This window comes from Prionailurus viverrinus, chromosome E3, assembly GCF_022837055.1.
Source record: "Prionailurus viverrinus isolate Anna chromosome E3, UM_Priviv_1.0, whole genome shotgun sequence".
In the NCBI taxonomy this organism is placed as follows: domain Eukaryota; kingdom Metazoa; phylum Chordata; class Mammalia; order Carnivora; family Felidae; genus Prionailurus; species Prionailurus viverrinus.
This window is the reverse complement of record NC_062576.1, coordinates 5,878,669-6,121,307: the sequence shown is the minus strand read 5'-3', so window position 1 is coordinate 6,121,307 and position 242,639 is coordinate 5,878,669. Positions and strand designations below refer to the sequence as shown.

General features: G+C 47.3%; 3 protein-coding genes and 3 long non-coding RNA genes across 10 annotated transcripts; 3 read left to right on the top strand and 3 right to left on the bottom strand.

Moving 5' to 3' along the window:
* Window positions 1-76,494: 76,494 nt before the first annotated feature.
* On the top strand, window positions 76,495-83,659 carry LOC125154829 (uncharacterized). The gene is made up of 4 exons (XR_007147941.1): window positions 76,495-76,978; window positions 81,044-81,240; window positions 83,263-83,484; window positions 83,579-83,659. It is a non-coding gene; the product is annotated as an uncharacterized LOC125154829 (long non-coding RNA).
* Window positions 83,660-110,529: 26,870 nt separating this feature from the next.
* LOC125154662 (40S ribosomal protein S17-like) lies at window positions 110,530-111,093 on the top strand. The gene has a single exon (XM_047839196.1). It carries the CDS (start codon window positions 110,530-110,532, stop codon window positions 111,091-111,093), a length of 564 nt encoding a protein of 187 aa, XP_047695152.1.
* Window positions 111,094-117,420: 6,327 nt separating this feature from the next.
* Window positions 117,421-118,528, bottom strand: LOC125154830 (uncharacterized). Of its 2 annotated transcripts, XR_007147943.1 has the most exons (3): window positions 118,444-118,528; window positions 118,088-118,299; window positions 117,421-117,991 (listed from the first exon to the last, which is right to left on the bottom strand). It is a non-coding gene; the product is annotated as an uncharacterized LOC125154830 (long non-coding RNA). The 2 variants fall into 2 exon arrangements; XR_007147942.1 differs by having other exon boundaries at window positions 118,088-118,528.
* A 229-nt stretch (window positions 118,529-118,757) lies between these two features.
* Window positions 118,758-212,577, top strand: BAIAP2L1 (BAR/IMD domain containing adaptor protein 2 like 1). 4 transcript variants are annotated; one of them, XM_047839516.1, is made up of 14 exons: window positions 118,758-119,077; window positions 144,630-144,705; window positions 149,112-149,198; window positions 186,944-187,005; window positions 187,113-187,184; window positions 188,400-188,537; window positions 189,183-189,335; window positions 191,066-191,233; window positions 193,712-193,859; window positions 195,737-195,953; window positions 196,592-196,669; window positions 197,721-197,901; window positions 211,458-211,495; window positions 211,747-211,975. In XM_047839516.1, exons 1-14 carry the CDS (start codon window positions 119,027-119,029, stop codon window positions 211,802-211,804), a joined length of 1,527 nt encoding a protein of 508 aa, XP_047695472.1. In that variant the 5' UTR covers window positions 118,758-119,026; the 3' UTR covers window positions 211,805-211,975. The 4 variants fall into 4 exon arrangements, with proteins under 4 accessions (XP_047695472.1, XP_047695470.1, XP_047695473.1 ...); XM_047839514.1 differs by lacking the exon at window positions 211,747-211,975 and adding an exon at window positions 211,989-212,577 and having other exon boundaries at window positions 118,759-119,077; XM_047839517.1 differs by lacking the exon at window positions 211,747-211,975 and adding an exon at window positions 211,989-212,577 and having other exon boundaries at window positions 118,760-119,077; window positions 193,754-193,859.
* Window positions 212,578-213,965: 1,388 nt separating this feature from the next.
* BRI3 (brain protein I3) lies at window positions 213,966-224,076 on the bottom strand. Its single transcript, XM_047839520.1, has 3 exons — window positions 223,472-224,076; window positions 222,832-222,934; window positions 213,966-214,389 (listed from the first exon to the last, which is right to left on the bottom strand). Exons 1-3 carry the CDS (start codon window positions 223,611-223,613, stop codon window positions 214,257-214,259), a joined length of 378 nt encoding a protein of 125 aa, XP_047695476.1. The 5' UTR covers window positions 223,614-224,076; the 3' UTR covers window positions 213,966-214,256.
* Window positions 224,077-227,892: 3,816 nt separating this feature from the next.
* LOC125154828 (uncharacterized) lies at window positions 227,893-237,995 on the bottom strand. The gene is made up of 4 exons (XR_007147940.1): window positions 235,163-237,995; window positions 234,806-235,027; window positions 230,844-232,827; window positions 227,893-230,623 (listed from the first exon to the last, which is right to left on the bottom strand). It is a non-coding gene; the product is annotated as an uncharacterized LOC125154828 (long non-coding RNA).
* Between the last annotated feature and the right edge of the window lie 4,644 nt (window positions 237,996-242,639).

Genomic DNA, 242,639 nt, shown 5'->3' with positions numbered 1-242,639 from the left:
ACTGCTAATTGAGCCACACCTTTCCGCTTCTTGTGATTTAGCAAACCTCCCCCATCCTTGTCTTGGGATACCGTGTCCTTGGTCTGCTGGTACATCCTTCTTCTCCATTAGTGGAAAGTCTCCTTTCTTTTTCCACGGTGGTTTATCCTCCATTTTTCTTGTTCCTTCCTATTCAAAATGGATAATTCTGTCTCCGGTTTGGATGAAGAAAGGTAGAAAGAATGTCACTCCTACCCTAACAACAAGAAAACCATACCTTTTATTGAACCCATCAGAAAGCCGAGGTTGCAGGACAACCAAGTAGTCTGAAAACTAAGTAAAGATGGGCCCTTTTCAGGAAAAATGAGACACATCACTGAATCATCTGTGGCAGGGGCACAAAGCTCAGCATACAGGACTCCTGCCTCCTTTGGAATAAAGCCCTAACGTCCTAAGAGGGGAGGGACAGAAAACTCTATCATCCCCAGAACACAGGTAAAGACCTATTGCAGGTGGCGTAAGGGTAAAAAAAATAAAAGTCTACCCCGAAGTGGGGTCAGGAGAAAACCATTCTGAGCCCAGAATCCTATACTAATACCCTTAGAGGTCTTATGCTGGTAGAGGAATAGGAAACTCTCTCCTTCACAAGACCCACCAGTTATAAGACAGAGTTTAGCTGCCACAGGAAGGTGGGCTGGATCACGGAGAAAGCCCCACCCCAAGACCCAAGGACACAGGACCTGCCTAAGATCAAAGCTGGGTCAGGAAACAATATTTTTGTCCACCAGCCCCAGACTAGCACCAAGGGGGAGGCGCGTGACCTGGACACCCTCTTTGAGGTGCAGACACGCAGAGAAGACTGAAAGCTGAGAATGTAACAGAAATGATAGAAACTCTCTGCACCCCAGCCACCACCCTAAACACAAAGCATCTCTAGAAAAATTTGAAGCTGGTGGTGCACTGAAGGTAACTACATCAACAAAACCCAAACCCAGTTTTATTCCTGACTAGTTTGACCCACCCCCCACACTAGCAGCCAAGCAGAAGAAAAGGCTTGCCCATTTGCAGGCATAAGTATTTCAGTCTCTGCTGTTCTACATACCGTGTCTGGCATTCAACCAGAAATTATAAGACATTCAACAAAGCAAGTGAAAAACTGCCAAGAGATATAATAATAAAAAGAACCAGACTCAGAGACGACCCAGATGTTAGAACTAGGAGACAGAGATTTTTAAAATAACTATAAATAAGGGTGCCTGGGTATCTCCATCGGTTAAGCATCCAGCTCTTGATTTCCACTCAGGTCATCATCCCTGAGGGGTTTGTGGGTTCGAGCCCCACGGGAAGCTGTCAGTGCAGAGCCTGCTTGGGATTCTCTCATGTGCTTGCTCTCCGCCCCTCCCCCACATGTGTTCTTTCTCTCTCAAAAAAATAAACTTTAAAATATTAAATAAATAAATATGAATAATATGTTGAATGATCTGGTGAGAAAGATGAACAACATTCATGAACACCTGAGAAATTTTAGCAGAGAGATGAAAACTATTAGAAAATCAACTGTGTCAGAATTTTTAAAAATAGTAATAAAGAGAAGAGAAATGCCTTCAAAGAGCTTATCAGAATACTTCACACTACTGAGAAAATAAAAGTGAACTTTTAAGGGAGGTCAATGGAAATTACCCAAACTAAAACACAAAGAAGAGTTTTAAAAAGAGCAAAAAACCATTTTAAAGGATAGAGCATCCAGTAGATATTGGACAATAATGAATGGTCTAACAAGTGTAGTTGAAATCCCAGAAGGTAAAGAGAGAGGCAATAAGGCAGAATAAATATTTAAAAAGATAATGGCCAATAATTTTCCAAAAATAAAATAACATCAAATTACAAACCCAAGAAGGTCAGAGGGCCACACCAGAATAAATGGCCTATTCCCCACAATGCAAACAAAAAACTCAGACAAGTCTTACTCAAACTTCCGAAAACCAATGATAAGGACAATATCTTGAGGGAAACTAGAAAACAGACATGTTATATACAGAGGTGTGATTGTAGAAGATTTTTCATCAGAAACTATGGAAGCCAGAAGATAACAGATTAACATCTTTAAAGTATTGGAAGAAAAAGACCTGTCACCCTAGAATTCTCTCTCTCAAAAAATAAACATAAAATAAACACCTTTAAAAAAAGCAGAAAGAATTCATTATCTGCAGATGTATAGTGTAAGAAAATTCTTCAGGAAAAAGAATATGGTACTAGATAGAAATCGATCTACACGAAGAAATTAAGATCTCCAAGAACAGTTTAAAAGAAGGTAAAGATTTTTAAAACTTTTTTTTCTTATTTCAAACTGTCCTAAGAGATAAACCTGAGTATCCAAAGCAAAAATAATTGCAATATATTATGACAAAGGATTTGTGTGTCGAAGGTATAAAGAACTCTTAAAAAAAAAAAAAAACCTCAAAACACAATCTAATTTTTTTAATGGGCTAAAGTTTTGAGCAGACAATTTACCAAAGAAAATATACACATGGCAAATAAGTACATGAAAAGATACTCAACATCATTAGTCATCAGGGAAATGCAAATTCAAACCACAGCAGGATACCACTGATTACCTATTGGAGTGGCTTCAAACCAACAAAAATCTGGCATCAGTGAATGCCTGTAAGGATGGGCAGCTGATGCTCTCATGCACTGTGGGGGTCTGGGGTGTTTTTGCTTTTGTTTTGTTTTGTTTTGTTTTGTTTTGTTTTTAATTTATAAAAGTAGTTTATTTATAGTTTAAATATAGAAATTAAAATTTTCCACAACAAATATCCTAAGATTAAATGAGTGCTCTTGGCTAACTGTCATATTCTGGGGAGACATTAAACAAGAACTTTTTAGTTAACATTGTTCTTTCTATTTTTTTTAATTTATTTGAGTGTGGTTGACACACAATGTCCCATTAGTTTCAGGTGTACAACATAGTGATTCCACACATTTAAGCCTTAAGCTCTGCTCGCAAGTATAGCTATCATCTGTCACCATACAAGACTATTCCAGTATCATTGACTGTACTCCTTACGTGTGCCTTTTATCCCTCTGACTTCCTCATTCCATAATCGGAAACCTGTATCTCCCACTGCCCTTCTTCACCCATTTTGTCCACCCCCCGGAACCCCTCCCCGCTGGCAACGATCAGGTTGTTCTCTGTGTTTACAGGCCTGATTCTGTTTGTTTGTTTGTTTATTCATTTGGTTCTTGGGTTTTTTTAGATCTCACGTATGAGTGAAATCATATGGTATTTGTCTTTCTCAGTCTGACTTATTTCACTTAGCATAACACATTGCTGACAGGAATACCAAACGGTATAGCCATTTTGGAAAGCAGTTTGGCAGTTTCTTACGAAGTTAAACATGCACTTAGGATAAGACCAGCACATCTCACATCTGGATATTTACCTGAGAGAAATGAAAACTTATGTTCACGTAAAACTTGAAAAGGAACACTTAAAGTATCTTGATTCATTATCACCAAAAAATACTGGAAACCTTCCAAATGCCTTCAAGAAGGAAAGGGATGAATGAACTGTGGTCCATCCACACCATGGAATACTACCGAGCAATAAAAAGGAACGAATGGGGACGCCTGGGTGGTGCAGTCGGTTAAGCGTCCGACTTCAGCCAGGTCACGATCCCGCGGTCCGTGAGTTCGAGCCCCGCGTCGGGCTCTGGGCTGATGGCTCAGAGCCTGGAGCCTGTTTCCGATTCTGTGTCTCCCTCTCTCTCTGCCCCTCCCCCGTTCATGCTCTGTCTCTCTCTGTCCCAAAAATAAATAAATGTTGAAAAAAAAAAAAAAAGGAATGAATGGCTGATACACCCAATAACAAGGCTAAATCGCAAATGCATTGCTAACAGACAGAAGCCAGACTCAGAAGGCCACATACTGTATGACTCCATGTATACGATATTCCGGAAAGGCAAAATTATAGAAACAGAACACAGATCTGGGATGCCAGAGGCAGGAAATGGGTAGACAAGTTGACTATGTGAGAGGCGTGAGGGAACTTTCTGGGGTGATGATATGGTTGCACTACTCTGGGCCTTTGTTGCAACTCATAGAACCAACCATATGCTAAAAAGGGTGCATCTTGCTCTGTGTAAAAGATACCTTAATTAGAAAAAGGGACAGACCAGGTGCTCTTAGCTTCTGTCTTGGGGTCATACTGTTGAGAAGCTGCTGGGCTGTGTGATATAATGGCTCCCAAGTCTTCCCTGCATCGACACTGCAGCATTCTGGACAGGAAAGGCCTAAAAACAATCCAACCAGAATGTATCAAATACCTGCTACTGATAAGACCAGGTCAAGACAGTGTATGGGGAAATTGACTTCTGTTTATTCAGTGCCTCTTTGCTCTTATCTGAACTCACCGCAGATTGTCATCCATGCAAAAACTTACAAAGGGCTTCTCCCGCCAAGCCCCTAGTGGAGGGGCTAGTGGGAGGGACACACTAGTGGGAGGGACCCTAGTGGGAGGGACACAGTCTCCTTGCAGGACTGACTGGACGGCGGCTCTGCCAATGGATCAGAGGTGGAGCCCTCTCAGTGGCTTCACAAACAAGGGTAAACCAGGGCAAAGCAACTTCCATCTCCCATGTGCAGCATAGGAACATTTTTATGTATGTGGAGTTTGGTTAAAATGGGATTCGAGGTCTTGAAGGGGCGGAGTGGAAAGAAGGAGGCATTGGAAATGGGGTGGGGCACAGGCCAGCACTGGACAGGCCTGGGTGACAGTGAGGGGGCCATGGAACACGTACTCCCCCCCCCCCGCCCTTGTCAGGCAGAGGGGGCTGTTTGCAGTGCACCCAGGCAGCTCTTTTCAGTGGCTCCAGGCCCTCCTCAGCCATAGCTAAAGACTTGCCCAACCACAGCCCACCCCAAAAGGGACACCAGACTTCTTTCCCTATTGCTGGTGCAGACCTGCCTCAGAGGCCTGGATGTGCCTCACCGAAGTGTCAGTTCCAGAGGCCTTGTCTGTCTTGGCCATCGCTCTCCTGCCAAGACATGACACAGCGCCTGGCCATACTCAGGAAATGCTTGATGAGGGCATGAATGAATGGATTGGTTTCTCTGGACAAAGTCCTCTCTAGAAACAGCCTGCACGTCTAGAGGCCAAGTATCATCAGGCAGAGGCCTTGGCTCACAGAAGGATCTGACCCTTCTTTGCAAGTCCTACATGGGGCCAACGTGGCTCATGGAACCAGAGCCCCTCTCTTGGGCCACGTGGGTCTTTATCATTATAGGGAGGTTGGGGGAAGCAACCACAGAGAGAGTTTTCCCCGACCTCAGCCCTGCCCCATTCTCCTCTGTTCCAAGAAAAGAGAAGGAAGAACAAAACAGAAACCCGGTCCAGTAGGGCCACAGCCAGCCAAGGGTGCGGCCCAAGCATCACTCACTAAGCCACACTTCGGAGCCTGCCATAATCACTGGGAGCACAACCAGTGCACCCGGAGCTGAGACCGAGAGCCAAGTCAGATGCAACGACGAGCAGAGACAGGCCAGGCCAATCATGGCTCGTAGAATGGAGTGAGGCCAGTCCCTGGCCTCCCTCCCATCCCCAAGATCCAGACCAGGTGTTCCTCCAGCTGGGGCTTCAGCCACTGGTGTGGGCCCTGGTTCTCAGGGCATCAGGGTCACAATAGGCCCCTGGGATCTTGGTCTGCTTGCCTGGCCTGGCTGGAAGGGGCCTGAACTGTGGTGCAGTGATCCCAGGTCCATGCCTGCCCCTCGGAATATTCATACCGCACCCAGGCCTTTGGACCCTCCGCGACACACAGGCCTGACTCCCCATCCCCACATCTCCCGCAGTGTCAGCTTGCGTCCTGTGCTCTAGACACATGGATCAGCTCGCCTTGCCTTTCCCCGAGCGCATCCTGTACATCCCCCCGACCCACTCGCACTCCTGCCTGTGTCATTCTCTGCACCTGCAATGCCTGCACTCCCATCTTTGCTTAACAAAATTCTGTCCATCCTCCAAAACCTATCTTGGATGATGCATCCCCCCCACAAAGCTTTTCCGATCCTGTTGACTCAGCGGTCACCAACTCGTGATGGGGGAGACCAGGGAACGTTACCATAATTACACCCCACCCTCCAGTCCCCTTCACTATGATCCTGCCCCTGGAAACCATGATACTTGATATCATATGATAGCTTCCCCTCGCCAAGTTGAGAGCTACCGCTGTGACCAGACATGACTGTTCCATCTTGGTGGTGCTACATGGTGTTGCAGTGATCTGTGAACTTGGCTCTGAGGAGTTTCTTCTGGCTGCATGGCAGTGTAGCTTAAGGAAGGCTGGCTGGCTGTCAGGCCACGTGGCACAGACGTCTGCCACACGCCGGCCCCACGTGGTGAACCTTGCCAGCGTCTCTGAGAGCATCAGCCTCAGGCTTGTCTCCTCTTAACCACTCACAAGAGACTGGTGTGTAAGGCCAACTTGACAATTTATGAGGAGATCAAACTAACAAATGATATTAACATAAGCCTGACCAGCTCCTCCTCTCCCTATAGGCACCCTGTACAGGAAGTCAGTTGTAAATAGAAGGTGGTTTAGAGAGCCAGGAACCAGAGCAGCAGTGAGCAATTAAGCCACTTCGTGATTGGCGTGTTCACCGTATTGGGCTCTGTGTATCAGTCAGGTGTTATATGATGATGTCACATAACAAACCCAACACCTCGCTGGCCTAAACCACTAGTGTTCATTCCCCATTCACAAATTTGCAGGTGGACTATGGAGGCCCTATTTCGGGCTGCAGTGTGGGGTCGGGTCAGCTCCACATGTGTCTCATTCTGGGGACCCGGACTGAAGGGGCTTCTGGGACAAACTCTTCTCGGGGCAAATGGCAGAAGCATAAGAAGCAGGCAAACACGCAGGCACGTTTAGGCCCCTGCTCACATCACGGCTACGAACATTCCACTGGCTGAAGCAAGCCAAGGCCAAAGACAACGGCGCTGGGAATAGACTCGCCTCAGGGAAAGCATAGCAAGGGCAGGGAGGGAAGGAAGAGCTGGGTACGAATAGTGCAAGCTGCCACCCACGAGCAGCCCAGGAAGTGCCTCCGGGCCACAAGGACACCCCTGCCGCAGGGTGGGACCAGGGCGCCAAATCCCCAGCTGTGCTGGGCAGGCAGGGGAGGGGGTCCTCTCCGGTGATTTGTTTTCTGCACCGCACGGTCTTTCCTGATGTAAGTTCCGCATTAAATCCAATTACAGCCCTGCTGACTGACTCTCTCTTAAGGTGACTTTGCACACTGAGCTCTGATGTAGGAGGTCTCGAGTCCATAATTCAGCTTCTCCAAGGTGAACCTTCTCGCCCTTACTTCCCCGATCTTTCAGGATGCCTCACCACTGCCCGCGGGTACCTCTTCCACGAGAAGGCCACTCTGTGAGGGCAGGGACCGTATCTGCATGTTTGTGTCCCCCCAAATTCCTATATTGAAACCCGACCCCAAAGGTGGTGGTGTTAGGAGGTGGGTTCTTCAGGGGCACCTGGGTGGCTCAGTCAGTTGAGTGTCCTAATCTTGATTTCGGCTGAGGTCATGGTGGGGCCCTGTGCTGATAGTGTGGAGCCTGCTTGGGATTCTCTGTCCCTCCTCTGCTGCTGCATTCCCTCTCTCAAAATAAATAAACTTGCAAAAAAAAAAAAAAAAAAAGTGAGGCCCTTAGGAGGTGACTAAGTCATGAGGGTGTAAGGGTTCTGTCCTCATGAATGGGACTAGTGCCCTAGTAAAAGGGACCCCATAGAGCCTCATAGCCCCTTCCACCATGTGAGGACACAGCAAGAAGACAGTCTAGGAGCCAGCTCTTACTAAACACCAGTGCCATGATCCTGGACTTCCCAGCCTCCAGAACTGCAAGAAATAAAGGTGTGTTGTTGGTAAGCCAGCTAGTCTGTGGTAGTCTTATTGTAGCGGCTGGAACAGACTAAGGTGGAATTTCCCCAACTATCTCAACACACCTACATGGAATTGAGCGTTGGCTCCCAGAAGCTTCAGGAAAGCTGATAGGAGAGCACCCATTTTCCTTGTCTGTATCCCCGCTAAGCTCCATGAGAAGGACGGTCCCTTGATCGCCGGCATATCTGCAGCGACTGGAATGGTGCTGGTCACGGGGAGAAGCCTAATAAATAGCTGTGACTAAATGAATGGATTCTTGCTCCACTCCTTTCATCACGAGCTGCCAGTGACGTCCCCATCTTCGCTGCCTCTCAGCCTGACAGCCTGAGAATTGTCAAGGACATCTCCTAGATCATTGTCCCTGCCACGGCTCTGCCAAACAGGCACTTCTCACGGGAGGACAGAACAGAACGTTCCCTCTCAACACCTTTTCCCACTGGTTTTTGCATTTGCCTCCCTCAGACTCAACAATGGCTGATTCAAGGCCATGAGTCACGCTGGCTCCGAGTGTGAATTAATGGGGGCTGTTGGACGTCACAACGTCACAAGAATCACACCCACTGACAAGGTGCTGCTCCATGTATGCTCAGAGACCAACAAGGAAATGGTCTTCTGGCCACTTGGGGGGCCGGAATTCCGGCCCCAGCCTTCTGCAGGTCATTGTGCGGATGAGCCTCTGCCTTCTTCCCGTGGCACATCCACGACCCCTGCTCCCCGCTGCGGGGCGCGGCTCTGACCGGGCACACCTCTCAGGGAGGCCACTGTGTCTTGCTCATCCGTGCAGAGCGCCGTTTCTGGGAGCAGGCTCAGTTACCTGTTGCCGGAGAACCATTCAGAAGCGAACACTGGATCTCTACTGACTGTTCTGTTCAGTTCTTACTCATTTTTAGTACACATTCAGTACGTGAGAAAAAGGTGTCCCTCACCATCTCCAGACAAGGATGGGAAGGAGTGGGGGTGGCCTCCTGCCACAGCACGTTTTCTTTCCTGTTCCTTGTTTCGGAGGTTAATTGGTGTCCACCAGGGTCTGCTGGTGCATTTTTAACAGCATTGTAGCGGCCAGGGGGCATTTACTGATACTAGGAAATCAGATAGAAATGAAAAACAATTTTTATCTCCGGGGGGGCCCTTGGGGGCCCAGCTGCTCCTCCAGCAAGGCAGCCAAGGCGACCACGTTGTCACTACTCGTCAGCTGAGTGGCCTGGTTCCTACCATCAAGTCGGTCACTGTCCGTGATCGTGACAGGACAGGGACACAACTGCCTCAGGTGGGAGCAGTGGTGAAGCCCCAGAGGAAGCGGGGGATTCCTTTGCTTGTCAGGTTCACTTTTCTCAGGAAGGAAGAAGAGTCCTACTTCTGGTCAACAATGGCTGGCAGAGTGACTGGAGTAGGGGGAGAACGTGGTGTTGGGGGTATCAGAAGAAATCTCTGCTCCTCTTGGACTCTTCCCACTCTGTTCTCTTCTCCAAAGGTGCCCTTGACACAGCACAGTGGGCAGCATCCAGAATGACAACATCACAAGCACAAGAGCATTTTACAGCTTCCATTTTTTCCCACAGCTGTTTTCTTATTTATCCCTCACTGCCCTTTATATAGGTGTTGTCGCTGTGCCCATTTTATAGACAAGACAACTAAGGCTTGGGAATTGTCAACGGCTCACCAGCCAATGAGTGATGAAGCAGGGGGCCAGTTTTGTCTGGGGTCAGCCCATCCTATGTGGATCATTTCCTTTGACCCCACACAGAAGGAGGGGGTGTGATGCTATTACCCTGAGACTATTGGTTCCCATCCAAGTGGGGGAGGCTCCTCCTGGCTGTGAGCTCTGGGCTCACACCACCAATGCTGCCATCATCTGGGAGGAGCAAACCAAGATAACGGATGCTTGGGAACTAAGGCATCAGCTTCTCCGGGCAGGACGGGATCCCCTGGCCTTCTGTAAAATTGTGTTCATGTTCGGGCTGGTTGCCAAGGGCATAGCTGATGATTCCACCCTGGCAGTTCGCTAATACCCATTAACTTTGCTACCTGGGAAGTGAGACCCCAGCTCCCACCAGAGTGGCCCCCTCCACCTGTCCTGAAGTTTTTCCTTATTTCCAAATTAATCCACATCCTGCCACCACTGCAGTAATTGGGGGCAAAAACTTCAAAACCGTATACCGCGTGAAGATGGAACTTTTTTTAAAAAAAAATTGCTCCCCCAACCAATGGTGCCCCTAATGGAATCAGAAAACAGTTCTCTCTGGCCTTTCACATGCGTCTTACAGGCGCTAGGCTTCCTTTGTCAGGGGAATAATTTTGTTTCTGTGGAGTGTCTTGTCTTACACCGAGCCAGGGTTTCGGGGCAGGGGAGCGAATCTGGACAGAAATAGAGAGATCTAGGCTCCTTTTGTTCTTTGCAGACAGATGCCTGAGAACTTTCCAGTGTCAGCCAATAAAAGGAAAGTCTATCTGGTCACAAGACTTAGTCTATTAATTTAGTTAAGCCTGTGAAGCGAGTTCTTTATCAGATTGTGTGTGGTTTTTTTTAATGATAATTGCCATAGCATCTGGCCCGGACAGAAAGGAACTCAGCATCAGAAATAGTTGTGGTGCCAGTGTCCTAATGACACAGGGAGAGCAGCCTCCATGGAGAAAAAAGACAAATGTCAGCACAGACTTTCAAATCCGAGCCAGAAATGTCTCAAAGCAAAGGCCAATGCTGTGGATCAAGGGTTCCCCCAACACATACACACACACACACACACACACACACACACACACACACACACACGGCTTTGTCTTGCCTGCTCTTAGATTAGCTAACCTAAATAGAAATATAAATTTAGATTGAAGCTAAGACTCCCCTCACCCCCACCACCACCGCCCCGCATCATCAGTGGTTACTCTGGAACTCGGGACCCAGGAACTGCCACGTTCTTGAAAGCCAGAGTGACCTCCAAACATCCAGAAATCCACTACCACTATTTAAATATGATTGTCACAGCCTGGGTTCATCCCTCTCCCTGTGGGAATAGAATAGGCATGGCCTCGTGGATTCCTCTGGGAACCTCCCTGTCTTCCTTTCTCGATTCAGGGATTCAGGACTTCAGGATCACGCGATGGAAGGAATGCAGATTGGACCCCACCCTCTTCTCTGCAGTCCTGACCCTGACTGCAGCCACTGGCGTCAGCCTTGCGCTGGCTGCCCCAGGCCCTGAGCTTTCTCTCCCCCAGCCTGTTGAAGAGCTCCTTCCCTGCCTGGGGGGAGGTGGGGCTCACGTGCTGGGAGCCAGGGTTAATTGGGTGCCCTGGATTTCAGTTCTGTTGGTGGTGGCGTATCTCAGCAAGGGTCCTTGAAAATAGCTCTCCCAGGACGCACACCCTCCTCGGATGAAGAATGCCCCTGGCCTCTCTGCTCTGACCGGCGCTTCCTTCCCGAGGTTCACCTGGGGGTTTCCTCAAGTGTGGCACACGCCCTCCAGGAGTGGGGAGCAGCCCCCTCCTCCACCTAAGGCAGAATCTACTAAAAAGTGAAAGGGAGTCTTCTGCTGTTCTCTGAGGCAGAAAGTCTACGCGGGGCTGAGTCCTCTCCAGACTTGTGCTGTCCTTTCTGCCAGAGGAGCCGGACTAAAACGCAGGAACTCAAGGCTGCTCACCAGGAAGTCCTCACTCCTGGGTGTCAGGAGGACAGACAGACACTCACGCCCTGTAACGGACTCTACCTAAGGATTTATGATGAGGACCAGACAGGTCAGTTACAGCATGCCAAGGAATCCCTGTGACGACGAGAACAAGTTCCTCCTTCCTTCCTTCCTTCCTTCCTTCCTTCCTTCCTTCCTTTCTGTCTCTCTCTTTCTTTCTTTCTTTCTTTCTTTCTTTCTCTCTCTCTCTCTCCCTCCCTCCCTCCCTCCCTCCCTCCCACCTCCTTTTCTTCCTTTGTTTTTCTTTTCTTTCTCTCATCAGTCCATCAAGCCATCCAATCGTCCACAATAGGAGCCTGTTGGTCAGGCTTTGTCACAGATAGCACAGTGCTGAGTCCGAGGTGGGGGGTTAATCACTCCATGAAACTAAGAAACTGCCAAATGGGCTGGGCTTCATGCCTGCCAGAGTCTCATAGATTCTCAGATGCATTCCCCTTCTTTCGTTGGCATGAGTAAAGGTGTACAACCAGCCCCCCTACTCAGTATTCTTCTGATGGGGTATCAGAGAAACTGTATGAAATATAACTGATGGGAGCAAACCAGATGTAACAGAATTTTCACTGCAAAAATTCCACTTCTAGCCACTGATCTCCAATTCGTGCCTCGGATTTTGCATGATCTTTTGGGAACGGCCTTTGAGGTCTGACTGAGGCTGGAGCCAAATAGATCCTGATGCTTTGGACACACGGAGGCCCTGAGGTAGGAGGACCCCAGGTGGTCCCTGCAGCCGGAGTTTCATCAGCCCGGTGGTGAGGGCAAGGCCTTCACTATTTGTCTCTGCTCATTACTTCCACTGAAATCACGAGTCTTCAGAGCCAGAGATGTGGATCAGCTGTTCTCCTGGGCTCCGCGTATGCATCTCATTGTCTAAAGCCAGAACACAACGTACGAGAAATGGGAAAGTGAATGTCTGAGCGGCGCTTGTCATTCACGAGGATCAGGCAGCAGCTGCTCCTCATTGGAGGCCCTGACGGTTCGGGGTGTTGATGCCCGGTGCTGCTATCAGTGGGCCCTCCAAAAGCTCTTCAGGAACAATCCTGTATCGTGTGAATTAATTACAGCAGGTAAAACCACCTGACCCTGCATCCAGTGGTCCTGCCCTCGAGCAGGTGGAGGGGAGGAGCAGGCACGAGACCGAATTGTGTTCTCCACGTGCCCTGCTGTGTAGCAGCCCAGCCACATCTGTCCCAGAGAGAGCCACCTGAAAACCGGAACCCCCCGAAAACCGGAACCCCCTGACAGCCTAGGCGCCCCCTCAGAGAACGCAGGAGCAACGCTTCCTTTGGTTTCTGTGGAGGCAGCCCACCAGGGCCATTCCTGTCCAGGGACCGGGGAGGTGGCGTGGTTCAGAAAGCAATTGTGCCCGGGCCTTCCTAAGCGCATACACACATACGTCATCCCAGCGGCTGCCGCTGTGTCCCGCTCACACGTCCTGTGCCAGGCACAGAGCTGACCTCATCATCTCAGTTAATGCCCGCGACAGCCTTGTGGGGTACAGACTGTTATCCCGGCATCGCGGACCAGGAAACAAGGCTCAGTCTGGCGACTTGTCTCGTGCCTGGTGGTCATGGGAGCTGGACTTCAGCCCACGTTGTCTGCATTTGGGGAGCTAGCTGCGTGTGCATCTCACGGGAACAAACACTGGAAGGGAATGTGCAAAATAAAAAGGGTGGTGTGCCAACTCCTGCGCCCCCATCCTTGCCCTGCATCTGTACCGTGCCCTCTGGACATTCCGGAACGTCCCAAGCGCACAGCGTGCTGAACCGTCATCTCCCGACTTGAGCCTGGCCCCCATGCCTGTGTCTTTTAACCAGATTTTCTAAGCCATACAAGTACATTGAAGGTAACCTTGTCTCTTGCCACCTGCTACACCCGACGGGAAATCCTCTCTGCCTGACCCAGCATTCCTCCCCCGATGCCTGTACCACCCCCTCCTTGACCCCCTCCATCTCACTGCCACAGCCTGCCAGACGCATTAGGTCCCACGAACCCATCTGCCTGCAGGCGTGCGTCTCCATTTTCTGTTCCATTGAGACGTCTCTCCTGAGGCCATTACTGTCCAGCCTCAGTTTACCCCTGAAGCCTCATTTGCTGCCACCACCCCTCCCTGCACACAACCAGTCCCTGTACCCTCTTGTTTTACTTCTGTTCCCCAAACATACCACGGCCTTTCATGGCTTGGTGCCCACATACCTCCAGGGATACTCAGTGCTTCTCAAGTTCCTCTCTGCCCGGGTGCTCCACAACTCGCCCCGCCTAGCGTCCCTCCTGCCCCGCTCGGTCCTGTGCGCTCAAGGGCACGGGCTACCACCCATCTCTGCTCGGCCAGCACTCAGCTCCGGGCTTGACTCCCAGGTGCAGCTCAGACAATGAGAGCTGGACAAATAAACCAGGGGCAAGAGGGAAGAGCCTGTGGGCGCTGCCTGGGCCAGGACCTATGTGAACTTGAACCGGCTCCTGGCAGTAACAGAGGATGGATGCATAAACAACCTGGGGCCCACAGTTAACTAACAGCCTTCTCTTCATCCACACCTCGTGGAAGCAGAGTTGATGTACCCTCTGGGTTGGGGGAGATGGGGTTGAGCACCTCATCAAACACTCTGGGTGCCTGAGTCTCTCCACCTGGGTGAGTTGGCCTACCACCATGACTGCCCAGGGCCCTGTGCCGTCAGCTCCTAGGGCACCCAGGCAGAGGCACCCACCTTCCCCTCCTCCCACCTGCCAAAGGGCTCCTGTGCCTGAGTCAACTAGGCAACAACAAGCCCTGATGTGGGCTCCGTTTCTGACTGTGCGCAAGTTTGCAGGGATCACGAAAAATGTCCTCCAGAAGACCATCGAGAACACCAAATCCTTTGAGAGCCTCTTCATCTAGCTGTTTCCTTCCCTGAGAGGCTAGAAATGCACCCATGCATCCAGTCCGAGGCTCTGCTGCTTCCATGAATATGCAAAGCTGTTTGTTCAGTCCTGTGAACATGGAAAAGAAGCCACCAGCAACACTGGGGACTCCGCCGGCTGCCTGCCAGCGTCCCCCACCCAAGCACATAACAGGGCCAGACTCCCGTGAAACATCGGGCTTCTGTGAGCTGTCCACCTGTGCATGCGACGAACTCTGGCCCTCTAAACAGGGTGATCCTGTCCCTGCTGCCATGGGTGACTGTTTCAGGTGACCCAGGGCTCAGCCAGTCAGCCCACAGCATTCCTGACTCCGCCTCAGGGACGGACCTGTGTTCCAGTTTGGGGGAATGACACGTAAGGAAAATTTGCTAGGAACCTCCTAGGAAAAAAACACACCTTTGCTTTTCTGATTTTACCATATCTCAAAAGGAAAGTGTGGTAGTGGTTGCTCCAGGTTGAAACTCTGGAGGCCCTTTTGCCACCGTGAGGGAGGCTGCTTGATGACGAAGCTGCCATCCTGGAAGGCAGAGCCTGAAGGAAAACCGGGTGCTTGATGGCTTTATTGAGCTGCTGACTCAAACCAACCCTGCAATCCACCTCGTCGTTGAACCTTCCCATTCTGTGAGCCAGTCGGGCCCCTTTGGTGGTGGAGCTAGTGGGAGAGGAGTTTTCTTTTTCGGGCAGCCCTGACAGCCTCGCTCCAGCCTGGAAAACGGCTTCCCGCAGAGCTGGGAGCTCTTCACCTGCATCAGCCGAGCCTCAGTCTCTCTGTCAGTGAAAGTGCTAGTTCATCAAACTCACAGTGGACCGGGAGAGTAAACGTGGTTGTTGCAGAGTTCCCAGCACATAAAAGGTGCTCAATAAGTGATGTTTTCTCCCCTTGCCTTAGGCCACTTCAAGAGTCAATACTCCAGGATTTTGTTATAAAATGGCAGTCGTAATATTTGCCTTCCTCTCCTGAAGCAGCTGCTTTTAGGGTCAAATAAAAGAGATGTGAAAAAACTGAGCAATACGAAAGCCTCCACCTGGTTAAGGCATGAATATTGCAGACTCAGAGGGGCCCGATGGCCGTGATCCACTTAGGCTTCGCTATCCCTGCTGCCTCCTCCGGGAAGCCCACCCAGACACTTCCCTCCTCTGGGCTCTCGGCCCCTGAGGTTCTCCCGTGACCCTCCTTACAGGCACAGTAACTGCACATTGACTTGCCTGCATCCTGACTAGACACTGTGAGCACAAGTCTGCATTTGTCTCCTTTGCCCTGTATCTCGTACACAGGCAGGGGCAGAGGCTGGCCCTCGTTAAACAGTTCCAGAGAGAGGGAGACTCCCAAGGCCACTGTGAATGGCACCTTGGGAAAACTAGAAAACAGCATCCCTCCAGGCAGCTGGTGATCAGTGGGCACTGGTCTGCAGACAGTTGTCCCAGCTGCCCCGTCAAGGTCATGGTGATTTTCCGTTGTCATTCTCTGCTGTTGTCCACCCATTTCTTTTCAGTAACCCCCACCATGTCTCCGTTTCTGCCACTGCATCTTCTGGTTTTGCCCCTTGCTCTCCACACCCCCACCTTGAGCTGGCTCTGGGGACTTTGGACACTGCCAGGCCTCTCCACCCTGTCTCTTGCTTCCGTTTCCCTCCACACGTCAACTCCTTTATTTCCCACTGTGGATGGCCTTTTTCCTTGTGAAAAAAAGATGCTCAGCCATGGCAGCTCTGAACTCACCTCCTCACAGCCTGGCAGCCCAAGAGGAGGGAATACAAATTTTAAAATCCCAGGGAAGAGGCGCCTGGGTGGCGCAGTCGGTTAAGCGTCCGACTTCAGCCAGGTCACGATCTCGCGGTCCGGGAGTTCGAGCCCCACGTCAGGCTCTGGGCTGATGGCTCGGAGCCTGGAGCCTGTTTCCGATTCTGTGTCTCCCTCTCTCTCTCTGCCCCTCCCCTGTTCATGCTCTGTCTCTCTCTGTCCCAAAAATAAATAAACGTTGAAAAAAAAAAAAATCCCAGGGAAGCACTCTGATTGGCCTGGCTCAAATCATGTGCCCTCCCCTTGGGCCAATCCCTGAGCTAAGGTGCTATAGTTGGCAGCTCCCACTAGAATGGCCCCCTCAGGGTGATCTGGCCATCCCAGGGAGTGGGTGGGGGGTCTGGACAGACAGAAAGGGTCCACTGAACCCCCAGAACAGGAGCTCTGCTTAGCTCCTGTAAGGACTGTCCCACATGGCCAGGCAGGCACTGTCTTTCCCTCCCCATGTCCCCACCTTGCCCTCCCTCAGCAGCCCTGGCAGAGAGGAATCAGAGTGTACAAGAAATTTGATGCTTACTTCCGGAGACACAGGTTGCATACAGAGAGTTACAGAAAGCAAACTGAAGAAGAAAACAAGCAAATTGAGACACAGAGAGGTCTGACAGCCCAGCAGGGGCTCAATTAAATGACACACTCTGGGGAGCCTGGGTGGCTCAGTAGGTTAAGTGTCCAGCTTCAGCTCAGGTCATGATCTCACGGTTCGTGGGTTCAAGCCTCGCTTTGGACTCTGTGCTGACAGCTCAGAGCCTGGAGCCTACTTCGGATTCTGTGTCTCCCTCTCTGTCTGACCCTCCCCCGCTCACACTCTGTCTCTCCAAAATGAATAAATGTTAGAAAAAAATCTTTAATAAATAAATGACACACTCTTCCTCTCTCTGTGGTCAGGCCTCTTGACAGCTGAGCCACTGTGAACTGTCGCTAAGTTTCTATACCAGACATCTCCCCCAGTGCCCGCTGGTGCCCCATTTCTACTCTCGGCTTTTGTCAAAATCCTGTTCAAATGTATCATCTAGGGACATCAAGGCACCACATCACTAACTATTCTTGTCAGTCTTTAGTAACTGATGAACTAGTCCTTCAGATTAGCCAGTGGGAGAGCCCAAGCTCTCTCAGCAAGAGGTATGAGACTCGGCATGCCACACTGCGTGTAAAGAAAAAGCCTCCTGGGAGAAGATGTCCACACTCCCCTGTGGGGATTCTGAGCAGCCAGAAAGCAACGTGAGGACCCAGGCACTGTGGGACAGAAGAATGCTGGGGACACACCATTGGGTGCTCATGTTTGAAATATTCGTCATGTTCCAAAGAAGAGGTGACTCTATTTCTTGGGGGGAAAAAAAAGTGGAACACGGTCTGATTCCAGGTCAGAGGCCAGCTTTGCACACTTCCTGGAAGTTTACAGACGGGGGGAGCTACAGCAACCCTAGGTAATCTCCAACTAATCTCACCAACCCCCGCCCCTGCCCCAGACTCTCAGTGCTGTGGCCTGGGCAGCACAAACAGGACCCTCCTGAAAGAGAGGTCAGTCAGAGGGCCCTGCTGCTCTTGGGGAGCCCAGTATGTCACGATTGACCTGAAAGCTGCAGTGGCTGACAACCGGGGCCTCCACGAGCTTTGGACCTCAAGAAAACGCTCACCGTCATTTTCTGCTTCTGTGGGTGGGGGAACCGAGGAAGACGGCAGCACAACGAACAGGGGGTTAACTTCAGGAGCGGCCAGTCCCACCTCCGCTATCTGCCCTTCCCTCAGCCTTCCTGACCATATTGTTCCTTCGGACGTACTGTGCCAATATAAGCAGTCATCAGTCGTCATTACTCTTCTTGTTAATTTAACCAAAAGTCATGTTTTGTACCGGATAGGTGCAGATGGCTGCAAGAAAAAGTTAATCGCTGCTTTTGGTCACTGAGACCCGGGGAAACCCGGCCAGGTGAACAGAGGCTACAGCTGACCTGTTACTGAATGCAGACACCCTTGAAGTCAGGGGGCGGGACAGGGGGGCGGGGTACATGGAGAGAAGCTGCTCTCATGCTTACAAGTTCATGAGTAAGGAAGGAGGCTCCGTTAGGACCCTTCGGTATTCGACCTCCGTCTTCTGGGGGCCATTACAGCAGGGCTTTTCAATAGCATAAAGTTTATTTGCCCTCCCACCCCCACCCCCACCCCCACCCCCACCCCCACTGCCAAAAAGCCGTAAACCCAAGGAAAGAATAGCAGACGAATTTCAGAATATTTCTCTGAATGGCTGTCAGACTCACAAGTCTGACTTTTTTCTCTTATTGATTGCGCGGCCACCCTCCCCAACACCCATGCTTTCCTTCCCTGGGTACCGGTCCATTACTCCATGCACCTGCCCGCCCAGCCTCTGGGCACTAGCTCTGAGGAGCAATTACCAGGTTCCTGGCTGTTTGCAGAAGCCGCTAATATCAAGTCTCATCAATGACCATACTTCCAGGAAGCCACAGAGAGCTCTGTCCCCTGCCGCCTGGAATTTCATTTGGCTCTGGCACCAGAACCATCTAGAAGGGGATCAGCGGCATGTCTGGGCACTTAAGCCGTTTGTGGTAAGAGGATCCGGATGTGCAAATGGCTGAGTTCCCTGATATTGGGTTGTTTTTTCCACTAGATGAAAAACAGACTTTTTTCCCCCAACTGGCTGCAGCTCCATTCAAGTACTGACAAAAAGAACTTATGATGGCACATTATATACACGGTAAGTCTTTAAAAGAGAAGACTTGCTTGGTGTGAGGCCCAGCTTGGTGACACGGGGTGTCTGACGTTTTTGTTCAGTAGTCACCAAGCCCCTTTTTGTGCACGGTGCCGTGGGGCCTAAGCTGAAAAGGAAACAGCAAATGCGTGATGAAGGAAGACTGAGAGGCAAGGGGAGGGCACGGGCATGCGAGGCTGAGGATGCCTCGAAGACCCAGGCCGAGGAGGGCACAGAGGACCTGGCTAGGTTAGGGACTTGTACCACCAGGGCAGGGGCTTCATGCAGGCCAGGCCGGAAGTAAACGCCCTCCCCCTGTCACCTGTTACCTGAGCAGCGTCTCAGGTGGTGGGCTGAGTAGGCAGGTGAAACGGGTGAGGCCAGAAGCAGGGAGGCCAGCTAGGAGGCTTCCTTACGAAACATTTATTCAGCTCCAACTGTGTGCGGGCAACATGCTGAGTCCAGAGGTGCGACAGAGAGAAGACGGACCAGATCCTGCCTCCCCAGGGCTCCGATCTTGGGTGATAACCAGGGAAACAGATGTTGTGATACATCATGAAGAAAATAAGCAAAGAGGAGAGGAAGCCGGAAGCGGGGGCCAGCCATGTGGATGTTGGCTCTCTTCCAGCCAACAGTGTAAACAGAGTGAGATGAAGGTCTTCAAAGGGCTTTGGATCCTTTCCTTAAACCGTGCAGTCCCCTTTTGGAATGTGTCAAGCCCTGGGGCCACAGAACCCTCCTGAAACGTGCATGCAGCCCTTTCAGCCCATTTGCACAACCCCACTCTCTCGGCTTCCTCTCCCCCCCAATTCTGGGCCGTACTGACGAGAGGAAGGGGGAGCTTCACTCTCTCTTCCAGTGAGCTAAGCATGCTGCTGCCAGAGCCAGTTCTGAGCCTTTTCCCACGCCTTATTTTATTTTATGTTTTTGAAGATCACACTCCTACTAGGAAACCTGGCTCATGTGGATGCCCCACGTGGGCAGAGGTGTTTTAAATGCCACGTAGACAGCACAACTGAGCCATGTCTGGATGCCGTACGTTTTTAGCCACATGAAAAGAGCAGGGCTTTGTTGGCGCTGTGGGGATTAAGTTTCAAATCTGTTAGATCCGAGATCTCAGTGGCTGCCAAGGCAAGTCACCCGGTTAAATAGCGACGCTACAAATAGATCACTGCCAGGAACTCCTCCCAACAGTGGGGCTGTGGGAAGGCTTCGATGCGAGGAAAGTGGGGGGAGCCTTTACTTCCCTCAGCCATGTCCACACGGCACCCCGAGTCACAACGGAGTCCCCAGGACATGCACTCGCTCGGGGCTCCTCTGCCACTTGGGAAAGGTGATTTTGGCATGTGCACCTGGACCTGTAGTCTTTGTGTATATTTATGCCTTTGTTTCTGAACGGATGGCGTGGTGGCTTTGGGGCACCTCGAGCTGAGGACATAAGAAGGAGCAGGTAACTGGCTTTTTCAGGCCAAGGTTTCATGCTAAAGCCTGCTTGTCCCCAGTGTGGGAACCAGTTGTGCAAAAGAAAAGCCTCTTGGCCACGCCAGCCTCCTGTGACAGAGAAGGATCTGGGGACTCCTGATTCCTTTTAGGAGTATGTGTGGGAATATTTTCCCCGTTGAATGAAAAGGGAAAACCAACTGGGTGTACTACAATTTTGTACTACAGTTCAGTTCAGATTACCCCAGAATTCTGTGCCCCCAGGAGTTAGCACAAACCCTGTAAGTCTAGGGCTCCCCAGGGCTACCCGAATTTCAGACACCAGCCACGCTTCAGGGACCACCAGGCCACCCACACTTCTGAGCAACTGGCTACAAATTTGGGGATTTCCACAACACCCTTGAATTTGATAATTCTCTGAAACAACTCACAGTATTCAGTGCATTACCGAGTTACCTGTCACGAGGGATAAAGATACCTGTGTCCTGCAGCTCCAGGCTAACCTCACTGTTCCGCACGTCCGGGAGGGGGCTCCACCTCTCCTGATGAGATTGGAAAAAACTCGCACGTGCTTCGAAATTCTGATGTGTCCGCTTTCCGCCCAAACACCCAAGGCGCTGCCTGAGTTGAGAGAGATTTCCCCCACATTTTATACGATCAAGAAAAGAGTTGGTCCCCAAGCTTGCATTTAATTCTGCTACCTTGGGTCTTGAGCTATTAAAACTTTATAGAATTCTTTCACAGCCTTCCCCTGGGACCTTCCCGCACTGGCGGGTGCTACACTTCAGAATTTATGCTCTTTCCTTCCTGAAATTGAAGATTTCATGTCTTTCCTTGCTACATCTCACCTGGGCCACAGTAGAACAAATTACCTTGGCAGAACACATCCTTACCAACTGGTAACACCACAGGACAGAAACTAAATCCACACTTGAAATAAATCTGAGCAGAATATTTTGAAGATCATCCAGAAATAATGTGCTGCTAGCTAACCCATTACTTGGAGATGGCTGCATCTGGGCATGTGATCTCGGGGTGAGGATTCACCCCACGGAGGCCCCAGGAGCTGGCCTGGGAGGCACAGGCCTGGAGAGGATGAGCTGGAATTGGAAGAGTAAGGACTGGGCCTTAGGTAGTGGGGAGGACGCATCCATCCTACTCCTGGTTATTCTGAAAAAGAGTTGAACTAATTCAGATTTCTGGTTATTGATTCTAAACTTGTCTTCCCCCAACGCAAGCCAAGAGAGAGGCACCCGGCCCGAACTCCACTGGGCTTTCTTTGAAAATATTCTTTGTCGATAGAGGTGACCTCAGACTCCAAGATGAATCTCTCTTATGGGCAGCAGAAGAGAAAAACAGGAAGAGAGGCCCGAAGTCTCAGTGGAGGCAGGCATCCACAGCACCTTCTCCTCAGTTTACCCCCAAGACCTCCATCAGAAAAGCATCCAGGTCACCACGGTCCTCATCAGACAGAGGAGGAGACCGAGATGATCAACTTTTGAATTCTTGTCCTCCTTCCTAATACTATACAAGGCACATGTGGCTTTCAAGTTCCTCAGATATTCCATGGGGGCCCCTCCTTCGGTGCTTCCTATGAGGTCCATTTGTCCCGACTGGATTTTTTCCAATCCATTCCTTTATGAAATGCCAGGATAATGAAAGGAACTTATTGGAACCTGGGGGGTTATATGAAATGGGCGGGTCACCTTAGCCCGGCCTGGGCCATCACACAGAGGTCATCTGGACACATGACCGTGACTTAGCCGTTTGTAACGACGATGTGCTCAGTGGGAAGAGGCAATTTCAGACTGTTCACGAGTCATAAACGCCTCCCTCCAAAAGCACATCTTAAACTTTTTAGAAAATGCTTAAGTAAAAAGAATGATAATCCTTGCTTGGAACTGAATTTTTTTTTTTTTTTGTAAGTATAGCAGCTCCATCGTGAATCATACTAATTCTACTCTAAAATTACACTTGACCCCTCAAAGGAATTGATCCAACTGCATACCTCCAGACCATGATTCAGCCCTTCTGAGTGCTAAAAATGTCATTTTGCTCTCCAACGGCTTAAAACAAATTGATGTATTTATATCCTACCAATCTGTAAGTTCTCAGGGTGTGAATTGGTTGTTTACTGTAAAGAGAAGACAAAAAGTAAGAATTGTAATAGTGGTGGGCTCTGAGGGCTGAATGCCAAGAGCAGAACGAGCCTTCTGGGATCAGATTGGATAACCCACCTCCGGGAGCTGGTGAGGGAAGAAGGCACCCCACGCGCCTAAGAGGAGCAAAGGCCCACCCCCTACTGCTGATAATTGCAAACTTGTCCCAGCAGTCATCAAAGGAGTGTGGGTGACAGTGGCCTGGCGTTTGTGGAAGTAGGCACTTAATCCCTACAGCAGCCTTGGAGGTAGCTGTGGGCATCGTTCCCATGGCACTGAGGAGGACACTGAGCTGGAAAGCACAGGGCAGAGTCCCCACCAGGTTCTTCGCCGATGCTTCCCAAGCCCCACTGTGCGCTTAGAGCCCAGGCCTCCAGGCTCCCCGGCCGCCCTAAGCCCAGGCACGTAACCTTCATCGGAAGCTCATAGGAACCGGCTGTGTGTTCATGTAGGAAGAGATCTCTGCCGTGAGCCTGGGTCCCACCTGAGTGCCGCAGGGCAGAGATGGCTCACAGCGATCAGTGCAGACCGACGAGGCCCAACTGGCCCCACTTCTTTCCCGCAGGACAGTGCTCTGGACAGCCCGACGAGGAACCAATGTTTCACTTACTTCTCTCTAGGCTGAGCCACGAACAGGGTTTAATTAACATAAAATACTTGAATGGCCATTTTGACCTTCACTCGTGTGTTCGGGGTCCTACCTGACCAGCGAAGCGAAGCGTTGCCTTTGATTTTTCTCCCTCGAATGGATTGGTCATATGCCTCATTTGGTGAAAAATGGGCTCCCAACACTGAGAGTTGTATTTTTTAATAAAAATGGATTTGTGATCCGGGGCTTACTTGTGTTTACAACTCATATTGGCGACAATACGGTAATTTGTACGTCAGAAAACAGAACCGCCGCCCCAGAGGCTGCAGAGCTGCCTCCGAATGTCACGCTCTGTTTACGAAATGCCACGCCGGGCCCCAGGGCCCTGCAGCCTTGCTCGCCTGGACGCAGGGCAGCCTGAGGACCCAGATGAGGGCACGTGCTTCAGAAGAGGCCTATCATTTTATGGGGAGACAGAGGTCTGGAACGACAGACCTGAGCAGGACTCTGGGGTTGACCTTGGCCAGACCCCAGGGACTCCGATGTGTCACGTGCCACTGAGCTTCAGGGCCCTGGGCAGATCAGACAGGTGGCTGTGATGAGAGGGACACAACCGGCTGGCCCTCCCTGTGCACTCCTGATGGTGCTGGCTTCCTGCTCAGAAGGGCTGTGTGGTGGCTGAAGAATGTCCCCACCACCACCCTGGAAGTTCATGCCCACCCAGAACCTCAGAATGTGGCCTTGTTTGAAAACAGGGTATTTTCAGATATAATTAAGGTCTTACTAGATTAGCACGGGCCCTAAATCCAATGGGATGGTGTCTTTAAAAGAAGAGAGACACAGATACGCAGAGAAGGCCATGAAAGGAGAGACAGAGACTGGAGTGATGTGTCCACCAGTGAAGGGACACCCAGGACTGCCAGGAGCCACCATGGCTGGAAGAGGCAGGAAAGACCCTCCCCTAGAGCCTGGGGTGAGGAGCATGGCCCTGCAGACAGCTGGATTTCTGGACTTCTGGCCTCCAGAACTAAGTGATAATACATTTTTATTGTTTTAAGCTACCGGTTTGTGGAATTTTGTTAGGGCAGCCCCAGGACACTAGCATAGGCTGCTTTGCCGGTAGGTCCAGAGCATACTGGCGCCTCTGATCTTCCCCTGGACTCAGAGGAGGCAGAGGCAGGGAGAAGGGAGGAATAGGACGGTGCTAACTGTCCCTGTCCCCGCACTTTTCCTCAGATCAGTGGCCTCACACACCCTTGGAACCCGTGGTGAAAGGGACCCTTTCACGTGGTGAGGAGGAGAGAGCCACTGCTGTGCCCTGGGTCACCTGGGGCCGATTTCTCCTTTGTTTTTTTGTTTTTTAATTTGTTTAATGTTTATTTATTTTTGAGAGACAGAGAGCGAGAGAGAGAGAGAGAATGAGTGGGGGAGGGGCAGAGAGAACTCGAACTCAGAACTCGAACTCAGAACTCGAACTCACAAACCGTGAGATCATGACCTGAGCCGAACCGACTGAGCCACCCTGGCACTCTGCCCGTCTCTCCTTTGTGACCTCAGGCAAGCCATGGCCTCCCTCCCTGCCGTAAACCTCAGTCTGCTCCCTCTTCAATGGGCATTCAGAGCCTGCTCATGTTCAAGGCCTGCCACAAAGTGGACTCTCACTAAATGGTGACCAGCAGGCATGACACACTGGCCAGCATAGTGGGAATGGAAGTTCAGGGGTAGTAAGTGTCTTCTTAGGAAGGCTTCCTGTGTCCCTCCCACGGAAGACCCCGGAAGGATGAGAGTAAGCTCAGCCACGGTCGCTGGCTGACCCAGAGCAGCATGTCTCTCCCGAGATCACGTCGAGATGCTCTGAATGGACACTCTCGGCTGACCCAGTGACCATTGCCTCCAGCCAGCGTACCAGGACGCACGGCTGGCAGGAATGAGAAAACACACCGGAAGTCTGGAGGAGGAGGAATCGGGAAGGGCCAGGCCTCTGAGCAGCAGAAACTAGTCAGCTGTCTGCCCTGAGCGACCCCGGTGTGGGTTAGTGAGCGCCCCCAACACCTCTTCGTGCCTCCTCATTCCATTCCAGATGCAAAGCTCACAGAAAGTGAACGGCTAGTCCAGAAGGCGGGGGGGGGGGGGGGGGGGGGGGGACTGCACGCCCCTTAACTACTGCCCGGATCTGCCTTTCTACCCAGATGGTGCGGTAGGGCAAGGTGGGAGAGGATTCCCCAGGAGGAGCCGCAGGCCTGGTCGGGGAGGGTGAAGTGATGGACCCCAGGGGCCAGAACCCGGTGCCCGACCTGCACCTGGCTTGATCCTGAGAAGCGGGGACAGGAAGGTGTGACATGCTCGCCACCATGGGCACCTATGTCTACAGCCCCCACCACTCTTCTTCTGAGGGTGGGCTCGCTGTGGGGCGTCTGGGCCCCTGGGGGACACAACGTCACCCACGGGGCAGAGCACAGGACGCTGCTGCCTGGTTTAACCCTGTCAGGCACACGCTGCTTCTGCAGGGCACAGCTGGCTCCAGAGATGGGAGCCCAAAACCAGGGAGAGGGGCAGGACTTTGGCGGTGGCATTGGCAGCCACACCCCTTGGACAGGCTCCAGCAAGCCCACTGCCCTCATCTGCTCAGAGGTCACAGAGAAGGATGGCAGGGCTGGGAAGGGAGGGGCGGGGGCTTGCCCAGGGCCTGAGGCCAGTGTGGGACCCAGGCCGGAGCAGCGGGAGTCTCCCAAGAACGTGATAACTTGCAACCTGTCACGAAGCCGTAGCTCTCCCACAGAGGGAGGAAGAATGTGCAGTGGGCCCAAGAATGTTAATTAAAGTGTGCGTTAGCAAAGGTGCAGTTAAAATCGAAACAAACAGGGTGTGCTAAGTGCAGGAAGTTTGGGCAAATGGGCTCACGGTGTCCCTTTGTGTACCGAACACCTGTTACCTGGCAGGCAGGCCCTCAGTCCCGGGAACAGAAACCTGCCGAGGATACAGGCACCTGAAGGCAGAGACTTGATGCATTTACACCTGGACACCAGGCCGAGGCCAGGGCCTACGCATTGTGCATGGACGGTGTTCAGTAAACCTCAGCCGAATGAATGAATGAACGAATGAATGAAACATGATTGAATGAATAAATAAGCCTAATAGGGGAAACAATCTAAACGTCTAAATGCAGTCAGGAGGGGAACAGGATTTGAGCTGCAGAGGAGAGAGTAATCAATTCAATCTGTGAGCAACCCAGTAAGGCTGCCTGTGGGAGGCAGCATTTGGTCTAAACCTGCAAGATTGAATAGAGTTTTGGAGACTGGAAAAGTAGGCCACAAATATATGTGTGTGTGTATATACATACATATATGTATATATACATACGCATATATCTGTTATATATGTATATATATCTCACAAATATATGCATACATATATATGTATATATATATGTACATATATATACAGATTCTAGAGCACTGAGGCATCTTTATACGTGGCAAAAGGGTCACACCAAGATCCCCAGAGGAAGTCGAGGTGGGGGACAGAGTTTGGCCCCAGGCTCCAAGGGGAAAATCCAGTTCCTGGTCCTGTGCTGGTGTGGCATCACAGTGAGCAGTTAGCTGCCTCTCCCCTGGCAGGGAACACAGCGAGACAAGAGCCTCTGGGCTGTTCCCTGGAGAAGGAGCCCATAACAGGCTGAGGGGCAGGGGCAGTGCAGGAGGGAGCTTGGCCCTTTCAGAGCCCTAATCTGCACGGCAGCCAGACAGGCAGGTTCCTTCCATTCCTGGCTTTCAGAGGAGAAAGTGGAAGCTTAGAGATGAAGACACTCCACCAAGGCCGTCCGTCTGGGGAGGAAGGAGCTTGGACTTGCACCCAGAACCCAGAACCTCAAGACCAAAATTTATGACCTTGCACACCCGGATAGTTGGCAGAGCGGGGTGCCCACTGAGAGGGGAGCGAGGGGGCCCCAGGCTTCGGGAGGAGGCCGGGGGGTGGTGTCAGAACCCTGCCCTTGCCAAGCAGGCCCTCTGCTCAGCATATCACTCCCCTCCCAGACTTGAGTCAGATGTGGGTCCCAGAGGGAGTCCTGGAGGGGAAGTGGGCTGGGAGCTGAGCTCAGTGCTCCTCTGTCCTGGAGCAGCCCCCTCCCCTGCCATTTCTCCTTAGGCCAGACCTTCGAATGGGAGGCGTTGTTCCCTTGGGGTCACACGAGGCCCCCTCCCCCATCAGAACTGCAGACACGAATAAATCAACTTGGCCATTTCTGGGCTGGTGGGAGTGAAGGGGGAGCAAACTCCTGTGTGTGGGGGGAGGTTCCAGGTGAAAAATGACAGTGTTGCCAAGTAGGCCTGCAGCCAGGGGTGGAATGAAGCTCTCTGCAATCCACACATGTCCAGGGAGCTGTCACCCTTGGAAAGGCTAGGCCATTGCCTGGCTGGCACACCTACAGGGTCCCTCCAGGTGGCCCGTATCCCCCTCCTGTCACCCATCACTTCCCAGATGAGGGTTTTAGAAAGGGACCCACTTTAGAGCTCTGGTTATCATGGGAAAAATCACACCCATCAGGAGAGACTCTGCAAAGATACCTACTGTCTTATCGGTGTCGTGAGAAAGGATCGTTGAGGTGAAATACTGACTCTCATACAAATATAAAATAAACGTGTGTCAAAGATCTTACTGAACTCATCAGTTAATGAGGGAATCAGTGAGATAGGGCCTGTGGTTTAAAAGAGAATTGAAAGAATCACACAAGGAAGGCAGACACAAATTTGCAAACAGACGCAAAATGGCGGCAGCAATACGCTGCCCTCCAGTAGACACACTTGGCTTGCTTTTCGCTGGACAAGAATCAACTGCATCAGCATCAGCTTTCTACAACTTGCAGACGTGAAACAGCACAGAAACAAGGATAAGGCAGAGACAAGGAAGGGGGAGCTAGACAGGCCCCTCTCTCATCCCACTTGCCTAAGGAGCTGTCCCCACAAACTGCCAGGAGGCCTCTCCGTGTCCCACCGCCCTCTGGGCACAGACTCCCCTCCCCCTTCCACCAGCCTTGCAAGTCACTCCAGCGACAACCGTCCTGCATCGTCATTGCATTGTGACGTCTACTGGACCACTCCCAGCAGCATAAAAACAAGCTGTTATGCCTCCCACCTAAAATCATAAAAGAAATGCCTTTAAAGAAAAAAAGTCCTTGATCCCACTTCCTCTGAAAGCTACAGTCCTTGTCTTTGCTCTTATTGGCGGTAAAACCCTTGGAAGGGTTCCCTCTTCCCTGCTCTCTTAAGCCCACCTGGCTAGAATTTGCTAGCCTCTCCCCCGAGGTGCTTGGGATTTGTCTGCTGGTGCCACGGTGACAAAGTACCACAGATGGGGGGCTTGGCCAACAGACATTTATTTCTCGCGATTCTTGAGGCTGGAAGTCTGAGAGCAAGGTGTAGCAGAGTTGGCTCCTTCTGAGGCCTTTCTTTCTTGGGGTGTAGACAGCAGTCTCCTCTCTGTGTCCTCACGTGCTCCCCCCTCCATGCATATCTGTGTCCTAATCACATCTCCCTACAAGGACACCAGTGCTACTGGATTAGGGCCCACCTCTCATTCTACCATAATCACCCCTTTAAAGGCCCCCAAATAGTTATGTCCCAAGATCCCAGGGTGTTAAGGCTTCCCTGTATGAGTTTGGGGAGGACACACCAGCCCATCACCATTGTCAAGGTCAACAGTGACCCCCGTTTTACTCACAGTCCCAACTCTCACCGGTGGCTTCTCTGCACCATGGGCTTGTTCTTCTCTTCTCTTTGACTTCTTTGACTTTGAAGGGCCCCAGAGCTCAGCACCCTTTTCCTCTTCATATGTCCTTACTCCCTTAACCTCGTTCAGTCTCCTGGCTCTAAATTTCATCCATAGACAGACAACTCCCAGTTGTACATCCCCAGTCTGGATCTTCCTCCCAAAGTCCAGACTCCTGTCCAGCAGCCTGCTGGGAATTGTCCAGTGGACATCTAAACTCAACCTTCGCAAAGCCCTAACCCTGACTTTCCATCCCAAACCTCTCCTCACAAGGTCTTGCCCACACTTGTTGGTGGCAGCCAAGGTCTTCAGTCACGTCTGACTCTTCCCTTCCCTCATACCCACATCCAATCTGTCTGGAAATACTCTTGAAAATACATCTGGAAAGCATCACTTCTCACCACTCCACTGTAACCACCCTGGTCCAGGCCACCATCATCTCATGCCTAGATTACTATGGCCTTCTGCTAACTGGTCAACCGGCTATGTCCTTGCCTCCCCCTACGGCAGATAATGCCATTCCTTTTATCAAAACCCTGCAGTGCCTCCCCCTCTCATTCAGAGTAAAAACTCAAATTCTTCAGTGGTTTCCCTCAGCTGCCACCATGCACCGGAAACACACCAGGCACACTCCTGCTACAGGGCCTTTGCACTGACTCTCTCTCTGCCCAGATGCTCTTCTCCTGGATCTCTACTTGGCTACTTCTCTGGTGTCCTTCAAGTCTTTGCTCCAATGCTGCCCACTCTCTGAGGCTTCCCCTAACAGCCTTATTCCATATCGAAACTCCTCCCTAGTACTCAGCCCACACGACTTGGCTACACTCTCAGCCCTTACCTGGCTGGGCTTTTCCTTTTTCCATAACCCTTCACTCCTCTAGCCGGATACAGAAACTCCATATGTATTCTGCTTTTTGTTTACTGTCTCTCTCCCGCTGGAATGTAAACTCACGAGTGAGGGATGTCTGATGTCTGGTTCACTAATGTCTCCCAAGCACATAGAACAGAGCTGGCACCCAGCTGCTTCACCAGTCTCATGCAGTGTTCTCTCCAACATGAGAAAACATTTGCTTTCCTTGCCTCCGCACGCCGCATCTGTACCACAGCCCGGTGCCTCACCTCCCTGAGGCTCGGCAGGTAAAAGGACACACCAACCAAGGTCACCAAGCCAGGAGGACGAGAAGAATTCGAACCCAAGACTTTCTCACCCCAAGCCTGCAGTCTTTCCCCAAGAGGTGGGCAGACCTTGGAGGGCAGCACCTGAGTTGGGTGTGTCAGGTCTGCCCTGTGTCACCTCCTTGTCCTTGTCCCCCCAGACTCAGCAGCAGAGTCCTGGTGATCCGATCAGAGGGTGCCAGTGTTGACAGAAGCTCGTACGCTCCCAGGAAAGACAGGCTGTGTCGCCGTGGAGAATTTAATCTCAGAGCGCGTGCCCTTGTCCAAGACCGCGTCCGGGCAGCGTGCAACCTGATAAGGCTCTGCCCCAATTAGCCTCGAAGTCTGCAGCACCTGGCACGAGATCTGGGGACGCTGGCAGAAGCGGCTGTAATCCCATCCAGAGAAAGGAAAAGGGAGAAAGAAGAAATGTCCTAATGCAGCTGAGAACTGCTCCTTGCCGTCGGCCTACTGGCACTTGGGTGCACAAGGAGGCACCTACAGGGTGCCTGTGAGCGCTGATTGAACACCTGCAACCAAGTGAACACTCCTGGGTGGTAGTATTTGCCCCATGAGAGGCCCAAACTGTGCGTTTTGCAAAACGGCCTTCAGATGTGGATGGATGAAGTGGCCTGCACACCCCCACCCAGTCCACACACAGACACGGGTCCCGCCGTGCGCCAGACCCGAGTGAAGGACCCGAGGGTGTTTGGGGAAGGAGTCCCTTGGGCCCATTTCTAGTTACTATGGGAGCTAGAGAGCTGCGGGGTGGGGGGCACTGGGAAGGGGGGAGTCCGGCCTGGACCTTTCCCAGCTCTGTACTGCGCCCTGGGATGCCGTCCCCTGCTGGCCCCTGGGGAGCACTCCTGGGGGTGAATGCTCCCCAGAACAATGCAGGTGCAGATGAAAACCTGGTTTCCTTCTGCCCACAGAGGAAGGCTCGCCCTTTCACAGGACTTTACCAGGTGATTCAGGAGAGCTGGGAGGAAGTCGCCAGGAAATATCTAAACAGCCTCATTTTAAAATCCTGGCTTTCAGATCCCACAGACTACAGCCAGTCCCAAATGGCCGGTTCCTCCTGGCACCTCTCTGCCCCCATCAGGCGGCCCCTGGCACCTTCTTGCTCTCTGGACTCAGAGCTTATCCGGTGGGTCTGTGGCTGGGGGCGTGGAGCCCGATGGGGGCTCAGAGGCCATCTGGGAGGCAGAGATATCTCTCTGCAACACCGAGCACCCTCTGTGATAATCAGCTTTTACAAAGAGACTGTAGTGCAGCTTCCTGCACGGCCCTTGAAAAATTTCAAACCAAGCAAATGCAGAGAATCCATTTTCCTGCTTAGAATCCACACTCGTTTCCTAGGGCTGCCGTAACCAAGAGCCACAGGCTGGGTGGCTCCCACAGCCGAAATCTATCGTCCTTGAGTTCTGGAGTCTAGAAGCCCCAGATCAAGGGGGTCGGCAGGGCCAGCTTCTCCTGAGGCCTCTCTCCTTGGCTCACAGGGGCAGTTTTCTCCTGTGTCCTCCCCCTCCCATTGTCTTCCTTCTGGGGGGGCCTCTGTGTCCAAATTTCACCTTTTCATAATGATACAAGTCCTATTGGATTAGGGCCCATCCTAATGACCTCATTTTAAATCAATCATCTACAAACAACCTATTTCCAAATAGTCACACCCTGAGATCCTTAGAGGTTAGAACAGAGGAATGGGGTGGGGGGTGGGGGCACTTGGGACACAATTCAACCCATAACCACACCTGAAGGAGGGAAAAAAAGGTAGATGAAATGGACATACCAATTATACCCCAAATATGATCTGCTGTCTGTGACCACCCCCCCAAGTTTGGACAAGGACAAGAGGGGGATGCTGAGGCATATGCTCGAAGGGCAGACCTCAACACTGGAGGTCAGTCTGGAGCCCTTGAGTGAGTCCAGACACCCTCCACATCCGTGGGTCAGCTTCGGGATAATAAACTGCGTGGGGTTCTCATGGGGCTCACAGATAGAAAGCGTTTACAGAGATTTTTGGAATCATTCAAAACCCTCACTCAGCTCCCCAGGAACTGGTCGCCCCGGAATGACCAGGCTGGCAGAAATATGTCTGTTCCTGGGCACAGGGACCATCTTCACAGGAGACGAGTGGGTTGATTTGACCCAACAGCCTGCTCATCTCCACCATTTTACCCCCACAAACTGCCCCGGGTTGAGCAATTGTTTTAAAACCATGGCAAAGTTGAGGATGGATGGAATTGTCTGGAACATCTATAAAGGGAACCCAGAAAGCCCAGGCAGCCGATCATGCTCAGGCTCTGTGGATTGTCTGCCCAGGGCAGCTCTGGCCGCCGAGCTCAGGCCTCCATCTGGTGTCTCGAGACCTGTTAAAAAGGCTGATGTGGTTTTCCTGTTGACGAGACAGGCTGAGTAAAGGAGAGAAATATAGGAGTGTACCCACAAGGGAGGGCTATCGGTGAATGAGAAACGTCAGCGGGTTTCTGGAAGATAAGGAAATGAATGGGGCCACGTGGCACGGTGAAATGGGGGGGAAGCCCAGACACAGGATCCAGTGTGGGGGCACTCCAGGCCTGATGGAGGCTGGGAGCAAGAGAGAAATCAAGAGTGGGGTGGTTATGAAACACCTACTTCTATGTGCCCTCCACCAGCTCCCTTCCCAGCACCTGCCCCTCACAGCTCAAGAAAACTATCACTCAATCCAAGGCAGACCACGGAGCCATTAGGAGAGAGGGACCCTGTGCCCAGAACTGCCTTTCTCCAACAGGACTCTGGGGCCGACCTTCCCTCTACCCTCAAAGGGAGCCCAGTCATTGGCACACCCGCCTGAGGTTCAAAGAGCCCATTCAGGGAACCAACACAAGAATAAAAAAGAATATAACTATCACCCATTGGGAGAGGCAGGAAAGCAGGGAAGAGAATGTGTAAATGAACTAAATTATCATGGACCATAACAGGAAGGGTAGTTACCCCCTAAACTTGGTAAGTGAAGCAGCAGAGGAAGAGGCAGATTGTCTCGTATGCCAGCCACCATCACTAGGCAGAAACGGGGAGGTTGTCCTGAGTAAATGGGATGGGGACCGGGGATGGGCCACCCTAAGCTCTTCCATTCCGTCTGATTTATAACTGAGCATCTATATCATTGTAAACAGCCTTGGTAAATTTTCTTGACACACGAGAACATTCTCACAAGACTGATGGGGCATGGGCACCAACCACAATGGAGAAACTTTCTGGTGGCCCCATTTTCAGAACTGTTGGCGAACATCTTCTCAGGAGACATTACCCTTCCTCTGTCCCCAAGTCATCTGGGGCAAATGAGCTTATATGCCGATTTGGATAGAAAAGGAGAAACGGTGCAGACTGAGGGGAGGAGCAGAAAAAAATGTTTAGAACTTGGAGTATCCAATCCACTTTATATTTGTTTTCATAATATATTTTTTTAAGTTTATTTATTTATTTTGAGAGAGCAAGGGCGGGGCAGAGAGAGAGGAAGAGAGAGAATCCCAAGCAGGCTCTGCACAACCAACACAGAGTCTGATGCAGGGCTCGAACTCATAAACCACAAGATCGTGACCTAAGCCAAAACCTAGAGTCGGACACTTAACCAACTGAGCCACCCAGGTGCCCCACCTTATATTTATTATTATTTTTTCCATTTAAAAGGCAGTGCTGATACAGTAGGCCTGAGAGCTCACATGGTGTGTGTCCAAAGAGGACAGCTCAGTGAATGCAGATGGAATCCAGAGGTCCTTCTGAGCTGTGTTCTAGAACTTTCTTTGCATCTCATGGGCTCAGAGTGCAAAAGAGGAAAAATACAAATTCACAAGCCCAAGCTCTCTGTTCTATTTCTCTTCTAAAGCAAGAACTTTCACCACAAATACATGTGTGAGCAAAAGCTACAAAGTCCCCCAGCTGAGCAAACCGCCAGGTCTGTGTGTGTGGCTGTCTTTACTGCAGGCGGAGAATCTTGTTCAATTAGATAAAGATTGATAGGTGAGAACAGAGGGGCAAGAAACCTCTGCAAACTGCCTTTCCTGCACAGGCCTGCATCCTGTTGTTTGCGTTTTAGTGACATTGACCTAGTCATAAAATGCTCCTGACCCAGGAATTTGAGACCAGAGAGGTGAGACCATCACTTTTCTTACCTGCCCAGCCCACGTTGTGAGGTTGGAGTTCCCTAGAGATGAGACACACCCAGCTGGGCCTACCTCTATCGGGATGTGTCCCCTAAGGCCGAGGCCAGTGTCTACACCGCGGATGAGTCAGTGCGGCAGGGGAGGGAGAGACGTTATGGGTCCCAAGGGTTGGGTATCTGGATTGCTGGGTGTTCATACCCTGTGCGGGGACATGTTTGAGATGAATAGAGACTTGTGTGTGTGTAGGAAAAGACACTGCACCAAACACGTCATCACCATCGTCCCTGGAAGTTGGGAAACAGGAGGAACCAAGTTTTAAATGTGAGACTCTCTCTATACAGAAGAGCCAGTTGTGTACATTTCAGTCCCAAGTCCAAAGGCAGGAGAAGACTAATGTCTCCCACCTAAAAGAAGGTCAGACAAAACGAATTCCCTCTTATCTAGGTTTTTTGTTCTATTCAACTGATTAGATTGGGGCCTTCAACTGATTGGATGAGGCCCACCCATATTAAGGAGGGCCAGCTGCTTTATTCAGCCTACGGAGTCACATTATAATATCATCCAAAAACACCTTCACAGATGCATCCAAAATAATTTTTGACCAAATATCTGAGCACCCAGTTGTCCCGGTCAAGTTGAGACATAGAATGAACCATCACAGGTAAGCACCAATAGTGGGCACCATGACCCTGGTGTCTGTGCTGAGGGTCTTGTGTGCCAGTGTCCCTGAAGGCACAGCCTTCCTGGGCCCAAGCTGAGCCCTACTGATTCATTTAATAAACGCTTACATAGCACTTGCTATGTTCCAGGCACCATTTTATAAATATGACTGATTTCTTGGTGCAAAAACAAAAACTGATTTCTTGGCACATGTATCTTGAGAAACTTGAGAGTATTCTTTTAGGATAACTTCATGGCAGTGGGGTTGCAGGGAGTATTTTTAATTTTCATAATTATTCCCTAACTGTCTTCTGGTACGAGGACACTGATTCATACTCCCACCAACAGTGTAGGAAAATGTCTACTTCACCAGCCCTGGAGCATCCTGGTTTTCCATTTTTATTATCTGATAAGTGAACCACAAATTTCACTATTGTCTGTTTTACATGCCCTTCATTAAGAATGAGGCCGGGCATCTTTCCCACATTTGTTGGCCATTTGTATTCACTTTTCAGTAAATCGCCTGTTCACATCCTTTGCCCATTTTTTCTATTGGGTTATTTTTTCTTGTTGACTTATGTGAACTCTGTAAGGCAAGGAGATTGGCCTGCCACATATGTCTGCCACAGACATTGCAAATATGTTTCTCCCAGAATTTCATCTCCCTCTTGACTCCTTTATGGTCTACTCTATCAAACAAAAGTCTCCGATTTTTATGTAGCTAAATTTATTGATTATTTCCTCTCCGAGCTCTAGGCTTTGCATTTTATTTCACTCATGCTCTCTTCTGTAATTTTTATGTCTTTATTGTTTTTAAATTTTTATTCTGAAGCAATCATAGATTTGCAGGAAGTTGCTAGTATAGTACAGAGAGGGGTCCCTGTACCCTCACCCAGTTTCCTCCAGTGGTTACAGCTTTTGTGGTTATAGTTCAACTTGAAAACCAGGAAACTGACATTGGTTCAATGTGTGTGTGTAGTTCTGTGCCATTTTGTCACTTGTGTAGATTTGTGTGGCCACCACCACAACCAAGATACAAAACTGTTTCATCTCCACAGAGATCTCCCACACACTGCCCCTTAGTCAGACCAGTCCTCCTTCCCCTACTCCACCACTAGCCCTTGGAAAGTACTAATCTATTTTCCATACCTGTGATTTTTTTCTTTTTTCTTTTTTTAAATTTTAAATAGAGTATGCAAGTGGGGAAGAGGGGCAGAGGCGGGTGGGGGGGGGGGGGGGAGAGAATCTTAAGCAGTCTTCCACATTAAGTGCAGAGCCTGACCAGAGCTTGATGGCACAATCCTGGAATCATGACCTGAGCTGAAATCAACAGTTGGACGTTTAACTGACTGAGCCACCCAGGTGCTCCTATGATTTTTTCATAAGTGGAATCACACAGCATACGACCATTTGAGACTGACAGTTTTCACTCGTCATGATGCCCTTGAGATCATCCAAATTGTTGCCTGTTTTGACAGTTCATTCCTTTTTACTGCTGAGAAGTATTCCATAGTATGGATATTCCATAATTTGTTGAACCACTCAACTGTTGCAGGGCACTTTGACTTTTTCCAGGGTTTTTTGGCTATTTCAGATAAAGTTTCTATGCACAATTGGACTTTTCTGTGGACATAAGTTTTCCCTTCTCTGTGATAGATATGCAGGAATGCACTTGCTGGGCCGTATATTAAGCATATGTTTAATTTTTTTAAGACACCGCCAAATTATTTTCCTGCATGCCTGTTTTTTCTAATTCACCCTGTCAATTTCTGTCTTTTAATTGGTATATTTAGACTATTTATATTTAATGTAATTACTGCTGTCAGGGCTTAAGCCTACCTTTTTTTGCTTGTTGGTTTGTTTTCCATTCTTTCTCTCTGTTTCTCATTTCTTGTTTTCTTTTTTCTGCCTTCCTGTGGGTTACTTGAACATTGTTTAGAATTCCATTTTGATTTATAAATAGTGTTTTGGAATATGTCTCTTTGCATACTTTGTCATGATTACTTTAGGTATCTCATGAAACATCCATAATAGATCATAGTCTACTGATACTGGCGTTTAACCAGTTCAAATGAAATATAGAAACCTTACTTCCCTTACACCCCATTACACTCTCCCATTTATAATATAATTGTCTTAAATATTTCCTCTACATATATGGAGGACTTGTCAAATATGCTAGAATTTTTGCTTAACCATCAAACATAACTTAGAGAACTCAAGAATAAAAGGAAAGTCTGTTGTGTTTACCCATATGTTTACTCTTGCTATTGCTTTTTCTGGTGTTTCAAGATTCCTGTTTTTAATCATTTTTATTTCTGTTTTGAGGACTTTCTGTAGCCATCCTTTTAGGGTAGATGAGCTGGTGACAAATGCTCTTAGATTTCCTTCCTCTGAGAGGCTCTTCATTTCCTCTTCATTCCCAAAGGATATTTTTATTTGATATAGAATTCTGGGTTGGTATTTCTTTCTTTAAGGTTTTGAAAAATATTGTGCTGCTTCCTTCTGGCCTCCGCAGTTGTTTGTTTTTTTTTTTTTTTTTAATGTTTATTTATTTTGAGAGAGAAAGAGGAGAGGTAGGGAGGGGCAGAGAGAGGGAGACACAGAATCTGAAGTGGGCTCCAGGCTCTGAGCTGTCAGCACAGAGCCCAATACAGGGCTCGAGCCCACAACCCACGAGATCATGACTTACAAAAATTTGAACATGGTGTGTCTTAGCATAGACTTCTTAAGGTCTGTCCTGTTTGGGGTTCACTCAGCTTCTTGCACCTGTAGGTTTATGTCTTTTGCCAAACTTGGGGAGTTTTCAGCCATTATTTCTCGGAATAATTTTTAGCCCCACTCTCTTTCTCCTCTCCTTCCAGGACTCCTATGGAATGAATGTCAGACCTTTTGTTGTCATCCCATAGACCCCTGAGTCTCTCTGTTTTTGTGTGACGATGACTTTTAGTCTGTTTTCTCTCCATTGTTCAGACGGGGTAATTTCTATTGTTCTATCTTCATGTTTACAGATTCTTTCTTCTGCCCATTATTGTGCTGTGAAACCCACCCATTGAGCTTTTATTTTGGTTCTCTCATTTTTCAGTTCTAAAATTTCCATTTGGTTCTTCTTTATAGCTTCTATCTCTTTGCTGGAACTTTATGTTTCTTTGCTAAGATATTCTACACTGTCTTTTGTAACATGCATGTTTGTTATTTCCTATGGAAGCATTTCTATGATGGCTCCTTTAACATACCTGTCAGATCATTCTGATCTCTGTGCCACCTCAGTGTCGGTTTCTGTTGATTGCCTTATCTCATTCAAGTTGAGATATTCCTGAGTTTGGGTATGATGAGTGATTTTTCTACCGAAACCTGGATATTTTTGGTATTATATCTTGAGGATCTGGATCTTATTTAAATGTCCTATTTTACCAGGCCTCCTGTGACATCTCTCTGGCAGGAGAAGAGGAAGGCCTCCTCCTAGCTGCTATAGGTGGGGTAGAAGTGGAGGCTCCCCTCTAGGCCTCAGCTGACACTACCCCAGGAGGGAGGGGGAGTGGCCCTTGTTACTTCCCACTGGGTGGTGCTTACCACCAGGCTCCATACACAGCCTCCACCAAATCCACAGAGGGAGGGGGTGTCCTTACCACCAGCAGGAATGAAATTTGTGGCTCCCCATTAGGGCTTTCTCTGCCACCATTTTGTCAAAGGGGAGGGGGAGTGGGTTGGGGTGCCTCATTACAGTCTGGCAGGGGTGAAGGTTTGGGCTCCTCACTCAGCCTGTGTTGGCAGGGGTAGGGCCTCTGTTTTCAGTAGTGCTTGGCAGAAGTGCAGAGGTCATTGTCTAAAGTTGCCTGCTTTACTAAGCTCCCACTTTCCTTGTCCTTTGGCTAAAGAGAGCAGATTCTTCGTAGGGCTTTTTTTTGTCTGTACCTGTTGGCATTTCTAGATTGCCAGCCTCTCTGATACTCAGTCTGAGATACATAAAGTGCACACACACACTTATACATACACACACATCAAACTTCAAGGAACTCACTACCATGTCATTCCTTAGGTCCTAAGCTCCCTGGCCCGTCTGCCTTCTCCCCACCTTTCAGAGACTTCTTATGTTTGTTTTCCATACAATGTTCAGGGATATTAGCTATACTTAGCAGGCAGAATAGAAAAAAATACCTATTCCATCTCTTCAGAAGCCATGGCCTTCTTTCTCAGTAATACATTTAGCCCTCTGATCCATCTAGAATTCATTTTCACATAAAGAGTGATGTAGGGGACCCCAGCTTCATTTTTTCCAGACTATTCCAAGTCTCTTTCAATACCACTTATTGAATAATCCCACATTTTCCCACTGATCTGAAATGTTATACATCTTCCCATGCACATGTGGGGCTGTTTCTGAATGTATTCCCATTGGCCTGTGTGCTTCTTTAGCGCCAGATGCTTACCTATGCACCAAACATAGGCGCTGTTTGCTGAAACAAACATTCTTCTTCTGTCCAAGGGCCCACCTCTTCAGACACTGTCCCCACTCTCTGAAAGCCACCACGATTCAGAGCAACATAAATTTAGTGTCTCACTGTTCTAGAGGCCAGGAGTCCAAAACCAAGGTGTTGCAGGACTGGTTTCTCCTTGGGGCCTCCGTGTTTCTCCACTAGCTTCTGGTTCCTGGCAGTCTTTGGAATTCCTTGGTTTGTAGATGCACTGCTCCAATCTCTGCCTCCATCATCTCATGGCTGTCTTCCTACTGGGCGTCTCTGTGTCTTTGCTCCTCTTATGATTGATAAGGACCCCAGTCCCATTGGATGAAAGGCCACCTACTCCAGCAGGACCTCATCTTAACTAATTACATCTGCAATGACTCTATTCCCAAATAAGGTCACATTCTGAGGATGGGGGAAGGACATGAATTTTGAGGTGATGCCCTTCATCTCTGTACAATCGCCAACAGGATGCCCTTGTCAGGACCCCCCAGCATCTCCAACATCCATCCACCTTCCCCAGCTCCTCAGTTTGTAGCAGGAGCTCCAACTTCACAGCCCAGCCAGGGCCTCCGTCTGCCCCTGGGTGGGGATCACTCTGCATTGCAGAAGCCAGCAAACCATCTCCCCCCGCCTGCTCACACCTCCTCACTGTCCCCCATGTGGGCCTTTCTTGGATGTGCAAGAGAAGAGGAGCGGCCCATTAGGGGCTCAGACAGGGTGCGAATTCCTTGGTCTAGACAGTAGGCAGGGTGGGACCCTGCCCCTGTCCCCCCCCCCCCCCCCCGCAGATGGACACCAACAGAGGATGCAGTCAGGGGCCCCTCTATTGGGGCAGATGGTCCCCAGCGCTCTCCTCCATGGAAGGGACAGACATCCGTGAGAATATTTTTCCACTTGCCACCTTGTTCAAAATCCATAAAGTCCTAATCACTGGAGTTGCTACCCTGTGTTGAGAACCAGTTCACTGTCAGGCATGTCACATAGACTGTTCCTATTGCTGGGAAAGCTCTGTGGTGGACACACTGCTCCCATTAAACAGAAGAGGACACAGGCTCTGAGGAAGATGCAGACAGATTTGAACCAGCTCCACCTGGCTCCTCCCCCCACCCCTGGGGACCCCGTGGGGGCCTCACAACCTGGCTGTTCTGCTGGGTCCACCCTGTAGTGCTTACTGCAAGACCACTGGGTTCAACCTTAAGATAAGTAGTTCACGGACATAACCTTCATCTTGAGCCAAGGAGAACCCAGAAGCTTCGCACGCAATTTGTCCAATCAGCATGAGGGAAAAAGGGCCCTCCCCACGAAGTTATTTTCATGAAGAGCAGAGTTTTAATATTCTTTCTCTTGAATTTGAGGAGTTTGCATTTAAACTCTTTCAGGCACCCCCTCTTTTTTTTTTTAAATTTTTTGCAGAGTCATTAGCACTAGATCAAGGCCCTGCTGGGACCTTTCCAGCCATCGGGCACAGGTGATGGTGTTTCCATGAACCACGTCACCACCTCTCGGGGAGCAAGATGCCTCCCCCCACCCCAGCTACCTCAGCCCATCACTTCTCCCATGTGACCAGGCCCTCCTGGGTCTCAGTTACCTCTAGTGAGGACCATGAGTCCCGGTGGCCCAGAGGTAGTCTTGGGTGCCAGACTCCAGGTTTCACATCCCTGCTCTGCCGTCTACCAGCTGAGCGAGCTTGGGTGGGCAAGTAATTTAACTTCTTCCAGCCTTCCATTTCTTCACTGGTATGTGCCCCATGGGGCTGCTGTCAATTGAACACCACAGTGCATGCAATGAGTTTGGCACAGCATCCAGCCCATGGACTGTTCTTCAGAAATGCAAACCGCCAATCTGGCCATCACGGTTATTACAATTGCTGCTCTTCAGGCAAGACAACAATAACTTGCTGGTCTAAAATGCAGGAGCCTCTGGACTCCCAAGGACCAAACTGGAAACAGAAACGTAAGTCACTGGTTAGACCAGTGTCGCTATGAGCAAGGGGGTCTTGATTATTGGCTTGCGTCCGCTAATGACAGCTTGACATTTGTGCTGTGTACACATCCACCTGCACTTGCTGGCACATGCAGCCTTTCCTGCATCTGCGGGAGGGGGGCTGGAAAGACAGCTGTCAGTCATTTTGCAGACAAGCCACAGAGAGGACTTCACCGAGGTCACACATGCGCTGGGCAGACCAGGGCGCCAGCCGACTCTGTCTGGTTCCGTCCCTCTAAGCTCTTACCTTGGGCTCTTCTGCCTTCGACCCCACCATGCCTGCATGGGAGAATTCTGGAACCCTCTCTGGGGACATCTTTGCCACAGCCCCTTCATTTTTAATGCAGATGTTTCCTGGGGAGATCTTGGGCAGGTTTGGGGGTGACCTTCACCAGGAAGCCTGGCCTCCCTAGGGCCTGAAACAGCACCGGCCATACTGTGGGCGTTTTCCCATCCATGTCATCCATCCTTGTGGCTGGAGGAAGCTCCAAGCCTTGCTCCAGGATTTGGAGTATGTGATGGGTGGATTTGGATGTGTGGTCAAACCACAATTGCCCCCAAACAATTGATAGCTTCGTTCCTTTCACCAAACTGTAACGAGCACCCACAATGTGCTTTATGCCTTGGAGATACACCGAGAGGAGCCCGCCAGTCCCCTGCCCTCATGGAGAGACAAACGACAAACTCCATACAAGCAACTGAGAAGATATTGGGTGTGAGGTACGTGCAAGGTGTTACAACAAGATGACATCATGGAAAGTGATCGGATGTCCCCTTCAGATGGGCTGTCACAGAAGCTCACCATTTAGAGGGCACCCACACTTGGTCTGAAGGAGCCAAGCACGTGAATATCAAGGAGACAAACATTCCAGGCGGTGAAAACAACCTGTGCAAAGCTCCTGAGGCAGGAGTGAGTTTGCATGCTTAGAGAACAGGGGAGGACCAGAGCTGCAGTCAGGGCAGAGAGGACTCTACAAGGTGTGGAGACAAGCCCGACTCCAGAAGGCGGGAAGCTGGGGTTCAAGATGGTGCTCTGTTCAGGCAAGCCCCTTCCCCACCAAGCCTCATGCAGCCCAAACAGGGAGTGCCCTATGTAGACACCACCCATTTATCCCGGTCACCGGGCCTCAGGACTCCCCAGAGTTCCACACTATGCAGGCAGTTTGGTTGGTTGACAAGGATGGGACACACAAAGTCCTTGAGACCCAGATGCATTTCTGTGTGTCATCTTCAGCAAGGACCACTGCCCCCAAGCTCTTCCCCGTGCTATAGGCAATGCACCCTGTGGCCGGCTCATGGGCACCCACAGCCTGACCTCTCTATCTCCAACCACCGCCATGACAAGGGAAGCCGCACTTGGCTAGGCTGCCGTTTGCACATTTCACGAGCACATTTCTGTTAACTCTGTTCTCCAGCATAGCTGGCAGATGAGACCTTCTGTCTCAATCAGATAGCCTGGTTAATGGAGCATTACCTCTATACCTTCCATGGATCTCCCTATCCCAAAGAATTATAAAACAATAAAACGCATTTGGCACTAAAACCTCAGTGACCATAATTTAATCTGGCTCTGATAAACAGAGAGTCTCACCAGGATTTTTTGTTGCCTGAGAGTCATAATTATGAGTATCGGTTTCTATTTGTACCGTAAATGTGCAGATCTGCTGGTTAATAGACATTTCTGGTAGGCGAAAATGCTGTATCGACCATCTCTTATGATCTACACCCTTTGCCAACCCGGAGAAGTAACACATACAGATGAGGACAGTTTCCTCCATCCCACAAACACCTGACTTAATGAAGATGTACAATACTCTATTTACTTGCCCTCATTCCCTCCAAAACTTGCATCCTCAGTGTATGACAGACGCTTGCAGACACCGAATATCTTCGCACTCCACTCAGGCAAGATCTTCAGCAACGTGCCTTTCCTCCAGGAAGCTGGATGATGCTTGAGAATCAGCAATCTGCTTCTGGGTCCTTCTGCCCTTGCCAGTCAACGAACTAATACAAATCTACTCCATCAGCCCCTGGTAATTAGACTCTGCTGAACTGATGTATCAGATGAACACAGCAAAGTTTAAAAGAAGCCCAAATTAATCTCACTGAGAAAAGGGGCCTGATGCACTCTGAGACACTATTGATGTCAGGAAGATGCAGTAAATTTTATTTTTATCATTCCACATAGATTGATGTTCTCATTACCTATCATACTCACATATGATAAAAAGCAAATGTACAAGTGCCTGTTTTCCACAGAGGCGATCTTGTACGCTGTATTGAGGATGTGATCATTATACTTACACATTTTATAGTAATGTTTTCTTAACAGCCAAAAGCACTTTCATTTAATATTAATAAAACAGATGTTTGGTTGAAAGTGGCTGGAAACCATATGGCGTTCGCACGTTCAGAAATGGCAGCGCCTCCCTCTGCACTGTTCTCTAAGGGGCTCCACCCCTGCCCACAGAATCTGGGGCAAGCTGCTTCATTCAGTCCTGATCCCCCTATCTTGCCTCATGTCCCTAAGTGAGGGTAAATGGGGGAGAGTAGAAATCCCATTATCATTAGCCAAGGTCCAAAAGATGAGGTGCCCCTAAAATGGACAACACACTCCTTCTGCCATTTTTGCATCATCCACCCTTTCACCAGAACCAACTATAATTTTGAAAGGAATTGAGAGGCACCAAACAAGTGGCTTTAGCAGCAGAGTCAATCCCGGTAGCGCTTAAGGGGTGGTGGGAAAGGACAGTGCTTCTGTACTGAGCCAGAGCTCTGAACACGTATGAGCCTCTTGCAAACTCTGTTCTTGGGGCCGCGTGACAGCGCTCCAGCCCAGCTATAAGCCTGGCCACTACTCCCTCTCATCATCATAAAAAAAGCAGCTGGTTGGTAAATTTCCCCTTGGCAACCTCTTGTTCAGAGAGAAGATTTTTGAAACGTGTGGGGATGTTTTCTCTGTAATATTCTGGAAGATCCAACACTCGGCTTGTCCCTGACAACCTGCCCTATAAATAAAAGTGAAAATCCCACACCGGTGATACAGAGCTGGGGCTGGCCTCCTTGCCTTCCAGGCAGACAAACCCCTTATCAGGAATGCCTCCTGTACAAGCCAGGGAAGGAGTACGAGACTAGAGCGGTGAAGATTAGGACATGGAACTTGATGAATTTATTTGTTGGCAAGGCTGGCCAGCAATACAAACACGCAGAGCAATGGTGGGGTGAAAAGGTTGGACACTGTCTGGCTTTGAAGAATAAAATGCTTGCAGCCCTGATCAAAACGGGGGTCCTGGAGCACCCCGAGGGAGTGGCCCTGGGAGTGTGCAAAATTGATGGATGCTTTGCTGTGTTCACAAGAAGCCACATTGAAGTCTTATTTCAACTCGAGGCTGAACTCCTCCAAATGTTACACTGCACAAAATTCTCTAATCCACAGGGACGCCAAGCCCTCCGGTCAATTACCCAGATAACCTGGCCTTGGGTAGACACATTATCTGGGAATCGATTGTTTCATTTGACACAAGCAGGGTGCCTGATGCGCGACAGGCATTTGGTAATGCTTTTAATGAATGGCAGAATGAGTGAATTAACAGATACAGGGATGCCACGGTTTTCTCGGGGGTGATGGGTTAGCACTCCCAACAAAATGTGTTTGTAGTCAAACTGCCTTGGAGAAACCCTTACCTGAGCCAGGGACAGCCAGGACGAGTGTCACCCTGGCAGGGATTCATGGCCACGTTAACAGGCTCTATTGGGAGCATTTGCATCATTTCCCAGAAGGGCCAGCTTTCCCACAGGACAGTCCCGTGTCCCTGGCTGCACCCATGTGGATGGAGCAGTGGGCTGGCTGGTGTTCCGTGCCTGGCTGCACAAAGCAATCGGCTCGTGTGCCAGAATCCACTCTGCCTAGCCTGGGGAACAAACGCACTTCCCACCTCAAGCTGGAGCCCACGGTCCTGTGCGTTTACATCAGTGTTTTCCTGTCCCACCACCCACCCCTCTTACAGTTATGCCAAGCGTGATGATTAAATTCTGGAATTTTAAACAACTACGTGAGGCCATTGCAAGGCTGAGCTGGCCGTTTGAAATCCGGACAGCTGTAAGCTTCATTCACCCCAGGAATCGATTTGCTGTTCCAGGCCCCAGGCCCTGGGAACCCATCCACACTGCAAACACGGAGCCTGCAAGGCCAGGAGCTCCTCCCCTGGCTCCCGGAGAGAAGGGTGTGCGGGGGTGCCAGGAAGCCAGGGAATTTCAAGGGAATGGTGGAAAATTATGCTCGCTACCAATAGGTAAGAATGTCTCAGCAGATGAATAATGAAATGGTCTTCAATAATCCATCGGTTTGCATTTAAAATTCCAAAATGTTATAAAATCTATCTGTCTGCAAAGACACTGTTTCCGAGTGAGGTCATGCTCACAGGCACGGCGAGCTAGGACTCGGACGTCTATTTGGGGAGGTCATTATACAGCCCACCGCATCCACAAAGACTGGGGGCGTCAAGGTTACCAGGGAAGTTGCTGAATCCAAAGTCACTTCTGTTGCCTGTCCATCCACATCTCATCTTTCCTGGTGTCCCCAGGTCCCCCGGAACCCCACTCTCCCCATGGCTCTCCTCCTGCCTCCCCCCACCTCCCCCACGGGCTTCCTCATCCAGGGGGGGTCGCCACCCCATCCTCCTCGTCCTTGAGGTCAGAAATCATGGCGGTGGCATCGGCCACTCTCCCTCTTACACATCTGATCCCACAGCAAGTCCCGTGTGCACCATCTTCAGAAAAGACCCCAAATCCAACCGAGTCTCACCACCCCCCTGATCTCAGGGACCCTCATCTCTCCCAGATACCGCATGAGCCTCCAGAGGGGTGTCCCTCTTTCTGTCCCACTCAAATCCATTCTCAACAGCAGCCAGCGTCACCCTGTGAAAACATGTCAGCTCAAGCCAGCTGTCCACTCAAACACTCCCATGGTGCCCATTTCATTTAGAGAGAGCCAAGTCCTTGTAAGACCTACCAATCCCTCCCGGATTGGGCCTCTGATTATTTTTCTGAGCTTTACCCTACCCCCACCCCCACCCCTACCCCCATATAGCCTCCTTTTTTTAAAACAAAATTTTTTTTACATTTATTTATTTTTGAGAAACAGAGTGAGACAAAGCGTGAGCAGGGGAGGGGCAGAGAGAGAAGGAGACACCGAATCTGAAGCAGGCTCCAGGCTCTGAGCAAGCAGTCAGCACAGAGCCTGATGCGGGGCTCGAACCCACGAACTGTGAGATCATGACCTGAGCCGAAGTCGGACGCTCAACCAACCGGGCCACCCAGGTGCCCCCATATAGGCTCCTTCTAGTTCTCAACGGCCCCCAGCATACTCCCCACACCCCACACTGGGCCTTTACACTGGCTCTTCTCTCTTTCTGGAATGGTCTTTCCCTAGATACCCAATTGGCTCCTTCCCCCACCCCCTCCAAGTCTCTGCTCCAACACTGCATTCTCAGTGAGGACCCCCTGGCCATCCTATGAAGATTACAAACTGCCCCCTGGCCCTCCCGATCCCCACTGTCCTCCACTCAAACATACACTCCCAGAGTGGGGATCTTTGTGTCCATACCCACAGATCCCAATGCCTAGAATAGAGGAGACCCTCAGCCAGTGTTTGTTGAATAAATGAAGTGAAGTGAGAAAAGGATGCCAGAAAAACAGAACGCTTCAACTATAAACTATAGCATATACCAAAAGGTGTATATAGCCTTTACATATAGTTTAAAGAACAATACACACCCAAGTACCCAGCACCCAGCTTAAAATAACAAGATGGCTCGGAGCGCCTGGATGGCTCAGTTGGTGAAGCAGCAGATTCTTGATCTCAGCTCAGGTGATGATCTCATGGATTGTGAGTTCGAGCCCTGTGCTGACAGCACGGAACCTGCTTGGGATTCTCTTTCTTCCTCTCTGCCCCTCGCCGGTTCACGCTCTCCCTCTCTCTTTTTGTCTCTCTCTTAAAAATAAACATTTTGAAAAAATATATATGGCTGTTCATTTGAGCTCCTGTGTGTCCCCCATCACAGCCCCCTCCCAGCCCTCCAAGTTCATCTCTATCCTTCATTTGCGTGAATCATTCCTCTATTTCCCCAGTTGTATGTATCCCTGAATACATATAACACATATATTCTACATCCACATAATATATATGATAAATATTGCCCATTCACAAGTTTTAAAACAGAAGTGCTGGGGCGCCTGGGTGGCGCAGTCAGTTAAGCATCCAACTTCAGCCAGGTCACGATCTCGCGTTCCGTGGGTTCGATCCCCGCGTGAGGCTCTGGGCTGATGGCTCAGAGCCTGGAACCTGTTTCTGATTCTGTGTCTCCCTCTCTCTCTGCCCCTCCCCCGTTCATGCTCTGTCTCTCTCTGTCCCAAAAATAAATAAACGTTGAAAAAAAAAATTAAAAAAATAAATAAATAAAAATAAAACAGAAGTGCTGACCGTTGTAGTCTCCAAATTATGGGCGACTTTTCATTTTCTTCTCGTTCTTTTCTGTATTCTCCAAGCTTTTACAATAAATATATGTTACGCTTGCAATCGGAAATGATGAACTACTTGCCCACAGACACCTGAGCTGTTCCACTGTGACACAGGAAACATGCTTGTTTGTGAAACAAATAAATATTGTTTCTGCACACATGTCCCTCTCAGACCTACCCTCAAAAAAAGCTTTAGATTTGTTTCTTGTGGTGGAGAAGGAAATATCGCTGACACGAATCTCGAAACCAATGTGCCCAGAGTGGCTGTCGGGGTGAGCTGGGGAGAGGCAGGTGTCCCAGGTGCAGCCCAGTGCTCAGCTCTGGTGGCAGCACCTGGCGTGTGTGCTGTTTCACTTTCTGTGATTTGTGAGCTGATGTTTGTCGTGAGCAGGGACTTGTCTCTTCTATTATTAAGGACACCAACAGTCCTATATTTTTACTCCTTCGCCACTGCCTCTCCGGGGCAGTGGGCCGGGGGCTACACCAGGCCCCCAGCCCCGCCCACCCTCCCCCTTGACATGACCTCAGCCATGCTGCTCAGAGCCCTGGCTCCCTTCTGTGCAGCAGGCAGACGGAACCTGGAGATCGGACCTGGCCCTGTATGTTTGTGGTTTTCATACTGTTTCTTAGCCTCTGCCTGGGCCTCCCTCTGGTCCCAGGGAAGGCTCCGTTTCTCCGTGCCTCTGCTTTCCCATCTGTGAAATGGAGATGACAAAGAATTCCGACACGGAAGATCCGAGGGGGACCTCAGAGCAGGGCCTGCTCACCGAGAGCTCTCTGTAAACGTGGGCTACAGTCCTTATACTTTTTCCCCCTCTACTGTTTTGGGAGCTAGAGATACGCCATTTCTAGGATTTTAGCAGTTGCTCTTACATTTTTTAGCAGGGATCTCTGTATCATGAAAGGCCGCCCTGAATCACCAGGCTTCAGTGCACCTTACACATCCTTTTGTGCCTCCCCTACTTTCCATGATGTGTGGTATTTTAGTAGCATCTTGTTTTTAAGCGTCTTTAACGTTAGCCTTTTGTTATTACAGCCAATATTCACTTGGAAGCAAAGACTTGTGGATTTCCTCTGGGGGCTCCCCTGCATTAACAGCAGCCCTAAAGCCTCAGGCCCCACTTGTCCGACTGCCCATCACCTCCCTGACTGGCCGCACACCCACACCTCGACACGGACGCTTATGCCCACAGACACACGCACACAAACACGGACACACAGAGATGCCTACGAGCGTGCACACAGACACACGCACATGCACGTGCACACACAGCCAGTGACTTCGAAGCCAGGCTAGTCCTGAGTTTTCACCACTGTACGACGATTATGTAAGATGCGAACTACAGCGGGGGGTGGGCGGGGGCCGGGCAGGTGAGGGTATATTGGAACTCTCTGTACTATTTCTGCAGCGTTCCTATGAGTTTTCAAATGAATTCAAAATGAAACGTTTTTAAAAATTAATTTGGTGACTTCTTAAAAATATATATTCCTGGGCCCAATGCAACTCTGTGGAATCAGAGCCGCTGTGGGTGGGACCCAGGCAGCTATGTATTCTCCAGACCCTATCTACAAATGCCGTCGCAGTCTGATGTATTAGCGGTTAGGACTGCCGACAGATGACTTTGGCGGGGGACACAGTTTAGCTCCTAAGGGTTGAATATACTGATTCCCTCTGGCCTCTGCCTGTCCTTCCAGGACATACATGTCCTGCTCCAGGCACAGCCCCGGGGTGACACCATCCCCAGGCCGCATAAAGCACCCACCCTCACTCTCCTGCCATCTCCCCTGGTAGGACTGAGGGTGTCTGGTAAACCTTACGTTGGGAGCCCAGGAAGGACCAGCACTGGGCCAGGGGCAGAGCCCAAGTGGGGAGAGGCTGGATGGAGAGGCCATAGGCACTCAGAGCGCGGGGCTAGATGCTGCTTGCTCCAGAGAGCTCCATTTTAAATTTTTTTTTGACATTTATTTATTTTTGAGAGACAGAGACAGAGTGTGAGTGGGGGAGGGGCAGAGAGAGAGGGAGACACAGAGTCTGAAACAGGCTCCAGGCTCCGAGTTGTCAGCACAGAGCCCGACGTGGGGCTTGAACCCACAGACCGTGAGCTCATGACCCAAGCCGAAGTCGGCAGCTTAACCAACTGAGCCACCCAAACGCCCCAGGAAGCTACATTTTTAACAGAGGACACTTGCGTTCCACAAAAGCTGGGAACCCCAAGTGCTCACCCATAAGGGCCCATCAGGGCTGAATGCACTGGCCAATAGAACTTACTACTGATGATGGAAATGTGTCACATCTGCTTCGCCCAATACTGTAACCACTGGTTGCCATGGCTATTGAGGACTTGAATGTGGCTCATGCAACTGAGGACCTGAATTTTAACTTTTATTTAATTTTCACCTAAACAGCTGCATGTGGCCAGTGGCTGGCGGATAGTCACCAGCACTAGCCCCTTGCGCCTCCTTCCCATCCCGCGCTGTGCACAAACACCAGGCTGGCATTTTACGTCAGCCTTAACACCCACCCTCAAAGTGGGGATGTGGAGGACCAGGCAGGCCGGGGGGATTTGAGTGGTCGGGGCAGGGGTGGGACTTGCAGGCACTTAACTGAAATCTGCCTCCTCCCCAATCACTACTGTCTAGGCGGCCACAGCACTGGGTCCCTGCAGCTCTGAAACCAGTTTGGAATTTACCTCTGGAGGAGAGCCACTCAAGAGAGGGCAGCCTAGCGCTGCATCAGTAATGAAGGAGCAGCCACAGCCCTGAAAAGCCTCACCCACTCCAGGTTCCCAGAGCCCCAGGGGAGAAGGATGCCTCCCTTCTCTCGCAGGCTGGGCCGGGCCAGGCCAGGGCACAGAAGGACCGCCAGGACAGGCTTCACCCCAGCCACGGCACAGACCTCTGCCCTCCAGGCATGGGCAGCAGAGTGGCCTCGACTCCCCTGGGTCCTCACTGGCCTCATCTGGCCTGAGATGGGAGTCCATCGACTGGCCCCAAAGGTGTCTTCCCACCCCCTGGGCACAACGGCCAGCTGGAATTGTCTGAATCCTCTATGGTAGCAACAAAGAAGCCAGGAATACAGCAGCAGAATCCAGCCCCCGAGGGAAACCAGGAGCGAGAACTTGGCAGGAGAGATAAAAGGACAGTCTTGCCATTTTGGTCACAGAGCCTGTGGTCTGGAGAGGACAGCCCGAGAGGCACCGGAATGCGCCAGTCTAGAGCAGACCCGAGATAAGGATTTGAGGCAAGTAGTTTCTCTGGGAGGTGACCCCCAGACCCCGGAAGCACTGCGAGAGGCAGGGCAGGTGTTTTAGATTGAACTGTGTCCCCACAAAATTCTATTTATTTATTTAGAGTAAGAGTGAGCAGGGGAGGGGCAGAGAAAGAGAGAGGCAGAGAGAGAATCCCAAGCAGGTTCCTCATTGTCAGCAGAGACCCCGACTGGGGGCTGGAACTCACAAACTGCGAGATCATGACCTGAGCTGAAACCAAGAGTCGGACACTTAACTGACTGAGCCACCCAGGGGGCCCCTGCCCACATAATTCTTATGTTGCGGTCCTAACGCACAGAGTGGCTATATTTGGAGACTGGGCCTTTAGGGGGTTCCTAAGGGTGGACCCTGCTCGAATAGGACTGATGTCCTTCTAAGAAAGGAAGAGACACCAGAGCACTCATTCTGTCTGTCACTCTGTCTCTACCTCTGTGGCTCTCTGTGAGCAGAGAAGAGGCCAGGTGTGGATGTGACAAGGAGCCAGAAGGAGAGCTCTCACCAAGAATCAACACTGCAGATGCCTTCATCTTGGACTTTCAGCCTCCAGAACCGTAACAAGATACATATTTGTTGCTTAAGCCGCCCAGTCTGTCATTTTTTGTCACAGCAGCCCTAACAAACTCATTAATACAGGAGGGAAGGTGGCTAATAAGTCACCAAGCCAATCTTTCCTCTTCCCTAAATACCCCAGGGCCCAGTACCAGACAGAGACCACCCTGTAGCCCAGAGCCCCCCCCCCCCCCCCCCCCGGGACTATTCAAACCAATGAGTCCTGGCTGTTTGCCTGCCCTGACTTTCTCCAGGGAAACCCAAGAGAGGATTCGGCCTCTGCTCTCCCCTCCCTCTGGCTTCTGTTGCCCACTGCCTCTAGCCTCTGCCTCCTGACTCTGGCGCCTGCCCACCTGGCCTGCCTGGATGTGTGCCTCTCATTTCCGGGAGAACTGTAACATTAAACTTTTCTTTCAATGACATTATCCTCCACACATTGTCACTCAGTCACCTTTATAATTTAAGACATGGTTACGGATCACAGACCCAGGGGAAGGTGAGGTCACGGAAGACAAGAAGGAAGAGAAAGACTGTTCAGAAAGGAGGTAAGGCTGTCCGTGCATCCTGGACGCTGGCCAGAGCCCAGGGAGCAGACTGGCACACCCATCAGACCCGCCCAGAGCCCCGAGCTGACTCTGCCAGCGGGCCAGCAGGCCAGTGGGTGACGTGCATGGAGGGGATGCATTCAACAGGTGCACAGAGCGGACTGAGCCTCTGGGCACTGACCCAGGGCCCAGGAACAGAGCCGCGCTGGGAGGAGAGGGGGGGTCAAGGCAGGTTATGTAAGACTCACGCACATTTGTAGGCTGGTGGGAAGGGTCCGGGAGGGCGGGCCAGGTTGCACATGTCCCGTTGGGCGCCTTCCCACACGGGCTGTGCCGGTGGCTTCCCTGAAGACCATGAATAAATGATTACAGATCGACATTGATCCACAGACCTGAGGCCCATTTTATTTCTGACTCCTGTCTTCTCTAGTGATTGCTCTGAATGGATGTTGAGAAAGTAACCCCTGTTCCCTAATAAAAATAGCAGACTCCCCGCACCTGCAAAATGCGTTCCCAGCATGCTCTTCCTGCTGGTAGCTTGTCCCACCCTGGCCACGGCCTCGGCACCCCTGATCATGGGTCCTGCTGCCCGTTTACAAAGAAGGGGGTTGGAAAGACGCCCTATGAGGGTGGGGCAGTGTCCTGTCCCCACAGCTGCCCTCACTCTGGCTGGCGGGAGCTTGTGGGGTGCAGGGAGTTGGGTGGGGACGGAGTGGGCTGGATGGACAGATGGTCTGTTACAGCCAGAGCCCTTTCTCTCACAGAAACAGAGGCAGGCATTCTTTTGGCAAGAGGCTTTTTTTCAGAGGAGCATCTCTTCTAGAAGGTTTCTATTCCAAAGACCGAGGCACGTCTGACATGTTCTCTTACCCCAGCACTACAAGGGCATAAATTTCCCTTGCCAGTCTCCACTCCTGCCCTGTGAGTTACAGCAGCTTCTCAGTCATTTATTATTCTTCATTATTACGGTGACATATTCAGCCATCTAATTCATGGTCTCCAAGCACTGACTTCATCTCGCTCCCTAAACGCTCACCGGCTGGAATTTCTTCTGACAAACTCCTGGCCCCACTCTGGCATTATCTTTCCCCAAACAGGCATGATCATTTAGAACTTTATTGGAGATCTCGTAAAAGAGCCCTTCAGAAACAATCAGGGCTTCGATGTATCACCGATCACTTAACACTTAGGAAGGACACACATAAGGACAAGATGAAACTGCCTGCTCTCACTGCGCCACAGAGGAAGTTCAAGGTGCCACCACTGCGGTCCCTCCGGGGAGGCATCGGAGATGTCCCCTGGCTCATCAGAGACCCCCTGACTGCCACATCCATGGAATGCCTGAGTAGGGTGGAGACTGGAGCCAATATCATGGGTTCCCTCAGGCTGCCAGCTCAGCTCGAGGGGAGGGGCGGTGAGTCCTCAGACCCTCTGCAGTCACTCCATTTCTTTTTTCTTTTTTTTTTTTTTTTTTTTTTTGAGAGAGAGCATGATTGGGAGCAGGGGGAGGGACAGAGAGATGGGGGAACAGAAGATCTGAAGCGGACTCTGCGCTGACGACAGCGAGCCCGATGCATGGCTGGAACTCATGAACCTTGAGATCATGATCTGAGCCGAAGTCGTAAGCTCAACAGACTGAGCCACCCAGGCGCCCCTGCGGTCACTGCTGCTGTGGCCCCACTGGCTCATGCACCCAGTTCCCGCCCACGCGTTGCCTCCTACTCACTGCCCAGGGGGACCCCTGCTGTGGACCCCAACCTTCCCTCCCTGAAAAGTTGCCTGCCCTCCTTCTGTTCCTTTTAGGGACCTGCCTGCACTCACTGGTCTAAGGCCATGCCGTCTGGTAACACATTCTGCAGTGAGAGAGATATTCTCTGTCTGCACTGTCCAATAGGTAGCCACCGGCCATGGGTGGCCGCTGAGCGCTTGAAATGTGGCCCATGCAGTTGATATATGCATTTTTAATCTTATTTAACTTTAAGTTAAAATTAAATAGCTCTTGGGGCGCCTGGGTGGCTCAGTCAGTTGGGCGTCCAACTTCGGCTCAAGTCGTGATCTTGAGGTTTGTGAGTTCGAGCCCCGCATCAGGCTCTGTGCTGACAGCTCAGAGCCTGGAGCCTGCTTCAGATTCTGTGTCTCCCTCTCTCTCTGTCCCTCCCCGACTCATGCTCTGTCTCTGTCTCTCAGACAGAGAATATTATATATTTATATAATAAATAAATGTTAAAAAAAATTTTTTTAATTAAATATCCCCATGTATGTAGTGGTGACCAACTGGAGAAACAGGTCCACAGCGGGGTGGGGGTGGGGGGCTTGTCTGTTCACGTGGCATATGTCATCTCTCCCAGAAAATAATCGTAGTTAACGCTGTCCAAGTTCTTGACAGGTGCCAGGCATGATGTTAAGTGCTGTCCACGATCCCATTTCGTGTTGATGACGACCGTGTGAGGTAAGTATCCTCATACCCCACTCTACAGACGGTAAGACTGAGGCTCGGGGAAGGTAAGGCACGTTGCTAAAAAGAGCTTCAGACCTTGGCAGTCCAGACTAGAGTCTAGGAGAAAGCGGGCAGGCTTCCTCCACGCCACAGGGGTCTGTGTGATAGGCTGGGCTCTGTAGGATGTCTCATCTCGCTGGGTCTCTGGAGCAAGATGACGCAGGGCCGTCCGATGCCTGCACTCTCAGCAGGAGCAGGGTCCCTCCCACCGTCTCTGGGTGGCTAGGAATCTTACTGTCCCTTCTCTGGTTCACGCGAGCTTCACACCGCCGCCCCCTCCCCCACCCCAGCATAGGGTGGTCCACCCCAGCCGGGGTCTGGTTTTACCCTCTCTCTTGTGAGCCTCAAACAAGAGGAAATGTTACAACAGCAGCCGTTTAGGTACGACATGAAGGGTACTTTGCAGGCACTAGAATGAGCTTCAAGGGAGATGACAGCAGCGGCATCTCTGAAGAACCTTAAAGCAGCATGGCTTTCTGTCTGGGATCGTTATGAGAGGGTTCCATGCAGAGGCAAAGGGAGGACCAGAGGACCCCTGCAGTGGCCCCTTGGAGCCTCTAACTTTTTCTATGAAAACTGCTCTTTGTCATTAAAATCCCTCTGTCCATTGCTTGAGGAAAGGGAATACGGAGCAAGATGTAAAGCAATAACTCTGGGACTAATGGGGTGCCCTCTCTCCTAGACTGATTCTCCTAGGATTCATCTCTTCTTTGCTAACCCTTGGTTTCTGCTCCTCTTCTCAGGGAAAGTCTGTTCCTCCCTCTCATGAATAGCTTTGTCTTCTGCACACTCTCTGAGACTTAGGATAAGAAGGCGTTCCGGCAAATGGAGCCGTTGCGACTAATGGTGCGTCCTTCCTTCCTGCACTGGCTGGAACATTCTCTGTTCTTGGGTCCGGGACTCCCCTACCCACAGGAAGTTGTGTGGGGCTTCCTTTCCTGATCAGATGCTCTGTCCCTAAAACAGAACAAAACCTCCCTCACCGTCATCCCCTCTTCCAACTCACTGTGGGGGGATGTCAGTCGTTACTAGGCAACCAGCTGTTCGGCACACTTTTCCCACCCCAGAGAGCACCCAGGTCAGAGGCACGCAAGTCCAGAGGCAACGTTACATCTTCTTTTCAATTTCTTTCTTTCTTTCTTTTTTTCTTTCTTTCTTTTTCTTCCTTCCTTCCTTCCTTCCTTCCTTTCTTCCTTTCTTTTAAGCACTGCTACTTTTATTCCTCTAAGATCAGGCTATCATTGCTTTCTTCTCAGTCTTGCTAACTGGATGAGAAAGAGAGACACCTCATCCATTTGTGGCAGGATCACACAGATTCACACTGCGTGCAGATGTGCGTAATGTGGTCTCTTTATTCCTCTACAGATGATATCTGTAAAATAATTCGATCTTCCCCCCAGCCCCACACCCCATTTGTAGCTGGAGGAAGGGGAGGGGAGAGAAGAAAACTAAATTTAGTGCCATCCAGTAAATACAGCATGCCCTTTCATAATCTAGTGGCCTTTTTGTTCCCTTCAGGGTTTCTCTGCCCTCAGGTCCCCAAGAGTACCCCCAGCCCCCTTGAGATGGTGTTCCAGCCCATGTGGATGTGGTTGGTTTTGTGACCTCATGACACTAGGGCAAAGGGGCCCTTGTGCTTGGATGAACATGTGGCTGGTGCCTCCTGAGAAGAGCTGGCTATATACAACCTGCAGGCCTCTGTGCCCAAGGAAAACGTGCGGTGCTTTGTGCAAAAATTATTAAGAATTTCGGGGCGCCTGGGTGGCTCAGTCAGTTAAGTGACTTCGGCTCAGGTCATGATCTCGCAGTTTGTGTGTTCCAGCCCCGCGTCAGGCTCTGTGCTGACAGCTCAGAGCCTGGAGCCTGCTTTGGATTCTGTGTCTCCCTCTCTCTGCCCTTCCCCTGCTCTCTGTCTCTTTGTCTCTCTGTCTCTCTCTCAAAAATGAATAAACTTAAAAAAAAAAAGAATTTCAAGATGGTGACAGGGCACATTAAGCCAAGTGCGGGCCCTTCTGGGTACAGTCCCATGAACTGCACAAGCCACATACCCACAAAGTTGGTCTGGCCCCCAGTGTTGATGTGCAGACCTGCCTCTGGTTAAGGTCTATGGCCGAGTGAAGGCTGTTGGAGTCTGCGCTCCTGGGACTTGGTCAGATCCAAAGATGGCTCTGACCTTTCTTGCCTCTGGGAGGGGTGCTATGCCCCATCCCCCACCAGGGCCCAGGAGGTTAGCCCTACAGCCCTTTGATATGGAGCCCGCAAGTCTCTGCCCAAAGGTCCCAACCCCAAATCAAGCCAGAAGCCCACACACCTCCTCGCTCTCCCAGGAATGTGGGTACTTCCGGTCCTGCCCACCTCACATGGAAACAAGGGCACTTGGAGGAAGTGGACTCAGGGCTTCCCTCTTCCTACCAGGTGGGGAAGGCAGGCTGGGAGGCCACCTGCCCCCGCCCTGACCCAGACTCCTAAAAAGGAGGTGTAACAGAGGCCCCTATGTAATGCCTCACCCATGGGCACCCCCTGCCTGGGGAGAGGTGTTTATGATACAGGCTCAGTGTCCCTGTCTCCATGTCCCTCTTACTGCACGAGCCGCTGGGCTCAAAGAGACAGATCCCCTCCAATTCAGTGCTTCTCGAGCTACTAAAGGGGGAACTAAAGTAATTTCAAGAACCTTTACCTCTCTTGACCAAACCTGGCTTCCTAATCTGGCTGCATACTTAAAAATCCTATTTTGTGCATCAAAACTGATATTAGCTTTCTTCCTTTTTGTGAATCCTCTACCCCTGTCTCCCAGGAAACTGAAATGGCTTTGTGTTCTCATGGCTGGATCTGGAGCCCTGGCAGAACAGTTTCACAAGGACAAGTGCCAAAGGACAGAGGGCATGGCCCCGTGGCTCACTCATAGTAGGAAGACCCACCCTGCCTGGGTGAGGTCCCTGTGCTAGGGTGCCAAGGGTGGGAGATGCAGAGATCCCCCCTTTCAGATGAAATCTCAAGGAGGAACAAATGTGAATTTAGCAAAGGTGAGTGGAGATGAACAGGTGCAAGAAAGCAGGGGTGGGATGGGGTGGGGTGCCGGGGGGGGGTGGTGGTGGTGTGTGGCAGGCCACCTGCCCTGGCTTAAAGGGGCAGTCCCCCGGCTCGTGCTCACGCGGCCACAGCGGGGAATGCCAGCCTGCTAATGTTTTCACAGATTTGTTATGTGTTTAATGTTGACAGTTCATTCCAGTGTTTAAAAAATAATAAAACCGTGTGGTGCATCATGCAGGAACCAAACAAAGCATCTTCTGGCTGAATCCAACCACTAAAAGAACAGAAGGAAGACTGGACACTGGGAATGAGGGAGTGAGGTGAGGCGGGAGGCAGATCTGGCAGGATCATGTTGTATTCTGAGAGAGATGTGTTCCCATCCCTGAGAAGCTGTGATGTGGTCTCAAGGCACAGTCACCACCAGATCTGTGTCTTGAAAAGACCCCCGCTGGTTGGTGCACAGAGCCTGGCTCCAAGGAGAGAGAGTGTCCTCAGTTGGGAGGACAGAGCTGACCATGTGGTGGCAGCAAGTGAGGAGAGATGTTTAAGAGGTAACACTGGGGGGCGCCTGGGTGGCGCAGTCGGTTAAGCATCCGACTTCAGCCAGGTCACGATCTCACGGTCCGTGAGTTCGAGCCCCGCGTCAGGCTCTGGGCTGATGGCTCAGAGCCTGGAGCCTGCTTCAGATTCGGTGTCTCCCTCTCTCTCTGCCCCTCCCCCGTTCATGCTCTGTCTCTCTCTGTCCCAAAAATAAATAAAAAACGTTGAAAAAAAAATTTTTAAAAAGAGGTAACACTGGTGAGCCCTAGAGGTAGACAGTCATTAAATAAGCCAAGAGTTGATTCCCCGACACAAGCCAAAACTACACATTAAAATCAACTCGGAGGGCGCCTGGATGACTCGGTTGGTTAAGCTGCCGACTCTTGATGTTGGCTCAGGCCATGATCTCACAGTTCATGAGGTCAAGCCCCATGTCGGGCTCTGTGCTGACAAGGAGCCTGCTTGGGATTCTCTCTCCCTCTCTCTCTCTGCCCCTACCCCAGTCACTCTCCCTTTCTCTCTCTCTCTCTCTCTCTCTCTCTCTCTCTCAAAAATAAATAAATAGACATTTAAAAAAATCAGCTCGGAAACTGGCAGGGATGTGGACCAATGGAAAGTCTTACTCGCTGCTGATGGGAACGTACAAGGGTACACCCACCTTGGAGAACAGTCCAAAAGTTCAAGAACTTCTACATCTGCCATGTGGCCCATTCTTTCCTGGGTGTGTCTACCCAAGAGAAACACACGTCTCCACACAGAGACTCATACCTATGTCCACAGCAGCTTCATTTGCAGTAGCCAAAAAGTGGAAACAATGGAAATGTCCATCAGTGGGGGAGCACATACATAAAATGTAGTGTGTCCACACAATGGGATGCTACTCAGGCAGCCTGCTGATCGATAACAATGTGAGTCCTTTGCAGCTCATTCTACTGAATGAAGGGAGCCAGGTAAAAGAAGGCTACATACAATATGACTTCATTTATATAAAATTCTACAAAATGCAAATGAATTGAAAGACCCATCAATGGTCCCCTGGGGGTGGGAGGGGAGGGATGAATTTCAAAGGGCCAGAGAAAACTGTGGGAAGCAATGAAGTCTTTATTTTGAGTGTAGGGTCGGTCTCTGTGTGTGTAATATATATATATATATATATATATATATATATATATATATATAATACATACATACATAATATGGGGCACCTGGGTGGCTCAGTAGGTTAAGGGTCTGACTCTTGGTTTCGGCTCAAGTCATGATCCCGTGGTTGGTGAGTTCAAGCCCTCCTGCATCAGGCTCTGCAGTGCTGGTGCGGAACCTGCTTGGGATTGTCTCTCTCTCCCTCTCTCAAAATAAACTTTCAAAAATCTTTAAAAATTTGTACACTTTAAATAGGTACAGCTTAGCATACTTCAATTATATCTCAATAAAATTGGAAAACATTAACTCGAGGAACTGGAATAAAATATTCTGAGGAGACCCCCATGACCACATCTGGCTCTGCATTTCTACCTCTTTTAACCCAACTTCTAATTTTAGACAGAAAATAAAAAGGAGAGGTGAAGACACCAAAGTGAGATCTCACTTTAGAAAGGTGTTGAAAATATATTAAACACTGAGATTTACCATAATAAATTAAATGAATAATTTCAGATCTCTCTTGTCAAATGCTAAAAAAAATTTTTTGTAATTAGCAAGTGCAGAGAAAACTAACGTGAGCTAATCATTTTAAGGACTATATCCTAGTATGTTCTAATGAGTGGCTTTTTAAAATTTGGTTTTATTTTTTTTTAAGTTTATTTATTTAGAGAGAGAGAGGGAGTGTTGCGCCAGCAGGGGAGGGGCAGAGAGAGAGGGAGAGAGAGACAATCCCCGCACTGTCAGCTCAGAGCCCAACGTGGGGCTTGATCTCACAACCGTGGAATCATGACCTGAGCGAATATCAAGAGTCGGATGCTTAACCGACTAAGCCACCCAGGCGCCCCGATTTTATTCTTCTAACAGCTTTTATTTCCAGATTTTCTTAAAGGGGCTTTCTGATTACATGTTTTTAAAGTACAATTTGAAGAGAACAGGTCAGGTTTTAAATGACTGTATAATGATGTTCCCCTAGGGCACAGACTTGGAAGCTGGCCAGTCCTTAGGTTCAATCCCAATCTGTCTCTTGTTTATTGTGACTCTATTTGTGCCTGTCACAAACAAATAGTTCCTCCATTTGTAATACAGAGCTAATGACCTCTTCTTCTCCAGTAACACATACTATAGAGATTGAACATGGATTTCCTCCCTCTACAGTGGTAGCTGATAATTATTAGATTTTATACTCAGTCCTGAAATTGCTGTCTCCCAAAAGGATATTTGAAAGGGGGGAATAGCAATGTTCATTCCCTTCGTTCAAGTCTGATTGTTGATCACACAATGAACTGGACCCCTCCGGATGCATCGTAAAACGTTCTCAAGACAATCCCACTTTTCATTCCTCACCTGCCAGGCAGCTGAACCACAGCTTTATGAAATACGACACGAGTGTTCTTTTATAGCCAGGCATTCATCTTCAGACTCCTTGGCACACGAGTCCCTCCAAGTTATTTTATTATTTCCAAGAAACTGTAACTGAGCCTTTTTATATACCTTCTGTTGTCATAAGAGTGATCATACATAAAGCATGTCAACCAAATATGAGAAAGGCATCCTTCATGTAGTTTACGGTTTCCTTGAGACAACCGCGCTCTGGGCCTGGTCAGCTGATGCCTCTGATAGGGCATTGAACGTAGCTTTTCAAGGAAAGGAAACCTGGGGCCCGACGTGTAGAAGGTCCTGGTCAGTTCAGCCAGTGGTCTGGGGTCTACCTGGGGTCTGGGGTGCAGCCAAGGTGCTGAGCTTGGGCTAGATGGCTAAGGACCAGTTGGCTGTGCTGGTCCAGCCACCCCTCCCTCTATGTCCCCCCTACTTTCTGAGGTTCCAGTCCAGCGTGTTAACCCCTTGTCGCCTCCCCCTTTCCTGTCTCATCTCCTTGTTCCAACGAGGCAGACCTGGTTCAGCTTGCCTTCCTGGGCCTCAATTTCTCAGTCTTTAATATGGGGATAGAAAATATGCCAGCATTGGGTGTTTTTGCTTTTTGTTTTTTAATAAGGATCAAATCAGATGGTGGCGGTGAACACGCTCTGTAAATTACCCAGAGGTGCGCTGTTATTGTCATTATCATTCCTGCTTTGCGGCAGGGAGCCCCAGGCCCGGCGGCATGCATATAAACAGCCAATGTTTGCCACTGTGTCCCTGCAGAAGCGCTGCTCCCGGGAGCCGGCTTAGCCCAGAGCTGAAGAAATCATCCACCGACTCAGGAATCACCGGCCTCCCCGCCCCCCAGCATCTCCTGCCTCCTAAAGGGATGGCCCGAATCCCCCAAAAGTTATGAAAAGTAAATGTAGTCTCATTAATTCTGGAAACAAGCAAGTGCAGAGGGAGAAGAAAGATGACGACCCGAATTCAAGGACAAGGCAGAAGGGGACCTGAAGTGCTTGGGGGGGTGGGGGGGCGGTGAAGGTACAGGGACCCCAGACTCCTGCACGGGAGCTGACAGCCAGGTGGAATAGGAGAGGTGGGGCAGGCCTCGGACAGGGCGGGGCGCAAGGATGGGGCGAGGCACTCCGGAAAGGACCGGGCAAGCGGGGATGGGGGCGGGGTGCACAGGGCGGGGCCGGGGCCCACAGGAAGGGGGCGGGGCTTGCGCGGGGAGTAGAGGGAAGATGTGGCAAGGTTGGGGCCAGGCGGCAAGCTGGCAGGACAGCTGGGGCCTCCCCAGGGCAGTTGGGGGATGCCTGGCAGCGATTACCCTCCGGGATGACTGTGGCTCATCCAGAGAACGAATCAAGGGGAAGAACATGTCAGATGGGGGGAATAGCATATCCAAGTGCGGTGGGTTGAATTGCGACCCCAAAATGTCATATGTTGAAGTCCCACACCCCAGCACCTCACAATGTGACCGTATTTGGAAATAGGTTCGTTGCCGATGTAATTAGTTAAGATGAGGTCATCTAGTAGGGGTCCTAATTCAATGTGTGCTGTGTCCTAATTTTGGGAAAATGTGGTCGCAGTGATGCTCATGTAGAAGAGGCCGCGTCGAGGGACACAGGGAAGACAGCTACCTACAAGCCAAGGAAAGAGGTCTGGGACAGATTCGCTCTCACAGCCTCAGAATGAACCTACCTGCCCACACGTAGATCTTGGACTCCTGGCCCCCAGAAGCCCTGAGATGATAAACCCATGTCGTTTAACTGCTTTGGTACAGCAATTCCAGCGACCAAGTCACAGAGGTCTGAATGAAAGGGCACGGTGTGGAGGACTGCAGAAAGTTTGGAGCCAAGCAGGGAGCAGGAGTGGTGCACTTGAGGCTCAGGACAACGGGGATCAGGGAGCCACGTTCAGGAGGTTAGGGTTTGTCTCGCGTCCATGGGGAGGCGTGCAGGCCTTCTAGCCAGCGCAGACGGTGGTCAGTGTGGGCTTGAGGAAACCCACTCTGGCTGCAGAGACGAGGAAGCTGCCACGGACACCTAAGCAAGGGATGGAGTTCAAAGGCAAGGGAATGGCAGGAAGAGGGCCGCTCCGGGAGTGTGCGGCATCCTGGTCAACAGGACTCCCAGGGGCCAGCACGGGGTGAGACATGTATCAGGCCGTGCAGGGCCGCCGTAAGGGAGCACCACACGCCGGGCGGCAGAAACTGCAGGCATGTGTTCTTTCACAGTCTGGCAGCTAGAAGTCCAAGATCAGGGTGTCTGCTGGGTTGGTGGGTCCTGGGGCCCCCCTCCTTGGCTTGTCTCCGTGGACATCTCCTCACATGGTTGTCCCTGTGTGTGTGTCTGTGTCTTAATCTCCTCTTCTTAACATCTTTTTTTTAATGTTAATCTTTTTTTTTGAGAGAGAGAAAGCAGGGGAAGCAGCAGAGAGAGAGAGAGAGAGAGAGAGAGAGAATCCCAAGCAGGCTCCATGCTGTCAGCGTGGAGCCTGACACACGGCTGGATCTCATGAACCTGAGCGGAAACCAAGAGTTGGACGCTTAACTGACGGAGCCACCCAGGCGCCCCTTAATCTCCTTTTCTCATAGGGACACCAGGTATGGGGGGGGGGGCTGCCCTGATGGCCTCACCCTCATTGATCTTTCAATTCCAGTGTACGTCGTTTGAGCCCATATGTCATGAGACACAATTAAACGCCCCTTTCACATCTCCATTTCCCTGCTGTGTCACTTGCTTCCCACAACTCTACAATCTCCTAGAATACACTTGGGGAGTTTTAGCCGAGGGCGAGTGTGTGTCATTTGAAGCTTGCACGGATCCGTAGCGGTGGCTTCCTGTGGAGGTGCTGCACTGGGCTGGTGCTCCAGTCATGGGCTCTTTGGAACAAACAGTGTTGACATCTGCGTGATCTTGACTCACAAAGTGTGAATGGAATTGTAATCAGCTGTGGCCCTAGTGGCTTCTTCCCACAGGGCCGGGGGTGGTTGACTTCCCAACAGTAGAGAGTCTGAAAGCCTGTGTGTGTTCTTTAAACATGTGTCAGTGGTTGACTCCGGAGATGGTGTGAGGAGAGGCACGGCTGGGGCAAAGGGGGCCTTCCCAGGCCAGCATGGTGCCAGTGGGGGGACACAGAAGGGTCTAGAAGGAAGACAGGCCCCGGGAGCACACTGGGCGGAGAGCTCTGCTGGCCTTTAATAGAACCCTCAGCTCCATGTCCCCGAAGGCAACATTCCCAGCTGGTTGTCTGCCTCATTCCATACACCTTTTTTTTTTTTTTAATGTTTATCCATTTTTGAGAGAGGGGGGAGGGAGAGAGAGGGAGGGACAGAGAGAGGTGGGTACAGAGGATCCGAAGCAGGCTCCGCACTCACAGCACAGAGCCCAACACGGGGTTCAAACTCACAAACTGTGAGACCATGACCTGAGCCACCCAGGCACCCCTGTGTGTACCTCTTTAAAGACCCTATCTCTGACACCTGAAAGGACCCAGGACAGGCCTACTGCTCCCCGCAATTGGCCCTCACAAGGCAACCATTTTTCCTGGGAATCTGCCAGTATCTGGGTTCAGCCTTCCCAGCCCGCTCAGAAATCTAATTTTCATTCATTTGAGTGAATTTATCGAGCTGGCACCACACCAGACGTTGATTTTCTGGGCACAGTGAAATGGATCCATCTGTCTTGGGGGTGAACTGGCACCAGCCAAGTTCAAAGAATCTGATAAATAAAAACCTCAATGCCAATTTAGTGGTTGGCCCTGTGAGACAACAGCCATTGGGTGTGCAGGTTGATAGGCCGGTAGCCTCTCTCCCTCAGAAGACCTCCAACGAGAGCCAGGTGACCACCGGGGGCCACTTTGGGTGGACAGGCTTTCTGGCAGAATAACTACCCTTTCTTGTCCAACAGGCAGGCCTCCCGGAGAATGACTGATGCCCTAAAATTTGCCCGATTAGCCTGGAATCAGAACAAGGAGAATGAGTAAACCTGAGCGGGGGCTCTGGGCCTGCACAGCCTGAGGTTCCCTCTCCCATGGCAGGGATTGGCCATCGCGAGCTGGCCTCGATGCCTCCACCAAGATGCCTCCTGCCTGACCCCAGCTGGACGGCCCTGCCCACAACTGTCCCCAGGCCCTGGCCTGCCACTTCCCTTCTTTCTACCAGACAGATCTATTTCCAAACAGAGTAGGATTCACTTGGCCAGATTTCCATCGACTGAAATTGCAAAACGATGCCAGGCTACCTCCAGGCATGTGTCCCCAAATCCCAGAGTTCTGGATGTTTCCAAAGCCTCCAGCCTTATTCACAGACCCTGGATGCTGCCAGAGGCAAATCCCAGCCAGAGCAGAGATGTAACTTCTCTGGGCAGCCCCACTGCCAGGGACAGATTTTCAGGCAGGAAGCCCCAGCATCAGGACCTCTTGTTTGCTTGGGCCCCTGTGAGAGCTGGAAGATCCTGGGAGTCCTAGAACATTCTAAGTGGAGAGAAAAGCCAGGAAATCAGCAAATGTGGCTAGTAATTTGCCTAAAGAGATAGCAGAAGAAAGTGACCTGAATTCCCAGGGATCCGGTACTCTGTGCTGATTTCCTTTCTTATTCTAAATAAATATTCACTTCCATACCTAAGTGCATATTGCACTTATGTATTCTTTTTCTCAAAGGGAATCCCTCAAATAATCAGAGCTCTGCTCTCTCAAACTCTGGACCCACTCCTGCTAGTTTGCCTTGAGTCCTCATTCCAGGATGGTGCTGGGAGTGAGGGAGTACCTCCTCGAAGACGAGAGGCTCCTTTCCTTCCGGAGTCACAGAGACATTGCCCAGGAAGCGGGTTGAAATGATGAGCCAGAGAAAGAACCTAGAAGTTTTCAGCGTAGAGCCTTCAGTGTGTAAAGGAACACTGGATGTGAGCTCTGCCCCCACAGTGAAGAATACTCACTAACCACTGGGCCCTCTCCAAGGAGACCACCATGTTGGAAATACCTACTTGGCTGGTTGCAGCCATGTTTTTGCTTCATTTCATTAAAGGGAGAGACTTTCATCTCTTAATAGCACACGTCTTCGTGTTCTTTTCCAGGGACATTTTTAAGCTTAAAAGAAAAAAATAAAACTTTGAAAATTGCTTTAAACGTTAAATCACGAATTTTTGTGCCTCCCCCTCAAATTCAAAATAATGTATTTTTTGCAAATGACAGAAACATCAGACATCTTCCCTCAGTCATCTGTCTGTCTGACTGACACATTTTTAGGGACAGGCGACTGCAGTGCTTAATTTATGTCTTTGTGTGTTTTAACGAGCTTTGTATAATTATTTTGATCTGGGAGTTGCTGTATGGCTCTGTTTCTCTCATTAGTCATCTCCTGAGGAGTTGTTTGTCATCTCCTCACCTGTGGAGAGTTCTCCCCACCCTGCACTCCATTGTGTGTCTGCGGGTTCCCTCCCCATCCCACCCCCGCATAAGCTGGGCTCCATATGGGAGTTCTTCGGGTGCCAGATGCTCCCTTCATTCAGGATAAAGTCTGTCACATACAGACGTGAGGGGGAGGAGCAGTAGCCAGGGCCCCATCACCATGTGAACTGGTGGTAGGGCCCTGGACGCTGCAAGTTTCACCTCCAAGAGCAGACATCCACCTCCCCCGTACGGAGTCTGCTTCCTTCCGCTCTCTGCCCCCACTCCCAGCTGGGGCCCCAGACCCCTTGCCTTCCACAGTGTAAAATGGCTCCCCCACCCTTTGCAAGAGTTGCCACCACTCTGAACAGCAATCACAGAAGCTAATGCATGATTCATAGGAGGCTCTTGGCCTGGGAGTGAGTGCCAAGGGAGAGGATCATGAGGCCCACAGAAGCACTTTGGTTCAGGGAACATTCTCTCATTGATGCACATCTGTGCTGCCTGGAAGTGCATTAAAGAGAATCAGATGTGCTGCTACTTCTAAAATAGCTTTTGAATGTGCAAAGTGCCCAGGGAGGATGGGGAATGGCACAAAGCTGACGAGGCACTGGGCTGCTAGAGTTTCATTCCGGCTTTGTCCTTGAAGCACAAAACACCACGTGCCCAGTAGTGGCCCTCCTGGGCGCTTGGGGAAGAGAGAGGCCTGTCTCAGCAAGTGCAGGACCACTGAGACCAAAGAGCCCAGTACTCCACCCCCTCAAAAGTTCAGCTCTTTTGGCTCTGTGGCCATTTCAGAAACACGGATATCTTTGTCATCCTGCCTAACAAGGAAACCTCCCTATAGCCCTCACCAAAGGCCTCACTTTGGGCGAAGTGGCCAAAGGGCCCGACATCCTGGTTCAGCCCCAGCCCCACCACCCACCACCTCCCTACAGTCCTCAGGGGAGTCACCAAGCCTAGGGATAGGAAAAGCATGCCCTCCTGATGTAAAACTCCCCAGACGGTACCCCACCAACTTCCGATCTGCTTGTCTCTGTGCTATAGGGTATTCAAAGGGACCACTTGTCCTGGGGACAAGACCCACAGAGCTGCCGGCCAAGGAACACTAAATCAAGAATGTGTGTGAAAGCCAGGGCATTGGCCCAACACACATATAACCATCATGGCTTCCAGCGGTAAGTGATTTAAATCTCAACACAAATTGGCCTCACAAAAAGAGGGAACTTATTAGTACCCATAGGTGAGGTTGCCTTCAGGCACAGCTGTATCCAGGCATAGAAACAATGTTGTCAAGACCCTCTCATGCTGCAGCCCATGACCCTGCCTTCCCCTCTGTTGGCTTCATTCTCAAGCAGGCCTGTCCCATGTCATAACTTTACAGCTTTGCCACCCCAGTGGAGGGAAGGAAGAAGGAAGGAAGGAAGGAAGGAAGGAAGGAAGGAAGGAAGGAAGGCTCTTGTCCAAGAGTTCAATGAGAGTCCCTGTGACCAGGAAGATGGATTGAATGATGAGCTTGGGGAAGAGAGATGTCAGCATTCCCGAATCTACACAAAATGAAGGAAGAGATTCCTAGAGGAAACTCAGAGTCATCAGAAGTACAGGGACAGTGTGCTGGGAAGAGAAAAACACTGAGGATCCAACATGGAATGAAGATGGGACCCTGTGGCTGGCCTGCTATTTACACAGACTGAAGCAATTATTCCTCCTTTCAGGTTTGTTCTCCCCAGGGCTCAGGTTACAGCACTTGGTATTTGAGCTGAGCTGCTGAGAGTAAGCTTGAGTTTTCCAGGTGGGAAAGGAGGGAACAAACAACGTTCCAAGCAGTGGGACCAGCATAAGCAAAACCACTGAGGTGTGAACATGCATGATCCCCATTCTTGCCAGCACCGCATGGGCAACAGAAATCACAGAGTGGGAAGAGCACTGGTTTAGGAGTCAAACATGCTAGGTTCAAACCCCAGCTCTGTCACTTCCTCTCCGTGAAGTCTTGGCAGGCCCCTTATCTTTGCTGGAGTTCAGTTTCCTCCTCAGGACACTGATGGGCACAGGAGATTCTGAAGTCCTTTATGTCACTGATATGTGCTGTTTTTACAATCACACACACACACACACACACACACACCAGCCACCCATCCTAAGCCTTTCCCTGTATACTCTGTATGGCAGAAAACTACATTTCCCAGGCTCCCTTGCCCTCTGGTTTCTAGGTAGGTTTAGTCAATGGGAGTCAATGGGAGGTTTAGTCAATGGTTTAGTGCAAGACTGAAAGGTGATACAATGATGCTCAACATCATTAATCTTTAGGGAAATAAAAGTCAAAATCATAATGAGATACCACCTCACACCCATTAGGATGGCTACTATTCAAAGCAACAGCGACAACAGAAAAGAACAAGTGTTGGCAAAGACATGGGGAAAGTAGAATCCTGTGCACTGAAGGCGGGAATGTGAGTTAGTGCAGCCATGATAAAAACAATATGGCGGCTCCTCAAAAAATAAAAACCGGATTACCATAGATGATTGAGTGATGCCAGTTCTGGGTATATATGTATAAAAAAAATACAGCAGGGTCTCGAAGAGCTATTTGTCCACCCATGTTCATAGAAGTATTATTCACAGGAGCCAGAATGTGGAAGCAACCCAAGGGTCCATCAACAGGGGAATGGATAAACAAAACGTGGTGTATCCATACAGTGGGATATTATTCAGCCATTAAAGGAAGGAAATTCTGGGGGTGCCTGGGTGGCTCAGTCAGTTAGGCATCCAACTTGGGCTCAGGTCATGATCTCACAGTCTGGGTTCAAGACCGGTGTCGCGCTCTGTGCTGACAACCCAGAGCCTGAGGTCTGCTTCAGATTCTGTGTCTCCTTCTCTCTCTGCACCTCCCCTACTTACGCACTCACTCTCTCTCTTAAAAATAGGAGGGACATTCTGGCACCTGTTACAACACAGATGAAACTTGAGGATGTTATGGTGATAAGCCAGTCCCAAGGAGACACTGTATGATCACATTTATATGTTATCTAAAGTAGTCACATCTATAGAGACAGAAAGTAGAAGGTGGGAGCCAAGGGTGGGTGGAGGAGCTTGGGGGGGTGGGGGGGCCAGAGGGGACAGAGTTTCAGTTTGGGAAGATGGCAAAGTTCCAGAGATGGATGGTGGTGTGAATGCATTTGACACCACTGATCCGTACCCTTAAACGTGGTTAAGATGGTAAATTTTGTTATGTGCATTTCATTATAACTTTTTTATTTTTAAATATTTTTTAAAGTTTATCTATTTAGTGGCGCCTGGGTGGCTCAGTCGGTTGAGCGTCCAGCTTTGGCTCAGGTCATGATCTCCCAGTTCGTGGGTTCGAACCTTGCATCGGGCTCTGAGCTGACAGCTCAGAGCCTGGGGCCTGCTTCAGGTTCTCCCTCTCTCTCTGCCCTTCCCCCCACTCATGCTCTGTTTCTCTCTCTCTCTCAAAAATAAATAAACATTAAAAACTTTTTTAAAACTTAAAGTTTATTTATTTTGAGAGATAGAGAGAGAGAGTGAAAGACAACAGGGGCAGGACAGAGAGAGAGAATCCCAAGCAGTCTCCACACCATCAGCTCAGAGCCCGATGTGGGCTCGAACTCACAAACCGTGAAATCATGACCCAAGTCGAAACCAAGAGTCGGATGCTTAACAGACTGAGCCACCCAGGTGCCCCTTATCGTATTTTGTTTAAAAAGGTAAGGTGGATGGGATAGAGGAAGAAGCCAAGATCTGCCCCCTGCCCAGGCGGGGTCTCCAGCAGGGCTCCTCCTCCTCCATGGCTCTAGCACCCTCCGCACAATCCTTCCCTCCATGATCCCTGCCCCTGGCAACCAGCCACTGCCATGGCTCCACCTGCCGCCAAATGGCCCCAGATCCTGGGCTTCGGTAAAACCACATCCTCCGTCGGTTTTACCAATCCCGGGGATGGGTTGCAGCTTCCGGGTTGCTAATCTCTGAGTTACCCTTTTGGCTTCTCTGCCAATCAACGCCCCGGGTTACCAACAAATTCACTTTGTTTCAATACCGAGAGTGGTTTCTCTTTTCCTGACCGGGATGGTCTGTAATACACGTTAACGCGCGTGTGGCCAGCGGGCAAGGGGCTCTCCAGCAGCAACCCCCAGCGGTCCCCGACTGGCTGGGCACACACGGGGACCAAGCAGAAGCCTGGAGGTTTGGCTGCCTCTGGGGCAATCTGCTCAGCCAAGCCCCAAACCCCCAGCGTGGAGCCTCCGCTTCCCCAGCAGGTGGGCACACGAGGCAGACCCTCCACAGGTGATAAGGAGAAATCAAAGAGAATCCACAAACATTCTCCACATGCTGTTCTGTAAGTAGCTGCGGAGGTTCATTATTTATACCTACTGGCAGGGGGCGTTCCTGGGGCCTGGGTTGGGCCCCCATCCAGCCCTGTTATACCTTGGGGTCGTCGACCCTGGGAAGTCGTCTCAATGACCCTCAAATCCTCCTGCTTTTCCTCAGATCTACCCCCTTATTCGAGATCTGCAATCCTGAGCTCATCTCCCTCCCAACTCCAGGGCCAGCCACACTGTCCCCCTAAGGACAGCCCTTCTGCACACCCAGGAGACAGAGAGGAAAGCCCACTCCACTCCCCAGCTGGGCTGGGCCCCACCTGAATTCTGACACTTCTTTTTTTTTTTAATTTTTAGGTTTTTTACTGTTTATTTATTTTTGAGAGAGAGAGAAAGACAGAGCACAAGCGGAGAGGGGCAGAGAGAGAGGGAGACACAGAATCTGAAGCAGGCTCCAGGCTCCGAGCCGTCAGGACAGAGCCCGACGCGGGGCTTGAACCCACGAACCGCGAGCCGAAGTCAGGAGCTTAACCAACTGAGCCGCCCAGGTGCCCCCTGAGGCTTCTTATCCACGGCCTCCAGCTTGCCTCCAGGTCATGGGCAGAACACGTGTAGAGGCTGCTCGCCGCTGGACCAACTCAGTCGCAGAGAGCAAAGGTAAGAAGATTGCCTCCTAGGAACCCCAAAACCAGAACCACCCCACTGAGACGCAAGAGGAATGAGGCACAAAGAGGGGAGATGATGTCCAAGGTCACACAGCCAGTTGAGTAGTCAGGGAAGGGAGGACCAGGAGCCCCAGCACGCCCGGAATCGGATCGCGAGTGGGGGGCTGATGTCAGGCTTGCGTTCCCTGAGCCGTGTCTGGCAGACCTGGGGAGAGCCGGCCACCCTCCCTGCGCTGGGCCGTCGCTGTCCTCCCTCACCGGAGGCACCCACCACGTTGGCCTGGGCCCTGGGCTCCTGCCTCAGCCCAACCCTGGGTGCCCTCTCCCGGGGGGCGCCCTGCCCTGCACCCTGGACCCCTTTCCACATCTGACTTTGACCATGCCGAATTCCCTCCCGGATCAGCCAGCCTCTGAATTGCAAGCAACAGAAATGAACTCTGGTTAATTTGATGAGAGAAGGGAATGGATGGAAAAGGTAGTGGGGGACTCACAGACTCACCGGCAGGCTGGAGAACCAGACCCCAGACAGGTGGAAGCCAGGCCAGCTGGGGCAGCAGCCCAGACTAAGGTCGGGGAAGACATGGCTGCCCCTGGGGACACACTGGTCCCCAGGAGGCCTCTGCGGTGCTTAGTGGAGGCAGAGCCAGGAAAGGAGTCACCCTGAACACCACCTGCTGTCGGGGCTGAGTCCTTGTGGTGCCAAAGGCCCCAGGCCCAGCCACGTCCTGACAGACCCTGAACCTTGGTAGTCTCCAAGGGGAGTCCAGCCCCAGTCCCCACTGAGTGCCTTCCTCCGCTCCCAGCTTGGCCCACAAAGTAAGAAATTCTGCTCTCACTGCCGCCTTCCCAGGAGACACTGAGGGCAGCATCCGCCTGGCCCTCCCTCCTCCATCCCTGGTCATGACAGGCCAGTGACCGCTGTGATCGTCAAGGGCTGCCATCACTAAGAAACCAAAGACCGGCAGAGGCCTTGGACTAGGGAAGACGGGACCGTGCCTCCTGCTTCTCTGCTTGGGGAGATGGTCTCCCCCCTCTACCGGCCCATGAATGTGGGCAACAGGACCCGGCCCTCTGCTCTGGCCCCAGTACGTGTTCACGGTGCTCACCAGACTCTCCGGGGAGGAAAGGCAAAGAAGAGGAAACCTGTTCTGGTTTCTTTGGTGCCTAACTCCCCTCTCCGGTGTTAAGCTCTGCTTTTATTCTGTTAAGCTACGCTTTATTTAATTTATTTTTTTAATTCACATCCAAGTTAGTTAGCATATAGTGCAACAATGATCTCAGGAGTAGATTCCTTAATGCCCCTTACCCATTTAGCCCATCCCCCCTCCCACAAGCCCTCCAGCGACTCTCAGTTTGTTCTCCATATTTATGAGTCTCTTCTGTTTTGTCCCTCTCCCTATTTTTATATTATTTTTATTTCCCTTCCCTTAGGTTCATCTGTTTTGTCTCTTAAAGTCCTCATATGAGTGAAGTCATATGATTTTTGTCTTTCTCTGACTCATTTCAGTTAGCATGATACCCTCCAGTTCCATCCACGTAGTTGCAGATGGCAAGATTTCATTCTTTTTGATTGCCGAGTAATACCCCATTGTGTATATAGACCACATCTTCTTTATCCATTCATCTGTCAGTGGACATTTGGGGTCTTTCCATCCTTTGGCTATTGTCGATAGTGCTGCTATAAACATGGGGGTGCATGTGTCCCTTTGAAACAGCACACCTGTATCCTGTGGATAAATGCCTAGTAGTGCAATCGCTGGGTGGTAGGGTAGTCCTATTTTTAGTTTTTTGAGGAACTTCCATATTGTTTTCCAGAGCGGCTGCACCAGTTTGCATTCCCACCAGCAATGCAAAAGAGATTCTCTCTCCGCATCCTCGCCAACGTCTGTTGTTGCCTGAGTTGTTCATGTTAGCCATTCCGACAGGTGTGAAATGGTATCTCATTGTGGTCTTGATTTGTATTTCCCTGATGATGAGTGATGTGGAACATTTTTTCATGTGTCAGTTGGCCATCTGGATGTCTTCTTTGGAGAAGTGTCTATTCATGTCTTTTGCCCATTTCTTCATTGGAGTCTTTGTTTTTTGGGTGTTGAGTTTGAGAAGTTCTTTATAGATTTTGGATACTAACCCTTTATCTGATATGTCATTTGCAAATGTCTTCTCCCATTCCATTGGTTGCCTTTTAGTTTCACTGATTGTTTCCTTCATTGTGCAGAAACCTTTTATTTTGATGAAGTCCCAATAGTTCATTTTTGCTTTTGTTTCCCTTGCCTCCGGAGACCTATTGAGTAAGAAGTTGCTGCGGGCAAGATCAAAGAGGTTTTTGCCTGCTTTCTCCTCAAGGATTTTGATGGCTTCCTTCTTACGTTGAGGTCTTTCATCCATTTTGAGTTTATTTTTGTGTCTGGTGTAAGAAAGTGGTCCAGGTTCATTCTTCTGCATGTCACTGTCCAGTTTTCCCAGCACCCTTGCTGAAGAGACTGTCTTTATTCCATTGGATATTCTTTCCTGCTCTGTCAAAGATTAGTTGGCCATATGTTTGTGGGTCCATTTCTGGTTCTCTATTCTGTTCCATTGATCTGAGTGTCTGTTCTTGTGCCAGTACCATACTGTCTTGATGATTACAGCTTTGTACTATAGTGTGAAGTCCAGCTTTGCTTTTATTCTTTGAACAAAAGAATTACAAGTTGCCTGGAGACAGAAGCCTTTTGCCCTTTGAAATCCAGCGCCCTCACCTGGCTTAACTGTGGGACGCATTTTCTCTGCTTGGGGTGATGTGGCAGGTATGAGGCGTCGCTAGGGTGGTGTGGACCTCATCCAGCCCTCTGCTCCAGCCCAGAATGAACATCCTGCTCTCTGCTCAGAACCCTGCTGTGGCCGGGAAGGCTAAAGAGAACATTCTGTCATCCCCTCCCTGTTGGACCCATTTAGGCCCTGCTCAAATAGTCTCTTTAGGCCTTACATAAATGGTGAGGCCTCTTCCCGAGGAACTTCAGACAATGGGAAAGCAAGAGCTCTCCAGGAGCGTGACATATCATCACAGTAAAGGGGGCAGTGGCTCTGGGCCTGCTCTGCTTGGGGACAGGGGTCAGGAATTTATAAATATTTCCCCTTCCCGTTGGGCTAGCCTCCCTGTCCTCCCCAGCTCTGCTGTGATAACACTGGCAGTGGCCTCTTCTGGGCCCTTGGTCTGTCTGCCAGTTGATGCACATTTAGAGGGCAGAAGAAGTTGAATGGTGTCCCCCAAATCCATGACCTCCAGAGCACAACCTTATCTGGAAATCAGGTCTTTGCAGAAGAATGATTGAGGCTGGAGCTGAGGCCATACTGAATTACAGTGGCTCTAATCCAGTGAGAATCTCCTCTAAGAGACAGAAGGGGACCTAGAGAGCCACAGGACAGGACGGGCGGAGACTAGAGTGAGGTCTATAAGCCTGGGGGACAGCCAGGAGCTGCCAGGAACCTCTGGAAGCTGGAGAGGCAAGAAGAGATTCTCCCCCTGGAGACTTCGTAGGGGATGTGACCCTGCTGATGGCTTGATGTTGGACTTCTGGCCTCTGGAACCCTGGGAGAATAAATCCCTGTTGTTTCAAGCTGCCCCTTTGTGGTGCTAATACAGAGAAGTGTCCAGAACTGCCCGCACTGCTTAGCCCTCAGCCACAGAGATGCCCACCGGTCGCCTCCCAGGACTACACTGCAAGGCACGAAGCCAGGGCTGACTCCTCTGACAGGCAGCCTTTCTGCTCTTGGAAAGTAAAGTAACTCCCTGCCCAGTCGTCCTTCCCCCAGAGCCGGCCAGGCTCTGCAGCGAGGAGCGTTATTAGGTCCCAGGCAGCCATGCAGTGGGGCCCAGAACCTGGAGGCTACCCGCCCTCGCTTGCTTATGTCCAGGACTGTGCTGCCCTACATTGCACCCACCCACCCCCCATTTACAAACAACAAGTAAAAAAAAAATTTTTTTTAATGTTTATTTATTTTTGAGAGAGATACAGAGCACAAATAGAGGAGGGGCAGAGAGAAAGGGAGACACAGAATCCAAAGCAGGCTCCAGGCTCTGAGCTGTCAGCACAGAGCCAACGCAGGTGCTCGAACTCCCGAACCGTAAAATCATGACCTAAGCCGGAACCAAGAGTCAGATGCTTAACCGACTGAGCCACCCAGGCGCACCTAAAAGTAACAGTTTTTTGTGTGAATTACTTATTTTATGAATAGGCCCCTCCCATCTTGTTTTAATGTTTTATTTTATCAAATACACAAGGAAGTCATATTTCATAGCTTGGATAATCCCCCTGCCCTCCCCACCCTCTCCCCCACCCCCGGAGTATGTTTCAATAGAACCGAGACACAAGACCAAAACATTCAGATGTAATAAAAGTCATGAACAGGCAAAGGCAAAATCCAGGTAGCTGATAAGTAAATGAAAACAGAGATGCAGGGGCTTCTGGGTGGCTCAGTCTGTTAAGCATCCGACTCTTGGTTTCGGCTCAGGTCATGATCTCTCCTGGTTTGTGGGTTTGAGCCCCATCTTGGGCTCTGCACTGTCAGTACAGAGCCTGCTTGGGATTCATTCTCTCTCCCTCTCTGTTTGCCCTTCCCCTGTTCTGTCTCTCTCTCTCTCAAAATAAATAAACTTAAAAAAGAAAAAAACAGAGATGCAGATACCAATTTTATCCACCAGATTGACAGCGATCAGAAAATAGGATACCAAATAGGATATTAAATGTGGATGAAGACAGGGAACACTGGGAGTTCTCCAGCACAGCGGGCGGAACAGCACTGATGAAGTGAGGTGTCTGGTTCTGTTCCGGAGGGCTGCCTCTCACGTTGGGGCCACACACCCCAGGAGGGCACCCGCACCAGGACACCCATCATAACCCTGTTGGAGATGGCATGTTGTGGAGGGAACCCAGGCTGGATCCCTCAGAGTCCTAGCAGGAAACAGATGGCATGCCCAAATCAGGATCCTTTGAGGAGGGTTAATTTATAAAGGGACTGTTTACAAAAGTGTGGGTACAGGGAAACCCCAGAGATAATGCAGAAGCCCCAGGTTCAGAGCAGCAGAGACGATACCGAGGCCATTTGGGTTTGGCCAAGCGTTGTGTGGACAAGCAGGATCCAGCCAGCTATGGGTCTGCTGCCAGAAGGATCCCCAGAAAGAAATGCCCTGCCCCCCTGTCCCTCTCCACTCACCCCCCTCAGCCCCTCTTGGGACTTCTCTTTGGCCACACCCAATCAGAAGCCAGAGAGCAAGGAGCCCATTGTTGGGGTCATATGAGGCATCCCGCTGGGCACAGAGCAGGAGGAGAGGGTGGAGGGGAGCCTGAAGGGAACGGAAGGAGTGTCCTTCCTTCCAGGGCGGGAGGAGTGTCCTTCTCCGTGTCCTCCCGCCCTGGAGAAAAGAGGAATCACAGCACACACTTGCCTTGGAACACAACACGGCCATCAGAAGAAGTATAGACCTACAAACAACGTCATTGGGTCTTAAAATCTGGTGCTGAGTTAAAAAAAGACAACAAAGACACAAGATGGAGAGCCCACCATGTGCACACGTTTAAATGCTCATGTACACGAAGCCAAATCTTCTCAAAGATTCGCGGGACATCCGAGGCACCAACCAGAAGGAGGGCCGAGGGAGCAGGGACTGGAGATCTGTGAGGGAAAGATGAAGAGCAATAAAACAAGAGAGCCCCCCAGGACTGACTGAGCAATGAGCAGCGTAGGATCGACTCAGTGCCTCGCCTGGAGGACAGCGACAGACTCCCCGAATCCTGCTCCCCAGACACCCACGTGAGCATCCCAGAGTGCCAGGGGCCCAGAACAAATGGTGGGGGTTTCAGAATCTTGGGGTTTAACGGACCGGATCCAGTGTTTCTTAGGATGGAATTCTTCAGTGTTTCTACTCCTCCGTCATGGGGGGGTGCATTTGTGGGATCTACTCTGGGTCCCTCTTCCTAACAGAACCCAGATTCCCATTTGGCCACCCATCTTGCCTGGTGTGGTCCATGTGCTCTGGGGAAATGAATCCACCCCAGGTCTAGAGGAGGTGTGCTAATGTTTGCAGGGACCACCATGATAAAGTACCACAGATGGGGGACTTAACCATCAGCCATGTATTTCTTGCAGTTCTAGAGGCTGGATGTCTGAGATCAAGGGGTCAGCAGGGCTGGTCCCCTTCCTTTGGCATGTAGATGGCCGTCTTCTCCCTGTATCCTCACGTGGTCATCCCTCTGTGCGTGTCTGTGTCCTGATGGCCTCTTCTTATAGGGACCCCAGTCCTGTTGGGTCAGGACCCATTCAGTGGCCTCTTTTTACCTTCATTACCCCCTTTGAAGGCGCCATCTCCACAGTCACATTCTTAGATCCTGAGGGTTAGACCGTCAACATGTGAATCAAGGGGGGATGCAACTCAACCCACCACAGGCTGGCTCAGTTGGTGTCTCAGTGGACAGAAGCCCATTGGCATCTCCATTTCCCTGGCCACAGGCATTACTGTCTGGTCAGGTTGGATCTCAGGCTTAGATACGGGACAGAGAGTCCCATCACCGTCCAGATGACAGGGCGTGAAGAAGTGAGGTAGATGATGTGGAGCCATGAGGGGGAGCTGACTGAGAATAAAGCTTTTGTTGCAGAAGGCAGAGCAGAGAGATGGGAGGAAACTCTCCATGACACCTTAGAAGCACTAAATCAAACCCACGCTGATGCCTTCCTGCCTCTGGCCTTTTAGTCACATTAGCCAGGAAATATTTAACGGTGGAGCTGGTGTGAGTTTGATTTTCTAATGCAAATGCTGTTCACATCCTGGGTCTTTGCAGTTCCTGGCATGGCTCCCATGTTCTGCCTGGCTCCCTCGGTAGAGTGCTGATTCCTCTCCTTTCCTTTGGGTTTCTCCTCGGAGGTTTACCCTTTCCTGATGGGCCTTCAAGGCCTTATCTTTCAACAGAGCCACATTCAGGTTCTCTAAGTGTCCTTTGGGATTTAAACAGCAGGATGTCCCTGAGAGATGGCCACTGGGCCCTTATTACCTTGTGTAACCCAAATATGTCAGGCTGTCCACATAGACCAGTCACTGTGCAGAGTGTACTAATGTAGGTCTTTAAAACTGAATTCATCACGGGGAGCGGGGGGTTGCACCAAACATCACGTGAAAATTTCCTTAGAATTCTCCCTAGACATCTGTTTCTCTCCCCAGGATTGCCCACCCTTGGAATCTGCTAAAATATCTCTGCAGTAGGGGCACCTGGGTGGCTCAGTCGGTTGACCGTCTGACTTAGGCTCAGGTCACGATCTCATGGCTCGTGAGTTCGAGCCCCGCATCGGGCTCTGTGCTGACAGCTCAGAGCCTGGAGCCTGCCTCGGATTCTGTGTCTCCCTCTCTCTCTGCCCCTCCCCTGCTCATTCTCTGTCTGTCTGTCTCTCTGTCTCTCTCTCTCTCTCTCTCTCTCTCAAAAAATAAACATTCAAAAAAATTAGTAAAAAAAATAAAATAAAATATCTCTGCAGCTTATCCATGTGACTCTCTGTGCCACTCATCCTTTCTTCCTCCTGGGGGGCCGAGTCCCTCCCATCCACCTGCACCCCTTCCTTTGACCCTCCTCCAATACACGCCCCTTTAGTTCTCCTTTGTTCTGAGCATGAGCCCGTCCTGGGAGATTAGTGAATCAGGATCTCTGCCACACACGCACAGCCACACACATACGAGCTCCCACTCAGGCACACATTCACCCTCATACACATACGCCTACAGACCCACATGGTCATACACAAACACACACATCATTCAAACATACAGCACCCGTGCACACTCACGAGACACTGGTACACAGGCACGCATTCACCCTCACACATGGACACTCACACCTGCACACACATGCTTGCACGGACTCATGCTTGCACGCACACATCTTCGCTTCCTCTCAGGGGCCTCTGGCAATGCTGTCCGACCCCACCAGGCTGACCCCTCACATTTCCTCACAGAGGGTTGAAGAGCCCAGGGAGTCTGACATTTCCCAAGCATCAGACCTCTTAAGGAAGCTATTTCTTCTCCAGCCTCCAGGCTCTGTGTCTGGTGTCGGAAGAGGGAGGCACAGCCAGCCAGCCATTTCCTTGGTGGCGGGGGGAGGGGACTATTGGCCTCCGGGTGTTTTGTTGTTGTTGTTTAATGTTTATTTTTTGAGAGAGAGAGCCAGAGTGCAAACAGGAGAGGGGCAGAAAGAGAGGGAGACACAGAATCCGAAGCAGGCTCCAGGCTGTGAGTCATCAGCACAGAGCCCAACGAGGGGCTCAGACCCACGAACCATGAGATCGTGACCTGAGCCCAAGTCAGACACTCAACCAACTGAGCCACCCAGGCGCCCCAGATCCTGGGTGTTTCTTGCTGTCAAGCCTGAAGAAGGCATAGGGCCATCCCCGCTCCCAGATTTCTGAAAAACCCCTGAGTGGTGCATCTGTGAAATACCAGGGCGTAGGAGGTCAGACCACCCAGAAATGCCACTCCTGACCCACCCTACCACCCTGTTCAGTTGTTGGAGACCCCATACCTCCCTCCAGCCCCGGCTGCCTCTGAGGGGATTGCTGTCCACCCCACCCCCTACGAGACTTGTCGGGTTGCCTCGAAGGCTTGGGCCCACCCGCATGACTTCTGCAGGTCTGCCTGGTGCTCAGCACACATCCTCTTCACTGATCCTGGAGGCTGCTGAAAGGGGCTCTTTTCCATCCTCGACTCTGGTGAGTGCCACCGTGAGAATCGGGAGACCCTCATTTTGTAAGGAAATCTAATGTATTCACAGCAATTCTTGCCTCCAGGAAGTTCTCATACACACCCGGCCCACCGTGCCTGGATCTCCAAATTTTGTTCAAATTTCGTTCAACTGCCCACGATGGGGCAGGGGGGAGTCCATAGTGACTCATTTTCCCCATCTGCTGAGATGGCCTTTGACAAATGAAGCCCAGCCAGATGCTCCTGTGGGACCGAGAGACTGTCCACCTCAAAAGCGAGACCTTGGCTTCCAGGCCAGGAGCACCTCCCATGTGGATCTTCAGACTCTCATCCACCAGTGTGTCTCTGCCTGCCGCCATCCCCGTGAGGACTCAGGACGTCCCCAAGCCCTTCCTCCTGCTCTCCACATGCCATGTCCTCATGCCCCTGCTGACAGCTTACCCTGAGCTCACAGTGTAAGATCCCCCTATGGCAAACTCACCACAACCGACCCGTCACAGGAGACCTTAGGGACAGAGTGAGGCTCCCGTTCTCCATTGGGAAACAGCTCTAAGTTCTTCACGAATGGGATACCTCTTTATTTATTTATTTTTATTTATTTATTTATTTTTCAGAGAGAGACAGTGAGCAAATGGGGGAGAGGGACAGAGAGAGAGAGGGAGAGAGCAAATCTCAAGCAGATTCCATGCTCAGTGCAGAGCTCGATGCGGGGTTCGATCCCACGACCCTGAGATCATGACCTGAGTGGAAATCAAGAGCCGACCGACCGAGCCACCCAGGCCCCCCACGAATGGGATACCTCTTAAGGCAAGGCTGAAAATTACTTCCCAGCCCTTAACGTCACGAAGCTTTTAGACTTCCTTGGTTTAATGAATTTATATGGAAATCTGGCCCTCCAAATCTGTGCCTCCTCCTAAAAATAGTAATTCCGATCTCAGTGTGTTTTTCACAACATCGCCCCTTTGACACTAGCGGTATTCTAAGCTTCACGAATTCCTTTGGGAACATGACATTCGACGGTGAGGTGGTATGTGTGTGCCCACCACCATGCCTGACACAAAATAAGCTCTCGGAAAATATTTTTTGGTTGAAAAAAGATGAAATAAGATATGGCGTTTGTTCTCTTGGCTCTGCAGCTACCGTGATGCAATTCTAACCACCTGGAGTGAGCACGGAGTCCACAGGGCAAGACTGCCCCCACGTCCGTCACCAGCCACAGGCTCAGGGACCCCCAGGCCACGTGCAATTCTGACCCACCGGCCACAAATCTGGAGGGGGGGTTCATGACCCTCATCAGGTTTAGGAATTTGCTAGGATAACTCACAGAGCTCAGGTAAGTGCTATACTCCTGCTTATAGTGTTATTATAAGGGATACGGATCAGGACCAGTCAGATGAGGAGGCAGGTCGGGCAAGGTGTGGGAGGGACTTGAATACTCGGCTTCCGCGCCCCCTCCCCTTGGAATCTGGGCAGGTCACCTTTTGGCATAACAGGAAGCTTCGCCCAGCCTTGCGTCTGGCGTGAACCAGATTCCTGTCTCATCTGGTTCAGAGATGGCCATTTTTTCACTGTGTCCTCACATGGCCAAAGGGGCGAGGGAGCTCTGTGGGGTCTCTTTTATAAGGACACCATCACGTTCACGGAGGCTGCACCCTCAAGACCCTGTCACCTCCCAAAGGCCCCACTTCCTAAAACCATCACATTGAGAATTAGGATCTCAGCATAGGAACTGGGGGGGGCCACGAACATTCGGACCATAGCAAGCTGGTATCATTGGCCCAAGGCCCCAGTCTGCTAATCACATGGGTGTTCTCTCTGGCTCGGCCAGCCCCCATCCTGAGCCATTTCATTAACATAAACTCAGGTGTCATCCAAGGAGGCCATCATGAATAACACACACTCCTATCAACTCAGAAAATCCCAAGAATTTAGAAGTTCCCTCCTGGGATGAGAACAAAGACCAGTCAGATTCTTTATGATACAATAGCTCAGATGCCGAGCGATTACGTATAATAGGGGGTGCACCTGAACGCAGCACCTAGATCTCAGATCCTGAGGGTAGCTCTCTAAATGCAATCCGAGTCCATCTCGAGGCTCCAGGTGGCATCACCTTCAAAGAAATACACCCATTGCATAAAAACTATCAAAAGATATTCTGGGGCCCCTGGGCGGCTCAGTTGTTAAGCATCTGACTTTGGCTCAGGTCATGACCTCATGGTTCGTGAGTTCAAGCCCCACATTGAGTGAGCTCGAGCGCCATTCAGGTGAACACGAGCCCTGCTTCGGGTGAACTTGACCTCTGCTTTGGGTGAGCCCCACTTCTCTCTCTCTTTCTCTACCCCTCCTGGGATACTTTCTCTCTCTCTCTCTCTGTCCCTTGTGCCCTCTCTCTTTCTCTCTCTCTCAAAAAAAAAAAAAGGGTATTCTGATCTGGGGCGCCTGGGTGGCTCAGTTGGTCGAACATCTGACTCTTGATTTCAGCTCAGGTCATGATCCCAGGGTTGCAGGATCAAACCCTGTGCCCAGCTCTGCACTAAGCATGGAGCCTGCTTAGGATTCTCTCTCTCCCTCTGTCCCTCTCCGCCACTCTCTCTCTCTCAAATTAAAAAAAGAAAGATATTCTGATCTATGCTATGGCTCTTAAAGAATATTGCACATTGGTGTTTCCTCACGTGCCCTTCCCATCTTTTGGCGTCTGGAATCCTCATCCCTGACAGCCTCCCCGGAGCTCCCGTTTCCTCCCCTGCCTCAGGAAACGAGCCGAGCTGCCAAAGACCGTGCCTCCAGTTTCATGAATGAGAAGAAGAAACTTTCCAGATGGTGATGTCAATGTAATGTTATGTGTCAATTTGACTGGCCACGGGGTGCCCGGATGAAACGTGATTTCTGGGAGTATCTGTGAGGGTGTTTCTGGGTGAGATTCGCATTTGAAGGTGTGGACTCAGGAAAGAAGATGGCCCTCTCCCGTGTGGGTGGGCCTCATCTGATCCACTGAGGGCCCGAACAGAGCGGAAGACGGAGGAAAGAGGAATTTGCTACTTTTTTCCTGACTCACTGCTTGAGCTGGAATATCACTTCTCATTTGATCTTCTATACCATCCGCTTTCCTGGGCCTCCAGCGTGTAGATGGCAGTTAGTGGGACTTCTCAGCCTCCATGTCACGTGAGCCAAATCCTCATTATATAACTCTCCTTTGAGGTAGGTAGGTAGGTAGGTAGGTAGGTAGATAGATCCTATTGGTTCTGTTTTTCTGGAGAACTCTACCTAATAAGCAAGCCTAACTTGGGTTTAAAGAAGACATTTGGTCCTGTCTCCTCTCTCCTCTGGTTGATTACAGCAATTTATGTTTGCATAGGGATCTGGAAGTCAAGGTGAGAAGCTCATTCAGTGTGAGCTTTACAACACCCTCGGACCATCCACAGAGCGAATGCTACTCTCTTCTGCTGTCATGAAGGAAAGACTTAGTGCATTGTGACCTGCCAGAAGTCACACAGCCAGCAGACCAGCCCACCCCCAGCCTGGGTCTTCTGATGCTGAGACCAGGGCGTTTCCAGAACACCACGCTGAGACTTCACAAGTAAAAACCCTGACCCAGAAACACCACAGGATCCTGTATTTATCTTTCGCTATTTACCAAAGTAGACGTTCTAGAGATCTTTTTTTTTCCCCAGTGTAATTTGAAAGTTTGAACCAAAAGGGCTTCTGAGAAGCATTCAGTTGACAAGAAGCAGACAGCTCCTCCTCCTTCCCGCCCATTCATCTGCTCCCTGAGCCCTCTGGACAACGCGAGAATTTAGTTTGAATGCCCGTTTCTAACAACTCGGTTTCCCGAGTTTCTGAGCAACCCAGGCACCCACTATCTGTCATCAAGAGGGTGACCACTGTGTCTGCCCAGCTTGGTCATGGACTGCAGCCTTCAGATGGGAGAAGATGCTTCCAGACTTTGCCCGGTCATTCTTCTCCACACCTTAACTCACCTGAAAACAGATGCAGCGAGAAGCATCTTTCTCTGCCCGGCGGTCTCCTCACAGATGTCTCCCGAAACATTTTTTCACCACACCTTTTTGCCTTCGAAAAGGGATCAACACACAGTCCCTGTCTGGGGAGCCGTGGTGCAGGGGAGTGTAGCAAGTTAAACCCAGTCTCCACCACTCACCGGGTAATCTTGGACGCGTTATTGGTCTCTCCGAGTTGTTTCTATGCCCACAAGGTAAACGGCTTCCGTGCGACAGGGGACACGTCTGGGGGTCCTTCCCACTTGTTGATTTTCCTCAAGAAACCCTCCTGGGGGCAGACCCCACGCCCCAGCCCGCCACTGAATGATGGCGTGCTGTGCCCCCAACAACCCTAGAAGTCCTCACCCCATTGGGACCCAGCCCTCCACTGAGCCGGCACCTGCCAGACCACGTCACGGGCAGCCACCACTCCCGTGTCCAGCTCAGACCAAGGCGAGCAGAGAAACTACTCCCCTTGCCCACCTCCTCCCATGGTGACTGAGGGAGCGTGGGAATGGTTCCCCGGTTGCTCAGGTTCCCAGTAATCCTACAAGCCACACTGTTGTGCTTAACTTCCAGACAGAGGAGGAGAAATGATGCGTGTCCTCTCATCCCCAGTCCCCACCACCCCCACCCCTGCTCCCTGCCCCGAGCCGGGCATTCCAAGCAGAAAGCAGACCCCTTCGGGCACCCAGCTGGGATCAATTCAGCAGAGCCACGCAGAATGTGAGAAGCCAATCACTTCAAAGCCAGGTTTGCACAACTGTGTCCATTCTTCCTCCAAGAAATTTCACACCTTGACACCAAGGAGCCGGTGTTTAAGAAAGAGGAATTTAAAGTTAAGTAGCATTTTCTCTTTTTTCCAAGTTTATTATTTATTTTGAAAGAGAGTGAGAGAGCATGAGCAGGGGAGGGGCAGAGGGAGGGAGGGAGGGAGAGAGCAAATCCAAAGCAGAATCCACGCTGTCAGCGCAGACCCCCCAATGTGGGGCTTGAACTCATGAACCGTGAGATCACGACCTGAGCCGAAATCAAGAGTCGGACGCTTAACTGACTGAGCCACACAGGCGCCCCCAAATAGCATTTTCAACTGTGGAGGGGTACGTGAAAGAAAATCTGTGTGGCCAGTGGCCCCCTGAGATACATGAAAGGGAGCCCCTTCCCCCCAAAAAGTGAACCTCTCATGACATTCAAACCCCAAGTCACCTTATCTCAAGAGGACTCGTTTAGGGGCGCCTGGGTGGCGCAGTCGGTTAAGCGTCCGACTTCAGCCAGGTCACGATCTCGCGGTCCGTGAGTTCGAGCCCCGCGTCGGGCTCTGGGCTGATGGCTCAGAGCCGGGAGCCTGTTTCCGATTCTGTGTCTCCCTCTCTCTCTGCCCTTCCCCCGTTCATGCTCTGTCTCTCTCTGTCCCCAAAATAAATAAACGTTGAAAAAAAAATTTAAAAAAAAAAAAAAAAAAAAAAAAAAAAAAAAGAGGACTCGTTTAAAGTGGGTCAGTGAAAATGGCACCTGCAACTACAGGTTAGCTTGCATTACCTGGCATACAGTGGTGCTCAATAAATGTTGGATGGATGGACGGATGGATGAATGAATGAATGGATGGGTGGATGGGTGGACGGGTGAATGAATTATTCAATGCCCCTGTCACAAGCCAACATTCATTAAAGCCTTTCCATAATGATCTAGGTGTGGAAGAACTGTTTATGGAAAGGCAAGAACCCAATTTGCAAACCCTCCTGTTGGCTTCACAATAATTCATGCTCATCTGCGTCTAATAAAATATGGAAGCAATTTTACGGGAACATTTTGTGCTTTAGCGATTCATTTAACTATTTCCTCTGGGGGGCAAGTCATATATTCTCATCCAGATGTGTGGGGAGTTCCGTGAATAAATCTGCAAATATCAAGATGAGATGCTGCCCCCACCCCCACCCCTGGGAGCCTGAGTCTAACTAAATGGAAGCATAAACGTAGAGACCAACAGAAGCCATTCTGGCCTCCATTCCTCCTCACGGTGTCCAGGCCCAAAACACCCCAGGCCCACCTGCTGCTGAAGTGACCAGAAACTGATACAGGAGCCGAGTGCCCAGGTCACTTTCCTCAAAGAACGTTCCTCGGTCTACTGGCAGTGCCTTGGAGAGATGAGCCGCTCTCCACCCCATCAGCCCCCAACTGAGACATCAGGAAGGACACTCAGGTGCCACAGTGGCCACCATTGGCCCTTCTGACACCACATACGGCCCCATCACCGCGTCCCCTGTGTGAGCTGCCCCCAAGCCCCTCGCAGATTTAAGAACTTATGAATACAAATGAGTAACACCTGCCTGGAGCCGCCTATCAATCCGTTCACATCCTGATTTTCTGGGTCACCAATTTTTTTAATTAAACTTTTAATTTTGAGATAATTGTAGATTCACATGCAGTTGTAAGAAATAATATGGAGAGATCCCATGTCCCCTTTATTCCATCCTCCCCTCCTTCCTGCCTTATGGTAATATCTTGCAAAACTGTAGTGCAACACTGAGTTACCAATCTTCAAAAATGTAACATTGCATGCCTATCCTTAATGTACGATCAATCGATCAGAAGTGTATTTCCACCAGATCAAGACTCTTGACCCAACCCCTCACCCACTGCAAAACCTGCTTGATTTGACCACCCAGTATTTCCCATTTTGGTGAAGGGCACTCCCAGCCCAGGAGAAAATTCGGAGTTTTCTCTCTCTCTTCTTTGCATTCCCCAACTCAAATCCAAACTAGCAGCCAGTCCTACGTGTACGGGCCAAAAAGTCCCGAATCCACCCACTCGTCACTCTCTCTACCACAAGGACCCTGCCATTAGCCACTGTCAATGCTCTTCAGCAGAACCAGCTACAGAGCTTGCAAGAGCCAGTGAAGAATGAACACCAGGAGCCCTTCGTTCAAAAATTATTAAGGATTTCAATATGGTGGCCACACAGTATTAAACCAAGTGCGAGGCCCTTCTCCGTGCAGAGCCCTGTGGACCACGCAGGTCCCACGGCCGTGAAGCCCATGCTGTCCTTCAAGCTGTGGCCACCGGGAGCACACTGTGGATGAAACAAAATCGGGTCTGTTAATTTGATGCAACAAGGGTGAGCACACACTACCAGCAACCCTAGGCCATCTCAGTTAGGACCTACTACAGGATGGAGGTTTAGATTTGGTGTGGGGGTGGGGGCTCAAGAAAGCAAGGTTTGCTCTGGATTGGATGCTCTCAGGTGTCAGGGGTAATGCTGTGATTGGGCATCTTTTTTTTTTTTCCAACGTTTATTTATTTTTGGGACAGAGAGAAACAGAGCACGAACGGGGGAGGGGCAGAGAGAGAGGGAGACACAGAATCGGAAACAGGCTCCAGGCTCTGAGCCATCAGCCCAGAGCCTGACGTGGGGCTCGAACTCACGGACCGCGAGATCGTGACCTGGCTGAAGTGGGACGCTTAACCGACTGCGCCACCCAGGCACCCCTGGGCATCTTAATTATTCTTCTCTGGAAGATGACAGAGTTGGAGCAAAGCTAGAGCTGATGTTGATTTAAAAAAAAAAAAAAAGAGGGGGCGCGCCTGGGTGGCTCAGTCGGTTAAGCATCTGACTTCGGCTCAGGTCATGATCTTGCGGTTCGTGGGTTCGAGCCCTGCATCGGGCTCTGTGCTGACAGCTCAGAGCCTGGAGCCTGCGTCTGATTCTGTCTCCCTCTCTCTCTCTCTGCCCCTCCCCTACTCACACTGTGTCTCTCTCAAAAATAAATACATGTTTAAAAAATTATTTAAAAAAAAAAGAGTCACATTAGCCAGGACGGGGGATGTCTGGTTCATCTGGTGGTTTGGACCGTATCCACACGTTGTCTATGTTCAGACATGATTTTAGAGAGGTCTCGTTGCTCTCTTGATCCAACTGTGGCCTTGCCTGAGGTTGCTTAAACTACCAACAGCCTCTGCAGCGAGTTGAATTGCTCCCCCCCCCACCCCCGCAAAAAGATATGTCCAAGTCCTAACCCCCGGTACCTGTGAATGCGACCTTATCCAGAGGCACTGTCTCTGCAGATATGATCTCAAGAGAGTTGCATTTCCGGTGGGCTCTACGTCCGATGGCTGGTGTCCTAAGAAGAGAACACAGAGACACAGAGAGGGGACCGTGTGAAGACAGAGACTGAAGAGGAACGACCACAGCCAAGGAAGAGCTGGAGCCATCAGAACCTCAAAGAGGCAAGGAAGGATCCTCCTCTAGAACTTTGGAGGGACCTCGGCTCTACCAACATCTTTTTTTTTTTTTTAAGTTTATTTATTTTGAGAGAGTAAGAGCGCGTGTGTGAGCGGGGGAGGCACAGAGAGAGAGGGAAAGGGAGAATTCCCAGTAGACTCTGCACTGTCAGCACAGCGGCCAACACGGGGCTTGAACTCACAAACCGTGACACGATGACCTGAGCTGAAATCAAGAGTCAGACACTCGGCCGACTGAGCCCCCCAGGCGCCCCCGTTGATTTCAGAGTCCTGGCCTCCAGACCTCTGAGAGAGAATGCATTTCTGTTGTAAGTCACCAAGTTTGTGGTAATCTGTTGCTGCAGGCCTGGACGATGAGTATGGTCTCTTATTGCAATTAGAAAAGACGTCGGCCTGCTAGACCCCCCGGGGACCTGGGCCTGCCTCTCGCCATCCTCATGTGCACGCTGCTTCTCCCGTGTCCCCCCACCCCCGCCTTTCTCTTCATCCAACACACCGGCCCTTTGCACGTGCCGTCCCCACTGTCTGGAATCCACTGCTTTGCTCTTTCCCTGGCTGATCCTTGTCATTATTCAGATCTCCATGCAGGTACCCCTCCTCTGGAAGACCTTCCTTAGTGTCCTTGGTTAAAAGAACACAGTCCCCCACACACCCCTGCCACTTGCCCTCCATCCTGTTGCGGGCTTAATTTTCCTCATGACCCTGCAATTCTCTTATTTATTTGTTCACATGTTTATGATTTGTCTCCACCCTCCACGTGAAGCCTCCATGGGGTCAGGAGCATCTCTGCATGCCCAGCACCCAGAACAGCTTATTTTTATCGAACAAATGTAGGAGGCGGGCGTCTGTGTGGCTCAGTCGGTTAAGCATCCGACTTCGGCTCAGGTCATGATCTCGTGGTCCATGAGTTCGAGCCCTGCGTCAGGCTCTGTGCTGACAGCTCAGAGCCTGGAGCCTGCTTCGGATTCTGTGTCTCCCTCTCTCTCTGCCCCTCCCTCGCTCATGCTCTGTCTCTCAAAAAGCGAATAAAAACATTTAAAAAAAAATTTTTTTTTAAGTCACACAGCTCGTAAGTGATGGAGGCAGGATTGGAACCCAGACAGTCTGTCCCAGCCTCTGTGGGCTTAAACATCCTGCTTGACATACAACAGACTTCAGGAAACGTCTAGGGGATGAGTGAATCTCCCTTCAAGAGTGGCCATGAGCCCTTTGCAGGTAACCTATTGGGTGGGAAGGAAAAGGGCCCAGGAAATTTCTCCCATACCTGTGTCTCAACTACCGAGCGGCCCCACTGTTCCTTCCAAGGCTCAGGGAACAAGTCAGGAAGAAACGAGTAGCATTGTGGAACGTTCTAGAACAACTGCAAGCCCCCCAAGTATGGGCTGCCTCCCAGGGTGTCTGGCGCCCCTCTGCCCCCAAGTCCCTCTCTCAGCCACCTCCCTCCCCACCTTGGCCTGAGCTCCTGAGGGAAGGGATCTAGTGTTAACAGTGGTTCCCATGCCAGGCACCTCGGTGCTCCCAGGAAACCTGATCTCTGTATTTTGCCTCCTGCCCAGCAAGCCCAGCAAGTCCCGGAACAGGCCGGCACCAGGCACCCACGGGGCTTCTGTGGCCTGGGCCTTAGCCCACCTTTCTCCAGCCACGGCTCTGGGGTGGGGGGAGGAGAAGGGTGCTGCCAGGAGGAGGAGGAGGGAGGGGCCTTTTACTCGGTGCACTGGCACTTTCTGGCATGTTTCACATCATATCAGCCTTTGTTCCATTGGTAAACAATCCCAGGAAGCAGAAATAAAGTGGGTGGATCAAGAAATAAATTTTTTAAAAAGGAGAGAGAGCCATAAGAAGGAAGCATTATCAGAAACGGGAATGTGCGCTCTGCCTGGGAAGAAAATGATAGGGGGGCAAGGTTGGAACCGAGCGAGCAAGGAAGCCAGAGAGAAGAAAATAAAGCTTTCACGGCAGCCAAGCCGGAGTCCCTTCCAGGAAGAGAAACTGCTCCCGGGGGCCCCCCCCGGCCGGCGCCTCCACGGCCCTCAGCAATCCTTCCGGCTGCGAGCCTCGCGGTCACTGCCGGTTTATGATTCATAGGTCGGTGGTGATCTTTTATTTTCAGGTAAAAAAAAAAAGAAGAAAGAAAAGAATAACTCTGGCAACCTCCCTTCCTCAGTGATGCCCTCAGTCCCTAGAATGCTGTAAACACAGTTTATGGCTGCAGCTTGGGTTTGTTTTTTTTTTGGGGGGGGGGGGGTTGTTGTTTTTTGTTTTGTTTTGTTTTGTTTTAAGTCTTGGGAGCTTCTGTCTCTTGTTGGCTGCTGGCTACCACAGAAGGTGAGCTCTCCAGCCGCCAGCAGGCCTCCCTCCCGAGGTGCCCGACGCAGCTCTGGTGACCTAATGGGAAGCATTTTCAGATAGATGATTCCATCTGCCTGGTCCACAGGAAAACTTCCTAGAAAAATATCTCCCCGCTTGTTCTGGATGTGAAAGAAGGTATTTCCCACATCACATAATTAGCACCCTCCACCCTCCGAGCAATCAGCATCCAGGAAAGAGAGTTCTGATTCATGAAACTTCCCTGGAGTTATAATTAGGGCTCTCTCCATCTCCTTTAAAATTGTGTCTGTCCTGTACGTTACGCTTAACTATTCATCAAGCGGCTTCGCAAATATCATCTCGCCTGGCCTTCTCTTCAGTATTCTAGGGTGAAACTCGCTCACAAAGCCTTCCTAATGTACCCCAGATCCTCCAGGAGGAAGGGGCGAAGCGTCGGTCAGATTCCAGGCCTGTCTGGACCCATTGTGCAACGTCACTGTCACCAGAGGGCTCGCACGTTTCTAATGCTCTCCTCTCTCCTTTGACCTCCCATCCTGAGGAACTGGGGAGTGACAGGACTCAGGCCTGCCCCCTCCCATGCTGGGCTGGCCACCCTCTCTCTGCTTTTCTCTCAAGAGGCAGCCAGGCCCCCCACCCGGGGCCAGATGGGTCCCAGGCACTGGGGGATGATATGCTCTGTCTTGCTCTCTACTTCTCTGACCCCATCCTCCGGTGCTAATGGTTTTGAACAATTGGCCTTTGTCCCAAACCCCTGGACCTTAGGAAAGAGGGAGCTCCACGGGATCCAGCCCAGATCACTGGGATTTGGAACCCAAGTCAAGAGACATTTTCTTATTCAGGGACCATGTCAGGGAGGGGGAGGCTGGCAAGGCCAGATGAGGGCGTTGCTGCATTTCCGGATGAGCCGACACATCCCCCGACACAGTCCATCAGGCCTCACGGCTGGGGAACCGCAAAGCTTAAGGCCAGCCCCCAGTGCCTCAGTCTGACTCCCCCAAAAGCAGAGCCTGTAACAAGGACCAAGTGCTGGTATTTCTCGGGGAAAGAGGGCTGAGGGAGCAAAGAGAATGGAACAGGTATCCTGGCTGGAATCGTGGGCTCCACAAAGAATTTAAAAGTCCTAACCCCCAGTAGCTCGAAATGTGGCCTTATTTGGAAATAGGACAATTGCAGGTGTGATTCGTTAAGATGAGGTCACCCCGGAGGAGGGTGGGCTGCTCGCTACAATAACTAGGGTCCTTGTAAGAACACAGCCATGTGAAGACAGAGATGCACAGGGAGAAGGCTCTGTGACAACATAGGCAGAGGTTGGAGAGATGCAGCGAAAGCCAAGGGCGGTCAGCCAGCACCGGGAGCTGCAGGCGAAGGAGGAAGGGAGGCTTCTGAGGGAGCACAGCCCCGCCGACACGTTGATCGTGGACTTCTAGCTCCCAAACTGTAAGACAATACACTTCCATTGTTTGAAGCCACCCAGTTTATGGCTCTTTGTTAGGGCAGCCCTCGGATACTGACAAGGCAGGGAAGAAGGAAAAGCTAATCACTGGTGATTACTCGGGTCACCACTAAAGGCCACCAGCGCTCAGTCCTCCCGGGACACCTGAGCAGCCATGGAGATGATGACTCACATTCATCTCTCCAAGACCAGGTACCGGGCATCCACACACTGGCTCCGGCGTCCAGCTGGGTGAATGTTGTCCCTAGGGGTAGCCCCGGCACATGGCAGGGCTGTCCCTGCGCATGGACTGAGCTCACGAGCCATCCATCAGGCTGCAGGTGACGTCAGAGGTGGATGAAGGGATATGGGGTGGAGCAGACACCGGGTTATGAGTCCTGACCCCATCATCCCTGCTTTTCTGCATGAGAGACAGGCCAAGTTCAAGGTGAAAACCGAAAGCCACCCACACAGGCTTACCATTAATGCATGCACTTTGGGACCTCTTATTTCAGATATACGCATGGATTAACTTGTCAAAATTTTATCAGAGGGAAAAAGAAGGAAGAGGAGAAAGAAGAGGAAAGTCAATGTTGTCATTGTCATTTTACAGGTAAGGAACCTGGGGTGCAGAGAGCTTCAGTGATGTTTTCCTGGGCGGCACAGCTAATAAACAACCCCACACTAATTCATACTAAGCCCATCTGACGCCCGAAGCCCACAGTCTTGAACTCAGAGGAGTTTCCTCTTTAAAATGTAAGAACCCACTGTCACAAAGTACATCTGATCTTTTAAAGCGAGAACCGAGAACCGGGAAGGAAGCTGGTGGAAACATTGTCCATATTCATGATATGTGGTTAAAAAAAAAAAAAAGATTTAATTGTTCGTAGAAATTTCATAACGCTGGCCATGGATTCACGTGATTTAGGGGTCTGTGGGTCTAAAGCAAATGGGCACAGCTTCCCGACACTGATACCTTTACTCTTGCTTTGTAAACCAGGATGGACATTTGTAATTTTTGCTCATAAGAAATTTCAGGGTAACGTTAACTGCCGTAATGAACAAGCTGTATCATGGCTCAAAAAAAATGACTCCCCTTGGCAGTTTATGTCTTGTTTGCACAGAGTCCATACTGGGGGTCTGGGGTCATGGGTGGTGCTCCTCTATGTGGTGATTCTGTGGCCCAGGGGACTTCCATCTGTGGCTCCCCCGAGGTTACCATTCTTGTCTGCACCAACCCAAACCAACCCAAAGTACATCTGGTTCTGAATAGGGTGACCATATAGCATATCTCCCAAATCCAGACACTTTGGGAGTGAAAAGGGGTGTTATTAAGAATTAGGCCACGGGGCACCTGGGCGGCTCAGTCAATTGAGCGTCCGATCTCAACTCAGGTCATGATCTCGAGGTTTGAAAGTTCACAAGCCTCACATCGGGCTTGCTGCTGTCAGCCTGTCAGGGCAGAGCCTGCTTCGGATCCTCTGTCCCCCCTCTCTGTCCCTCCCCCACTTGTGCTCTCCCAAAAATAAATGTTAAGAAAAAAAAAAAAAGAATTAGGCCAAGACAACAGGTGTAATGGAGTCTGCACAAACTGAGACATATGGTCTCCCTACCTCTTAACTACCTGGATCTGGAAATGACCCATCTCACTCCCCTTCACAAGGTATTATGATTATTTTTGTGGGAAAAATCACACCAAAACAGTGGCTTAAGAGACAACAGATCATTTTTTTGCTCGAAAATGCAGGGTAATCTGGGATCAGCTGGGTGGTTTTGCTCAGGGTCTTTCTGGGGGTGCAGTCGCGGGGCGGGGGCGGGAGGTGGGTCATCGAGAAGGCTTGTGCCCCTTCGTCTCTGGTGCAGAGCTGGGAAGACGCCACGGGGCCACGTGAGCCTTTATCTCCATGCCATCTCTCCAGCACGACAGCACCCGGACAGCCCAACTCATGCCAGGTGGCCCAGGGCTGCAAATAACACCTGTCGCAAGAGAGAGCCAGGCAGAAGCTGCGTCACCTTCTGTGTGCCAGCCTTGGAAGTCATATGACATTGCCTCTACTTCCTCTGCTGGGTGAGGCTGTCACAAAGACCTTCCCCCCCCCCCGTTCAAGGGGAGAAACAAAGATTCCACTTCTTGATGAAAGAGCAGCAAGAACAGAGGAGACCAGAAATAGCGTTGACATCATTGTTTGGAAATTACAACCTGTCACACGTGGTCCTACCAAAGTCTAAGGGGTGGGGCACTGCTAGGAAACAGAGATTGGCTGGGCAGCCCCGGGGGGGCTTATAAACAACAGAAACTCACTTCTCACCATTCTAGAGGCTGGGGGGATCCAAGATCAAGGTGCCAGCCTGCTCTCTGGTTCTCAGACCCCATGATGCCTTCTCGCTGTGTCCTCGAGCAAGCTCTTCGCGGTCTTTTCTCTAAGGGCACTAATGCTGTTCATGAGGACTCCACCCTCATGACCTAACCACCTTCCAAAGGCCTCTCCTCCTCACAGCATCATCTCAGGGATTAGGATTTCAACAGATGAATTTGAACGAGAGGTGGGGGCACAGACATTCAGTCCATAGCACCAGCCCAACTCTGAAGTCTGGAAGAGAGCGGGGTTGCAGCCCACACTGGCCGTCTTTGCCAAAGCGGCCCAGACAGGATGACCTAGGAAGGAGCAGGGGTGGGGCAGGTTAGCCTGGGCCCCAGAAGCACATTCTTCCCTGGAGTCAGTCTGGGCAACGCCTGGCCTCCTATGGGATGAAGAACCCAAAAAAGCTACAGATGACGCCCCGCTCTGTCTGAGCTGAGTATTCTGTGTTAGCCAACACAAGGCTGGCAGCTGACGGTTAGCCCATTAGAAAGATTTTTTGAAGAAAAAAAAAAAAAACAATGATATTGTCGGTGGCTGGAAGTTATTATTAAATGAATCTCTTTGCAAATGAATCATGGGAACATTTTAAAATTTCACTTGAAAGGAAACCAACCATTTCTGCTTTCCAATTCTATTAGGATCCCATGGAATCCTGGCAAGGCTCGAAGTGTGCTTTTTCAGCGCAAAGGCGTGCTAGACCGTCAGTTGAGAGAAACAGTTCCTAGAAGGTTCTAGAAGGACCCACTAAGTGCACATCCAGGAGTCCTCCTAGGCAGCTAGTCAGGGCTTTTTATCCAGCCTCAGCATATGGCAGTCACTTATCATCGTGTCTGCTCCTTTGAAGGCCAAATCACATCTTGTCTCACTTAGCAGACATGGTTTCTGTGATGGTTAACATTATGTATCAACCTGACTGGATCACAGGTGAGATTATAGATACAGATATAGATATAGATTTAGATATAGGTATAGGTATAGGTATAGATAGATATACAGATATATAGATAGGGATAGGGATATAGATACAGATATCGCCTACCTGCTCTGTTTCTCTGGAGAACCTGACTAATATAGTTTCCTTTTTGTGCCTGAAAACTCCTCCTTTTCAAGAGATTTCGTTCCCCTTTCCCCTCAACGTGCCATCACTATTCTGTGAACATTACAAGGTGAGAAGCAATTAATTCAACTGCAAGAAACAGGGAATTCCTACTTGGAGATCAGATGTTTGCCCTCTTTTTTAACTGGAAGTTTCTACAGAGGGAACCACTTGAGCTTCGTTGGTGTAAAAATGACAACGCTGTCCCAGGTTTCTGATTTACTCCGTGAGAAGGTCTGACACGTGGCCCATGGTTCTGGACACAAGAGTCCTCACCTGCAAACCCGAGTCTGTCCTGAATCACCTGCATTCTAACGAGAATGTCCCGTCCTGGTGGATCGCTGCATGGAAGTACAAAAAACCTCAATTTTCCTCATGAGGCCCCAGGATGACAGCTTTCTCATTAACATTTTCCTCAGGCCTAGCTTAAATGAGAGTCACTCCGCCCCGAAACGGAGAGGTCCTCAACTCCTGACAGGTGGAGCCTTCCCCTCGCTCCCCCACAGGGGCTCTGTGCCCTCCTGCCATCTCCAACAGGTCACGGACAGTGGAGGGTGGCCCCACAGGACTTCCAAGAGCCGCCTGTGAGTGTCTAATCCCAGCTCCTTGCTCAGCGACACCACGCTGGTAGCTTGGAACCAGCCATACCATTCGTGGGAAGCCCGTTGGCCTGAGACCACAAAACTGCAAACGAGAGGAATAAGGACATCCCCGGTCTCCGGAAAGTTCCGACTCACTACCTCTGGGACTCCAGGAAACCAGCCTTCGTGGCCCCATATCACAGGCAGGTGGGCCAATACCCTTCTCCTTAAGGTGTCCTCACCCTCGCTGTTCCACACAAGCCTACATGGCTCCCCAAGACGGGACCAGCTAGACCCCAGGGGACTCAAGGGTATGGTCCCATACCCACACTCTGTTCCCACATAGTCCCCAAAGTGCTGGAGGCTTTTTCTTTCTCACTTTTTCTTTCTCAGGTATGGTCCCAGTACAGAGTGGCCTCTCTGATTTTACCAACAGAACCTTGTTTCCTAGACGCCGTGAGACCCAGGAAAGCCCGGCCTGTAGGCTGCACCTGCAGTGGGTCTATGCAGGGGCATGCCAGAGCGGAAGGTGCAGGGAGGTCACCTTGCTGAGTTAGACCGGAAGGGCAGGGGCAGGTGAACCGGCTCACGACGGAGGGCATCATCACATGTCTCAGTCCAGGCTCCCGACCCCCATCAGCACAGCCCCACGCAAGACCCCACTTCTATCTGTCTGTCTGTGAGCCCCACCTCACCCCTTCCACGGACAACCTCCTGGTGGGTTCCACATAGGCACTTTTATTCACGGGAGTGCAGAAACACCTGTGTTGTTGCCCATGGTGATGGACCTTCTGGTCCTTCCTGTTTTTAGGCGACACGAGGCTTGGAGATACTGCTGTGTGTACGTCCAACCCATCACCCCTGAGTGCTGCACAACATCCTGAGGTGTGTTTCTGACCACCTTGCATCTGGGGCATCTCCCTCCTCGTGCGTAAATGCCAGTGCGAGGAGCATCCTGGGACGCACTCTCTTAGGGACCGGCGCGGACTGTCCTGGCACAGCGAGCATCTTCTGTGTGCCAGGCACCCTGGGTGTGCCATCTCAGGTACATCCTCCACGGACGCAGAGGTGTCCCTTTCTCACCTGCCAGTGGTGGGAATGATCGACCCAGGCTGATGGTTGGGTGAGGACACGGCTGGGAGGGTTTCGAGATGCTGTTCTGTGTCAGAACTCAGTAATTCCAGGAAGCCGCCTCGAAGAGGATGTACACGGACCGATGGTCGACCAGGGATCACCTGAGAGACTGTGTACCAAGAGTAGACCTTTCCCCCGCCAAGTCCCACACCATCCTTAGCCAGGTGACAATTCGAAACATTTCTCTTTAGGGAAAGCTGAGTGGCATTGGGTCCCTAACTAATGAGCCAGCTCACCCTCCAGTGGAAGCCTCCTGTTGTTGAGAAAATGGGGGTGCCTGTAAGAGTGACAAGCTAGAAGGGATGGGAACCCGAGCTGGGGAGGGGGGGGCAGCTAGCTTCACAGCCAGAAGGGAGAAGGCACGATTCTTCCACCTCGACAGCAGGAATGCAGAGAGGTGCAGGCGGGGGCAGGTAGGGAGCTCACTCTGCTGGCTTGGAATTTCTCGATGAAGTCAGATGTGGCTCCACAGAGCAGAAGGGAGGGAGGGCGGGAGCGAGGGCGGCTCGGGGAGAAGAGGAGAGGAGGTATGAAGTCGTCTGTGCAGAGAGTGGGAGTAGAGTGGGAGAGAGGGGGGCTGCCGGGAGCACCCCCAGGTCCGTGAGCATGAATTTACAATGGAAGGAGTCTTACTGATGGAGTGCTTCCTCCCCCTCCCCCAGCCCCCTGGGGGAAGCTGGGTTGGGGAGGGGGGGCAGGTGCAGGTGCAAGAGCAGAAGACAGCCGAGGGCGAGGGCGGTGATCACACAGGAGCAAGGATGAGGACGGCAGTGTTTCAGGGAGACTGTGACGCGAGCCCTGGACGGCCCGGAGGAGCTGCCTGGGCAGGTGCCGGGCCGGTGAGGTTGCTCGAAGCCTTCCTCCCACAAGGGGGCAGGGTCCCTGGTCACAGCGTGTTGGCGGAGATCGCTAGAGGTGAGCAAGTGGAGGTAGAGAGAAGCCACGGAGGAGTATGGCCATCTGTAGGGCCGTCGGGAAGAGAGCAGGTGGAGCAGGGAGGAAACAGCAGGAGCGGAGGTCTTCGGTGACCACACGGCCAGCGGACGGCAGCCACTGGGAGGGGCGGCAGGTGATAACGGCTGGGTCTAGAACAAGAAGGGAAGAGACACGTCTTAGAAGCGATCTTGGCAAGCATGGAGGAGGCTGACCCCAACCTTAGATTTGGGGAGGTTGTGGAGCGTCAGAGAAGAAAGCCTACCCCACCTCCCACCCCTCCACCCCCTCCCGTGGAGGGCAGCAGGGGAAGCAGTGAACCTGGTAAGAGCGAGGAGAACCTTCCCAGAAGAGGTCGAGGCCCGAGGCTCGGGGAGTCTGCTGGCTGCACATGGCGACATCAGTGTAGCCGGGAAAGGTGAGCGGGACAGAGATGAGAACATGCCTTGAGTCAGATTAGAGAAGCCACAGGTCTGGAAGGAGGGTCTGCGGCGCCGCGGGGCTTGGTCCCTTGCAGGTGGCCGAATTAACAGGGGAAGCAACGCATGAAGGGACTAGCCCTCCAGGACCCTCCACCCACACCCCCACACACATAATCACGCCAAGCCCTGGGTTTGAATATTGCCGGAGCTTCAGGCAACTGCTGGGGTGACAGCTCCCCCTGGTGGCTGAGGCAAGAAGTTCTACAGAGAGCATCCCCAAACTTGCAGCTGGAGACCCCGAGGCAACGGGTCCCCAAGTGCCTGCAGCTGAGGGAGTGGGGCAGTGCTAACAACGAGGCCCAGGTGCACAACCCATCCCTTTCCCATTTGTTACCTGTGGGAAGATTCCAGCCCAATAAATTCACTGTCCGGAATAAAACCCAAGAATCCCCCAATCTCCGAATGTGTCTCTTCTGCCCGGTGTGTTATCTGTACACGAGTGGCTTAAAACCTGTTACCCTTGAGGGGCGCCTGGGTGCCTCAGTCAGTTGGGCGTCTGACTTCGGCTCAGGTCATGATCTCAGGGTTCGTGAGTTCGAGCCCTGCGTCGGGCTCTGTGCTGCCAGCTCAGAGCCTGCAGCCTGTTTCAGATTCTGTGTCTCCCTCTCTCTGTGCCCCTCCCCAGCTTGCACACTCTCTTTCTGTCTCTCTCTCTCTCTCTCGAAAATAAATAAAACATTTAAAAAAATTTTAAAAACCTGTTACCCTTGAGAAAGAAAATGTATCGCCCTCCGATGGTAGGAGTTTTCATTTAGGAAAGCTCTTGATTGAATACACGTGAGTGTGGGGCACCAGCATCGGAATTTCCCTCCAACATTTTCTTACAAATATGTATTTTCAAACTTAATGGAAGATCAGAAGAATTTTACTGACCCTCCGTTCCTCTGTCCATCCAACAAGCCGTCTTATTTTTTGATGCATTTCACAATGGGTTGTGAGGTCAGTACATTTCACCCGTAAATACTTCAGCACAAATGTTATTAACTAGACACCAATATTTGTTTCCAGTCTGTTTCCCCCCCCCCCACGCTTTGAGGCAAAATATTCATAAAATCACAACCTCAAGGGTACCATTCAACCGACTTTGACAAATACATACAACTCTGTAACCCATATTCCCATCAAGACAGAACAGTAGCATCACCCCAGAAAGGTCCCTCCTTCCTCTTCCCCGTGAACCTACCACTCCTCTATCCCAGGCATGTTCTGATTGCTCCCATCACAGATTAGTGTTTGCCTGTTCTAGAACCCACCATAAATAGAATTATAAGGTACAGACTCCTTGGCACAGTAGCACCGAAATTTCCAAAGTGGCCCGGGTGATTCTAATGGGCCAGCAGGGCTAGGAACATCTTCTCTGCGTTACAAATGAGAAAACTGAGGCTCAAACTGATTTTCTGGGGGGCGGGGGGTGTTAGGTCACAGTTAATTGGCTACAGATGCAGACTAGAATTCAGGTCTCCTTGCTGATAGCCCTCTGTTTACTGTGCAAACAGGGGCCACTAGTGGTTCTCAAACTTCAGCATCCATCAGAATCCCTGCAGGGCTGGGTAGATTCCATCGGACTGGGGTGGGGCCCAAGAATCTGATTTCTAACAAGTTCCCAGGTAACAATGATGCTGCTGGCCCACGGACCACACTTAAGAACCACTGTTCTGAAAGCCAGGTGTAAGACATATTATTGGAAACCAAGGGTGTCATTTCTACAGCTGGCCAAAATGGGTGAGTGTCATGACAACTAAGAGCTGGGGGCGGGGCATGAAATACTGATGATGGCCGCATTACAGGGGGGTGTCCTCATCCCAAGCTGGCTTTGTTTCTTTTTTTTAATGTTTATTTTTTGAGAGGCCTTGCACGAGAGTGGGAGAGGGGGAGACAGAGGATCCAGAGTGGGCTCTGTCCTGAGACCAGAGAGGCTGATGCAGTGCTTGAACTCACAAACCATGAGATCATGACCTGAACCGAAGTCAGATGCTTAACCGAGCTGGCTTTCTTAAGATCTTCCCCAAGGTCTGTATTCAGCAGTCACTCTAAGGACTTATTTTTGTGTGTTTCAGCAAAAGTGCCCCCATTTCATATCATTTTCTCTTTAATGGGGAGAAGTCCTCTCTCCTGGTTGAATCATTTTTATGAGTGCCTCAGCTGATGCCAGGTCCCCTCTTCCCTCCAGCTGAGTTTATCTGGTCATTTTTAAGACCCACTACTACTTCCAAAGTCTGAGGGCAGCCTGGATGAAGCTACCCTCCAGGACAGAACCCCCACACACTTTTAGGAGGTGCTTTTAGGGCAACATGCCATATAATTTTGTTTTAATTTTTTTAATGTTTATTTTTGAGAGAGAGACAGAGACAGAGCACAAGCAGGCAATGGGCAGAGAGAGAGGGAGACACAGAATCCGAAGCAGGCTCCAGGCTCTGAGCTGTCAGCACGGAGCCCGACGCGGGGCTCGAACCCATGAACTGCGACGTCATGACCCGAGCTGAAGTCGGACGCTTAACCGAGCCACCCAGGTGCCCCCACACCATATAATTTTTAATTTTCACATTTATGAATTGAGTTTAACGTGCCTAAAGAAAGTAGGGAACTCGTGAATTTACGCCTTTGACATATTGAACTGTTTCCTCTTTGAATAAATTTAAATTTAGAAAAGGAATTGATTTGAAGAAGCAATACAGACAGACTAAAAAGTCAGATGTTTGTAGGTATGTGAAAGCATATGAAGCTGACTGAGGTTTGAGAATCTCTGCTTCAGCAGATTCCAGAAAACAGGGGCTATGGAGTCTCAAGGAACAGTGTGTCCTGTGAGGAAAACTCACATCCTTTTCCTGCAACCTTTAAATTATTGAAAAGAAACATAAAAACAACCCAGGGGTTTTTTTTGCATTTGTATTTTGTGACTTATTTTGCATATTGGTCTTAATATCTTATAATAACTTGCTTATTTTCTTTAAAATATGTGAATTTATCTATTTGCTGTAATTTTAAAGTGATTTTTATAACATTCTGGGACGAGCATTCTTTTTCCTTAAGGAACACATTTTCAATGTTATAATGAAAGCCAGCTGAAATATACAGTTCTGCATATAGAAAATTACCTTAGAGACAAATTTTCAATATCTTTTACTTCTAAATGAGTTGTATTGTTATTAAAAAGTAACCTTATTCAATTGTGTTTGTTTCCTTATTTTACACTCCCCCTCATTCCATACAGATGTGAGACAACCCTAGAAAGAACACCTATGATAAAATAAAAATTTTTAAACTAAGACTGGACATTAAAAGTAGGAAGTCAAGGGGTGCCTGGGTGGCTCAGTCAGTTGGGCGCCCGACTTTAGCTCAGGGCATGATCTCATGGTCTGTGGGTTCAAGCCCCGCATCAGCTCTGTGCTGACAGCTCAGAGCCTGGAGCCTGCTTCGGGTTCTGTTTCCCTCTCTCTCTGTCCCTCCCCCACTCATGCTCTGTCTCTCTCCATCTCTCAAAAATGAATACATGTTTAAAAAAAAATTAAAAGTAGGAAGTCAATGTGGGGGAAAGTAAAAACACAAATATGCAGGTCCTCCAGACCCAAGTGGTTAATGGACTATAGTTGAGTTTCTAATTTGACTCTGAGCTCCCTGGCAGCTAAAGAGAAAAAAGACGCTGCACAACCTTTTCATCATTTTCATTTTTGGGGAAAAGGAAGCATGTTCATTTCCTCAGGGAAAACAGAGCTTTTCCCAGGATTTAGCAAAAGATGAGATTCATCAGTAACATCCGTCGCCACACAGTCCAATTCTTTTATTTTGATGAGAACTTTTTTTAAGTTTTATTTATTTTATTTATTCCTTAAAAACAGGAATCTCGACACCTAGCATGGGGCTCAAACTCACAACCCCGAGATCAAGAGTCACACCCTCCTCTGTCTGAGCCAGCTGGGCACCCAAGGTGAAACTGATTAGGATGGAGGGAGCATTGCATGATATAATGGATCACGCCCTTGACGTTCCTAGAGCAAAGAGAACAAAACTCCTCTGACACCATCAAAGGTAAGCTAGCCACATCGTTTTCCATAATTCTCATCTAAAGTCCTTAGAATCAGCCCTGTGTGTATATAATGCTACACTTAAAAGTCTCTCTTTGGGACATCTGTGTGGCTCAGTCAGTTAAGTGTCTGACTTCAGCTCAGGTCATGATCTCACGGTTCATGGGTTCAAGCCCCGTGTCAGGCTCTGTGCTGACAGCACAGAGCCTGGAGCCTGCTTCAGATTCTGTATCTCCCTCTCTTTCTGCCTCTCTCTGTCTCTCAAAGATAAATAAACATTTTTTAAAAAAAAAATTAAGTCTCTCTTTATAACCAACCAAAGTGTTTTGAGACATTAAACTGTTGATACATCAACTCTTCTCAAATTTATACTCTCCTAGCTCCTGGCTTATATATTCAGTGCCTCCCATACATCTTCGCTTGGAGTCTAATGGACATTTTATCATTTTTGTTAATGTTTGTTTCTTTTAAGAGAGACAGAGAGGGGGTGGGAGAGAGAGAGAGAGAGAGAGAGAATCCCAGGCAGGCTCCACACATAGCACAGAGACTGACACGGGGCTTGGTCTCATGACTGTGAGATCATGACCTGAGCTGAAATCGAGAGTCGTATTCTTAATCATCTGAGTCACCCAGGAGCCCCTAATGGACATTTTAAATTTAACATGACCAAAACTCCAACTCTTCCCCCCAAAACTGGCTGCATCTACAACCTCCCACCCTTCATTGATGGCAATTCCATCCTCCTATTTGAGGATGCCAAAAGTCTTGAATCCCTCCCATCCCTCATCTGATCCGTCAGGAAATCTCATGGTTCCACCTTCAAAGTACATCCAGAATCTGACCATCTTCTCACCACCTCTGCTGTCACCGCCACACATGAGCCACCAATAATACTCACCTGCGGTACCCAGTTGCCTCTTTTTAAAGTGTCTTTGTTTATTTTGAGAGAAAGAGCACGTGGGGAAGAGGGGCAGACAGAAGGGGAGAGAGAATCCCAAGCAGGCTCCGTGCTGTCAGTGCGGAGCCCGAAGCGGGGCTCAAACTCCCAAACTGTGAGATCATGACCTGAACCGAAATCGAGTCAAGCGCTTAACTGACGGGGCCACCCTGGCGCCCCTAGAAAAGAGGTTCTTAATCTATTTCTGTGCTGTTCTAGAAGACTATGAAATTACTTTCAAACTTTTTCCAAGGAGGGTCCCTATAGCTTGCACCAGGTTGTCAAAAGATACCTCTAAAACAGATCAAGAACAACTGATTCAGGAAGAAGGCAAGTTTGGGCAGGTCAGGTTGAAGGCCAGAACCCACAGGTGGTATTAATTAGGGACTAAAGGCTAGCAGGTGAGTCACTTCACCTTGCTTCCTCAGGATCCTCACCTATACATTCGGCTTGCAGTGGGGATCAACCTGGCAGGTGCTCTCTACACTGGCAAGCACTCACTTAGGAGAGCTGAGCTGGCCAAGGAAGGGTGTGCCTCCCTCACCTGCACAGCCAGCGCGCCATCTAGTGGGCACAGCGGGCAGTCCAGACAGCTGGCATACCTCTGGCCCTCCTGGGTCCCAGGCAGCAGCTGGCTGGGAAGGTTTAAGGGGCTCCAAGTCTGTGCAAACCGTAGAGCAAGACAGGCCTTTTGCCTTCCCTGCAGAGCAGAGGGGAACTATAGGGGTAGGCTTCCTGGGACAATCTTTCTGTCCACCCGTATCTCTCTGGTTCACAGGGACAGGACTGGGCAAGAGAAGTGAGGGAGGAAATTGACTCAGCACAAAACTTAAGGGAATGCCAAACGATTCAGTAATCAAGTTATCTTCCTGCAATGTTTTAGAAAATCTTATGCAAAAAGGATCTATGATGAACAAAATAGCAAATGCTCAAATATAGACGGGACCGGTTTTCCCGATCTTTCTATCCATCTCAGGCTTCGGTAGTGCTCCCAGGGCATGTTACGGATCCTGTGCCTCATCAGCCTGGTCTTAGGAGAGCCCCGGAGGGTCAAAGGGCCCCTGCCTGCTGCACCAGCCAGGTGACCAGGCTGAGCCAGAGCCTGGGTCCCGCAGCATACCATAACCAACAAATGCATGACCCTTGGGCACCTGGATGGCTCAGTTGGTTAAGAGTCTGACTTCGACTCAGGTCATGATCTCACAGTTCGTGCGTTCGAGCCCCACGTCAGATTCTGTGCTGACAGCTCAGAGCCTGGAGCCTGCTTCAGATTCTGTGTTTCCTTCTCTCCCTGCCCTTCCCTTGCTTGTACTCTCTCTCTCTCCCTCAAAATAAATAAACATTAAAAAAAATTTTTTTAATTAAAAAAAAATTGTATGACCCTGGAGAAAATGGCAAATTTCAGCCCCAAAGGGGACTCTTCATTTAGATGGGGAAGGAGACTGATTCAAATTCTTTCTTCATGGGGTGCCTGGGAGGCTCAGTTGGTTAAGCGTCCGACTCTTGAATTCAGCTCAGGTCATGATCCCAGGGTTGTGGGATCGAGCCGCACATCATCGAGCCCCACCATATTGGGCTCCACGTGGAGCCTGCTTAAGATCCTCTGTCTCCCTCTCTCTCTGCCTCTTCCTCTCCCCTGCCCCCACCCCTCTCTATAAAAAAAAAGAGAGAGACAAAAGATCTCTCTTGAGTGATGGAGGAAGGCACAGAACTAGGGGCTGATCCTGCCTTCAAGGGGCCCACCATCTTTTAGCTGAGACCATGCATGGACTGGAGAGCAGAATATGAGAAGATTATCCGGTTAGACTTTGAAATAACAACAGAGTAACCCTTTACTGTAGCAAAGTGACAGGATGACCCCTGAGGACCTTCCCTGCCCCGAGATTCTTGGTGTCTCCACAGATAAGTCACTGCACAGAGTTAACACTCATGGACTTGGTGTCCTTCACCCACTCCGCAGAGGCCCAGCCAGGGTGGTGGCATTTCTCTCCAAGGCAAACAGAGCCGCCTCCTTATCTGTCTGTGTTTACTGATGATGTCACATCCGTCCGGGTGTCCTGATCCATGTGACTCAAGGGTGAGCTGCTGGTTAAGGTGAGTCATACCTTGACCCACCCAACCAGGCAAGAATCTGGCTCCAGGAGGGACCCAGTCACGGGAGGACTAAGCTGGATGAAACCCTGCAGATGAATCAGAGCGTCTGACACAAGGAATGTCAGCGAAGGGGCATCCCATTTCCCTGTGGCAGCTTCTGTCGATGCCACATGTGTAAAGCTCCCAGTATCTCATTGCAAAGTCAGGCCAGGAACAATGTTCTCAAAAGGCAGAGAGGAGAGAGGGGCATGGCATGGAAAGGTGGGCCAAACCGGGTTGGAAAGAATCAGGTCACTGAGACCTGAGATTTGAGTGTGGGCCCAAATGCCAGCAGCCTGCCCCACTTCTTCCAAAGTCGTTTTCTCCAAATGGTGGCTTGGGAGCCACAGGGGGGCCCCAGGTCAGACTCTTCATGAACCGAACCACCCCGGTGCCCGAGGGTCAGGCAACTGTTGGTTATGGTATGCCGCTGGACCCCAGGCTCTGGCTCAGCCTGGTTATCTGGTCGCCTTCTCTACCATCGCTACTGCTAAAGATCAGTGATTTGGTTGGCTGGGTGGGCCAGCGAAACAGGTGACAAATCAGAAAGTGTTCGCTCTTCAAAAAGTAATAATAATAATAAAACTTGAAATACGCCCGCGAGGTAGTTGTACAGCCCTCGAGGCGTGTGGAAATTCCGTGTGACTTTGCAACCAGGCTCTGGAGCCTGAGGTGGGGGGTGAAAGAGTAGGCCGGCCCATCCCAGGGTGAGCCGCATTCTGTTGACGGTGAAAGGGAATGATCTGGAGATCAAAGGCAGCTGTGAAGGGGGCCGGGTGGGCAAGCCGCAGCCTCAGAATAGGGACGCATGTCCTTCCCTCTGCCTCCACTAAGACAGCTCCAGCCGGGCCTCCTCCTGGCCAGCAGCCCAAGCACCGGTGACTTCCTGGTCTACGCAACTGATTCTCCCTCCTGTGTATTCGGTGGGGAGCCTGGCGAGGTCGCTGCATCTCTGGAGAAGCGCGGTAAGGGAAAGCATGGCCCTCACCGCCCTCAGGGTCCCCTGGAATACTGTCTGCCCCCATTCCTATTGATTAGGACACACAGGTCCAGGAACGTGACGTGACTTGCTCCAAGCCACACAGTATCCGTTATCACTGAGACTAGAAACTAACCTTCCCGCCATGTTGGGCACACTGTTGTTACCCTCTATCACATTCCAATAGCGGCGGGAGACCCTGGACGCCAAGTCGCAACGGGGACAGGCCCAGGAGCTCAGGCCTACCCTGAGGTCAGGCTTACTACAGCCTTACGCTACAAGGCATGAATTCTGCTCCTCTTTCCCAGCTGCCATTTCTACCCGGGGCAAGGAGCATGGCGTCTGCCTTCAAGAGTCTACTCAATAGCCCAACGGCCAGATCAAGCAGAATGGGAGGAAATGCAGACCCCCAGATATCTTGTCTGCTTAATATCAAAGAACCAAATGTTTTACAACCCAAGGATCTTTGAATGATACTTTGCGCCAAAATCCCATCTCCTTCTGTGTTTGGAAGAAAGCCACCGATACAGAGGGAATCTTCCAAGAGTTATGAACTCAATTATAGGCCAAGAGATGGATCACCTTTTTAGCTAATAATAACACGCGAATACTTTTCTTTTTGTGGCCTCCGGGGATATTGTCATTGTCGTTGCTTTGTGGGAGCAATGACTGCCTTAAAAGCAAAGTGGATGATTTATCTCTAGAAGGCTTTTATTTGCCAACTTTGAAAAATGATTCAGAAATGTATTTCTTGGAAAGTGGGCGTAAAATCACGTTCTTTGATTAAAGTAAAAGTACTTTTAAAAAGTGGCTTAAGGATGTAAATTCACAGACAATCTTCTAGGATTTTCCAGGAGAGTCCCGATTTTAATATTTCCTGCTTTGGTCTCCATAATCATATTCTTATTTGGCAGTCCCCAGATCTTTTGGCTTTATTTCTAAAATATGGTCATCCTCCAAATGAAGACATTTAAATGTATCAAAAGTTTCAAGAAGCGCTTTCTCATCTTTTGGATTTTTCGTGTGAAGATTCGTTATGTTTGCATATGTTGACTTCACTGCAACCACAAATTTTCCCAACTTTTATTTTATTTTTTAAAATTGTTTTTAGCATTTATTTATTTTTGAGAGAGAAGGAAAGACAGAGTGTCAGCAGGGACAGGGGAGGGGCAGAGAGAGAGGGAGACGCAGAATCTGAAGCCGGCTCCAGGCTCCACGCTGCCAGCACAGAGTCCGACGCGGGGCTCAAACTCATGAACCGCGAGATCATGACCCGAGCCCAAGTCGGATGCTTAACCGACCGAGCCACTCACGTACCCCTAATTTTCCCGGATTTTAATTACAATATGTCACTTAGGGATGCTTTCAGCTGTAAAGAACAGAAAACTCAGGGCTCACATGCTGTCAGGGACCCCTTCTCTCTCTTTCCACACACCAAGCTCAATTTGTTGACACCCAGTCTCATTTGTTGCTTGGAGCTCACAAGATGGCTTGCATGGACATCACATCTGCTTTCTAGGAAGTTATTAAGGGATCAAGCAAACAATTGCCCAAGCCCCAACTATTTCGCCTTTTACCTTCTCAGTAGACCTTTGTTCATTTCCTTTGTCTCTTTGGCCAGAACGTTGTCTATCTTGTCACTCCCCATTGCAAGAGAGACCAGAAATTCAAGCTTCTTGCTCTCTACACCCTATAACAGAAAAAGGGGATGGAGTATTTGATGTCATACGCCTGCTTGTTGTTTTATCAAGGCTACAGTAACTGCAGCCTTTAAATATCTCTAAATACAACAGATAATGCATGGGATGTATGATTTTAATTGGGTGAGTGCATCCTTTGAGAGCATTAAAATAGTGAAGCTCTTTCCACCATGGATTTGTGACTGCTACTTCTGGGCCCAGAGTACTGCCTGACATCATAGCCAAACGCATGCTTAAAGTTTTATAGCGATCGGATACTCATGGGACATTACAAACTGGCTTAAGTGGCAAAATCTGCCTTTTGGACTCAGCAAAGTTCCCATTGATTCTTAAGCCTTCGTTTGCTTCTTGGTCAATGTCAACGTTAGGGACATTTTTAAAGAAACACGTAATGACTGGTCAAGGTTTTTGCTTAATTATTTATAATTGCACGCATTTGCCTAATGGAAATTTTCATTTTATGCTGAATTTCAAGATCCTCGGGGCTAATACTTCCCCTTTTAGCGAAATGGTTGCATTCCTTCATCATTTATTGCTCTCTTGGATCCATGAAAACTCAGAGTCAGAGTGGTGGGACACTGATAGACCAAGAGAAAGGTTACAGACGGTCTGAGCTGTTCTGGAAACAAATTCACTAGAAATGCCCAGGCCCGGGGTTGAAGGGGCCCGTGTGGTGAGGTGGCAGCTGGAAGGCACGTGGACACAAACCTGGGTGTGTAATCAGATGGAGATGCAGACAAAAAGTTCATCCGAGACAAGCCTTTGCTCTTCCTGAAAGAAAGCGTCCAAAGACAAACTGTCCTAGCTGGAAAGATATTCCCTTCTGTTCCACCCCCTCAGCACCCCCTGCTGTTCATTTTGGGGAATTGCTTGACAATCCTGTTTGCCTTCTGGCTTCGTTACTATGGCCACAGCAACAGGGGAAAAGACAGGAGAATTGTCTATCTGGCTCAATAGATCCCTGTCAAAGTACTTCAGAGTATCTTTTCCCAAGTCTTTCCTCCAAGAAAAACCCCCAACTAAAGGTAAAATTGTTCCAGACCTTACTGCGCTTGTCTATCGAGATAAAATGTTGGGCACGCTGTGCAAGAATTTAAGTCTTACCGAGAGGAAATTTGCAGACATGGTCGATGTTTGGCATTTGCTAAATACAGAAAACAAGGCTGCATGGGAAGAGAAAGTCTGGAACTTTCTCTGCTGATATTTTTTCCTTGCAAAAATAAAAGACAAGGCAAATGAAGAGAGGCCAGGCCGATCCACTTGCACAAAGGCAACCATTTCCCCGCGAAGCCAAGGCACTGAGGGGTTTTTGGGACAACAGATGAGTGTCTCTTCCTTTCCGCCCTGGGAAAAGTAAAGAATGTTCGGGTTATCTTGGCTTCAGGCAAATAGCCTCTCCTCACAGAGGCCAATCTGCACCTGGAGAATAAGACTTCAGAATAAGTGCTGTGGACAGGACTTTAAAAAAAAGAAAAAAAAAATCAGAGAATTTTAGAACTGAGAGTAATTTGAGGACCAACCACCCTAATCGGGACGTGAAAAAACAGACCAAGAAGTGGAAAATGCCTTGCCCGGTCCTACATACTGATAAAGGGAATGTGATCCTTGGCCTCCTAGCCCAGTGCTTATCACCCCAGAAGCAGCCTCAAAGGGAGACTACAAAGGCCCTTTCAGGCTTCTGGCAGACTGTACAACCCAGAATTCCTCCAGTTACAAATACTTGAAATGACATATAAAATGTAACAAAAATATTTTAACACGCAGCCGAGTTTTGGGGGGCGGGGGGGGGGGGGGGCAGGGAGAAGGCAACAACAGATGTCAAAAACACAAAGGGAAGAAAACCAAGCGCCCAGGACAGATGATATAGCAGCCCTTATGGGTGTGGAGTGTTAGAGCTGAAAACTGGTCCAAATGGTCAGATGTTTCCAATATTATAGAAGTTCCACCTGTATAAGGACTTGGGACCTGTACAAGATGGCGAGTAGACAGTAAGACCCATTCACACAGATGGGATCCTCAGAAGACTGCATGCCAGTAAGAGAGGTGCTAGAAGGTACTTTCCGGCCCAGGGAGAGGACAGAGGAATTTGGCTTCATTGGGGGTTTAGTAGAAGAAAATACTATCCTAAGAGAAATTAACCCACCAAACCTATGACACGGGGCAGGGGCAGAGTCTGAATTTTATACCCTCCCTTGGTAATCTTCTTGAAGGGCCTGGCAGGAACAAATGAAAAGCTTTCCTGGAGGAACATTTTATAACCCAGGCCACATGGGGTTTTTCCAGACAAAGTGGATCACCACGCAAGATGACCTCATAATAATTACCAGATCCACCAACGTGGGCCACGTTCGCACCAACACCGTGAAGAAGGTGGCCCGGGTCATCGCTGAGAAGTACTACACATGCCTAGGCAACGACTCCCACGCCAATAAGTGCGTGTGCAAGGAGACCACCGCTATTGCCAACAAGAACCTCTACAGCGAGATAGCAGTTGATGTCACTCAACGGGTGAAGCAGATTCAGAGAGGCCCGGGAAGCGGGATCTCCATTAAGTTGCAGAAGGAAGAGAGAGAAAGGAGAGATCATTATGTTCCTGAGGTCTCAGTCCTGGATCAGGAGATCAATGAAGTAGATCCTGACACTGAGGAAATGTTGAAGCTCTTGGACTTTGGCAGTCTGTCCAGCCTGCAGGTCACACAGCCTACAGTTGGCATGAACTCCGGGACACCACGTGACTCCTTCTGCTGTGCTCCGATATCGTCAATAAACCTTGGACGAAAACAGCAACAACAAATTCCCAAAACGGATAAAGAAAGTTGTGATTCGCCATGAGAGAGCATGCACAGCAAACACAACCATGGCTAAACGAAACAATAAATAACCAAACCAGACAAAGTAAAACAAACAAACAGAAATGACACAGAACTATCTGGGAGAAACTATAAAATAATATTGCAAGTGATTACAGAGAAGAAGGAATAGAAACCATAAGGAAATAACATCTGAAAAAGAAACAGAAAGACCCTATAAAAAGAGATTGGATTCATGGTTTTAGAACTGCCCACAAAGCAAAGTTCAGATCTAGGTGGCTTCCCTGGTGAATGCTACCAAACATTCAAGGAAAAATAAATACCAATTCTTCATAAACCCTTCCAAAGAACAGCAGATGAGGGAACATTTCCCAATTCCTTCTATAGGATCAGTATTGCCCTAATATCAAAATCAGTCAAAGACATCACAAGAAAACAACACATCAATGTCCCTTATGATACAAATGTAAGAATCATCAATAAAATACTAGCAAACTGAATCCAGCAATAATAAAAAGGATTATACACCATGACTAAGGGGAATGCATCCCAGGAATGCAAGGGTGATACAAAATACGAAAGTTCAATCATTGTAATACACCGAATCGACAGAACAAAGGACCAAAAAACCCATGATCATCTCACAAGACACAGAAAAAGCATTGGGAAAAAAATTAACACTTTCATTACAATACACTTGACAAACTAGGAATATAAGGGAATTTCCTCAATCTGATAACAAGGTTACCAGATAAATACATAAAAATCAATTATATTTCTGTACATTCTCAACGAGCAATCTGAAAATGAAAATAAGAAAACCGTTCAATTTACATTAGCATCAAAAATACTTAGGAATAAATTTAACAAAAGAAGTGTAAAACTTGTACTTTGTAAACCACAAATCACTGTTTGAAGAAATAAAAGACCTAGATAAATGGGGGGACATTCTACATTCATGGATCAGAAGACTTAACATTGTTAAGGTAGTAATACTTCCCAAATTGATCTACAGATCCAATAAGACCATATCAAAATCCCAGATCCTTTTCCTGCATAAATTAACAGGCAAATACTAAAATTGATATGAAATACAAGGCACTCAGAGTAGCCAAAAACAATCTGAAGAAGACAAAGTTGGAGGACTCACAGTTTCCAATTTCAAGACTTAATGCAGAGCTACAGGAATCAAGACAGTATAGCATTGTTGTGGTAGGATAGGCGTATAGATCAACTGAACAGAATGGAAAGTCCAGAGATAAACCCTTACATTTATGGCCAATTAATTTTTGACAAGGGCACCAAGACAACTCAATGAGGTAAAGAATGATCTTTTGAACAAATGATGCTGGGACAACTGGATAGCCACAAGCTAAAGGATGAGGTTGAGCCCCTTTCTTACACTATATCCAAAAGTTAACTTGAAATGTAGATATAAATGTAAAACTATAGAACTCTTAGATGAACACATAGGATGACCTTGGGTTAGGCAATGGTTTCTTATATGACACCAAAATCACAAGCAACAACAGAAAAAAATTTAGATACATTGGATTTGAAATTAAATTTTTCAGGGGTGCCTGGGTGGCTCAGTTGGTTAAGCATCTGGACATGGTCCAGATTTAGTTCAGGACATGGTCTCACAGTTTGTGGAATTGAGCCCCACGCTGGCTTCTGCACTGTAAGCACAGGATTCTCTCTTTCCTCTCTCTCTGCCCCTGCCACCCCGCTCATGTGCACACATGCACCTCTCTCTCTCTCAAAATAAATAAACGTTAAAAAATTTGTATGTGTGTGCTTCAAAGGACACCATCACGGAGGTGAAAGGACAACCTACAGAATGGGAGAAAATATTTGTAAGTCGTACATCTGATAAGAGATATGTGAGAGACTCACATCCAGAATACATGAAGAACACTGGCAACTCAATAATCAGAAGATAAAATAACACAATTTAAAAATGGGTCAAAGATCTGAATAGACAGTCTCCAAAGATGATATACAATTAAGTGCATGAAAAGATACTCAACATCATTAGCCATTAGAGAATGCAAATCAAAACCACAAGTTAGCAATTTACACCCAGGATGAGAGCCTAAGAAAAATGGACAACAAATGTTGACAAAGATGTGGGGAAATTGGAACCCTCATACATTGCTGGTGGAAATGTAAAATGATGCAGCCACTTTGAAAAACCATTTGGCAGTTCTCAAAACTGTTCAGCATGGAAGGACCCTGCAAACGCACTCTCAGATGTGTACCTAAGAAACATAGAAACTTACATACAAATGTTCACAGCAGTATTCGTCACAAAAACCAAAAAGTAGAAATAATCCAGATGTCCACTGATGGATGAATGGATAAGCAAAAGTGGTATATGATGAAATATTGGAATATTATCCAGCAACCAAAAGGAACTCAGTCCTGATACATACTACAACATGGATGAACCTTGAAAGCACTATACTAAATGAAAGAAACCAATCACAAAAGACCACACATTCTATGATCCCATTTGTATGAAATGTTCAGAGTAGACAAATCTACAGAGACAGAAAGTGGATCTAGTGGTTGTATAGGACTAGGAGACAGGGTTGAAGGAAGATAAAGACTAACAGCTAATCATTACAGGATTGCTTTTGGGGTGATGAAAATGTTCTAAAATTGAATGCCCAACTTCACGAATAACCTAAAGACCATTAAATTGTACACTTTAAATAGATACATTGTATGGTATGTGAATTATAGCCCAATAAAGCTGTTTTTTTTAACAGAAAGTGATAGTTGAAAGAGAACCAAGTAGAATTATAGAAATAAAAAATATTGAAATTTAAAACTCAATGGGCAGATTGATTACACAGGAATTTGACACAGCCAAAGAAAGAATGAGTGATGCAGAGGATGATTCTGGAAAAATTATCCAGAATGCAACACAGTAAGATAAAGATGGGCAAAATATCAAAGAGAAGTCTGATTTCTATACCCAGGTAAACTATCAGTCAGTAGAGAGAGCCCTTTCGAAACTCCAGCTCTGATTTCATTACAAAATTAAGTGTTCATTGGCATAAGATACAAACAAAATGTCGGTTCTGAATAGCATGTCAATACTACAAAACAACATTTTCACAGTACTTGTTAGTAATTCAGGAACAGTAGAGAAGATGGATTAAGATTTGAGCTTTCCTAAATTTGAACAAAGTTGAAAAAATTGAGCAAAGTTGAAAAGCAGAAGTGGTTCAAATGCCATTGAAGTGACAAAATTGGCTTTCACGTGTATTTTATGGAATCATTGAAAGCTTCATAGTCATATAGCATTTAAAATATATTAATGTATTTTGCATTTAACTCTTATTCTTAGAAGGACCTACATGAAAGGTTAATAAGCCACTATACTTTAGAGCCATTATTTAGTGTGTTTTTTTTTAACGTTTATTTATTTTTGAGAGACAGAGTGTGAGCAGGGGAGGGGCAGAGAGAGAAGGAGACACAGAATCCGAAGCAGCAGAGCCGTCAGCACAGAGCCTGACACAGGGCTCAAACACACAAACTGAGAAATTATGACCTGAACCAAAGTCGGAGGCTTAACCAACGGAGCCACCCAGGTGTCCCTAGTGTTTTCATAAATAGAATGAGTATTTAACTTTTCTTGAGTGCTAACATTCTCAGATTGTCCATACAACAGTGACTGGATGTCTGCCATGCACTGCACATTGTAAAAAGTTCAGGAATTTTTCTCAAAATTTGTTTATGCCAATGCTTTGCTACCTTTTGGTATTTGGTGAATTGAATCTAATATCTGTATAGTCTCACCAAGGACTTCAGACCCATCATCTGTTTTGCAGTCTATTTTATCGTTTTTTGAAAGCTGGAAAAGCAAACCCCTGACATAGTTGCTTTTTGTGAAATAAAGAGCCTTTTGACTACCTCATAAATGTATCTTCTTAGAACAGTTCTTGAGCACCTACTGTGTGCCAGGCACTGAGCCACCTGCAGAGAACCAGACAGGAGTCAGCCCTGCCCTCGTGATATTTGCATTCTAATGGGAGAATGGAGTGGAAAGAGACAATCAATAGAGAAATGAACAAGGAAAAGTGTAGCTAGTGTATTAGTTCCCAACAAATTACTACACATTTAGTGGCTCAAAACAACATGCATTTATTCTTTTACAGTTCTGGGGCAGAAGTGTGAGATGAGTTTCACAGGGCTGAGATCAAGGTGTCTGCAGAGGTAGTTCCTTCTGGAGGCTCCAATGGAAGGGTCTGTATACTTGCCTTGCCAGCTCCTAGTGACCTCCTTGTTATTCCTTGGCTTGTGGCCCCTTCCTTGGTCTTCAGAATGCATCATGACAGGCTCTGCCTCTGTATCACTTCTCCTCCTCCCCTGACTTCTCCCATGTCCCTCTTATATGGACCTTTGTGACTACATCCAGTCCATCCAGATAATCCCAGATTATCCCCTCCTCCCAAAATCTTTGATCTCATTTGCAGAGTCTCTTTTGCCATGTGAGTTAACATTCACAGTTTCCAAAGCTTGGACTTGGACAGCCTTGGGGAGTCATTCTCCAACCTACCATAGCAAGCGATAAGCACTATTAGAAAAGAACATGCCAAGGGGTGCCTGGGTGGCTCAGTCGGTTGAGCATCCAACTTGGGCTCAGGTCATGATCTCGTGGTTTGTGAGTTCAAGCCCCACATTGGGCTCTGTGCTGACAGCTCGGAGCCTGGAGCCTGCTTCGGATTCTGTGTCTCCCTCTCTCTCTGCCCCTCCCCTGCTCATGCTCTGTCTCTCTCTCTCTGTCAAAAATAAACAAACATTTAAAAAAAAATTTTTTTAAAGAAAAGAACATGCCATGATAGAGAGGGTCTAAAATAACGTCTGCAGGTGGAGGGGTTAAGGAAGGCCCCTCTGAAGCTGCATCTAGGCTAAAATCCAAATTATGGGAAAATGCTGTGTGAGTGGGGGAAGCACATTCTGGGCTAAAGGAACAGCTTGTGAGAAACTCCATAGCAGAAGTGAACTTGGTGCCCTGGAGAAGGCAACGCACCTTGGACAGGGAGAAAGTTACAGAACAGCCAACGAGTCTCCAACTCACATTGCCTTTTCAGAATGGGAATACTTAAAGCCCTATTCTCCCTCTTGCATTTCATATGGGAATTTGCCCCAAACTACTATCATATCGACAGAGACCTCTTGTGTCGCAAAGCAGAGTGGAATTCTCATGTGCATCCTGGAGCATTCGGCAAGGCTGAGAGCCCCTTGTCAGTAAGTTCCGAAGAAGGTAAAACCTCAAAACAAGAGCCTGTTAGGAGTGTGGCTTTCAAAGTCTTAGTGATGTTGGCATCTGCGATTGCCTCTTACAAACTTTGTTAACATAAACAGGATTTTTACTTGTTTAAACTCAAGCAAAAGTTAAAAGAGGAAACCTTGGGTGCCTGCCCCTCGGGACCTGTGCAGGGCCCACTCTTCTTCAGGCCACTCGTGTTCTGGGTTGGGGGAGGGCCGCTGCAGGGCTTTCCCAGCAGATGGAAAACTGTTGGGCCAAGTGGCTTCTCCTCACCTTCTCCTGAGTCATTCCTTTCTATGGGTTTCACTTTCCTTGCCCAGAGCGTCAGGAAGTCTTAGTACAACTTCAAGTTCAGTTTCAAGTTTGCATGAAACCAACAAACGCACTTGAAGAGCCTAATACAACTGGCCTTTTGAGAGGTCTCCCACCTTTTCACACCGACAGCACCTTTGACTGTACCTCGACTACACCTTCCATTAGGGTCCTCCTTGAATTCTACTTCTTGCGTATGCATTAAGGGCTTCGGTCAAGGGCAGTTCATCTTGCGTTCCTGCACCCACCCCTCCCAGCAGAGCGCCTGGCATGGAACAGATAATCAATACTCATACTCTTGTTCAACAAACAACTACCAGGCATCTATATGCTAACTACTAAGCTGAGAGCTGAATGGCACTATTCTTAATGTCTGTACAGACCAAGAAGACTTCTAAAGGAGCAGGATGGTCCCAACCAGGAAATTATTTCCATAAAGGAGAGTTACATATAACAGAATATCTGTTTGTAGATTTGCATACAGTCATGAACCTGGTCCTTTGATCAAATATCAACCTTGGCAATCAAATCAGGCCATCTGAGATGCTTGCCAGTTTTAAGGTGGTTTGTTAATCTCTGTCTTTTCTGACTCTGAGCTACACTGCTGAGCTGTGGGGTGTTAAAGGTTAAGCCTCTGCTCTCTTTTCCAGCTCCTCGGTTGACTGACTGCCCTGCAGCAGAGAGTGAAATGACCCCATTCATCAGAAAGCACAGAGGTTAGTTCTAAGACAAAAGGAGACCTGCAAAGTTAAGTCAGGGATTTTCAAGTTTAAATGAAAACCAGCAGACATACGTGAGGAGCCTAATACATAACGATGGTAATTATAAGGTCATGAGTTCACCTCAATATGGCAAATGAAACCCAATTGGCAAATCTTATGAACCAAATGCTAGAGATCTCTTAAGGAAGGAGGCAGTCACTTCCACTGCCTGAAACCTAGGGCTGATGTGTTATTTCCCCCAACACCTGAGAACACATAATCTTTTGGTTCCCAAGCATGATGTTTTATAACTTGTAAAACCCGGTAACATTGTCCCAGAGTCCAAGTGGTTGTCTCTGTTCTAAGTCCAGCCACATTTCATTCTCTTGGTGTTCTCATCTGGGACACACAGTGCCTTCTTTGTGTACATTTCCAATTGAACTTTATCACAAGAGCGGTTTAGAAGCCTCATATCCTAACAGCTCATAAAAGATGCAATTGCACCCAAATGGAAGCTTTTGAAAACCAGAATAAGACCTCCTTGTTGGGAGGATGTCTCAGATATTAAGCCGTGGCTCCTGTCTGAAGAAGACTGTTCTGGATCCTCAGGGTCTGGGCTGGAGCTGGGGTGGAGAAGAGGACAGGGAGCATCAGGAGCCACACACCTGCTCACTGTAAGTGTTGAAAGGAAGAGTTCCCTCCACAACACCTCAGCTCACGGTGGCTCTCTAAATCCAGTAACGATCTCCTGAATAGCACGGCTACCTAACATTAAAGGTCGTTCTTGATGTAAAGTTTAAAAATGTACTGCCGTTTCTGCGACCATATCTTGGCATTCATTAAGTTTCTAATCCAACAGGAGCTTCCAAAACTGCAGGTGGCAGCCTCCTTCCTCCATCTATGAGAGCCCCTGCCTTGGGATCCCTCAGGTCTTTAGGGTCAGCGAGAGGGGTGCGCAGGAAGGGGGTCAAGCAGCGAAATCAATACAACTGGGGGACTTGGGTCCCCCTTCCCGCAGCCCCCAAGAGACAGCACGGAGGGGCGCCCGCGGAAAGCGTGGGTCTTGGGGCCTCACCGTCCCCCCTGCGGGCTCTGTCCAAGTAGAACAGCATCGCGAGGTACCGATGCCTCGCGGGATCCGGGCGGCCGCGAGTCAGGAGCTCTCCGCGGGCAGCAACGAGGCAAAGGGTGGCCGCCCCGCCTCCGGCGCCCCAGGTGGGGCCGCCCCGCCCTCTCGGCCCAGCTCGCCTCCGCCCCGCCCACCCAGGCCACGCTGCCCCGCCCCCCCCGGCTCGGCCCGCCTCCTCCCCGTCCCTCCACTCGTCCGCCTCAGGTGGAGCCGCCCCGCCCACTCCGGCCCCGCCCACCCCTCCCGCCTCAGGTGGGGCCACCCGGCCCGCTCGCCTCGCCTCGCCTCGCCTAGCCCCGCCGCGTCAGGCCGCGTCTCCTCAGTTCTTCACGGGCGGCGGCGGCGGCGGCGCTACAACTTTTGACATTTTGGCGGCGGAGGAGCGCGCCGGCACTGCGGGACCGACGGCTGTGGCAGCGGCCGACCTTCGAGGGCCCCTCAGCCGCACCGGCGCTCCCGCCGCCCAGGGTCGGGCGGCCACGAGGCCCCGCCGCGTCGTCCCGCGTCGCCCCGCCGGGCGGCTGCAGCCATGTCGCGGGGGCCGGAGGAGGTGAACCGGCTCACGGAGAACACCTACCGGGTAAGCGGGTCCAGGACGGTCCCGGGGCCTCGCCGTTCGAGGGCGGGAGGCCCGGGGCCCGGGAAGGCACGGGCTGGGAGGTCGAGGCCGGGGAAGCGGGGAGGCCCCGCGGCGGCTCGCGGTCGTCGCCCGGGGAAAGGTCGGGGCGAGGAGGGGACTTGACGCGGGAACACCCTCCCCCTCCCGGCGCTGTGACGCCCTGCTAGCCACACGTTTCACAGCCAGACGTGGGGGTGAGGGGAGAGTGTCCCGCCCCTGGGGGGCCGCTGCGCCCGGGCTCTCGGGGGCCCGGGAGCAGCGCCACTTTCCTGCCTGCGAGGAGGTGGGCGAGCGGCGCGCTGTGCTCGGGCCGCGCCAGGTGCGTCCGGGGGGCGCCGCGGGCTCGGGGACCCTGCCTCGCGCGGCGCCGCATTCCGCTGGGCGATTGTCCCGGGAGGCGACCGGGGTCCCAGGACCCCTCCCCCCGGCCGCCCCCGAGGTTCTAATGAAAATGGACCTTACCTGAAGGAATGCGTTGACGGTCACGCTCTTAACTTGTCTTTATTATGAAAGCGTTTTTTTTTCCCAGAAGCAGACACAGATTTGGGATTAGTGGCCAGTTTAGTACGTTTAAGTGCTTGTAAAAGAATTCCAGTTGAAATAAGATACGTGCTTAATCATCTGCTATTAATAGACTACCAAACAACTTCTGTTTTAATTCAAAATTCAAGTCCTCTAAATTCATTTGTAGCCATTTTTAAGGCCCACCTTTTGGTCACTTTTATAGACTTTTTTTTTTTTTTTTTTTTTAGCCCTAAAATTTAGTCTCTAGGGTTGAAAGGTCTGAGTGAATTCATGAAATCAGAGTTCATTGACTTTTATAGGAAAGGAATAAAGAAGAGTGTGAAAATATCGTCGTCATCTGTCTTTTGAGTTCAAAATAATTGATTCCCTTCTGAATACACAAATGGGTAACGTGAATTATATTTTCTAGAAAGTTATGCTAGACGCAGTGGACACAGCATTTTTGGTCTCAGTAGTAACTGTTTCCTTGACACAAGGCAGTTTTTAGAAATCGCAGAAACTTGAATGTTAAAGGTTTACATTTGTATTGAGATTGTTAATATTTAAGTGATCCTGAAGGTGGTGGGGCTGGCAGTGTGGGGTGTTGACGGTGTGTAAATAAAACATTCTTACTCGAAGACCCGCGGGATTGGAGCCACTCCTGCGAGCGTCAGTTAAGGAAAAACCCAGTGCAATTGAGGAATGCGGATCATTGCAGATATCAGGCAGTCTGAGTGTCCACTGGGGCACGAAAACACCGTGAGCACCCAAGTTCCTATCTTCCTGCCTCCAGGAAGACAGGCACATAGATCTTTCCAATCTGGGATGAGAGATCAATTTGAGACAGGCGATCAGATGCTCCGAAGTAACTCTGTTTTTTCTCCCACTTTTTCCTTTCACTTTTAGCAATGACTCAGTGGAAGGGCTGTGCTCAAGTGAGTTGTAGTGTCACAAATGCCAACCCCAGAGAACTGGGGCAGGATGCAAGAAGCTTCATTCTCATACTTTGAAAAGGTGCAATACCCTGAACATCAGAGACCAGTTACTTATGGCTTTCCATTCCCAAGTGTCTTAAAACACGTTGAAAGCTCACAAATGTTTGTTGATTGACTTAATTTAAAAAAAATTTTTTTTAACATTTATTTATTTTCAAGAGGCAGAGACAGAGTGCGAGTTGGGGAGGGGCAGAGAGAGAGGGAGACACAGAATCTGAAGCAGGCTCCGGGCTCGGAGCTGCCAGCACCGAGCCCGATGAGGGGCTCGAACCCACCAACCGTGAGATCGTGCCCTGAACTGAAGCTGGATGCCCAACTGACTGAGCCATCCAGGTGCCCCTGTTGATTGACTTTAATGCCCATTTTTCCGTTAATGTTTTGGTGTCGTGTTTTTTATGTTGAATGGTGGTAAAAGAATTTACAGCTCCAGACAGCAAGTTTATATATAGTCTAGGAGGGGAATGCTGCTGGCTCATGCTTGGGCTATGGTGGAAATGCATAGTGAAATTTTACATTTGCAGGTCTGGTTGAAAGCCTGCAATCTTGCCCCACCTCCTCATTGAGTTCTTCCCCACGCCACCCCTGATGACCAAAACTGAAAACAATTTAAGCTTAATATGGTAAAAATCTGGCAGTGTTGATGATTCTAGGTTTTTTTTTTTGGTTTTTTTTTTGGTTTTTTAAGAGATTTCCTTTATGTTACCTAACAATCTACAGTGTTTAACTAATGGAAACATAACCTAACCAGGTGCAGTTACAAAAGCCACCTGCAAATGAGATTTAATGGCTTGCAGCTAGTATGGATTTTAGATTTTTTTTTTTTTAAATACTCAAATTTCTCCAGCTTTGGAATAAAGGAATAAAATCTTTAGAGAAAGTGGGGGATTATAAAGTAGTGTGACTCTCTGTATGCAGTATTAAGTATCTTTCAGTATTTATTTACATATTTACTGGGTTTTCTAAAATGTATACTTGGACAAAAGATTATTCCAGACCTATGCTGAATCCCAGGAGGGTGTGTGTTTTACAACTTCACAAACAAATGGTATGATAATAAGCCCCAAAATGTCAAGCAAGGTTACTGTTGCTAATTAGAGTTCCCAAAGATCCCTCCCCTTCTCCACATAGTATGCCCATAATTTGCCCTCAGTGCTTGCTTGTGATTTTGTGTGATTTTCTGATGAGTACATGCTTTACTGGTACGAGGAAGAAATACATTTCAAAAAAAACCTTTAGGGGCGCCTGGGTGGCGCAGTCGGTTAAGCGTCCGACTTCAGCCAGGTCACGATCTCGCGGTCCGGGAGTTCGAGCCCCGCGTCAGGCTCTGGGCTGATGGCTCAGAGCCTGGAGCCTGTTTCCGATTCTGCGTCTCCCTCTCTCTCTGCCCCTCCCCCATTCATGCTCTGTCTCTCTCTGTCCCAAAAATAAATAAACGTTGAAAAAAAAAAAATTTAAAAAAAAAAAAAAAAAAAAAAAAAAAAAAAAAAAAAAAAAAAACCTTTAATTAATAGTAACCACAACCTTCCTAGAAGTTAGAACTGTTAAAGCGGTAGGAAGTTGAGGAGGGGTGGGTGTGATGTCATCCAGGGGTGTCATACCTGCATTAATCTTGCTAAGCAGCAGTGAAGGGGGGGGGAAGTGTTACTTAAAAAGAGGGTGGGAGGGAAGGGACACATAAGTCTTTGTTTAAATGTCCCGGTCTCAGAGAGGCCTGCTCAAACCACTCTTCAAAATTGTAGACAACACCATCCATCTCCCAATCCCACCTAACTTTACCTTTCCCATGAAGTGCTTACTACCTTAGGATATTCTACACAACATATTTATTTTATTCGTTTATCTCTCATCCCCCTCTAACTAAAATGTGAGCTCCCAAAGGAAAGCGCTTGGCTTTGTTATATTCTGAACACTTCTTGTCATGTAGTAGGCATGAGGGTTTGTTGATTATGTGAACATTTATTTGATTTACTTAGTAAACACCTATACTAGGCCCCCCACCCCCCTTGACACTTTCCATAAAGCATTTGTTTCATTCTAAGTATACATCAGCCTTCGAGGTGGATATGGATTTTGTTTACTGTTAAGAAACTGAGGCTGACAGTCTAGGGGTGACCAGCATCCACATGCCATTTACCCAGCCAGCCTCCATTCCTCTCCTTTGGGTATGTATAGTGGTTTAGTTTCTAGTGGCCAACAAATGCACAAATCAAATGCCTTTTCATAATTTGGTGACCTAAGATGTCACCAAAGTTTTCTGCCATTTTGTTCATCATCTTTGTTTTTAAAAAAAATTTTTTTTATTATTTTTGAGAGACAGAGACAGAACGTGAGTTGGGGAGGGGCAGAGAGAAAGGGAGACACAGAATCCGAAGCAGGCTCCAGGCTCTGAGCTGGCAGCACAGAGCCCGATGTGGGGCTCGAACTCACAAACCTTGAGATCATGCCCTGAGCCCAAGTCAGACGCTTAATTGACTGAGCCACCCAGGTGCCGCTCATCATCTCTGTTTTGAATAAAAATTTGTTCAATAAGAAAATGAGGTTCTTTTATCAGGTGTATATACTAGGTTTTGTCTGTTTAATGGTTTTTTATTTTCTGGACTTGGGTTTAATTGGGACGTGTAAGTGAAAGTCCCTGCCTGGTGGCTTCCAGAGTGGCCTGTGGTGTATGGGTCTAGCTCATGTGTTTATTGCTGTAGTTATCTGTATACACTATTTGATATCTTCATCTGTTCCTGTAATGCTTTCTTCAGGTATGCTGAAGATAAAATGGGATTTGCAGGAGCCCAGACAGCTTGCTCTTGGCTCCATGATGACTGTAAAAGTAGGCAGTAAGAATCAGGTGCCAGGTAGCAGCCGAAAGCGTTGCCAGGTGTCAGTATTAAACTGAACAGCCTGGTATTGTAGCTTTTTGTCCAGTGAAGTGAAAATACAAAGCCAGACCATGGTTGTCTTTTTTTGTCATAACATTTTTCCTGATTGGAAGGAGGTTTTAGAACTATATTAACATTATTGCTATGTAGACAGAGCAGTGTCCTTTATTATGAAACTTGGAAGGCTGGGACCCTTGGCCAGGGGACGCCATTCACAAGTTTCAGGTTGCTTTTGAATTAAAATTTGTGACATTATGCCAGTATTGGGCATTAATTCTTGCTTGGCACTTCTGTTGTAATTAGCCACAGGCAGGCCTGCAGGGGAAACCTAATGTGCATGGAATGTCAACAAATTGGATTTTTGGTTTTATCACCAGTCCACATGGCTATTTATTCTGTAATTTAAAAGCAAAAATTATTGTAAAAGTTGTATAAACATTGATGTAACTTATCTGTTGACATTTGCAGGTATATTTTTTATTTCCTAAACTTTTTATTGAACTGTAATACATGTGTTGAAAGGTGTGCTTTGGTGTAAATAGCTCATAAAACCATCACGAAGTGAACACATGAGTATAACTAGCACCCAGATCAAGATGCAGACCATGCCCAGCCCCCCTTGAAGGCCCTTTCATGCCCCCTTCCCTCTGTGCTCCCTCCAAGATAACTTCCTTAACTTCTAACAGCACTGATTAGTTTAGCCCATTTTGTCTTCTTTTACCCAGTGTGTTTGTAAGATATGCCCATGGCGGAGTAATTGTAATTAGTTCATTCTTTTTACTGTGTAGTACTGCACTGTGTGAATGTATCAAGATTTATCTATTCTCCTGAGGGGCGTTTGGATTGTTTTCCAACTACTCCAGGGTATTATGAATAGTGCTGCTATGAACATTCTAATACATGTCTAATGGCCATAGGCCCTCATTTCTCTTGGATATATACATGGGAGTAGAATTGCTGAGTTATAAAGTATTTGAATATTTAGTGTTGGTAGAAACCACCAAGCAGTTTTCCGAAGTGGTTGTACCAGAGTTCCAGTAGCTCATCCTTGGCAACAGTTGATATTTTCTTTGCCTTTAATTTTGGCCACCCTGATGGGTGTATGCAAATAAAATGTTAAAATTCAAAACAAAACCATTTGCTCCAAGTTTGCGGGTTGGATGTCTGCAGCCGAAGCAGAAGCCTGACTCCCTAGGAGATTTTTAATGTCAGAAAGTAGAACTGAGGACCTAGGGAATGTGGGTCTGAGAGAGGGCCATACAACTGTGGTATTGAGTAGAGTAAAACATAAATTTATTAGGCTATAAAACTATCATAGTTGCGCACATCAAAAAGTTTTATTTCATAAGGGGTTTTGAGGGCATAGGTGAGTCATGTCTTAACAAACTTTCCGAATGCTGGAAGAGGGGGTGCAGAGTTATGATTAATTGAATTTTCTTGCTAATTTGAGGGTTTTTCTTTTAATTTTTAATGTTTTCTATTTATTTTTGAGAGAGAAACAGAGCATGGGGGGGGGGGGGAGGTGCAGAGAGGGAGAGGGAGACACAGAATCCAAAGCAGGCTCCAGGCTGTCATCACAGTGCCTGACGCAGGGCCCGAACCTAGGAACCATGAGATCATGACCTGAGCCAAAGTCAGATGCTTAGCTGACTGAGACACGCAGGTGCCCTGTTATTATGAGTGTTAATGAGAGTAACTTTTCTTTTTGTGTAACTTTTCTTGAAAATGTACCTACTTTACTATTATAGGTGCAATAGACTAGTTTTTACTTTTTATTTTTTTATTTTAGAGAGCATGCAAGCAGGGGAGAGGGGCAGAGGGAGGGAGAGAGAATCTTAAGCAGGCTCCATGCTCAGCTCAGAGCCCCATGTGGGTCTCCATCCCACGACCCTGGGATTGTGACCTGAGTTGAAATCAAGAGTCAAATGCTCAACTGACTGAGCCACCCAGGCGTCCCTAGACTAGTTTTTACAAAAGAATTTCAGTGAATTACAGTAGGAGGTTTGAAGACTAGGACTTTCTAAAGGAAATGACACTTTTAATTTGAGTTTTTCCCCCACCTGGTTTGTTCATGCGTGAGAAGAAGTCCCCCTAATCATACTTCTCAGCATTTCCCACATTCATATTTTATTTATTTATGTGTATGTGTTGGCTTTAATTTCAGAGGCTTCTTAAAGCTGTATTTTTCAGATACTAGAAAATTTCCAAGATTTCTGTGAGGATTCACACTGGAAGTAAAAGTCACCTGGGATCCCACAACGCAGAGATAACATTGTCGACTCTCACTGTCACTCTTTTCAATATTTTCCAGTCCATCTTGGTGTCAGTATTCTATGCCTCACCAGTTTGATGACTCCACAGTACTCCATTCTTCAACAATTTATCGATCCAGTCCCCTTTTACTGGACATAAGATTGTTGCCAGCACTTTGCTGTTAAAGCACTGTAGCAAGTATCATTGTAGGTAAAGCTTTGCACAAATCCCTGATGTTTTCCTTAAGCTGAATGCCCAGAAGGGAGTTGTGGGTCAAAGGTTAGGTACATTTTAAAGCATATTTGCTACACATTGCAAAATGCCCTCCAGAAGAACATGCCCCAAGTTGTGCTTAATCTGATTGTTTGAGAATGCACCTTCCTTAACCCTAACCAATTAAGTAGGTCTTTTAAAGTCACTTCCTTTTTTATAACCTATACAGGGTTTTTGCTTTTTGCTTTTAGTAAGACCAGTATAGCTATAATGTATAGTAGCTTATGGACATTGGCCAGGACGAGACCTGAGATTTCATGTCTTCCACTATTGGGTATAATTTCCCCAATTAACTTTGTACTTATAGATGTGTACAGAATAATTACATCTCTGTGGCTCTTCAAGCCTGTGTACTTTTGTTCTTATCTCCCTCAGCCTTGATTTTCTATTTCTATTTATGTTTTCCAAAACTTGAGTCTGTTTTTCAGGTTTATTATTTTAGGGACTGGGTTCTGGTTTTAAGAGCTGCCTCAAATCTTTGTGGATAAAGGTGAGACTTGTGTAAATGAGATAAAAAGTTGCTGGTTCCTCTTTCAACAGTAAATTAAAAATATTACCAGAACGTGTTCCCAATCCAGGGAGCAAAACAAATGAGCACCCCTCAGAGATCTGATTGCTCACAGCCTTGTAAAGCTACATATGCTTTAAGTAGAACAGCCTGTGGGTAAAGATACCCTCAGATTTGTTGCTTACACTTTTTATTTATATGGGGATTAGAGATTAAAAAGTCCGTAAGCCATAGCAATTTCTTCACCAAAAATACCCAAGTATAGTTGAGGTTAAACTCTAGGGCAGGGGGAGGGAGATTTTTACTTATCACTTACACTCTACCTTCTAGAGTGTTTATATTTTCTTTACATGAGTAGATTACTTTTATAATTTTAAGCTTAAAACAGAAATTGACATACCATTTTCATGGGTGAAAAGTTTTTGAAAACTAAGCTAAAATGTGCCATTTTCTACCTCTGTTTTGGAAATTAGCCTTTCATAGGTAAACCTAGTTTAAAGTCTCATCGTTTTTCTTTTAAGTACTACTTATGGGAGTATATTTTTAACATTTACTAACCTGAGACATGAGGGCAACAGAAAAAGAATTCAGCAAAACTGAGAACCCCAAATTCCAGTTCTTACAACTATCTTTAAGCATCTTATGCCTGATGTTGCAAGCAGCTGATCCCTTTCAAGGTGCAGCTGGAGCCTTGAAAGGTATGAAAGCTGTAATAAGGACGAGAAAAGGTGCAAAAGTGGTAATAACCTGTCAAAAGTAAGTAGGGATAAAAGTTCAGATGATTAGAAACACATTGTTAGAATAACAAACATGAAAAACGTTGGAGTTGGTGGTCAGATCTCAGATGGCAAGTCTGACTACTAGTCACCGAAAGTGTGTCTCTTTGGACTTGAGGATGGAACAGCTCCATCCTGAGTTAGGAGGGAAGCCTCTGCCTGTGTGCAGGAGGCAAGAGGTGTGCAGGACACAACCCTGCTCACCTTCATATTCTTACCAGGTACACATGTCTGAGACCTAAGCTAGTAGAACAGTCTGTTTCTGACTACAGAGAAAAGAAAATGAGGAAAATCACAATGATAATTCCTTTTACTTAAGCACTGTGCTGTATGTATATATATATATCTTGCATGTTTTACTAAGCCAGCCAGGCACTCCTGTATATCTATCTATCTGTATCTATCTATGTTTTCTTTAATATTAATGGATTTAATTGACCAAATGGTATATTTTATCATGGGCTTCATCTTATATTTGAAGAAGCTTAAGGTACAGGACACCAACTGTGTCTGACAGTAGAATATATTTCTAAATGTGTAAAGACACTTAAAAAAATTTTTTAATGTTTATTTCTGAGAGAGAGAGACAGAGACAGAGACAGACCATGAGCCAGGGAGAGTGCAGAGAGAGAGGGAGACACAGAATCCCAAGCAGGCTCCAGGGTCTGAGCTGTCAGCACAGAGTCCGATGGGGGCTCAAACCCACAAATCTCAAGTATCATGACCTGAGCCGAAGTCAGATGCTTAAGGGACTGAGCCGCCCAGGCTCCCCTAAACACACTTTAAACATGCAAGACATTGTTCTATTAGGACATGCAGTCCAATTGTTTCACTCTTTGAGAAGACAGCTTGATATTCAGCTAACGCATCCATTTGCCTTATCCCAGATTTTTATATGTACTTAATGTCATGTTACTCCATTTGACCTCGTGCTTCAGTTTTCTCATCTGTAAATAAGGATGATAATAAATAAGGATGATACCTACCTCATGTGGTTATTGTGCAGACTGAACATTGTAATACAGAAAGCTTTTAGAACAGTGTTGTTAGTAGCAGTAGCATATATTTACTGGAGTATTATCACTATAAGAGCATTGATTTTCATCTATTTTGTTTACTGCTTATCTCCAGTATCTAGTAGAGTGACTGACACATAGGCAGAGCTGAGTAAATATTTGATAAAAGAATAGTGTTGAGGGGCGCCTGGGTGGCGCAGTCGGTTGAGCGTCCGACTTCAGCCAGGTCACGATCTCGCGGTCCGTGAGTTGGAGCCCCGCGTCAGGCCCCGCGTCAGGCCTGGAGCCTGGTTCCGATTCTGTGTCTCCCTCTCTCTCTGCCCCTCCCCCGTTCATGCTCTGTCTCTCTCTTTCCCAAAAATAAATAAAAACGTTAAAAAAAAATTAAAAACAAAAAAAGAATAGTGTTGAAATTATTGGTACAAATTTTTCTGTCAGTGAGCTATATACTTCTTGAGGGTTTTGGTTTTTTTTTTTTAATTTTTTAATCTCCTATTGTGCTGGTGCATAGTAAGAACTCAAAACAATTTTTGAATAAATACTGAAGACCTATGCTTATCACGCAGTTATAGCTAAAATCCTTACTTTGGGGGCCAGTGGGACTGAGATAGCACTGGTAATAATAGCTACAATGTTTTGAGCATCTGTTATGTATGTGCCAAGCTTATTACCTACATTCACTCTTCACCTGTTTTCTTAGGCACCACAGTTGTGCCAAGCACTGTGGTTACCACTAGGACCCACAATGAAGAAAAAAAGTCTGTGCTTTTCTAGAGTTTATAGCTTATGACAGGTCAACAGCGCCAAGGTTTTAGTCTCTCCAGCATTTAATCTCTATCTTGGTTTGCCCAGTATCATCAATTCTGTTTCCTTGTTCCTTCCCCACCCTCTCTCCCAGCGAGGTCCTGCCTTTACCAGTTCAATTCTTTTGACTTTGTTTTGTTTTGGTATTGGAAGAAAGGAAAAAAATAAATGCATGTGTGGATTAAGTTCAAGAGGAGGGTTTTTTTTTTAAATTTTTTTTTTAACGTTTATTTATTTTTGAGAGAGAGAGAGTACAAACGGAAGAGGGGAGAGAGAGAGGGAGACACAGAATCCGAAGCAGGCTCCAGGCTCTGATCTGTCAGCACAGAGCCTGATGTGGGGCTCGAACTCACGAACCGTGAAACCATGACCTGAGCCAAAGTCGGATGCTTAACCGACTGAGCCACCCAGGTGCCCCATCAAGAGGAGTTTTTAAGGCAAGTTTTAAGAAGTCTTGGAAAGTTGGGTTTAAGAGAGAAGTAGATGAGAAACAAAACGAAAAAATTAGAAGTTTTGATTCCCCTCACTGTTATCTGAGAACTACATGTAATGAATTTGAACTATTTGTTTTTTAATTTTTTTTTAACATTTTATTTTTGAGAGAGAGAGAGAGAGACAGACCACAAGCAGGGGAGGGGCAGAGAGAGAGTGGGAGAGAGAGAGGGAGACACAGAATCCAAAACAGGCTGCAGGCTCTAAGCTGATGCGGGGATCGAACCCGTGAACCATGAGATCATGACCTGAGACCAAGTCAGACGCTCAACAGACTGAGCCACCCAGTCGCCCCTGAACTATTTGTTTTTTAAATATTTATTTTGAGAGAGAGAGAGAGAGAGAGAGAGTGTGTGTGTGTGTGTGTGTGTGTGTGTGTGTGCGCGCGCGCACACATACACAAGAAGAGGGGCAGAGAGAGAGGAAGAGAGAGAATCCCAAGTAGGCTCTGTCGGGGCTCCATCTCCTGAACTGTGAGATCATGACCTGAACCGAATCAAGAGTCAGATGCTTAACTGAGCCACTCGGGTGCCCCAAACTTGAACTGTTTTTAAATTATTTTAGGTTTTTGAACAATATTTCTCAGATTGCAAGGGCTGCAGTTTTAATGCAAAACAGAATGATCCATCTCACAGGGTCTGGGTGAGGGAAATTCAACTAGAATTATTCCAGATACAATGTAAGAGTAGCATTTAGAAAGAACTAGCAAACTAAAAAGAGAATGTCACTTGCTGTATGAAATCAGCAATTTACTTTGATCTAGTAAAGTTCCTGTAACCTATTGAGTACTTAAGACTTTCTAAACAAATGTGACTCAGCCCATGAGAAATTCTTTCCTGTAAATTCATTGCCTGATTTTTACTCCATGATACACCTTTTCAAAAACAATAAGTAGGCAGTAAGAACACTTAACCAAACAGTCTAGTGTGCTCTCTAGCCTGCAAAGTATATATCTGTTGACAGCTATTCTAAACCCAGTAAGTTAATCATTACTGTTTCCTTATTATATACCGTTTATCTGTGATAAAGTTGTATATTTCTAAGTGATATTCAAATAATATTAAAGATGTCTGCATTTCTTATTTTCACATGTCAATCTGAATTGCCTTGGTGTTTTTTTGATACCTAATCGGTCTCCCTATTAGATCATGTGTTTTCAAGGGCAACACATGTGTTGGACACATCTGTGTGTCCAGCATAGGACTGAGTTCATTGTAAGTATATAATAAAGATTCAACACATGTATAGTTGTTTCAAAGACCCAAACACGAGAAGGACTTTAAAGAGTTAGTGGAACGAAGCCTAAGTACATGTTATCTTGTACTTGCCATGATACCCTTCCTGCACTCCACCATAGGAAAATACCAGAAGAGAGGCCCATTTTCAGATTCTGATTGAGAGTTATGTAATAGTCATCTTGGTACTGTGGCTATAGGGAGGATTGTGTTTCCATTCTTTGAAACAAGAACATGGACCTCTGTGAACCAAGCAAAAATGTATCCTGATTTCATTTACTTCAGTCTCCCAGGTACTACTCTCTCGCACGTGTAAGGTCCAAAAGTTGCTTGGATTCTCGGGCATGGTCCCCAGGTCCCCTGTCAACTGAAGCCAGTGTGGGCCAGACATTGTTACAGTGTCTGATAGGTTGCTCATTGCCAAGGCTAGGAATGTGTGCTTTCGTTCCTGGAAACTTTCTTGGCACTGCCAAGAAATCCAAAACTATATGGAGTTATAGCACCTGTTGGACCTTGGACCCAGGATAATCATCTGCACTTAAACTATAAGGAAAGGTGGTTTCAAGTAATTCTAGGTAAATGTAAAACTTTTGTTTAGTATTTAAAATAGAATGAAACTTTGTAGTGTTGAAAGGATTCAGGCCATTACTTTTTCTTAAAGTTGTTTTATCAAGGATGGTTATGAACTCAAGTTGCCCTCCACACTTAAACAAAACAGTTGAATACCTAAATTCTTATACTAAATTACTGGGTGGGATAGCTCTGGGACTTACTTTTCATGATAGGCTTGATAAACTCATCAAAAAGTTTTAACAGTTATAGAACACACTTCTTACTTTCTCCCACCAGTGTAGGATCTTTTTGTTTTGCTTAACTGTGCTTTTGCTTCAGAACAATTCTTGCTGTCTAAATGAGTAGTGAATAGAGAAAGTGGTGTTTGTCAGAGAAATCTGTTTCTTTAAACAATGAACTGAAATGTCATGGAGATGTGATTGCTTCTAGTAGTGTATCTTAAGAGGGAACAATACATAATTTTCTGGATGATCACACCGGTTCTCATCTCTTGGTTGGTTGGGTCTTAAGGAGCTCTAATAGGTGCTCTCAGAACAGTCAGAGAATATTCTTCTGGGAGAAGATAAGCCCAAAGAGATGGCCTGGTGCTTTGCTTATCACTGGCCCATTAGCTTTTCTTGTTCAGGTCATGTTGCAAGGGATGGAGCCTTGTAACCTTGGGGGTTTCATGGCTTCATTTCTAGCATGCCCTTTGCACTCTGAAGGACGGCTTTTACAGAAATACTTATAAACCAAAGTCTGGATTATGGATGAAGAAAGGAAAGGAAGAATGAAGGCAAAGCAACGTTTAAATCCTAGCAAAACTTTCATAGGGAATTTTCTCTGTGTGCTGAAGATTTCCTATGAAACTTCCCTTACAGGAGGACACAGAAAAGACTTTTTTTGCCTGGAGAAACATTTGCGAAACTCCTTCCCCAATCATAGCTGGAAAGATAGCTGCTAATCCAGCAGGAGATTTATCTCAAAATAGCTGGGTTATCTTTTTCTAGTAGTGGGTCTAATTGATTTTCACTCTAGGAAGGGAAGTTGCTGCTGACAGCTACATGGGTATAAGTGCTTAGAGGCCAGTAGCACTTTTCTGGGTGGTTCTGGACCAGTGTTCACAAACTGGATGGCCTGCACCTCAGTACATCTGGCTCTCTGTGGACAGGCTAGTTAGAAACAACCAAGGAGTGAGTGGACACATAGCTTTGTGGCATTCCGTAGCATTAAGGATTTAAAGCATGAGCCCTTAATAGCCTGGAACATTATGTTTTTGTTATTACTCTTCCTTTAAAAAAAGAAAACAAACAACTTAATCTAAGTTATTTATAAAGTATAAAATTCACTCATTGTAAACGTAGAATTCAGTGATTTTTTTTTTTTTGGTGAATTTAGTAAATGTATAGAATTTGCAACCATCGCCACAATCCAATTTTAAACATTTTATTCATCACCCCCAGAAGGTCGTTTGTGACCATTGCCATCATTCCTCCTTCTCATCCCCAGCCCCAGACAACCTCTAATATGTTTTTTGTCTCTATAGATTTGTCTTACTAGATATTTCACATAAACCGAGTCCTATAATATATGGTCTTTTGTGACTTGGTTTTTTCCACTTAGCATGATGTCGCTACATGTTATAGTGTGTTTTGGTGCTTTATTTCTTTTTATGGCTTAATAATATTCCATTTGTGGATGTACCATGTTTGTTTATCTGTTCACCAGTTGGACATTTGGGGTATTTCTTGCAAGGTACTTTTTTAAGGGCCACATTACTGCTTAATACTTAAAAAGTAATTTAAAAATCAACTTGGAGAAACATAAGTTTGGGAAGTCAGAATTCACAAGGGAAGCCCTGGCATTTTCAGATTTTGTAAGCCTGCTATGATTTAGTAAGTGTAGGGCAGAGCCTTACAGCTTTTGTGACCTTCAGTTGGAGCTGTTACTTTGAGCTAATGAAGGTGCAGGCAGTGTATTACCTCACACCTGATTTTCACAACTAATTGGCCCACTGGGTCATTGTGTCTGTTGCAGTATGTTCAGATGAACTGAGGGCATATTGTGTAGCTGATTCATCCATGAGCACATATATCTCATATAACAACAACAATCAAAAACTGCTGTTGATGAGTACATTTTGGACATGAGACGGTCCAGGCACTGTTCTTGATGCTACAGATCTCCCTTGGCCTTAATTTACATGCATTTCCTACTAAGGAAACAGTAAATAGATTGGTAATATCATGTGAGTTAGTGAACAGCCTTTTGAAGGAAGAGAAGCAAGGAACGGAGCCAGAGAGAGAAGGAAAATAGAGGTGCTACCAGACATGGTGGGAGGCAAGTGGAGGAAAGTGTCTCTGAGAGGGTTGGCGCTGAGAACTGGTAGACATGTATCTAGGAAGAGAGCCTTCAGGCAGGAGAGCAAGTACAAAATAGCTATGGTGGGAATGGGTTTGGTGTGTTCAGATAACAGCCTGGAGGCCGTTGTGCCTGGAGCACAGTGATTGGGGCCAGGGAAGGGGGTGGCCAGAGCCAAACCTGCTTAATTATATGAAGTATCCAGGCTTTTGGTGCCCTACCCTGCTGTTAAATGGATAAACTCTCTGATGACCTTAAATCTATGTAGACCTGAGAGTTGAGGATGAAACCATTGCAATATACTAGTTAACTACCTTTCATTGTTTCTCCTCTCCTGCTCGGATATTTCCAGTTATGGGTACTTTTTTATTGCTGACAGGGGAGGCAGTTAAAGTTCTTTTTAAAAAGGTACTGTTTACAGGGCACCTGGGTGGCTCAGTTGGTTGAGTTTCTGACTTCAGCTCACATCATGATCTCACGGTTCGTGAGTTTGAGCCCCACGTTGCGCTCTGTGCTTACAGCTCAGAGCTTGGAGCCTGCTTTGGATTCTGTCTGTCTGTCTCTCTCTCTCTCTCTCTCTCTCTCTCTGTCTCTCTCTCTCTCTGCCTCTCCCCTGCTCACACTTTGTTCCTCTCTTTCAAAAATAAATAAACATTAAAAAAAAATTTAAAGTTACTGTTTTTTACTCATCAGGTAGGAAAAAACTGTGGCAACACTAAGTGTTGGTGAGTGTGTGGTAAGATAGTACTTTCATACAGTGGTTGTGGGACCACCCACTGCTACAGCCGCTTTCTCTAAAGTATATTGTGGTATATAACAAAATTGAGAAATCTGTCACATACTCTATGCCTCAGCAATTCTGTTTCTAGGTAATTTCTTACCTGTGTGTACGAGACATGTACAGTCCCTTGCCACATACTTCATATTAGCCAAAACTCATAAGCCCATCTAAATGCTACTCAGTAGAGGAAATAAATTGGCTTACTTGATTGTGAGGGCTGGGAAGTCTGAAATCTGTAGTGTAGGCAAGCAGAGTATCGTCTTCCTCAGGAAGACCTTAGTTTTATTCTTGAAGGCTTTTCGAGCGATTAAAGGAAGCCTACCCTGATTATTGAGGATAGTACTTAAACTGGTTGTAGATGTTAACCATATCTATAGAATTCCTTCACAGCAACACCTAAATTAGTACCTAACTTACTGACTGTTATGCAGACACCTAAAACTAACAATCACAATGGGATACCATGCAGACTTAAAGTAGTAGAATAAACTCAGTCAATATGTAACCAGGTAGGCAGGTCTCAGGAACATAACATTGAATTAAAAAAAAAAAAAAAAAGTAAGAGTGAAATGTATTATGATACCATTTATTTTATCAAAATGTACAAAACAAAATTATGTATCAGTCAGGACTAAATATATGTATATGTAAAAGTATAAAATATGAGTTAGAAAATTAACAGCATTCTTAATTGATGGTTCCCTCTGGGGAGAAGAAAGTAAAGAGATAGAAGATTTGGCTGGGGTGGTTAAAAACATCCTGTGGTTTTGTAATATTTTAATTCCTTTACACTAAAGAAAATCAGTATGATAGTGTCAACCATTATTCTTGTGAGGACTATAGGTAGTTGAGGAGTCTTCTTTTTCTTTACTTTTCTTTTTTTCTTAAGGGAAAGAAAAGAAGGTCAAATATTTGTTTGCCCGGGTAGAGTTGGTCAATATTGGTTTAATTCTTCTGCTATTAGAATATTTTATTAATAAAAAATCAGGAGTAATATCACAAGAAATCCTCTAAAAAGAAAAAGAAAACATTGTAGTCTCCCATAATTTCTCACACTAAAATAATGCTCTGTTATACAACCATTTTCAGCTTATACGATTGCACAATTCACTTTGAGGAATTGTATTGAGACCTGAGGGGTGAGCGCAAAGGTTAGCAGGGAGGCTGCCTGGGCCTGACCTTTGCGATCTTCAGCAAAGTTTTTATTTTATTTATTTAGTTTTAAATATTTATTTATTTATTTTGAGTGAGAGAGAATCCCAAGCAAGCCCAACACGGGGCTCGATCCCATGAACCCAAACCGTGAGATATGACATGACCCAAGCTGAAATCAAGAATGGACGTTTAACTGACTGAGTCACGCAGGCACCCCTTCAGCAAGGTTTTTAAATTTAGCATCTCAAAGCTTTGGTGTGTCATCCATAAAATGATGATGATAATAATCATGTTGTTAGGATCTAATGAAACGTGGGCACAGAGCCTGAAATATAGTAGCACTCCATAAATGCCAAATTTATCTCACCTAGGAAAAAAAGAATAAAATATTCTCAACTGAATAGAAGAAATAATAACACCTTCGATTTCCTTTGTATCCCACACTTTTCTAGAGTATTTTATATTCATGGTCTCTCTCATCCTGATGTGACCCTTCAAGGTAGAATAGCCAGTATCATTTATTTTCATATTACAGAGAGGAACTCAGGTATCTGGAGACATCTGTGGAAATGGGAATGTTCATCCACTTGAAGAGTTGACTAATATTTTAGAGCTTTTGTCTTGCAATATTAATTATTACAATTGATTCAGTGTGCGCTAAGTACCAGGTGCTTGGAAGAGCACATAAGTGTTGCATAAATACTACTTAATATCTCATTGAATCTTCATACTCCTCATGAAGTCCAAATTATCATTATTTCCATTTTATAGAAGAGAAGATTGAGGGGCGCCTGGGTAGCTCAGTCGGTTGGGCGTCCGACTTCAGCTCAGGTCATGATCTTGCAGTTCATGGGTTCGAGCCCCGTGTCGGGCTGTGTGCTGACAGCTCAGAGCCTGGAACCTGTTTCAGATTCTGTGTCTCCCTCTCTCTCTGACCTTCCCCCCGTTCATGCTCTGTCTCTCTCTGTCTCAAAAATAAATAAACGTAAAAAAAAAAAAAAAAAAAAAAAGAGGAGATTGAGCCTTAGCGAGGTGGTGATGTGATTTCCCCAATTTTTTTTCAGTTTTTTCTCATCCAGCGTTAACCGGGCCCATTGCTACTGGAATGCATGTTACAAATTATAGATAATACAAATCGATAGATAATGCAAGCTAGAAGCTAGTAGCATAGATAGATAATACAGACTGAAGGGGAACAAAAACACTATTCATGTTTGATAGGAAGCATTTCTGTGTTTTACATATTTGAATCTTGACTATTTCTGCTGTAACTTAATACTTCAAACAGAATATCTCCGTTGTCTTATTTTCCTTTACTTGGCTTGTGCTCCCCATTGAAGATGGATATGAAAACATGACTCTTGTGACCATCTGTTAGTCTACAAGCAGCTGCTTTTTTGCCAAATTTACTCACTAATATCTTCCCTAAAGGCAGGGGACATAATCAAATACTGATGTTAGTCCAGGAATGGTGGCTTCCAACAACACAAGGAAGGGATAAGTAAAATTTTCTACAAATGATGTCTATCTAGAAGTATTCTCAAACAGTTAATCCTTATTAACAGATAATCTTGTCACATGAAATGAGAATGTGCCTTAATTAGTTTAAGCATTTGTGACATTACTGGATTAATTTGTATGAGATTATATAAAATGGCATTGAAACTTTCAAGGGTAAATATGTTACCTGAAGAACATTATAAAACTCCCTATTTACTTAGAGATTCTTAAATCACTTTTAAAAGCTTATTCCAGTGTAAATATTACCCACAATTTTCAACTGAGAAAAATAAAGCACTGAAATATCAAATAATTTGTCCTTGGTCATGTAGAGAATTGGAAAAAGAAACGTAAACTAATTCTTAGAAATTTAAAGTCAGCTCAGTTTATCTGGCTAGTCAAAATTGAATTAATGTATGATTCATTGTCTTTAGTTCCATGTTGGTAAAGGTAATTGTTTTTTTTTTTTTTAATGAAGGAAAAATCTAAATGGTGAGGAAGTTAAAACCTTCATAAGATTATATAATTCATTTTAAAATTATGATCTGTAGCTCCACAGTAGGCAGAGGAAATGCATGAGATAAATGGGCCAGCTAGAAATCTGGTGGAAAGTGTGTGGTTTATTCCTCAGCATTTTATTTGGAACAGCTAACCATTAATTCTCCAATGCTGCTTATTGAACTTTTGTGCTAGAACCAACTCCTCTTCCTGAGACTCAGCCCAAGTAGAACAGTGATATTGCCAGTTATTTTAGCTTAGACTATCCATATTGCTCTCTGAATGGAAATGAAACTCATTCTGGTGGAAACTGGTTTGGCAAATTATCCTCCTTGCCAGGCAGTAACTGAGCTTTTGTTATTGATTGTAACAAAATAGTGTTTCTTGGACCGTTTTTTTGTTTTGTTTTGTTTTTATACTTGGTATTTAAACCTTTTATTTTTAGTGCCAAACTTAAAATGGATTTGTTCATTACTGCTGGTGATTTTCTCTAAATCTTAGGCCATGTAAACAATTCGGGTCTTAATAAACCTTAACACACCATATGACCTTTGACCCAACGACTGCCCTCTCAAAAAAGTGTGGGACCCATCCAGTTCACAAAGATATCCACTGCTACTTATAAAACTTTACAGATTGTGGAGTACAAAGGCAGCACTGCTTTTTTGTTCCTGAGTTTAAAAATACATGTACTTCAGCTAAAATAACTAGATTAATGGCCAAGAGCCAGGGTAGAAATGGATTTTCCACTGTTCAAGGGGGCCAAAGTTTCCGGGGGAAAAATTTCTGTAGCTAAACTTAAATAATAAGAAATTGAAGTGTATGTTAAACTTTCGAGCCTAAAAACTCTTGTATTGTTTTCTCTGAAGCTTATTGTAGTCCTAAGTCTTATGAGTTAACTTTTTTCCCCAATAGAATCATTTGGATGGTTGGTTTATGCTAGGTGTTAATTTTGGAAGTTCTCATTAATTCATTGTTTTTGATATTTTAAGATAGGAGTTATATGTAAACATTTCAGGAATTATATCAAGAAATCAAATTATATGTTCCCCTTATTTGGCTTAGCTGAACTAAGAATAATCTTAAGAAAAAACACAGATCTGGGCTTCTTTTTAATGACTGTATTCTAGTAGACAGAGTTAGCTCTGCATCTGTTTCCTTATATTCTTACCCATCCAAACTCAGCCTCATAAGTTTATTATAAGAATTTTAAATGATGTTTTTAAAGTTTTATCTTTAATTTTTTTTTTTAATGTTTATTTTTGAGAGAGAGAGAGACAGAGCATGAGTGAGGGAGGGGCAGAGAGAGACACAACCCAAAGCAGGCTTCAGGCTCTGACCTGTCAGCACAGAGCCCGATGGAGGGGCTTGAATTCACAGGCCAAGAGATCATGACCTGAGCTGAAGTTGGATGCTTAACTGACTGAGCCACCCAGGTACCCCAGGTTTTATCTTTTTATTAGAACTTACATTCTTGTTGTCCAGACTTAGTCTCTTAAGATTATTATAAGAATTTTGAAAGAGATATTGAAAAGTAGTTTTATCCTTTTATTAAAAAGCAATTATTTTCCAATAAAGTTATTAGATTTTAAAAAGTACCAAAATCTCATACATTGCTGATGGGAATGTAAAATGGTACAGGCACTCTGGAAAATAGTTTGGCAATTTCTTATAAAGTTAAACATATACCTACCATATGACGCAGCAATTGAACTCCTAGGTATTTATCCTGGAGATATGAACACTTACGTTTACACAGAAATCGGTATGTGATTGTCCATATCAGGTTTATTTGCAAGTGCCAAACACTATAAACAACCAAAATGTTCAACGGGTATATGTATAAATAAACTATGATACATCTGTACTGTGGAATACTACTAGCCAAAAAAAGGAATAAACTATTAATACACCCAACAACTTGGATGGTTCCTAAGGACATTGTGCTGAGTGAAAAAGCCAGTCTCAGAGGTCACATACTGTATGATTCCATTTATATAATATCTTCACAATGACAAAATTAGAGTGATTGAGATTGGTGGAGAGGGTGTGACTGTAAAGGGGTAGCATGAGAGAGATCACTGTGTTAGTGGAACAGTTCTGTACTGTATCTGTGGTGATGGTCACATAAGTCTATACTTGTGTTAAGATTTCATAGACACAATGTACTTTCCCCCCTCAAAATGAGTGATATAAAAACTGGTAAATACAGGGGTGCCTGGGGGACTCAGCCAGTTAAGCATCCCACTCTTGATTTCCGCTCAGGTCATGTTCTCATGGTTCATGAGATCGAGCTGCACATCAGGCTGTGTGCTGGCAGTGCAGAGCCTGCTTGGGATTTTCTCCCCCTCTCTCTGCCCTGCCCCTGCTCATGGACTTCTCGCTCTCAAAATAAATAAATAATAAAAACATTTAAAAAAACAAAAACAAAAGAAGCTTACAAAAAAAAAACTGGTAAATACAAATGAAGTCTGCGGTTTAGTTAAGCGTTCTACCAATATCAGTTTCCTGGTTTTGATAATGTACCATGGTTATATAAGTTACCGTCAGTGGAAAAGCATATGTGAGAACTCTCAGTACAGTTTTTATAGCTTCTTGTGAATCTTGAACAATTTCAAAATAAGCCTACAAACAAAACAAGGGAATTGAGAAAAGAGGGTAGAAATAGCAGCTATGGCTTTAGGTCCCTGTGATCCAGTATTGAGACTTAGATCTTTCAGAGAGACTGGTATGGGAGTCATCTTTGGCTTTGGGGCTTTATGGCTGCTGGTTGTAAATGAGGCTCAAACAGATGACTGGCTGCAATAACACAGGATGAGTGGACTTCCAGTTAAGTACAGCAGATTGACCCTGAGGTTTTTCTTCTAAGAATACATAGAAATGATGGGGCGCCTGGGTGGCTCAGTCGGTTGAGCATCCAACTTTGGCTCAGGTCATGATCTCACAGCTCATGAGTTCGAGCCCCACGTCGGGCTCTGTGCTGACAGCTCAGAGGCTGGAGCCTGCTTCGGATTCTGTGTCTCCTCTCTCTGCCCCTAACCGACTCGCATTCTGTCTCGGTCTCTCTCAAAAATAAATAAACATTAAAAAAAAAAAGAGAGAGAGAGAGAGAATACATTGAAATAACAAAGGAAGGAAAAGAAAAAGAGGAGAGGAAAGGAGGGTGGGTGGAAGCCATAAATTCATGGTAGAAAGGACTGAAAAAAGAGCAGTTGATGAACAGCCTAGAAAAATTTGGAGGAGTGGTAGCTGCCTTAAGAAAACTTAAAGACTCTGCAGTGGGAGTACTGATGAGAGCTAAGCCATTCACCTCAAAGAACCTGAGAGGCTGGAGAGCAGGCCCACAGAAGGTGGGGACGGAGGGGACACCCAGGGCCAGAAAAGGAGTTACACAAGGTGGTTAAACTGACAGTTTTTCTTTCCTACCTGAACCACCACTACTACTAGAAGCTCTCTCTGCCTGGCAGACTCAAGATTTAATCTCAGGGCATACTGAATCATAGGAGGTCTCGACCTGGAAACAACAGCAGAAGGTGGAGGGAATAAACCTTAGAGAGCAGGAATTCAGTAAAAATCAACTCAGTAAACTGTGAAATTCCCAACCCAGTCACCTTCCTGATGGGTGGGGAAAGCCAGCCACCTGGCCATTGCCTCTTCCCCTACCCCTGATAGGAAATAAGAAACTTGTCTAGAGAGATTCAGTGGACCCTGGTTACTGTCACATGGCCAGTTTGTCTATAGCTGACTTGTCCAGTTACTCTGAATGAAGCCTACTAGTCAACAACAACCCTAGTGTACACACCCACACCCACAAGCTTCCAGCCAGCATTTTAGGACTTTACTCTTAAATATGAACAGGCTAGGGGCTTCTGGGTGGCTCAGTCAGTTAAGCATCCAACTTCAGCTCAGGTCATGATCTCACAGTCCGTGAGTTCAAGCCCTGCATTGGGCTCTGTGCTGACGGCTCAGAGCCTGGAGCCTGCTTTGGATTCTGTGTCTCCCTGTCTCTCTGACCCTCCCCCATTCATTCTCTGTCTCTCTCTGTCTCAAAAATAAATAAACATTAAAAATTTTTTTTTTTTAATTTCTAAATATGAACAGGCTATCAGGGATTGCCAGATGTCTGAGGAAAGCCTCCAACACAAAAGACAGATGGATGCCAAACAATGAAAAGAAATAATTAGGAGATAATATGGGGAACTGGAAGAAAATAACAAAAAAGTTATAATTTATTCCTATTAGAGATACATCATTCACAAAACAAGAACTGGATACTTTTAAAAAGGGATAATTAAAAAAAAAAAAAACCTGCAAAGAGCCCAAATTTAAAATATGATATCAAAAGTTTTAAAAAACATAATAGAAGACTTGGAATGTGAAGTTGATATCTGTCTGAGATGGGGGAACAAAAAGTGGAAAATCAAAGAAAAAAGGTAAAATGATTAGATAATAAATTCAGGGTGTGTAAAATCCTTATCAGAATTCCAGAAAGTAGGGAGAGACAAAAAACAAAACAGGAACATTTTTCAGACCTAATGGGCTTAACTTTCTATATGGATAGGGTCTGTTGAATGCCCAGTAAAATAAATAAGTACCCATACTAAGACAGACCATTATGTAGTACACAGGGATAAAGAGAAGTCTTCCAGAAATAAGCACCCCCAACTGTGTCCTATGCAAAGGAAGAAGAAATGACGGCTGACTTCTCAGTAGCAAAACTGGATGTTAAAAATTGTGGAGCAGTATCTTTAACATTCTAAAGGAAAATCACTTTTGCTTTGTAGTACTCTAGCCAGCAAAATATCAATCAAATGTCAAGGTAAAGATAATGTCAGACACATGGTGACTCAAATTTATCTATCATGCATCATTCCTTAGGTTGTTGTTGGAGAATGATCTTCAGCAAATGGGAATAAATGAAAGAGGAAGGTGTGGAGTCCAGTTAATGAGAGCTCTAACACAGGGGATCAGAAAAGGACATGCAAGGGTAGCAGCGTGGCAGGGACAGTCAGGCCAGACTGAGCAAGAGGACGGAGTCCTTGGAGGAAGTTCAGGGGAAAAATGGAATGGAAGATTAGCTGACAACTTTGTGCATTTGAAAAATAATATTGATAGACTTCTGCTAGATGGGATGGAGCATGTGGAAAAATTTAAGGTAGATTCATGGAAAACTAATCCAGGGAGGGGCGGTGTGTGTGGAGGGTGATGAGATGATTGTTAATCCCAGGAGAAACAAAGACTGTACCAAGAAAGGAACATAATCCCTAGTACATTCCTTGCATTGTCGTGACCGATATTTACAAAGTCATAATAAACCCTCTCAACTTACCAGCAAATTGCCATTTAATTATATAGGAAGGATTGGGGTAGGGAAAGTGGAGTGATATGGAGAGCTGAGCCCTTATCTAGGGTAGTAGAAAGCCAGTCATTATTGTCCAAAATTGAGAAATCAAGAATATTATCCAAAACTATGGCAATGAATATAAGAATAACAACTTAGTTGAAAGTGCTCTTAGGAGTAAGTTGAAGTTTAGGGAAAGGTTGAGCCAAGGGTTGTTTTTCATGATAAGCCTTTATCATTGTTTGATAAAATAAAAGTTATTATGTTCTCTCTGTACTGGTTTATAAAGGAGAACCTTTTATCCTGAAGAGCATGTGTATCAAGTATCTGTCATTTGAATGTTGTGTGTTTTTCATTCTTTTTATTGCCTGGTCTTGTACAAATAGGGTTCACATTTGGGGAGAGGAGGTAAGGAGACTTGAGTGGTCCACCCAGAGTGGCTAATGCTGTGAAGCTCATTATTTGTAGATGGAACAAATACATTCAGTCCCCGTGTATTCTTAGTCAAGAAGTCAGAAACCCATAGGAATGATCTTTTGTCTGTACTTTAAGTTTAGGTCAACATTCTAAATAATTGCCTCTTATATTTATCATAGCATTTGTCTCTATGTTTGTGACTTTCTAGTGATATAAGAATAACACTTTTAAAAATGAAAACCATGACATTTGCAGAGATATGGCATCATGAAATCTATGAGAGGGAAACCATGTCTTTCCATCTACTATTGTGTGCACAGGACCTACCTACCACTCGGTGGTTACTCCATAAGTACTTAATGAATAAACTGATCACTAGGAAAAAAAATGCCAGTGACCACCTGGACAGAAGGTCGCAGACTGGCCTGTGTCCTAGGGCCATCAGCAACACCCACCCTCATACCCTCTCCTGGTTATCAAGCATAGTAAAAACAAGATCTCTTAGAAATGTCTGTTCAGGGGCACTTGGGTGACTCAGTCAGTTAAGCATCTAGCTTTGGCTCATGTCATGGTCTCATGTTTCGTGGGTTCAATGCAGGCTGACAGCTCAGCCTGGAGCCTGCTTCGGATTCTGTGTCTCCCTCTCTGTGCCCCTCCCATGTTCGTGCTCTGTCTCTGTCTCTCAAAAATAAATAAACGTTGAAAAATAAATAAACGTTAATTAAAAAAAAAGAAAGAAAGAAATGTCTGTTCAATTGATAACCAAAACATCGCTTATATAGTTATAAGGTTCCAATCATACACACCTGTTTTTAACATTAGCGTGACAACCATTAACCTACTTAAACCCCACTGGGAGCATCAGCTTCTGGGCCTGTAACTCCTGTGGGGTATGCTTTGGAGGTATGCATGTCGGCTACTTGCTCCATTTATAGTAGGTTCTAGGCAGCCCTTGGACAACTGGGAAACTGCCAGGATCACATGTGTCTTGCCAGTACAAGTGCCCTGTTCCATCAGTAAAGAAGTATGTGCTCTTCATTATTTTAAAGTAAACATTCATGGCTTTGTAGACGTACTGTCGAGCATACACAGGCATCCATGGCTATGTAGTGACAAAGTCTAAAGATTACTTGATCTACTGTTTGCTTATCTTATTAATTTGTTTGTTTGTTTGTTTGTCAGAATGTTATGGAACAGTTCAATCCTGGGCTACGAAATTTAATAAACCTAGGAAAAAATTATGAAAAAGCTGTTAATGGTAAGTGTGTTTTCTAAATTTATAAATATAGTGCACATATAAAAACCATTCAGTAAATATTTTACTTAATTATTTTTATGTGGTTAATAGTGAATTTTTGAAATATCTTGAAGTTAAAAACAATACTTAGGTTAATTCTATGGAAGTTTGCAATGATAGGATATTAGTGTATTTGAAATGAATAAATTGAATCATTGGCTATTCTAAGTGATGTATTTCAATTACCAGATCATGGTTTTTGACCGGACTCAATCTTTTACATCATTGCCATAAACATGTTTTCCACTTTGCAAACCAAATTCGTCGTGAACTAATAACATATATTAAATGTGTGCTTAAAATATTTGTTAGTGTCTTGCAGCAGAAGAATTACTCTCTTTTTATTTATGTAGAATACTTTCTTGCCTTTGGGTGTATAACTTCTGATAGTGATATGAGAAAAGTTTTAGCCTGAACGGAAAAACATCTGAGTTAAAGGTTGAAGTTAAAATTTTCATTTCCAAAAGAGTGCTTCCTTTAAAATGAATTCAGGCGTTGGCTTTTGTCTCTCTTTGTGAACTGGAGTTGTTTGCTAGTTTCAAGAGGTTTCATTGGAGGAAGCTGACCTGCATCTACACATGCATTTCCCTACTAAGAGGTGAATGTTATCAGTGATCACCTTAAAAACTTGAGATGCTGATAATCACTAGATTTTAACACAGTCACAATAATTCTCCCTATGTAACAAGTGTCACCCCAAAAATATTCAGACACCATTTTCACCCTCTACCTTGGTTCACTAAAACCACCATGTAACATAAGTAGAAAACTTAGTTTCCAATGGTTCACATCAAGTTCTGGGTCTTTTATGTATTTCTCATTTCCTTCTTTCACCATGTCACACCTTTGGCTGCTCCCTCTTGAGGTTTTGAAAATAAATCTGTGACCTCATATACCCTTAGCATAAGCATGCCCCAGGAAGAGGGGGTATGGTAGCTAGAGTTTGGATGACAGGTGCCCAATTGTCATAATCATGGGAAAGTAAACTACTTATTTACTTTCTTCTGGATCTCTGTGCTGTTTGCCAGACATTTTCACTGTTGGGAAACCATCCCTCACCCCCCAAGAAGTGTCAGCGACCTCTGTAGGTGACCCCCTCACCTCCCTTATCAAAGAGCAGGAGACTGGTTTTAGAATTCTTGCACAGCTGACTCTCCCTCCATGACTGCTTAGTCACAAGGCCACAAAGTCATTGCTTTAGATGCCCCTGTGAAGGAAGTCACAATGACCTGCGATGGTTTTTTTTCTTTCTAGCACTTGGTGCCTCTCTGAGGCAGTTTTACAAGGTGACTCAGGGAGCTGCCAGCAGCTTAGTCTCTTGCTAAATAAGGCTTCTCCCCAAAGGGACTATTTTGCACTTTTAAAGTATTTCCAGAATTTCTGCAGGCCATCTGTTTTTTACTGAAGCCATCGAGAAATTGAGATAAATTTGTAAAGTCCTCGGTAAGAATTTGTAGTATAGTTGAGGATGCCAGATGTGCAGTCACCACTTAGGTCATAAGTCAGGACAACATTCACAGCTAACAAAGAGCATGGAAAGAGCAGTGTCACAGGAATTTGAGCAGTGAAGTTGGTGGGGGAACAGAGCAGGCAGGAGGCCTTGTAGGAGCTGTGCAAGCTGACACATGTTAGGTTTCAGGCAGAAAAGACAGCATCCAAGCCAAAATCTGAGGCCCAGACTGGCATGAGTGAGCAGCTGTTGGGGAATAGTAAAATACAAGGTGGAATGGGGTCAGATTGTTAATGCGTGTGAATGCAGCATCAGTTATCTATAGCCACATAACAAAGTCTCCCTAAACTTGGTGGCTTAAGGCAGCAATAGTTTATTATTTCTCAAGGTCCTGTAAAGGCATTGCAGTTCTCTGGACCCCTAGGGCTCAGTCCTACAATTGCAGTCAGCTGGGGGCTGGGCTCCCTCTTTCTGGCATAGCAGACTTCCAAGAGTGCAAATCCCTGTGGGAGTTATGCTTGCTGGTACCCCATTGGCCAAAGCAAGTCACACGACCAAGCCCCCAATCAATGTATAGGGGACTACAAAAGTTGGGAATTCTGGGAGGTATGGTTTATCCAAGGCGATTTCTGTAAAATCTGTCATGAACTCTGGAGTGTGGGCTTACACTATGGGCAGTCGAGGCCATGAAGGTTCTTGAGCACTCCTGTAACCTAATGAAATCATACTTTAAGGGAAAATTATCTGGTAGCAGTTTGTAGATTAGATTGATGAAGTAGTTGGTCAACCACTAAAATAGGACAAATATGCTTCGTTCCTTAAAACAAGTGATAGAAAATCTCCTAATGTATTCACAAAGGGGGGATGGCAAAATTATGAGAAGAGTATTCTTTATTAAGTTCTGGATAAATTATATAGTTTTTAAAGTTAATTCAACTTTATTATTAAAGCAAGAATATTTTACCATTCTGAGGTTAAATAGTTTTAAACATAAGTCAACAGTTAACAAAAAATTTCAATTTCACGTGTGGATGCAAACCGAAAATTTTTTTTATGCATTGTGCATATATGGCATTCTCCCACTGATCTGCTTTTCAGCTTATCAGTATCATACAACTTAAAATCTTCTTATTAAAAGTTGCACCTATTAACTTGCCAGTTTATTGGCTACAAACCTTGTTTTTAGGTAGAGTCCTCTCTTTTTCAGTTCTAGCTGAGACCAAAGAGTCGCGAAAAGCACGGTGATTTAGAACTGAGGAAGTAAACTACCTTAGTTGGAGTTATGTGCACTGCCTCTGATTTGCCATTGACCTTGGGCACGTCCCAGCATATCTTCACTCCACTCTCCTTCATGAAACAGGGTGATAACATCACTGACCCATGTCTTAATATTCTTGGATAGGTAAACTTAAGTAAGGCTTGGAAAGTCCATATAAATGCTACTTGTTATTGTTCTTTTTTACTATTATATTTTAAGGTTATCCTCTGTCTTATGAAATAACTGTATAATAGAGCGTTACATTTCTTAAACTTGTATACATATTAGTAAAAGCTGTAACTTTTACATTTTTTTTCAACTCTACAAGAAATAGATGAATTTGCCATGAAAATGCTACTTTTTTGGCCAGTAATATCCTCAGCTAGACTTGTACATAATTTGTTCTGTGGCACCCCCTACCTTCTCCCCCCTACTTTTTATGCTTGAGATATTTTTTTTAATCCACTGCTGTAAAACAATACCCATTATAAATTGGGGCAAAGCACTTGGTATGGCCTCTGGTTTTCTTCGCAGTAAAAAGGAAAGGAATCTTAGAGATTCCTAAGGGCTCTTTTAGTTCTAAAATTTTGTATTCTTCAGAGTTAGTCTTTGAGTAAAGCAAAATAAATTATTTTCTTCAAAACCACATTAAATAGGCTAGGTGTTGTTAAAAAGCTTGCTTGTTGTACACTATCAGTCTTACCAAACCTAGCTTGTTGGAAAGTGAAGGAAGGAATCCATATTAGCAGCTTCCATGCTTGTGCTCTTAGGGCATTTTATAGATGACCCTCCTTTGTTTCAGAAAGGATAGTGACCTTGCCCAGGGAGGTCGTGTCATTAGAAGTAAAGGCAGAATGCAGACCCAGGTCTGTCTTGCCCCTGACTCCCTTTCTTAAAGAAAAAGAAAGGAAGGAAAAAGAAAAATCAAAAACAGATTTCTACACCTTATAATTTAGTCTTCAGAATCAATTTAAAAAGAGAAATACTATTTTTAAGAGAAATAGAATCCAATTGATATAGCAATAGAAGTTTTCCTTGTTTCTGCCAAAAAGGTAGTGGGGAGATGATAGAACATTCAGTTATTTTTCAGAGAATTCTGTTGTGTTTTTGGAGTGATTAAAATAATGTATTTTAAATTTCATACCTTTCCCCCCTAACAACAATTATTTCATTGTTCGTGGCTCAGAATAAGTTTTTCAATAGAAAAGTAAAAGTGCCATTGAAAGGCCAGGTTCCTGGGCCACCCCATGCAAGTTCTTTCAACTAATAATGTTGCAGACCTGTGTAGCTGTAGAATAACCAGCTGAGAAAAGCTCTCTTGCTGGAGCGGATATGTTTCCAGCCCTAATTTGATGTTGGAAACATATCCCCTCTGGAACTGGCATCAGAAGGCAGGGCCTTTTCTGGATTCAGCTATGCCAGGGCTGGTCCAAGGTGAGGATCCTGTGGAGCTTTCCATTGGGCGGGGGCCTCCGAAAGTGCAGTGGAGGGACGTCACAGCTATCAGGCACAAGCCCTGCCCTCCGAGAGCCACCCTTGGCACAGCCCAAACCTTTCTGCACCCAGAAGGGACTGAGGGATATTTGGAAGCAAACCTCCATGCACTTCCTCTTTTCCTTGTGTAAGTGATGATTTTTGTGTGTCACCTTCCCTGTCTAGCTATGATCCTTGCGGGAAAAGCCTACTACGATGGAGTGGCCAAGATTGGTGAGATTGCCACCGGGTCCCCTGTGTCAACAGAGCTGGGTGAGCTGACCGTCATTATATACAAACACAAGTTGAGCTGGTTCATCCTGTGAGCCTTTCATCCTGTGAGCCCTCGTAAGAATACACAAGGTGGCCCAAATCCAGAATAGTAAGAAGGGCTAGCCCAGTACTCCTGTGTGTTGTTCACTTCTGGAATGATGGAGTTCGCTGTAGTCTGCTGAAAGAGGAGGCTTAGTTAGAAGGCGGGCCAAGGCCAGTGGCTGACCTCCCTGCTCCCTAGGAACTGGGCTTCTGCCTCTAAACTTGGGCCCTAGCCCTTCCCCTCGGATCCCCGGAGCATGAAACCCAGGGAGCTTTGACCTACATTCTTAACTGAAGGAGATGGGCACGGCGGGCCTCCCCACTCTGGCAGGAAAGTTTCCTGTGACTCACCTAGCAGAAAGCAGACTCCTTTACGTCCTGCTCTTGGCTCTCCCTGCTTCCACAGTTGCTCTCAGTTGTGATTTTTCCGGTTTTGCTGGTATGAATTGATCTCCTGTGCACACTCGGAGGGCAGCCACACCCTCAGCAGTGCCAGCTGCAGAGGGAATCTGGGTTTCTGTTTACAGAGTCCGTTCACTGCGTCCTCTCCTAAGGGTGGAACAGTCGCTGTTTTTCCTTTTCTTAATAGCCCCACACATAACCATTATTTTTAAAATTTGTTGATTCTTTTTATTTTACAAAGGATAAGATTTCTGGTTTCAAAATGCTTGTTATGATTTGAAAGGTTCAGAAAAGCAGAGGAAAATATTGGTAAAGTGTGTGTATTTAAAAGTGTGTTTCTGTAGAAAGGGGAGGCGGAGGCAGGAGCTGCATGTAGAACATATATTTTAGGGTTAAAATAATTCACATCATTTCTATATAAAGTGTCTTAAGGGTTTTCAAGATGGCTTGGAGAACTCTTACCTGACCCATAAAAGCGGAAGAACAAATTCCAGGTGTGATAACAGTGCTGGGGGTGCGGGCTGGGTTACAGGGTGTGAAGTGGATCTGGGCGCCCAGTAACATTCTCTGACAACTTCCGTTCTTGAAGAGTTTGTAAAGAGTCTTGAAACCTAAGCCTGAAGTGATGTCGTGTGATGATGAAGTTCGTGCTGCTGTATTTAATAGAATCAGTTACAGGCAGAAATTTTTCAAAGCCCTGACGTGTGCTTTGTTGGTGGCATAACTTGTGTCTGTTCTGGTGAGGTAGGAACTACAGAAACTCTGTCTTCAACAGAGTCAGTTTCATAAAATACACAGTGCGTTGTGCAGTCAGAAGCAGATAGTAAAACTTAGGACATTTGAGGGATGATGGTGATGATTAGAGGGTTCCAAAAATAGGACTAAATTAAAAAGACACATCCTATTTGTGTCAGGCCCAAAGGGAAAATGTGTGACCCTTACATTAAACCATATGGTGCTGATTCACCGTCATTCAGTTTCCCTTTTTAATGTTTTATGGTTCTTGCCACTGTTTAAGTAAGATTTCTGTTCCACACCTTACTTTATTCAGCTGCGAGTTCATAATGTTGAATCAACTATTTCCACAGCAACCGTGTTGTTGCAAACACAGGCTGAAACCTTCTTCAGTTTCAATAAGGAAAATATGTTGCAGTGGTGAAATTTTCTTTCATGTGGATATGTATTTGATTCAGAGGGAATGGAAATAACTTCTGTGTTTTATTTTTGTCTCAAGTTATCTTTTTGCTTATATTCACCATCTCATATAGTTAGTAATTTTCTGCTCATCTACAGCAATTTCATGGTAAAGTACTACCCTAGCAAGAGTTGCTTTTGGAGGCCTAATACTGACTTCTTGTGATTTGCTTAGTTTTTCATTTTGTTAAAATTTAGACTAAAATATTGCCCTATATCTGTTTAAATTCTCTGTTTGAAAGAGTAATGAACAGTTCACAGAAGAAAGAGACCAAAAGTGGATTATATTTTCCTCATTTTTCAAGAAGGCTTGTCTTATTGCTGACTTTTGGTGTTGGTATTCATAACTTTATTACGAAACATTTATAAATTCCATCTGATAAAACTGAAGGGGTGTTTCATATGTGAAGATCATGAATCATTTCAGAATTTTCATTCTTTTCCCCCTTTCCCCTGATCTTCCCTCTCCCTCCACCTCCAAATCCTATAGTTTAAAATCTTTCAATTTAGGGACACCTGGGTAGCTCAGTCAGTTAAGCATCCGACTTCAGCGCAGGTCATGATCTCATGGTTCGTGAGTTCGAGCCCCACATTGGGCTCTCTGCTGTCAGTGCAAAGCCCACTTCGGGATCCTCGGTCTCCCTCTCTCTGCCCCTCCCCTGTTCATTCGCTGTCAAAAAGAAGTAAACATTTAAAAATAAGTAAATAAATAGGGGTACCTGGGTGGCTCAGTCGGTTGAGCATCGAATTCAGCTCAGGTCATGATCTCACGGTTTGTGAGTTCAAGCCCCACATGGGACTCGCTGCTGTCAGCACAGAGCCCGCTTCAGATCCTCCCTCTCCCTCTCCCTCTCCCTCTCCGCCCCTCACATGCACATGTGCTCTCTCTCAAAAATAAATAAATAGGGGCGCCTGGGTGGCGCAGTCGGTTAAGCGTCCGACTTCAGCCAGGTCACGATCTCGCGGTCCGTGGGTTCGAGCCCCGCGTCGGGCTCTGGGCTGATGGCTCGGAGCCTGGAGCCTGTTTCTGATTCTGTGTCTCCCTCTCTCTCTGCCCCTCCCCCGTTCATGCTCTGTCTCTCTCTGTCCCAAAAATAAATAAACGTTGAAAAAAAAAAAATAAAAAAAATAAATAAATAAATAAATAAATAAATAAATAAATAAATAAATAAACATTTAAAAAATAAAAATAATAAATAAAATTTTCAGTTTAAAATTTTTGCTTGGGAAAGAAATGAATGGGATGCTGAAAAATTATTACTATTTATTTTTTTTAACATTTAAAAATTTTAAAAAGGTTTTTTTTTTTTACATTTATTTATTTTTGAGAGACAGAGACAGAGCATGAGCAGGGGAGGGGCAGAGAGAGAAAGAGGGAGACACAGAATCAGAAGCAGGCTTCAGGCTCCTAGCTGTCAGCACAGAGCCCGACACGGGGCTCTAACCCACAAACTGAGATCATGACCTGAGCCGAAGTCGGACGCTTAACCGAGTGAGCCACCCAGGTGCCCCTAAAAAAAATCTTTTTGAGTGGAGGAGAGGGGCAGAAGGAGTGTGAGAGAGAGAATCTTAAGCAGGCTTTGTGCTCAGCGTGACACTTGGCACGGGGTTTGATCCCACAACCCTGGGATCATGACCTGAGCCAGAATCAAGAGTCAGATGCTCAACTGACAGCCACCCAGGTGCTTTGAATTCTTACCATTTCTAAAACTTAGATTGCAAGAGTAGGTTTCAGTTTAATGTTGAGTTAAAAAATATTTTTTAATGTTTATTTTTGAGAGAGTGTGCACCCACGTGTGTGCGTATGAGCTGGGGAGGGACAGAGAGGGAGGGAAACAGGATCCGAAGCAGGCTCTGTGCTGACAGCAGAGAGCCCAATGTGGGACTTAAACTCACCACAAGATCATGACCTGAGCTGAAGTTGGAAGCTTAACTGACTGAGCCACCTGAGTGTTCCTGAATTAAAATATTTATTAATGTTGCTATAGAATATACAGTCTCATTTTGTGTGTGTGTGTGTGTGTATACACATAATTTTTTTACGTGAAATTTCTGTTCTATTCTGATGCTTTTGTACTTTGGGAGGTGGGTGAAGAAAATATCCTTTCAGTAAAATATTTACCTAATTCATAGAAATTTGCTGTGAGGAGTCTACTTGGAAAACTTGGCCAAATGCATTATGAGTATTAGAGTGGCAGAACTGAGCATTTCAGTCTCTTGTCTCACTTTAGGGGGGAAAAAAAGGAACTAAAAGCTGGAGGAGAAAGTCGATTAGCTTTTTAACTTTTTATCATTTGGATTGGCACCTATTAAGACCAAGCTGTAGCATTGCCATTCCTGATTTCTGTCTATGGGTTTTTCCATTTAGATATCCCTCTGAGCACATCAGCTCACCAAATGCTATATGAATAATTTTAAGATGTTTTTGCCTAAAAGTACCAAATAACCAGTTAATAGTGGTGTAAACATTAAGGATGTTTATTATCCCACATAAAAAGGCCAGGAGTAGCAGGTTCCTGTTTAAGTAATCATTACTCAGAACTCAGGTTCCTTTTCTTTCTACTTACCCTCAAGTTCAACTCCTCATGGTACCAAGATGGCTGCCATCGCTAGTCTTACACATCACATCCTCCTTCCTCCCGTTGTATCAAAAGCAGGAAGAATTTCTTCTAAGCTGTGCCCTTTACAAAGGAGGAAATCTTTCCCTGGGAGCCCCAGCACACACACCCTCTCATGTCCCATGACTCTGCAGCCAGAGAGCTTTCCCCAGCACCTTTAGCTAAGGAATACCTCTGAGGGGGAGAGGACAGAGCTGTCAGGGGGGACACCTGATGATACCACCATGTCTGGCAGTTCTGGTATCAAAGGTCTTGTTTCAACAACTTTCAGTGAAAGGAAAAGACTTACACAAACGTCCTCACTTTCTCTGTGCCTCAGACTGCGTAGTGCTTCTGCATTCTGTGAGTGTCTCTGGTTCGGATAATGTCTTTCTCCCACGTGGGATGTTTCACTATCATGTATATGCTTCAAACTTTATGATTGTTTTTCCTGGATACTTGCTTTTTCTCCTGAAAACCACAGTCTTCCTTCCCACAGCCTTCTATTCCTATTTGGGAAGTGGGACTCCAAGCACAGAGGAACGTTAAGGATATGGGGGTAGTTTCTGTTTTTCTGCCCTTTTTCTTTTCAGCCTTTACAGTGTCTTGTAATCATGAACTCTTTGGTGCATTTTCTCTGCCTCTGCTTCTCTCTCCTTCCTTTTCTCTCTGTTCAATTGTCTGCATGACCTCACACTTTATTTTTGAAAACTGGGTGACTAGAGAAAAAAAATCACCTGTAATTTTACCACTCTAATACACCTGCTTTGTCACCACTATACTCTTTTCTAGTCTTTTCTTCCTGTGAGTATGCTCTTCTATAGCATGCCTCACAGCGAACATCAAGGACTGGCCCTGCCAGACACAAGGTGCAGCCCCTGACGGGTGTTATTTCATCTCATTCTCTACACAGTCCTATGAGTTGGGTGTAGGCACTTCCACTTTTAGGTAAGACCTAGAAGTGAAAGGTGTGCCCTAGATCACAGTGGATAACAGATGGTCCAACTTTAGAATCTGAGTTCTTCACCTCTGCTCTGCTTACACTGTGCCTCACTAAGGTAGAGGGGACTGGAAAGAGCCAGCCAAGAAGGGGCCACTGAAAAGAAAGGAAATGGGAACCCCATGATGGGGACCTTTTCAATCTGCAGAAATCAGAGTGTCAGAATAGCCAAAGACTGTGGAGGTGCCGGCAGTGAGCTGATTAGAGGCCACCGGCCCCCTTGGAAATGGTGGTTTCACTGGGGTGCTGACCATAAATGCCAGGTATTACATTATGGGATTAGGAAGGATGGAAATTACAGAGCAGTTAACTGTGTGTGTGTGTGTGTGTGTGTGTGTGTGTGTGTGTGTGTGTGTGAGATAGGTGTTATACAATATATTATATATGGCTCTTCTCACAAGTGTTGCCTGACTTGCGCTTGTACTGCTGTGCTTTGTATAGAAACTCAGATCTCAGTTAAGTGCCTGCTGTGTGCCACTTGCTTCTTATTCTTACATTGCCTCATCTCATCCTCAGGAGCCTCAGGGATGAGTTTTTCCTGCTTGAAAACCCAGTAACCCAGTGTTTCCTTGATGTGACTGATAGGCCCTAAAGGGTAAACTTGGTGGTCATTTCTGCGTGGAGGTGAGAGAGAACCTCCATGGGCAGCCACATTGGGTCCTGTGTCCCTAGCTATGTGCTCTGCAGCCAGGCAAGACAGAACAGGGGTTGTAGAGTTGGTGATCCCTAGGGTGCATGGTAGGTGGCATCGGTGCTTCGTGGGTCATAGAGCTTCCTCCCACCCCAGCCGAAGCACAGGAAAGATCCAGTTACCTAGGTTGTGGAAGCCAGGCCAGATTGTATCTTCCCTTGAGACCCTGGCAGGTAGCTTATTACCCAACACCTAAGAGATGCTCAGTAAAGTTTATATTGTTACCTTGCTGCTATCAATTCGTGTTACTTTGGGCAACACTTCGTGACTATGAGCAGGTTGGCATGATGAGTAGTCGAAAGATGAAATGAGATAATGTACCTCCTAGATTCTGTAGTTTCAAAGACCAGAAAGATGCTTCTCTGTTGCCACTTCATATATTCACACATATTTGAGAACTCAAGAAGAGTACAGGTTTTTTTTCATTGACATTATCCTGTAGAATAGGTAATGTAAGTTTGTAAGAATATGCATTTCCTTGATTATTCCTGATTATTCATGAACCAGTTTTTCAGTTCTCTCCATTGTATCTTTGTTTTCTATTTTATGAATTTCTGCTTTTTCTTTTCTTCTTTATGCTGTCTTTAGGATGACTCTGTTATTCTTTTTCTTTTCTTTTTTTTTAATATATATATTTTTTAACATTTATTCACTTTTTGAGAGACAGAGACAGAGTATGAGCAGAGCAGGGGCAGAGAGAGAAGGAGACATAGAATCTGAAGCAGGCTCCAGGCTCCGAGCTGCCAGCACAGAGCCTGACGCAGGGCTCAAACTCATGGACCGTGAGATCGTGACCTGAGCCGAAGTCGGATGCCCAACCGACTGAGCCACCCAGGCACCCCTGTTATTCTTTTTCTAATTTCTGAACTGATACATTTAATTCATTAATTTTACATACAGGTGTCCCCATTTTGCACAGCAGTGCAGGACCACAAAAATGACCATGCAAGTTAAAACTATTGAAAGCCATCTTAATCATCAGCAGGGAAAATATGATTGTGCCATGACCTTGAAAAACGTTTGTCAAGGAGCACCTGAGTGACTCAGTTGAGTGTCTGACTCTTGATTTTAGCTCAGGTCATGATTCCAGGGTTGTTGGGATCAAGCCCTGTGTTGGGCTTCATGCTGAACAAGGTTCCTATTTAAGTCCTCTCTCTCCCTCTGCCCCTCTCCTTTGCTTGTGCACGTGGTCTCTCGCTCTTTCTCTCTAAAAAAAAAAGGGGGAAAAAAAGAAAACAAAATTGTCAAAATCCTCAAAATTCTCTTATTCTCAGTTACAAATGTATAGGGAAGTGGAAAAAAGAGTTAAACTAGTATTTGTGTTGTACACATTAAAGTATTAGAAACACAATGGAAGCATTTTTATTGTAAAAAACTTGGGTGGTCTCAATGGCACTTGTCTCCTTCCCCTGTAACTCAAGATACAGAGTAGACCTCTTCTCTAAGCTTTTATGGATTGTCCTGCTCCTTCCTAACCCTGCATCAACTTCCAATATTTTATCCTTTGTGACTTCAATGTGACTAGATACCCTCTAGAGTTCTTTTAACGTGCAGTTTTCTGCTGGCATTGCTTTCTCTGAAACCTCTTCATTTTATTTTTCGTCACAGTCACTTTGCTCGGTTATGTTGTAAGTTCAGGCTTCACCCAGTTCTTGTGGCTGCACGTCCAGGGTCTCTCCAAGGGCCACGGTATCCACATGCCCATAGGCAGCTACTTCTCGAACTCCATTTACTTTGTTGTTACTGTTTTTCATTTCTTTGCTGCACTTCCACTTTAAATTACCCATTTTTGTAACATGTCACATGGGTTTATCACCAGGGAAACAAGGAGGCAACACGTCTCCTGCACTTTGCTGCCCGAATGCCACACTGTCTTCATCTCTGTGACTTTAGAATGCATCCTGATAGCTAGAAGTAGACCTCAGATAGAACAAATCGACGCTCTTACTCAAGGGCATCTTGGCTGTTGTTGGACTTTTGCATTTACATATATTTTAGAATCAGCTTGTCAAGTTCCACGAAAAAACAATCTCCTGGAATTTGGACTACAGATTGACTCTGTAGATAGATTTAGGAAGGATTGACATCTTAGCAATACTGAATTTCTAATCCACGAATATGGCAGTTTTTAAAAATTTACTTTGGGCTTCTTTAATTTCTGTCACTGTTTTTTGTTTTTAATTGTAGAAGTCTTGCACACATTTTTATATATGCATTATTAGATATTTATGGTGTGTTTTGCTCTTTTAAATGGCTTTAAACTTTATTTTCTAATTGGTTCCATTGAGTTTTCAGTTTCAGTGATTATTTTTCATCAGTATTAAGTTCTATTTCATTTTTTTTGAAATCTGCAAATTAACTTTTGTCATATTTTTTATAACTGCTTTATTGAGATATAATTGACATAGAATACAGTCCATCCATTTATAGTGTGCACAGTTCAGTGGATTTTAGTATAGTCACAAAGTTTTAAATTATCACCATAGTTAACTTTAGAATATTTTCATCACCCCAAAAAGAAATCCTGTACCATTAGCAGTCAACTTCCCATTTACCCTCAACTCCAGCCATATGAAATGATTAATATATTTTATCTCTACAGATTTGGTTATATCGAACAGTTTCATGTAAATGGAATCCTACCATATGTCATCTTTTGAGACTACTTTCTTTCACTTAGTATAATTTCAAGATTCACATTGTAGCATGTTTGAGTACTTTCTATTTATGGATGGATGATATTATATAGATATACAATGTTTTGTTTATCCATTTATCAGTTGATGGACAGTTGGGTTGTTTCTACCTTAAACTATTAGAAATAATGCTACTATGAACATTTGTGTACAAATTTTGTGTGTATGTATTATCTTTTTCTTTCTCATTGGTGTACACTTAGTGCAATTCCTGGCTCATATTATGATAACTCTAAATTTAACTTTTCTTGAAGAGGTGCCAAGCTGCTTTTCAAAATTAATGCACCATTTTACATTCCCATAAGCAGTGTGTGAGAGTTCTGATTTCTCTACATCCCTGTCAACACTTACTGTCTTTTTGATGATAGCCGTCCTAGTGAGTGTGAAGTAATATCTCACTTGGGTTTTGATTTACATTTCCCTAGTGACTTATAATGTTGAGCATCTTTTCACATTCTTATTGGCTATTGCATATCTTCTTGGGAAATGTATCCAGATCCTTTGCCCATTTTTAATTGGGTTGTCTTTTTATTGATTTTGCAAATTAATTTTTTTTAAGTTTATTTGAGAGAGAGAGAGAGAGAGCATGCACGTTCACGCACGTGCAAGCAAGGAGGGAGCAGAGAGAGAGAGAGAGAGCGAGCGAGAGAGAGAGAGAGAATCCCAAGCAGACTCCTCAAGGTCATTGCGGGCCTTACCAATCATGAGATCATGACCTGAGCTGAAATCAAGAGCTGTATGCTTAACTGACTGAGCCACTCAGGCACCCTGGAAACTAACTTCTAATTTGGGTTTTGTTTTTATGTTTTGATTTCTTTTATTATCTATGCAGTAATTCCATTATTTCGAGTTCTTGAAGGTCTGGTTCTACTGCTGCTATTATTGTTTCTCTGGATTCTCATTCATGAAGGGTTCTCTCTAATAAGGGTTTTATTATTATCTTACTGTTCTTATGTTGGGGTAACACCTATGGAGGATGTAAAAGTTTTGTTGCCACTGAAAGTCACTGAAAATGAAAAGGAGAAATGCCTAGCAATGGTGGAACTTCTCTGATTAAAAGGTATTCAAAAAATATAGTTTGCTTCTTAGAAAATAAAAATAACTGATGTAATATGACTTACCATTTGATAAAACTCTTTTTTAAAATTTATTTTGAGAGAGATAGGGTGTGAATGTGGAAGGGGCAAAGAGGGAGAATTCCAAGCAGTCTCCACAGACAGCACAGAGCCCAACACGGGCTCAAACTCATGAAACTGTGAGATGATGACCTGAGCCGAAAACAAGAGTCAGACTCTTAAGCGACTGAGCCACCCAGGTGCCCTGACATTTGATAAAATTCTTGTAAAATATTTAGAATTCGCAAAGCACTAGAAATGCCCTTTTATTTTCTGTTTAATCCATATGAATAGGGGCACCTGGGTGGCTCAGTCAGTTGGGCATCCGGCTTTGGTTCAGGTCACGATCTCACAGTTCATGGGTTTGAGCCCCGTGTCGGGTTCTGTGCTGACAGCTCGGAGCCTGGAGCCTGCTTCAGATTCTGTGTCTCCCTCTCTCTCTGCCCCTCCCCCGCTAGTGTGTGCTCTTGCTTTCTCTCTTCAAAAATAAGCATTAAAAAAAAAATCCATATGAACAAAGGTATAGTGTAAGTTTTGCGGGGCAAAGGGAATCAGATTTTATGGAAAATATTTTAATGTAAATTTCCAAAATGTGTAAGTTATTGTAGCTATCTGAAACTTGAGAAATAATGGCAATTTTTAATTTTCTATAAATTTGCTGGATACACATCCTTCTCCTGAAAAAGTCCTATCCTGCTCATTTTCTCTTGAAAATGAAAGGCTCTTTATGAATATAGTCTCTTCTCCTCTTGTAGAGAATACTCAGAAAATGTGTCATTGTTTTTTTTTTTCAACTGTAATTGAAAGTAAAATATTTAAAAACATTTTTTTTAATGTTTTATTTTTTATTTTTTATTTTTTTTTCAACGTTTATTTATTTTTGGGACAGAGAGAGACAAAGCATGAACGGGGGAGGGGCAGAGAGAGAGGGAGACACAGAATCTGAAACAGGCTCCAGGCTCTGAGCCATCAGCCCAGAGCCTGACGCGGGGCTCGAACTCCTGGACCGCGAGATCGTGACCTGGCTGAAGTCGGACGCTTAATTGACTGTGCCACCCAGGCGCCCCTTTAATGTTTTATTTTTTAGAGAGACAGAGTATGAGTGGGGGAGAGGCAGAGAGTGTGAGGGAGACACTGAATCAAAAGCAGGCTCCAGGCTCTGACCTGTCAGCAGGGAGCCCAAAGCAAGCCTTGAACCCACGAACAGGGAGATCATGAACTGAGCTGAAATCGGTTGCTTAACCCACTGAGCCACCCAGGTGCCCCACAAGTAAAATATTAATCATTCAAGGGAAATACCAAATTTTAGTCATTTTTATGATAAATGCTCTAAACCACTTGAAGGTAACAATAAGAATTAGCATATATTTTCAAGTCTCTTTCAAATTCATTTTGCTAAAGTATCACCTTTTATTAGTTGTACCTTAACTGCAGGGGTGAGCAAACCAGAGCCAGAGGGCTAGCCAGCACCTATTTGTAAATATAATTTTATTGGAACCTGGCCAGGCCCACTTGTTCATGTATTGTCTGTGGCTACTTTCAGGCTACTATGGCAGAGTTGAGTGGCTACTATGGCCAACAGAGAAGTTTGGCCCACAAGAGGCCTAAACTATTTACAGCCTGGCCCTTCCCAGGAACCTTACCCTGAAGGTGGAAGAACTCTAATATCACACAGTTGTTTACGTGTGAAGACTGAGTGACTGTGTGAGCAATTTGATACCCTTTTTTCTTGAAAGGCAGTTCCTTACCACCTGCTAAGTGCTTGGGTTTAACATACATTAACAGCCACAGTAGTATGTGCTCAAGAGCACAACCGCTTTGCCTTGTTGGGAGGAACGAATAAAGGAGCTGAAGAGCTCTGTAGTCATGATTGGCAGGTAAATATATTTTAATCCATTGTGTTTAATTGTTAAATAATAAGTCACTTGAAGAATTCATTGTCAGAGTGTGTGTTTGTAGTATTTGTAGGGCACACATAAATCTTTATCTTAGGTACACACTTCAACCCAGAACAGTACTCATTTAAGAGAGGAAATTGAAATATGTATAAAACTTCCAGTTTTGTCCCTAAATCAAGCAATGTTTATTTTTAAAAACGTAGAAAATACTGAAAAAGTAGAAAATGAAAACAGAAATGGTCAGAAGAAAATGTTTTAGCAAAATATTTAAAAGAAAGTATGAATCAGTCATTTCATTTTGAAAGCATGGAAAAATAAAGTTTGTTCTCATTTATTTCTCAAGAAATAACAGGAGACTTTCTTTGGAGAGTTTACACTTTTGCTTTGAGGTCCTTATAGCTCACCATTACATAAATCTAGGCTGTATCTTGTTCTTGTTTAGTCAGCTATTACGTTTTGAATCATTTATTAATTTGTTTGGCCCAGTTTCTTAAATTGGGTACAAAACAGAAGATTTTATCTCCTCATCACTAAGGAACCTACAAAATCACAGGTGTTCTTTTGTTATTGATAGAATGCTTATAGGTCATACAATTTATTTTTTTTTTAGGTCATGCAATTTTTTAAAATATTATAATTTTGTATTGGCACTCAAAATCAGTCTTAGGTCTTAAAAATAAAAAAAAGTATCTGAAATATCTTTTTTTTTTTAATTTTTTTAATGTTTATTTTTGAGAGAGAAGAGAGTATGAATGGGGGAGGAGGGGAGAGAGAGAGAGAGACAGACAGACAGACAGACAGACAGACAGACAGAATTGGAGGCAGGCTCCAGGCTCTGTCAGCATGGAACCTGACATGGGGCTCGAACTCACTGATCTTGAGATCATGATCTGAGCTGAATGAAATCAGATGCTTAATCAACTGAGCCACCCAGGTGTCCCAAAGATGTGTTTTTTCTGACTTGCTGTATCTTAAGGCACTCGAGGTTATCCTGCTCGTTATAGTTTGGCAGATAAAAGGTTGTGTTAAATAGTGAACCATCACATAGTCTGAAACTGATTGAACTGATTCATGAGTCTGCATTTTGTATTTTTTTTTTAAGTTTATTTATTTTGAGAGAGAGACAGTGTGAGTGGGGGAAGGGCAGACAGAGAGGGAGAGAAAGAGAATCCCAAGCAGGCTCTGCAGCATCAGTGCAGAGCCCGATGTGGGACTCGAACCCACCATCTGTGAGGAGATGACTGGACATGAAACCAAGAGTCGAACACTTAACCACCTGAGCCACCCAGGCGACCCTGCATTTTGTGTTTTCATTGGATATTATGAAGATTTTCTGTTTTGTGCTTACAAGTATTTATAACATGACCTTTATTAATTTTTATTGTTTATTTTCAGTTTGGGATTTGAAAAAAGATTGTCCTGGAATTGTACATGTAACAAATGCCTTTGGACTTTGCAAGTGACTCTTGTCCATTCAATTTTCAAGTAGAAAACATTCACTCAACACGTCCTTGTCCTTTTGGGAGCAAGAAAGATCTAAGCTATAGTAACTGTAGAGAAAGATAGGCTTATGATTTATAAATGAATAATTTATAAAGTCTACATATGCACCTGCCATTTAACTTTTTTTAAGTTTTTTTTAATGTTTATTTATTCTTAGAGCACAAGCAAAGGAGGGAGAGAGAGAGGGAGACACAGAATCTGAAGCAGGCTCCAGGCTCTGAGCTGTCAGCATGAACTGCGAGATCATGACCTGAGGCGAAGTTGGACGCTTAACTGACTGAGCCACCCAGGCGCCCCTGCACCTGCCATTTAAGTCCCCATATCAGAGGAATATTGGCATATGTATAAATTCCTAAACTTTAAGAGGAGGTTCTGTATTGTAAATTGTACTAGCTTATAGAAATTGTTGTAAGAAAAGCATTCTTTTTCTTAGCTTTGATATAACTATGTGTGCAAACGAAGCACTATAATTAGTAAAAACTGGAGATGTAAAAGCTGAATCGTCAAACCAAGATTAGTCAGTTGAACATTTAGTGCTTTCTGATTGCATGGTGGGCACATCCTGAATATACATCTGAAACATCATTGCCTGTTTTTCATAACTTTATTATATTTGCCCGATCTGTTACATTTTTGAAGTATGTGAAGAGAAAATTATCTTGTTTAAACCAAATTTTCACAATTAGTCAAATTGGTCTTCTCCTTAAAGGATATTGTGTGTGCCATCAACTCAGGATGGAGAGAGTGTGGGAGTCCTCATTCTTACACTCTCAGCTATAGCCAGAGGAGAGCTGGTCAGGGGCCATTAGCAACTGCACAGGTCACAGTGAGGGGCAGTGGCTCAGGAGACCCAGAGGGCTTTGCTTCACCACCATCATCATTGTTGATAGGGCCTATTCACATTCTCTTAAAAATGCTGGAAGAGCTATCTTACTATGTTCATGACACCGTGCTAGGCCCAAAGTTATGTGTCAGAAACAAACTCACTAAGTTCTAATGTACAAATATAGGAGGGGAAGGGACTTTGAAGCATGCCAAGAAAAAGTGGCTCTAGCAACAGCAAAAGGGTGTGGCCTCTATGACAGGCTGAGGAAGGAGGATAGGTAAGTAAAAGGGCGAGGGATATGCCAAAGATAGGTGTAGTTCGAATCATGATATGAGCTGGACTTGACTTTCCAAGCACACTGTGATGCCGTGGTGGAAAACAACAGCCATGGTGGGTGATTGGGTAGACTCCTTGTTAGTACAAGTGGGGTTCTGACAGTTTTTGATCTTCAGCCACTTGGGAGTAAATGTTCTTCCTTAGGTACTCTTTTGCGTTCCAAATGACTTAACAAACTTATTAAAAGTAAGGATGCGAACAAGCACATGAGAAGTTACTGGATATCATTAGCTATTAGGGAAATGCAGGTCATAACCACAATGAGCACTTCATAACCAACAGACTAGCTATAATTTAAAAGACAGGGGTGCTGGGTGGCTCAGTCAGTTAAGCAGTTAAGCGTCTGACTTCAGCTCAGGTCATGATCTCATGGTCTGTGAGTTCGAGCCCTGCGTCAGGCTCTGTGCTGAGAGCTCAGAGCCTGGAGCCTGCTTTGGATTCTATGTCTCCCTCTATCTCTGCCCCTCTGCCCCCCAAATAAACATTAAAAAAAAACTTTGACAATAACAAGTGTTGGTAGAGCTGTAGAGAAATCGCAACCTCTGTACATTGCTGATGGGAATGTAAAAGGAAGCACCAGTGTTGGAAAAGAACCTGCCTCAGAATTTTAACAGAGTTATGGTATGAGCCAGCAGTTCCATTCCTTAGCTCTTTACATGCCCACATGAAATCTTAGCAGTGCTTTTCACAATAGCCCAAAGGTGGAAACAGCCCAAATGTCCAGCACCTAGGAATGGATAAACAAAATGTAGTATGTCTTTATAATGGGATATCACTTAGTCATTAAAAGGAATGAAATACTGATATGTGCTACAACATGGGTGAACCCTGAAAACATGCTAAGTGAAAGAAGCCAGATAAGGCCACATATGAGTACATGGTTTCATTGATATGAAATTTCCAGTCAGTAAATCTGTAAGAGAAGGCAGATGAGTGGTTGCTAGGGACTGGGGGAGAGATGGATGAGGAATGACTGCTGATGAGTGCAGGGTCTCCTTTTTGAGGGGCCAAATGTTTTACAGCTGGATAGTGGTGATGGTTGTACAACATTGTAAATATTCTAAACATTGCCACTGATAAATTTGTGTTATGTGTATTGTACCCCCCAAAACCAAAAAAGGTAAGTATGCCGATCTGAGAAGTTCCCAGCACAGGGCATCCTAATAAATCCCTACTATAAACAACATACTAGACATTGTATTAATTCAGGAGGCTAGTTGCACACGTTTCCCAGTCCCATAGAAAGTACAGGCAGCCCAGCAGCACTATCATGACCATCTAATCATGTACGACTTTATTCTCAACTTTTCAGCAGATATCTGAAAATCTGAATTAGGACCCCAGTTGGTCAGAAATATTTTAGACAGTTTGCTCTGTGCTGTGCAGCACGTCTCACACATGCTACCTCCTAACGTTGCAGTAACTTGTGAAGAGTTTTATTTGGCCCCGACTCAGTATGAATAGCACAGTAAATGAATTTTGCTGGCTCTAACAAGAGTTCAGAAATCAGGAGGCTCATGCGGTTCTCACAACAGTCCTCTGAGTTGGGGATGTTCTTCCCATTTTATGGACAAGTAAACAGAAGCTTAGTTTAAGTAACTTGTCAGCCTTCACACAACTAATTAGGAGGAGAGCTGGGGATGTGTTGATTGCATGGAGAGTGGAGTGCTTCCCCCAGACTCAGCATCAGCCTTAGGACCTCTCAGGTGCAGCACAGCTTTTAAAACCCTGTACTTAGGTCTGAATTTGTGATTTTGTATTCCTTAAGGAGGACCCCACGGAAGTTGGATTTCTACATAGGGAACAAATTACGAAAGTAGTCTTTGAAATCTGGAAGACTGGGCACATGACAGAAGGATTTGGATCCCCTGTTCATTGTTAAACCTAGTGGAAAGAAGAAACAGGAAACCAGAATTTGATTCAGTACAGGAAATGGCCTTGGGACATGTCCTATAAAACCTGCAAAGGAGCTGTGAAGATGTGCTCACAACAATGTGTCTAGAAGGACTCAGAGGTGGGGGAGGTGTCCTAACCGTCATTTAGCAGAGTCAGCTGGAGGGGAAGGCTGGTGAGGCAAGTATGTGAGAAGTAGATATACTCTAGGATGAGCTTAGAGATGTTTGTTGGTCAACCAAATGAGTATCTCATAAGGGTACTGGGCTTCTTTCAGCCTAATGTGAATCAGGTTTCTCGAGGCTCTCTTGAAACCATGGCTATCATTTACAACATTCATAAACTTGGCCCTACCTTTAAGATATCTACAACATAGTGAGGGACATTAAGAAAATATATACATACATACCTTTAATACAGGAGTGAGTGCGAGAGTAAGACATACAAAGGCTACAGGATTTCATGGGAAGAGATGATTACACCCGAGTGGGGTAAGTGGAGGGAAACTGAGTGTTGGGGAATGCTGAATATCATGATGGTCAGCATTGGAGGTAGAAAGGGTGGTGGTTTCTGGTTGGGGGAACAGTTGGGGGAGGGATATATTTCAGTTTGCCTGGAATTTAGGACTAATAGGATCATGGATGTAATGGGTACAAGTTGAAGTTGCAGCCTTGTTATTTTGAGTGCTGGCCTACAGATTGTGTTTGTGTCATTTCAAATTGAAATAAAAATTAGTATTAGTAAGGCTAAAGGATTTTGAGTTATTAAATGCTGACTAATACTTTAGGAACATGGGTTCAAAGATAAAATAAAAACTGCAAGATGACTAAAGAGCAAATTGAATGGCAAGCCCTTTACAACTCAGAACTGGACTCTTAAGAGTCCAGAATAAGTCTCCCCCTGTGACTCTTGAGTGAGGTGAAGCTGATATATAGATGACTCAGGTATTTATAACTCAGAGCCATGGCTGATGGTCAGCAGCTTCCATTTTTCTAACAGAATTTGTGACATACTAAGGTCTCTTTCCCATGTGCGTGCGGGTGTGTGATTAAGTATTTTAATCTTACCTCACTTTTATTTTCTCAATCCTGCCCAACTTCCCATTTCATGTTAATATTTTAAATAACTTATGAGTCCTCTAAGACGTTTAGAATTATACTTTCATTTTATAATGAGCATTTAAATATACTTCAAGTTTTTAAAAAATGTAATACCTACTGAAAAATGAACCTAATAAACACATTTTCTACCTTTATTATTTTAAAATGTTTGTTTTTACCTAATTAAATCTGCGGCTATATAAACTACTTTGTGCGCTGCTTTTTTAAATTTAGCACTCCACTTCTATTTCTTTGTGTTAATAAGTAATCGGTTTATTCATTGTTTTTGATGGCTGCCTACATTTCACTTTACATTTTCTTCTGTTGGTACCAAGGCAGAGTCCATGTGTAGGGACTCCGAGGGGGAGAATTGCCATATAAGGATGAGTACAGGGTTTCTTTTCTCTTGTGAAAAATTGCCCCTTAACTGGCAGGGGGAAGGAGGGGAGTCATTGCATGGTATGTTGAAAAGCACATTAAAAAAAGAAAGCACAGGGGCTCCTGCGTGGCTCAGTTGGTTAAGCATCCGACTTCAGCTCAGGTCATGATCTCACAGTCCCATGAATTCGAGCCCCGCGTCGGGCTCTGTGATGACAGCTCAGAGCCTGGAGCCTGCTTCAGATTCTGTGTCTTCCTCTCTCTCTGCCCCTCCCCTGCTCATGCTCTGTCTCTCTCTGTCTCAAAAATAAATAAAAACATTAAAAAAAAATGTTTTTAAAAGAAAGCGCGTAAAACCAAATATTCAGTAATCGAGGGATTATAGTAGTTTTTCTCCCCTCGTTTAAATCACAGTATAAATGAGCATTTACTATCTGGTAGCTTTGCTGCAGTCCCTGGGGAGAATACATAGAAGTCCCTGCTCTCTGGGAACTTACTTTCTAGTGGGTGGTAAACGAACATGCCTAATATGCCAGATAGTAACAAGGCGAGGTGCCGAGTGATGGAGGAAAAGGATGGAAAGGGGCCATTTTAGGGAGAGTGGTCAGGGACATGCAGTTGGGAGGGAGCACCACAGGCAGATGTCTGGAGAGACCATTCCAGTGGAGTCCAGCAAGTGCAAAATTCCTGAGGCCTTGTGAACTTGGTCACAGTGTGGAAGCCAGTCTGGTTGAGACTCAGTGAAGGATGGGAGAGTGGGAAGGGATGAGGCTACAGGTACAGCAGGTGCAAGGGTGGGGCCGGGTCACATAGGGGTGGGTGTTCATAAGAATGTTGCCTTTTAATCTGTGGTGGGGGTGGGGATCCTCTGCATGTTTTGAGCTCAGGTGTGACTTGGTTTGACTTAACATTTTAAAAGCTTCTTACTGGCTTCTGTGCAAAGAATAGAGTGTAGGAGGGTGGAAACAGGGAGACCGGTTGGGAGGCTGTTGTGCCAGCCCAGGTGAGAAAGAATGGTGGCTTGGACTGGGATTGAAGGTTGAGTGGGGTTTGCTGTGCACCGGATGACAAGTGTGGACAAGGGGGTATGGTGAGGCGGGGGTGGTGGTGGTCAGGGTTTGCTTTTAGATGTGTTGGATTTGGGATGCCTAGTAGGCAAGTGGAAATGTCAAGGCGGCAACTGGAAATGTGAGTCTGGAGTTCACTGTGTGAACGTGTAGTTCCATATCCCTGTGAACAAGTCGGGCCCTGTTTCGCTTGCCCAACCACATTGATGCTTAACACTCCATGCCCTGTGGCTTCCCTCAGTAGGAAACCAACAATTACTGAGGATCACAGCATGCCAGGTGCTTCGTTTCTGTCTTCTCCTTTGATTCTCACCAGGTCCTGTGAGGGGCTCTTTATTTACATGTCCATCTTACGGATGATATATGTAATGGATAATCCTGTTTGTATGCCTCCCTAGTTCCCTTCCTAAAACATTTTTTAGTTTGTTTCCAAAGTTCAGGTGCATGGAGCAGATACCACTGACCACTCCGTTTGGGAGGTAGGTCATGTGTGTATACGTACGCATGTGTGTTTGGATCTTGGTAGTTGGGGGTAGCTGATTTTCATGGGGTGCCTTGGGGAGTCAGCCCCACCACTTTGGTTTTACTTCCTGCATGACCCAAACACTATGAACTGAAATGGCTTTAAGCAACCAGGCCAGCCCTTACCCAAGTGATGCTGCCCAGCCCCCCAGTGGTAGCCTGTTCCATTTTCAGACAACACTAATAATTAAAGTGTTCTGGCTCATGTTGAGTAGACATTCCTTTCCCTGTAATTGACACACACTGGGCATCATCCTGTCCTTGGGTACCAAGTAGAGAAAATGTAATCCGTCTTCTACATGGTTTCTCATTGCATATCTGAGAGAGGATGCAGAGTAGTTGAGAGCACAGGCTTAAGATCAGACATGAGTTCACATTCCAGCTCTGCCACCTTTTAGTTCTTGTGTAAATGTGGGAAAACCCTTGAACCTCTTAAAGCCGTGGTTTCCTCCTCTGAACAGTGTGGGTAACAGCAGTACTCCCTTCTGGGTTGTGAGGACTAACTAGAAAAGGTCACCTCTGTACAGCAGTGAGCACAACTCTGGGCACAAGGGAAGAACTCAGTCAATACGTGTGAGCTGCTGTTACCTTTGAGGATCTTACAGTGTGTGCCGGTGTGCCATCTTGTCCTCTCAGGTAGAGAAGGTGAGAACAACATCAGAACTGCAAAAGCAGAGTTACTCTCTTCTCTGTGTTTCAGTTGTTCTTGTGGAGTAAGCAGTCTAATAAAGAGAGTGTATTTTGTGTAAACTCCCTTAAATTCTCATCATATTAAGACTACCCAATGTCTAACATCTTGGGGTGTGTGGTTTTAGATCAAAAGAATAAATCGCTTTCCATCTGAAAGTTGGGAACAGTAGCCTGTCTTACACTGTTTTTAAACTTGTTCAATTACAATTGGTTGCTTAAAACAATGAAAACCCTTACTTCTTCACTTAAATTTTTTGAAGTGTATTTATTTATATTGTGAGAGAGAGAGAGAGAGAGAGAGAGAGAGAGCATGCGATCAGGGGAGGGGCAGAGAGAGAGGGAGAGAAAGAATCCAGTCTCCATCCACACTGCCAGCACAGAGCCCGATGCGAGCTCAAACTCATGAACCGTGAGATTATGACCTGTGCCGAGATCAAGAGTCAGACGCTTAACCGACTGAGCCACCCAGGTGCACCAAAAATTCTTCACTTAAAATTTTTAAGATGGTTTTACTCAGTAATACTGAACTGAAATAGTACCTTAGTGCCTTCTTTACCTACATATTGTCCTTGTCTTCATGTGTTGGGGTCCTGTTTCAAATTTTTAAAGAACTTTTAAAACTTAAGATGTAGCATTTTTTAGCCTTGAAAATCCTATAATCAGTGACACCATAAGGAATAACTAGTTTTCAGTTTCATTCATTATTGATAATACACCTGATTTCATTTTTGTTAGTATCAAAATGGTTGTATTTTAGCCTTAATCTACTAATCAATGAAAAAACGAAGATGAATAATTAATGTTAACTTACTAATAGCTTGTAGAAAACTTTTAATCTTTTGATGCTGTTTTTTTACATTGACATGTAAAGAAAACAATTGCTTGTAATCTGTATATGGATGCAAAATTGATAAATTATTCCTGGGTGATATATAATTGATAAGCTTGAATAAGTTAATGTCCTTTTTTTTTTTTTTTTTTTGAGAGAGAGAGAGGGCACAAGTGAGCAAGGGCAGAGAGAGAGAGAGAGAGAGAGAGAGAGAGAGAGAGAGAGACACTCCCAAGAGGGGCAGAGAGGTGAGGAGGGGAGAGAAGCAGGGCTCGAGCTCACAAACTGTGCAATCATGACCTGAGTCGAAGTCAGATGCTTGACCAACTGAGCCACCCAGGTTCCCTAATGTCATCCTTTTAGCTAAAATAAGAGTAGTACATTAAAATACACCTCAGGGAATATTTTTCCTTCATTGCAAATCCTGTGCTTTGAGTTGACAGTGCTTGTGTACAGCAGGTGGACTAAATTAGTGTAATTGCTGATCAAAAATGAAGTAGGAAATAAACATTTAATTTGCTTCCCGAATCAGTTTATCAGTCCTAATGACAGAACCGGCACCTAATTCCCAAATCTTCCCCTACATTTACATAATATTTGGTTTAATTTTCAGAGAAGATGTCTCTACTAGGTATTACCTTAGGTGATGAAAGAATTGGTTTCTGATATTGAGCGTGCATTTGTTCTCTGCTTCACTGAAAAGACTTGAGTTTAAATATCCAGGATGTTTTCTAATGATAATTCCCATGGAGATTTAAGTCTCTATGCAAAGATAACTAATATTTTCCTTTTAAAGCATTTTTATGTATAAGTTAAGAATTAATTCATATATGGAGTTTATTGGTTTTCATTTATTCTTCCTTCACACTTTTTGTCATTCCCTTTCTTAAAAAAGAAAAAAATTTATTGTTCCTTTCTCTAGCTACCTTCTTACTTCTTTTATTGCCAAACATCCAAAATAAGTGGTTTATACCAACTTCCTCCTTTCTGTATTATCTTTCCCTTCCATTCCCACTTTTTACCAGAAATCAGGAGCTAGAAGGGAGTCTAGCATTGGGTGTTTAGTGTGCATCTTGCTCTTGGAACCTTTCCCTTGTTAGCACACTTAATCCTCGCAGCCGGGATTGCCAAGTGTCCAGAATCGAACCCACACAGTCTGGTATTATAGCTTTTTGTCTGGCAGAATGAAAATTTTGTAAACAAAAATGTCCCTTCGTTTTTGGTTTTTGTTTTTTTTTCTTTTCTTTCTTTTTTTTTTTTTAATTTTTTTTTTTTAACGTTTATTTATTTTTGAGACAGAGACAGAGCATGAACGGGGGAGGGTCAGAGAGAGAGGGAGACACAGAATCTGAAACAGGCTCCAGGCTCTGAGCAGTCAGCACAGAGCCCCACGCGGGGCTCGAACTCACGAACCGTGAGATCGTGACTTGAGCCGAAGTCGGACGCTTAACCGACTGAGCCACCCAGGCGCCCCTTCTTTCTTTTTTTAATATGTTGTTTGTGGCTCAGGATTCTCTGAGACCAAATCTCAGGGTTACTAAACCTTGGTGATAGGAAACAAAAGATGCCAGGAATTTGCTCCTGGAGGCTCTGCGGATGGAAACTGGTCTGTGTGGGTGCCAGCCCTGGCTGAGAGAGCTTGTTCTTCCGGAGCTTAGGATCCTACATATGGATGCTGGGTGCTCACACTCCAGATGCAGCCAGCGTCTGTACTGCCACAATAGAAGCCTCTCCATCTAGATCCAGTTGCTGAGTAGATTAAGAGAGAGAGAAGGCAAGTTAGGGATCAGGCATTCAGGTTTAACAGAAAGCATTCTTCCTGTAGGAATTTCTGTGATACCTATGTGTATAGGAATAAAATAAAATACTACAGATACCACCATATGATGGGTCAAACTTTTGCCAGATTTTCCTTTCTCTGCCCTACTATACTACTTTATGTTCTTTCTCACTGCAATTACCCTCTAATTCATTTGTTCAGTACACTTACTTATTGACTAGACTTTTAAGGACTGTTATGTGCTGGGCAGGCACTGGTATCACACAGGTAACTGAGAATCAGAATGCAAGTTCTTGTCCATGAGTAACTTCTAGAAGCATTCAGACACTGCATGTGTTTTCCTCGGAAGAGGGCAGTGCTTCCTAATCACTGCTGGTTCCAGACGGCTGTTGTTTTGTGTTATTTTGTTTTTAATAAATTTGTTTTTTTAAAGAAGTTTTAGGTTTACAGAAAATTGAGCAGATCTTACCCAGACTTCCCACGTACTCCTCTCTCTCCCACTCAGTGATGAACCAGTATAGATACATTGCTATCAACTAAAGTCTATAATTTACATTAAGGTTCACTTTTTTTTTATGTTTGTTTTTGAGAGAGAGAGAGAGAGAGAGAGAGAGAGAGAGACAACACATGAGTGGGGGAGGGGCGGAGATAGAGGGAGACACAGAATCCAAAGCAGGCTCCAGGCTCCAAGCTGTCAGCACAGAGCCGAACACTGGGCTCAAACTCATGAACCGCGAGCTCATGACCTGAGCCGAAGTCAGACACTCAACTGACTCAGCCATCCAGGTGCCACAAGGTTCACTTTTTGTGTTAACATGAGTTTTGACAAATGTTTAATGACATACGTCTACCATTACAGTATCCACTCCCCCACCCTCCTTGGCAACCACTGATCTTTTTATTGTCTCCATAGTTTTGCCCTTTCCAGAATGTCATTTAGTTGGAATTTTGTAGTATGTAGCCTTTTGAGACTGGCTTCTTTCACTAAGCAATATGCATTTAAGCTTGCTCTCCATGTCTCTTCGTGGCTTAATAGTTTCTTTCTTTTTTATCCCTGAGTAATATACTCAGTTGTGTACATGTACCACAACAGTCTATCCATTCATCTTGGTTGCTTCCAAGTCTTGGCAGTATGAAAAGGCTGCTATTAACATTCATGTACAGGTTTTTCTGTGGACAAAAGATTTTAAGTCATTTGGGTGAACACCTAGGAGCACAATTACTGGATTGAATAGTACGACTGTTTACCTTTGTAAGAAACTGCCAAACTATACCATTTTTGCACATTCTCGACATTTGGCGTTGTCAGTTTTCTGGATTTTAGTCATTCTGATAGCTGTGGAGTGGTTTTTTTTTTAATTTGGGTTTTTGTTTTTGTTTTTAGAAAAAGAGTGGGGGGAGGGGCAGAGACAGACTCTTAAGCACTAATCCCAGTCACTTCTAGCTTTTGATTTAAAGTGATAGGTGTGGGGCACTTTGGTGGCTCAGTTAAGCATCCAACTCTTGGTTTTGGCTCAGGTCATGATCCCAGAGTCATGGGATCGAGCCCTGCATCGTGCTCCACGCTCATCCTGCCTTTAAGATTCTCCCTGCCTCCAGCCCTCTCTCCCCCCACCCCGCCCCTCCCCTTCGCTCACACACTCTTTCAAATAAAAAAATAAAGTGAGAGGTGTAATAATCTTTTTTTCACTTGAACACTTAAAGGCCATTATAGGGTTATTAATTAACCTAATTTAAATATTGTATCTCAGGGAATAGGGAGGCCAGAGGAGAGGAAGTGAGGGAGGGGAGCTGTTGGTCAGTGAAGCAGCAAGAACATAACATTTATTAAGTCTGCCATCTTAAATGAGTGAGATTAAAAGCACCCCAAAACTATTCTAATAGTAGTATCAAAGATCATTGATCACAGATCATAGTAACAAATTCAGCAATGAGAAAGTTTGAAATATTGTGAGAATTGCCAAAATGTGACAGAGTGACAAAGTGAGCAAATGCTATTGGGAGATGGTGCCAATAGACATACTTGATGTGGGGTTGTTACAAACCTTCCAGTTTATAAAAAATGCAATATCTGCGAAGCACAATAAAGCAAGTTATTCCTATAATTTGTGTCTTCTCTCTTTTTCCCTAGTTTAGCCTAGCTAGAGGTTTATCAGCATTTTAAAGAGCTAGCTTTTGGTTTCATTGGCTTTTCTTTATTATAGTTATCCTATTCTCATTTATGCTTTAATTTTTATTAGTTCTTTTCTTCCACTTGCCTTAGTTTAAATTGTTCTTCTTTCTCTGGCTTCTTAAGTTGGAAGCTTCGAGTATTGACTTTATATCTTCTTTTCTAATACATGCATTGAGTGCTATAAATTTCCCTTGAAGTACTGCTTTTGCTTGCATTGCACAAATTTTGATATGTTGTGTTTTCATTTTGTTCAAATATTTAAAAAGTTCTCTTGTTTTCTTCTTTGACTCCTGTGTTATTGAGAAGTATGTTGTTTCATTTCCGAGTATTTTGGGATTTTTTTCAGCTAGATTTCTGTTACTGGTTTCTAGTTTAATCCCACCGTGGTCTGAGGGCATTTTTTGTATGACTTCCATTCTTTTAAATTTGTTGAGGTATGTTTTATGGTGCAGAATGTGGTCTGTCCCGGTGAATGTTTTGTGTGAGCTTAAAAAGAATGTGTATTCTGCTGTTGCCAGGTGAAGTTTACTCTGTCATTTAGTTTCAGTTGATTGATGATGCTGTTCACTTCAATCATCCTGCTATCAGTTACTGAGAGTATTGAAGTCCACAGTGATTATTATAGTGGATTCATCTGTTTCTCCTTGCAGCTCTGTCAGTTCTTCCCCATGTATTTCAGCTTTCTCTTAGTGGGCACGTGTACATGAAGAAGTCTACTCTGTCAGTCTCTCTTTTAATTGGTACATTTAAACCACTTATATTTAAAATGGTTAGTGATGTCATTAGATTAACATCACTGTACTTGTTTTGTATTCTTTGCACTTGTTCATTATCTTAAAACAATCTTCCCCATTTCCTGCACTTTCTGGTTTTAATTGAACATTTTATATTCTATTTTATCTCCTCTCAGCATACTGATTATACTTAAACCTTTTTTTTTTTTTTTTTTTTTTTTTGTAGTGGTTGTCCTAAGGTTGGGTAGTATACAGGCAATCTAGGTCCACTTTCAAACACCACTGTATCACTTCCCAGGCAGCACAGGGTCTTTATGCAGAGTGTTACCAGTTCCTCCCTCCTAACCTCTGTAGCACTGCTGTTATTCATCTGACTTATCCATAAGTCATACCCACTCCATATGTTGTTGCTATTACTTCAAATAAAGTTATCTAGTGTATCAATTAAGAATAAGAAATACAAGGTTTAATTACTTTCATTCATTCCTTCTTTAATGCTCTTCATTTCTGTCAACCTTAAAAGTAAAATAGCCAACTAGTTGACCAGCAAAATGAGTTTATTTGGGAATTGCAATAGGGGGTGCGCAGACTATGACAAACCATAGGCAAGTCCAGAAAACACAGGAGAGGGCTTGCTTTTACAGAGGAAAGGACAAAGTGGGAGGGGCTATTTGGAATGAAAGCTCATTGGAGGAGGGCGAGAGTTCAGGTTTATGGTGACTTCTCATTGGCTGAATTGTTGCTGGGCCGGAGAAAATCTTCTTTCCTCCTCCTGCGGGTAGTAGGCTTCTTCCTGTTGGGAAATTCAGACATGCTGCCTTTTCCCTGCTGAGGTCTGCAAATGGCACAAGTGGTTATAGGCAAGAACTACCCCCTGGGGGCTTTCTGACTCCATTTGAAATGAGGTTTCCTTTACTCATTTTCATTTCTTTATGTAGCACCAAGTTTCTGTCCTCTGTGATTTTCTCTGGGAAGAGCTTCGAACTTCAGTTTTCCTCTGATGTCCTTGCTTTGTCCCATCCCACTGTTGTCTTTCAGTTTCCTCCCAAAATCCTTCTAAATGAAGTCTCAGATGTCAACCCTGTTGATGGATGCTATAGTAGTGAAGTATTAGGGAGGGGGATAATTCTATAATTCTAGGTTTAAATCTCCATTTTTTTGTTTTGTGGGGTGTATTTGATTTTTAGTGGGTCAAAATACCTGGCATAAGGCTTTAGTAAAACAGTTTCTTTTGAGGCCTCACCTTCCATACACAGAACAAAGCAAGAACAGAACCATGCTGGGCTGATTTCAGAACGGTTATTTTCCCCCTCCACCTGCCTGTAAGCCCCATGGGCATTTTCTCCAGTCTTCAGGGTAGGAACCTGGTGGGGGCTCCTAGAGGTAATACTCATGAAAGTGCTAGACTCCTCCCCTAAGACTGAGCCCTCTGGAATTTTTTTTTAATTTTTTTTAACATTTATTCATTTTTGAGACAGAGAGAGACAGAGCATGAATGGGGGAGAGTGAGAGAGAGAGAGGGAGACACAGAATCCGAAACAGGCTCCAGGCTCTGAGCTGTCAGCACAGAGCCTGACGCGGGGCTTGAATTCACAGACCGCGAGATCATGACCTGAGCTGAAGTCGGGCACTTAACCGACTGAGCCACCCAGGCGCCCCTGGAATTTTTAACTCAAGCTGGTTCATGCTGAGCCTCCAGCAGCCATCAGTTACAGTTGAAGAGTTTCTAGCAGTACTGGCTCCAGCATTGGTTTCTGCTGCCAGTAAACCAGGATTCTCCACATTAGCCTGTCTCTGGTTTTCAGGGCAGATCTTTACCTGTGAACTTAATTCTCTACTGAATCTAAGAAGCACTGTTGTTTTTCAGTTTATTTAGCTTCTTGATGTGAGTAAGAGAGTGATGACTTCCAAGTTCTTCACAGAAACCAGAGCAGAAACCAGAAGTGCCCTTGGTGGTTGGTTTCTAACCAGCAGTGGTCAGATGTGTCTGTTCTCCAATGAATCATTCCTGGTACAGTATAAGTATAGAAGAATTGTCAACACTTAAAACTGAAGTGCTAAGTATTCTGTTTAGTAAAGGGAAAGGCTCTGAGGTGGAGGAAAGAGTACTGTGTGTATTCCTTTTTGATAATAGTGGTAAGGGAAACAAAGGCAAGAGAAATGTAGCTTAAATCTCCTCAGAGCTTGCAGCCCACTCATAAACACTTGAAACATGCAGACCATGACCTTCCTCAAGCAACTCATGGCTGCCTTACTTCCTTACTGTTTTTGTTTTATTAAAGACTAAAAGTAAGCTTATCTTAACAGCAGCTAGCCCCTCAAGGTCCTGAAATCCTTGCTTTCAAATTCTTTAGAGGCTACGCTATCCCTAACCCCCACTAACTTAGAAGTTATAATCAGTCACTCCTCGCAACCCTAGGGTGGCTCTTTCTGCCCACGGGTTCTGTCCCTGTGTTTTAATAAAATCATCTTTTTGCACCAAAGACATCTCAAGAATTCTTTCTTAGCCATTTTCTCAAGAATACCTTCAACAGGAGATGGACAGTTTTTCCTTTGGGGACCCTAAGAGGGGGGAAAGAAACATGAGAGGAGCACTGAGCTGAGTTTAGGAGAGGTGGGTGTCCATTTGTCTATTTTAGTAAATTTTAGGAATTATTCTGAAACATTTTAAGCATACTAAAGTATATTAAAGAATACACAGATGTGTACATGTAAGGAACAAGAAATATTTAAACAAATGTGGTAACTAGTTATAAGTTGACAACCTAGTATGTGGGCTTTATTTCCAGAAAACAAGTACTCAGAAAGAAAGCGTGTTGAAAAGCATGTGGGCCCATTCTGTTATTGTGTTTCATGCATTATTTAACTAATTTGCTACTCCTGTCTGGATGCACACCTTACCAGCCAGTGTTTCCTTTCAGAGCTCAGGAAAGCACTGTACTCTCCTAAGCCTGTGAAGTAGATATTCTGGTTACCACCATACAGCTGACAGTACTGAGGCTGCATGAGATGACCTGGAGAGAGGTTAAAGAACTTACCAGAGGCCTGTCTGGCACCATTGCATCTTTCTGCAGATGCTGTAACCTTTGCCTGATGTTTGTGCCCCTTGAGTTCACTGTGGGTGATTACAATGCAGAGCACCCCACTTTCTGAAAATGCTCCCAGTCTTTTAGCTTTCACAGTACCCCACTCTTTTCCAGCCTCCTCAGCCAGCCTTTCATCTTCAGGAGCTCTTCTTAGACATCTTGTGTTCTGTCGCTGAGAGACCAGCAGTAGCTGCTGGCCTTTCATTATGGAAGAATGATGTCTTTTGGGAAACCTATTCTAGGTCTATATATAAAAGTTCATTTGTTCTGTGTCTAAAGGGACTCCACTCCTCTCCAGGAGGGAAAGAATGTTTGGGTTTGTAGCTACAACTTCTGTTTGGCTCAGAGAACTTTCTCCTTCAGATCTTTGGCCATTTCTACTATTTTCTAAGATTGAGATTGCCAGAGACTTACTATGATATAAGCAGAGCATTGGTAGGTATTCTTTCTCATGTCAACACACTTCTTTATCAACCAGCACTGGATTGATGACCAGAGCAGGTAGATCTTTTTAAAAAACTTTTTAGAAGATTTTTCTGTTTTTAAGTAATCTCTACACCCAGCATGGGGCTCGAACTCATTACACCAAGATCAAGAGTCACATGCTCCACCAACTGAAGCAGCCAGGCGTACCCAGACTATGCAGATCTCTTATTCCTCATCGACATTTGTTCTCTAGATTCAGCATCTATTAATTTTGCCTGAACGAGTGTTTACTGTACTTGTTGCATTTTACTTTTAACAGAAGCCCTCCTTTCTCTCCTCTTTCTTTTTTTATTTATCTATTTATTGCTGTGGGCTCATGGGTTCCAAGGTTTTTTCAATTATTTATATATATCCTCTTACTGTCCTTAATTACTTTGGTGCTCAAACCGTCCTATATTGGGCCAATAGGAGCTCCTTCAGGCTGATTCTAATTCATTCACTCATTCATTCATTCTTTCTTGTATACTTCCTTATTTTCTTGCATAAAAGTACGTTTGAGGCTCATCTTGTCCCTTCTCAATTGTGGAATCAACAGGTATTTTTTTCTGAGGAATGCTCCTTGCTTTTAGTGGGGATGATACTAGAAGCTAAGATTTGAATACTAGGTGTGCTTATTGCTCTTTTGAAGTGTCATCTTGATCCTTTCAGCAAACAGATCTAGGAAATATATACATGTATACAGTGTGTACTGTGTACATACATACATACAAAACCAGACCTGTGTATATGCATACATATATGCATATATACACATGGACATATAAAAATAAGCATATGCACTTACATTACATATTTTGGAAATATGTGCAAATATAGGCTCCCAATAACATCATCATATTTGTACATTTTCTCAATTCTGTGATACACCTAAAATAGTTCTGGAATTATTGGGGCACCTGGGTGGCTCAGTCATTTGAGTGTGCAGCTTCAGCCCAGGTCATGATCATGTGGTTTGTGAGTTCAAGCCCCACATCAGGCTTACTGCGGTCAGCCTGTCAGCACAGAGCCTGCTTTGGATCCTCTGTCCCCCTCTCTCTGCCCCTCTGCTGCTTGCACTGTCCCCAAAATAAATAAATATTTAAAAAAATAAATAAAACAGTTCTGGAATTATTAAACATTTTTATCAGTTTAAACTAGTAGAACACTGTATGTTATTATACTTGAATTAAAAAAATAAATTTGGGGGTACCTGGGTGGCTCACCTGGTGAGCGTCTGACTCTTGATTTCAGATCAGGTCATGATCCCAGGATCGTGGGATCAAGCCCCATGTCAGGCTCCATTCCCTCTTTCCTCCCCTGCCCCTCTCCCCTGCTTACGTTCTCTGTCTAAAATAAAAAAATTAAATTAAAAAAACAAATTTATTTTAAAAATAAATTTTTTATAAAGTGAGTCTTGAAGAGATATCTGCACACCCATGTTTATGCAGCATTACTCACAATAGCCAAGAGGTAGAAAGAACCAAAGTGACTGTCAACATTTTTTCCTCATGATGAATAGATAAATAAAATGAGGAATATCCATACAGTGGAACATTATTCAGCCTTAAAAAGAAAGGAAATTCTGGGACACTTGAGTGGCTCAGTTGGTTAACCATCTGACTTCAGCTTGGGTCATGATCTCATGGTTAATGGGTTGGAGCCCCTGCTTTGGGCTCTGTTTGGACAGCTTGGAGCCTGGAGCCTGCTTCGGATTCTGTGTCTCCCTCGCTCTCTGCCCCTCCCCCATTCATGCTCTGTCTCTCAAAATAAACAAACATTAAAAAAGAGAGAGAGAGGAAATTCTGACATATCCTATAGCATAGATGAACCTTGAGGACATTGTACTAAGTAAACCAGTCACAAAAGGAAAAAAATTTTGTATTGATTTATAATATATTATAAGTTTATTTATAATAGTGAAGTTATACATAAACTGAAGTATTATAATTATACATTTTGGAATACCAAAAGAAAATGATCCTACTAAAATGATTTCAGAGTTTGTAAGTTTGTCATTCACCCTACCAATTTTTTTTCCTGTCCTGAACATTGTGATAAAATGTTATAGAGACTCAGGGCACCTGAGTGGCTCATTCGGTTAAGCGTCCTACTCTTGATCTCAGCTTAGGTCACAATCTCATGGTTCGTGGGTTTGAGCCTCGTTTGAGCCTGCACTGACAGCACAGAGCCTGCTTGCAATTCTCTCTCCCTCTGTCTCTGCCCTTACCCCACTAGTGAGCTTGCTTTCTGTCTCTCAAAATAAATAACTAAACTTAAAAAATGTTGTAGAGACTCTATTTTGTTATCTTCCTCTTAAGATTATGAAGTTTTATTCCAGTAGACAGTTACATTACTAGTAGATCACCTTGATTCGTGGAGGCTTACTGGTAGATTTTTTTCTGGTGGATCTATTTTGGTTTTGCCCTTGTCCTGTGACAGTGTTTATTCCTAAAGTATGTCCCTTCTTGATGTCACTGGGCAGCCTGTGGTATTTATGAACCCTTTCTCACTTGGTGGGACTTGAATTCCCAACTTTGTATTCCCCCCGACAACTCAATGTGTGTCCTACTGAGAATCTCTGCCAAACTCTACATCCTTCTAACTGCTGGTTTTTCTTAGAGTCTCACCCTGTGCATGTGCAGTTTAGGTGTTAGCCAAGGATTTGAGAGGAATCTATCTACAGATTTCGGGTCTTCCTGCTCCATTGTGTGTTTATCCATTCTATAATTTATCCATTCCAGTGTTGATAGATGTTTGAGTTGTTTCTGGCCTTGGATATGTGAATAAAGCTGCTATGGACATTCTTGTGCTTCTGTTGGTAAACAAATGCACTCATTTCTCTTGGGAATATATCTAGGAGTAGAATTGCTGGATCACAGACTAAGCAGATTTGTTTATCACATACTGTCGGTTTTGCCTTTTCCAGAATGTTTTATAAATAGAATCATACAGTATATAGCTTTTTTAGTCTGGCTTCTTTCATTTAATATATTTCTGAAATATATCTGTGTTGTTATGTTTATCAGTAGTTAATTTATTTTTATTGGATTATATTCCGCTAAATTCTTGAAATGAGTGTTTAGTGTTTTTCACACTCCTCTAACATATGCATTTGAAGGCTATAAATTTCCTCTAACCACAATTTTTAGTTGCATCTTACATGTTCTTATATCCTATATTTATCATTTTATTTCAAAATAATTTTAATTTCCATTGTGGTTTCTTCTTTGATCAGTAGGTTATTTAGAAGTCTGTTTCTTCATTTCCAGTATAGGGACATTTTCTGGTTACCTTTCTTTTAATGGTTTCTGGTTTAATTTTGATGTGGTTAAAGGGCATACTCATTGTGATTTCAGCCCTTTGAAATAGAGTGAGGTTTTCTTTTGATCTCTTTTTAATATACTCTTTGCTTTAAAAATGAAGTTATCAGATATAGTCTTCTATATATGTTCACTAGATCACCTGTATTTATCATCTTATGCGGGTTATCTACATTTGTACTGCTGTATTTGCCTACTCATTCTACCCATTTACCAAGAGAAGCATATTGAAGTCTCCTACAATTATTATTGATTTATCTATTTCTTCTTATAATTCAGTTTTAGTTTAAATATGTTGAGACCATGTTAATAGCTGCCTATGAATAAAAAAATTTTCCATCTTCCATATGAACCTTTTCCCATTATGAAATCATTGTTTTATGTCTAATTCTAATAATGCTTCTCACCCTCTTTGACCACTTACTACATCTTGTTTGGTTTTAATGTACCTACATCAGCTTTCTTTTGTTTAGTGTTTGCTATATATCTTATTCCATCCTTTTACTCTCTGTATCCCTATATCTAAAGTGTATCTCTTTTAAGGAAAATATAATTGGGTGTTTTGTTTTGTTTTGTTTAATCCTAAGTCTTTGTCTTCTAATTGGATTATATAGTCTATTTACATTAAGTGTAATTACTTTCTGCTGTCTGTCCTATGTTCATTTCTTCTCTTGTCCTCTTTTTGGCTGATTGTTTTTTCCCCTCTTGTTTGCTTGGCCATTATACGCACTTTATTCTTTTAGTGGCTACCCTAGTGGCGTCTCTTCTTAACAAAGTCAGATGCTGCCTGGCAGTTTACTTTTCTCTCAGACTATGAAAGGACTTTGGAACACTATATACTTCTAACGTACGATTTCTGTTTGTCCAATTTGTTTTCATAGGATGGACTAAGTCGTGATCAGTGGTAGAATAATTACGGTCTCCATGAAGACATTAATTAGAACTGTGGTACTATAGTTGGCCAGGTCAGAAGCCAGATTTCTGGAGGAGTGTTGGATGAAATGCTTACCCTGTCACTTACTTGGCTTTATCCCTACATGCACGTTGTTTACTGGTACAGTATTGACACTCACCAGAAAAGAGCACCTCCAGTTGCATCCAGGGACTGTGGGTGGGCAGCCCTGAGGGCTATTCTTAGATGCTGGTAAAGCTTTCAAGTTGAGTCACGTGTTCATGGTTACTAATCTGCCTCTGTACTAATTCCGTGCTGGTGACTCTAATCTGTGGGATACATACTTGTGTATTTAACATAGCCATCTGCGTGTAGTTTGCTTTTACTTCCATTATATTTTCTCATCACGTTTGATATTTTAAAAATTGTCAGAAAAAGTATATCCTTTTTCCAGTGACGTTTTTGGTCAGGTTTACCATAATTCATGGAGTGTAACTTTAGGTCCACAGTAGGTTGGCTTCTACTGTCTCATTTTATTGTTTGATTCCACTTGAAGTAACAGGGAGGAAATCGTGTGTGACTCACTCCATCATTGCTCTGTGCTTTCTGGAAATACTGTGTTCTGATTATCCATGATCAATTATAAATGAAAAAGTCTGTGTGCCTACACGTTGAGCACCTGTTCTGTGCTACTCATGTCTGTTAATAGTCTCCATCTGGTTTCTCTAAATTTATACTGTGAATTGATGAAGAATTATCTAGTTGTCAGGGTGCCTGGTGGCTCAGTGAGTTGAGCTTCTGTTGATTTCCTCTCAGGTCATTACCTCACAGTTCATGAGATCAAGCCCCACATCAGGCTCTGCACTGATAGCACAGAGCCTGCTTGGGATTCTCTCCTTCTCTCTCTGCCCCTCCCCCGACTCACACTGTCTTTTGCTCTCAAACTTTAAAAAAATGGATTATCTAGTTGAAAATATATTAACAGTCCAACAACTAATCTGTATTTCAAATGAAAACTTGTATGTGTTCATACAAGTAATACTCTTTAATTTTAGTTATTTAACTTTTTAAATCCGAATCATTCAGTTTAAATTCGTATCTTTGTATAGTATTGTCCAAATTATTAGACATGTTTATTCAAAGTTCCTAAAACTGATAGTGGACATCAACTTTTAGTTATGTCAAATTCATGATTTTGAAATATGTATATATGTGAATCCTTTAGTAATGCTATTTAAGAATATAATTTACTCAGACTGAGTCATATTACTGTACTTGGGTGTTTCTTCCCAGAATGTGTACTCAGAACCTAAAAGGGAAAAAGGAAATGGTTGATCAGTACATATGGTCTGTGATTTCTGGGAGCAGCACATTGGTTCCTGTTTGGGTGTGTGTTTAGTTCTGCTCCATTAGAATCTGGGCTCTGCTCCACCCTCCTTTTCAAAACAATTTTTTTCTTCTCAAATGTAATTTATGAAAAATTAGGTTACAGGGCTAAGAGTAAATAAACGTGTGCAATGCAACGTTTCAGACATAAAGGAACACTTGCTATATTTAAGAATAAACTTCTGTAGATTGAACATAAAGACTTTTCATTTTCTGTTTCAAGATACACTTTTGGCAGCTCCCATAATCACAGTAAAGATGTTTTCTAATCCTTCTTTGACCGAGGACTCCGTGGCTGCTGCTATAAAGTCAGCATTTAAATTCCACGAACTGTAAGGGACAGGAATAACCAGGATAAGGTCGGGCATTCTGCTCCTGGCCACAGAATGAATGGGCTGTTTCAGTGAGCCTTTCCACCCAGCTGCCTACAGGGAGAAAACCACGAGGTGGGAGGGGCCTCGAGACCAAGCCCCAGGTTCAGCAGTGCTGGCTTTCACAAGAGTGCCGCACTAGCACAAGCTTTTGTTTTGGCAACATGCTTCTCAGAGATCCACATTATATACGGTTGTAGAGATAAAGTTCATGACCATATGAAAAAAAAATTGTGAGTGCTTTGATTCTAGCTTGAATCACACTGAGTGATTTAAGCACAATTATTTTTAGACTTTTTAAAAAAAGTAGATCTGACTTGCCAAGAATAGAGTGCTTAATTTTCAAATAATTGAAGTAGGGTTTTTTTTTTGTTACTGTTTTTCATCTGTAGCCAAGAGTTATTTATGATTTTAAAATGGATGTGAAAGTAACTCAGACTATTTCAGTGTCTGAAATCACTAAATGATAAAATGACATTTAATATAATTATATTCTTGGGCATGTGAAGGCTTCCTTTGTGGTAACTCTGAATTATTTCATGTTGAGCTTTAGGAGAACGTAATTATGGGAGAAATGAAGTCAATGTCATTAAGGATGGAGAGTTGGTATCTTGATAACTTGGTGTGGTGGGGATGCAGCTGGCTGTGTGTCTGCCCCCTCCCTTTGGTTCATCCAGCAGGCTGTTCTGTTAGAGGTTCCTAGAATCACAGCTGCGTAGGGGCTTACGAGTTACCTATCTGTAACTTTGTAAGGTTCTGTCCTTACAGGAAATTCTCTGTCCCCACCACCTGCCATGGTTATCTTAAGCAGCATTGTCCACAGTGGCCTTCATGCTGAGGAGGTGGTTTATCTGGGATACCATGGGTGGGGGCCAGGGGAATGACATGTTACATCTGGTTTTGAGGGATCTCTGGCACCTGTGAGGAAGAAGATCCAGAAGAGAACAAGCTGGGAGTAAAGAGAAATGATGGGCAGGGGGACACTCCTAGTCCAACTGGTGGGTTTGAATGTGTTGCTGGGTGGCAGATTACGGTGACTCTTCCCCACTTGGCCTGGGACAGATGATTGAGTGCACATAGATTTTACATGTTATTTCCACATATCTTCTCTCCACGGCAGGGAAGGGCCAGCACATTTGTTGCCCAAGGAAGCAAGATGAGTAAGGGGCATGATTTCACCCTAGAGGTTGGCCCAAGTGATGACACCACATGCACAAGGGACTGCATCTTTGTCATTGAGTGTGACACATGGGTGAATTGTCGACCCCTTGTGACTGGCTAGCTGGCAGCCAAGAGCTGGGGCTAGAGAATATGGGGTGAACTCACTTTTAGACATGTTGACCATGACGTACCTCCTGGGACATCCAGGTGGACAAACATGTTCAGGAAGGGATTGAATTTCTTTTTCTTTTTTTTTTCTTAAATTTTTTTAATGATTATTTATTTAGAGAATAAATAAATAAATGTGCATGAAAGCGTGCACAATTGGGGGAGGGGCAGAGATAGAGAATCCCAAGCAGGTTCCATGCTGTCAGTGCAAAGCTGGATGCTGGGCTCAATCTCATGAACCATGAGATCATGACCTGAGCCAGTATCAAGAATCAGATGCTCCACTGAATGAGCCACCCAGGTGCCCCCAGAAAAGGGTTGAATTGGGGGAAACCTAGACTGTTTGAGAGTCAGATGTCTTAAACTGTTTCGACAACAGGGCACTGTAGTGTCATTTGTGTAAAGGTGACAGCTGAAGTCATAGTCTAGTTGGTATTCTTTCTCTTTTCCCATATCCACCACAGTCTTAATTTAAATTCTCCTTCATCTACAGCCTTTCAGTTCACCCAAGGAATTCCTTTCTATCTATATCCACTGAACTGTAGGGGACCTACCCAGCACATTTTGTTTTTATTTAATATGGTCTGGTGGTTATTCCAGATGATTCCATATCTGCCAGGTCTTAGGTATCAGACCCATTTGGTTCCTATAGATAAATGAGCAGGGAGAGAGAGGCTCTTGTTCACCTTTATCACAGTTGAAGAAATTCAACCGCTTCCTGAACACGTATGTCCCAGTAGGTACCTCACGGTCAACATGTCTATCACACTGCCTCAAACTGCCAGAGATGTGCTTTGCAAATCAAATGATCATCCTGCTGCCTTTGGAGTAAGGCTCCTTAGTCCTGGAACATTCTCTTCTGTCCTGTGACTGTACTTGTGTCAGAGACTTGGTGTAGTCCCGGGAGATACGAGGCAGAGCACTGTCCCTGCTGCATTTTCCCATGGCGTTAATATTTTCCGAAAGGACACAAGAATGAGAGAAAAAATAACCTTTATCTTTTATGCCTGACAGATAATCAGATTACTCTGGGGATTAGATAAAAATAAGTCATTTGTTCCTATAGGTAGTTACTATAATGACCATGATAATCTTTTGTAAGTGAATTTAAAAATTAAATCAGATAAATAAGATTCCGCTTAGGGAGGGAATAAATATAGAAAGCATGATGTGAATTTGAAGACAAAAGTTGGCATTCTTTGGGTGAACAATGTTGTGGAGTGAGTTTGCGAGGGGCTGTGTCCCTCTGGAACCCCCCCTGCCATGGGTGTGAAGTCAGTGTTTCTGACAGGCCACAGGGCCTGATGCTTCCAGGCATTGAGGGCAGTGATAGACTGTACTTCATTCCATTACTTTACTTACTTTAATATCTTTACAAAATCCACCCAGTGACTCTCCCCCCTCCCCCCAACATCTGGTTTTATTCACAGGCCAAGTTCTCATAGAAATTTCAAGTACCCACAAGAAACTCAATGAGAGTCTTGATGAAAACGTATGTAAACTTTTGATACTTATAAAATATATTTATTTTACATTAAAAATTTGTTTTGCTTAAAGACTCAAAGCTGATGTGAATTTTTCATTTTCTTTTGTTAAAAGTTCAAAAAATTCCATAAAGAGATTATACATGAGCTGGAGAAGAAGACAGAACTTGATGTAAAATACATGAATGTGAGTACACGGTTTTGCTCCACCCCCGTGGGTGGAGGTAGGTGTGGGGCACGGGGGCCTGGCTTTCCCAGGAGGCTACGCTTGCCTGGTCTCTAAGCCCTAGGAGAACTTTCTCTCACTGTCTATCCAGCAGCAGCAAATACGGATAGAGATTAGTATTGAGTATATACACAGATGCATGAAATAGACAAGGTGCCTTCCAGGGCTCCATTTGCATTAACACCTGGGATCTTTATTAAAAAGCATAGAGGAAAATATTGCAAGGAATCCTGCTTCTAGAAAGCATTGTTTTCAAAGTACACACACATGGGGATGGCATCTGCATCTGTATTGGTGCAGCTGTTGCTTTCACAAACCAGCACTTGAGGACGTGAGACTTGCTTGGTGTTCTCCCAGTCATCACAGACTGCTCCTGCATGGTGTCCCTTGCCTGTCACCCGGTACTGATGATTCCAGTTTTCTCCGTCTGCCTGACCCTCCACACACAGGGCTCTTTCCACCTCCCTTACCTGCTGTAGAGTAGCTACTTTCTTTGCCACCCAAAGCCCCTTTCTCACCAAGACCCCATGTGGCAGTAAGCAGTGTAGGTTACCTGAAATCGCCCTGCTGCCCCTGTGTGCACTCTGGAGGGACCTCCAAAAGCTGCTGAGGTAGATGTAATGGCAAGCATTTTCCATACATTATCTGATGTTTATCCCTATAGAAACTCTTTATGTAGATACTCTTCTTATCCTCACTGTACAGATTAAAGGGAGAACATGGGTTTTAGAGAAATTAAATAATTGCTGAGATCACACAGGAAATGAAGGATGATGCCAGAATTCTGACCTAGTTCTATTAGGCTCCCCAAACACTTCACTACACAGCACCCAAAATAATTGGTGTGATTGCAATTGTTAATTTTGTTTCTTAAAACTGTAAGTCATAAAACAGTCAGGAACATTAAATTGTTTTTTATTCCCCAAAGTACTTACCACTCAGTGTTCTAAAACATTGGAGAAAACAAGAAAGAAGAGACATTGTTATCCTATAGGAGTTGCCCTTGTGGTCAGTGGCCCCTTCTGTGAACGGGGAACTTGAGGACAAAGTCACACGTTGAAGTGGAAGGGAGGCAACGGGTGTGCAGGGCCACGTCCAGTGGAAATATTGGCAGCAGTAACTGCCCAACAGTTTGTATGGTGCTACACTAAAACAAGCACAACATTTCACTTACAGGCAACTCTTAAAAGATACCAAACAGAACACAGGAATAAATTAGATTCTTTGGAGAAATCTCAAGCAGAGTTGAAGAAGATCAGAAGGAAAAGTCAAGGAGGACGAAATGCGCTCAAATATGAACACAAAGAAATTGAGGTGAACTTTTCAGCACTTTTTTCTTTATTTTGTTGTTGATGATTTGTGCAGTTTACAGGGAAGCTTACTTACCTCACTCAGCGTATACTTTCATCTGCTCGCTGCTCTGCTGCTGTTGAAGCTTATGAGCATTTTTGAGTTGGTATGAGCTTAAGGCCACAGTTTTCCAGAGTCGAGGATAATTAGTAGCCTCCTAAGAACATGGGCATTTTTTCCCGATTCAGGGTGGTTAGCATTACTATCCCCATTTTACAGATGAAGAAAATGAGGCTTAGGCTAAGTCACATGGTTGATACTTAGAACTGTGGTTTGAATTTGAAGTTTCTGGTTCTAAAGCCGTTGATTTTCCAACAGAACACAATCCTGTCCCTGAAACATAAAGTAATATTTTGTGTAAATTGCCCAGCACAGAGTGGAAGGCCTTTGGCAACGTTCTTCTGCACATGAGTCAGGGATCTTAATGAGAATGATAATACCTGCTCAGATCAGGCTACAACTTTGTTATTTTATCTAATGTTTATCTGCGTTTAGCATTTATTCCATTATCAAAATAAACCAAGTGTAAAGATGGTGGAAGATAAACGTCTGGCTGTGCAGCTCTGATTCCTCATGTCATACTTGTATAATTATTATTTATTTTCCTAGTATGTAGAAACCGTTACTTCTCGCCAGAGCGACATCCAGAAATTTATTGCAGATGGGTGCAAAGAAGCTCTGCTTGAAGAGAAAAGGCGCTTCTGCTTTCTGGTTGACAAACACTGTAGCTTTGCAAATCACTTACATTATTATCATTTACAGGTGGGTTCAGATGGCAAGTTGTGTTGCATTATTAATAATTTCATATTCAAATGCCCTAGAAATTACTTACCTTCCATATGTGCCTCAGTGTAAAGTGATGGACCTATTTTGCCAATGAGAAGACTCCAAAGAAATAGTTTTGGCCAACTTGAATATGTAAACTTTCAGAAACGTGGATGAAATGGTCAAATGTTGCTTATAATATTTAAGTAATATATCCATATTTAAAATATTTCATAAAATGCTTAATAATTGAGAAACAGCACTTTTTCTTTTCTCACCTATGAGTCTGCTTTTCTCAGACTCTCTCTGATGCATCCTCAGCATCAGTGTCCTCACCAGAGCTGTGGGATGGGTCCCAGTGGGCCCCAAGTCCAGCCCACCTGGGTGGTTTGAGATATTCACCTTGGGAGTCCATGTACAGAAGTGTCCCTGGAAGTTCTGTCCCAGCATCGAGACAGTTGTTGTGGTTACTTTTTTATCCTCCTCAAGGTGTTTCCTCGTGATCTCATCAACTGAATGACTGGCTTTACGGCCCTGCTTCCAGCACACATAGTTTTGAGGTTATGCCCCCAGAAAGCATTACAAAATATGTGTTATTTCCCTTTCCCGTCTTTTTAAATTATAAATTTTATTGGGCCTGTGTAAGCATACAAAACTAGCATTGAGTGAAGTCAAATATTCATTGTTATTTGTAATGTAATTTAGAGATTGCTCCATGGTAGAAGCTTTGTAAGCACTTGCATATAAGGCAATGTCCTCTTTTTCGGGGGAAACAACTTGGCCCTATCTGTATGCATCAGGCAAATGTTACATATTTTATAAAGTGTTTGCAACTTTAAGGACTACTCATCTACCAAATCTAAATTCCTAAGATCTAACATTGTTACAAGAAAGAATTGCAGTATTAGATGATCACTTTTGTCAACAGTGCATCTGTACTAGTTTTGGCAGAGTCATTTTCCATGGTGAGGGTGCCCTGCTGGGCCAGGGTCAATAGGCCAAGTGACTGTGAAGCTCTCTTCCTACAGCAAAGCCTTGCCACTGAAGGGATACTCACTGTGACACAAGGCAACCTGGCCTGTTTCCAGAGAGCTCTAGTTGGTGGCAGACTCTTTCTTACGGTTAACTTTGGATCCCAGCTATGCTTTGTAGCATAAACTAAGTCTACTTCTTTTCTCTATTGGAAGTCACATCACCTTTCTGAAAACCGCTCTTGTGCCTTCCCTTTTCCTGGCTTCGGTGTCCCAGTCCTTTCAGGGGCTCCTTGGATAAAGCAGACCCAAGCAGTTGGTGTGTCAGGGTTACAGTCTGAGGGCGTAGAAGGGTTGGGGTGAGGGCTTTGCCCTCTCTCAGGAGTAAGAGGAAGAAAGCACTGATTGGCATTTCTGAGGCCACTGGGGAAACAGTAGGGCTTAATAAGATTGCTCAAGCCTCCCTTTTGGTGTTTGAGCTTGTTCTTCATCATTTACAATTCTTGTAGTAGTCTTAAACTCTGCATTCACGCTGTGGGAATGGAGAAGCTCCTGTAGAAAAGGAGCCTAATCTTTCTCAGCCAGTAACCCAGGGCAGATGCTCAGAGATGGTTAAATGTTCACTGGATTTAACACAATGTCTCAGACTTGTGGTAGTAAGTCAGTAAAACATTATCACTGATAGTTGATGTAACTTTTCTCAGCTCTTTGAGCAATACATGTTTGTGTTTAGTTGTGTTTCTTTTGGATTTATAGTCTGCAGAATTACTCAATTCCAAACTGCCTAGGTGGCAGGAGACCTGTGGGGATGCTACCAAAGTACCTGAGAAAATCATGAATATGATAGAAGAAATTAAGACCCCAGTCTCTACCCCAGTGTCCGGAACACCTCAGCCTTCACCAATGATTGAGAGAAGCAACATGGTAGGAACTGGTTTTCTCCCCAAGATTTCACATTTACTAATACGATTTGGGCCAAATTTGCACGGAGGACCAAGGCTTTTGTTAGTGGGAATCACAGGTCTTCCTTTATTCTAGGGCCTGCCTTTTCTCACTTGTATCCCCTTGCCTTCAGATTTGACACTGGCTGTGCAATGGTTAGCAGTGTGTAGTGCTGTGGATACCACTGTTATCTTTGTTTTGGAAATGTTATTGTTACTGTTTTTAATTGTAATGATTCAAAATGTGTATGTTTATTCGTAGTGAAGGAAGTGTAGGTGTCTTAGAGAATAATTAGCAAAACTCTGGTGCCATTCATCACCACATAATCTGGTACTGGAAAAAAAAAAATATGGCCACCCCAGTATTCAAGGTAATGCAGTCAAGCATTGTAGTTTGCTGTTCTTTGAACCCGGGTTTTAGTACTTTGTGCAGACGTGTGGAGATTTGTTTCCAGTGGGTAGTTTGGATACATGAGTCCACCCTAACCTCTGAAATGATAGCAGAGATGCTAAAGACCAGTCAGCAACCTACAGAATAGATCCATAACTGCGTGGGGAGTAAGAGAAGCTGCTGTCAGTGGGCCAACAACCCTGAAGGAGTCTAAAAGAAAGGCAAGATCAGTGTGTGGAGAATCAAAAGAGAAGGAAACCTTAGCCCTGAGCATGTGCAGGGCAAGACTGCAGCAGAGGGCGGAGCAGTAAGCTCAGAGTCAATGGTTTGCAAGAAGCGGTGGAGAACCCGGGACATTACATTCCTGTATGATTCGCATCCTCTAAGTTGGTCGGTTTCTTCCCCGCTGTCTCACTTGCGCTGAATGTCCCACTTGCGCTGAATGAACAGTAGGCAACAGGGACTTTGGTCTACTGGCCAAAGCACCATGTTTTCACTGCAGAGGTCATACATGCTCCTGGAAGTATCTTCCCTGTCCTCTACCCCACTGTAGGTAGCCTGTGATAAGGAGAACAGGCAAAATCCATACTACCATAAAGAGTGAAAAGAATAGAGAATGCTGTAAGATACCAAGATGGACAGATAACCAGGAATCACTGAGCAAGTAAGGAAAACCAATGCCATAAAAAGATACACCAAAAGAAACAAAAACCAGAATGGCCAATATTGGAGGCAACAGAGGAAATAGTGGAGGAGAAATCTTAAGAAAGAGATGAAAAGATATTACATCCCCAGGGAAAAATCAACTAGAGATTTTGGAAAGTAAAAATTGGATTATTATTTATAATTGAAATGTCTGGGATTTGCTTCAGCATAATCCAGGCATGGGGGAAGATGGGTGTGGCGTATATGAAACAATAGTGGCCATGAATTTGTAACTGTTGAAGCTGGGTGTTGGGTACATAAAGATTTATTGTGCTCTTCTTCCTACTTTTGTACTTCCTTGAAATTCTTCTAAAATAGGTTTTTAAATTTCTCCCTCCCCTTCCTCCCTCCACAAAAAAAACAAACAAGAAAACGCCACACCAGTAGACGGGCTTGTTAGCAGAATGGAACTGCTTAGAAAATTAAGCCAAAGAGCTCTCCCAAAATGCCAAACAAAAACAGAGGATGTAAACTTAATGTTAGACAGGTTGGAGATACCCAGTTGCCTTCTTAGAATCACCAGATGTCTAATGGGGATCTCAAATTCAGCTTGTCCAAAACCACACGATTGATTTTCTCACTCTAAACATGCTTCTCCAGTCTTTTCCATCCAGGAAATGGCAGCTCCATCCTTTCAGTAGCTCAGGCACAAATGTGGACTCCGCCCTCCCTCCCTCTCCCCCTCCCCCTCCCCCTCCCCAGTCACAGCCAACCCACAGGCATGCCCTGTTGTTTCCACCTTCCAGGTATATTCAAGGCCAGCCACTTCTCCCCCTCTCTGCCCTGACTATGGTCCCTGCAGAAGTTACTGCAGTGGACCCTGCCTGCTTTAACACTGAGTGAGTGAGCCTGGACAAGAGGAAAAAACCAAACCTCACGTGGTCAAGTTACAGAAAGAGACAAAGAGAAAATTCTAAGAATTTCCGAGAGGGGGGAAAATAAATTACTCACAAAGAAAAGAGAACACTAATGGTACCAGATTTCTTGTTACCAAAACAAGATGTTAGAAATTAAAGGAGCAATGCACTCAAAATTCTTTGGAAAAATTATTTCAAGTGTAGAATTCTGTAGCCAAGAAGACAAATCCTATAGACCTAGAGAGGACCCTAAAATCCATAGAGACAGAAAGTAGATTAGTGGTTGCCAGGGGATGTGGGAAATGGGGAGTAATTGCCTTAAAAAAAAAGACAAAATGAAGAAAAGAATGTGATAATCTTGAAATAATTCAGAATAGGGCATTACCACCCAACTAAGAGAATTTGGGGAAGAAAGTAGAATTTAAAACATGTTCCAACAGCCCTGGAAATCTCTGTAAGTCCATTGCTGTGTTACACTAATATTAAACTAATAAGGAATTTTTCACAGGTTGGGAAAGATTATGACACCCTTTCTAAATATTCACCAAAGGTGCCCCCAGCTCCTTCAGCCAGAGCGTATACCAGTCCTTTGATTGATATGTTTAATAACCCAACGGCAGTTGCACAGAATTCAGAAAGGATAAAGAATTCAACAGGTAAGATATTTATTTTGATTTCTTTTTAAATACCTTTTTTTTTTTAATTTTTTTTTTTTACATTTATTCATTTTTGAGAGACAGAGCATGAGTGGGGAAGGGGCAGAGAGAGAGGGAGACACAGGATCTGAAGCAGGCTCTAGGCTCTGAGCTGTCTGCACAGAGCCTGACGCGCGACTCGAACTCACAAACCGTGAGATCATAACCTGAGCCGAAGTCGGACGCTCAACTGACTGAGCCACCCAGGTGCCCCTTTTTAAATAACTTTTTAAATTTTTTTTAATATTTTGGATAAATGTTACCATGAAGTAGAATTCAGCATTGCCTTATTGGAACTTACACTTCAAAATAAATAAAGGTACAGGTTTATTATAAAACCATAAGACATTTTATAAGTGACACTTTAACACATACTAATTCCATGTACTGATTCATGTTTATATAGAGTAATTGTGCTATTGAAAGGTGTTACATTTTAGGGGCACCTGGGTGGCTCAGTCGGTTGGGTATCTGACTCATGTTCGGCTCATGTCTTGATCTCGCAGTTTGTGGGTTTGAGCTCCACATCAGGCTCTGTGCTGACAGCTCAGAGCCTGGAGCCTGCTTCGGATTCTGTGTCTCCCTCTCTCACCCTGTCCCTCCCCCGCTCGTGCTCTGCCTCTCTCTCTCTCTCTCTCTCTCTCAAAAATTAACATTAAAAAAAAATGTTTTTTTAAAGAAAGGTATTACATTTTAAAATATAACGTACAGAGCCTCCACACTGAGTGCCATATTAAGTGGCAATTGTAATAAAATTTCTTTTTTCAATAAAACAAGTTATTAAAGTTCCCATGACAAAATTATGGTTATTAATCTTACCAGTAGGCTTGGTTTGAATTATAATCAGCATTTTTCATCATCTCTAACAGAACTTCATGCTTTCTGAACACTTAAGTTCTCACTGCTTAAATTTCTGTTGATGCTGTTTCAATAAATCAGGACCAGTTACTGTTTGCAGACATTTCAGGCAGCTTTGGTTAGGCTCTGCTCTGTGCAGAGTTTTTGACACCAGAGGCCCCTCTCTCTGTGATAGGTGTCTCACAGGCTCACTCATGAAAGTCATGGCCTTCAAGCCATGGGCTAGAGAGAGCCACAGACTGCAGCGTTTGCAGCCCTGTCCTGGGTGAAACGGGAGAGGAGATTTTCAGAATGGCTATTTTGTTTCTTTGGAGTGGGAAGTATCAGCCCACGCTCCAAGGGAGACAGAAATGTACAAAGTCCGGGCTGTGGGGTCAGGCCACCCGCATCTGGTGCCCAGCTAGGCCACGTGCTAGCTGTGATCCCATTGAGTCACTGTGGATGATAACTAGTCCTTCCCTCGGAAGCTGCGAAGCATCAAAAGCGTGGATGGCACTGATTAGGGAGGGTTCAGTAAGTGAACACGGCGAGAACAGCTGCATTTCCAGTCTCCTCTTGTTCCTTGCAGCCCAGAGCATGGGCAGTGGGGTTTGAGTAGATTCCCGCCCTGCCTTGGGATTCATGTTGGGAGAGGAGGGCGAGGAAGGCATCAGACCCTCTGGTGATGCATCAGCTGGCCTCTGATTACCTCAGAGCACGGGTGAGGCTTGGCCTCTGTGTGTCCTCTCTGCGTGGGGAAGAGCGTTTAGCCTCAAGGGTCGTCTTTGGTGAGGGGCCTCAGGCCGCGGTTCTGCTTCCGCTCCTCGCTGTTCCCCGCCCATCCGTCCGTCGGTCCAGGCAAAGACTAAGGCTCGGAGATACGGCGCGTGGAGCTGAAGTGGAAGGATCGCTGGCAGACAGGAGTGGGTGGCTTTCTGGGGTTTGCTGTTGTGAACTTGCCGTGTTATCGCTCTTTGAAAAGCAGTCGCTGCCGTGCTCAGTTTTAACAGATTCTTCAGATGATCCCAGTTTACAGCGATCGGTTTCTGTCGCAACCGGACTGAACATGATGAAGAAGCAGAAGGTGAAAACCATCTTCCCACACACCGCAGGCGCGAACCAGAGCTTGCTCAGCTTCGCCCAGGGAGATGTCCTCACGCTGCTCGTCCCCGAGGAGAAAGACGGCTGGCTTTATGGGGAGCACGACACCACTAAAGCGTAAGTCTTGGGGTAGATGCTGCCCGCGCAGGAGTCAGGACCACCCGCTGCTTCAGGGAACCGCTATATCTCCGTTGAGCAGCAGAGTCCTTGTGGTCACTGTAGTATTTTTACCAAAGTTAAGTTCCTAGTTTAGTTACAGTTGTAGTTTAGTTCATCGGAGTTATACTCTGTTCCGGGCCATTTTCTGTATGTCTGTGCATCTGCAGATGAGTTTGATTCTTGAATAGATCATATGAAGTCGCCTCAGAAAGTACTTTAAATACTCTTTCTCTTCCTTTTTTTTAATGTGACTTTGGATTTCTCAAGGATAATATGCACATTAGATTTTGTTAAGATTTAGCCCACAAATAGTTTAAAGGCTAGTGTCCTCATTTCAACCAGTAGGTGCATAGGCTTTACTGTAAGGTGGTTAAGTTGGTTTCTGTGTAGATTATTTACCTATTAAATAAATGTGGAAAAAAAGCCAAAAAGAGAATCCAAATAAAATAAATGCTGTGTATAAAATACACATCATGTAACATGGTGAAAAGGAATTGGTCTGCTCTGGAGCTGCCCCAAGTCCCCCCGTCGTATGTTTATTGTCCACTTCTCTGCTGCTGACCCCACGATCAGGTTTTTTTCTCACTCACCTGTAGGAGAGGTTGGTTCCCGGCATCTTACACGAAGTTGCTGGAAGAAGATGCAAAGGAGGCCATGAGTGTGCCCACACCAAGGTAGGACCTGACTGTGGCTCCCATTTCCCAGTGACCACAAACTTACCTTTGACCGCATGTTCTCGGCCATATCAGAATTCCGTCTGCATATGGAGCCAGCCCCACAGGGAAACCTCCGATGGTGTAGGAGAGTACGAAAGGGGGATTGTTACCCGCGGCTGTTTCCCTTGTGGCTTCTGCTGTGAGGGCATGCCCCCAGACTCTGCTCCTCACCCCGTCAGCCCTCTGGAACCACCCACCACACCCCCGCCTCCCCAACTGGTTACTAAATCCAAGGCGACCGTCATGGTCATTGCCACTTAGGAAGCGCCAACATGCCTTACACTGACTAGCTCATTTAATTCTCAGAACAGCCTTATGAGGTAGGTCGCCGCTTTAAAATTGAGGAAACCGAGGCACAGAAAGGTGGAGCCAAGGCTAAAACCCAGGAAGGTCTTTCCCACACCTGGCTGTGAAACTTGCATGTGTGTTGCACAGTTGTAGTCGGCTGCCCCGTGGGGTCCTCAGAAGTGACCCCTCCAGACTGCCCTCATCTTTACCCTAAACTGGCACATCCTCAGTGGTTCCCGCCTCAGGGAAGCCCTGCATCCCATCTAGCTGTCCCGGCGCACCTTTGAGCACCACAGTTGATGCCCCCAAGTCCTGATCAGTGTCGTCTCTGTATCCTCATCCCTGGCCGTGTAGCTCAACAGCCACTGGGCCAAGGAATGAAACTAGGTATCGTGTTTACGATGTCAAAATGCTGAGGTTCTTTTTGTTTTGTTTTAATCTGAAGTGCTCAACACTTTTTAGTCTTCATTTTCTTATTGATCTCCTTAAATTAATCAAGAGCCAGCCCTGAATTAAGCTAGTTTTCTTTTGAGTGCACATTTATAAACCGGTGAAAACATGACAGTACTTTTTACATAGAGGTCTATTGTGTGTCCTCTCTTCCCCACACCCTGTGTGGTTGTTAATCTGTTGCAGTTCTGGCCATAGGATGTTCAGGATGTTCGGGGTTCAGATGGTGGGATCTTAATGTAATGCACATTCTCTGCCTGTTGGTTGTTAGCCCAGCGCCAGTGAGAAGCATCAGCACCGTGAACTTATCCGAGAAAAGCAGCGTGGTCATCCCCCCGCCAGATTACTTGCAATGTCTGTCCCTGGAAGCGGCTGCAGATAAGAGAGCAGACATTTCCAAAAGTATTTCTACCTTTAAAGCACCGGTGTCCAAACCAGAAAGCACCTCTCCTGTGAGTGGAACTTCAGCGTGACCCGCTGTGACCTAACTCCTGAATGGCAGTGGGGGGTGTGGGCTGTCGTTCCCACAGGGATGAAGGTTGCGACCGTGGGGCGGGCTGGGGGCACGCCGTGTGTCCGTCTCTTCTGCGTTCCCTTCTCTGTCACACTGCTGCTCAGCTTCCTAAACTCGGTCCCTCTTCTGTTTGTATTTTATCTGTAAATGCAGTTTATCAGATGGTATCAGGTTTTACTCTCTCCTCACCTTTGGTCCTGGCTCCAGTCCGCCAGTCACTTCACCTTTTTCTGCATTTCCTTCAATTTTCATACTGTTCCCTGAAGGGAGACTTCAGGTTAAAAATGGTAGCTATATCTCAGTGCCTTCAGAAGGTGTTTAGTGTGCACCATGTGCTGGAGAAACACTGCTTCATGTACGTTCTCTAGAATCCTAAACAACCCTGTAAGAAAGACCAGAGGGGCCATGGGTGCCCAGAGCCCCCTCATTCCTTGGGCAGCTGTGTCTGCCGAGCCCCGGTCCCTGGTGTGGGCTCTCGAGGTACAGAGATGAGCGACACCAATTCCTGGCTCTGCTGGAACCTACATTCTACTGAGAGGAAGTGGGCGGTGATGGAGGCCATGCAGACAATCACAGCAAGGTGAAGGGATAGAGAGGAAGGGGTGACAGCTCAGATGGATGTCCCAGGTTTGCGTGCAGGCACTTATGAGGGATCCCGAGGGTGCGCCCCTATGAGAGAGGGTGCGGCATCGGGCAGGGGAGAAGCAAGACTGCGAGAACATCTAGGGCGCGAGGGCTTTAGCCAGGGCGATTTCCTGAAGAACCTGGATGACCGAGGGCAGCACCCCCCTGCAGCCCAGTCCCAGTCTCTGGGTCCTGAGTGGGATCTGGGCAGCACGTGACCGTATCCGCACTCCCGAGGAGGCAATGTCGAAGCTGAGACCTGAGTGGCGAGGAGCCCATCATGCAGGGTTCAAGGGGAGAGATTCCCAGACACAGGAGCAGAGGAGGGCACGTACTTGGTACGCTCAGAGAACGAGGCCATGATTCCAGGATGGCAGAGAATTGAGAAAGGGGTGCGTGTTGTCAGTTTTGTCTCAGGACAGACTATATCACAAAGGAGGGGCAGGATAGAGAAAAGGACAGTGGCCTGGAAGGCCAGAAGAGCACACCTGGCAGATTCGGTGGCAGGGCCAGGAAAAGGGACACACAGGGAGTGCCCAACTGAGGACATCCACTCTGTCGGCCAGGGAAGTGAGATCATTAGCCGATGGGGGCAGAGCGAGCAAGTCTCAAGAAAGAGAATCTGTGACACAGGCATTTTGAGGAGTGAGAAGGTGCCTGCGCTCCAGAAAGGTAGTCGCAGTATGCCGATGCCTGTTTACAATTTGGGGTCATGATCTCAGACAAAGCCAGGAGGTACGGTCGTTTGTCCAGCAACATGCCGCTGCGCAGCTCAGGCAAGAAGTAATTAAGTGTTGGAGGGTTACCAGGTGGTGGGGCTGGAGGAGGAGCAGAGAGTTCCAGGTGTTTGCAGGGGTGGGGCTGTGGTGTTCCAGACCATGGAATCCAGGCATGGCCACGGACAGACGGTACCGGAGGGTGGGAAAGGAGGGGGCAGGTGGCGTCCGGACCTCCGTGAGGCTGCATGGTTGCAGTGGGAAGGAGCCGGGGAGGTGAGGGCCAGAGTGTGGGCTGGACTCCTGGGGGCTGCCGGCTTCCACCTGGAAACGCCCCCGGGCACTGTGGGTGGTCCACGGGCACTTGGGTGCAGTGATTCTGGGCTACTGTGATTTTTATCTTCCAGTTATTGTGTGATCCTTTCAGTAGTGCACGCTGAGGCATCTCCCTGCTTCTCACGGGGTGTGTGAAGCAGCCCTGCCCCAGCCACAGCCCTGCCCCAGCTGTCAGCACCCCTGGCGGCCTCTGTTCGGCTGTGAATGGTGCCTGGGCGCAGTCTCTGGATTACATGGGATGGGCACTCTTAACAATCGTGCCCCGTGTTTCAGTGTGCGAGACTTCGGGTGTTTTGAAACATGCCTACTTCCTCATAAGCTGCAGTGGCGTGTTCTGATCCAGGAAGTGCAAGGTTTTGCAATTTCATTCAAAAATGTCTGTGTCTGGCTCCTCTCAGAGAAGCATACTGTATGGTAATCGTTTGCACCTTTATTATTCCAAGTTACTCCGAATACCTAACTCAAAAATTATTTTCAGAAGAATGACACACAGCTTTTGGAAATGGAGCTTTTCCATTCTGTTGTCGTGGAAAAGAAATCGCTTGGAAGGACAAAGATATCAAATGCTGTTTTATTAAAGGCCCTCATACATTTTAAAGCAATATTCACAGCGTTTGGAAATGACTTTAAGGCATTTTGAAAAGCATACAATTCCTTTTACCGGGGGAAACAAACCTTACAAGTGCATGTCACAAAACTCAGGATCCAGGAATACCAAGGTATGCTGTCCTGGTGTGACCTGTCTGTAATGCCTTCTCCTGTTTTTGATGTTCAGCTTTTTCTTAGGGAAAAATTCAAACATATACAAAAGTGGAAAGAGTCAGATATCTAATGACCTGATCCTCTCACACCCAGCTTTCACAATTACCAGGTCACTTACCAGTCTTTTTCACCTTGCCTCCAGCTACTCTGTCATTTCAGTGTTAATCCCAGACTTCGTGTCATTTCACGTATAAATGCCTTAAATATAATACATTTTATTTATTTTCTAATTTTTTAATGTTTATTTTTGACAGAGAGCACGTGCGCGCGAGTGAGCATGAGCGGGGAGGGTGGGGGGGCAGAGAAAGAGGGAGACACAGAATCCGAAGCAGGCTCCAGGCTCCGAGCTGCCAGTACAGAGCCCGACGCGGGGTCGAACTCACGAACCGCGAGATCATGACCTGAGCCGAAGCCGGACGCTCAGCCGACTGAGCCACCCAGGCGCCCCTAAAAATTTTATCTTTAAATAGAATACCTTTCATTTTTACACAACCACAATACCAATTATCATATCTTTAAAAATTGACAGTAATTCCTCAATGTCATCAATCATCATTCCTCAATCATCAAAGTTCTGGTTGTCTTATTAAAATTTTTACAGTATAGTTTGAATCTGGATCCAGACCAGCTGCATACACTGTAATTGGTCACCAAGCCTCATGATGAGTGTTTGTACCTACGAGTCTCGTCATATCTTTTTCCTTGTAATTTACCTGGAAGAACCAGATTATTGTCCTGGAGGGTGTCCCCAGGCTCAATTTTGCTGAATGCAATCCCATGGTATCCTTTACTGCATTCCCCTTTCTCCTGTATTCTCGGCCTTGATCAGATTCGGTATTATTGTTTTGTTTCTTTGCCTGTTTTGTTAGAGCGTTTCATCAGTGGTGGTGGTGGCTAGTCCATCCAGGGGGACACATGTCTAGTTATCTCTCCTTTTGTGGTATCAGCAGCTTTGATAATAACCGCCTCGCTCCATTACTTTAAGGCTACGTAATGTCTTTTAAGATAAAAGAACCTTGCCCCAAAATCATAGTTAACACTGAAATTATAAGTGAAAACACTGACATTTTAGCCAACACAGTCTCGGTTTTAGAAAACTTTCAGTATTGTTACCATGTCAGTAAAGCTTTATGACAAAAGTACTGATGCAGTTGTTATTACGCTGAATTGGATACAATGAAAAATCCTGTTTTCTCCTGCCCAACATAATAAAGAATAGCTAATACCATCCTTCTCAAACATTTTCCCAAAAATTGAACAGGAGGAAACACTTCCTAATTCATTCTGAGGCCAGCATCACCCTGATACTACAGTCAGGCCCCCTATTTCTGTCTTGTAAGCCAGAAGACATTTTTCTAGTGTTTCATCTTAGCAGCCATTAATGTTTGGTTTCATGTAACATTTTTAAAAAATGTTTTTATATTAGAAAGAGAGCGGGGAAAGGGGCAGAGAGAGAATCCCAAGCAGGGCTGCAGGGCTCAATCCCACTAACTGTGAGATCATGACCTAGCTGAAATCAAGAGTCAGATTTAACCCACTGAGCCACCCAGCTGTCCCTCATATAACATTTAGAAGCCTCAAATATCTTAACGAAAATGCTTTCTTTGTATGGGTTCCAGTGGTGCTTTTAGTTATGATTCACTTTGCAAGTGTCAGAATAATGAATGCTGATGAACTTTTTTTTTTTTTTTTTGAGAGAGAGAGGGAGAGGGAGCAAGTGAGGGAGGGGGAGAGAGAGAATCCCACGTGGGGCAGAGAGAGAGAGAAGCAGTGCTCACTGGAAGCAGGGTTCGAACTCACCCAATGTGGGACTCGAACTCACAAACCTGAGTTCATGACCTGAGCCAAAGTCAGGTGCTTAACCGACTGAGTCACCCACATGCCCCAATTAATAACTGAAACCTTCCATAAAAAAGGCATGTTTAGTACTTCCAACAGGCAAAGGAGTCAATACCTGTAGTGAGGTCGCATAACTTTGGTAACTAATGTTTCCGTGGCATCAGACAACTGTGACCAACCATACTTCTTTTTTAAAGACAGTTAAATGCTGTGTGAAGATGTACAGTGTAGAAGGGATCTGTGGACCACGGTGAGGCCTTCACGTTGGAATTCATCCATTGAGCATTGATTGACAAACTTACCATGCATGGTCCAGGCCCTGTGCTAGCCCTTGGGAAACAAACAGGAAGAAGAGCAGCCTAGGAGTGGAGTCCAGTGAGCAGTGGAGCCATGTGAAAGTGTGGGGGGCAAAGATGTGACGTGGGGGGGGAGGGGAGGGAGGGCTCGGGCTCCTGGCAAGCACCAGGGGTGGCTTCTTGGTCGCAAGCATTTGAGCCAAGTTCTAAAGGAAGAGCTCTGACCAAACAAAGCCTTCCAGATGTGCATTGTGGGAACCGTGGTGGCTACGTGCGGTCCGGGGCCACAGCCAGACAGGCGGTGGGAGGGACAGGCTGGGAGAAAAGCACACCGAGCCAGGATGTCTGGGCCATGCGTCGTCCTTCCTGTGTCCTCCTGCACGGCAGGCATCTGCTGATGGCCCTCAGGGTGTGCGCTGGGGCCTGGTGACGGGCAGGAGGCGGTGCAGTTGTCCAGGGAATGAGGGCGGTGGGAGTCACGTTCGGTGGAGATGGGAAGGGATGACAAGTTATTTAAGAGGTAAGAACTGACGGAGCTAGTGACCACTGTGGCCTGCTTGGAGAAACCATCGTCCTGTCTTCACTTTGGAAGCAGTTCTGGTTTGCTCACGTTAATGTATGTTGGAGCTTTTTTTTTTTTTCCTAATGTTTATTTTTGAGAGAGAGCATGAGCAGGGGAGAGGCAGAGAGAGGGAAAAACAATCCGAAGCAGGCTCCAGGCTCCGAGCTATCAGCACAGGGCTCGACGTGAGGCTTGAACTCACAAACCACAGGATCATGACCTGAGCCTAAGTCCAGACGTTCAACTAACTGAGCCACCCAGGGCCCCAGGAGTTTTTTTGATAATTTATGTAATTCTGAGTTCCAGATCTTTGAAATGCCAACATTACAAAAAAAAAAAAAAACAAAACATTCTTACCTATAATTTATACATGTGAACTACTAGAAAAACATTCTGAATAATGTAAAATAATCAGGGTATTATGTATTTTTATTCCTTAAAGACAAAGTTACTTATGGATTTTTAAAGTACAGAGTACACAAGTGAACTCAAGCCCCACTTCAGGCTCTGTGCTGTCAGCACAGAGCCTGTGTGGGATTCTCTCTCTGCTCCTCATGCATTTCAGCTCTTTCTTTAAAAAAAAAAAAAAAAAAAGAAAGAAAAAGAAAAGGACAAAGTTTGAGAGACCCTTCTTCTCACTTTTGATAAAAATGTTTTCATCTGTGTATATATATTTCATGCTCTACTATATTTAACATAGATATGGCTTTATGGTAAAAATTTTGTCTCAGATTCTACTACAAATAAATTGATAAATTACCCCACTCTTGAGACAGAAATAAGGATGCTCTCGAATTAGTAACATTTATCCCTATTGAAATAGTTTTCATTTATGTATTATATATATATTAAAATATATGTATATCTAATGCACATATATACTGTACATATATATACATGTATATACACATACATATATGTATTGTATACTATATATGTATAATATCTATTATACATAAATGAAAACAACTATTTCAACTATATTATACATAAAAAAAAGCTATATATATATGTGTGTGTGTATGTATATATATACACACATATTTATTTATTTATTCATTCATTCATTCATTCATTTATTCCCCAAATGCTGCTGTTTGCTAGATAAACACTTGCTGAAATGAGATTTCCCGTAACTCTACTGGGCCATCACAGCTGCAGACCTAAGTTAAAGAGCAAAGTCCAAGTTAAAATATCTAATCATTATACCTTATTTAAAATACTTCTTTTCAACGTTTATTTATTTTTGGGACAGAGAGAGACAGAGCATGAACGGGGGAGGGGCAGAGAGAGAGGGAGACACAGAATCGGAAACAGGCTCCAGGCTCTGAGCCATCAGCCCAGAGCCTGACGTGGGGCTTGAACTCATGGACCGCGAGATCGTGACCTGGCTGAGGTCGGACGCTTAACTGACTGCGCCACCCAGGCGCCCCTAAAATACTTCTTTATTATTTATTTACTTAGAGTACACACAGGGGAGAGGGAGAGAGAATCTTAAGCAGGCTCATGTTCAGCATGGAGCCCGATGGGGAATGTAATCCCATAACTGTGAGATCATGACCTGAGCCAAAATCAGGAGTTGGATGCTTAACTGACTCAGGTGCCCCCAAAATACCTCTTTTTAAAGTAACACAATTTGCTACTTATAAAAATAACCAAAGAACTTTTGTTCTGTTAGAAACTATCCGTAACTTCACCTCCAGGATGACTGCTGTTAGCACTTCAGTAGATCTCCTTGAGAAAAATATAGGCAAATCTGTTTTTTCAATTTTTTGGTTTTATTTATTTATTTTTTTTTTGAGAGAGAGCATGAGCAGGGGAGGGGCAGAGAGAGAAGGGTGGAGAGAGAATCCCAACCAGATTCTGCCCTGCTAGTGCAGAGCCCTATGAGGGCTTGAACTCACAGACTGGGAGATCATGGCCTGAGCCAAAATCGAGACTCAGATGCTCAACTGGCTGAACCACCCAGGCACCCCGACTAGATATTTTACCCTCCCTCCCCAGCACCCGCACACAGTAGGATCAGAACACTTCCTCAGACCAGGCATTTATGAGTGCCAGACGAGCCCCATGCTGCTGCCTGGGCTGGTGTGCTACAGGAAGGCTGCCAGCCCAGCTCTCTAAGCTCCCAGACCGTGGGGTGGACTGTGGGGCCTTGGGAGATGGAGGAGAGGGGGAGACACAGAGCGAAGGACTCGGAGTCCTTCAGATTGAGAAATGGTTCCGACACCTCAGCTGGCCGTTCATCAGTGTGTCCTGCCCCTCCCCCATCAGAACGCTCCGTATGACAGGTCCCACTGTCCCCTCTACGCTCTTCCCGAGGTACTGGCAGGTAACGATGATAGCTGCTTCGGTTTTGTGGTCTGGAGGGTAATGGAGAACACCAGTTCATAAAGGTCACAAGAAAATACTAACTGGTTTTTAAATTTTTTTTTTTTAACGTTTATTTATTTTTGGGACAGAGAGAGACAGAGCATGAACAGGGGAGGGGCAGAGAGAGAGGGTGACACAGAATCGGAAGTAGGCTCCAGGCTCTGAGCCATCAGCCCAGAGCCCAACGCGGGGCTCGAACTCACGAACCGCGAGATCGTGACCTGAGCTGAAGTCGGACGCTTAACCGACTGAGCCACCCAGGCGCCCCCTAACTGGTTTTTAAAAATCAGCAACACCCACAAAGTCAGAGGGCCTCCCTGAACAAGATACTGCCGGCCACGACTTCAGGGGCGCTCTCCCCCATCACCCTCTTCAGGAAACTCAGTTTTCCTTATCTGTAAGACCAGAGAGTAATGACCCCAAAATACGTACACAGTGCTTCCCGGTTGCACAGTGAGATTAAATGATTGATATTCCATTTCTGTCACTGACGTTTGAAGTCCTATTTCAAGACCCTATGCAAACTGCCAAAGAAAAAACCCCACACCTCCAACGGCGGACACCCTCACGTGCTCCTCTGCTGACCCCGTTCTGTTAGCCGAGCGACTGCGTTTCATCACTGGCAAGCCAGATCAGGAGTTCCGCGAACATAACTGAAACCTGCGGGCCTGCTGCGGGGAGGCACACGAGAACTGGTTCTGCTCCCCAGAAGTGATCTCAGGAGCCCTGGAAGCTCCTGGCATTGGAACCGGCCGCTTCGGCTCGGTAGCCTCTTGCCCGAGCAGCCGGAGGCACAGGATCTAATCCTCCAGTGTCAGGGCATGGGCAGGGCTGATCAGTGACTCATAACAGTTAGAGGATTGGACAGAAATGTCCCAGGACTGGGTCATGCAGGCAGTGGCTACCATTTTGGACAATCAGGTATAGATCATACAAAAACAGAACAGTGTTCCATTTAAAAGCCTGATCTAGAAACATGATGGCAGAGAAGCATGTAGCATGACTCAGGCCTGCCTGGTACGCGGTCCTGGGATTTTGTATCTCAAAAGTTTTTATGCCCAGCCAGGCTGATAATTTATTTTTCCTAAACTAAAATTTTTAAACCAGCTGATGATGTTGGGGAAAGGTATGTTCTGTCTCAGCCAGATGCTGGGATCCATGGCAGCTGGCAAAGCATCTTAATACTTTTATACTTAATTTTTATGTACAACTGTTATTGTCAGTTACATGTAGTCTTAAAACACCAGGATTCTTAGGCTTAATTAAGTATACTAAACACCCAATCCTGGGAGCTGCCTACCATAAAATGTTCCTGGGCCCACCAGCCCCACAGTTCTGTAGCTACCCTGTGATGTTCTGAGACACCGACTTCTCCCTGGAGGGCTTGGGGGAGTGGTCCTTGGGACTGAAGCTGGAGGGTCTGATGGCCACGTTCTGTTGTTGCACAGGGCTGTTAAATAATCAGAGAACCAGGCTTGAAAGAGCTGTTGAAAACTAAGTTCTCCTCCACATACATTTGCTTCTCAAACTCAGCATTCACTGCCCTGTGCAAGCCACAAGTGTGTCTGAGGGAGGGCCCGGAGTGTGGCCTTTTTGGTTTGTTTTGTTTTTTGTTTTTTTGCTTCTCCTCTCCACAGGGGACACCTTGGTTCCCCAGGGTAGTTGACTCTTCCCTGTCTGGCCTTCAGTGTCCCCATTTTAGGAATAAAGGGGTTGAACTAGTTCAGAGGTTGTGATTCGTGAGATCAGTCTAGCCCACGTTGAGGATTGGCATTAGCTGTTAACATCTAAAACAAGCATCAGGATGGGACGCCTGGGTGGCTCAGTCATTTGACTGTGCGACTTCGGCTCAGGTCATGATCTCATGGCTCAGGAGTTTGAGCCCCGCGTCTGACTCTATGCTGCCAGCTCAGAGCCTGGAGCCTGCTTCAGATTCTGTGTCTCCCTCTCTCTACCCCTCCTCTGCTCATGCGCTGTATCTCTCTCAAAAATAAACAGACATCAAAAATTAAAACCAGCATCAGGGCTGCCCGTGTTGCAGGTAAGAGCTGACTTCCAGCAGCTTCAGACAGGAAGGAACTATCTGATGAAAACAGCAGCCCAGAGAGGGTTGGGATAGCAAGGCCTCCCTCAGGGCTCTCTCATCAGTCACCCTGTCTTCTGGGGACATGGGCTCCATATCACCAGTGGGCAGAGAGCAGAGGTCACCCCCCTCAGCATTCTCACTGGGCCACAGAAGTCCCTGTCTCGTCTGAGTGTCTGCCTACTGCCAGGAGGACGACTGTGTGGGGTGGTCTTATGCTGACCTGGACCGCCCATAAGCCGGGACCAAGTAGTTGCCTTCAGGTATGTGGGCATGTGGTGGACACCCAAGCAGAAGCCTGGCTAGTGGGAAGGGGAAGATGGATGGACACCACGTGGCAGCAAGTGCCCACGCAAGGTGGACTTGGGTGTTGTTTTCTGTGGGAATCACAAGATCTGCCCTACTCTGCCTGTTCCTGCTGGGTCAAAATAAGCTGGTTATGGGTTATCTTGCTGCCAAGGCCTTCACTGCCCTTACTGTCTCACGGATAACCTTTTCCGCGCTCATAATGACATGCCTAGCCCCTCGTGGTGCCTGGTTTTGTCACTTGATCACCTCCTGTCGTGTTGAGTACACTCCAGGCCAGCACCGTGCTGCTTGCCGGAAGGGGACACAGAACGTGCAACCAGCTGTGCCTCTGAGGCCATAGGTGCTGGCCTTTGTGAAGTCTGTAGAAAAGTGCGGGATACGTACTGCTGACTCAGAGCAAGGCCCACATTGTAGAAGGAGTTTTTCTGCCGGGGGGCTGCAGGACCCTGGGGAGCTCAGCTCCACAGACCTGCTCTAGCATGTGCTGTGTGCCCTGCACCATGCGTGTGGAGAATGTGGCTCACGACCTGCAGCCTGTGCAGAGGGGCCCTGGGGCAGCAGGAGGCGTATCAAGACCAGTCCGGTCCAGGGACGCAGGACCAAGAAAGGCCTCCAGAGACTTTGGTGTTTGGAAGAGGGGAAGACAGATTGGGGAACGCAGAAACCAGGAGACCCAAACCCCATGACTCAGCCTCAGGGAGGCTGTGGAGGGACAGGTTCAGTTGGAGCTTTTGGAGGCAGCAGGCAGGATGGACGGACGGGCTTGGGGCACTGGCCAGCGCAAGGGACGGGGTCGTGTGGTCAGCTTGGAGGGACGGTTCCGCAGACGCTTCTGAGCACAACATGAGCCTTCCTAACAGACTGAATGAGGGCAGCGCCACACGGCCTGGGGGTGCCCTTCAATGGAAGGAAAGGGAACACAGGAGTGGGCTTAGTGGAAGTATGTTAGAGGAGAAACCTTTCTGAAAATGTCCTGTTTTTCTAAAAGCAGACATTCAAGAATGCCATATACAGGAAAGTGCAGGACTTTTCACAAAGCAGCTACATATAACCAGCACCAGAGCAAGACCTAGATTATCAGCCCCCCAGAAGCCCCCCCCCCCCCCACACACACACGGCGCTACCCCTTCTCAGTCCAGACGGCCCCAACTTCGGACCCTGTGATGGCGCATCTGGTCTGGGCCTCAGAGGAACCGAACCACACATTGGGCTGTCCTGTGGCGCTCCATCACTGCGTGGATCCACTGGATAGAAGGCTGTTGTCCCTTCTCCTGTTGATAGATGTTGAGGCTGGCCCGTCAGGGCTGCTCTGAGTATCCCGGTGGGGTTTTGGTGCCCACGTGCACGCGTGTAGGTTGGCCAGGATGTGTGCAGGGTACGTACCACACCAGGACCCGGGTTTGCCTGGCACTAAATAGCTTTGGGCTGTCCCAGGTTACTCTCACCTTCCTTCCTCACAGCGGAGTCGTCACTTGTCACTTTAGGGTTGACTGTGCTGCATCTCTGCAGCCATTTTTGTTTCTCTCAAATGTCTGGACCGAGTACTCAAATGGCACAGCCTGTGCACATGTAGCTAAACTCGTTTTAAAGTTCAGTTGGGTCAGGGGCGCCCGGCTGGCTCATCGGTAGAGCACGTGACGCTTTATCTCACGGTTGTGAGTTCAAGCCCCACGTTGGGTGTAGAGATTACTTAAATAAATTTTAAAGTTCAGTTGGGTCAGTCGGGACTCAGTAGGCCCTCCTGGGAACAGGCCCCAAAGTTTTCCCTCTGAGGCTGAGTCTGGCTGGCAGGTACTCCAGGGAGGGTTTTGTTTCTGGTTTCCAGTTCAGAGCGCACGGAGCTTTCCTCAGACTTGAGGACGCACACGGCAGGGACAGAGCGTGCTCCCGGGAAAGGCTGCAGGAAGGTGGTTTCCAGACAGTATCAAGGAGCAAGAGGGCCGAGTGTGCCTCTGCGGCCAAGTGCAAGACGGGCAGAAGCCACACCTGACTTTGCAGGAAGTGTGCTTTCCAGGCCAGGAGGGAGGACACTGGAGGCCTCTCTGCTGCGTGAGCTGGTGCCTCTGCGCACGGGCTGTCTGCTCTAGGCAACATGCCATTGCCAGCGGACTGAGCACACGTGCCATTGCAGGGCAGGCATCCTGGTGCTTTTTCAGTAAGTCATAAATTAGCCTGTAACCGTCACGGAACGAGAGCGCTACCCCACAAATGACTTGCTCTGAGGCCTGCTGGGGAAGCTCAGCACGCCTAGTAGGAAGAAATCATTTTGCAGCCATTTAAAATCCTATTAGGACATGCTGAGCAGGGCAGCCGCTGTGTGCATCTGTGATGAAAAGTAGACACAGGGGCGCCTGGGGGGCTCAGTCAGTTGAGCATCCGACTCTTGATTTTGGCTCAGGTCACGGTCCCAGGGCTGTGGGATGGAGCCCTGTGTTGGGGCTCAGGGTTTGGAGTCTGCTTGGGATTCTCTTTCCCCTCTGTCCCTCTCCCCCCGCTCACTCTCCTCTCTCTCTCTCTCTCTAAAATAAATTACAAAAGAACAGGTAGACTGAATTGGGGCACAAGGCTGACTGGGGTTGCCTTCAGGTGCTTGGGGCTCCCCATCAGAATGACCTTGCTTACCTGCTGGTCTCGAGGTTCAAAGCACGCTCAGAGGTCTTCAGAGGCACAGAGACAGCAGGCACAGGTCTGAAGTACCCCAGTGCCCACAGCCTCTCTTGTACTTCGAGAATCTGTGTCCACAACCCAAGAGGAGCCATGCAGAAAGAGCCCTGACCTGGGCTTTGGCCTCCAACTATGGCCTTTGACCCTAGGCTGGCAACCAGAAGTGAGAAGAGCTATCTATCCTTCAGTGTTCAGAGGCCCATATGCCCTGAGGCCACTGGGAATCCTGGGAGCTTCCAGGAGTCTGGTCTGGTCTGGTGGCCTGTGGCTCAGACAGCATTACACTGCCCTCTCCTGGGCAGCCATCTGAGAATTAGCCCCACAAGCTCAGGCGCTCAGGCCAGTGATTTTTTTTCAACAGCCAGAGCAGATTTAAAGCAAATTCTGAAAGCCTTCTAGCTTTATAAAACGAAGGACAGAAGGCACACACACCCCTGGTCCCTGGCCACACTGGGAGACCCCCCAAGTCCCCAGGCTCTGGTAGTTCCTGAAGGCAAGGGCAGTGTTGTCCCTCTGTCGTCTCATCTTCTGGAACTTCCCACCAGATCTCTGGCTAGCCCTTGGCACATCTGTGGGCACCAAAACCCAACAAGGTTTTATTTTTGCTTCCTGTTTGTCATGGCCTCATTCAGGACTGGGCTCCCAAAACACCAGTTGTAGGCACTACGGCTGGGCAGCTTAAGGGCCATGGTCTTCCAAGGCCTGAGACATGCCAGCACTTGTGAGGGCCCCTCACTGTCTTCGGTTTTCTGTTCTTGCCCTTATCCCTTAGGTGACTTTAGACAGACGTTGAGATGGCCTCAGGTGGGCTTACACGCATCAGCCATAAATTGCTCCTTGCACTTTAGATATCTTTAGCTTTAAGGTCTTATTGAAAATGTCCCCGGTCTCGTGACCCTTCCATAAGCTTCATCTTTATCTTCCTCACAGAACGACGCAAATGGGACAGCAAAGCCTCCTTTTCTCAGGTACGTTGAACTGTGTTCCTGGGGGTCTTGGTAGGTGCACAGCCCGGGGCAGGGGGTCGGGGAGGTGTCCCGGCCGAGGAGCCTTAGGCCTATGGGGTCCAAGGAGAAGGCGGCCGCCTTGTTCTCACAGCACAGGAAGCCTGCCCGGCCTCTGCCTGGGTCCCCAAGGGATGCCTCCCGGCCATGTTGCATTTGGCACCTTGATCCAGACCGCGTCCTTATGGCTCTCTCACGTAACCCCTCCCACACAGGGCCACAGAAAGATGGGCTCTCCCATTACAGCATCTACAGCCCTGGAGAGTTCTGTGACGGGTGGGCATGGGTGCACAGAGAGGACTGCCACCGTGAAACGTCCGCGTCTAGAAAATGTCCAGAGTTTTATACAGAAGCCTTCTAACTTCACAGAGCAAGGACGGTAGTTCACAGCTCCTCTAAAACCCAATTCCCATCCTGTAGTGTGTCTGCAGACGTGGTTTTTCCTCTCCCCCTGCAGCGGAGAAAACCCCTTCGCGACGGTGAAACTCCGGCCGACGGTGACAAACGATCGCTCTGCACCGATCATTCGATGAAGAGCAGGCCGGGAGCTCCAGTCCCTCCGACGTTAAGTTCTCACTTGCAAAATGATTTGTTGTTTGGTGTGCGCTTAACTGTTGCAAAGCTTCGCCAAAGGGTGCCTGATTTTAAATGTATTCCACTTGAGCAAATCGACGCATTTTCTCAATTTAACATAGTTGGGTTGATACGTTTGTCTTTAATAATAGTCTAGTGACCCACTCAAATCAGTGAAGATATTTTCTTCCCATTCTGTCAGAAGACCATAAATTTGGTTCCAATCCTTACTGTATCATTTTTTTTAATATTCTGTGATTATTTTTTAATAGAATGAGGGATAGTCTGCTTTCGTGACCAGCTCTCTGCATGAAATGAGCACAGTTTTATTTTAAAAAGCATGTGCTCTTATCTAGCGTTATAACATTATCTAAAGGAAAGGTTGTGTAAAGTTGCATCTTAGCATGCAAATCGTAATTTTAAGCAATATAAATTATGAATAGTCTATAAAATTTAATTTTTTAACTTAAAAATTCTTAATTTTTGTTTAATCAAATGTAGAGCTACCTAAGATGGGGAAATCCCCGAGTTCCCCTTGATTTAGACATAGCTACAGAGCACGGAGGTGTTTTGCCTGTCCCTGTCACGGCCACGTTTAGTACTTGCATAACCCCAGAGCTACGGACTTTGGTAGCTGGGAGTCACCGACTGGATTCCCCAATGAAAACACACCAGGCTGTGCTGCAGGTGATGGGCGTCACTCACGCGTGTAAGGACCCTGCGTGTGCAGACCCAGGGCGTTCTCGCTAAGCCGGCTGACCAAAGCTGCCTCCATCGCTGGTGTACTCTGAAACCCCTTGGGGTCCAAGTTTCTCCATTTCTGAGTCGGGTACGGACACACCTACGCACGCCCCGAAACAGCGCGTACAAAGCCATATGCCCGAGTCTCAGCAGCCGGGATGGGAAGTTCTGCATTTCACCCGAGACCTGCCCTGTGCCCTCAGAACCCGGGGTGTCCCGTGCCAAGGGACCTCGGAGCGAGTGGCCGAGTTGATCTCTGGCTGCCAGGGATCGGGCCCTGTTTGGGAGGAGTGCAGAATCAGGACTCAAACCCAGGCCATTCACTGTGTGTGGGCGAAGAGGGCCCTGTTTTTTTATCACAGCCCCTTTGGTCTCGCCGTAACTATCAACGTTTTTCTAGACACTTGAAACTAGTCCTGGGCAAACGCAGGTAAACCAGTGTGTGTGCGTGCCACTTCTCATTCTTGCTCCTGTCCTGGCCGGGTTGGCAAACCAGACGAGGTCTCCAGGAGCTGAGGAGTCAGACCCGTGTGAGGGCTCTCCAGGGGCTGAGTGGTTGGCGGGCAGTACACCTGTCTTGAGGAAAGACGCTCCAGCCAGGAAAGAAAACACGGTCCACTTTAGTTAAGTGGTCCACCGCTCCTCTAAGAGGAGGGTTCACGGAAGCCCGGTATTTTCAACAGGGGGGTGGGGGGGGGAGGTTTTAAGACACAGCCCCGGTGTGTTACAGGGGGTGGGGGCCCTGGTCTCCAGAGCTCCGCTCTCTGGGATACTTTGGCTTCATTACAGATTATTAGGTGCGGTCTGCGGGGACCCATTCTGCACCTCCAGGGAATGGGCCGCAGCGGGCACCCACCTGCGTCACGGAGGGCGGGCGGGCTTGTCTCAGGCCCCGGGCATGGAGTAATGTCAAGGTATTATGTTTCGTTATAATAAACTTCGAAAAGCACGTTCTCTGGAGCTGCGAATGCCTACAGAGGACTAGATCAAGATCGGCCACGATGGACAGTGTTGAAGCCAGGCGCTGGGTATGTTATTCTAGTCTGGTCACAATTTCCAACGTCCACACAAGTTTATTTGTACAAGTGGCAGTGTGCACACCAGGCAGAACCAGGTCAACAATGGTATGAATCTCATTTATTTAAAACAGTATTTCTCACCTTTCTCAAATTGAAGACTGCAAAAAATAGAAGCAGTGCTTTATTGAGTTGTCATTCACCCCGAAGCAGTGCTGCTGCGTCCCCACGCCGTGACCCCTGCGCCCCACGAAACCGCAGCTCACGCGCACGCCGTCTATCCCGCCTCACTTTACAAAACAGTCCTGGAAGCTTAATCAAATAAAGCTACTGTACACGACATTTACATTAGAAAAAGACAGCTGGATGTAGGAAAGCCAGGTGTGTTGTTCCCTTTAAGTGAAGTTTGCTCCACAGTTGGGGCATCTTCGCTTCCTCAAGGCAAAACAGCAGATGAACCCAAACGGGAACAAGATGATGGCCAAGAAGATGCCCAGGAAGGTGAAGGAGTCCTCCAGAACCCCGACTCTGCAGAGAGAATGGGGGGGCACGCGCGTTAGGGTCCCCGGCAGAGCCCGAGGCTGGACCCAGTTCTGTACCCACCCCACACCCCGGCACAAGAAGGGACTGAGGCCGCGAGGACCCAGGGCCCCGGGTGCCTCACAGTGACCAGGTCCACAGAAGCAGCCTTCACCCCTCCAGCAACAAACCCCCGGCCTCTTACACATGCCCATTTACCCAGGGGAAGACTAGCTGCCGCTCTCAGCCGCCACGTTACCTACACGAATTACCACTTACAAAGACAAGAACGTTCAGTTGCCACATAACCTGCCGTGTTTTCTCCTCCGTCACAAAAGGAAGAACAAGAAGCAAATGCTAGTTTCTATAAAAATTCTTGTATCTCTGAAAACAAGACCCAAGAAAACCGTATCATTTTAGAGTTTTTCTCCCCAGTGTTGAAAAGTTTTATTCTTCTATTCCTTAGAGGGAAATTCCAAAAACTTATGAAGTTTAGAATTCAGACTTGGGGGATGGGTACAATAGATTTTAGTGAACAATTAAAATCAGCCATATTCACAACGTCTGGAAGAAGGCAGCACTTAACAGGGTGCCTGTGTGCTCAGTCGGTTAGGTGTCTGACTTTGGCTCAGGTCATGATCTCGTGGTTCGAGCTCCACGTCGGGCTCTGTGCTGATAGCTCAGAGCCTAGAGCCTGCTTCAGATTCTGTGTCTCCCTCTCTCTCTGCCCCTCCCCTGCTTGTGCTCTCTCAAAAATAAAATCACTTAAAAAAAAAAAGAAAAAAAGGCAGCATGTATCTTGAGAATTTAATCTGTTTCTTCAAAAAGTCAAGTTTACCTTCAATGCACACAACACACAATTACCACAAGGCGCCTCCGGGCTATCACCCCAATCATGAGCCACACGAGCACAGGTTCAGTGATCTGAAGTCACCACTCACATTCCAGGGTCCTTTTCAAAGGCTCGCTCCCAAAGGTGGGAAGCAAGAGCCGTGTGCTCAGCTCTGCCTCTGCTCCTTAGGCTACTTCTGGAAAGTTCTGGACACAGCTGAAATTAAAATGAGAGCCGCAATAGCCAGCTCAGCCCTAATGAGAAACCCATCACATTCCGGAGACCGAGGAAGAGCTGGTGGAAACAAACTCTCCCAGGCGGCCGGGGACGCCTCTAGCCCTGTCTACCGCGATGCGAACCGAGGGCTTTTAGTGAACAGGGCCCTTCACCAGATTTCACGGGAACAAATGTGCCAAAGTGCCCAGGGCTGAGTACTGAGAAGGAATAAAGGAGGGGCTCCACGGGGGGACAGGAGCTGGGTAGTGAGCAGGAAGACCTGACCCACTCCTTCCTGGGGAGGCCCCCACTCCGGTGCCCCCTGCCCCGGGTTCACCCCAGCTGCCTTGGTCTCCCTAAAGCCAGGTCTCCCCTCCGTGCCTCAGCCTGTCTTCAAACACTGCTAAGGATCTCTTGTGCCCTTCCAGAATGTTCTGGAAACAGCTGCTTCTCCTTTTGCCACCTTGTGTGTGCAGAGGAAGGTTCGGCTTAATAGAAGCACCCAACAGAAGGCTTCCTCCACTCAAAATGCCAAAGCTGCTAATGCTGCTCCTTCTGAGGGCCACACTGCGCCCAGCCCTACAGAGCAGGCGGGGGGAATTGTGAGAAACCAGACTAAGAGGCCTGGTTTTCCACTGCTTAAAGAAAAAAATCAAACTCAATGCCCACTTCTCTTCCTACCCACTCAGGAGAGGGTTGCCTGAAACTTCCGCAAAGGACAGACAGTAGGGTCAGAAGCGCTTCCCCAGGTGCTGGTCCTAACACACTAGTTCCCCTGATAAACTGCAGAAAAGGGGGGGGATGGTTCTCTGATCAATTTGGGGAAACTCTCTCCCCATCCTGGTATCACAGCACACAGTAGTTTAGGAATGGCTCTGAGAAGTCCTGTAGTAAAGCCATTTGTTGAACTGTTGTTTCAGCCGGCATTTCCCAAACCGATGTGTGTGCCCAGCGGTTAGACTGAACACAGGCAAGGCCAGATCTGGGGGAAAGTTAATCAGTAGGCCTGAATTTCTCTCAGCAGTCACCTTTCCTTGAGAGCACGCACCAACAGAGAGGGGGGAGAGAGGATCCCAAGCAGGATCTGCACTGTCACCACAAGAACCTGGCACGGAGCTCGAACCCACGAACCTGGAGGTCATGACCTGAGCCGAAATCAAGAGTCAGACTTGCTTAACTGACTGAGCCGCTCAGGAGTCGCCTTTCTAAGGACTGCAAAGGCGGTCGGGTCGCTACACTGCTCTCGGGCCCTCCCATGGCTGCCCTGCCCGTGGGAGTCCGGACGCAGCTGCGCGGGGCCCACCTTACACCTGCCCCACCAGAAAAAGCACCTAAGGCCATGCTGCCAAAGTCAGGGGTGAGTGAGGCTGTGGGCCACCAGCTGTGTCCCCACACACAGGGAGACTGGACAGGCTGCCCCGGGCAGGGAACACACCTGCTCTGTCCACAATCCCCGCCCACAACTCCTGCAACTACTGATGCTAATCAAGCCACTAACAGAGCAGCTGGAAGCAGCTGGGCGGCCCTGTACCAGTTGGGAGTTATGGCACCACCCAGGTGCCACTGTCCTTCCTCCTGGCCTCTAGCAACGTTCCACCTACAGCTTAAGTCCCGGGAACCACACCAGTTCACACGTTTGGTCAGAATGTCCAAGGAAACAGCGGGGGGCAGGGGCGAGCCGGCCTCACAGCTGGGTCACCTGCACCAGCACAGAACCTTGCAGAGAAGACTGCCCTCTGGAGGAGCAGAGGGTGCCTTGCCCAGCGTCCCCTCCAGGGGCCAGTGAGGCCCGAGGACCGGGACTACCGGGCTGAGCACCCACCCAAGCTGGACACCCCATGTCATCTCGTGTCAGGATCCAACCTGTCAAGAGGCACAGCCTAGAATCCGTGGTGTCTGCTCAGAGGCTCCAGGTGTCCGGCGGGAGGCTGGGGCCAAGGCCTGTCCTGTCGTCCTCAGTGCCCTCAAGTGGGTGCGTGTGGGCAGCCCGCACCCCTGGCTACAGGAGCCCCCCCCCCCCACCCTGCTCCGCCCCAGCTGGGTGCAGTCTCCCCGGCGGCACGGGGGCCGGGAGCTACCCACGCTGCCTGGCAGGCCCGCCGACGTGAACCGCCCATCCTGGGGGCTGCTTTTCCCGGATGCTCCAGGGCCCGCCCACCACCAAGCGAACCCGGGAAGGCTAGTCACTCTCGCCCAGGCCCTCGCTGCCCTGGAGCCCGGGGGACCGGCCCCCCCTGCTCAGCCCCCGGCAGCTGCTCTGGGAACCTAAAGGGCAAAGTGAGGGTAACACGGGCTGACCCGGCCCACCTCCGTTTCCCAGACACGAGTAACACCACCTGCGGTGCTTTCCGTCCAGACCTGTCACTCACTGTCACCAGAGCACAGCCCAGCTCGTACCATTCACCTTAGGGGCCATCCCTGCCAGCAAGTCTGCGACCAGACCACCTCCCGCAAGAAAATGACCAGAACCCAACCTGGCTTTGAAGCCTGAGGGACAAAGGGACGGCCGGCAGGAGCCTCCAGCTCTCGGGCACCACACTTCCCACTGGAAAGAGTCTTACCCACAATTCCAAACAACAGAAAGCTCTGAGAAAACTTTTTTCATAGGCTTACAGGAAACTCACCTGGCAGCCACAGGTGACCTGAACTGATGTGGCCATTGATGGTCATAATGCATTCACTTAACATGAATATTCACGTCTTGCTACAAAAATATTAATGTTTTGACCAAGAGTAATGCCCCAGACCTCAAAAACAATGCTGACATAATTTAGTTTTTAAAAATCCAGACTCTTCTGGGCGCCTGGGTGGCTCAGTTGGTTAAGACTCCAACTTCGGCTCAGGTCATGATCTCCTGATTGGTGAGTTCGAGCCCCACATTGGGCTCTGTGCTGACAGCTCAGAGCCAGGAGCCTACTTCGGATTCTGTGTCTCCCTCTCTCTCTCTCTGTCCCTCCCCTGCTCACACTCTGTCTCTAAGATAAATTAAAAAAATTTTTTTTAAAAATCCAGAATCTTCTGAACCGAGAAACATAATCTGATCTCTGGGCCATTCTTGATGCAGCAACACTCCAGGTTACAGAGCAGACCTGTCCTCAGTTACGGTCCCCATGTGGCCACCACAGGAGGGATGGGATGCCATGTCCTGGCCATCTCCTGCCGGCCTCTCCCACCTTCCCACACTCTTCTCCCCAAACCCCCCCGGAAAGGCCCCAATCAGTTCAGGACAAAGTTTCAACTCTTTCAAAGTGGCTCAGAATCCAAACTGAGCAGGTTGCTCTCGCTGAGGATGGAAGGCCCCGCCCCCATTCTTGAGCAACAGATTGTGTGGTTGTATGTGGGTGTGGGTGTGTGTGGTTGGGTGGCCGGCGGGGGGGGGGCAGGGAAGCTGGGGAAATAAGGAACTTGACAAATGCTGAAAATGCTTATTGGATGTCCGACTCATCCTATGGAGAGAGGGGCGCCCGCCATCTATCCAGAGCGGGCCTGGGTGATGCGCTGGATGGGCAGGACGACAGAGGCCCTGCCTGCACGGGGGTCCTGCTTCACAAGGGACGGCAGCATGGGAGGCCCGAGCCCACGCGTCCCAGGAGGTCCCGACGCTGGGTGCCGGATTTCCCCACCTCCCGCTTTCCTCACAGCAGCCCCGCCCAGGGCTTCCCAGTCCCCTCCCCGCCACCGGGGGACCTGGTACCACGAGCTCCAGCCGCCCCGCCACCGGTTCAGCCGCCCCCGGTTCGTCCCCAACTACTCACTCGTCGAGGCAGAACGCAGCCCGGGGGCAGTGCCCAGACCAGCCCTCACCTGAAGGACTAGCCTCTGTGGGGAAAGGGAGCGGTGGACTTCTCGGGGTGGGGAGCAGATGCCCCGGCACGCGGCCACCCGGGTCATACCCTCCCGCCTGGCGCATCTGTCCGGCCTTCTGCGCTCCCAGGGCCTCCCCTGCAAACAGGCCGCTGGCAGCTCTGAACGGCCTCACGCCTCCCGAGCAGATCACGGGGCGGGGCGAAGGGGTCTTCCACGACCACGGCTCGGTCCTCGGCCCGCAGACGGGAGGCGGCCCCACGCTCCCTCGAGTGCTCCCACGGGCTGCACGGCCCGCCGAGTCTCAGCTCACCTGGGAGCTACTCCCCCTCCTCCGGGACCGAGGACCGATGAGACGGTGCCCACAGATCCCTTCCTCTCAGGACCCTTCCACACACTCCACCACGTCCCCCCACGTCCCGTGTCATACCCTCACTGCCTGCCTGTGCCCCCACCGGCTCTACCAGGGTCACCAGTCCCCTCCACGCTGACCACCCCAGGCCACGTGCACCTTACCGCTGGCTTCAGGCGACATCTGACCCTGATCTGTTCGTGGAGCCTCTCTCGGCTTCCAAGGCCCCTCTCATTCCCAGATCTCCTACCCCCTCTCTGGTTATCCCCGAAACTAAATACCCGAGGACGCCCAGCCCGTGTCAGTGGGGAACCCAGAGCAGGCCAGGCCCTGCATCTGCTGCTTTACACGCACTCTGGCCTTGACCCGTGCTGCTCAGAGCGCCTTCTCCATGGGCGACCCCAGCACAGCCCCTGGTGCACCCAGCCGGGCCTGGTATCCCAGACTCTCGGTGCCACCTCCCTGGGATCAGGATCCAGGCACAGCCCACACCACCCCAGGGGAGGCCCAGCTTTGGAGAGCCCGGGGGCCCAGCTGAGCAAGACGGCACCCAGTCCCGGCGGGCAGGGCAAGAAGGAGCACTCTCATCCTCTGGACTCACACGAAAAGCTCTCTTGCAGCCGACTAAAAAGGGAAGACAGAGTCAGGCTGCTTAAGATGATGGCCAAGTGACAAGGGACACAGGCCTCTCGCGCCAAGCCTCCCTCAGAAGAAATCACAGACGTGTGACTTGGGCAAATCGCTGCCAAGCTACCAGGGAGGGAAGGGGACAGAGCCTGGCGGGCTGCATGGAAAGGGAGAAAGTACAGTCACAAGACAGTGTCCTGTCTCCCAACTATAGACACCGTGCCCAGGGGCCACCTCTCCATCCTGCCCAGAGAGGAGCGGCCTCAAGGCCACACACCCACTCCCCAAACCACAGGAGAGCCTCCCTAGGAAACGCCGAGACTCTCCCTCCTTCCCGCTGCCCACCTCCCTTCCCCCACCCCCCCCACACTCCCCCATGCTGCAGAGGCACAGAAAGGACCGCTCCCCAGACAGGAGGACGCTGCCGGCAGGGGGCAGGCAGGGGGCAGGCAGGGGGCAGGGATGTTCTTGCACGAAGAACCCAAGTAAGTGCTGGAGGGACCCTTAGCTCTGGCATCCATCCTTCTTGGGCCACAGAGGAATGTGCCAAGAGGGAGTCCGTGTGTGGTCGCAACACAGTTCCCGGACTTGCTCTCAGAGCACCCACTCCTCACTGCCTTCCGCCCAGAGGAGGAAGGACGGGGATCCCCACACAGAAAGAAAGAAGCCTGTCTCCGACACAGGAGTCCCACACCTCAGCCTTCAGGCAGCCTGACCTTGATCGGGATTCTGCAGGACTGGGGATCTGGGACCCGAGGCAGCAGAAGCCACTGGCCCCCAAAATGACAGAGCTCCCACCCCAGGGAAAGTCCTCCCCATCTGGCAGCAGCCACGTGGGCCTTGCTGCTGGTCTGTGCACAGGCACGAGGGCCAGGAAGGGGGCTTCAGAGAGCATCCCAAGATGCTCCCGCTTCCCAGAAGGGAAAACAGGGCCAGGATCTGAACCCAGTTCCTCCAGCAGGCTGGGCACTGGGACAGAACACTCGGACGTAGCGTGGAGGCCAGGAAATCCCAGACCGCTCTGCTCCAGACAGACCCCCTCCCCCGACCCCCCTCTAGTCTGCTGGCCTGACACCACTCCCTAAACTTGGGAGATCACTCAATTCTCCCACCCAAAAATAGGCCTTTGGAATCCTCCAGCTGGCCCAAGTGGGGACAGCACTGTGCAAGCAGCCAGGGCTCTGAGCACCCGGGACCGCCTCAAAGCCAAATACAGCGGGTTTCCCCTCACCCACCTCTACAAGCAACCCCCAGAGACACGGGGGACCAAGTCCCGATCCCTGCTCAGCCCAGCGGCACGCTGCCAGCGCCCAGGCCACAGGCCTTCTTCCCACCCTTGGGCCCTTAAACCCCAACAGCTGTGACGCCCCCAGGTGCCCAAGAAGAGAAGGGCGGTCAGGAGGGTGCGGGTCATTCGCCCTCCACCCGCCCCCTCCGTGTCCTCCAAAGGCGTATCAAAGAGGGGCCTGTTCCGAGGGGCGCCTGGGTGGCTCGGCCAGTTAAGTGTTGGATTCCTGGTTTTGGCTCGGGTCGTGATCTCGTGCTTCGTGAGTCTGAGCCCCAGGTCAGCCCAGCGCTGACTCCGAGCTGATGGTGCAGAGCCTGCTCGGGAATCTCTCTCCCCGCCTCCCTGGCTCACATGTTCAACCTTTCTCTCCAAGCAAATAAATAAACTTGGAAAACCCAGAAAACAAAGAGAGATGCCTGTTCTGAGTTTACATACGAGGCACGTGGCCAGCCCACGGCCCCAGGGCCCCCTGCCCACAGCCCTCTTTACTAAGTACTCAGTTGGCTCTGGGAGTCCCCCTCCTCCCCTCATCTCTGCGATGCCCCCCCTCCTGGACGGCACTCACCCCCCACTCGTTACCCCTGTGACTCTGAAACCTTTAACTTCCCCTTGACTCCACCCTGGGCCTTCCAGATACACCTGTGACACGAAGCCCAAGTGTAAACCAGTGTTTCTCAATTCCATCTCTGAGACTTCCAACTTCCTCCTCCCACTCAAGGGGCTGACCTGGACTCTCTCGCATCAACCACGGGCAAGGACCAAGTCTTACCCGAGTCTGACTCCTACAGACACCTGCCAAACTCCAGAGGCTCCGGTTTGAGAATACGGAAAAATCGCTCCTGCCCCCAAAGAAGCCCGGTGTTTCTGTCCTCCTCCAGCTGACCGCCCTGCAGGGGATGAAGCAGCCCTCAAGAAGGGTGCTCCCCTGGCCTCCTGGACCCCCCGGCTCCTTGAACACACTGGCCACTGGGGATTTCCTAGCTGCCCCTTCCCAGCAAAATGAAACCTTTCACCACCTTCCAGAATCAACTGCAAAGCAAACTTACTCGTCCTAGAACCAGGGACATGAGACATTAACATTTCTACAACCCACTCATTTGGGACTCGGTGGCCCCAAAAGCACTCTCCTCAGGAAAGTGAACCCCTCCCCTATGACCCGTGCGACGACGTGTTTAGATCTAAGGACAAAAGAACCCTCTCTCCCCCACACCGCAGGTCAGTAGCTTGTCCCGAGACAAGACTAGCCCACTTCGAACGAGTCCCCCTCTCTGAGATTCTGGGTGTGTGTTCTCGGGATGGGCGGGGGGGGGCAGCCCCCGGCCGGTGACATACCTGCAGACCGGGCAGCCTCCAACGACAACGATGGAATTGGCAGGGTACCTGGTGACATTTCGACTGTGGATGTTGTAGACCCTGGGGTGGTGGGTGGGTATCCCTGTGGGCAGGAAGGCACGTGAGAAAGGGGCAGGGAGGAAATCTGGGAAGCGTGAGGACTACTCCTACCTTTTCCCCCGACCTCCCCCCACTTATCCTTTCCAAAATCAAGACGACAGCCGCCTTCGCCGAGAGCCCGCGACGGGCTTGACCGGGTGCTAACTTGCAGACGGCACCTGGTTAACGAAGTTAATTGGCAAGACGGCCGTGGCGCCTCCCGAGAAGAGCCGGCCTGGTGCTCGCGAATCCCCCCCCCCCCTCCGCCGCCCCCGGGTAGGCAGAGGGCCGCACGGCGGGATCCCGCTGCGGGAGCCTCACCCGCCGCCCCCGTCCCCACCGGCTCGCGTTCCCGGCCCCGGGGAGGCTCCTCGGCAGCACCCGCGCGGGGACCCCCCCCCCCCCCCGCCGAGCACGGCCGGGCCGCGCCCCCCGCCGCCGCCGCGTCCGGAGAAAAGTTGGTTTCGGGGTTAAAGGTCGCCACAACACGGAGCCCAAAGTTTGCTCCCGGCGCCCCCCCGCCCCCGCCCGCCGGGCGCACCTGTGACGAGGTAGGGGTAGGGCGGCGGCGGGGGTGCGGCGGGGATGGCGCCGTAGCCGTGCTGGCCGCACGCGAAGTCGCCCTGGCCGGCCTCCAGGTTGTAGGCGGGCGGCCGCTCCTGCAGCAGGGGCTTGTGGTCCATGGCGGGCGGCGCCCACCGCGCCCGGCCCGGCTCCCGCCCGGACTCCCGCTCGGACTCCGGCTCCCGCGCCGGCTCGGACTCGCGCGAACGCCCGGACCCGCCGGCGGGACCCGCTCCTCGCGGGCGGCGGCGGCAGCGGCGGCGGCTGCGGGGCTGGGCCCCTCTCGGAGGCGGGCGCCGCGGGCTTCCCCTCCGCGCCTCCCCCCGGCCAGTCACAAGACCCGGGTCACGTGGCGCAGCTCCCGGCGGGGGGTGCGGCGCGGGGCGGGGCCGGCGCGGCGTCTTAAAGGGGCCGCGCCCGCCCCGGGCCACCCGCTAGGCCGCCTGCCGCCTTGACCCAGCGCTCTGCCCTGCGCCGCTTCCGCGGCCCCCAGACCTCCCACCGCGAGGAGACTGCCCGCCGCACAGGGTGCTGGGGGGAGGTGCCGCACTTGGGTCGTGACTTTTATGGCCCGCGGACCCCGCCCCTTCCAGAGCCGGGGTCGGCCCCACCCATCTCCTAGCGGAGACCCCCGTGGTAGGCGGGAGATCCGATGGCCCGAGCCCACTCACCACGGGGAAGGGCAGGGACCCGGGGCGGCCTGGAGGAGGGTCCAGGATGGGCGAGTCCCCCGGCTGTTATCTATCCTGGGCAAAAGAGCGGGGGGGAGGGGCTCCGCGTTCCGAGTGACCCCGGATCCCAATCAGGGCCGCGGCCGGGGTCAATGGAAGCTCAAACCCCTGCGGGAAGAAGCAGGGCGCGCATCTCAACGTTGCCTGCTCGCGCTCGGCTGATGCTCATTCCCTCGATTTTCGTCTTGACAAATTAGATCATTTCTAGGAGTTGCAGCCACTGATTACAAATAACTCCCCATTTGGGGACAAAACCCTAGCTATTGAGCACCTCCTACGTGACAAGCACTGTTCCGGTTGTTCCTCGGTTTCACTCATCGGCACAGCAACCCGGGAGGTACTTATTAGCCCTGGTTTACGGGCCCGGGCCGGGGACAGAGGCTCAGACGAGGGGAGTGGCCTAAACTTGGCGCAAAGACCAACCACTCGGTTGGGTTCCCTCAAAGAAGCATTTTCCCCGTCACCTGCTAATGCTTAATGGGTTTGTAAAAAACTTTAAAAATAAAGATCTGAGGGGCGCCTGGGTGGCGCAGTCGGTTAAGCGTCCGACTTCAGCCAGGTCACGATCTCGCAGTCCGGGAGTTCGAGCCCCGCGTCGGGCTCTGGGCTGATGATGGCTCAGAGCCTGGAGCCTGTTTCCGATTCTGTGTCTCCCTCTCTCTCTGCCCCTCCCCCGTTCATGCTCTGTCTCTCTCTGTCCCAAAAATAAATAAACGTTGAAAAAAAAAATTAAAAAAAATAAAAAAATAAAGATCTGAATTTGTAGCTCCTCTAGGCCTTTCCAGGGCCTTCTGTAGCATTTGGTGTTTCCCAGCCTCTTTTACGTGACCTGCAGTTTGATCCAGCGCGAGGACAAAGGACAGCTGAGACCCCAGCCTATTTTGAATTTCTCCGAAGAGACCATCTTCTCTGTCACAACTGTGACTCCTCAAAGCCCATCCCCACCTTTTATCTCCTGAACCGGTCACCATCATCCCAGCATCCTGTGGGGCGGAACGAAGTATGGGTCTGGCTAGCATCCAGGGAGGGCCAGGTCAAGAAAAGAGACTGCAGAGGGGCCAGGGCTCTGGGGCCAGCAGAGGTCCTGGCCTGTGGGAGAAATGGCTCCACAGGACAAGAGCCCCCACCAGGGAAAAACAGGGGTGCATCCCCAACCTCATCGACCAGTGAAACGTGGGCTTAGGTCAAGCCTGCTAACACTCTGTCAGCTATGCACACCCATATGGGGTCCCCCGTCCTTCCCCAACACCCAACCGTGCCAATGTAGTAGCAGGTAGCTGGTGAGGTCATTTCTCATTGGACTGCAGGTAAATCGGCAGATGTCCCTTCAATTTCCCCGGTTAATTCTCCCTTCCTCACGTGCCTTTGTTTGCTAATCAAACTCCACAAAATCCTTAGCCTCTGGCTCCCTTTTCCTCCAATAATTGATTCCTCCTCCCTCCCCCCCCCCCCCAGCTTGGAAATCCATATTCGTGAATGAGAGGATGTGGCTTGGGATTTCCCAACATCACTCTGGTAAACATTGCTCACAGACACAAAACAGGTCCTGCTCCTTAATTCTTGAGCAAGTTGAGTGTGACCTGTTATCCCACAGGTCACAAAAGGCCTGGGGGGTGGGGGGAGGGGCAAAGATGACAGGCCAGGGACACACAGAAGGAGCAGTCTGGTAGGGAGCCAGCCAGTAAACTCACAATGGCAGTGCAGTGAGAGGGTTAGAGGGGCCCATTAGAGGGGCCCAAGAGCCCTGGGTGCCCCAAGAGTACGAGGGCAGAAGTCCCATCTAGAATGCCAGCGCTGACTTGGCCCTAGGGACCGGGAAAGGTGTGAGAGAGGTCAAGAGCCCATTGAGCTTTGGTCACCTCCTGGATGGTTGTGGAACACTCGTGATGCTCAGGTTTCTGGCTCAGGCGACAGTATCGCCCGAACACGGATGTGAATCAGACAAAGCCGTCTGCAGGCTCACACAGGCTGACTTGTGCACGCAAATCCCGAAGAAACACCAAACCAAAGAAAGGCGAGGCAGGAAAGTAACTATAAAGCATTAGCCTTGTGATAAAGATCTGAGACGATCGTAGTGGCTGACGGCCGATCACCCACTCCTCAAGTATTCATGGAGCACACACCCTGCCCAGGATGCCACAAAACTGGCAGCATCCTGCCTTGTGGGCTACACTCCAATGGGGTGGGGGCAGTGTTAGAAAATGGGGAGTGCCACAGGGGGGAAATGAGCAGGGTCAAGGCCACGGGGGTGAGATGGGCAAGGTGGCCCAGCGGTGTTTGGAGTGGGCACGTCCGGGAGGTGAGCAGAGCCCGGACGGGGGTCAGAGTTAGCTGTGGGACCAGAAGGACCAGCTTGGTGTGTTTGCTTGTGTTCTGGGCGGAAGGAAAGTAACAGCATGTGTATAAAGTAGGAAGAGGGAGGATGTGGGAGAAAGGGGGGGGGCGGCGGAAGGAGCTGGGGTCCAGTGCCCGGCAGATGGCGGCGCAGCCCCTGCTGGGATCCCAGAGTCACCCACAGGAACGGGAGAAGGTAGAGCGCGTGGGTGCCCGTGCAGGTGGACGAAGGCGGGTGCTGTCTTCTGCCTGCTTCTGTTTTCCGTATGACACAGGAAGCAAGGGCAGCAGTGAGACCGAGGATAGGGGAGGGGTGTTGGGGTTCCAGGAGAGAAGAGAAAGTAGGGAAGTCACTGAGGAGAATGGGTGTGCGGCCAGGCTACGGAATCAGGGTCTGACCGCAAGGCAGCGGAAGAGCTGACCGAGGTCAGAGATGCTGACTTCAAAGGGAGGCCAGGAATAAACTATGTGACAAAAACCAGATAAAAAGGCCCCAAACGGAGTCACTTGTGCTCAGCCCCATGTCAGCAAACCAAGACTTAACTACCTAGCCAAACTGCAGTTTCAACCCTTGGCAGGAGTGCAGTTTTAAACCAGTCAATCTGGAACATCCTGGTCGGCAGTAGTGAGGTGATCCACGTGGCAGAATCCTTCTATCCCCCAAAGGGGAGGTAACCCATTCCCTCCCTGCCTTTCCCCCTCTGCCTGTAAAAGTCTCCCATTTTGTGCAGGTTCTCCCGAGCTTCTTTTTTATTTTTTAATGTTTTTTAAAAATTATAATGTTTAGCACGAGCAAGAGAGAGAGGGAGACACAGAACCCGAAGCAGGCTCTGGGCTCCGAGCTGTCAGCACAGAGCCTGACGTGGGGCTCGAACCCACGAGCCATGAGATCATGACCTGAGCTGAAGTCGGACACTCAATCGACTGAGCCACCCGGGGGCCCTATTTCTTTAATGCTTTATTTTTGAGAGGGGCAAAGAGGGGCAGAGAGAAAGGGGGACAGAGGATCTGAAGTGGGCTCTGTGCCAACAGCAGTGAGCTGGATGCGGGGCTCAAACTCACAAACTGTGAGATCATGACCTGAGCCGAGATTGGTCGCTTAACCAACTGAGCCACCTGGGTGCCCCTCCCAAGCTCCCTTCTATGTGCCGGATGGGATGCTGCCCGACTCACAAGTCACAAAATAAAGTCAAATTGATCTTTACATATACTCAGGTTTTTTGTTTGTTTTTTTTTTTTTTTTCTGAGAGAGAGAGAGAGAGAGAGAGAGAGAGAGAGAGAAAGCACATGGGGGAGGGGCAGAGAAAGAGTGAGAGGGAGGGAGGGAGAATCCCTAGCAGGCTCCACGTCCACAGCACAGCCCAATGTGGGGCTTGATCCCACCACCGTGAGATCATGACCTGAGCCGAAATCAAGAGTCGGATGCTTAACTGACTGAGCCACCCAGGAGCCCCACTTGGTTGAATTTTTAAACACCTATAACACAGTTGATATCTCAGTTCATCCTCAGGGCCATCCCATGAAGTAGACTTGGACAGCCCCAACTGCTTGATGAGAAAACCAAGGCACAGAGAGGTCCCGTAACTTTTCCAAGGTCGCCAAGCCCACATCAGCACTCAGGCCACTAACGATCACTGTGCACAGCTCTCGTGCAAAGTGCACAAGAAAAGCCAGCGGCCGCTGATGTTAACACGAATACGTTCCTGTGCAAGAAGACTTGGAACGTCACTTCCTCTGTGCCCATCTTACAGATGGCTGAAATCCGGCACGTCCATGTGTGTACGTCGAAAAAAATTCTTTAGTATTGCCATTTCCATAAAAGTAACTGCTCACTTAACTGCTATGTGTACACGTCTTCACCAGGAGCGCTCTGTAGGGGACCCGGTCGGGCCGGGGAGGTGCCGCCGTCCTCCAGACCTTGACAGTCACCGAGGACTCTCCCCAGCTGTACCCAGAGGAAACCAAAACAAGGATCATGCCCTTTTTCGCAGACTTTGAAAAGTGCTGATAACCCATCACGTGAGTGTCTTGCACATTCAGGAAACTAGCATCTCACATGGCTGGGATTGTGGTATTAAAAAAAAAAAAAAAAAGCAGCAGCAGCAAATATCATTTCAAAACCCAAGGCTGTAACCAATTACAAGTGCCTGGCTCAGAGAAGGCTCTCACCAAATATTTGCTAAATGTTTATCTTAGATAAACACTGAGTTTTGAGTTTTCTGGTAAGCCTGTGATAAGCCTTACAATTCTGGTAGGCAAATATTTCTAAATATTTTATAAATTAAGCACATGTGTTTCTATGCAACACAGATGACAATTTCTTGCTGGGTCACACAGTAAATCTCATCACAAGTGACATGTATCCATAGATTTAAATCCATACACCCTTCCTTCTCTAAGAGGTGGCCCTCGCTCCATAGGCAGACTTGAGAGAACACATTCATACACTGAAACAGGAAAGGTCTTTGGGTCAACATTTTCTAGCAATTCTCATAAGAACAAAGAGCAAATTCTGGAGAGCAGGTCTCTAGCTAAATAAATTTCCAAGTAGCTGTTCTCAATACCCCTGAAAAGCAGTTCAGTATTAATGGCTATAACTGATGGGCTAGACCAGTAACAGGAGAAAACTCGGAAGTCAGACCCATCTGTGGTGACCACATGCAAAACTGATTTAACGCCTTTTATCGCCACCATGTTCAGAGTGCTTTTACAAACTTTTTTTTTTTTATGTTTATTTTTGAGAGAGAGACAGAGACAGAGCATAAGTGGGGGAGAGGCAGAGAGAGAGGGAGACACAGAATCGGAAGCAGGCTCCAGGCTCCGAGCTGTCAGCACAGAGCCTGATGCAGGGCTCGAACCCACAAACCACGAGATCATGACCTCAGGTGAAGTCGGATGGTTAACTGACTAAGCCCCGCCCAGGTCTTCTTGGTTGGGGGTAGGGGAAAGTCCAAGAAAACGGCAGCCAAGTTTGGATGTTGAGGGCGGCACACGAGGAAGTGGGCTGAGGCTGGAACAGCTGGTGCCCACCCAGATTCCCACACAGAGAACAGCTCTCAAGCCTAAACTGGTCACTTAGCCTTCGTAAGCCAGGCTTTCTTAGACTAAGACTTCAAGCATTCTTCCAGAACTATTACAATGGCTCCTCTGTGGGGGCCATGTTTACCTCATCACCTTCCACAATGATAGAATCCCCATTTCTCAACAGGACTCACAGAGAGAAACCCAACCTTTGTCACGTTGTTCTGTGCCGAGTGCTAGGTTGTGATTCATGTTACCCACGTCAGGGCCACAATCCTCAGATTTTATTACTCCCAGTTTACATATAAGGAAAGAGCCAATCTCTCCACTAAGTCGGGCCCACAGAACCCCCCCGTGGGCCAGGATAGTGTCTTATCCCTGTATCTCCAGTGCCTGGAACAGTAGGTGCTCCATTAACTGTTGACCTCAAGGTCACTTGTCAAGATCATGTGCCCAGTAAGGATTCAAACCAGATCCCCCCCGCCTCCGGATCTGCACTCTGGCCCATAGGCCATGAAGTGCATCCCCCTTCAGGCTAGGAATAGGTCTGGATCATTCCAGAAAGACATTCCTGGTTTTAAAAAGTCAAGAGTGCCCAGAACACAGGGAAGACGTCCATGAAGAAGATTCATGCCTTTTGGGATCTCACGCAGTGTGATTACAGGGCATCATTCAGGGAAAACAGTGTACCTCCCAGACTCTACCCTCTCCCAGAGGTCAATCACAATTATTCAGATTTACAGAAGGGATTTCCCTTTGACATCTGTCACTGTTTAATTTGCGACAGTAAAGAGAAACCAAGGTAAGCTTGTTACCATTTACCAGAGCACTGAATTTATGACAACTGGGTATCTTCTTTGGCTGGGGGGAAGCAAATGGCCATTTCCAAGTGGAGATGACAGGCCACCTTGTTAGGTCGGGGGGACCTCCATAAGCTGCCCCAGCCGGTGAGTTTTACAGCCCCTTGCAGGGCCTCCGAGGGTTCTGGCCTCCCTTCTCTGTCCTTATTCTCTTTTGCCAGTGACACCCAGACCTTGCTTCTCCTGCAGGTCACAGAGGAAAGCAGAAGGGACCAAGGCTTTGACATGGTGTCGGTAAGGAGTTCTGTGAAACCAGGAGGCCTGGGAGGGCTGAGCGGGCGGGGGTCCCCAAGGAGAGGGGCCACCTCTGCTGCAAAGACCCGCCCATCCTCATCCCCTCTCCTCCTTCTCCAGCCCCTCCACCCTCTCCTCTGGCCAGCCCGCCCTGTCCAGTGGCCCCTACCTGCCGCTTGCACCGTGGTCATGGCTAGCTTCGGCGAGCTGCCCCTGGGCGTGGGGAGGGAGCCTGAGGACGGGGCCGGAGACAGCCCCCTTGTGCTCCAGCAGAAGACAGGCAGTGGCTGACATGAAGCAGTCATGGAGAAGGCCATGGGGGAGGAGCCATCGTGGGGCAGGGAAGCCCGGGAGGAACCGCGTGGGGGACAGAATGCAGTCTCACAATCCTGCCCTGTTCCAAGATTCTCAGGTTCTGAGAATGGAGTCCCGCCATTAGGGAGAGGCTGGAGGTGCCACCCACCAGATTTTGCCTCTTGGAGGTAGGACGAAGCCCATCTAATACCATTGCCAAGGGCATCTTTGATCAAATCCGTGACTTAGGAGAGGTAGGAACTGTAGGGCTGGCCAGGTAAGGACCAAATGTGACAGACGCCAAAGACAAACGGCCAGGGTCCGGTTTTGTCCCGTGTCCTGCAAAGTGTCAGTAGGGACAGGTGGAGCAAGGATTGTAGCCATATCCATCTGGCAAGAGTGGCCCTCTTTAAATTCCAGGAACTGAGCGCCCTTCACATGAGACCGTCATTGCTTCCTTCCTGTGGGTTATTTTCCTGACTTTCTCCTTGGTCAAATTCCTTCTGGGGATCCAGTGCAGACCTAAGAGAAAGGGGGTGCCCGGGGGCTGTGCAAAAGCCGGTGTCGGGATCCAGAAAAGCAAGGGCTGGTGGGAGGAGCAGACAGGGTCCACTCCGCCCAGGGCACGTCCAGTGCTATCAGCCCTTCAGCTGGCCACTGCGGGTCAGAGGTCATAATGGGCGTGTGACATGCGGACCAGCTCCTCGCTGCTGGCCACATACCACATCGCCTAAAGAATCCTTTTTCCAATCTGAGCTCTAATCTGAAGTTCACATCACTAGAGCGAGCAAAACTGGATATTGTAGAATAATTTTTGGCCTTACAATGCAACCTTTGGTCTTCTCCGGTGTCAGAGAAGCCGCCTGCGGAACAGACACGTCCCCTTCCTGTACACCTATGTATAGGAACAAGGACTTACAGCCTGTCCTTTTTATAAAAACAACCCCCCCCAGCCTGAGATGTAATTGTGAGGTCTTTCTTTTAAAGGCTACATAACCTGGGCCATCTGGGTGGCCTGGTCGGTTAAGCATCCGATTCTTGATTTTGGCTCAGGTCATGATATCACGGTTGGTGAGCTCGAGCCCCACCTCAGGCTCTGCACGGACAGAGTGCAGTGTGGAGCCCGCATGGATTCTCTCCCTCTCTCTTTCCTTCTCTCTCTGCCCCTCCCCCGCTCACTCTCTCTCTACACACACACACGAAGGCCACACCACCTTCTTGTCCAGCTCATGGTTACTGGTCCTGGCCTCTGTCACCTGGAAGCCTCCCTAGGGTGTCCCGGCCTCTACTCCCTCTGCACCCCTCATACCAAGCACGGAAGAATCACCCTTGGGAGCCACTGTGCTCAGCAGCGTGTAATAGCTCCCCTTGCTTAAAACCTTCAATGGCTCCCCACCACCTGCAGCATAAAACCCCAGCTCCTCGGTGTATCGTCCGAGACCTCATGGCCCTGTGGGAAGCACTCCCCACGTGGGGTCTTTCCTCCCTCCCCCGAGCCCCCACTTCACCAATATGGCATGTTTTCCTGGGAACCTGAGCTGACTGGTATTGTTTCCTACGGGTCGTCCTCCCCAGCTAGAGAATCAGGGAGGCAGGGCGCTCTCCTGCGGTTTTCTGATTGAGCACACAGGCGCCGGGAGGTCAAGCGGTCCAGATTCTAGGCCTCCATTTCCTTGACCTACTAACTAGGAGCCCACCTATGACTCAGCTTCCTTACCTGTAAAATGGGGTAGTAACGACTTCATCAGGTTTTTGTGAGAGGTGGCTGAGGCAGCGTGCGGCACCGGGGGAGCGTCCAGCAGCAGAATGTGGCCACTGGCCCTGAGCACCAGGTGCTGCCCGGGACCCTGCACGGGCATCTGCACATCAAGCACTGACATCAGGTGAAGAAAAGGACAGTGCCTCTGCCCCCACAGGCATCACATGGAGGGCTTAGGGCGAATCTCATCATCCCTTCCCTTCCCACTAGTTAACACGCATATGTGATTCACTAGGGTTGACTTTTCCCTCTCGTGGACACTCAATGTTTTGTTGTGCAATTTGCTTTTTTCACTTGGAGATCTTTGCATCTCCACGGAGATGCCCGTGATTGATCTCCATCCTCTTACTACAAGAGAATAAACGCCCCTGTGTGTTGGAAGGCCAGGTTCCACACTCAGATTCCGGAACCTAGATCCCTTCCCTTGTTGACGAGGTTCCTGTCCCAGAGCGCCTGGCACAAGACGACACCCACACCCCCTGTACTTTTAATGCTCAATTTTAAGCTCTTATGAATGAAATTTTACAAATCTTTCTCTTTTTTTCTATATCTAAAAAGCAATTACAAGGGTGCCTGGATGGCTCAGTTGGTTAAGCGTCTCTTATCTCCACTCAGGTCATGATCTCATGGTTCGGGAGTTCGAGCCCCACATCGGGCTCTAGGCTGGCAGTGTAGAGCCTGCTTGGGATTCTCTCTCTCTCTCTCTCTCTCTTTCTCTCTCTGCCCCTCCCCTACTTGCACGCGCATACTCTCTTTCAAAATAAATAAAAAATAAACCTTTAAAAAATCAATAAATAATAAATTTCAAATTTATATTTGAATTTCAATTTCAAAACAAATAAAAAATCATCAATATCATCTTCATGATTTCCTTTATTTTTAAAAAAAATATCATTCTAGGGTTACAGCTATATTTATTTTGATATCTTACCAGGGTTAAAGGCCCCAGAGAAAAACAATTCCATCTCAAACCAGCTGAGTTAAGGCATTTTGGTTACAGATGGATTCTTGTCGAGGGCTGGAACTAGGCCATCAGACTAAAGTTGCTTTATAGAAATGTCATTTGTTGTGTTGGCCAGATTCAGATAACCCACACCCTTCACATGGGTTTTAGTCCTTTGTAACCTTATGTCTCCCCTAAAACAATGCATTTTTATTTTATTTTTTATTATTTTTTTAGAGAGAATCTTATGCTCAGAGCAAAGCCCAATGCGAGGCTTGATCCCATGACCCTTGGGATCATGACCTGAGCCAAAATCAAAAATTAAGAGTCAGATGCTCAACTGACTAAGCCACCCAGGTGCCCCCCCCCTTTTTTTTAAATTTATTTTTAGAGAGAGTGTGAGTAGGGGAGGGGGAGGGAGAGGGAGAGGGAGAGAAAGAGAGAGAGAATCCCAAGCAGGTTATCAGCAGCCAGCACAGAGCCCGATGTGGGGCTCGAACCAATGAACTGCGAGATCATGACCTGAGCCAAAATCAAGAGTCAGACACTCAACTGACTGAGCTGCCCACGAGCCCCAAAACAATGCATTCTTAAAGTCTTGCTGGGTGGTATTCCAAAACCCACCTTTGGCTTTTTATGATTCATTAAGCTAATCCTGTCACTACAAAATAGTGACTTCATCTGTTAGCATTATTAACAATTTACATTTGCCTTATTTGCATCGTTATTAAAATTAGCAAGGCCCCTAGAAATTTTATTGTCCAGAAATGAAGGATCAAATCCTCACGTGATGTCTTCACGGCACTTGGGTGATGGATTACCTCCCCGGGAGCACTCTGCGAAGCCTGCTCACTGCCGGCTTTTGTGTGTGAGCTCTGGGGCGCGCACCTGCCCTTTCTCGTGAATAGTCACCAGCACCAATGGTTCCTGCTTTTTCTGGGGCTTTGTTCTTTGGTCCCCAGCATTTACCTGTTTCTACTTACACTGACAGAAACGAGTACCAAGGGTTGCTTTATAATCAGGGGGAAAACAACACACATATATATGTAATGTTAAGAATCTCCTACTGTACTCGTGCGCTATGCTACACGACAAAGCACCACAGATTTAGCGGCTTAAAACAACACACATTTACCATCTCACGGTGTCCTGGTCAGGAGCTCGGGACGGGCTCAGCCGGGTCTTCTGCTCAGGGTCTCACAAGCCCACAACCAAGGTGTCACCAGGCTGTATCCTCCCCTCAAAGTTGAGGGGAAGAATTCATTGCCCGGCCCACTCAAACTGTTGGCTAGATTCATTTCCTTGCAGCTGGTGACTGAGGACCCCAACTTCTTCTTTATTTTTTAATGTTCATTTACTTTTGAGCGAGAGAGAGACAAGACACGAGAAGGGGAGGGGCAGAGACACACAGAATCCAAAGCTGGCTCCAGGCTCTGAACTGTCAGCACAGAGCCCAACCTGGGACTTGAACTCACGAACCCTGAGATCATACCTGAGCTGAAGTCGGATGCTTAACCTACTGAGCCACCCAGGTGCCCCTGAGAGACCCGGCTTCTTGCTGGCTGTTGGCCGCCCTCAGACCCTAAAGGCTGCCTGAGGTCCGCTGGCACGTGGCCCTCCCCAGAGGTCATTCACAACATGGCTGTTTGCATCTGCAAGGGCAGCAGGAGAGTTTCTAGCCTCAGAAAAGACCAAGTCCCTCTTAAAAAGGCTTTTATCTAATTAACCCAAGCTCACTCAGGATAATCTCCTTTCCAATTCACTCAAAATCAACTAACTCAGGACTTTAATCCCATCTGCCAATCCCCACATCTACTGGGTATTCTACTAGCCAGAAGAGTCACAGGCCAGCCCACATTCAAGGTGGTGGTGGTGGGGGGGGGGGACGGGGGACTCTAGAGGGGGCAGAGGTCAGACAGCCACTCTGGGGTCTGTCTGCCACACCTACTTAATGAAAGCAGTGGACGTGAGACAGAATCTATCACCGGTCTGCCGCACTTACAACCCTCGCCTCATGGTAACCTTCCAGAGGTGTTTCATCGCAAGCGCCTGGCCGCGCCGTAACCCCAAAGGCCCTCTCCTCCTAGGCTCCCCCAGCTCACTGTTAGTCAGCCTCACGTCTCCCTGGGCTCCGGCCACCCTGCCTCCCTGCTGGTCCTGAGTTGTTGCACTTGACGTTCCCACCGTGCGATGGACTCACGTCCTCACTCCTTTCCTCAGGCCTCTAAGATGCCTCCCCAGGAGAGAAGTCCGAAAACTGCCGAGAGGCAGTAGAGAGCAGGGATGAAGAACACAGGCCCTGGGGCCAAGTGCCTGAGGGGTGAATCCCCGCTGGCTCTGGGCAGTGTGACCTCCCCAGGCCCCAGGGTCATCCTTGGTCACGGAAAGACAGAGCTCTGGGCCCTTACAGCGGCCCGTCTCAGGCACACAACTGTCCACCTCACTCCTTTCCACCCGGTCTGAGACGTCACGCATGGTTTCAGGGCCAGCTTGCCTTCCTTTTTGGCTGTCCAGAGGCCCTGGTCCAGGATGCTGCCCTGCTCCGGTCTCTTCCCTGGTCCTTTGTGGTTTCTGGAGAAATCTCCCTTTATAAAATTGTTCTTGATTTCATTTCAGGAGACATACTAGGTGCCTTATGGAGGCCCCTCCATACCTAAATCAAATTCATTCTCGTTCTCTCTCATTTCTCCAAATCACTTCCACTACCTGCCCCCCCCCCCAACCACTCTCCAGCATGTACTGAGCACTTACAATGCCTGAAGAACTATGCCAGGCAGCGAAGGAGCTTGTCAAACAACCCAAAGTTCACACTCTAAAGCTTCGTTTAACTGACGATCTTCATCTTTTAGTAATAAAGAGTGACAATAACTGCAAAATATAAACTGGGAAGAGATCATAGATCACTTCACCCATAAAACATATACTTGAAAATACAATAGGGGACCAGAGAGAGGAATTCAGGAATTCTGTATTAAGGATCTTACATTAAAGGCAGCAGTAACATACAGCTGATGTTTTACAAGATTAGACTACAGGTTCTTTAGAGCAGGAGCCTAGAGTATTTCTTTTTTAAAAAAAAGTTTTAAATGTTTACTTATTTCTTAGAGAAAGAGCATGAGCAGGGGAGGGGCAGAGAGAGACGGAGACACAGAATCTGAAGCAGGCTCCAGGCTCTGAGCTGTCAGCACAGAGCCCGATGTGGGGCTCGAACCCACGAAGTGTGAGATCATGACCTGAGCCTAAGTCAGATGCTTAACTGAGACACCCGGGGGCCCCTGGAGTGTTTCTTTTTGTACCTGTACCCACATTGTCCAGGCCGGTAAACAGGTTTGAAAGTCACTGAAGATGCTGTTGGAACTGACTCGTGTGGGTGACCTCGGCAGGTTCCCACCTGCAGCCCCCACTCCAGCACAGCCAGGAGAGCCTTCTGTTCACCTGGGATCCGATGCCAGCAGCTACACAAGGGGGTGAGGACACTGCTGCTGGTGAGTGGTGTTTTCCACCTGTCTCAACCCCTGGGTCCAAAGCAACACAGAAGGGACAGTGGAAATTCATGTAGTCCTGGGCACCAGGCTGAGCCCTGCTACTGATTGCCTCTAAAAGTGACAATTTTTGACTGCTGAGTGTGTGAACTCCCTTCTGTTGCCTGGAAGATCTGGAAATCAATAGGGACACTAAAAGGTGTGACCCTTGCTCCCTCAAAAGCCAACTCCCTAAGACACAGACAAAGGACTTTTTGGTGCTGGCTAACTGAACGCTTGAGCCTGGGACTTTGGGTCTGTGTGAGTGACAAAAAGGACAGACGGACTGGAATGCATTCCACCTGTGGCGGCAGCGGCACCAGCATCCGGGATCCAGAGCTCAGTGGAGGCGGGTGGCGCTGGGGCAACGGCCAACAGTATCGACGCCCCCACCCTTGTCAGGCTGTCGCTGCGGCAAGACGTGCACGGTGATCTGGGCTCTCAGGGGCCTTGTTCCTGCTGTTCGCTGAACCTGTCTTCCCAGCCTGCTGTTGCACAGGATACCCACTGCAGCAGACTCCCTTCCGCTTTTTCTCTGCAGCCCAAGAATGCTGAGAATTAGCTGCGTGAACGTTGGCAAATTACTTGATCTCCATGCCTTCACGCTCTGTCCAATGGGGCCGGCAACAGCTACCGGGACTGTCCCAACACAGACTGTGCTCTCCTTTCCCCCAGGGAAGCTCCCACAAAAGGTGCGGCTGGGGGCGCCTGGATGGCTCAGTCGGTTAAGTGTCTGACTCTTGCTCTTAACTCAGGGCATGGTCTCACGGTTCGTGGAATCAAGCCCTGGGTTGGGCTGTGCACTGACAGTGCAGAGCCTGCTTGGGATTCTCTCTCTCCCTGTCTCTCTCTGCTCCTCCCCCCTTCTAAATAAAGAAATAAATAAACTATTAAAAAAAAAGATGTGGCTGACTTGGGCTCAACTTTTTTTTTTTTAACATCTTTTTTTTTTTTTTAATTTTTTTTTTTTTCAACGTTTATTTATTTTTGGGACAGAGAGAGACAGAGCATGAACGGGGGAGGGTCAGAGAGAGAGGGAGACACAGAATCGGAAACAGGCTCCAGGCTCTGAGCCATCAGCCCAGAACCGACGCGGGGCTCGAACTCCGCGACCGCGAGATCGTGACCTGGCTGAAGTCGGACGCTTAACCGACTGCGCCACCCAGGCGCCCCGGGGCTCAACTTTTTGAGAATAAAAATGAAATGGATGTCAATTTACAACATTTATTAAGCTGTTTTTCTTTTTTTTTTTTTTTTAAGTCTATATTTCCTTTGAGACCAAGAGCACAAGCCAGGGAGGGGCAGAGAGAGAGGACAAGAGAGAATCCCAGCATGGAGCCTGACTTGGGGCTTGATCCCACAGTGAGATCATGACCTGAGCTGAAATCAAGAGTTGGACGCTTAAAAGACTGAGCCACCCAGGCACCCCTTAACTTGATTTCATGTACACGTTTCAAATCCCAGATGCACGTAAGAAATATTTTTTAAAATGTTTTTTACTCTTACTTTTCTGGAGGGGACTCAAACTTCTTTTCATGCTGCTATCACCACGGTGTCACCATCATGCCAGGGCTCACTCTGAGCTCTCGGACAGATTTCCAGGGCACATCATCTTGTCTTTTTTTCTGGACCGTTCAAACTATGACATTTAAAAACATCCCGCGTGGTGCTGTCACTGGTAAGTTATCTCATTCATATAAAGCTAGCACAGTTGCTTTTACCATGCGTCCTTTTAAAAAAACCTCTTTATATTGTAAAATATAACAGAGAAGACTGAGGCATATGTGTTGTGCATTATCATAAAGCAAAACTTGTGTAACCACGGCCCAGGTCAAGAACTGAAACACTGGCAGGATTCCGAAAGCCTCAGCAGGTCCCTGTGGTGCTCCAAAGGCATCCACATCCTGGTTTTTATGGTAACGTTATGGTAACCGCTTATCTTTGTATTTTTACCATAAACATATATCCTCAAACATTATAATTAAATTCTTGCCTATTTCTGAACTTCACATATAAAAGAGATCGTATGTACTCCTTTGGGTCTGAGTCTGGCTTTTTTTTATTCACCATATGTTCAAGACTCATCCACGTTGTTGCATCTGGCTGTACTTCATTCATTCTTTGTTACCAGTGATATTCCACTGTAGGACTATGTCACATTCATTTATCTGCCCTACTGCTGATGGATACCGTGGGCCGTGAGAAACGGTGCTGCTGAGAACGTTCTCGTATGTGCTGCTGGTGTGGGTATTAGCAAAGGCACTACGGACCACAGGGCATGCCTATCTTCAGGTTTGCTAGACAATGTCAGACCGACCTCCCCAGTGACGGCACCAACCTATACTTCCACCTGGCCTATGTGGTAGGCGTCTCCTTGTGGGTTCAATTTGTATTCCCCTGCTCAGTACTTTTTCATAAGCTTATTAGCCGTTTGTATTTCCTCTTTTAAGTGCCTTTTCAGGTCCCTTACCTTTTCCCAATTTAGACATTTGTCTTTTTCTTGCTGGTTGGCAGGAGTTCTTTCTATATTCTGGATCCTAGCCCTCTGTTGGTTACACATTTGCAAATACCTTCTGCTCTGGGACATGCTTTTTGACCCCTTTAATGGTGTCTTGATAAAGGGAAGTTCTTGACTTGAGAGTAGTTGAATGTATCAATATTTTCCTTTACAGTTGGTGCTTTTTATATCTTTTTTGTAGAAATCCTTCCTTAGATCAAGATCATTAATATTTTCTTATATTATCTTCAATAAGTTCTGTTTTTCACATTAGATCTGTAATTAGAGTGGCCGTATGTCTAGGTTTATGACTCCTGTCCTAGCATCTCCTCCAGTGAGCATCCCCCTTACTCTCAAAAAATGTCTGGGGGCACCTGGGTAGCACAGTCAATTAAGCATCTGAGTTCAGCTCAGGTCATGATCTCACCATTCATGGGTTTGAGCCCCATGTTGGGCTCTGTGCTGACAGCTCGGAACACGGAACCTGCTTTGGATTCTGTGTCTCCTTCTCTCTCAGAAAATACATAAACATTAAAAAAAATTTTTAAGTGTCTGAAAATTTTCTTAAGCTTTTCTTCTCGGAGTCAGTTAGCAGCAGATAATTCTACTTCTAGCCAGTAGGGACTACTGGCCCTTGGAGAGGTACAGAGAAGCACACGAGAATGCCTCAGAGCAGGTCTGGGTCTGGCATTCACACCTGGTGGCTGGGTGGCCCCCAACCTTGGGCACTGCCCGCCTGGGAAAGCTGGGCGGAGCTGAGGCCGGGAGGTACGTCGTCAGTCCCCACCCAGAGCAGATCCCACCTGTGGCAGCAGTCAGCAGAGCTCCACTTCTGTGCTGGAAAGAGAGCTGATGGGTTTGAGACAGGAAACATCACTCCAGGGAAGGTTAATAATAAACCCCATTTGTGTAAATGATTGTAAAACACAATGAAAGGCATTTTAGGCACAAGTGGCTTATTTGACACATATTTCTGGACTCAAAAATACAGTAGGTTTCTTTTATGTACAAGTGTAACACAGATTATGGTTTGGTTTTGAACATTCTGTGTGAGTTTACTGCCATCAGAAGTTCCTGGGGCACCCAGCTGGCTCAGATGGTGCAGCACGCAGCTCGAGATCTTGGGGTTGTGAGTTTGAGCCCCAAGTTGGGTGTAGAGATTACTTAAAAATAAAAATTAAAAAAAAAAAAAGTTCTGCAAACAACTGTCAACCAGTAGCCATCACATGGTCCAGCGCAGAATGATGCATAAAGGAAGTACAAAGTAAGTCCTACGTGAGAAGCTTCTGGCCCACGAGATAAAACAGAGACCCGTATGCCTATTGGTCTTAAAGGTAAGAGCCCAAGCCTTATTTTGCTTCCTGGAGCATAGTTAATCTTAAGCAAATGAACCCGGGTTTTCTTTGTCTACTCCTGACCCTTGTACTTTACCACTGACCTTATCTTTAATTAACTGCCTTTATATACACAATTCAAATACACCCCTATGGCTTATAGTCCTTCCTGCCTTCTAACGTAGTTCCCTCTCCCCCACTGGACCTTTTCAGCTCTGGGGGAAAAGGTTTCTTGGCGAATTTGGATCCCCAAGAGTGCTGGCACTAACCTAACACATAGTAAGCACTCCGAAGACGGCTGTCAAATGAACGTTTGACTCGGCCATGTCTGCCTGAGTCTATATAACCAGGCGGAGATCAGACAGCTGAGACAGTGACTAACACCGGCTTCCAGGGTGAGCTCACTGTTTGTTTGCTTGTGTTTTAGATTTTAGAGGTGCTGTGGGTTTCCTCTTAGAAACAAAAACATGACTTCCTCACTTTAAGGCACGGTTGCCTATATTTAAACATGTGATTCAGGACATGCCCTTTTCTACAGATGGTTTCTGCAAGTTTTCCTCTGTCAGAGCTGGAGGAAACACCACATGTTTAACTGCTTCCTCTAGCATCGTAAGGATCACAAGGAAAAGCGAAAGTGTTGAAATTAACTTAATTAGCAGATACAAAGAAAGAGCTGTGTACAGTGTGGGTCCTGCTGGCGGAGTAGGGAGAAGGCTGCCCAGGGTCCCGCCTTATGAATACCGGGCTCAGTGCTGGACATTTGACTCCTTGGCTTTACAAAGGGAGGGATGGCAATAAGCAGAATTAAAGTTAAAGTACCATGAACCCCTTGTGATTAAGAGCTTACTCCAAGCAAATGAGTTTCCACAGAGAAAGGAAAAATCAAACAGTAGTTCGCAAAAGGATATGGCATCAGAAGGATCCTAGGAACAACCTAACCACCCCCATTCAACACATAGGGAGCTTCCTGGAAGCCGTGTTAAGAAAGGGCCAAGGCAGCCACATTCGTTGTTGGTGCAGGTGGGGGGCGAAATGGATTGAGGAACAGCATGTGCGGGCCCGTTCTAGCTAATCTGTGCCCTTTTTGCTCAGGCTCTTCCAACATTTTTCAGTGCATGACTTACATGTTATCTGGGGAACTGGGGGAGGGATATTCATTCCTTCAATAAAAATTGAATACCTACTATGTGTTAGGCAATCACTAAGCCCTGGAAATTCCAATATGAGTAAGAAAGTCCCTCCCTCAAACATATCACGGTGTCCCAAATATCAGAGACAGACACAGTCATGTCCTCATCCTGAAAGGAGCCCTCCATCAATCATCTGGGATGCTGCCGAGCCCAGTGTTGTTTGTAAAGTGTCTCTGGAACTCTAAGACGCGAGATGTGATGCAAATGGCCAAGTGCCTCAGACCCAAACACGCAGAGACTTCGACAATAATACCAATAACGTGTGAGTGCTCGCTGGGTGCCGGGCCCCACTGTAAGCACTTCACGTGCACCTTCTCACTTCATCCTCCCTCCAACCCAGACAGACAGGTGCTGTTATTCCCATTTTACAGATAAGGACAAGGCTCAGGGGTCCAGTGACTCCTACGGTAAAGTGATGGAGCCAGGA

Coding starts and splice junctions, on each gene's coding strand:
- LOC125154662 (XM_047839196.1), top strand. CDS start 110,530: ATGGGGTTTTTCCAGACAAAGTGGATCACCACGCAAGATGACCTCATA.
- BAIAP2L1 (XM_047839514.1), top strand. CDS start 119,027: ATGTCGCGGGGGCCGGAGGAGGTGAACCGGCTCACGGAGAACACCTAC. Junction 187,185..188,399: donor TTGATGTAAAATACATGAAT/GTGAGTACACGG, acceptor TTTCACTTACAG/GCAACTCTTAAAAGATACCA. Junction 211,496..211,988: donor GCAAAGCCTCCTTTTCTCAG/GTACGTTGAACT, acceptor CTCCCCCTGCAG/CGGAGAAAACCCCTTCGCGA.
- BRI3 (XM_047839520.1), bottom strand. CDS start 223,613: ATGGACCACAAGCCCCTGCTGCAGGAGCGGCCGCCCGCCTACAACCTG. Junction 222,935..223,471: donor CTACCCCTACCTCGTCACAG/GTGCGCCCGGCG, acceptor TCCTGCCCACAG/GGATACCCACCCACCACCCC. Junction 214,390..222,831: donor GGAGGCTGCCCGGTCTGCAG/GTATGTCACCGG, acceptor TTCTCTCTGCAG/AGTCGGGGTTCTGGAGGACT.